Genomic DNA, 288,358 nt, shown 5'->3' on the forward strand with positions numbered 1-288,358 from the left:
CCCAGCTCCTATCTCAAAAATAGGAAATTAACCTAGTAAAATTCAAGGACCTGCACAAACTGTAAAATTCCGTGGCGCTCTATGGAATGCAGAGATATAGTCCATCTTACCAAAGGCTAAGACTAAAATACTAGAATTTACAACCCCTACCACTAAAAAGGAGGCCCAGAAATTTATTGGCTTTGTTTGGATTCTGGAGACATCATATTCCCCACTTGAGTAACATTTTACAACCTCTGCATGCAGTCACTAGAAAACGCTATGACTTTCACTGGGGAGAGACAGAGAGCATGGCTTCTTAACAAGCTAAACAAGTGGTGCAACTGGCCCTGGATCTATGGCCCATATGGGATGGGCCAGCAGAACTGCAAGTGACTGTCCTAGATCAACATGCTAATTGGAGCATTAGGCAGAAACAAGATGGGAAGAGGGTACCTTTCAGGTTTTGGACTCAGAAACTGCCAGAGGCCAGAAAAGCTTATACCCCTTTCGAGAAGCAATTGTTAGCTTGCTATTGGGCTTTGCTGGAAATGGAACACCTCTGTTTCAACCATGATGTCTTTATGAGGCCTGAAATTTCTATTATGACTTGGGTCATGAGTTCCCTCAAAACTCACCAGATAGGACACTCTCAAGAAAGTAGCATCATAAAATGGAAATAGTACGTACAAGTCCATTTAAGCCAAAACCAAAGGGGGTATCACTTTTACATGAGGATGTGCAAAACTTCCCAGCTCAGGAAATCACCGAGCAAGTCTTGCTGATAGGGAAGGAAACCTCCCCCGCCCAATGGGGCAAATCCTTTAAAGAACTAAGCCCAGAGGATCAGAAACATGCTTGGTTTACTGATGGATCCACCAAATATATTGGTGGGACCCGATGCCCGAAGGCCGTGGCTTATAATCCTGTTAAAAACATAAGCATTTATGATGAAGGAAGAGGTGGGAGCAGCCAGTTAGCTGAACTAGTAGCCATCCTCCGAGCTATTCAAGAGGAGGCCAGATGGATTTGTCACTTGTATACCAACTCTTGGTCTGTAGCAAATGGTCTTACCACCTGGATACCCCAGTGGTAACAAAACAAATGGTTAAATGGGAGTAAAGAGATTTGGGGAAAACAATACTGGGAAGATGTCTGAATCCTGGTGCACACACTACCATTATCACTGATTTCCATATTGATGCCCATGCATCTCTGCTTTCTCTTGACAGACTATTTAATCAGCAAGATAATCAATAGGCCAAAATTTCCACCATAACTGCAAACTTGAATGGATTACAACGTGTTCAAGCCTTTCAATGACAGGCATTGTAATGTATGGTGGTATAATTGATAGTGATTATTGGCCTAAATGCTACTAATTTAGTGGCCTAAATGCTCCACTTAAAAGATACAAAATGGCAGAATGGATAAGAGTTTACCAGGATGGGTGCAGTGGCTCATGCCTGTAATCCAAGCACTTTGGGAGGCTGAGGCTGGTGAAAAATCACCTGAGGTTGGGAGTTTGAGACCAGCCTGACCAACATGGAGAAACTCTGTCTCTACTAAACATACAAAAAAATTAGCCAGACATGGCATAATCCCAGCTACTCAGGAGGCTGAGGTAGCAGAATAGCTTGAACCCAGGAGGCAGAGGTTGCGGTGAGCCGAGATCACGCCATTGCACTCCGGCCTGGACAACGAGAATTAAACTCCAACTCAAAAAAAAAAAAAAAGATTTTACAGGCCAAATATCTGCTATCGTCAAGAGACTCACCCAACACATAAGGACTCACTTAAACTTAAGGTAAAGGGTTGGAAAAAGATATTCCATGCAAATGTACCCCAAAAGCTAGCAGTAGTAGCCATTCTTACATCAGACAAAACAGATGTTAAAGCAAAAACAGTTAAAAAAAAGAAAAGACAAAGAGGGACATTATATAATGATAAAAGGACTAGTCCAACAGGAAAACATCACAATCCTAAATATATATGCACCTTACACTGGAGCTCCCAAATTTATAAAACAATTACTACTAGACCTAAGAAATGAAATAGATGACAACACAATAATAATGAGGGACTTCAACACTCTACTGACAGCAGTAGACAAGTCATCAAGACAGAAAACAACAACAACAACAACAACAAACAATGGACTTAAACTATATCCTAGAACAAATGGACTTAAAATATATTTGCAAACATTCTATCCAAGAACTGCAGAATATACAGTTTATTCATCAGCACTTGAAACATTTTCCAAGATAGACATATGATAGGCCACAAGTCTCAACAAATTCAAGACAATCAAAATCATATCAACTACTCTCTGAGACTACAGTGGAATAAAAGTGAAAATCAACTCCAAACGAACCATCAAAACCATGCAAATACATGGAAATTAAATAAATTTTAGGAATTAAAAAAATACATGGAAATTAAATTAAAAAATTAAAGATCAACCTGTTTCTGAATGAGCATTGGATGACATCAAGATGGAAATTTAAAAATTCTTTGAACTGAATGTGCCCGCCATGTCCATGGAGAGAGGCTGAGGTGGCCGAGCTCCAGCTGGAGGTACCGGAGCGCCAGGACAGCAAAGGTGTCGGCTTCCTTAGTCGGGGCAACTGTCTGGGCTGTGAGCAAGAGGAAGCTTCAGTCCACCTGGGCCGCCCTCACCCTGACACCTTCAGCAGTAAACAAGATAAAACAACTTCTTAAAGATAAGCCTGAGTATATAGGTGTAAAAGTTGGTGTGCGAGCCAGGGGGCTGTAATGGCCTTTCCCATACTCTAGAATATACAAAGACAAAAGGAGATTCTGATGAAGTTATTCAAGATGGAGTCAGAGTATTCATTGAAAAGAAAGCACAGCTAATACTTTTAGGAACAGAAATGGACTATGTTGAAGAAAAATTATCCAGTGAGCTTGTGTTCAATAACCCAAACATCAAAGGAATTTGTGGCTGTGGAGAAAGCTTTAATATTTGAAATCTCAGGACTCTTCTGGCTGTAGGTTCCAGGAAAGCTCATGGAAGCCTTGGGGCTCACTGCAGAAATCATGTGACTGTCACGTGTTTAATATGCTGCTGCCTTGTAAGGAAAATAAAGTGATGCATTTTGAAAATGAAGCCAGTGTGTTAGATTCCAGAAGAAATGATATTTGTATTCCCTGTAGGGCACAGAAAATGAGAAGCCATCACTCTCTTTGGATCATTTAGGTCTCTTACATCCTTTGTTTTAGAAACAGTTTCATTAAAGATGCCTTCCTGGGCACCTGTTTATCCATTTCCTGGACTGTGTGCACTCCTTAGATCTCTACTGAACGGCTTGAACATGCATCCCCCTCAGAATTTCTCCCAACCAGATTGGCGACTTCTAAAATCCAAGACAGGACATCCTGACTGCTGGTAGTAACATGGTGGTGCATTGTTTTTTCCACCCAAACTTAACATAGCCTTTTAATACATTTGTATGAAAATTTTTATTGTCAGAGGCCTCATTGTGTACCCTTTGATAGTACTGGACAAAGATTTTCTTCAACTATAGTACAGATTAGTTCTGAGTGATGGTATCAAAAGGTGAGAGAGGGGCTGGGTGCCGTGGCTCACGCTTGTAATTCCAGCACTTTGGGAGGCCGAGGCGGGCGGATCACGAGGTCAGGAGATCGAGACCACGGTGAAACCCCGTCTCTACTAAAAATACAAAAAATCAGCCGGGCGTGGTGGCGGGCGCCTGTAGTCCCAGCTACTCGGAGAGGCTGAGGCAGGAGAATGGCGTGAACCCAGGAAGCAGAGCTTGCAGTGAGCCGAGATCATGCCACTGCATTCCAGCCTGGGTGACAGAGCGAGACTCCGTCTCAAAAAAAAAACAAAAAAGGTGAGAAAGATGTCATCCACCTATTTTTTTTTTTTTTTTTTTGAGATGGAGTCTCACTCTGTTGTCAGGCTGGAGTGCAGTGGCACAATCTCAGCTCACTGCAACCTCCGCCCTCCAAGTTCAAGTGATTCTCCTCCCTCAGCCTGCCGAGTAGCTGGGATTACAAGCGCCTTTCACTGCACCCGGCTAATTTTTTGTATTTTTAGTAGATACGGGGTTTCACCTTCTTGGCCAGGCTGGTCTTGAACTCCTGACCTCGTGATCCACCCGCCTCGGCCTCCCAAAGTGCTGGGATTACAGGCGTGAGCCATCGCGCCCGGCCATCCACCTGTTTTTTAATCCATTTCTTTTGCCACACTATACATCTGCTCAGAGATGGGATCTCAAGGTGACTTTGATCTTTTAGTTGTCGGGTCTCATAAAGCCATCAAGGCCACTTCCCTCAATTCCCTATGTGAGGAAGCAAAACCCCAGAGAAGCCAAAGCGCTCCTGTCCACCCCTACTCCACAGGCCAAGGGAGAGTGGGGACTCTACCCCCATCTCCCCTTCGTTGTAGATGACACACGCTCTGCCCTCTGAGGCAGTCAGTGAAGGCAAATGGTCTGATTTCTTTATTTGGTTCACATTTTGATAGAATTTATTTATAATTTGATGGAGATCATGGTATTTTTATTTTATTTTGAGTGGGAAGAATTTATGTGAATTACCATCTTGTTTCTTTCACCTTTGAAACAATGGTTTGTAGCAGAGAAAACATTGTAGCAACCCAGAATTATGCTTTTGGAATGTGGTCCTCATTGTGCAGGAGAACATGGGGATCTTTTCTTAAAATTCCCAGTGTGCCTACACTTTCTGGTTCCTCGATCCAGTTGCTAAAGTTCTTAATATTTTAGCCTAATATTTTAATCATCAACTTTCCTTTAAAGTGTTCCTTTTGTCACAGTTACTGATTTTCCTGGGTTTGACATGTTAAGTATTCTATGAGATGACATATGTGCTTTTTTTGAAAGCTGATTCTCGTGAATTCAAGTAGCTGAGGTCCTTTATGTTTCTTTTATTCCCTAAAGTAGCTGGCACAAAACACACCAAAACCTAGAGTGGTAGTTTTATATAAATGCTCATGAGTTTGTATCAATAATATAATTGTTGATCCACTTAAAATTCATGCAATACTGTATCTAGAGATTGAGTTGTCAATTAAAAAAAAAAATGAGGCCTCAGGCTGGGTGTGGTGGCTCATGCCTGTAATCCCAGCACTTTGGGAGGCCAAGGTGGGTGGATCACCTGAGGTCAGAAGTTCGAGACCAGCCTGGCCAACATGGTGAAACCCTGTCTCTACTAAAAATACAAAAAAATTAGCTGGGGGTGGTAGCAGATGCCTGTAATCCCAGCTACTTGGGAGGCTGAGGCAGGAGAATTGCTTGAACCTGGGAGGTGGAGGTTGCAGTGAGCCCAGATCGTGCCATTGCACTCCAGCCTGGGAAACAAAGCGAGACTCTATCAAAAGAAAAAAAATGTTACTTCTTTGTGATCATAAAAAAAAAATTCTTTGAACTGAACAATAATAATGACATAAGCTATCAAAATATCTGGAATACAGCAAAAGCAGTGCTAAAAGTAATGTTCATAGCATTAAGTGCTTACGTCAAAAAGTCTCAAAGAGCATAAGTAGACAACGTAAGATAACACCTCAAGGAACTAGAGAAACAAGAACAAGCCAAAGCCAAACCAAGTAGAAGAAAAGAAATAACAACGATCAGAGCAGAACTAAATGAAACTGAAACAATAACAAAAAAAAGAAGGTAAATGAAATGAAAAGCTGGCTCTTAGAAAAGATAAACAAAATTGATAGACCATTAACAGCATTAACCAAGAAGAGAGAAGATCCAGACAAGCTCAGTTAGACATGAAACAGAAGATATTGCAACTGATGCCACAGAAATACAAAAGATCATTGAGGGCTACTGTGAACACCTTTACATGCACAAATTAGAAAACCTACAGGAGATGAATAAATTCCTGGAAATGTACAACCCTCCTAGATTAAAAAAACAACAACAACTCTGAACAGACTAATAATAAGCAGCAAGATTGAAATAATAATTTTAAAAAATTGCCAACCAAACAAAAAAAACTTCAGAACCAGGTGGATTCACAGCTGAATTCTATCAGACATTCAAAGAAAAATTGGTGGGGGTGGGGCTAAGATGGCTGACTACAAGCAGCATCCCATAGAAAAGAATCATAATGAGAGGTGACAGCGTGCTGGCAGTCCTCACAGCCCTCGCTCGCTCTGGGCGCCTCCTCTGCCTGGGCTCCCAGTTTGGCGGCACTTGAGGAGCCCTTCAGCCCGCTGCTGCACTGTGGGAGCCCCTTTCTGGGCTGGCCAAGGCCGGAGCCAGCTCCCTCAGCTTGCGGGGAGGTGTGCAGGGAGAGGCACCAGCAGGAACCAGGGCTGCGCGCGGAGCTTGCGGGCCGGAGCGAGTTCCGGGTGGGCGTGGGCTCGGCAGGCCCCACACTTGGAGCGGCCAGCCGGCCCGCTGGCCCTGGGCAGTGAGGGGCTTAGCACCTGGGCCAGCAGCTGCTGTGCTCAATTTCTCACCTTGCCTTAGCTGCCTTCCTGCGGGGCCAGAGCCTCCCCAACGAGTGCGGCCCCCTGCTCCACCGCGCCCAGTCCCATCTACCACCAAAGGGCTGAGGAGCATGGGCACATGGCGTGGGACTGGCAGGCAGCTCCACCTGCAGCCCCGGTGTGGGATACACTGGGTGAAGCCAGCTGGGCTCTTGAGTCTGGTGGGGACTTGGAGAACCTTTATGTCCAGCTGAGGGATTGTAAATACACCAATGGGCACTCTGTATCTAGCTCAAGCTTTGTAAACACACCAATCAGCACCCTGTGTCTAGCTCAGGGTTTGTAAATGCACCAGTTGACACTCTGTATCTAGCTACTCTGGTGGGGACTTGGAGAACCTTTGTGTGGACACTCTGTATCTAGCTAATCTAGTGGGGACGTGGAGAACCTTTGTGTCTAGCTCAGGGATTGTAAACGCACCAATCAGTGCCCTGTCAAAACAGACCACTCGGCTCTCTGTAAAATGGACCAATCAGCAGGATGTGGGTGGGGCCAGATAAGAGAATAAAAGCAGGCTGCCTGAGCCAGCAGCGGCAACCCGCTCGGGTCCCCTTCCACACTCTGGAAGCTTTGTTCTTTTGCTCTTTGCCATAAATCTTGCTGCTGCTCACTCTTTGGGTCCACACTGCCTTTATGAGCTGTAACACTCAACGCAAAGGTCTGCAGCTACACTCCTAAAGCCAGTGAGACCAAGAACCCACCAGGAGGAATGCACAACTCCAGATGTGCCACCTTAAGAACTGTAACACTCACCGCAAAGGTCCGCAACTTCACTCCTGAGCCGGCAAGACCACAAACCCCACCAGAAGGAAGAAACTCCAAACACATCCGAACATCAGAAGGAACAAACTCCGGACATGCCACCTTTAAGAACTGTAACACTCACTGTGAGGGTCCACAGCTTCATTCTTAAAGTCAGTGAGACCAAGAACCCACCAATTCTGGAAACAATAATAGCATGTGAATCCTGCACTGTCACCTGAGGTATCCAGATTCTGTCATCAGAACTGACTAGGTGGCTGGTAAGAACCATGGAGAAGAAGGAAGAACAGTGTGGTGCGGCAACCCACCTGACACCCACATGGGGCTGGGAAGCCCCTACCCCCCAACCAAGGGAGGCAGTGAGTGAGCATGCTACCCAGCCCAGGAAACTGTGCTTTTTCCATGGAACAGTGCAACTCATGGATCGGAAGATTCCACTTGTGAACCCACGCCACCAGAGCCTAAGGTCACAGCTGTTGGAAACAAGAGCTCAGAGTCACAAAGAAAACAAGCACTCAAACAAGGAATTTCTCAGCAAGGCAAATTTCCTTCTGCAGAAGGGGGCTGCTCATATCTCTGGTTGTTGCAAGAGCACACTGTACTAGAGAGGGAAGGAGTTATTATTGCTAACATAGTCCCTACTTCTGGGACCTGTCCCCATTGGCTGGGAGTATGACCACATAATCTAAGCTAACTCAACTGGCTATTTTAAATCGAGACTGGCAGGAAGGTTGTTTACAGAGCAGGTAACTAGGAGTGAGGAGGACTTCTTCCAAATAAAGAAGAGATGTGGGTTACAGATTGGGACTGGTGGGAAGAGTTGTTTGCAGAGCAGGTAGCTAGGAGCAGGAACATACAAGGAAGTTGATTTTGAGAACAAAGAACAAGGAAGTTACCCTTTGAAGAGAAACTTATTATGCCTGACACAACCCTGGAGCTGAGCAGATCCTCAACAGCCTCTCAGCTAGAATCTGCTTAAGCCTGCCAAGTTCCCAGGGGAAGGGTGACCAGTACCACAGCCGTGGCTGGCTGCTGTCTAAGCCCTTTGAGATACTTAGGGGAGGGACAACAGCCAGCAATGGGACTCGCAACTGCCTGACAGGCTAAGCTCCCTGGGCTCAGGAAGGGCAGCAGCCATCTCTATATCTCCTGGCCACACTTTTCCCCTGCTAGATCCAAGGAGGCTGGACGGCTTGGTCTCGAGGTGTCCCCTACAACCCAACACTCTGGCTGTGGCAGACTGCAGCCAGAGTGTCTCTTCAGGCCTGACCCTGACCCATCCCTCCTCACTGGGCAGGGCCTCCCTGCAGGAACTCCAATAACTTCAGCCAGGGGCTCAGGGGCAGAATTCTGGTCTCCCTGGGCCTGAGCCCCTAGTGGGAGGGGTGGCTGCAGTCTCTGTGGACCAGCAGACTTAGCCTTTCCTCCTGCTAGTTCTGAGGAATTCAGGCAGCCCAAATGAGTGGGTTTCCCCTCAGGAAACACCCCACCGCTCCACCAAAGGAAAGTCAAAGTGCTTCATTAAATGGGTTCAGCTCCCTGTGCCACCCAAATGGGTGAGACCCTTCAACAGGGATTGTCAGACACCCTATACAGGAGCAATCCTACTGGCATCAGGTTGGTGCCTCTTGAGATCAGAGATCCCAGAGGAAAGAGCAGGCACCTGTCTTTGCTGTTCTCCAACCTCCTTGAGTGACATCTCCAGTCACGGGAGTGAATCGGATGAATAGGGCCTGAAGTGATCCCCCCAGCAAACTGCAGCAGCCCTACAGAAGAGGGGCCTGACTATTGAAAGAAAAACAAACAAACAGAAAGCAACAACAACGGCATCAACAACAAAAAAGTACCCACAAAACCCTATCCGAGGCCGGGCGTGGTGGCTCACACCTGTATCCCAATACTTTGGGAGGCTGAGGTGGGCAGATCGCTACAGGTCAGGAGACTAGCCTGACCAACATGGCGAAACCCCGTCTCTACTAAAAAATACAAAAATTCGCCAGGCATGGTGCATGACTGTAGTGCCAGCTACTCGGGAGTCTGAGACATGAGAATCACTTGAACCTGGGAGGTGGAGGTTGCAGTGAGCCGAGATCATGCCACTGCACTCCAGCCTAGGTAGCAGAGTGAGATTCTGTCTAAAACAAAACAAAACAAAACAAAAAAAACCATCGAAGGATCAGCAGCCTCAAAGATCAAAACTAGACAAACTCATGAAGATGAGAAAGAATCAACAAAAAAATGCTGAAAGGCCAGAGTGCCTCTTCTCCTCCAGCTGATCACAATGTCTCTTCATCAAGGGTGCAGAACTGGACAGAGGATGAGATGCATGAATTGACAGAAGCAGGCTTCAGAAGATGGGTAATAACAAAGTCTGCTGAGCTAAAGGAACATGTTCGAACCCGATTTAAAGAAGCTAAGAACCTTGATAAAAGATTAGAGGAAATGCTAACTAGAATAAACAGTTTGGAGAAGAACATAAATGACTGATGGAGCTGAAAAACAGCATGAGAACTTCCTGAAGCATACAAAAGTATCAATAGCGAAATTGACCAATCAGAAGAAAGGATATCAGAGTTTGAAGGCCACCTTGCCAGAATAAGGCTTGCAGACAAGATTAAAGGAAAAATAATAAAAAGGAACAAACAAAGCCTCTGAGAAATATGGTGTTCTGTGTGGGAAATGCACAAGGGGAGAAGAAAAGACACACACACAATACCTTTAAGGGTAAACAAGCTTTATCCCACGTAAATGGCAATGCAGATATAATAATCAAATTGATATCAGAAGCAAATTGCAATGGGAAGCGGAGAAGGGAAAAAAGATGTGTATATATACATATTTACACTCATGAGACTATGGGGGATTCATCACCAGATCAGGAAGCAACAGCCTGGGCTCCAGGGTCAGACACCACACTCACCAGACTATGGAGGATTCACCAACATACTGGGAAGCAACAGCCTGGGCTCTAGAGTCAGCCACCCCTCCGTGCACAGATGAGCAGAGGTCTCTTGAAGCTTTGGCGCGGTCTGGGACCCTAGCTCTTTTTGTAACAAGTTGTTTGGCATGAGGCCCAGTCACAGGGGCCCTTCGCAACTGGGCTGAAGGAACACAAAAAGGTCAACTTGTTTTTGTGATTGTCTATTATTTTTCAATAACTAACGTATAGAATAGATCAAAATAGAGATTTCTCTGAAACAGTGCTGGATGAACACCTCAAGGGGCTCACACAACCTGTTCTGGGACTTGATGACCATTGTTTGTGGCCACGTTCAATTGAGTTCAAATTTAATATTTAACTATTCCACCACATTCACAACTCCTTCTGTATATTGTAAATATAGCACTCAAAAATGTGCATGTTCATATTTATGATCTTAAATTTCTACTTTATTATCTAGAAAAATATCATAAACTGATGTAGCGGATCTTATGCTGCTCTTTCTTCTCAGAGTTACAGAATACATTAGAGAATATTTCTGTGTCGAGAATTATTTTATTGGATAATTTTAGGCAGTCCTAAGAGTCGGAACCAGTTCTCTTTAGTCTCTAATTTCACCTGAAGCCAAATTAAAAATTCCACTCATGGCCACTTGGTAAAAATGTGTGTGTGTGTGTGTGTGTGTGTGTGTTTCAGGGACCATTGCAATTTAGAGATGTGGCCATAGAATTCTCTCTGGAGGAGTGGCATTGCCTGGACACTGCACAGCGGAATCTATACAGGGATGTGATGTTAGAGAACTACAGAAACTTGGTCTTCCTTGGTGAGGATAACTTGAATATATAATTCATAATATACCCTAAAGGTTTTATTTCTCCTTTTGTGAAATGTTTTTTAGTAATTTATTCTTTGCATAAAAGAGTTTCAGATGCCCCTTTTCCAGAAACTCTTCAGAATTTGTTCATTTAGAAAAGAATTTCAAGATGTTTAATCTATTTTTTTTGAGACAGAGTCTCGCTTTGTCGCCCAGGCTGGAGTGTAGCGGCACGATCTCAGCTCACTGCAACCTCCGCCTCCCGGTTTCATGCTATTCTCCTGCCTCAGACTCCCGAGTAGCTGGGACTACAGGCATACACCACCATGCCTGGCTAATTTTTTTTTTTTTTTTTTTTTTTTTTGTATTTTTAGTAGAGACGGGGTTTCACTGTGTTGTCCAGGATGGTCTCGATCTCCTGACCTCGTGATCTGCCCGCCTTGGCCTCTCAAAGTGCTGGGATTACATGCGTGAGCCACTGCGCTCAGCCAAGATGTTTAATCTTAATCCAAACTTTCCACATGCCTGAGTTGAGCTGTGTTCTTCACTCTAAATTAGTAGTAAGTCCAGAAATTTAGTGGCATAAAATATTGTTGTCCCCACCTGAAAATCTAATTGCCACCACCAACCTTTGATTCAGTCACACCAGGTAGTAAAATTAAAAAATCTACAAGGTGGCTCATGCCTGTAATCCCAGCACTTTGGGAGGCGGAGGTGGATGAATCACCTAAGGTTGGGAGTTTGAGACCAGACTGACCAACATGGAGAAAGCACATCTCTACTAAAAATACAAAATTAGCCTGGCATGGTGGTGCAGGCCTGTCTTGCCAGCTACTCCAGAGGCTGAGAGAGGAGAATCGTTTGAAGCCGGGAGGCAGAGATTGCGGTGAGCCGAGATCGCGCCATTGCACTCCTCTGGTTTGGGCAACAAGAGTGAAACTGTCTCTAAGAAAAATAAACCTACAAGTTGAAAGTGTTTTCTAAATATCAAGAAATTTCTGTTATGATTTAGTATTTTGGTATTAATTTACTAGGATATTTGATAACATCCTCTCTGCTGAGCACAGTACTAGCTTGTAATTGGAGAATATGAGCAAGATTCATGCTATTTATTCTTAATAAAACAGGTATTGTTGTCTCTAAGCCAGACCTGATCACCTGTCTGGAGCAAGGAAAAAAACCTTTAACAATGAAGAGACATGAGATGATTGCCAACCCCCCAGGTATGTGGGAGTGAAAATGAGTACAACAGATGACACAGATTAGAGGTCCCAAGGTCAAAGAGAAAGCCAGTTTTTAAAATGTGATTTGGGAAGCTGTGTTCCAAAGGAAATAGTTCCTGGGTGCTGTCTCTTGTTTTGGTTTTTTTGTTTTTTAATTTTGCCCTCACAAAGGGACATCTTCTGTCTCATGCTTTTAAATTCTCTAATGATTCTACTTTTCTTTCAGTGATCTTCCTTCAAATTCACAGTGAGAGCGAAAGTCCTCTTCAGGACATATAAGAGACTGCACCATCTAGTTCTTTTTCCATTGTTTTGGGGACACAAATATCTGCATGATTTTGAGAAACTAAAACTATTTTTTAAGTACTCTTTTTGCATCACGTCTGAAATGTGTTAGAGTAGCAGTTTCTGTTGCATTTTTTGTTTATTTTTCTGCACAGTCCATTCTGTTTTTATTACTATATAGTCTTGAAATATAGTTTGAAATTGTAAGTTTAATATCCTGCTTTGTTCTTTTTCCTCAAGATTGCTTTGGCTATCGAAGTTTATTTTAGTTTCATGTAACTTGTAGAATTGTATTTTCTATTACTGGAAAAAAATACCACTGCAATTCTGATAGGAAGTTTATTGAATCTATAGATCACTTTGAATAATATGGCAATTTAATAATATTTATTCTTTCCATCCATAGACATAAACTATTTTAAAATTTATTTGGATATTTTCTAACTTTTTTATTGATTTAATTTTTTTATTGTAAAGATTTTTCACCTCATTGGTTAATTTTTTTCTCTGAAATTTATTACTTAATGCTATAGTAACTAAGATTTTTTTCCTCCTCTATTTTATCAGTTTGTTTTAAGTTTATGAGACCATACATATACTTGTATGTTAGTTTTATATTTTACTAATTTACTGAGTGTATTTATTAGTTTAGGCAGGTTTTAATGTATTGTGTATGGTATTTTAAATATAAGATTGTATGATCTACAAACAGCAACTTTTTACTTACTCTTCTTTAATTTCTTTTTTTGTTTTGTTTTTTGAAATGGAATCTCACTCTATTGGCAGGCTAGAGTGCAGTGGCATGATCTCGGCTTACTGCAACCTCTGCCTCCCAGATTCAAGCAATTCTCCTGCCTCAGCCTCCCGGGTAGCTGGGACTACAGGTGCATGCCACCATGCCTAGCTAACTTTTTGTACTTTTAGTAGAGACGGGGTTTCACCATGTTGGCCAGGATGGTCTTGATCTCTTGACTTTGTGATCCACCCACCTCGGCCTCCCAAAATGCTGGGATTACAGGTGTGAGCCACCACACCCAGCCACTTTTCTTCAATTTCAATGGATTTTTTTATTTCTTTGGCAAATTCTTCTGCCACCTACTTCCCGTGTTACATTAAAATAGAACTGAATCTGATGAAGAAAACACCTCTTCAAAAAAAAAAAAAAAGTTTTCATAAACTGATTTCAGAAGGTAAAGATCTTTTATTGAGTCCTTAGGGTGATGAGACGCCCTCTGAGTTTGTAGTGAAGAGGGGGTGTAGCTTGGTCACAAGGCTGCTGGGTCTGCACTAGGGTTCACCTTTAGTTGGCTTGATACAGGGGCTTGGGTAGTTGTAATTCTTATTTTATTTTTGGACAGACTGAATATCCTTCAGGACTTTGCTCCATAAGGCAGACACTAGGGCATGTTTTTGCAGTCGGGTCTGCATATTGTGGGCCTTGTATCAGGATGTGGATGAGTGTGGCTTTCAGTGAGTACCAGAGAGCATTTCCTCAGGTAACTGTGTGGGTTTCTATGTAGGCAGAACTGGCCATAGACTGTGGCTCAGGTAACTGAAACTGAGTCACTGAACTGCTTCAGGGCCACAGTAAAGGCCAAGATCTGCAAGCCTGTCTACGTGGCTGTAAATGGGCACCTTCCTCCAGGTCTGGAATGGCCCAACCTCTCCCAGACTGTGGCTGGGAGGAGTTTGGGATGGTTACAGAGTAAGGTCAGAATTCTCAGTGGGACCAAGTTGGGTGAACCCTAGCCTGGTCTGTAGCCAAGAACAGGGGTCCTTTAGTTTCCCACTTGAATAAGGGCCTGCCTTCTGAATAGAACATTTTTCAAACTTAAGCTTTAACAGCATTTCACAACTGTGTCCCTGGATCTCAAATCTCTCTTAGAGGCCCTTATTTTGGATATGTTGTCTTGCTACATAAGACAGGCTGGTCTTAAAATCCTGGCCTGAAGCAGTTCTCCAACCTTATTGTACCATGTGGCTGTCATTACAGGTGTGAGCAATAATGCCTATTTCTCTCATGAAGGCATTTTTGTCAGAGATGGCTGACTTTGTTTTTGCTGTAAGGGGATTTGAAAATAGGACACTTTTAATCTTTTCATCTCACTGATGTCACTCTCCTTATACATTTTTACTTTCTATTTTCTACTTCAAATTTGTTTGTAATTTTAGATTCAGATATTTAGGACAATGTGCTAGAATTTGCATGGTATGCCTGAAGTAAATTAGATAATTAGTAGGTACTCCATATTTACTAAAATAGTTACTTGTAAATTTAAGTTTGCTGCAGGCAAAAGGGAATTACAGAATTTTCATCTACTTTCTTCAGCCTATATCTAAATAATGACATAGTTTATTTCCTAATATTTGTTTTACATATCAGGGGGTCTTACCCTATTATGCAAAATATATATGTATATTTTCTATATTTAACAATGTAGGCCAGGCACGGTTGCACACGCCTATAATCCCAGCACTTTGGGAGGCCGAGGCAGGCAGATCACGAGGTCAGGAAATCGAGACCATCCTGGCGAACATGGTGAAACCCCGTCTCTACTAAAAATGCAAAAAAATTAGCTGGGCATGGTGGCGGGCACCTGTAGTCCCAGCTACTCGGGAAGCCGAGGCAGGAGAATGGCATGAACCCAGGAGGCGGAGCTTGCAGTGAGCCGAGATGGCGCCACTGCACTCCAGCCTGGGCGACAGAGCGAGACTCCGTCTAAAAAAAATAAATAAATAAAAAATAAGGCTGGCTATTCTTTGCTTCTAAAGTTGGATTACAGCAGTTTCATTTTGTGTAGGAATAGCATGTATTTAAAGCACAAAAAGCAACTCTAGTTTCTTTTAAATGCTAATTTATTATAAGATTCTTATTAGAATCTTCTATTTATACGCTGCATATTCCGTGAAATTTTACTGCCACACAGTGCATGCCAATGATTCAAAATACCTGTATATGATGAGTACATAGTAACAGTTAAATATTGCAGTTACCTAGACAAATTTATTATTATTATTATTATTATTATTTATTTATTTTTTTTGAGACGTAGTCTCGCTCTGTTGCCCAGGTTGGAGTGCAGTGGTGTGATGTCAGCTCACTGCAAGCTCTGCCTCCCGGGTTCATGCCATTCTTCTGCCTCAGTCTCCTGAGTAGCTGGGACTACAGGTGCCTGCCACCATGCCCGTCTAATTTTTTGTATTTTTAGTAGAGATGGGGTTTCACCATGTTAGCCAGGATGGTCTCGATCTCCTGACCTCGTGATTGGCATGCCTCGGCCTCCCAAAGTGCTGAGGTTACAGGCGTGAGCCACTGCGCCCGGCCTATTATTATTATTTTTTGAGATAAGTTACCCTTTCTCACACAGGCTGGAGTGCAGTGGTGCGATCTTGACCCATTGCAACCTTCATCTCCTGGGTTCAAGCAATTCTCGTGCCTCAGCCTCCCAATTAGCTGGGATTATACGCATGTGCCACCATGCCCAGCTAATTTTTGTATTTTTAGTAGAGGGGTTTCACCACGTTGGCCAAGCTGGTCTTAAACTCCTGACCTCGGGTGATCTGCCCCCCATCGGCCTCCCAAAGTGCTTAGATTACAGGCGTGAGCCATTGCACCCAGCCTGACAATTTCTTTTTAATGATTCATCAATGTGGCATGCCAGATTTTATGAGTAAACATTTCTCTTATTATTTTTTTGAATTTCTATATTAGTGTGTTTCTTCAGTTTAGGATTTTTTTTTTTTTTTTGAGATGAAGTCTCACTCTGTTGCCCAGGCTAAAGTGCAGTGGCACAATCTCAGCTCACTGCAACCTCCGCCTTACGAGTCCAAGCCCTTCTGCTGCCTCAGCCTCCTGAGTAGCTGGGACTACAGGTGCGCCACCACACCCGGATAATTTTTTTATTATTATTAGAGATGGCGTTTCACCATATTGGTCAGGCTGGTCTTGAACTCCTTACCTTATGATCTGCCTGCCTCAACCTCCCAAAGTGCTGGGATTACAGTCATGAGCCACCGCACCCAGCCTCAGCAGTTTATTGTGTCTATCGGTTTTACTTACATATTATAATTTCAGAGAATTTGCAATTCTTTTTGTACACTTTAAGTCAATTTGAGATTTAACTAAGAGATAAATTATGCATGTCTATCACAATTAGATTACATATGTATGTGTGTTTATCTATAAATATGACCTCAATTTTAGTTATGGCTTAGCTTATATTCTTTCTTAGCTGATTTTTGATGGTAGTTTTATCTTGCCTAAGTGAGTAGTCATAGAGATAGTCTTATTTTCACCATGTGTTTAAAGATGAATATATATTTCCTTTTTTGAGAGAAACACTTTTGTGATTTGAAAATTTTTGTAATTTTCAAAAAGATTTATAATTTGGATTTTTTTTTCAGTTTTTCTTTAAAGACATTGTTTTAAAAACACATAAAATTTACCATCTTAAATTTATTGAAGTGTACATTTCAGGGCCTGGTGTGGTTGTGGCTCTATCTGTAATCCCAGGATTTTGGGAGGCCAAGACAGGAGGATTCCTGGGACCCAACAACTTGATACCAGCCTGGGGAACATATGGAGACCCCTCTCTATAAAAAAAAATTAGTAATAGCCAGGCATCGTGGTGTGCAGCTGTGGTCCCAGCTACATGGGAGATTGATGGGGAGTCAAAATTGTGCCAATACAATCCAGCTTGGGTGACAGAGCGATACCCTGTCTCAAAAAAAGCTGTTCATTTCAGGCATTTTAAATATATTCACATTGTTGTGCAAAAGACTTCTAGAGACATTCCATCTTGTAAAACTAAAACTCGATACCTATTAAGTAACAACTGCTCATTTTACCCTCTCTCCAGCCCTTGACAGACAAATCTTCCACTTTCTGCTTTTATGATTTTGACTACTTAAGATACCTCATGTAAGTGGAATCATACAGTGTCCATAATTTTGTTACTGGATTAATTCAGGTGACATAATACTCTCAATGTTCATCTTAAAATGTGACGACTTTTTTTTAAGGTGGGATAATATTCCATTGTATGTATATGTTATATTTTTTGATATGTTTATAAATCAAGAGACATCTGGGTTGCTTCAGCCTTTTGGCTTTTGTGAATGCTGGTATAATAAAGATGGATTTTCAAATATGTCTTCCAGGTCTTGTGTTGCTTTTTTTTTTTTTTTTTGAGATGGAATCTTGCTGTCACCTAGGCTGGAGTGCAGTGGTGTGATCTTGGCTAACTGCAAACTCTGCCGCCCTGGTTCAAGTGATTCTCCTGCTTCAGCCTCCCAAGTAGCTGGGATTATAGGCACCCACCATCACGCCCAGCTAATTTTTTGTATTTTTAGTAGAGACGGGGTCAGGCTGGTCTCAAACTCCTGACCTCAGGTGATCTGCCCCCCTGGCTTCCCAAATTACTAGAATTACAGGCTCGAGCCACTGCTCCTGGCCTTTGTTACATATTTTGGATATAGATTTATAAATGAGGAACATTTATAACTTTTTAAAATAATGGCTGCATCTTTGTTTTCCACCAACATTCAACATGAGTTTCATTTTTATTGTATCATCAACAGATTTGGTGTTTTTAAAAAAATGTATAGTGGCCATTGTAATGGCTGTGAGGTGATTTTGTTTGTCATTGTGTTTTTTTTCTCTACAAATTAGTAATTTTGTTTGTCCTTTCAAATGCTTTTTCTCATTGGTATACTTTTCTAATGAAAATTTTGTTTGTCCTTTTCTAAATCAAGTTATTCAACTTTACTGTTTAGTTTTTTTTTTTTTTTTGAGACAGCATCTTGCTCTGTCGCCCAGACTGGAGCGCAGTGGCATGATCTCAGCTCACTGCAAGCCCCGCCTCCCGGGTTCACGCCATTCTCCTGCCTCAGCCTCCTGAATAGCTGGGACTACAGGCGCCAGCCACCATGCCTGGCTAATTTTTTGTATTTTTAGTAGAGATGGGGTTTCACCGTGTTAGCCAGGATGGTCTCGATCTCCTGACCTTGTGATCCACCCGCCTCGGCCTCCCAAAGTGCTGGGATTACAGGCGTGAGCCACCGCGCCTGGCTACTGTTTAGTTTTAAGTGTTGTTTATATTTTGAATATTAACTTCTTTCACATGTAATTTGCAAATGTTTTCACCCATTTCCTAAGCGATATTGTTACTCTTGAATTGTTTTTTGATATGCAGAAATTTCGAAGTCTAGTGTAGTTAAACTTTTCTGTTATTTCATTTGTTGCTCACGCATTTAATTTCGTATCTAAGAAAATGGTGCCAAGACCCATGTCATGTGTTTTTCCTGTATTTTTTTCTAAAATATTTGTTAGTTATTTTATGTCTAAGTATTTTTATGGCTAATTATTTTTATGGCTAAGTACTAGGGAAGTCTCAGCCTCCCGAGTAGCTGGGATTAAAGGCACACACCGCCATGTCCAGCTAATTTTTTGTATTTTTAGTAGAGATGGGGTTTCACCATGAGGGCCAAGCTGGTATCAAACTTTTGACCTCAAGTGATCTGCCCACCTCAGCGGTGCTAGGATTACAGTCGTGAGCCGCCGAGACTGACCTCAACATCATTTTTTGAAGAGATTATTTTTCTCTGTTTTGTGCTCATGGGAACTTAGTGGAAGATCATTTGATCATATACAGAAGGGTTCAGTACTGAGCTCTCTGTTCTTTCATCTGCTTATCTTTGTGTCAGTATCACATTGTTTATGTTCTGTAGCTTTTAACTGTACGTTGTAGTGACATCTCTGAAGAATGAAATTTTTTGACCCCTGAGCAAGAATATATTGAAGAGTGTGTTTCATATTCACATAGTTTTGAATTTGCCAGTTTGACTTTTGCTTTTAATTCCAATTTCATTCAGTTTTTATTAGAAAACATAGGGTATAATTTTAGCCTTATTAGAAAACATAGGGTATAACTTTAGCCATTGTTGTTTTGAGACAAGATCTTACCGTCACCAAGGCTGGAGTGCAGTGGCATAATTCTGGCTCACTGTAGCCTCCACCTCCTTATTTATTTTGAGACAGAGTTTTGTTCTTGTTGCCCAGGCTGAAGTGCAACAGCGCGATCTCAGTTCACTGCAACCTCCGCCTCCTGGGTTCAAGCGATTTTCCTGCCTCAGCCTCCCTAGTAGCTGGGATTACAGGTGCCTGCCACTATGCTGGGCTAATTTTTTGTATTTTTAGTAGAGACTGGGTTTCACCAGGATGGTCAGGCTGGTCTTGAACTCCTGAATTCAGGTGATCTGCCCGTCTCGGCCTCTCAAAGTGCTAGGATTACAGGTGTGAGCCACTGTGTCTGGCCTCATTTATTTTTGAGATAGTGTCTCACTCTGTCAACCAGGCTGATTTGCATGGCTCACCGCTACCCAAACCCCCCAAACTCAGATGATCCTCTCATTTCGGCCTCTCAAGTAGCTGGGTTACAAGTATGTGCCATCACACACAGGTAGCTTTTTTGTATTTTTTGTAGAGACAGAATTTTGCCATGTTGCCCAGGCTGGACTTGAACTCCTGGGATCAAATGATCAGCCTACCTTGGCCTTCCAAAGTCCTAAGGTTACATTTTATTTTATTAAGTAGTTTAATGAATCTATACTTAAAATGATTGCTTAAAGAAATGAAGTCGTTATTACCAGTTATATTGTTACTGTTTTATGTGTTTCTAGTAGTTATGTTTTTCTTATTTCCTGTTTTACTTTCTTAATTTTCATTTAATTTTGTACTGGCATGCTTTATTTTTTATTTTCTTTTGCATACTTTCTATAAATATTATCTTTGTAATGATCTTGACAATTGGAGATTACATACATCTTAAAGATAAAACAATATTTTTAAATCTCATAACTTCAATTGAATATAAAACTCTGCCTCCATATTTTCCAGTTTGTTATTGATATTAAAATTATTTTATATAGTGTACCAACAGCTTTATGCAGATATTTTTCTTTTTTTTTTTTTGAGATGGAGTCTCACTCAATTGCCCAGGCTGGAGTGCAATGGCGTGATCTTGGCTCACTGTAACCTCTGCCTTCCAGGTTCAAGTGATTCTCCTGCCTCAGCATCCTGGGTAGCTTGGATACAGGTGTGCACCAGCATGCCCAGCTAATTTTTGTATTTTTAATCTAGATGGGGTTTCACCATGTTGGGTAGGCTGGTCTCAAACTCCTGACCTCGTGATCCACCCACCTCAGCCTCCCAAAGTGCTGGGATTACAGGCATGAGCCACCTATTACTTTTTTTTTTTTTGAGCCACCTATTACTTTTTTTTTTTGATACGGAGTTTCATTCTTGTTGCTCAGGCTGGAGTGCAATGGCTCGATCTTGGCTCACCGCAACCTCCGCCTCCCAGGTTCAAGCGATTCTCCTGCCTCAGCTTCCCTAGTAGCTGGGATTACAGGCATGTGCCACCACACCTGGCTAATTTTGTATTTTTAGTAGAGACGGGGTTTCTCCATGTTGGTCAGGCTGGTCTTGAACTCTCGACCTCAGGTGATCCGCCCACCTCGGCCTCCCAAAGTGCTGGGATTACAGGCTTGAGCCACTGTGCCCGCCCTACTTTTTCCCTATGTTTTAAAATTCCTTTCCTGAGTACATTGATCTACTTGATGGTATCCGATAAGTTTTACATTCCATGTTTTAAATTTTTTGCAATTTAACTTTTTTGTTATATATTTTTGGGTATGCCACATCACACCAGTGAATTGTGTTTTGAGTTTTGAGTTTATATGTGACAATGTTTAACTATGTACAATTTAAGACTGTTCCACAAAATTCAATATGAATAAACCGTATATCTATTGCCCGTATAATTATTTCTATGTTTGTTTGCCTGGATAAATATTTTCCCTGTAGTTTTCTGTCACTTGTTCTCTATACCTTCATTAGAAATAATTGTTTTTTACTGCTTGTAGTCCTCTGTTTCCGTACTAATATTCTGCCTCATTTTATTATTATTGCAGAAAGTGGGGTATTGAAATATCCTACTAGAATTTTATTGCTCTGTGTGTATTCAATTTTATTAATATTTGCTTTATATATTTGAAACCCTAATCTGAGACACACACACGCAAATACACACATGTATAAACAAAGTTGTCATAGGTTCCCAGTGAATGAATCTATATATTGTTTAATGTCCTTATTTGTCTTTCAACTTAAAGTACATTTTATAAAATATGACAATTTTTGACTTAAGATGTAGCTTGTGTAATATTATTTTGACCTCATCTGTTCTCATTTTCTGAAAGAGAAAATCATACTAATGTTATTTTATTAATTGTTTTATTTGATTCTTGTATCTTTGTCTCTCGTTTTCTCTTTCAGTCTTTTTTGTGTTTTTCTGATTTTTGTATTGATATGCTTTCAGGTTTTTTCTTATTTTCTTTTGTGTATCTATACAGATATTTTCTTAGTGGTACCTTGGGAAATTACATAAAACCTCTAAAAGATCCAAAAATATATTTGAATGTGGTAAAAAATTAACTTCAGTTGCATTCAAAAATTCTTCCCCATTACATCTGCCTTCAACTTTGTTATTGATTTTGCAAATTATATCTTTTATGTTGTATATTCATTAACAGATGTCCATAATAATTTCTATAGTTTTATCTTTTAAATTTTAGAGAATAATTTAAAATGTTTTCTGCACCATTATGATAATGTTAAGAAATTCCATTTGTGTGTATGTACGTATCTTTCCCAGAAAGTTGCATATTTTCATGTGATTATGTGTTGTTCTCTTGCATTATGATATTTTCAGTGGAAGAAACTCCTTTCAGTATTTTTGATATGTAGGGCATATGTAGTGCCAATATACTTTCTCAGGATTTGGTCATTTTATTTTGTTTTTATTTATTTATTTTTGTTTTTGAGATGGAGTCTCCTTCTGTCACCCAGGCTGGAGTGCAGTGGCGTGATCTTGGCTCACTGCAACCTCCACCTCCGAGGTTCAAGTGATTCTCCTGCCTCAAGAATCCTGCCATCACGCCTTGCTAATTTTTGTATTTTTAGCAGAGATGGGATTTCACCATATTTGCCAGGCTGTTCTCGAACTCCTGACTTTGTGACCTACCTGCCTCCGCCTCCCAAAGTGCTGGGATTACAGACTTGAGCCACCATGCCCAGCCAGGATTTGGTTATTTTGGACGGACTTCTTTTTTTTTTTTGAGATGGAGTCTTGCTCTGTCGCCCAGGCTGGAGTGCAGTGGCGCAATCTCGGCTCACTGCAAGCTCCGCCTCCCGGGGTTCACGCCATTCTCCTGCCTCAGCCTCTCCGAGTAGCTGGGACTACAGGCGCCCGCCACCACGCCCGGCTAATTTTTTTTTGTATTTTTAGTAGAGACGGGGTTTCACCGTGGTCTCGATCTCCTGACCTCATGATCCGCCCGCCTCGGCCTCCCAAAGTGCTGGGATTACAAGCGTGAGCCACTGCGCCCGGCCAGACGGACTTCTTTTTATTTGGTAGTACAATTTTGCTGATGGTATTCTTACTTGACAGCTTTTTTTTTTTTTTATTATAAATTTAACAATATCAGTTTCCTTCTGACCGGCAAAAATTTTTTTTGAGGCGGAGTCTCGCTCTGTCGTCCAGGCTGGAGTGCAGTGGTGCTATCTTGGCTCACTGCAAGCTCCGCCTCCTGAGTTCACGCCATTCTTCTGCCTCAGCCTCCCGAGTAGCTTGGACTACAGGTGCCTGCCACCATGCCTGGCTAATTTTCTGTATTTTTAGTAGAGATGGGGTTTCACTGTGTTAGCCAGGATGGTCTCAATCTCTTGACCTCGTAATCTGCACACCTTGGCCTCCCAAAGTGTTGGGATTACAGGCCTGAGCCACTGCGCCTGGCCAAAAAATTTTTTTGATAAATTCACTTGTTATCATATAAGATGATGCTTATAAATGACACATCATTTTTATCTTATGGCTCCCAAAATTCTGTCTGTGATTTTTGAAATTTTGCTTATATGTGTGTTTGTTCTAAATATCTTTGTGTGTATCCTAGTTTGTTTGTTCAGCCTCTTCATGTTTACATCATTTTTAAAGAAATTTTTCAGTTAATTTTAATATTTTTTATATCCATAAATTTTGTTTTTTGCTATTTTAATATTTCTTGTTGTTATACTAATTTTTCTGATCTTCAGTAGTTGTCTGTGTTCTTATTTAACTTACTGAATATTATTGAATTTATTTATTTATTTATTTTTCTGAGACAGAGTATCTCTCTGTCACCCAGGCTGTAGTGCAGTGGCACCATTTCGGCTCACTGCAACCTCTGTCCCCCAGGTTCAAGCAATTCTCCTGCCTCAGCCTCCTGAGTAGCTGAGATTACCGTTTCCTGCAACCACGTCTGGCTAATTTTTTGTATTTTTAGTAGAGATGGGGGTTCACCATGTTGGCCAGGCTGATCTTGAACTCCTAACCTCAAATGATCCACTCACCTCAGTCTCCCAGAGTGCTGGGATTACAGGCATGAGCCACCGCACCTGGCCTATTTTATTTTATTTTTGAGACAACCTTTCTCTGTTGCCTAGGCTGGAGTGCAGTGGTACAATCTTCACTCAGTGCAGACTTCCCCTCCTGAGTTCAAGCAATTCTTGTGTCAGCCTCCCAGGTAGCTGTGATTACAGGCACATGCCACCATGCCCAGCTAATTTTTGTATTTTTAGTAGATACAGGGTTTCACCATGTTGGCCAGGCTTGTCTCAGACTCCTGACCTCATGTGATTTTCCCACCTTGGCCTCCCAGTGTGTTAGGATTACAGGAATGATCCACCAAGCCTGGCCTATTCAATTTATTTGAAATTTTTAAAATTACTTTATATGCTTTTTATGGTTGCTTTTGAAAATTTTATAATTTTTTGATGGGGCCATGTTGTTCTTTTTTTTTTTTTTTTTTTTTTTTTTTTTTTTTGAGACGGAGTCTCGCTCTCTCACCCAGGCTGGAGTGCAGTGGCGCGATCTCGGCTCACTGCAAGCTCCGCCTCCCGGGTTCACGCCATTCTCCTGCCTCAGCCTCTCCGAGTAGCTGGGACTACAGGTGCCCGCCACCACGCCCGGCTAATTTTTTGTATTTTTAGTAGAGACAGGGTTTCACCGTGGTCTCGATCTCCTGACCTCATGATCCGCCTGCCTCGGCCTTTTAAAGTGCTGGGATTACAAGCGTGAGCCACCGCGCCCAGCCTGGGGCCATGTTGTTCTAATAGTTTGTATTTATTGTAATCTTTGATTGCGATTTGGACCTTAACAAAAAGCTACCTGTTACAACCTTTAAAATATAGCTTTGTCGTGGCATAGTCTGAAGTCAATTGTCTTGGCTAGAGAGTCTTTGAATTTCTCAAATGTGTTTTTAGGGTGTGTCTTGTCTAAAATTTTGTGTTTATTGTTAAATTGGCTTATTCGTGTTTCTTCTTAATAATCAGTTATCACTTGCTACACTTATTCCCTGTTTGGGGTAGTGCAGTTTCTCCGCTTCTGTAACATTTACCTTTAGAGTCAGCAGACTCAAACTGTCATTCCAACGTGTATCACTATTTCTTTCAGCATTTTATGTCATGGGAGACATTAACCCATATCTAAATAAGCCCCTAAAAGGCAGAAATAAAGATGTATATGCCAATATTTTTCTTGGGTTTTTTTTTTTTTTAAAAGAAACCAGGAGTTGGCAATTTACATTTGTGTGTGTGTGTGAGACAGACTGTCATCCTGTTACCTAGGCTGGAGTGCAGTGTCATGGTCTGGTCACTACAATCTCTGACTATACAGTTCAAGCAATTCTCCTGCCTTAGCCTCCCAAGTAGCTAGGATCACAAGTACCTGTTTCCATGCCTGGGTAATTTTTTGTATTTTTAGTGTCATGGGATTGACAAGGAATCAGAGAGACCAATGGGGTTCAGGAGGATATTTATTATGTAGGTGCACCAGCCCAGTTGGATTAATATCCAAAAGACTGAGCCCTGAACAAAGAGTTAAGTTATCTTTTAAGCATTTTGTGGGGCGAGGGGGGAAATCTGTGCAGTGGGAATCATATTATAGAAGCAAGAAACAAAGATAGTTATTTAATTAATTGAGACATGCATTACATTATTTTTTACTTTTTAAGGAAAAACATGTTTTACAACTTGAGTTTATCTGTCTAGTGACCTTGTAGCTGCACAGCTAGAGAAACAGGGTCTTTATAATCTCTAAGAAAGGAGGAGAGATAAGGCTCACTAGCCACAGAAAAACAGGCAGTTAATTTCTCTTTCTCAGGGGGGAATTGGGTTTTCTTACATATAACTGAGTTTTTGCTTACACATTTTAAAATTTCTTTTAATTCCTGTTCCATTCCCCACTTTGGTGCTTTTTATAACAAAAGTGTTAATAGAAAGCCCCACTATTTGCCACTTCTTTGTGGAGCTGAGCTGCTTCTACTGGCAGCAGCTGATATCTGGTTAATGCCATCAACTGTGCAGTAGTGTGTCAGGTTATTATTGTCTCTACAGTTGATTGAATACTTCTAAAAAACAGGGGTAAAAGGCAAGGGAGGATAAGGCAGATGCCAGGAATAAGCAAGAACTTACCAATGAGGGTTTTGAATCCTCTAAAGGATGAGAACTATCCTTTAAACAAGAAATCCAGGGACCACTCGGACCAAGTCTAAACTGGAACATGGGCCAACTTGCACATTCTAGTTGTGATTTTTATGACAGCTCGGCCATTATCATCGACTTTTAGGCAATAGTTGTTTAAATTAAATTTTTTATATACTCCTCCTTCTGAGGCTGAGGTAATTTAAAGCCAATTTGTTTTGATATATAGCATTTTTTATTTGTGTTGCTTGTATTGCCAATAAATCTAATGCCCTTGATGTTTTATTGGTTATGATTCCAAGGACTACCTGCAACCTTATGATGAGATTAAGTGTATAGATTGCCATGTGGTACCCCCATGACCCGTCTTGTGCCCAGATAGCTGGCCCATAATATTTAATGGTTCTTTCAGGAGGCCATTTATTATCTTTTTAGTTTCCTATACCTACATTTTTTTTTGACATTTGTGTCTATTTTTGTGATTATGCTTTTTTTAGTTCTTCTTTTATTTTTATCATAAACTGGATATTTTAAGAGCTCCCCTTGCTTTAGAGGAATTAGAAAGAAGGATGGCTTGATTGCTCCTAACACACATGCCCCTGTCCATTTAGCTGGCAGTTGCCAATATGCTCGTGCTCCACAGATCAAATATAGGCCAGAGGGTGCCTTCCAGGTCCCCAAGGGGCTGATCTGTTAAATCTCTCTGGCTTGAGGACACTTTATTTACCATGTCCACATGGCTATGCAGGGGGCCTCCTGCCACTGACTCAATGAGGAGCAAGGTAGCCGGGTTTAGGGTATTCAGAGTCTTTCAAGTCAGTTTATTAGCTTCCTGCACCAGTAGGGCAGTGGCAGCTAGGCTTTAAAACAAGGAGGCCATCCAAGTGCCACAGAATCTAATTGCCTGGATAAGTATGTCACTGGGCAATGCCATGATGTTATGGCTTGAGTTAGGTCCTCTATGGCCTCCCTTTCACTTGTGGACATACAAGAAGAAAAGCTTAGTTAGTTAGATCTGGTAGCCCTAAAGCTGGGGCCTCAGTCAAGGCTTCTTTGATTTATTTAAAAGCCTTCTCTTGGTTGGCCTCCTAGAGGAGGGGTTCCTTTTTTCCTCCCCTTTGTGGCTTTGTATAATAACTTAGCGATGAGCAAGAAATTTGGAATTTAAATGTGCCTGAAACTTGCTGCCCTTAGGAACTCTCTTATTTGACGCCAGGTGGTTGGAGTAGGAAGTGCATAAACAGCCAGCTTTTGTTCACTACTAAGCCATCTTTCCTCTTGGCTTATATAAAAGCTTAATTAAATACTGGAAATTTTTAGAGTAGATTTGAGCTTTTTTTTCTGACACTTTATATCCTGCCTTCCACAGCAGGTGCAGGGGGTCTTGGGTTTCCCGGGTGCAGTAGCCCTTGGCCGGTGATTTTTTTTTTTTTGTACTATGGCCTTAACCATTCTTCTTATTCCTTTGACATTCATTTTTCCAGTATCCTTTCCTTTTGCACCATGCACATTAATCTCTTTCTATCCTCAGCCAGTTTTTAAACTCCTCTGCAGACTAGCCTTTTCCATGACCGTGTTCATGCTCGCATCCATGCCTTCTTGCAAAGCTAGCTTCTCTTCCCGTAAGGGCTGCTGCTGGTAAATTAGTCTTTCTTAAGCCTCTGATCAGCCTTCTGATCTTGATTAATGTACACCTTGGTAGCCACTTTAATAAGCTGTGTAGCATTCACACGTACGGAGCTTTTAACTTTTGCAATTTATGCTTGATACGTCCTTGGGCCTGCCTTACAAACACCATATTTACCATGCACTGATTTTCAGCATCCTCAGGGTTAAATGGAGTGTACAACCAAAATGCCTCACAAAGTGTTTTATAAGACTGGCTGGTGCTTTCTTCTGCACCCTGGAGCACCTCTGAGATTTTTTACGTTGGTTGCCTTTTTCTTTTACCATCCTGTAGCCTTTGCAGAAGTGTTTCTCAGCACCTTTATAGATGTTGAAGCTGGACTGCATCATCTGGGTCCTAGTGGGGGTCCTCTTGTCCTCTTAAGAGGTATAAGCACAACTTGGGCATGGCCAGACCTGAGATGGCCTACCTGACTTTTCAAGCCTTTTACCTTAACTTCCCGGAGCTCTGATTTCTCCTTCTCAGGTGAGACTGGGAGCATGTATCCCTTTGAACTTAACTCCCCTAAGGAGGAGTTAACTGCCCTTAGGGGTAGTTAGCTTTGGTAAAGGGGGTAGATTGGAATGTAGGGAGAAGGGGTCTCTATTCCCTCCTGTGGTTCTTTTTTTTTTTTTTAGGATGGAGACTTGCTCTGCCACCCAGGCTAGAGGGCAGTGGTGCAATCTCGGCTCACTGCAAGCTCCACCTCCAGGGTTCACGCCATTCTCCTGCCTCAGCCTCCCGAGTAGCTGAGACTACAGGCGCCTGCCACCATGCCTGGCTAATTTTTTGTATTTTTGGTAGAGACGGGGTTTCACCGTGCTAGCCAGGATGGTCTCGATCTCCTGACCTCGTGATCCACCCACCTCGGCCTCCCAAAGTGCTGGGATTACAGGCATGAGCCACCGCGCCGGACCTCCTGTGGTTCTTGCAAAGCCAGTTTTTTTGCCTTTACTGAGACTTTTATTTTGTCTCCATAGCTGCCAGGGCAGCTGATTTTTTACTTTCACTTTTGGCTCAGGGGTGCCACAAGCCTCTCTGACTTTCCCTTTAACTCTGTAGCTGCCAGCACAGCTGATTTCTCTTGGCATGAGCTGCGAGCATTCTACAATAAACTGCTAGGCAGTGCTGCATTCATTTAGCCATGAGTCAATATAAAGACTGGGTCTGAATGCCCTGGCTGTCCTTCAACTCTAGTCACCACCTTAAAACACACAGCCAATTTCTCTATAGTGTCTTCAGCCAGCCATCTGACACTAAAAGAGGGCTATTTTAATTCATAGTATGCCCCTAACTTTTGAACATCTAGTTTTATCCCATAATCACCTCTAAATCCTTTTTAAAAATTCTTTATCATGCACTTCAAAGGAGTTGATTTTGATGGTTTCCCTCCCATTTCCTCCCTTGAGGCACACTTTCACTCTCACTTTCACTCTTGGGTCCACTAGACTGGGTCCTATTATGGGAGTTTCAGATGCTGCTTAGCCAGGATCATGCCTTCCCTGTCACAGCCTGCTGTGGCTATGAAGCTAGTCCTATCAGCCATATGCAACGTCCTAGGTCTGATTTCTCCCACACTCACCTCCAAGCACACAGCCCATGCTAAGGGATCTGTGCCTCCCCACATCACTCCCCACATTGGCCTCTCCTGAGACCATCTCTTTCACACACTTTCACACACCTCCCCTGCCCCAGGACTCCTCACTGGATGAAACGAGCCTCTCATGTCCTGGGTGAGCCTAGTTAGACTCCCACATTCACACACATACACACACCCCTTCTACCCCAGGACTCCTCATCTGATGAAATGAGCCTCTCTCCTGTCCCAGGTAGGTTCACACACACCCACACAGTCCCAGCTGGGGTGGGAAGCCACTCTTGCCACCCTGCCAGCAAGCTCTACCTTGCTGCATTTGCCACTCTATCGGCCCATTTTCTCCTTTTTTCCAGTTCCAGTGTTAGTGGGGACACGAGATTCATCCAAATTGGCAAGCCACTCCTGCCACCCCCAGCCACTCTGGGTTGGATTAGTTGTCAGTCCCTGCGAGGTAATTAAGCTCCCCTTCATCCTTATGGGACAGGCTTTCCTGCCTTGGGCCCTTCTTACCACAGTTCCTGAAGTGCTGGTATCATCCTGCAGCCTCATCCCCAGTTCCGTTGCACTGCTGGGTGGGGTGCCAGGATGTAGGGAGGGCCAGTTTCCATCTGGGTGAAGCTCCCCTGTGGTGCACCTTGGATGCCGGGTCTCCCCCAGCCCTGGGGCTCTAGTCCCACAGGCAAAGGAGACAGTAAATCTGTTTTCTCCAATCCCAGATGAGCCCCCAGAAATTTTACAGGATTGTTAAGGAATCAGAGAGACCGATGGGGTTCAGGAGGATATTTATTCTTTTTTTTTTTTTTTTTTTTGAGACGGAGTCTTGCTCTGTCCCCAAGGCTGGAGTACCGTGGCGCAATCTCGGCTCACTGCAAGCTCTGCCTCCCGGGTTCACGCCATTCTCCTGCCTCAGCCTCCTGAGTAGCTGGGACTACAGGCGCCCACCAACATGCCCAGCTAATTTTTTGTATTTTTAGTAGAGACGGGGTTTCACCGTGTTAGCCAGGATGGTCTCGATCTCCTGACCTCGTGATCCGCCCGCCTCGGCCTCCCAAAGTGCTGGGATTACAGGCTTGAGCCACCGCGCCCGGCCAGGATATTTATTCTTTAGGTGCACCAGCCCAGTTGGATTAACATCCAAAGGACTGAGCCCTGAACAAAGTTGTTACCTTTTAAGCATTATGTAGGGTGGGGGGAGATCTGTGCAGGGGGAAGCATATTATAGAAGCAAGAAACAAAGATAGTTATTTAATTAATTGAGATATGCATTATATTATTTCTTACATTACTCAAGTGTTTTACAACTTGAGTTTATCTGTCTAGTGACCTTGCAGCTGCACAGCTAGAGAAACAGGGTCTTTATAATGTCTGGGAAAGGAGGAGAGATAAGGCTCACTAGCCATAGAAGAACAGGCAGTTAATTTTTAAAGGACTCCAGCTCTTTCTCTTTCTCAGGGGGAACTGGATTTTCTTACATATAACTGAGTTTTTGCTTACACATTTTATAATTTCTTTAATTCCTGTTCCATTAGTAGAGATGGGGTTTCACCATATTGGTCAGGCTGGTCTCAAACTGCTGACCTAAGGTGATACTCCCACCTTGCCCTCCCAAAGTGCTGGGATTACAGCCATGAGCCATCATGCCTGGCCAGCAATTTTCTTTTCTTTTCTTTTCTTTTTTTTTTTTGAGATGGAGTCTCACTCTGTCGTCCAGGCTGGAGTGCAGTGGCATGATCTCGGCTCAGCTCACTGCAACCTCTGCCTCTTGTATTCAAGCATTTCTCTGCCTTAGCCTCCCGAGTAGCTGAGATTACAGGTGCCCACCACCATGCCCAGCTAATCTTTTGTATTTATAGGAGAGATGGGGTTTCACCATCTTGGCTAGGTTGCTCTTGCTCTCCTGATCTCATGATTCACCCACGTCAGCCTCCCAAAGTGCTGGGATTACAGGCATGAGCCACAGTACCCAGCTTGCATTTTATTTTAAAGGCACAATGTTGTGCTGGAGAGCAGGAAGAGCTGTGTTGGGTATAAGTAACAGACTTTTTTTCTATGTGGCTCTTTGCATTGTGCTCACCTGGAGTCCTTTATACACTTCACTCATTTATAAATTTTTTACAAATGTATTTTGGTCAGTATGTTTTTGTTATATTTATATGTCCAGGAAGAAATTACAGCTTGTGGTATTTGGTATGTCATCTTGCTTATGTAGTTGTATAATTTTATAGGTTAGATCTGTAAAGTATATTAATCTGAGTCTAGTAATTGAAGTAATGTGTTTTTATTATTTCTTTCAGTTATGTGTTCTCATTTTGAGGAAGACCTTTGGCCAGAGCAGAGCATAAAAGATTCTTTCCAAAAAGTGACACTGAGAAGATATGAAAAATGTGGACACGACAATTTAGAGTTAAAAAAAGGCTGTGAAAGCGTGGATGAGTGTAAGGTGCGCAAAGGAGGTTATAATGGACTTAACCGATGTTTCACAAGTACCCAGAGCAAAATATTTCCATGTGATAAATATGTGAAATTCTTTCATCAATTTTCAAATACAAAGAGACATAAGAGAAGACATACAGAAAAAAAACCTTTGAAGTGTATAGAATGTGGCAAAGCTTTTAACCAGTCCTTAACCCTTACTACACATAAGAAAATTCATACTGGAGAGAAACCCTACAAATGTGAAGAATGTGGCAAAGCATTTAAGTGCACCTCTCACCTTGCTACACGTAAGATAATTCATACTGGAGAGAAACCCTACAAATGTAAAGAATGTGGCAAAGCTTTTAACCATCCTGCAACCCTTTTTTCACATAAGAAAATTCATTCTGGAGAGAAACCATACAAGTGTGATAAATGTGGCAAAGCCTTTACTTTATCCTCAACCTTTAGTAAACATGAGATAATTCATATGGGAGAGAAACCCTACAAATGTGATAAATGTTTCAAAACCTTTTCTGGTCTTCAAGCCTCTTTAAACATAAGAGAATTCATACTGGAGGGAAACCTGAAAAATGTTAAGAATGTGGCAAAGCTTTTAACTGGTCCTCAGCCCTTAATAAACATAAGATGATTTGTATTGGACAGAAATGACACATAGTGAATAATGTGACAGATCTTTTAAGTGCTCCTCAACCCTTAATAAGCATAAGATAATTAATACTGGAGAGAAGACCTATGAGTTTGATGAATGTGGGAAAGCCTTTAACCAGCTCTCAACTCTTACTAAATTTGAGAATTTATTTTTATGTTATGTTATTTTATGTTATGTTTTATGTTGTGTTATGCTATGTTATGTTATGTTATGTTATGTTATGTTATGTTATTTGAGACTGAGTCTTGCTCTGTTGCCAGGCTGGAGTGCAGTGGTGATCTTGGCTCACTGCAACCTCCAACTCCCGGGTTCAAGCAATTCTCCTGCCTCAGCCTCCCGAGTAGCTGGGATTACAGTCGTGTGCCACAATGCCTGGCTAATTTTTGTATTTTTAGTGGAGATGGGGTTTCACTGTGTTGGCCAGGATAGTTTCAATCTCCTGACCTCATGATCCGCCCGCCTCGGCCTCCCAAAGTGCTGGGATTACAGGTGTAAGCCACTGCGCCCGGCCTAAATATGAGAATCTATATGGAACATAAATACTACAAATATAAATTATGTAACGAAGCTTTTAAGGAAGTTCTCAACACTTATTACACATAATTCGTACTGGCAGAAACCCTACAAGTGTGAAGAATGTGGCAAAGCCCATAACAAGTTCTCAATTCTTTTTTTTTTTTTTTGAGATGGAGTTTCACTCTTGTCACCCGGGCTGGAGTGCAATAGCATGATCTCACATCACTGAAACCTCCACCTCCTGGAATCAAGCCATTCTCCTGACTCAGCTTCCCAAGTAGCTGGGATTACAAGTGTCCACCACCACACCCGGCTGATTTTTGTATTTTTAGTGGAGATGAGATTTCACCATGTTTGCCAGGCTGGTCTCAAACTCCTGACCTCAGGTGATCCACCTCACTTGGCCTCCTAAAGTGCTAGGATTACAGACCTGAGCCACCACGGCTGGCCACAAGTTATTAATTCTTAAGAGACATGGTGATAATTCATGCTAAAGAGGAACTCTACAAATCTGAAAAATGTGACAGTCCTTTTACCAACACCTCAAACTTCTATGTAAAAATAATTATGCTAATGTGAAACCCTAGAAATATACAAAATGTGACAAAGCATCTATATGGTTGCCATACTTGATTTTAGGTAAGATGATTCATACTGCCAAAACCCCTACCAGTGTAAAGAATGTGGCAAAACTTTTAATCAGTGCTTACACCTTATTTCACAGGAAAGCTATTATCCTTGAGAAAAATTGTACAAATATAAAGAATATAGAAAAGCCATTAATGCCTGGTCACATCTTACTCAACAGAAGGTTCATAGTTAATAAAAGCATTAAAAGTGCAATTACTGTCAAAAAATCTTTCAGAAAATATAGGCCTTTAAAGTGAAGAAGAATATTTATTCTGAAGACAGCCATTACAAATATAATGGGGTTGTAGTACCTTTACTTGTATCACAGATGTTGCACACATTTGTACTAGATGAAAATCCTGAAGCAGTTGTTCCAGCTTTGTTCAACATCAGGGAATTTATATTGGAGAAGAGTCCTGCAAATGTAATGAATTTGGAAAGACTTTTTTTTTTCAAAAACTACAGCTTAGAAAACACCGGAGAGTTTATACTAAAATATATTTTTGCAGATGCAGTAAATATGAAAAAATATTTGATTCAAAATTGATTCTATGTAAGTATCAGAATTTACAGTAGAATAAGGCACTGACACTTCAGACATTACACTAAATCAGAGTGTTGAGTATAAAAACTAATCTACAGCTAAAGCTGTTAGATAAATTATTTGTATATAACTAAAAGGATTAGATTTGTTGAAGCATTGTAATTACATTGAAAGTATACTTGTTTCCTTGAAAAACATTTTTTGAAAAGTGAATAATGATGTAATACAGCTTTCAAATTACTTTATGCTGTTATCTTATTCCTATTGTATTCACATATGAAAACCTGTGATCAATTGTTGCTGCATCAGATATTAGAGATTCTTTTTTATTAGTTGGGCATTATGTACGACCTTTTCTATAAATGAGTAAGGACGTGGCCAGGCGCAGTGGCTCACACCTGTAATCCCAGCACTTTGGGAGGCCGAGGTGTATGGATCAACTGAGGTTGGGAGTTCGAGACCAGCCTGGCCAGTAGAGAAACACAATTTCTACTAAAAATACATAATTAGCCGGGTGTGGTGGTGCATGCCTGTAATCCCAGCTACTTGGGAGGCTGAGGCAGGAGAAGCACTTGAACCCAGGAGGCAGAGGTTGTGGTGAGCTGAGATCACGCCATTGCACTCCAACCTGGGCAATAAGAGCAAAACTCCATCTCAAAAAAAAAAAAAAAAAAAGAGTAAGGACATTAAAATGTAAGATGCATGATGAAAATGTAAGTGGAGAGGCTCTTTGTAGTTATATTAAGTAATGTATAAGGTGAGGGTTCATGTTCTCATTTGTATAATCCTAGCCTATGACTTAATGTTGATGCTTTGCTTTGTCTTTTGGATGGCCTAACCTAATATGTATGCAGAACATTTTAAAACTTTCTTTTTTCAAAAATCATAATGAATTCCTTTATTAATAGACAAAGATAAAAAATAAGGTGGGGGTTCAGAGTAATACTTTACATTATAGTGAGAGAAAGAAATTATTAATTATAGTTAAAAGTATTAAAATAAATTAGCTTTTTACTAATTGTACTTTTATGTAATAAAATGCAGTACATTTAAAAAATGTTAGATTGTGAACTTAATTTTATTTATTTATTTATATATATGCTTTTATTTTTCTGTGATTACAAACACAACTGAATATCAAATGCACAAAGTAAGAATTATAAGGGGAAAAAAAATCAGATACGTTCATATATATATCACCTTTTCAAGGCTATTTCCATCCAGAATAACCTTGGTTTACCAGGGCCAATAGAAAGAAGTCACAAAATCGCCTTTAGTCAAATTTGTGTGTTTGCTTTCTTCTATAATTCCAATACCTCCACCATCAAGGACTTGAGATAGCTGCCGAGGTGTTATATAATCAGTGCCAGTGTCTTCATTCATTCTACAATGAAGGCTGTCGCTTCACACCTGGAAGGTTGCACAGCGGCCAGGCAGAGGCGCTCCTCACTTCCCAGACCGGTTGGCTGGGCAGAGGCGCTCCTCACTTCCCACACGATGGGCGGCCGGGCAGAGGCGCTCCTCACATCCCAGACGATGGGCAGCCCGGCAGAGACGCTCCTCACTTCCTAGATGGGGTGGCGGCCGGGCAGAGGTTGTAATTTTAGCACTTTGGGAGGCCAAGGCAGGCGGCTGGGAGGTGGAGGTTGTAGCAAGCCGAGATCACGCCACTGCACTCCAGCCTGGGCAACATTGAGCATTGGGTGAGCGAGACTCCGTCTGTAATCCCGGCACTTTGGGAGGCCAAGGCGGGCAGATCACTCGAGGTCAGGAGTTGGAGACCAGCCTGGCCAACACGGCGAAACCCCGTCTCCACCAAAAATACAAAAACCAGCCAGGCACAGTGGTGTGCGCCTGCAATCCCAGGTATTCGGCAGGCTGAGGCAGGAGAATCACTGGAGCCCGAGGCAGGGAGGTTGCAGTGAGCCGAGATTATGCCGCTGCACTCCAGCCTGGGCAACAGAGGGAGACCGTCTCAACAAAAAAAGAAAGAAAAGAAAAGAAAGAAGGAAGGAAGGAACGAAGGAAGGAAGGAACGAAGGAAGGAAGGAACGAAGGAAGGAAGGGAAAGAAAGAAAGAAATAAAGAAAGAAAGTAAAAGAAAGAAAGAAAAGGAAAGAAAGAGAGAAAGAAAGAAAGAGGAAAGGAAAGGAAAGAAGGAAGAAAGGAAGGAAGGAAGTTACCATGTTAAGACTATTGTGCATTTAATGAAGCATTGTTATACCACTAACTTTAACCTATCCCATCTTACTCAAAGGTGTAGTTAAAAGATGGTAGCAATATACTATTTGGTACCTAGTGGGATAACATCTGTAGTAATCACTTTGCCAGTGGCTTTAAACTGCACAAGTTGAAGAATATTGTTCCCATATGTTAAATTTTTATTCTTTCTTCTTATTGAAATTTATTAGTATTTGTGGGTATATAGTATGTATATATGTATGCCTTATATGGCATATTTTGATTCAGGCCTACAATATGTAGTAATTACATTAGGGTAAATAAGGTATCCATCACATCTAGCATTTATCCTTTGTATTACAAACAGTGTAATTATACACTTTTAGTTATTTTAAAATGAACAATTAAATTGTTATTGACTTCAGAGTTATTTTTATGGTCATAATAAAAATTATACAGAAATAGAAATAAAATATGGCCAGGTGCAATGGCTCATGCCTGTAATCTCAGCACTTTAGGAGGCTGAGGCAGGTGGATTGCTTGAGGTCAGGAGTTCAAGAACAGCCTGGCCAACATGGTGAAACCTGTCTCTACTAAAAATACAAAAATTAGCTGGGCATGGTGGTGCATGCCTGGATGCTGAGTCAGGAGAATCACTTGAAACCCGGAGGTGGAGGTTGCAGTGAGCCGAGATCATGCTGCTGCACACCAGCCTGGGTGACAGAGTAAGGCTCCATCTCAAAATATATATATATATATAAATAAAATCCTTACATTTCTGAGTCCTGAAAAATTATTAATAAATACTTGTTATGGTGGGGTGCAGTGGCTCACACCTGTAATCCCAGCACTTTGGGAGGTGGAGGTGGGTGGATCACCTGAGGTTGGGAGTTTGAGACCAGCATGGCCAACACGGCGAAACCCCATCTCTGCTAAAAATACAAAAATTAGCTGGGCGTGGTGGCACGTGTCTGCAGTCCCAGCTACTTGGGAGGCTGAGGCAAGACAATTGCTTGAACTTGGGAGGCAGAGGATGCAGTGAGCTGAGATCGCGCCACTGCACTCCAGCCTGGGTGATAGAGCAAGACTCCGTCTCAAAATAAATAAATATTATATAGTTTTCTTTAAACATGTGGTCTCTGCCTGCAAACATATAGACTTTTAATTTACATCAAGTTAAACATACACACATTACGCTGAAGATTAACCTTAGGTGTAAGAAAATTGTGAAGTGAGTGTGTTTGTGTGAGTATGAGTTTGTACATATTTTTAGAAGAAAAGAACAATTATTGGAACAAAAATGAATTATTTTCATAGGGTGACTAATAGAAAACGAAACACCTCAAAACTGCTGAAAGCAAATCTATACTTTCTGCTTTGTCTTGAATTTATTAATGTAAAATTTTATGGCTTAGGGTTTGGATTCTCCCCAGTATCTGCCTATTAAAGCACAGGCAACTTTGTCTCCAGAAATAACACTTTTGAGTCAATAATAAAAGCCCTCTTCAAACAGAAAAAAAAAAAATCAACTTTAACACTTATTTTAATGAAAATTTAACCTAAATTGAATAATTGGATATATTTTTATTGTTCTGTGTGTGTGTGAATATATAAAATGGTACATAAAGGAAAAATAAGCCAGAAAAAAAGGTGTTAATATTCGTAATGAATAAAACTGGAAAGTAGTTAATTATTATTTGCAGATGACATCTTTGTTTACGTAGATAACAAAAGCAGCAAAAAGACTGAATCTCACTCTGTTGCCCAGCCTGGAGGGCAGAGACGTGTGATCTCCAACCCCACCTCCTGGGTTCAAGCGATTCTCCTGCCTCAGCCTCTTGAGTAGCTGGGATTACAGGCGTGTGCCACCAGGCCTGGCTAATTTCTGTATTTTCAGTAGAGATGGGGGTCTCACCATGTTGGTCAGGCTGGTCTCGAACTCCTGACCTCGTGATTTGCCCACCTCTGCCTCCCAACATGCTGGGATTACAGGCGTGAGCCACTGTGCCTGGCGAGTTTAATTTTTTTTTTTTTTTTTTACACTTTACATGGAAATAGGATTATGTGGGCCAGGCAGGGTGGCTCATGCCTGTAATCCCACCACTTTGGGAGGTTGAGCCACTGTGCCCGTCGAGTTTAAATTTTTTTTTACACTTTACCTGGAAATAGGATTCCGTGGGCCGGGGGCGGTGGCTCATGTCTGTAATCCCACCACTTTGGGAGGCTGAAGTGGGTGGATCAGTTGAGGTCAGGAGTTCGAGAACAGCCTGGCCAACATGTCGAAACCCCATCTCTACAAAAATATAAAAATTAGCTGAGCATGGTGACAGGTGCCTGTAATCCAAACTACTGGGGAGGCTGAGGCAGGAGAATCACTTGAAACCAGGAGGTGGGGGTTGCACTGAGCCGAGATGGTGCCACTGCACCATCGCCTGAGCAACAAGAGCTAAACTCCATCTCAAAAAAAAAAAAAAAGGATTTTTGTGTGTGTGTTTTTCTGTGCTGGCTTATTTTACTTAGCATAACATTTTTCAGGTTCATGAATGTTGTTGCAAATAACAAGACTTTCTTATTTTTAAGGGCTGAATAGCAGTTCATTGTGTATATATACCACGTTTTCTTTCTCCATTCACCTGTTGATGGACACATCGGTTGATTTCATACCTTAGGTATTGTGAGTAATCCACTTCCTTCTTTCTCTTTTTTTGGTTGTTTTTTTGTTTTGTTTTGTTTTGTATGAGACAAAGTCTCATTCTGTCGCCCAAGCTTGGAGTGCAGTTGTGCCATCTCGGCTCACTGCAACCTCCGCCTCCCAGGTTCAAGCGATTCTAGTGCCTCACTCAGCCTTTTGAGTAGCTGAGATTTCAGGTGTGCACCACCATACTTGGCTAATTTTTGTGTTTCTAATAGAGGCAGGCTTTGACCATGTTGAACAGGCTGCCTTTCATTTGTATCTTGCTTTCTTTATTTCTATAAGCATTTTAATTTTAAAATATAAATTATGAATGTTAAAAACCTTCGTTTCTCTGTTTTTGAGTACTATTATGGCTGATTTTAAAATAAGGTTTTTTTGAAATTTCTTGGATAAAGGTTATTTCATTATTAACATAACTTGAGACAATATAGAAATGAGAGTAAACATTTGTTAGTAAAACAGCAATTTTTTTTTTTTTTTTGAGACAAGTTCTAGCTCTGTTGCCTAGGCTGGAGTGCAGTGGCATGATCTCGGCTCACTGCAACCTCTCCACTTCCCGGGCTCAAGCAATTCTCCTGCTCCACTCTCCTGAGTAGCTGGGACTACAGGCCTGTGCCACCATGCCCGGCTAATTTTTGTATTTTTAGTAGAGATGGGGTTTCACCATGTTGGCCAGGCTGGTCTCAAACTCTTGAGCTCAAGAGATCCGCCTGCCTCAGCCTCCCAAAGTGCTGGGATTACAGGCATGAGCTACCATGCCCAGCAAAACAGCAGTTATCTAGCTCCTGGTAGTCATTTAGTCTCTCACCCACTCTTTAGAACTTCCATCAAGACAAGAGCTCTGTTTTTTTTCCAAGGGTGTGTGATGCAAAATCACACTCTTTTCTTTATGTCTTTGTGGCAGAAGTTGGGTGTTTATGGTAATGAAAAAGAAGTCTAGGTCTCTTTTTAGAAGACAGATGGAGATGATGGAAGCAAATATAATGGTACATGGTACTTGGCCACATTTCAAAGGGGTGATACTGAACATTTGCTGAAGTGCCATACGTGGCTCTTATTTGCCAGGTCAAATCTTTGCGAGGAAGCCTCAGCCCACTGGTGTCAAGCATTTCTGGCAGTTCCCAGATAGATGAACAAACCTCACTGGGCTGGTTTAATGAGACCAGAATTAAAAACACTCAGGTGCCAAGTTATTAAGAACATTTTCACATTTATGGAAAAAAATGTGTGTGGCTTGGTTTGAATACGTATTCACTGAGCTAAGTAGCTGATTGAATTTACCTAGCCTGTAGGTAAAGAAAAAGGAAATCTCCTCTGAACAAGTTTATTTTATAGGCTTCTTTCTGTACATATATATATAGATAGATAGATACAAAATATGTGGCTAGATAAACATATACACACAAACTGAGTCACATGGGTATGTCTATGTAATGTTTATTTGTGCATAGGTCCCACAAAAAAAAAGCCTCAGAAATAAAATAGGTCAGATGATATCTCCATATTCTACCCCTGAAGCTGAGGTAAATTAAATAAGCAAATTCGCAGAACCCAGGTGATTCCAATCAGCCAATTTGCATAGCCCAGGTGATTCCAACCAGCCAGTTAGACCAAGTAGATCCAATCATTGAATTATCTAAATAGAGACTGTGGCTTTATTAAGGCAGGCCCCAAATGGTGGATGTGAACAGAACATGCACACACTGAGGAGACATGCAGGGCGCTGAAACACTAACCTGGACAGACGTGTTACATGGCTTTATTCTCAGCTTATTTCTTCAGCCTTGCCCTTGAAGATAAAGCTTTGTTGGTATTTACATAAACAACATTGTAGGGCTATGTTTCATTCTGACATTGTATTTAGGAAAAAAATAAAGAAGTCATTCCACGTTAGCATCTTTAGTGCATGTTAGGAGATTAAAAATGTCTTGTGGGGAACGTGTTTTGTAAACATAAATATTTCTATCTAAATATTTATGTAATTCTCTATGTGTTTGTCTTCCTATGTATATTTACATCTAGATGTGTCAGTCTTTGTATTGATATGCATTGCTATGAATAGTAACATAAAAAGTAACTTCCATCCAGGTGTGGTAGCTCACGCCTGTAATCCCAGCACTTTGGGAGGCAAAGGCGGGTGGATCACCTGAGGTCAGGGGTTAGAGACCAGCCTGGCCATCGTGGTAAAACCCCATCTCTACTAAAAATACAAAAATTAGCCAGGCAGGGTGTTGGGCACTTGTAATCCCAGCCACTTGGGAGGCTGAGGCGAGAGAATCGCTTGCCCCGGGAGGCAGAGGTTGCAGGGAGGCAGAGGTTGCAGTGAGCTGAGATCGTGACACTGCACTCCAGCCTGGGCAATAGAACAAGATTCCACCTCAAAAAACAAAAATGAGGCTGGGGTGGTGGCTCATGCCTGTAATCCTAGCACTTTGAGAGGCTGAGCGGGTGGATCACCTGAGGTCGGGAGTTCTAGACCAGTCTGACCAACATGGTGCAAACCCATCTCTACTAAAAATACAAAATTAGCCGCACATGGTAGCACATGCCTGTACTCCCACCTACTCGGGAGGCTGAGGAAGGAGAATGGAATGAACCCGGGAGGTGGAGGTTGCAGTGAGCCAAGATAGTGCCATTGCACTGCAGGCTGGGCAACAAGAGTGAAACTCTATCTCAAAAAAAAAAAAAGAAACAAAAAAAGTAACTTCCATACATGTATAAGTTTATCTGTTGTATAAACAATATCACAAATATGACACAAAAATATGCCCACGCATCCTGCTGCATTTAACATATATGAAAGAAGCATTGTTTTTTTGTTTCTTGCTTCTGGGAGATAAAAATGCACTAAAGGCCTGGGCGTGGTAGCTCAGGCCTGTAATCCCAGCACTTTGGGAGGCCGAGGCCAGCCTGACCAAGATGGAGAAATCCCATCTCTACCAAAAATACAGAATTCGCCAGGCATGGGGGTGTATGCCTGTAATCCCAGCTACTCCGGAGGCTGAGGCAGGAGAATCACTTGGACCTGGGAGGCGGAGGTTGCAGTGAGCTGAGATCGTGTCATTGCACTCCAGCCTGGGCAACAAGAGCACAACTCCATTTAAAGAAAAAAAAAATTGCACTAAGGTGATGGAAGTCATTAATTGCCATGTCAATGTTGACCCTTCTCTTTCTGTTACACATGGGGCCAAAGTTGAAATAGCCTCAGTCCAAAGTTTCTCACCAAAATTTCAGAATGTTTATTATTTCTCGTTAAGACTTTCATCAAGACAGGGACTCTTGTTTATTTCCATGAGTGTGCGATATAAAAGTACACTTTTCCCTTTTTGCCTTTGTGGCTGCAATAGGGTCTTTACGGTAATGGAAAGAAAGACTAGGTTTCTTATTAGAAGATAGACTGTGATACTAAAAGCAAATATAATGGCACATGTTATCTGGTTGCATTTCAAATAGGTGATAGTGACATTTCACTGAAGCACCAAAGGTCGTTCTTATTGGTCAGGCCAGAGCTCCTTGCAAAAAAAAATTAGGCCCACTGGCGTGTCCGAATGTTCCTAGCTAGATGAACAGAACCCCATGGGCTGTTTTGATTAGACTCTGAATTAAAAATACCTTGATGCCCAGTAATGAGGACATTTTCACATTTAGCAAAATGTGATTTGGTGTATGACTTGGATTTCATAAATCTTCACTGAACTAATGGCTGATTGGATTTACCTGGACTGAATGGAAAACAAAATAAAAATCACCTCTGACCTACTCTTCTTCGGTGGTCTTTTTTATACATATAGATATAAGACAGGTGGCTAGCTAAACATATATACAGAAAATGGGTAACATAGGTATGTCAATGTAGTTTCCATTATTGCATATGTCCTGTAGAGAAGCCTGAGAATAGGTAGGTCAGAGGTCGTTTTCCTTCCCAACTTCTGCAGCCCAGATGAGTTTAATGAGCCACTTAGATCAGCTTAGATGGATATAAGTCAATTAGCTAAACTGGGAAAGTGAAGGCATCCAGGCAGGACCCAAATGGCAAATGTGAATCACACAGGCATGCAGTGAGAAAGGAAGCAGGGCCCTGAAATGCTAAGCTGGAACTAGAGTCTAACACGGCTTACCAAAAACATACTTCCCAGGCCATGCCCCTAAATGTGAAGCTTTGTTGATGTTTAAACATAACATTGTATGGCTGTGTTCCAGTCTGAGATGGTATGGATCTGTATAGGTGAGAGTAAGTTTATATCTGCATCCTCAGTGTAGGCTGGGGAATTTAAAATGTTTGTTGATTAATATCTATTGTATACATAAATATCTACATAGGAAAACTCATGTAATTCTATATGTGTGTGTTTATCTACCCTTGTATATCTATATACAGATCTAGCTATCATTTTTTCCATATGAATACAGAATAAAGATATAGGAGGTCAAATGATAAATAGGTATTTGTACTTATAGCATTGTAAAGAAAAACTTCAATAAATGCAAAATCTTATTTGCCCTTTGGATTTTATCCATAAGAGCACACAAGTGGAGGTATGCTCTGATCTGCATCTTGTTGCATTTAATGTTTTCAAAGAAAGAATTGCTTTTTGTTGCTCACATCTGTTAGCAAAAATGCACTAAGGCCATGAGAGTCATTTATTGCCAAGTCAAAAATGGCCTTTTTTATTTTGGTGAACGTGAAAACATGGATAAACTAGTGTCAGCTTGAAGCCCTTAACACAAATTTGCAAATGAGAAATAATTCCTTTTAAAGTTTCCTTCAATTTTAGGGCTCTTATATTCAAACACGTGACATAGAAATAGAATCTTTTTTTTTTTTTTTTTTTTTTTTTTTTGAGATGGAGTCTCACTCTGTCGCCCAGGCTGGAGTGCAATAGCATGATCTCGGCTCACTGCAACCCCTGCCTCCTGGGTTCAAGCGATTCTCTTTCCTCAGCCTCCTGAGTAGCTGGGATTACAGGCACCCCCCCCAACCAGGCCCAGCTAATTTTTGTATTTTTAGTAGAGACAGGGTTTCACTGTGTTGGCCAGGCTGGTCTTGAACTCCTGACTTGACCTAGTGATCCGCCTGCCTCGGCCTCCCAAAGTGCTGGGATTACAGGCGTGAGCCACTGCGCCCGGCCTGAATTTTTTTTTTTTTTTGAGACGGAGTCTCGCTCTATCCCAGGCTGGAGTGCAGTGGTGCGATCTGGGCTCACTGCAATCTCAGCCTCCCGGGTTCACTGCATTCTCCTGCCTCAGCCTCCCAAGTAGCTGGGACTATAGGCACCTGCCACCACGCCGGGCTAATTTTTTGTATTTTTAGTAGAGACGGGGTTTCACGTGTTAGCCAGGATGGCCTCGATCTCCTGACCTTGTGGTCTGCCCACCTCGGCCTCCCAAAGTGCTAGGATTACAGGTGTGAGCCACTGCGCCCGACCCCGCCCTTTTTTTTTTTTTTTTTTTCAGTTTTACTCTTGTCACCCAGGCTGGAGTTCAATGGTGTGATCTTGGCTCACTGCAACCTCTGCCTCCCGGGTTCAAGTGATTCTCGTGCCTCAGCTTCCTGAGTAGCTGGGATTACCAGCGCATGCCACCACACCCAGCTAATTTTGTATTTTTAGTAGAGATGAGGCATCTCCATGTTGGTCAGGCTGGTCTTGAACTCCTGACCTCAGGTGATCTGCTCGCCTCGGCCTCCCAAAATGCTGTGATTACAGGCATGAGCCACCATGCCCAGCAGAAACAGAATCTTATCTTATTGTTTTGTTTGCTCAAGTAGTGATATTTTGGGTAAGAAAATTAAACGCAAGGTATCTGACTTGAAGATAGACTACTATACTAAAAGCAAATTTCAGGGTGTTTTCAGATGCTTTTTTCTGTAGATTTAGATACAGATATAAGATATATAGATAGATAAACATATACAGCCAGGTGTGGTGGCTCATGCCTGTAATTCCATTACTTTGGGAGACTGAGGAAGGTTCATCACCTGCGGCCAGGAGTTCAAGACTAGCCAAGCCAACATAGTGAAACCCCATCTCTACTGAAAATACAAAAATTAGTTGGGCATGGTGGTGTCCACCTGCAGTCTCAGCTACTAGGGAAGCTGAGGCACCAGAATTACTTGAGCCTGGAAGGTGGAGGTTGCAGTGAGCCATGATCACACCACTGCACTCTGGCCTGAGTGACAGAAAGAGACTCTGTCTCAAAAAAAAAAAATACACACACACACACACACAGACACAACATCATATAAATATGTGTATGTAATGTCCATTTGTGAGTATGTTTTGTAAAAAACTCACAAATTAAAAGTCAGAGGTTATGTCCCTACTCATGCTCCTCAAGACAGATGAATACAATTTCATCAGGCAAATTTAATCAGCCAATGAGCTCAAGCCGGGTGTTTTCAATCAGCCAATTAGCTGAGCCAAGGTGATTCCCATTAGCCAATTAGCTCAGCCCAAGTGATTCCATTTAGCCAATCAGCTCAGCCCAGGCAATCCCAATCAGTAAATTTGCTCAACCCAGGTGATTATGTTTAGCCAATCGACTCAACCCAGGTGATCCCAATCAGTAAATTAGCTCAGCCCAGGTGATTTCAAACCGCCAATTACTTCAGCCTTAACAATTCCAGTCAATGAGATCAGCCCAGGTGAATCTAATTGGCCAATTAACTCAGCCTTGGTGATTCTAATCATAACCCTCAGCTCATGTGATTTTAATTACGAAATTAGCTAAGTTCTAGAGAATCCAATCAGCCAGTTAGTTGAAACCCTGTGATTCCTATCAGTAAATTAGCTCAGTTCAGAAGTATCTGATTAACCAATTAGTTGATTCCAATAAGGCAATTAGTTCTGCACAGGTGGATCAAGTCAGCCAATAATCTAAATAGTGACTGTAGATTCATTAAGAATGGTGGATGTATCAGGATGATGCTGGCCTCATAAAATGAGTTAGGGAGGATTCCCTCTTTTTCTATTGATTGGAATAGTTTCAGAAGGATTGGTGTCAGCTCCTCCTTGTACCTCTGGTAGAATTCGGCTGTGAATCCATCTGGTCCTGGACTTTTTTTGGTTGGTAAGCTATTGATTATTGCCTCAATTTCAGAGCCTGTTATTGGTCTATTCAGAGATTCAACTTCTTGGGAGGGTGTATGTCCAGGAATTTATCCATTTCTTCTAGATTTTCTAGTTTATTTGAGTAGAGGTGTTTGTAGTATTCTGTGATGGTAGTTTGTATTTCTGTGGGATCGGTGGTGATATCCCCTTTATCATTTTTTATTGCATCTATTTGATTCTTCTCTTTCTTCTTTATTAGTCTTGCTATTGGTCTATCAATTTTGTTGATCTTTTCAAAAAACCAGCTCCTGGATTCATTGATTTTTTGAAGGGTTTTTTGTGTCCCTATCTCCTTCAGTTCTGCTCTGATCTTGGTTATTTCTTGCCTTCTGCTAGCTTTTGAATGTGTTTGCTCTTGCTTTTCTAATTCTTTTAATTGTGATGTTAGGATGTCAATTTTAGATCTTTCCTGCTTTCTCTTGTGGGCATTTAGTGCTATAAATTTCCCTCTACACACTGCTTTGAATGTGTCCCAGAGATTCTGGTATGTTGTGTCTTTGTTCTCGTTGGTTTCAAAGAACATCTTTATTTCTGCCTTCATTTCGTTATTTACCCAGTAGTCATTCAGTAGCAGGTTGTTCAGTTTCCATGTAGTTGAGCGGTTTTGAGTGAGTTTCTTAATACTGAGTTCTAGTTTGATTGCACTGTGGTCTGAGAGACAGTTTGTTATAATTTCTGTTCTTTTACATTTGCTGAGGAGAGCTTTACTTCCAACTATGTGGTCAATTTTGGAGTAGGTGTGGTGTGGTGCTGAAAAGAATGTATATTCTGTTGATGTGGGGTGGAGAGTTCTGTAGATGTCTATTAGGTCTGCTTGGTGCAGAGCTGAGTCCAATTCCTGGGTATCCTTGTTAACTTTCTGTCTCGTTGATCTGTCTAATGTTGACAGTGGGGTGTTAAAGTCTCCCATTATTATTGTGTGGGAGTCTAAGTCTCTTTGTAGGTCATTCAGGACTTGCTTTATGAATCTGGGTGCTCCTTTATTAGATGCATATATATTTAGGATAGTTAGCTCTTCTTGTTGAATTGATCCCTTTACCATTATGTAATGGCCTTCTTTGTCTCTTTTGATCTTTGTTGGTTTAAAGTCTGTTTTATCAGAGACTAGGATTGCAACCCCTACCTTTTTTTGTTTTCCATTTGCTTGGTAGATCTTCCTCTATCCCTTTATTTTGAGCCTATGTGTGTCTCTGCATGTGAGATGGGTTTCCTGAATACAGCACACTGATGGGTCTTGACTCTTTATCCAATTTGCCAGTCTGCATCTTTAGATGTAGACTGTAGAATTCTAGTAATGTCTTTTTTTATATCTATGAACATGAAAACATGACATTCTTATTGGTTTCAATTATTTGACTAATTTGTTGGTGGATTTCCAAATGCTAAATCTCACTTGCATTTCTGGCATAAAGTACACTGGCCGGCATGGTGGCTCATGCCTGTAATCCCAGCACTTTGAGAGGCCAAGGTGGGCGGATCACAAGGTCAGGAGATCGAGACCATATTGGCCAACATGGTGAAAACTCATCTCTACTAAAATACAAAAAATCAGCCAGGAGTGGTGGTGTGCACCTGTAATCCCAGCTGTGCAGGAAGCTGAGGCAGGGGAATTGCTTGAACCTGCGAGGTGGAGGTTGCAGTGAGCTGAGATTGTGCCACTGCACTCTTGCCTGGGAGACAGAGTGAGAACTATATATTTCTAAATATTCAGTTTGGTCATATTAATTATATTGACATTGTTATACAACATATCACTAGAATGTTTTTATCTTGCAAAGCTAAATCTCAATACACATTAAACAGCTACCAATTCTTCCCATTTTGTGGCACTCTTCAAACACCACTCTGTTTTTTTTTTTTTTTTTTTAAGACAGAATTTTGCTCTTGTTGCCCAGGCTGGAGTGCAATGGAGTGATCTCGGTTTACTGCAACCTCTGCCTCCCGGGTAGCTGGGATTACAGGCATGTGCCACCACACCCAGCTAATTTTGTATTTTTAGTTGAGAAGGGGTTTTGACATGTTGGCCAGGCTGGCTTCAAACTCCTGACCTCAGGTGATCAGTCCACCTCGACCCCCTAAATTGCTGGAATTACAGGCGTGAGCCACTGCACGCGGCCTCTGTGTTCTCTTTTTAAGAGTATAACTACTTTATCTCATATAATCTCTGTCTTTCTGTGTCTGGCTCATTTTATTTTGCATAATGTCATTAATATTTATCTTAATTGTTGTTAGAGTATCTTCTAATTTTTCAAAACTGAATGAGATTCCACTATTTTTATATCTACTGAATGATTTGGTGACAGAAATTTGCTTTGTTTTTACCTATTGGCTTTCACTAACAATGCTACAGTAATTATGTGTAAGTTAATATATGTGCTGCATTCTGTTTTATTAGTCTACTTTTTCACCTTCATACTCATACCAAATTGTTTTAATTCTGTAGCTTTTTGATGTGTTTTGAAATCAGAAATTGTGATGCCTCCAACATTGTTCCTTTTTTTTCAAGATTTTTGGGTACTTTATTGTCTCTTTTGGATTTGCTGTTTTTATTCAAAAATGCAATGAGAAATTTGAAAAACATTGCATTAAATCTGTAGATTAAATTGAACAGTATAGACATCTTCACAATATTAATAATTTCTTTTTCTATTGATTGTTTCTGAGATGGAGTTAAATTTACCCGCCTCGGCCTCCCAAAGTTCTAGGATTACAGCCATGAGCAACTACACCCAGCCTAGTCATTTCAACAAGTGCATGCTCAAGAGTGTGTTGTATAATTTCTATATATTTGTAAATTTATCAATTATTTATATTATTGTTTTATTCTCTAATTCCATTTTTGTCATAAAAAGTAACATAAAATTTCAGTTTTATAAAATATGTTAAGACTTTGTTTTTGACCTAACAGGTGGTCTATAAAGAGGAATATTGTATGAGCTGTTGAGAAGGCTGTGTATCCTGATGTTGTTGAGGAGTGTTCTCTATGCCTTCATTAGAAATTATTGTTTTTTGCTGTCTTCTAGTCCTCTGTTCCCTTACTAATATTCTGTCTTGTTTTATTATTATTACAGAAAGTGGGATATGGAAATATCTTACTATAATTATATTGCTCTATCTGGTTTATTCAGTTTTGTTAGTATTTGCTTTATACATTTGAAACCCTAATTTGAAACACACACACACACACACACAATACACACGTTGTATAAACAAATTTGTCATAGGTTCCCAGTGAATTAATCTATATATCATTTAATGTTCTTTGTCTTTTTGAAATTTTGACTTAAAGTATATTTTATAAAATATGACAGTTTTTGACTTAAGATGTAGCTTGTGTAATACTATTTTGACCTCTTCTGCTCTCATTTTGTTAATATTTAAATGAAATTTCTACTTCATCTTGCCACTTTCAGTCTTTTCTTTGTCATCTCACCTATTGCAGAAAGGCAAGTTGAATCTTGATTTAAAAATTTTTTAAAAAACCGGCCGGGCGCGGTGGCTCACGCTTGTAATCCCAGCACTTTGGGAGGCCGAGGCGGGCGGATCACGAGGTCAGGAGATCGAGACCACAGTGAAACCCCGTCTCTACTAAAAATACAAAAAATTAGCCGGGCGTGGTGGCGAGCGCCTGTAGTCCCAGCTACTCGGAGAGGCTGAGGCAGGAGAATGGCGTGAACCCGGGAGGCGGAGCTTGCAGTGAGCCGAGATTGCGCCACTGCACTCCAGCCTGGGCGACAGAGCGAGACTCCGTCTCAAAAAAAAAAAAAAAAAAAAAAAAAAAAAAAAATTTTTTAAAAAACCTTTTTATTGAAAGTATGTCTCTTGACTGGAAAGATAATTATATATATTTAAATAGTTTTCTGAAAGAGAACAAGTTACTGCTATTTTATTAATTGTTTTATTTGATTCTTGTACCTTTGTTTTTCATTTTCTCTTTCTGTTTTGTGATTTTTGCATTGATATGCTTTTAGTTTCTTTCTTGTTTTCTTTTGTGTATCTATACAGATATTTTCTTAGTGGTACCATGGGAGATTACATGAAACCTCTAAAAGTTCCAACAATATATTTTAATGTGGTAAAAAACTAACTTCAGTTGCATACAAAAATTCTTCATCATTACATCGCCTTCAACTTTGTTACTGATTTTGCTAATTACATTTTTATGTTGTATATGCATTAAAAGATGTTTATGATAATTTCTATACTTTTATCTTTTAAATTTTAGAGAATAATATGTTTTCTGTACCATTATGAGAATGTTAAGTAAGAAATTCCAATTTTGTGTATGTGCATATCTTTTCCAGAAATTTATGTGTTTTCATCTGATGATGTGTTCTTTTCTTGTATTGCGTTATTTTCAGTGGAAGGAACTCCTTTCAGCATCTTTGATAAGCAGGGCGTATGCAGTGCCAATGTACTTTCTCAGGATATGGTTATTTTGGAAGGGCTTCTTTGTATTTGGTACAATTTTGCTGATGGCATTATTCCCACTTGACAGCTTTTTTTTAAATTATAACTTTAACAATATCACACAGTTTCCTTCTGACCTGCAAAAATTTTTTAAATAAATTCACTGGTTATCTCTTGAGACTATGCTTATAAATGAAACATTATTTTTATCTTGCAGCACACAAAATTCTCTTCTTATATGTGATTTTTGAAGTTTTGCATATGTGTGTTTGTTATAAAAATCTTTGTGTGTATCTAAGTCTGTTTGTTTAGCTGTTTCATGTTTACATCATATTTTCTTTTAAGAAATTTTTCAGTAATTTTTTGTATTTTTTATAACCACAATTTTTGTTTTTTGGTATTTTAATATTTCTTTTTTTATCCTCATTTTTCTGATCTTTGGTAGTTTTCTGTGTTTCTATTTTTTTCTGATACAGCGTCCTTTTCTGTTGCCGAGGCTGGAGTGCGGTGGTACAATCTCACTGCAACCTCTGCCTTCCGGGTTCAAGCGATTCTCCTGCCTCAGCCTCCTGAGTAGCTGGGATTACAGGTGCCCGCCACCACACCCGGCTAATTTTTTGTATTTTTAGTAGAGACGGGGTTTCACAATGTTGACCACGCTGATCTTGAACTCCGGACCTCAAATGATCCACCCAGCTCAGCCTCCTAAAATGCTGGGATTACAGGGATGAGCCACTGCGCCCGGCCCTTTTTATTTTATTTTATTTTATTTATTTTTTTTTGAGATGGAGTATCTTGCTCTGTCCCCAGGCTGTAGTGCAGTGGCACGATCTTGGCTCACTGCAACTTCCATCTCCCGGGTTCAAGTGATTCTCCTGCCTCAGCCTCCCAAGTAGTTGGGATTACAGGCATGCACCGTCAAGCCTAGCTAATTTTTGTATTTTTAGTAGAGACGGGGTTTCACCATGTTGGCCAGGATGGTCTCGATCACCATCCTGGATGGTGGATCTGACCTTGTGATCCACCCACCTTGGCCTCCTGAAGTGCTGGGATTACAGGCATGAGCCACTGCACCCAGCCTTTTTTATTTTATTTTTGAGACAGTCTTCTTCTGTTGCCCATGCTGCAGTGCAGTGGTACAATCTCCACTCACTGCAAACTTCCCTTCCTGGGTTCAAGCAGTTCTCCGGTTTCAGCCTCCCAAGTAGCTGGGATTACAGGCAAATGCCACCACACCCAGCTAATTTTTGTAATTTTAGTAAATACAGGACTTCACCACGTTGGCCAGGGTGGCCTCAAACTGCTGACCTCATGCTACTTTCCCACCTTGATCTCTCAGTATGTTGGGATTACAGGAATGAGCCACCAAGCCTGGCCTGTTCAATTTATTTGGAATTTTTTTATATTACTTTGTACACTTTTTATGGTTGCTTTTGAAAATTTTATAAATTTTTTATGGGGCCATGTTCTAATATTTGGTATACATTATAATCTTTGATTGAGATTTAGACATTAACTAAAAGCTACCTGTTACAATCTTTATAATATAGCTTTGTCCTGGCGTAGTCTGAAATCAACTGTCTTGACTAGAGATTCTGGGAATGTCTCAAACATGTTTTTAGCATGTGTCTTGTGTAAAATTTTGTGTCTATTGTTTGGTTAAATCAGCTTGTTCATATTTCTTCTTAATAATCAGTAATCATTTGCTATAGCCATTCCTGTTTGGGTTACTGCAGTTTCTCTGCTTCTCTAACATTTACCTTTAGACTCAGCAAACTCAAACTGTCATTCCAATATATGTCACCATTTCTTTCAGCATTTTATGTCATGGGAGACATTAACCAGTGTCTAAAAAAGCCCCTAGAAGCCAGAAATAAAGATGTTTGTGCCAATATTTTTCTTGTTTTTTAAAAAGGAAACCAGGAGTTGGCAATTTACATTTGTGTGTGTGTGTGTGAAACAGAGTCTCATTCTGTTACCTAGTCTCGAGTGCAGTGGCATAATCTTGGCTCACTACAATCTCTGCCTCCACAGTTCAAGCAATTCTCCTGCCTCAGCCTCCCAAGTAGCTAGGATTACAGGTACCTGTTACCATGCCTGGCTAATTTTTTGTATTTTTATTTTATTTTATTTTGAGATGGAGTTTTGCTCTTGTTGCCCAGGCTGGAGTGCAATGGCATGATCTTGGCTCACCACAACCTCTGCCTCCCAGGTTCAAGCAATTGTCCTGCCTCAGCCTCCCGAGTAGCTGGGATTACAGGCATGCACCACCATGCCTGGCTAATTTTGTATTTTTAGTAGAGATGGGGTTTCTCCATGTTGAGGCTGGTCTCGAACTCCTGACCTCAGGTGATCCGCCCACCTCGGCCTCCCAAAGTGCTGGGATTACAGGTGTGAGCCACCGTGTCCAGCCATTTTTTTGTATTTTTAGTAGAGATGGGGTTTCACCATGTTGATCAGGCTGGTCTCAAACTCCTGACCCCAGGTGATCTTTCCACCTTGCCCTCCTAAAGTGGTGGGATTACAGGCATGAGCCATCATGCCTGGTCAGCAATTTACTTTTTTTTTTTTTTTTTTTGAGATGGAGTCTTGCTCTGTCATCCAGGCTGGAGTGGAGTGGTGCAATCTTGGCTTACTGTAACCTCTGCTTCCCAGGTTGAAACAATTCTCATGCCTCAGCCTCCTGAGTAGCTGGGATTACAGGTGCTCGTGACCACACCTGGCTAATGTTTTGTATTTTTAGTAGGGATTGGGTTTCACCATCTTGGCCAGGCTGGTCTTGAAATCCTGACCTCAAGTGATCCACCCACATCAACCTCCCAAAGTGCTGGGATTACAGATGTGAGCCACTGCGCCCAGCCAGCAATTTACTTTTAAAGGTACAATGTTATACTAGAGAGCAGGAATAGCTGTGTTGGGTGTAAGTAACAGACTTTTCTTTTTCTTCTATTTGACTCTTTACATTGTGCTCACCTGGGGCCCTTCACACACTTATTTATAAATGTTTTACAAATGTATTTTGGTCAGTATATTTTTGTTACATTTCTGTGTCCAGGAACAAATTACAGCTTGTGGCATTTTGCTATGTCATCTTGGTTAGGTAGTTTGTATAATTTTATAGGTTAGATTTGTAACATATTTATCTGAGTCTAGCAATTGAAGTTATATGTTTTTGTTGTTTCTTCCACTTATGTGTTATCATTTTGCCCAAGACCTTTGGCCAGAGCAGAGCATAAAAGGTTCCTTCCAAAAAGTGATACTGAGAAGATATGAAAAATGTGGACATGACAATTTACAGTTAAAAAAGTCTGTGAAAGTGTGGATGAGTGTAAGGTGCACAGAGGAGGTTACAATAGACTTAACCAGTGTTTGACAACTACCCAGAGAAAAATATTTCAATATGATAAATATGGGAAAGTCTTTCATAAATTTTCAAATTCAAACAGATGTAAAGAAGACATACTGGAAAAAAACCTTTGAAATATATAGAATGTGGCAAAGGTTTTAACCAGTCCCCAACCCTTACTACACATAAGAAAATTCATACTGGAGGGAAACCCCACAAATGTGAAGAATCTGGCAAAGCTTCCAAGTGGTCTTCATGCCTTACTAGACATAAGGTAATTCATACTAGAGAGAAACCCTACAGATGTGAAGAATGTGGCAATACCTTTAAGTACCCCTATGCCCTTACTACACATAAGGTAATTCATACTGGAGAGCAACCCTGTAAATGTGAAGAATGTGACAAAGCTTTTAACCTATCCTCACAGCTTGCTATACATAAGATAATTCATACTGGAGAGAAACCCTACAGATGTAGAGAATGTGGCAAAGCTTTTAACCATCCCGCAACCCTTTGTTCACATAAGAAACTTCATACTGGAGAGAAACCATACAAGTGTGATAAATGTAGCAAAGCCTTTATTTCATCCTCAACCCTTACTAAACACGAGATGATTCATTCAGGAGAGAAACCCTACAAATGTAAAGAATGTGGCAAAGCCTTCAACAGTTCCTCACACCTTAATATACGTAAGATAATTCATACTGGAGAGAAACCCTACAAATGTGATGAATGTGGCAAAACCTTTACGTGGTCCTCAAGCCTGTATAAACATAGGAGAACTCATACTGGAGAGAAACCTTACAAATGTGAAGAACACGGCAAAGCCTTTACCATATCCTCAACTCTAACTGAACATAAGACTATTCATACTGGAGAGAAATCTTACAAATGTAAAGAATGTGGCAAAACTTTTAATTGGTCCTCAGACCTTAATAAACATAAGAGAATTCATATTGAACAGAAACCAAGAATGTGACAAAGCTTTTAAAGAAAGTTCTCAAACCTTATTACACATAATTCATACTGGATAGAAACCCTGCAAGTGTGAAGAATGTGACAAAGCCTATAACAAGTTTTCAGTTTTTTTTTTTGAGATTCAGTTTCACTTTTGTCACCCAGGCTGGAGTGTGATGCCACGATCTTGGCTCACTTCAACCTCCACCTCCTGGGTTCAAGCCATTCTCCTCCCTCAGCCTCCCAAGTAGCTGGGATTACAGGTGCCCATCACCATGCCCAGCTAATTTTTGTATTTTTAGTAGAGATGGGGTTTAATCATGTTTGCCTGGCTGGTCTCAAACTCCTGACCTCAGGTGACCCACCTGCCTCGGCCTCCTAAAGTGCTGCGATGACACGCATGAGCCACCACGCCCAGCCACAAGTTCTCAATTCTTAAGGGACATGGCGATAATTCATGCTCAAGAGGAACTCTACAAACCTGAAAGATGCAACAGTGCTTTTACCACCACCTGCAACTTTTCTACACATAAAAATAAATTATACTAGTGTGAAACCATAGAAATGTATGAAATGTGACAAAGCCTTTATATGGTTGCCACACTTGATTGTAGGTAAGATGATTCATACTGCCAAAACTCCTACAAGTGTGAAGAATGTGACAAAACTTTTAATCAGTGCTTATACCTTATTTCACAAGAAAGCTATTATCTTTGAGAAAAATTGTGCAAATATAAAGAATATGGAAAAACCATTAATGCCCATCACATCTTACTCAACAGAAGAAGGTTCATAGTTCATAAAAGCATTAAAAGTGCAATTACTGTCAAAAAATCTTTCAGAAAACATAAGTGAAGAAGAGTATTTATTCTGAAGACAAGCATTACAAATATAAAGGGGGTTGTAGTACCTTTACTTGTATTCACAGATCTTATTGCACACATTTTGTATTAGAGGAAACCCGTAAAGCAGTTGCTCAAGCTTTGTTCAACATCTGGAAATGTATATTGAAGAAAAGTCCTGCAAATGTAATGAATTTGGAAACACTTTTTTTTTTTTTTCCAAAAACTACAGCTTAGGAAACACCAGAAGTTTATACCAAAATATATTTTTGCAGATGCAGTAAATTAAAAAAAAATTTAATTCAAATTTGATTGTATGTAAATATCAGAGAATTTATGGTAGAATAACTAAGGTACTGACACTTCAGAAATTACACTAAATCAGAGTGCTGAGTATAAAAACTAATCTACAACTAAAGTTGTTAGATAAATTATTTGTGGCTGGCTGCAGTGGCCCACGCCTGTAATCCCAGCACTTTGGGAGGCAGAAGCGGGCGGATCACCTGAGGTCGGGAGGTGAGACCAGCCTGAACAACATGGAGAAACCCCATCTCTACTAAAAATACAAAATTAGCCCAGCATGGTGGCACATGACTGTAATCACAGCCACTTAGGAGGTTGAGGCAGAATAATTGCTTGAACCTGGGAGGCAGAGGTTGCGATGAGCCGAGATCATTGCACTCCAATATGGGCAACAAGAGCAAACTCCGTCTCCAAAAAAAAAAAAGAAAAATAAAAATTATTTGTATGTAACTTTAAAAGGAGTAGATTTTTGGAAGCACTGTGATTACATTGAAAGTATACTTGTTCTCTGGCTGGGCACAGTGGCTCCCGCCTGTAATCCCAGCACTTTGGGAGGCCAAGGTGGGCAGATCATAAGGTCAAGAGATCCAGACCATTCTGGCCAACATGGTAAAACCCTATCTCTACAAAAAATACAAAAATTAGCTGGGCATGGTGGTGCACACCTGTAGTCCCAGCTACTCGGGAGGCCGAGGCAGGAGAATCACTTGAACCCAGGAGGCAGAGGTTGCAGTGAGCAGAGATCATGTCACTGCACTCCAGCCTGGTGATAGAACAAGACTCCGTCTCAGAAAAACAAAACAAAACAAAACAAAACAAAACAAAATAGTATATGTGTTTCCTTGAAAAACAATTTTTGAAAAGTGAATAATGATGTAATACAGCTTTCAAATTACTTTATGCTGTTTTTTTATTCCTATTGTATTCACATGTGAAAGCATGTGATCAATTGTTGCTGCATCAGAGATATTAGAGATACCTTTTTATTAGTTAAGCATTATTTATGACCTTTTCTATAAAAGTAAGGACATTAAGATGTAAGATGCGGCCGGTAGCAGTGGCTCACACCTGTAATCCTAGCACTTTGGGCGGCTGAGGCGGGCGGATCACCTGAGGTCAGGAGTTTGAAACCAGCCTGGCCAACATCGTGAAATCCTGTCTCTACTAAAAATACAAAAATCAGCCGGGCATGATGGCAGGCGCCTGTAATCCCAGCTACTCAGCAGGCTGAGGCAAGAGAATCACTTGAACCCGAGAGGTGGAGGTTGCAGTGAGCCAAAATCATGCCATTGCACTCCCGCCTGCGGGACAAGAGCGAGACTTCATCTCAAAAAGAAACGAACAGAAAAATGTAAGATGCATGATGAAAATATAAGTGGAGAGGCTCTTTGTAGTTAACCTATATTGAGTAATGTATAAGGTAGGTGTTCAGAATAATACTTTTCTACATTATAGTGAGAGAAATTATAGTTAAAAGTATATTAAAATAAATTAGTATATTATTTTGCTAATTGTACTTTTACGTAATAAAATGCAGTACATTTAAATATTGTTGGATTATGTGTAAACGTTATTTTATTTTATTTTTTTACCATGTTAAGACTATTGTGTGTTTAATGAAGCATTTTTATGCCTCTGCCTTTAACCTATCCCACCTTACTCAAGGGTGTAGGTAAAAGATGGTAGCAATATACTATTTGGTACATAGTGGAATAACATCTCTAGTAATCACTTTGCCAGTGGGTTTAAACTGCAAATGAATTTAAGAATATTGTTCCCATAGGTTAAATTTTTATTCTTTTTCCTTATTGAAATTTATTATTAGTATTCGTGGGTATATTGTATGTGTATATATTTATTCCTTATATGGCATATTTTGATTCAGGCCTATAATATGTAGTAATTACATTAGGGTCAATAAGGTATCCATCTCCTCTAGCATTTATCCTTTGTATTACAGTGTAATTATACATTTTATTTATTTTTAAATGTACAATTAAATTACTATTGACTACCGGGTTATTTTTATGGTCATAATAATTATACAGAAATATAAATAGAATACGGCCAGGCCCAGTGGCTCATGCCTGTAATCCTAATACTTTGGGAGGTGGAGGCAGATGGATTGCCTGAGGTCAGGAGTTCAAGACCAGCCTGGCCAACATGGTGAAACCCCATCTCTACTAAAAGTACAAAATACAGCTGGGCATGGTGGTGCATGCCTGGATACTGAGGCAGGAGAATCGCTTGAACTCGAGAGGTGGAGGTTGCAGTGAGCAGAGATCACACTGCTGCACTCCAGCCTGGGCAACAGAGTGAGACTCGATCTCAAGAAAAAAAGAACTAGAAATCCATACATAATCCTGAAAGATTATTAATAAATATTTGTTATATAGTTTTCTTTGAACATGTGGTCTCTCTGCCTGCAAACATATAGACTTTTAGTGTTAATTTACATAGAGTTTAATATACACATATTACTCTGAAGATAAACCTTAGGTGTAAAAAACTTATGAAGTAAGTATTTTTGTATGAGTTTGTATATATTTTCAGAAGAAAAGAACAATTATTGGAACAAAAATTATTTTAATAAGATGGCTAACAAAAAACGAAACACCTCATGAATGCTGAAAGCAAATCTATAGTTTCTGCTTTATCTTGAATTTATTAATGTAAAATTTTATGGCTTATGGTTCAGATTCTCCCCAGAATCTGCCTATTAAAGCACAGCAGCTTTGTCTCCAGAAATAACGCTCTTGAGTACAACAATAAGAGCCCTCTTCAAACAGAAAACAAATAATTATTTTTAACACTTATTATAATGAAAATTTAACCAAAATTGAATAATTGGATATATTTTTATTCTATGTGTGTGAATGTATAAAATGGCGCATACAGGAAAAATAATTTAAGCCAGAAAAAAGATGTTAATATTTGTAATGAATAAAACTGGAAAATAATTATTATTTCCAGATATCTTTATGTAGATAACAAAAGCCAGCAGAAATACTTCTTCTTTTTTTCCTGATATGGAGTCTCACTCTGTCTTCCAAGCTGGAGTGTAGTGGTGCAATCTTGGCTCACTGCAACCTTTGCCTCCTGGGTTCAAGCAATTCTCCTGCCTCAGATTCCTGAGTAGCTGGGATTACAGGTGTGAGCCACCATGCCTGGCTAATTTTTGTATTTTTAGTGAAGACGGGGTTTCACCATGTTGGCCAGGGTCTCAAACTCCTGACCTCATGATCTGCCCACCTCAGCTTCCCACAGTGCTGGGATTATAGGTGTTAGCCACCATGCCCGACAAAAGACTATTTTAAAATTTTATTCAGGTGGGTAGGCAACATTCTAAGATAATACACTGGATTCCCAGTCTGTTGCACACCTGCTGTTTAATACTTTCCTCTTGAGTGTAAAAACGTGTGACTGTGGTAGGAAATCACTCATGAAATTAGATTACTCATGTGTTGACTTTGTGTTATCAAAATGGAGATTATCCTGATTGTGCTAAACTTAATCAGAGGTGTTTCTAAGAGAAAGAGACACATCATAGAAAAACACCCCTGCTGGCCTGAAAGTAAGTGACTTCTAGGTGGGCCATGTTGTAAGCTGCTTATGGTGGTGGCCACATGGCAGGAAACATATTTGTATATTGTCGTTCCTGCCTCCTGCATGTTACTTCTAGTAGGGAGAATAAGAGGATCCTATGGCAGAGGTAAAAAAAAAAGGGGATCTCATTCATGCAAGAAACAATCACCTCTCATCTGGGATAGCTGAAAAGAAGCAGGAGATCCCAACAGGACCACATTAATAGAGGAAAAGGGTAACCTGGGTAAAAGTCCTCACTGTCATTATGGAACAACATTTAGTAAACTGTAGTGAATGACCAGCTCTGGGATACCAATAGTCTACCAACAAGGCTGAACTCATTCTAATTCAATCAGCATGTCTGCACAATTCTGGTGACCCAGGTTTACACTATTCATTACAGAAATACCATAAGGACCAGTGGGTAATATCCTAGAATTGAACTTATTTCAAAATGCATACCTAATTTTTTGTTTTCACATTTGAAAAACCTTAAAAACAATGAATTTATAAATAATTAACTTCTAATTATAGAGGATTCTACCGTACTATAATACAAGATTAAACTGTAAACACCTTAACATGAATATTGAATGCATGATTAGTTATGTAGATAGTTTCTTTTAGATTAACATGACAAAAGTAACAATTAGAGAAAACATTTGAAATGGAATAAAATTAATCAAAATCACATCTTTTCAATGGCTTGGCATAATTGCCATGATTTTGGAAATGGCCAGATGACTAACAAGAAACAAAGAGAAGATTTTGGCTTTGCTCAATGATTGTTTTTGACCTTTTGAAATCTAAAATCCTGACTAAAGTATTCAAAGGGAGTATTTTATAGGTGGCTTCCCAGGGTTTCCAAGGCAATGAAAGAAAAATTTTGATAGGCAGGAAAATGCACACTATATACACATATTGCTCTTCTCTGATTTGCCTTAACACTGAAAAAGATTGTAAATGTAGTCTCAATTTAGAGTAACAAAAGATTTGTTTTTCAAAAAAGCAAATGTATAAAATTAATGAGTAACAGATGCCACTAGCTTCTAAAAAATAGTATGACTAAATTCAGTAAGTATCTAGCCATGCAGATAACAGCCCAATTAAATGAAGACCCTAATAGGTGCATGTGGAAAGCATTGCTGTGCAGTGTGGTGCCTCCACTCAGCATTTTCTTCTGCCTCTTTACAGAGACACCAATTTCCCCTGAGTGACTCAGGGTGCCTACTGGGAACTGAGAATGCTGTGCTCAGAGTGATTACTGAAAACATGGTTAATACACTTCTTCCATATGATAATAAAAAGTTATAAATCTTTTCTGCCTCAGAAAAGCTTTTAGTAAAAGATTATAGTACTCAATTTGGGTTCATGGAAAATTTCAATATTCCAGATAATTCAGACACTTAAATGTCAATGAAATCCCATAAAACATATTTGAATAAGGCAGTCTTCTTAGCTAAGAATTTTATATTACTGGTAAAGTTAGAAAACCAGTACTTTAAGCCAATTAACAGTATTTGACACGTGAGTAGCACCTAAACAAGTGCTCTTCATCATCATTGTTCATGTTCCCTTTTTTTTTTTTTTTTTTTGATTTGGAGTCTCGCTCTGTCTCCCAGGCTGGAGTGCAGTGGTGGGATCTCAGTCACTGCAACTTCTGCCTCCTAGGTTCAAGCGATTCTCCCGTCTCAGCCTCCCGAGTAACTAGGATAACAGACGCGCGCCACCATGCCCGGCTAATTTTTGAATTTTTAGTAGAGATGGGGTAATAGAGTAGTAGAGACTGCAAAGACAGAAAGATGGTCACCGAAATTAGTCCACAAGTAGAAGAATTTCCAGCACCATGTCATACATAGTTCATCCTAAATCCACCTGGATATTGAAGAGGCCATCTGTGTATGCTAATTGCTTATATTCAATGGCAAATAAACTTTTCACATCTTCATAACAGAAGGTAGCTTAGCAGCTGGAAGCGAGGTGCCTGCTGAAGGTAGGCTTTCACTCTGCTACAAAACTGGTAGAATAGGGTTCTTTCTTTATTTGGCTATTTACATTTTAGAGCAGAGGCCCTGTGCTCCCAGGGATTGGGCTACAGCACTCCTGCTTGCTTTCTCCTGGTTGCTAGTGTCCTCTGTTGACCTCTACCATCTCCCACTGAGGCACAGCCCAAACCACAGCTCACATTTTATGTGAACCCCATTTGCCACAGCAGCACTCTAGTGTCACATCAAAGAGGGAAGCGTGAGCTGTAGGATGAGAGCCTGCAAACCTCGTGGGTAGAATTACACCTTCACAAGGATGGGAATGTTAGTGTTTCAGCCTCAGTTTCTAGTTATAATGGTGACAAGGAAAAAATACTGCTGAATTTCCAGCATGACTCCAGATAGAGATAGCTCTGAAAGTTCTCACTGTGACAGCCCACCCCATTCAGAAACCATGGGATAGTAATAGGTTTTCTGAAACAGACACCCAAAGCATTGGAGAGAAAAACAGATCTCCATCTAAGCAAGATTATTTTGAGATAAAAAAGTTAAAATGATCTTAAGAAAAAGCTCAGATTAGCCGGGCGCGGTGGCTCACGTCTGTAATCGCAGCACTTTGGGAGGCTGAGACGGGTGGATCACGAGGTCAGGAAATTGAGACCATAACGGCTAACACGGTGAAACCCCGTCTCTACTAAAAACACAGAAAATTAGCTGGGCATGGTGGCAGGCGCCAGTAGTACCAGCTACTTGGGAGGCTGAGGCAGGAGAATGGTGTGAACCTGGGAGGCAGAGGTTGCAGCCAGCGGAGATTGCACCACTGCACTCCAGCCTGGGTGACAGAGTGAGACTCTGACCTCCCCCAAAAAAACAAAAAGCTCAGATTAGATATCAGATTGATCATGTCAGCCAGAAAATATTTTCCTAAAAGCAATTTATCTCTAAATACCCAAAGTGCACACCTACTCTGAGCATGAGAAATATGAGCATTATGAAGAAAGGGATATATTTTCAGAAGAATTTTATATACTTTTCAATTACCACTGTTTTCTCATCTCCTAGTCATTGAATGGGGGTTCTGTATTGAAATACATCTGACAATTTCCAACAACCCTTTTTGATGAAGAAATAAAATCTGACTGTGTTTATATAGTGGAATATATTAGAATTTGCAACATAATTAACTGAAGAGCTATTATGGTGTTTGGGTGGCCACAGCACCTGTCTTTATTTGTCCTGTAATAACAGCATACCAATTTAATGAAATAAAAGATACTAAAATTGTGTTTACTCATAGTTATCCCTATTGAATAAAGTAATAAACATGTCAGACTAATATCTACTGTAACAATTTGGTAGCAAATTTTCTTTGTATATTACATTTAAATATCTAACTATGAATAATTTTAATAAACTAACCATAATATATGTAGCTTTTTTTTTTGAGACAGAGTCTCACTCTGTCATCCAGGCTGGGTGTAACACTAATATCTACTTACTGTAAAAATTTGGTAGTAAATTTTCTTTGGATATTAGATATAAATGTCTAAGTATGAATAATTTTAATGAACTACTCATAATGTATGTAGCATTTTTAAAAACTAAAACTAGAGTTCAGTTAAAACACTTTATATTTTGAAAGTATAAATAACAACATTAAAATAACCATTTAAGTGATTCATTCAAACCAAGTAGTGCAGCTTTATAGTCATAACATTGTAGAAAATACTGTTTATGGCTTATGCCTGTAATCTCATCATTTTGGGAGGCTGAGGCAGGTGGATCACCTGAGGTCAAAAGATCAAGGTCAAGCTGGTGAATATGGTGACACCCCATCTCTACTATAGATACAAAACTTAGCCAGGCATGGTGATGCACGCCTATAATCTCAACTACTCAAGAGGTTGAGGCAGGAGAATTGCTTGAACATGGGAGGCAGCAGTTGCAGTGAGCTGAGATTATGCCACTGCACTCCAGCCTGGGCAACAGAGTGAGACTCTGCCTCAAAAAAAGAAAATACAGTTTAATTGATATGAATGCAGGTTGACTACAAACATTACACATAACTATGTTAATTATTCTGAAGTAATAAATAGAAAGCAAGGTACAGACTCCACTGTTCAGTGTATAAACTAAACTGTTCTTGCTTTTGCAGTGTAAGTACTTTAGCCTGCAAACATTGGATAATTTTCTTGGATAATCAGGTTTCTGACAAAGAAACTTAGTATCTTTTTGTGTTTATCATTCTGTATTACTAAATTTAGTCCTATCTTTGTGCTAAACTTCTGTGTGGTCTTAAAATTAGCTTTTATCGGCCAGGCACGGTGGCTTATGCCTGTAATCCTAGCACTCTGAAAGGCTGAGGTGGGCAGATCACGTGTGGTCAGGAGTTCGAAACCAGCTTGGCCATCATGGTGAAACCCCGTCTCTAGTAAAAATACAAAAAATTAGCTGGATGTGATGGTGCGTGCCTGTAATCCCTGCTACTCGGGAAGCTGAGGCAGTAGAATCGCTTGAACCTGGGAGGCAGAGGTAGCAGCAAGCCAAGATCGTGCCACCGCACGTCATGCCTGGGTGACAGAGTGAGGCTCCATCTCAAAAAACAAACAAACAACAACAAAAAAGCTTTTATCTAAACAAATCTGTGTCTACTTTGATGGACTAAGAATGAAAAAAATTAATTTTTTGGAAGCACAAACAAAGCAATAAATCTGAAGTACTAGATAAAGATAACCTGGAGTCAGAAAAAATGACAAAAGTTTTATTTAGCTGTTAATATGATTTACATATATTTCAAAAAAGCAGAGAAAGATAACTACATATAACCTAAATCCCTAAACAAAAGAGAGAATAGCAAAATATTTTTTGGAACATTTTAAAGAGTTTTTGAACTCTTGGACATCAGAATTTTGCAACACTGCACGCACTTGAAAGAATGTTTATGGGGGAGAAACCAGAAGAGAGAAAGATGTTATATAAAATCCATGAGTGCACAAGACCAATGAAATAGGATAGAGAGCCCAGAAATAATGCCACCTTCTTACAACCGTCAAATTTTTGACAAAGCTGACAAGAGGAATGCTGAATTCTCTCTTTAATAAATGGTGCCGGAATAACTACCTAGCACTATGTAGATGACTGAAACTGGACCCTTTCATTATTACACTATATACAAAAATCAACTCAAGATAAAGACATAAATGAAAAAGTTAAAATTATAAGAAATCCTGCAAGATAACCTAGGAAATACCATTCTAGACACAGAAACTGGCAAAGACTTCATGATGAAGCTACCAAAAGCAACTGCAACAGAAGCAAAAATTGACAAATGGGACCTATTTGAACTTAAGAGCTTCTTCACAGCAAAGGAGACTGTGAATACAGCAAACAGACAACCTACAGAATAAAAGAAAATATTTGCAAACTTTCCCTCTGACAAAGGTCTAATATCCAGAATTTATTAAGAACTTAAATAAGTTTACGAAAACAAACAAACAAATGAGGAGAGGTCTCAGGAAGCTTCGGTGCAGTCTGGGACCCTAGCTCTTTTGTAACGAGTTGTTCGGCATGAGGCTTAGTCACGAGGGCCCTTCGCAACTGGGCTCAAGGAACACAAAACGATCAACTTGTTTTTATGATTGTCTATTGATTTCAATATCGAATGTATAGGAATAGATTGAAATAGAGATTTCTATGAAACAGTGCTGAATGAACGCCTCAAGTGGCTCACACAACCTGTTCTGGGACTTGGTGACCATTGTGTCCATGTTCAACTAATTCAAATTTAATATTTAACTTTTCCTCCACACCAGACTATGGAGGGTTCACTACCAGACCAAGAAGCAACAGGCTGGGCTCCAGAGTCAGCCACCGCACTCATCAAACTATGGAGGATTCACCACCACACTGGGAAGCAACAGCCTGGGCTCCAGAGTCAGTCACCCATCCGTGCACAGACGAGGAGAGGTCTTATGAAGCTTCAGCGCAGTCTGGAAACCCAGCTCTTTTTGTAACGAGTTGTTTGGCATGAGGCCCAGTCATGAGGGCCCTTCCCGACTGGGATCCAGGAACACAAACAGGTCAACTTGTTGTTTTTGTGATTGTCTATTGTTTTTCAATAACTAACTTATAGGATAGATTGAAATAGAGATTTCTCCAAAACAGCGCAGGATGAACGCCTCAAGGGGCTCACACAACCTGTTCCATGACTCGGTGACCATTGTTTGTGTCCACGTTCAATTGAGTTCAAATTTAATATTTAACTTTTTCTCCACAAATTCCCCTGTCTTGATGAATTGGTTCTGTCTAGGCAAAGGGCAAGGTGAACCTCTTGGGCCTTACATAACCTCCGCCTTCTGGGTTCAAGCGATTCTCCTTCCTCAGCCTCCGGAGTAGCTGGGACTACAGGTGTGCACCACTACGCCTGGCCAAGTTTTCGTATTTTTAGTAGAGATGGGGTCTCACTATGTTGGCCAGGCTAGTCTTGAACTCCTGACCTCAAGTGATCCACTCACCTTGGCCTCCCAAAATGTTGAAATTATAGGCGTGAGTCACCGCGCCTGGCCCTAAATGATTTCTTTCTACCTCCTGTAGCAGTTTGAAATTACTTAGTTTCAATTGGAAAAATAAAAAGAATGTGGATAAAAATAAAATATAAAAAGTTAAAAAAATTACAAGAGATTACAAAATATATATGTAAATCTAGAGTGGTCAAAAATGACAAATTTGATTTATTTATAAGGTTTTATTAAAATTAGCTTTAATTGACAATACACTATTACCAAAGTTAAAGTTGATTTTCTCTTGAACAAAAATTTTAGGTATTATTAATATAACAGGAAAATACTTCTGTTCCCCTTTTGCATACATTCAAAAAGAGAGAGAGTAAAGAAGAGATAGAATTTTCCCATGCTCTGTGGTGGGTCTGGCTCAGCTCAAGGAGGAAGTCCTGTCTGAAAAGGCTGCAGCTTAGGCTGTTACTCTTTCTTTACTCAGCCCTGCATCTGATCACATGTACTGTCACTCAGGGCCTGAGGGGGCGGGGGATTAAGCATTATCCAATCAGGGACGCTGGGCTGGAAACCGTCCAATCAGGCAGGCAGCTGGAGCGAAGAGGACGGCTTCCGGGTTTGGCGGGGCCTTTGTCTCCCTGCTGCCAGAGCCCTAGGTCTCGTGTTCACTGCTGTGTGTCCTCTGCTTCTGTAGGCCCGGCTTCCGTGGCCCTGTGTCCTGCAGGTATTGGGAGATCCACAGCTAAGACGCTGGGACCCCCTAGAAACCTAGAAATGGTGAGAGTGCCGGGTCCGACATCCCGAGATAGGGGGAGGGGCTGGGGGGAACGGGTGGGAAGTGGCTGTGGCAGGACTCAGGCCTCCCCACAGTCAGCTCCACAATCTGCGCCCCGAGTTCCCCTTGCCCACCTCCGCCTCAGCCATAAGATGGCGGCTGCGCTGACAGCCGGGCTCCCGGGCGTCCTGTCTCTTCCTTGTGCAGTGACTGTGCCCTGGCCTGGAGCCCTCCCCGGGCCGCTCTGCACCCACAGTTCTCTCCCAGATTGTGCAGGGACCAGGGGAGCGTAGTCAGGAGAGATTCCTGACTCGGGGTGCGGGTTCGTGAATGGGAAGAGCTTTGGTCCGTGGGGTTCATAGTGTCTCTTTTCTCCTATTAAAAATTTGTGGGGCCGGGCGCGGTCGCTCGTGCCTGTAATCCCAGTACTTTGGGAGGCCGAGGCAGGCAGATCAGTTGAGGTCAGGAATTCAAGACCAGCCTGGCCAAAATGGCGAAACCGCATTGTTATGTGCGCGTCCGTGTGAGAGACCACCTGGGCAGGCTAAGTGTGAGGCAAGGCCGTTTATTCACTTGGGTGCAAGTGGGCTGAGTCCGAAAAGGGAGTCAGCGAAGGGTGGTGGGAATGGAACTGGTTTTATAGGTTTGAGGTAGGTAGTGGAAAGTTACAGTTAGGGGCAGTTATTTCGGGCAAGGGAAGAATGTCACAAGGTGCATAGTCAGGTGGGGGGAGGTCACAAGGCACAATATCAGAAGGTGGATTGATTAGTTAGGGTAGGGCAGGAACATATCACAATGGTGGAATGTTGCAAGATGGGTTAATCAGTTAAGACAGGAATTAGCTGTTTCTTCTTTAGTGGTTCTCCTGTTGCTCCAGGCTTTGTGACTCCAGGAGGCCTGTACGTGTGGCTCACAAAGGGGTCACAGTGGCTCGACCATGGTGTAGTCCGTTCAGAGGACCTTACATTCCTGTCTTTTTATGTTTAATAAAGCAGAATGAGAAAGAAAACGAGAAAGAATAGTGTAATGTTGGGGTCAAAATTTTGGGGGTGGTATGGAGCGGTGATGGGTGATGTTTTGGGGTGATGGGCAATGTTCCTCAAGGCTACTTTGAGCGGGGTTAGGGGTGGTGTGGGAACCTAAACTTGGAGAAATTAAACTGAAGAAAGATCTTGGGGTAGGGGGTGATATCGTGGGGTTGTCAGGAGGAGCATTTGCCGTATTGATTGATTAGTAATAGCTTAAGTGCGATTTTGTATAAACTGAGAGATTAGCCTGAAAAGACAAGGTCCGAACAAGAGGAGGAGAAGGATGAGTGCGAAAAGGCCTGTTAGTGGAAGGAGCCGTGAAGCTAGGCTAGAGAATGGCCAGGTAGGTCCAGAGTAATTATTTGCCTCATTTGCAAGTTTTTGAGCTCTGTCTTTAAGTTTTTTGATGTTATTGTATACGAGGCCAGATTGATTTAAGTAAAAGCAGCATTCTTCATTAAAGAATAGGCAGAGTCCTCCTTTTTCAGCAGTAAGCAGATTGAGGCCTCGGCGATTTTGGAGGACAGCTGCACCCAAGGAATCGACCTGGGCTGGAGGGCAGAAAGTGTTTGAGTTATATCGGTAAGGCTAGCGGAGAAGTCATTGAAGAGACTGCGAAAAGTGGTGATGGAAGTTGCAAGGCCTGCTACTCCTGTTCTGATTGAAGCGGCAGAGACTCCTAGTCCTACAAGCAGGGGAATTAATGGAATGACTCTTTTGTCATGCTGAGGTTAAGAGGGGAATGGATAGATGTTCGCTACCATTTGCAAACTGGATTTCGGGAGTAAGAAAAACTAGAGTACAGGTACCTTTCCAGTTGGCACGGAGGCACATGTAGGTGGAAGAGCCACAGAGAAAAAAAGAGTCCTTGAGGCATGCAAAACTGGAAGTACAGAGTAAAAAGGTGAGAGTGTGTTTTTGAAGTGGGGCCCTGTACCCAGACCCCTAGGGATCCAGCAAGGGCAGCAGCTGTTAAAGGTTGTAGTGGGGTTTGGTAGGGTAGTTGTGTAGAGGGAAAAGTTCTGTGTTCATGGTGTATGAGGAAGCGTTTGGTGTCCATAAGCAACCATTCGCTGTTGTTTATAAGACTAGGTATAAGCAAGCAAGAAGAAGGACCTGGAGGGGAATCTGACGAACAGGGGGAGAATAGCCAAGGATAGAGCGAGAGGCAGGGTAGGTGTTTTCCTAGACAAAAGTTGCTACTGATGTGTTTTAGACCATCAGTGCTGAGGGAGGGTTTTTCTGTAATATGAAGCTGGAATGCACCAATGTTTTGACTAATGCGTGTAGTAGGACCTTGGAGGAGAGAGTAAAGGAACATAAGGAAGATGGGAGGTTACCTAAGGGAATTCCAGCAGACAGTTGTCTGGAGATGCATAAGGGAGCAATAATGGAGATAGTTGACTGTGTAGTGAGGGGTCCAAAGACAGGGGGTGTGGAATTGGCATAGGAAGACATATTTTTTAGGTAGGTATGGAGGAGAGCAGCAGCCTGTTGATATGAAATATCTGGGGAGTGTTTACTGAATTTTTACAGGAAGTAGAGAAGTTGTTCAGGAGGGTAAAATGGGGGTCATTGAAAGGGGTTTGGAGGTGTAGGGAGATGGAGGAGGTTGCCCAGTCAGCTGATAGGGCAGGGAGAGCTGTGTAGTAGGAAGAAGAGAGGGAAATGCATAGCCAACAATTTTTGGCCAAGGAAGGAACAGGTTGGGTGGGAAGGACAATCTGATTAATGAAGTGAAGGTCGTGGACTAGCCTGTAGGATTTATCTGATTTTTGAACAAGCAGGATGGGAGAGTTTTAAGGGGAGTTGGTAGGAACTAAGTGGCCATGCTGTATGTAGTAGACAGGTAATAACAGGCTTTAGGCCCCTTGAAGCCTGTTGTGGGATGGGGTATTGGCATTGAGCAGGAGAGGGGTGGTTATATTTTAATGGGATGATAAGGGGTGAATGGTCAGTTGCAAGGGAAGGAGCAGGAGCAGAGGTATCCCATACTCTGAGGTTGAGGTGGGAAGATGAAAGGGGAGGTTTCCAGGGAGGGTTGGAGTTGGAGTTGGATAAAAGGGTAGCTCTGAGATGTGGCTGTGGTCCAGGAATAGTCAGGGAGGCAGATAATTTAATTAAAATATCTCAGCCTAATAAGGGGACTGGGCAGGTGGAGATAACTAGGAAGAAGTGCGTAAAGGAGTGTTGCCCAATTTGACACCAGAGTTGGGGAGTTTTAAGAGGTTTAGAAGTCTGGCCGTCAATACCCACAACAGTTATGGGGGCAAGGGAAACAGACCCTTGAAGGTAATGTGGAGTGGGTAGCCCTCATATCGATTAAGAAGGGGACGGACTTACCCTTCACCATAAGAGTTACCTGAAGCTCGGCGTCCATGATGGTCCAGGGGGCTTCCGCGGTGAAGCCCTTGAACTAGGCAAGAGATCATATAGTCCCACCTGGCTATGCCTTGGTCCCCTGCCTGGTAAGTTCATCAGGGGTCTTCACAGGGTACTGCCCTAGCACCTTCTTGGAGGCCAGGCTCAAGGCGCCAGTGGTCATCAGCATAGGATTGAGCTAGGGTGCAAACCTGCTCTCGCTCTTCAGGAGCAAGTGTAGAGGTGAGGATGACATTTAAGTCATTCCATGTAAGATTATAGGACTGGGTTAAGTATTGGAATTCCTGAATATATTTGGTGGGGTCTGATGGAAAAGAACCTAGACGTTGACTGATCTGGGAGAGGTCAGACAGGGAGAAAGGGACATGAACCCGGACTGTTCCTTCGGCTCCTGCCACCTCTTGAAGGGGAAATTGCTGGGCAGGGGCAGGGTGCCCAGTTGTGGGGCCAAATTGCAAGCCAGACTGGGTGTGAGGAGGGGTGGTGGTGAGTGGGGGATAAGGGGGGTGGGCTATGGGTAGAAGAGGAACTAGGTTCAGAGGGGGAATTAGGGCCAGGTTCAGATATGTGGGGGAGGGAAGATCGGAGGGGTCAGCATCGTGGGTGGAAGAAGAAGGGGCAGACGCAAGGGAGATAAGGAAAATTTGGGAGGGCTCGCATTGGGAGCAGAGGCTAGGGAGAGATCATACTGTAAAAACTGCCTGGACATAGGGTACTTCAGACCATTTGCCCATTTTGTGACAGAAATTGTCTCACAAAATAGAGAAATCGAAAATGCCATTTTCTGGCCACTGAGGGCCATTGTCTAATTTATATTGGGGCCAGGCCACGCTACAGAAAAAAAATGAGACATTTAGGTTTAGGTCGGGTGAAAGCTGAAGAGGTTTGAGGTTTTTGAGGACACAAGCCAGAGGGGAAGTAGGAGGGATGGAGGGCGGGAGGTTGCCCATGATAGAATAGGGAAAGATTGAGGGGAAAGAAAGAGACAAGGAATAGAGCAACCACTGGGATCTTCAGTAGGTGTCCCCAATGGAAGTCCTGGGTTGTACGGTGGGTGAATGGCCAAGGCAGGTGTCCCCAGCATTGACCAAACACTGAGGGAAGACTGTCTTCCCAAGGAGAGTCCGTGATGAATGTTGGATTTCAGAAACATGGACAAAAGGAGGTTCCTTGTCTAGAAGAAAGAGAGAGAGATGAAGAGGGACTGAGGCAGCTTACCAGATCTGTAGGCAGGAGTGGGGTCATTTACAGGGGTGGGTCTGAAGTCCCAAGGTCGAAGGGAGTCTCTTTGAGGGAGAGCCCTGGGGGAATAGGGCATAGGTCTCCTGGAGGACATCCCCTATCCCCGGCCTTCAGCAACAAATGTTATGCATGCGTCCGTATAAGAGACCACCTGAGCAGGCTTAGTGCATTTTTTGGTAAGTTACTACATTAAGGGAAACAAAATTCAGGCTTAAGCAACTATAAACTGCCAATTAAACTCTGATTACATAACCAAGAAATTTCCACCTAGATTGTACAAATTAAGAAGCTATGTACTATACCTAACCAATTATTGATTTTGGTTTTCTTCATCATACATTTTATAAATGTCTTTTCTTCAAGACACTAAGTCTATCTAAGTCATAATGGAAAGGGTGTTTTTTTCTATAAACTGTTTCTGGAGCACACAAAGGATGGAGAATTGTATTAATCACAAATATTTTCCAGGATTATCTATGTGTTTCATTTTTCCCCATCTCTTTTCTTTGTTCTATGCGTTTCTTCCATTTGGCTTTTCCTGGGCTGCATCTTATATATGAAACCAATAAACATAACTACAGTGTTTTGCTGAGTTCTGTGAGTAGCTCTACCAAATTATTGAACTTCAGGGTGGTTATGGGACTCCCCAGTGTTTAAATAGTAGCTCAGAAGCTTAAATGAGCCCATAGGGTTTGTGACTGGCATCTGCAGTGAGGACAATATTGTGGGACTGAGCCCTGAATCAGGGTCTATGATGACTCTGGGTGGTGTCAGAATTCAAATGTTAGACAATAAGTTGGTGTTGGAGAATGGTTTGATGTTCAGCAAACTACAGATTTGATGCCAGAAAAAGATATCACGGAGGCCTGGCCTAGAGTAAAACTCTGGGTGTTTGGGAATGGGCGGCTCTGCTCTCCTGTACACAGGCTGTCACACTGCCCATTGTCCTGTGATTTCAGGCCTTCTCCCAGGGTGACAGAGGACCGAAAACTTAGAAGAAAAGAGCTCTGACGACAGACTCCCTTTTCCCACAGCTGCCACCACAGGATTCCCACCCACTCACAAACACACACACTAGACATTGATGTGTCCACACACCTCCCAGGACTAGAAATAGGCACCACCCTCAGGAACTTCATTATGGCATTTTTGATGCTAGTATTTCTTGTCAAGAACCCACAGTGTCTACAAGTCTCCTGGCATTTCCCCACCCCCAGACACTGAATCTGCAGCATCAACCTGTTTTCTTCACCATCCTAAGGTTCTGGACCACCTGTTCATAATCTCATCTGCCTGCATGCACAAAGAAATGAATCAGGGCACAGCCCCACCTGGGCCACTATCTGTAGCAAAAATCAGTCCTTTCACCGTCATTGCACTCTTTCCCATCCAGGGATTTTTTTTTTTTTCTTTTAGCTTTTATTTTTGGTTCAGGGTACACATGTGGGTGGGTTATACAGCTAAAATTATGTCATGAGGGTTTGGTGTGCAGATTATTTTGTCACTGAGATACTAAGCATAGCACCAAACAGGTATGATTTCTCATCCTCTGAGACCTCCCACCGTCCACCCTCAACTAGGCCTCGGTGTCTGTTGTTCCCTTCTTTGTGTTCATGTGTTCTCATTATTTAGCTCTTACTTGTAAATAATATGCATTTGGTTTTCTGTTCCTGCATTAGTTTTATAAGAATAATGGTCTCCAGCTTCTTTGATGTTATTGCAAAGGACATGATCATTGTTTTTTAATGGCCATAGGGTCTTCCATGATGTTTATGTACCGTATTTTGTTTTTACTAAATCTTTTATTTTATTTCATTTTATTTTTGGAGACAGGGTGTCACTTATTGCCCAGGCTAGAGTGCTGTGGTGTGATATTTCCTTACTTCAGCCTTAACCTCCCAGGCTCAAGCAATTTTCTCCTACTTCATCCTTTCAAGTAGCTGGGACTACACGCGTACATTACCATGCTTGGCCAATTTTTCTTTTTGTATTTTCCATGAAGACGGGATTTTGCCATGTTGCCTAGGCTGGTCTGAAACTTCAAAGCTCAGGCAATCCACCTGCCTTGGCCTCCCAAAGTGCTGGGATTACAGGCATAAGCCACCGCGTCTGACCATACCATATTTTCTTTATCCAGTCTACCATTGATAGGCATTTAGTGCCTGTCCATGTCTTTGCTATTGTGAATAGTGCTGCAATGGACATGCATGTGGATGTGTCTTTATAATATAATAATTTATATTTCTTTGGGTATATACCCAATTCTGAGATTCCTGGATCAAATGATAATTCTGTTTTTAGTTCTGTGAGGAATTGCCACACTGCTTTTTACAGTTGTTGAACTAATTTACACTCCTACCATCAGAGTATAAGCATTTCCTTTTCTCTGCAACCTTGCCAGCATCTGTTATTTTTTGACTTTTTAAAAATAGCCATTCTGACTGGTGTGATGTGGTATCTCATTGTGGTCTCTCTTTTAATTTCTCTATTGATTAGTGATGAGCATTTTTAATATACTTGTTAGCTACATGTATGTCTTCTTTTGAAAAGCATCTGTTCATGTTTTTTTGCCTACCTTTTAATGAGGTTGTTTGGTTTTTTCTTGTAAACTTATTTAAGTTCTTAATACATTCTGGATATTAGACCTTTATCAGAGGCAAAGTTTGTAAAAATTTTCTTTTATTCTGTAAGTTGTCTATTTACTCTCTTGATAGTTTTCTTTGCTATGAAGAAGCTCTTTAGTTTAAATAGGTCCCATCTGTCAATTTTTGCTTTTGTTACATTTGCTTTTTGTAGCTTCATCATGAAGGTTTTGCCAGTTTCTATGTCTAGAATGGTATTTCCAGGTTATCTTGCAGAGTTTCTTATAATTTTAAGTTTTATATTTAAGTCTTTAATTTATCTTGAGTTGATTTTTGTATATGGCATAATGAAGGGGTCCAGTTTTAGTCTTCTACATAGTGCTAGCTAGTTATTCCAGCACCATTTATTAAATAGAGAATTCTTCCCACATTTCTCTTGTCAGCTTTGTCAATAATCTGATGATGGTAGGAGGGTGGCAGTATTTCTGGGTTCTCTATTTTGTTGCATTGGTCTTGTGCACTCATAAATTTTTTATAACATCTTTCTCTCTTCTGCTTTTTCCCCCATAAACATTCTTTCAAGTGCATACAGTGTGTAAAATTCTGATATCCAAGAGTTCAAAAACTCTAAATGTTCCCAAAAAGGGGGTTGGGGGGCTAAGGGAGGGACAGCATTAGGAGAAATACCTAGTGTAGATGATGGATTGGTGGGTGCAGCAAACCACCGTGGCACGTGTATACCTATGTAACAAAACTGCAAGTTCTGCACATGTACCCCAGAACTTAAAGTGTAATAAATAAATAAAAAGTTTCAAAAAAAATTTTGCTAATCCCTCTTTTCTAAGGGGATTTAGATTATATGTAGATGTTTTTTCTCTACCTTTTTGAAGTATATGAAAATCATATTAACAGCTAAATAAATCTTTTGTCATTTTTTGGGGTCCAGATTATCTTTATGTAGTACTTCAGATTTATTGCTTTGTTTTGGCTTCTGAAAAGTTTATTTTTTTCATTTTTATTCCTTTAAATTAGACACAGATTTGTTCAGATGAAAGCTCATTTTAAGAGCACACAGAAGTTTAGCAAAAAGATAGGATTAAATTTAATAATACGCAATGATAAAGACTAAAAGATACTAAGTTTCTTTGACAGCAACCTGATTATCCAATGTAATGATCCAACATTACAGACTGAAGTACTTATATGGTAAAAGCAAGCACAGATCAGTGCATAAGCTGAATAGTGGAGTCTGTAGTTGTACCTTGCTTTCTATTTATTCAGAACAATTAGCATAGTTATGTGTAATGTTTGTAGACAACTTGCATTCATATAAATTAAATAATACTTTTCTGTTTTTTGAGACGGAGTCTCACTGTTGCCCAGGCTGGAGTGCAGTGGTGTGATGATCTTGGCTCACTGCAACCACTGCCTCCTGAGTTCAAGCGATTCTCCTGCCTCAGGCTCCCGAGTAGCTGGGATTACAGGCATGCACCACTATGCCCGGCTAATTTTTTGTATTTTTAGTAGAGATGGGATTTTGCCATGTTGGTCAGGCTGGTCTCAAACTCCTGATTTCAGGTGATCCACGTGCCTCAGCCTCCCAAAGTGCTGGGATTACCTTTGTGAGCCAAAAACATTATTTTCTACAATAGTATGAATATAGAGCCACAATTTTTACTTTGAATGAATCACTTAAATGGTTATTTTAATATTGTTATTTATATTTTTGAAATATAAAGTGTTTTAACTGAAGGATAGTGTCAGTTTTTAAAAATACTACATACATAGCCAGGCGCGGTCACTCACACCTGTAATTTCAGCAATTTGGGAGGCTGAGGCAGGTGGATCACCTAAGGTCAGGAGTTCGGGACCAGCCTGGCCTACTTGGTAAAACTTAATCTGTACTAAAAATGAAAAATTAGCCAGATGTGGTGGCACATGCCTGTAATCCCAGCTATTCGGGAGGCTGAGGCAGGAGAATCACTTGTATCCAGGAGGTGGAGGTTGCAGTGAGCCGAGATCACACCATTTCACTCCAGCCTGGGTGACAGAGTGAGACTCTGTCTCAAAAAAAAAAAAAAAAAAGCTGCATATATTATGACTAGTTTATTAAAAATATTCATAGTTAGATATTTATATGTAATATACAAAGAAAATTTACTACCAAATTGTTACAGTAGATATTAGTTTGACATGTTTATTACTTTATTCAATGGGGAAATCATGAGTAAACACAATTTTAGTATCTTTTGTTTCACTGAATTGGAATGCTGCTATTACAGGAAAAATAAAGACAGGTGATGTGGCCACCCAAAAACCATAATAGCTATTCTATTCACTATGTTACAAGTTCTAATATATTCCACTATATGAACACAGTCAGATTCTATTTCTTCATCAAAAAGTGTTGTTGGAAGTTGTCAGATGTATTTCAATATAGAACTCCATTCAATGGCTAGGAGATGAGAGAGCAGCAGAGATGGAAATAACACTTTATTAAATTCCTCTGAAAATCTGCCATCTTTTTAAATAATGCTCATGTTTCTCATACTGAGAGTAGCTGTGCACTTTGAGTGTCTAGAGAGAAATTGCTTTTAGGGGAATAGTTTTTGACTGACTTGATCTATCTTATATCTAATCTGAGCTTTTTCTTAAGATCTTTTGAACTTTTTTCTCTCAACATAATCTTGCTCAGATGGAGATCTGTTTTTCTCTCCAGTGCTTTGGGTGTCTGTTTCAGAAGTGCTATTAGTATCCCGTGGTGTCTGAATGGGGTGGGCTGTCACAGTGAGAACTTTAGGAGCTATCTCTGTCTGGACTCATGCTGGAAATTCAGCAGTATTTTTTCCTTGTCACCATTATAAGTAGAAACGAGCTGAAACACTGCTCCCATTCCAATTATTGTGAAGGTGTAATTCTACCCAGGAGGCAATGAGCCAAGGAGAGCAACTTCAGCATTGACAGGGGACTTGTTTAAGACACCCATTCACGGACCCTTTTCAAACCTCCAGAATCACGTTATATAAAGTGGGGCCAAAACTACCAAGTGATTTGTAAGCTGGTTAAAGCTTGAGAGGCAATGCTTAGCTTAGTGGTTATCAGCCCAGGCTTCTCATGAGGATCACATGGCCACTTTGCAGAAATGTCTTGTGCCCTCCCCACAGCTTCTGTTTATTGTTGTGGGTGGAAGCATCCATGTTGTTTTAATGAAGGGCCTCATGTGACTCTAAGGTGAGGCCAAAATCAAGTATGAGGGCTTCAAAATACATTCATGAGAGTTAAGTTCCACCTTTTCACTAAAGGGTGGTTACAGGACCTGTTCTGTTTGAGTTTGGTAGGAACAGGTCAGTGTGGTGCATATTTCCATTACTGTAGCAGAAATTGCTGGTGTCTGTGGCAGGCGAGGGCACCTGAGGACAGGAAAGGAGAAATTTATATTTTTATCTGCGTGGAGCAGATCATTGTTCCCCAATCACTTCTGTTTTAAAGGACAGAAATGGTTGGACTTTTTTTTTCTGCCAGTTGATGTCATGCTAGCAGGTAAACATGTGGTGCTGACACCTTTAAGGGCATATTCTCCAGATGCAGATGTAATTTGTCCAGAGAATCTCATCTGAGAAGGAATTCCATAGAAGCAGGAGAAAGAAAAAAAGTGGCTTTTCTGTCTCAGATCAAGAGCTGTGTCCACTGTGCCTCCTTGAATGCTATGCACTTAGTACTCAAAAACATTTACTTCTCTACCTCTGTTTTTTCTTTCTAATGAGTTTGGTTTAAGTACTTGGGTTTTTTTGTTTGTTTGTTTGTTTTTTTGCCCAGGCTGGAGTGCAATGGCCTGATCTCCAGCTCACTGCAAACTCCGCCTCCCGGGTTCAAGCAATTCTCCTGCCTCAGCATCCCGAGTAGCTGGGATTACAGGCATGTGCCACCGCACCCGGCTAATTTTGTATTTTTAGTAGAGACAGGGTTTCTCCATGTTGGTCAGGGTGTTCTCGAACTCCCAGCCTCAGGTGATCTGCCCGCCTCAGCCTCCCAAAGTGCTGGGATTACAGGCATGAGCCAGCGTGCCTGGCCGGTTTAAGTACTTCTTAAAATTCTTATGAAGTCAAGGGTCTCTGATAAATATTTCCTTCCTATACCTTAGAGCCTTCTCTACATTCGCTATGTCATAGCTTCTTATATGCCATGCAGAATTCTCAGCAAGAATTTATGATCTGCAATATTAAAAATGTTCCCTTTATGGCTGTTGAACATTGAAAGATGTGGATACTCAAGATTTCTATTGGAGAAAACCGTGGTCCTTAGTAAAGATGGAAAACATATAATGTTGAGGCTCCATCTATGTGTTCCATTAGCTCTATTGCAGAACAGGATTAGGGAAATGCTTATTTAAATGGGATGGCATTTATTATCCAGAAAGTTCTAAAAAAAAAAAATTATTCGGAGATACCTGCCCTCTAGGATGCTAAATGAAGCCTATTACTATAAATTACAGAACATAAAAGTTATATGTATTTTGACGTTTGCATAAAACATGTTTCTTTACGGTTTAATTCAGATTTTACTTTCTTTGGGAGGAATATTTCAACAGTGATGCTGTGTTCTTCTGTGTGTATTAGTACATCATAAAAATTTCGCCTGGTGCAGTTAATAATTAACGATTCACTTGGATAAATAGTTCTCTGACAGATATTTTTTCACTATACACTTAATTATTTTTGTCTTCATTATTAAGTGACTTTATGCAGCTGATGTGCATAAACCATCACCTTTAATCTGGCAGCTGTCCTTTTTCCTTATTTTTTTACTACATATTTTTCTTCAGAAAATGAAGGCTCTTATCTTCATTTACAGGCCAGAAAAACTGGGAAAAACAGTTACTGGATGTTTGACAAAATATCGTTCTTGGGCCAAAAACATGGGCATTATTGATGAGCTTATTAGAAATTCAAAAAATCAGACGTTATTCCAGATCTTCCAGAGAGAAAAAAAGCCTGCATAATAAAGTCTTCAGCTTATTGTGTATACTAAAATTTGAGAGACACCTTTTAACTCAAGATGTCTTTTCCATCTAAAAAATATTCACAACTCATTTTGTATGATGTAAATATAGCACTCAAAAATGTACATGTTTGTGTTCATGGCCTTAATTTTATACTTTATTATCTAGAAAAATATATATGAAGTGATGTTGTGGATCTTGTGCTGCTCTTTTTTCTCAGAGTTAGAGAATACATTAGAGAATATTTCTGTGTTAAAAATTATTTTATTGGATAATTTTAGTCAGTCTTATAAGTCAAAACCAGTTCTCTTTACTCTCATTTCACCTTTAATCAAATTAAAAATTCTGCTCATGGCCCTTTAGTTAAAATGTGTGTGTGTGTGTGTGTGTGTGTGTGTGTTTTTCAGGAACCTTTGCAATTTAGAGATGTGGCCATAGAATTCTCTCTGGAGGAGTGGCATTGCCTGGACACTGCACAGCGGAATTTATATAGGGATGTGATGTTAGAGAACTACAGACACCTGATCTTCCTTGGTGAGGATAACTTTAATACATAATTCGTAATATACCCTAAAGATTTTATTTCTCTTTTTTGTAGAATGTTTTTTAGTAATTTATTATTGCATAAAAGAGTTTCAGATGCCCTTTTTCCAGAAAATCTTCAGAGTTTGTTTATTTAGAAAACAATTTATTCAAGATGTTTCTTCTGAATCCAAACTTTCCACGTTCCTGAGTTGAGCTGTATTTTTCACTCTAAATTAATGGTAATTCCAGAAGTTAGTGGCATAAAATATTGTTGCCCCCACCTGAAAATCTCATTGCTTCCACCAATTTTTGATTCAGTGGTACCAGGTAATAAAATTAAGAAACCTAAAAAGTGGAAGTATTTTCTAAATATTTAGAAACTTCTGTTATAACTTAGTATTTTGGTATTAGTTTACTAGAATATTTTATTACATCCTCTGCTGAGCACATTACTAGCTTGTAATTGGAGTATATGAGCAAGATTCATGTTACTTATTTTTAATAAAACAGGTATTGTTGTCTCCAAGCCAGACCTGATCACCTCTCTGGAGTACGGAAAAAAACCTTTGACTATGAGGAGACATGAGATGATTGCCAAACCCCCAGGTAGGTGTGAGTGAAAATGAATACAACAGATGATACAGGTAAGACGTCCCAAGGTCAAAGAGAAAGCCAGTCCTTAAAATGTGATTTGAGAAGCTGTTTTCCAAAGGAAATAGTTCCTGGACAGCTGTTTTTTTTTGTTTGTTTTTTAAATTAAATTTTGCTTCCACAAAGGAGCATCTTCTGTCTTATGCTTTTAACTTCTCTAAGGATTCTACTTTTCTTTCTTCAAGTTCACAGTGACAGCCAAAGTCCTGTTCATGACATAAAAGAGACTGCACAGGCTGGGCCCGGTAGCTCATGCCTGTACTTCCAGAACTTTGGGAGGCTGAGGCAGGTGGATCACCCTGAGGTCAGAAGTTCGAGACCAGCCTGACCAATATTATTTTGAGGACACACAAGTATCTGCATGATTTTGAGAAACGAAAACTATTTTTTAATTTCTCTTTTTGCATCAGCTCTGAAAGGTGTGAGAGTAGTAGTTTCTGTTGCATTTTTTTGTTCGTTTTCCTGCACAGTTTATTCTGTTTTTATTACCATAAAGTCTTGAAATGTAGTTTGAAATTATAAATATGGCCTGGGCGCAGTGGCTCATGTCTGTAATCCCAGCACTTTGGGAGCCGCGGCGGGCAGATCACCCGAGGTCAGGAGTTCGAGACCAGTCTTACCAACATTGTGAAACCCCGTCTCTACTAAAAATACAAAAATTAACTGTGCATGGTGGCAGGTGCCTGTAATGCCAGCTACTCAAGGGGCCGAGGCAGGAGAATCGCTTGAACCTAGGAGGTGGAGGTTGCAGTAAGCTGAGATCACACCATCACACTCCAGCCTGGGGGATAAGAGTGAGACTTTGTCTCAGAGAAAAAAGAAAGAAATTATAAGTATGATATTCTTCTGCTTTGTTCTTTTCCTCAAGATTGCTTTGGCTATTCAAAGTTTGTTGTAGTTTCATATAAATTTTAGAATTGTATTTTGCATTACTGTGAAAAAAATACCACTGCAATTTTGATAGGAAGTTTATTGAATCTATAAATCACTTTGGATAATATGGCACTTTATTAATATTCTTTCAATCCATAGACATAAAATATTTTAAAACTTGGATCTTCTCTAATTTTTTAGTTGTTTTTTTATTATAAAGATTTTTTACCTTCTTGGTTAATTTTTTTCTCAGAAATTTATTATTTAATGTTATAGTAAATGAGATTTTTTTCCTCTATTTTATCAGATACGTTGTTTTAAGTGTATAATACTTCTAAGTGTATAAGACGACGTATCTGATACTATAGCTGGGCGCGCTCACACCTGTAATCCCAGCACTTTGGGATTACAGGTGGATGACCTGATGTCGGGAGTTCGAGACCAGCCTAACCAATGTAGAGAAACCCTGTCTCTACTAAAAATACAAAAATGAGCTGAGTGTGGTGATGCATGCCTGTAATCCCATTTACTTGGGAGGCTGAGGCAGGAGCATTGCTTGAACCTGGAAGGCAGAGGTTGCAGTTAGCCGAGATTGCACCACTGCACTCCAGGCTGGGCAAGAAGAGTGAGACTCCTTCTCAAAAAAAAAAAAAAAAAAAAGCGTATGAAACCCTACATGTACTTGTATGTTAATTTTATATTTTGCTAATTTACTGAGTGTATTTATTAGTTTACGTAGGGTTTAATATACTTTTTACAGTTTTTTAAATATACGATTGTATGATCTTCAAACAGCAACTTTTTACTTATTTTTTTTCAATTTCAATAGATTTTTTTATTTCTTTGACTAATTCTTCTGTGACATACTTCCTGTGCTACATCAAAATAGATACATTGGCCAGGCTCCATGGCTCACACCTGTAATCCCAGCACTTTGAGAGACCGAGGTGGGTGGATCACCTGAGGTCAGAAATTCAAGACAAGCCTGACCAATATGATGAAACCCCATCTCTAGTAAACATACAAAAATCAGCCCGGTGTGGTGACATGCGCCTGAAATCCCAGTTGTTTGGGAGACTGAGACAGGAGAATTGCTTGAACCTGGGAGGCGGAGGTTGCAGTGAGTGGTTAATATAGTTTTGTATTGGTGTCTGAATTTGATGAAGCAAACACCTCTTCAAGTTTTCATAAACTGATTTCAAAAGGTAAAGATCTTTTATTGGTCCCTTAGGGTGATGAGATGCCCTCTGAGTTTGTAGTGAAGAGGGGTTATAGCTTGTTCACAAGGCTGCTGGGTCTGCACTAGTGTCCACCCTTAGTTGGCTTGTTACAGGGGCTTGGGTTGTTGTAATTCTCATTTTATTTTTGGACAGACTGAATATCCTTTAGACTTTGCTCCATAGGGCAGACACTAGGGCCTGTTTTTGCAGTCGGGTCTGCATATGGTGGGCCTTGTATCAGGATGTAGATGAATATGGCTTTCAGTGAGTACCAGAGAGCATTTCCTCAGATAACTGTGTCCATTTCTGTTAGGCAAAGCTGACCACAAACTGTGGCTCAGGTAACTGAAACTGAGTCATTGAACCGCTTTGGGGACCCCAGTAAAGGCCAAGATCTGCAGTTCTGCCTGCATGGCTGTAAATGGGTGCCTTCCTCCAAGTCTCTGGAATGGCATGACCTCTCCCAGACTGTGGCTGGGAGGAGTTTAGGATAGTTACAAAGTAAGTTCAGAATTCTCAGTGGGACCAGATTGGATGAACCTTATCTGGTCTGTAGACAAGAAAAGGGGTCCTATAGTTTCCCATCTGAATGAAGGCCTGCCTTTTGAATAGAACACTTCTCAATCTCAAGCTTTAACAGCGTTTCACAACTCCCTCCTTGGATCTCAGATATCTCTTAGAGGCACTTATTTTGGTGATGGCATCTTGCTACATAACACAGGCTGGTCTCAAGATCCTGACCTGAAGCAGTTCTCGACCCTTAATGTACCATGCAGCAGTCATTACAGGTGTGAGCCATAATGCCTAGATTTCTAATAAAGGCATTTTTGTCAGGGGTGGCTGGCATTTTGTTGCTGTAAGGGGGTATGAAAATAGGGCACTTTTAGTCTTTTCATCTTACCGATATCACTCTCTCTATACATTTTTGCTTTCTATTTTCTATTTCAAATTTGTCTGTTTTCTATTTCAAATTTTAGATTCAGATATTTAGGACAATATACTAGAATTTGCATGTATGCCTGAAGTAAATTCGATAATTAGTAGGCACTCCATATTTAGCAAAATAGTTACTTAGAAATTTAAGTTTGCTGCGGGCAAAAAGGAATTATAAGATTTTCATCTATTTTCTTCAGCCTATATCTAAATAATAACATAGTTTATTTCCTAATATTTATTTTGCATATCAGAAGGCCTAACCCTATTCTGCACTATATATATATATATATGTCCAAGCAATTCTCATGCCTCAGCTTCCCTGTAATCCCTGGGACTACAGGCATGAGCCACTGTGCCCAGCCTCAGCTGATATTCTTAGTTGATATTTGATGGTAGTTTTATCTTGTCTAAGTGAGTAGTCATGGAGATAGTTTTACCACATGTTTAATGATGAATATATATTTCCTTTTGTGAGAGAAATACTTTTGTGATTTGAAGATAATTTTCAAAAAGATTTATAATTCTGTATTTTTTTCAGTTTTTCTTTAAAAGATTGTTTTAAAAACACATAACATAAATTTTATCATCTTTAATCTATTGAAGTGTACATTTCAGGGCCAGGCATGGTTGTGGCTCTCATCTGTAATCCCAGGATTTTGCGAGGCCAAGGCAGGAGGATCCCTGGAGCCCAAAAGTTTGAGACCAGCCTGGGAAACATATGGAGACCTCTCTCTATAAAAAAAAAATTAATAATAGCCAGGCATGGTGGTGTGCACCTGTGGTCACAGCTACTTAGGAGATTGAGGGGGAGTCAAAATTGTGCCAGTACACTCCAGCTTGGGTGACAGAGACCCTGTCTCAAAAAAAAAAGCTGTTCGTTTTATACATGTTAAGTATATTCACATTGTTTTGCAAAAGACTTCTAGAAACTTTACATCTTGTAAAACTAAAACTCAGTACCCATTAAGAAACAACTGCTCATTTTACCCTCTGTCCAGCCCTTGACAAGACAAACTTTCCACTTTCTAAGATTTTAACTACTAAAGATACCTCATATAAGTGGAATCATACAGTATCCATAATTTAGTTACTTAATTCAGGTGACATAATATTCTCAATGTTCATCTTAAAATGTGACAAGACTGTTATTTTTAAGGTGGAATATTATTCCATTGTATGTATATGTTACATTTTTTGATACGTTTATAAATCAAGAGATACCTGGGTTGCTTCAGTCTTTTGACTTTTGTAAATACTGGTATAATAAACATGGATTTTCAAATATGTCTTCCAGGTCCTGTGTTGCATATTTTGTTTCTTTTGTTGTTTGTTATTTTTATTTTTATTTTTTTCTGAGATCTAGTCCCACTCTGTCACCCAGGCTGGAGTGTAATAGTGCGATCTCGACCCACTGCAACCTCTGCCTCCTGGGTTCAAGCGGTTCTTCTACCTCAGCCTCCCACGTAGCTGGGATTACAGGCGCATGCAATATCACCCAGCTAATTTTTGTATGTTTAGTAGACATGGTGTTTCACCACATTGGCCAGACTGGTTTTGAACTTCTGACCTCAGGTGATCTGCCCACTTCTCCCTCCCAGTGTGCTATGATTACAGGCTTGAGCCACTGCGCCTGGCCTGTGTTACATATTTTGGATGTAGATTTATAAATGAGGAACATTTCTAACATTTTAAAATAATGGCTGCATCTTTGTTTTCCACCAGTAATCAACGGGGGATTCGTTTTTATTACATCATCAACAGATTTCTTTTTTCTTTTTCTTTTTTTTTTTGGAGACGGAGTCTTGCTCTGTTTCCCAGGTTGGAGTGCAGTGGCGCGATCTCGGCTCACTGCAAGGTCCGCCTCCCGGGTTCACGCCATTCTCCTGCCCAGCCTCCCGAGTAGCTGCGACTACAGGCGCCCGCCAACATGCCCGGCTAATTTTTTGTATTTTTAGTAGAGACGGGGTTTCACCGTGTTAGCCAGGATGGTCTCGATCTCCTGACCTCGTGATCCGCCCGCCTTGGCCTCCCAAAGTGCTGGGATTACAGGCATGAGCCACCACGCCCGACCTAGATTTCTTGTTTTTAAAAAAATTTGTAGTGGCCATTATAATGGGCATTAGGTGATTTTGTTTGTCATTATGTTTTTTTTCTTTCTCTGCAAATTAGTAATTTTGTGTGTCCTTTCAAATGCATTTTCCCATTTGTGTTTTTTTGATGAAAACTTTGTCCATTTCTAAATCAAGTTATTCAACTTCACTGTTTAAAGAATTGTTTATATATTTTGAATATTAACTCCTTTAACATGTAATATACAAATGTTTTCACCCATTTTCTGAGGGACGTTGTCACTCTTGAATTTTTTTTTTTTATTATACTTTAAGTTTTAGGGTACATGTGCACAACGTGCAGGTTAGTTACTTATGTATACATGTGCCATGTTGGTGTGCTGCACGTAGTAACTTGTCATTTAACATTAGGTATATCTCCAAATGCTATCCTTACCCCCACCCCCTTGGATTTTTTTTTGATGTGCAGAAATTTTGAAGTCTATTGTAGTTAAACTTTTATTTGTTGCTTATGCATTTAATGTCATATCTAAGAAAATAATGCCAAGACCAGTGTCATGTCTTTTTCTTGTATTTTTCCTAAACAATTTGTTAGTTTTTTATGTCTAAGTATTTTATTTAAAATATGTTTTTATATCATTCAAGGAAATAATGCAACTTTATTTTATTAGTGTTGACACTGTAGTTTTTAACTGTTGGTTGTATTGACATCTTTGAAAAATGAAATTTTTTGACCCCTGAGCAAGAATATGTTGAAGAGTGTATTTTATATTCACATATTTTTTAATTTGCCAGTTTGACTTTTGCCTTTAATTCCTAGTTTTATTCAGTTTTTGTTAGAAAACACACAGTGTATAATTTTAGTCTTTTTAAATTGATTTGTTGTTGTTTGGAGACAAGATCTTACCATCACCCAGGCTGGAGTGCTGTAGCATAATTTTGGCTCACTGTAGCCTCTGCCTCCTGGGCTCAAGTGATCCTTTCACCTGTTTCCTGAGTAGCTTGGACTACAGACATGCACTGCCATGTCTGGCTAATTGTGTGCTTGTTTGTAGTGTTAGGATCTCACTGTGTTGCCCAGGCTGGTCCCAAACTTTCGTCCCCAAGGGATCCTCTTTCTTTGGTCTCCCAAAGTATTAGGATTATAGGCAAGAGCCACTGCACCTAGTCAGTATTTTTAAATTTAATAAAACTTGCTATGTGTCCTAACAGAATACACTAGATGACATTAAGAATATTGTATATTAATTTGGTTTTGATTGGAATGTTTTGTATGTGTCTGTGAAGCATAGTTGGTCTATAATATGGTTTGGATGTCCATGTTGTCCAAACCTCATGCTGCAATATAAATCCTCAATGTTGGATTTGGGACCTGGTGGGACACATTCGGATAATGAGGGTAAATTTTTCATGAATGTCTTGGTACATCCTCTTGGTAACCAAAAAGTTTACACTCTGAATTCAGATAGAGCTGGTTCATTAAAAGAACCTGGCTCCTTTACCTCACACTTGCTCTCTTACTGTATAATATGTCCAGTTACTCTTTACCTTCTACCAAGATTGTAAGTTTCCTGAGACCTTCACCAGAAGCAGATGCTGGCACACACTTCTTATACAGTCTGCCAGACTGTGAGCCAAATAAAACTTTTTTCTTTATAAATTATGCACTCTCAAGTATTCCTCTGTATGCAAAATAATTAATATAGTCGATAATGTTGTCTGTTTTCTCTTTCTTATTTTTTCTCTGAATTTTCTATTATTGCAAATGGAGTCTTGATGTCAACAATCATTATGTTGCTATGTATGTCTTGCTTCACTTTTGTCAATATTTGCTTTATATATTTTGAACCCTGATGTTATACACACATATACATATAGATAGATAAATATTATAATTATAGATTCCTGCTAAGTCAACTCACTTTACCATAAGATATCAATCTTTGTCTCATGGTAGTGCTTGACTTAAGGCATATTATGTCTAATATAATTATGACAACGTCACTCAATTGTGGTTACTATTTTTATGAAATATACGTTTTTTTCATTCTGTTACTTTCAGCCTATTTGAGTCAATGCTAAAATGAGTCTCTTGTAGGCAGCATACTGTATGCTTTTTAAAAAACCACTCAGGCATTTTATTTCTTTTTAAATATAATTTTATTAATTTACATATTTATTTGTTTGTTTATTTATTTATTTATTTATTTATTTTCTTTTTGTGACGGAGTTTCACTCTTGTTGCCCAGGCTGAAGTGCAATGGCACGATCTCAGCTCACTGCAACCGCTGCCTCCCTGGTTCAAGCAATTCTCCTGCCTCAGCCTCCTGAATAGCTGAAATAACAGGCACCTACCACCACACCCAGCTAAATTTTTGTATTTTTAGTAGAAACAGAGTTTCATCATGATGGCCAAACTTGTCTTGAACTCCTGACCTCAGGTGATCCACCCACCTTGGCCTCCCAAAGTTCTGGGATCACAGGCGTGAGCCACCGCACCCGGCCTCATTTATTTTTGAGATAGGGTCTTGCTCTGTCAACCAGGTTGATTTGCACAGCTCACTGCTGCCCGAACCTCCCAAGCTCAGATGATCATCTCATTTCAGCCTCTCAAGTAGCTGGGTTACAAGTATGTGCCATCACACCCGGCTAGCTTTTTTGTATTTTTTTTTAGAGGCAGAGTTTTGCCATGTTGTCCAGACTGGTCTTGAACTCCTGGGATCAAATGATCAGCCCACCTTGGCCTTCCAAAGTTTTAAGATTACATTTCATTTTATTAAGTTTTTTAATTAATTTATATTTTAAATGATTTCTTAAAGAAATGAAGTTGTTATTGCTAGTTATATTATTGTTTTATGTGTTTCTAGTAGTTATATTTTTCTCATTTCCTGTTCTACTGTCTTAATTTTCATTTAATTTTTTACTGGCATGCTTTGATAATATTTTCTTTTGCATACTTTCTATAAATATTATCTTTGTAAACATCTTGGAAACTGGAGATTACACACATCTTAAAACAATTTTAATCTCCTAAAAATTCCATTGAATAAAAAAGTATGCCTGTATATTTTCCAGTTTGTTATTGATATTAAAATTATTATATATGGTATATCGATGAACAGATTTATAAAGATTTCCATATTATGTTTTATAGTCTATAAAAGAACTTTAGAGGTTTTATATACCATTTGCGCCTCCCGGGTTCAAGCAATTCTCTTGCTTCAACCTCCCAAGTAGCTGGGATTACAGATGCCTGCCACCACTCCCAGCTAATTTTTTGTATTTTTTTTGTACTTTTTTTTTTTTAAGGAGACGGAGTTTCCCTCTTGTTGCCCAGGCTGGAGTGCAATGGCACGATCTCAGCTCACCACAACCTCTGCCTCCTTGGTTCAAGCAATTCTCCTGCCTCAGCCTCTCAAGTAGCTGAGATTATAGGCACCTGCCACCACACCCGGCTAATTTTGTATTTTTAGTAGAGACAAGGTTTCACCATGTTCGTCAGGCTGGTCTTGAACTCCCAACCTCAGGTGATCTGCCTGCCTTGGCCTCCCAAAGTGCTGGTTTTACAGGCGTGAGCCACTGCTCCTGGCCTATTTTTTTTTCTTTTGAGATGGAGTCTCGCTCTGTCACCCAGGCTGGAGTGTAATGGCATGATTTTGGCTCACTGCAACCTCCACCTCCCGGGTTCAAGTGATTCTCCTGCCTCACCCTCCTGAGTAGCTGGGACTACATGTGTGTGCAACCATGCCCAGCTAATTTTTGCATTTTTAGTAGAGACGGGGTTTCATCACATTGGTCAGGCTGATCTCGATCTCCTGACCTCAGGTAATCCACCCGCCTCAGCCTCCCAAAGTGCTGAGATTACAGGTGTGAACCAGTGCACGCAGCCCCATGTGGTGTATTTTGTAGGACTGTGCTACTGGTGCCTGGCCATGGCATTTTTCAAACACCAGTCTTTTCTGTTTCTAAGAATATAACTGCTTTATATATCTATACAATCAGCCAGGCGCGGTGGCTCATGCTTGTAATCCCAGCACTTTGGGAGGCCGAGGCGGGCGGATCACGAGGTCAGGAGATCGAGACCACGGTGAAACCCCGTCTCTACTAAAAATACAAAAAAATTAGCCGGGCGTGGTGGTGGGCGCCTGTAGTCCCAGCTGCTCGGAGAGGCTGAGGCAGGAGAATGGCGTGAACCGGGGAGGCAGAGCTTGCAGTGCACCGAGATCGCGCCACTGCACTCCAGCCTGGGTGACAGAGCGAGACTCCATCTCAACAAAAAGAATGTCTCAGTTGGGCGCGGTGGCTCATGCCTGTAATCCTAGCACTTTGGGAGGCCAGCGTGGGCGGCCACCTGAGGTCGGGAGTTTGAGACCAGCCTGACCAACATGGAGAAACCCCGTCTCTATTAAAAATACAAAAAATTAGCTGGGCGTGGTGGTGCATGCTGGTAGTCTTAGCTACTCTGGAGGCTGAGGTAGGAGAATCACTTGAACCTGGGAGGCAGAGGTTATGGTGAGCCAAGATTGTGCCACTGCACTCCAGTCTGGGCAACAAGAGTGAAACTGCATCTCAAAAAAAAAAAAAGTATGTGTCTTGATTGGAAAGATAATTATATATATATTTAAATAGTTTTCTGAAGGAGAAAAACTTACTAATGTTATTTATTTATTTATTTATTTAGAGACAGAGTGTCACTGTGTCACCCAGGCTGGAGTTCAATGGCTTGATCTTGACTCACTGCAACCTCTGCCTCCTGGGTCCACGGGATTCTTCTGTCTCAGCCTCAGTCTGTTGCTGGGATTGCAGGTGCCCACCACCACGCCCAGCTAATTTTTGGTATTTTTAATAGAGACGGGTTTATGCCATGTTGGCCAGGCTGTTCTTGAACTCCAGACCTTAGGTGATCTGCCTGCCTTGGCTTCCCAAAGTGCTGGGATTACAGGTATGAACGACTGTGCCTGGCCAATGTTACTTTATTAATTGTTTTATTTGACTCTTATATCTTTGTCTCCCATGTTCTCTGTCTTTTTTTTTTTAATTTTTGTATTGATTTGCTTTCAATTTTTTTATTTTTCTTTATGTATCTATACAAATATATATATATATATATATTTTTTTTTTAATGGAGTCTCGCACTTTCATCTGGGCTGGAGTGCTTTGGTGTGACTTCGGCTCACTGCAACCTCTGCCTCCCAGGTTCAAGAGATTCTCCTGCCTCAGCCTCTTAAGTAGCTGGTATTACAGATGCCTGCTGCAACACCTGGCTAATTTTTTTTTGTATTTTTAGTAGAGACGGGGTTTCACTATGTTGGCCAGGCTGGTCTCAAACACCTGACCTCGTGATCCACTCACCTCAGCCTCCCAAAGTATTGGGATTACAGGCATGAGCCAGTGCACCTGGAAATATACAGATACTTTCTTAGTGGCATCTTGGGGATTACATAAAACCTCTAAAAGATCCAACAATATATTATAATGTAAAAAATTAACTTCAGTTGCATGCAAAAATTCTTCATCATTACATCTGCCTTCAACTGTTACTGATTTTACTAATTGTATTTTTATGTTATATATTCATTAACAGATGTTTATAATTTCCCTACTTTTAAGTTTTAGGGAATAAAAGTCTTTTCTGCACCATTATAATGATAAGTAAGAAATACCTTTTTTTGTATGTGCATATCTTTTCCGGAAAGTTACGTATTTTCATTTGATTATGTGTTTTCTTGCATTATGTTATTTTCAGTGGAAGAAACTTCTTTCAGCATCTTTGATATGTAGGGCATATGCAGTGCCAATATACTTTCTCAGGATTTGGTTATTTTGGAAGGACTTCTTTTTATTTGGTAGTACAATTTTGCTGATGATATTATTCTCGCTTGACAGCTTTTTAAATTATAACTTTAACAATATCACACAGTTTTTCTCTGACCTGCAAAATTTTTTTTTGATAAATTCACTGGTTATTGTGACAGTTTGGCACGGTTACTATTTGAGACCATGATTACGACAGTTACTGTTACTACTTGAGACCCTCATTACAAGACTGAAAGAAGGGGGATGAACGTAGAAATGAAAACTTAAGACCAAAGAAACTGTTTTAAAGAAGGGGAACTGGGAACCAGGGAAGAAGAGTGCTCCCTGCTTCTAGTGAGCAAAGGCAGCCCTGGAGCTTCCACAGCTTTTCGTATTTATTGGGCAGAAAGATCAGGGAGGAGGAGGTAATGATTGGTCAGCTGCTTAATTGATCACAGGTTCACATTATTGCTAACAGGCTTCAGATGTACCTAATCACAAGAAACACTGAGCTTGGGGCGTGACTGCTCTCAACATTCCTTCTGGATGGCAGACACAGTTTGTGTGTTTGCCAATATTCTGCATTTATGAGAACAGTTTGCTGTTGACTCACATAGCCTCCAGTGATATACTGAGTTGATCATGACCCTCACTCTTTCGGCCTGCAACAAGTTATCTCATGAGACTATGCTTATAAATGACACAGCATTTTTATCTTGCAGCTCCCAAAATTCTCTTCTGTGATTTTTGAAATTTTGCTTATAGGTGTGTTTGTGATAAATATCTTTGTGTGTATCCTAGTTTGCTTGTTCAGGTTTTTCATGTTTACATTATCTTTTAAGAAAATTTTCAGTTATTTTTGTATTTTTTATATCCACAATTTTGTTTTTTGGTATTTTAATATTTTTTCTTGTTATCCTCATTTTTCTGATCTTCAGTAGTTGTCTGTTTTCCTATTTCGCTTACTGAATATTATTCAATTTATTTTATTTATTTACTTACTTACTTATTCATTTTCTGAGATAGTCTTGCCCAGGCTGGAGTGCAGTGGTGCTGTCTTGGCTCACTGCAACCTCTGCCTCCTGGGTTCAAGTGAGTCTTTTGCTGCAGCCTCCCAGTAGCTGGGATTACAGCTGTGTGCCACCACACCCAGCTTATTTTTGTATTTTTAGTAGAGACGGGGTTTCACCATGTTGGCCAGGCTGATCTTGAACTTCTGACCTCAAATGATCCACCCACCTCAGCCTCCGAAAGTGCTGGGATTACAGACATGAGCCACCCGGCCCAGCCTATTTCATTTTACTTTTGAGACAGTCTTGCTCTGTTGCCCAGCCTGGAGTTCAGTGTACAATCTTCACTCACTGCAAACTTCCCCTCCTGGGTTCACCAATTCTCGTGTGTCAGTCTCCCAAATAGCTGGGATTTCAGGCACATGCCACCACACCCAGCTAATTTTTGTATTTTTAGTGGATAAAGGGTTTCACCATGTTGGCCAGGCTGGTCTCAAACTCCTGACCTCACGTGATTTTCCCACCTTGGCCTCCCAGTATGTTAGAATTACAGGAATGAACCTCCAAGCCTTGTGTGTTCAATTTATTCTGAATTTTTAAAATTACTTTATACATTTTTTATGGCTGCTTTTGAAAATTTTATAGTTTTTTTGATGGGGCTATGTTGCCCAAATATTTTGTATACATTGTAATCTTTGAGTGAGATTCAGATATTAACAAAAAGCTACCTGTTACAATCTTTATAATATAGCTTTGTCCTGGCATAGTCTGAAATCAATTGTCTTGACTAGAGATTCTGGGAATTTCTCAAATATGTTTTTAGGATGTGTCTTGTCTAAAATGTTGTGTTTATTGTTTAGTTAAATTGGCTTATTCATATTTCTTCTTAATAATCAGTAATCACTTGCTACAGCCATTCCCTGTTTGGGTTACTGCAGTTTCTCTGCTTCTCTAACATTTACCTTTAGACTCAGCAGACTCAAACTGTCATTCCAACATATATCACTATTTCTTTCAGCATTTTATGTCATGGGAGACATTAACCAGTGTCTAAAAAATTTCCCAGGAGCCAAAAATAAAGATGTATGTGCCAATTTTTTTCTTTTTTTTAAAAAAAGAAACCAGGAGTTGGCAATTTGTGTGTGTGTGTGTGTGTGAGAGAGAGAGAGAGACAGTCTCACTGTTATGTAGGCTGGAGAGCAGTGGCATAATCTTGGCTCACTACAATCTCTGCCTCCACAGTTGAAGCAATTCTCCTGCCTCAGCCTCCAGGTAGACAGGATTACAGGTACCTGTTACCATGCCTGGCTAATTTTCTGTATTTTTAGTAGAGATGGGGTTCACCATGTTGGTCAGACTGGTCTCACACTCCTGACTTCAGGTGATCCACCTGCCTTGCCTTCCCAAGGTGCGGTGATTAAAGGCATGAGCCATCATGCCTGGCTGGCAATTTACTTTTTTGTGTGTGAGATGGAGTCTCGCTCTGTCACCTAGGCTGGAGTGCAGTGGTGCAATGTCGGCTCACTGCAAACTCGGCCTCCCTGGTTTACACAATTCTCCATCAGCCTCCCAAGTAGCTGGGATTAAAGGTGCCTCCTACCATGCCTGGCTAATTTTTTGTATTTTTAGTACAGACAGGTTTCATCATCTTGGCCAAGCAGGCCTTGAACTCCTGACCTCATGATCCACCCACCTTGGCCTCTCAAAGTGCTGGGATTACAGGTGTGAGTCATCACATCCAGCCAGCAATTTACTTTTAAAAGCACAATATTGGCTGGGCGCAGTGGCTGACGCCTGTAATCCCAGCACTTTGGGAGGCCAAGGCGGGCGGATCATGAGGTCAGGAGATTGAGACCATCCTGGCTAACACAGTGAAACCCTGTCTCTACTAAAAGTACAAAAAAATTAGCTGGGCATGGTGGCGGGCACCTGTAGTCCCAGCTACTTGGGAGGCTTGAGGCAGGAGAATGGCGTGAACCCAGGAGGCAGAGCTTGCAGTGAGGCAAGATCACGCCACTGCACTCCAGCCTGGGCAACACAGCAAGACCCCGTCTCAAAATAAATAAATAAATAAATAAATAAAAGCACAGTATTATACTGGACAGTAGGAAGAGCTGTGTTGGGTATAACAGAGCTTTTTCTTCTATGTGGCTATTTCATTCTGCTCATGTGGGGACCTTTACACACTTAACTCATTTATAAATTTTTTTACACATGTATTTTGGTCAGTATGTTTTTGTTACATTTATGTGTCCAGAAAGAAATTAGAACTGGTGGTATTTTGCTATGTCATCTTGCTCATGTAGTTTGTATAATTTTATAAGTTAGATTTGTAAAGTATATTTATCTGAGTCTAGCAATTGAAGTAATGTGATTTTACTGTTTCTTTCTGTTATGTGTTCTCATTTTGCCCAAGACCTTTGGCCAGAGCAAAGCATAAAAGATTCTTTCCAAAAAGTGATACTTAGAAGATATGAAAAATGCGGACATGACAATTTACAGTTGAAAAAAGGCTATAAAAGTGTGGATGAGCATAAGCTGTGCAAAAGAGGTTATAATGGTCTTAATCACGGTTTGACAACTACCCAGAGAAAAATATTTCAATGTGATAAATATAAGACAGTCTTTCAGAAATTTTCAAATTCAAACAGACCTAAGATACGACATACTGGAAAAAAATCTTTCAAATGTATAGTATGTGGCAAAGCTTTTAACTGGTCTTCAAACCTTACTACACATAAGAAAATTCATACTGGAGAGAAACCCTACAAATGTGAAGAATGTGGCAAAGCCTTTAAGCAGCCCTCAAACCTTGTGACACATAAGAAAATTCATACTGGAGAGAAACCCTACAGATGTGAAGAATGTGGCAAAGCGTTTAAACAGTCCTCAAACCTTACTACACACAAGAAAATTCATACTGTAGAGAAACCCTACAGATGTGAAGAATGTGGCAAAGCCTTCAAAAGGTGCTCACACCTTACTGTACATAAGGTAGTTCATACTGGAGAGAAACCCTACAAATGTGAAGAATGCGGAAAAGCCTTTAAGCACCCCTCATACGTTACTACACATAAGAAAATTCATACTGGAGGGAAACCCTACAAATGTGAAGAATGTGGCAAAGACTTTAAGTACACTTCTACCCTTACTGCACATAAGAGAATTCATACTGGAGAGAAGCCCTACAAATGTGAAGAATGTGGCAAAGACTTTAAGTGCACTTCTAATCTTACTACACATAAGAGAATTCATACTGGAGAGAAGCCCTACAAATGTAAAGAAGGTGAAAAGCTTTGCCACATATCCTCACACCTTACTACACATAAGATACTTCATACTGGAGAGAAACCCTACAGATGTAAAGAATGTGGCAAAGCTTTTAACCATCCCACAATACTTTTTTCACACAAAAAAATTCATACTGGAGAGAAATTCTACAAATGTGATGAATGTGGCAAAACCTTTACCTGGCCCTCACTACTCTCTAAACACAGGAGAACTCATACTGGAGAGAAACCCTACAAATGTGAAGTGTGTGGCAAAGCCTTTACTGCATCCTTAACTCTAACTGAACATAAGAGAATTCATACTGGAGAGAAACCTTACAAATGTGAAGAATGTGGCAAAGCTTTTAACTGGTCCTCATACCTTCATAAACATAAGAGAATTCATATTGCACAGAAACCCCACATAGTGAAGAATGTGGCAAATATTTTAAATGTTCCTCCACTTTTAATAAGCATAAGATAATTCATACTGGAGAGAAACCAGATGAATATGGGAAAGCCTTTAACCAGCCCTCAACTCTTACTAAGTATGAGCATTTATATGGAACACAAGCTCATACAAATATAAAAAATGTGACAAAGCTTTTAAAGGAAGTTCTCAACCCTTATTACATGTAATTCATACTGGACAGAAACCCTACAAGTGTGAAGAATGTGGCATGGCCTATAAGAAGTTCTCAATTCCTTTTTTATTTTGAGATGAAATTTCAGTCTTGTCACCCAGGCTGGAGTACAATGGCATGATCTTGGCTCACTGCAACCTCTGCCTCCTGGGTTCAAGCCATTCTCCTGCCTTAGCCTCCCAAGTAGCTGGGATTACAGTTGCCCACCACCACGTCTGGCTAAATTTTTGTATTTTTAGTAGAGATGGGGTTTCACAATGTTGGCCAGTCTGGTCTCGAACTCCTGACCTCAGGTGATCCACCCGCCTTGGCCTCCCAAAGTCCTGGGTTTACAGGCGTGAGCCACCATGCCTGGCTACAAGTTCTCAATTCTTAAGAGACATGGTGATAATGCTGAAGAGGAAATCTACAAACCTGAAAGATGTGACAGTGCTTTTAGTAACACCTCCAAATTTCCTATACATAAAAATAAATTACACTAATGTGAAACCCTAGAAATGTATAAAATGTGACAAAGCCTTTATATGGTTGTAACACTGATTGTAGGTTAGATAATTCATACTGCCAAAACTCCTACAAGTGTGAAGAATGTGGTAAAACTTATAATCAGTGCTTACACCATATTTCACAGAAAGCTATTACCTTTGAGAAAAGTGAATAAGTGTGTAATATAGTTTTCATATCCTTATACTTTATGCTGTTATTTCTATTGTGTTCACATGTGAAAGCATGTGATCAATTGTTGCTGCATCAGATATGTTAGAGATTGTTTACCAATTGGGTATTACTTAGAACCTTTTCTATAAAAGAGTAAGAACATTAAAATCTATGACGGATGATGAAAATGTAAGTGGAGCGCCTCTTTGTAGTTAACTTATACTAAGTAATGTATAAGGTGGGGGTTCATGTTCTCATTTGTATTATCGTACCCTATAACTTCATGTTGACACTTTGCTTTGTCTTTTGGATGGCCTAACCTACGTTAACATGTACGCAGAACATCTTAAAACTTTTTTTTCAAAAGTTATAATGAATTAGTTTATTAGTAACAGATAAAAAAAGTGGGGGTTCAGAGTAATATTTTTCTACATTATAGTGAGAGAAAAATTATTATAGTTAAAAGTATTAAATTAGTATATTTTGCTAATTGTACTTTCATGTAATAAAATGCAGTACACTTAAAAATTGTTAGATTGTGTGTGAACTTAATTTTATTTTTTTTTACCATGTTAAGACTATTGTGCATTTAATGAAGCATTATTATGCCACTAACTTTAACCTATTTAACCTTACTCAAGGGTGTAGGTAAAAGATGGTAAAAATATACTATTTGGTTCATAGTGGAATAACATCTCTAGTAATCCCTTTGCCAGTGGCTTTAAACTGTAAATCAGCTGAAGAATATTTTCCCACTGGTTAAATTTTTATTCTTTTTTCTTATTGAAATTAATTATTAGTATTTGTGGGTATATAGTATGTGTATATATTTATGCCTTATATGGCATATTTTGATTCAGGCATACAATATGTAGTAACTACATTAGGGTAAATAAGGTATCCATCACCTCTAGCATTTATCTTTTCTGTTACAAAGAGTGTAATTAACACTTTTAGTGTATAATTTAGTGAGGCGGGTGGATTGCCTGAGGTCAGAGTTCAAGACCAGCCTGGCCAACATGCTGAAAGCCTGTCTCTATTAAAAATCCAGAAATAACCAGGCATGGTGGTGCAAGCCTGGAGACTGAGGCAGAAGAATTGCTTGAATCCTTAGGTGGAGGTTGCAGTGAGCTGAGATCATGCCATTGCACTCCGGACTGGGGAATAGAGCGAGACTCTATCTCAAAAAAAAGTGAAAGAAATAAAATCCTTACATTCTTAGTCCTGAAAAATTATTAATAAACAATTGTTATTTAGTTTTTTTTGAACATGTGGTCTCTCTGCCTGCAAACATATACACTTGTAGTTTTACATAGAGTTAAATATACACATATTACTCTGAAGATAACTTTAGGTGTAAGAAAATTATGCAATGAGTAAGTGTGTTTGTGTGAGTATGAGTTTGTACATATTTTCAGAAGAAAAGAGCAATTATTGGAACAAAATGAATTATTTTAACAGGGTGACTAATAAACACCTTGAAAATGCTGAAAGCAAATCCACACTTTCTGCTTTGTCTTGAATTTATTAATGTAAAATTTTATGGCTTATGTCTCAGATTCTCCCCCAGAATCTGCCTATTAAAGCACAGGCAATTTTGTCTCCAGAAATAACACTCGACTACAACAATAAAAGCCCTCTTCAAACAAAAAATCATTTTTAATACTTATTTTAATGAAAATTTAACCACAATTGAATAATTGGTATATTTTTATTGTTCTGTATAAAACAGTACATAAAGAAGCCAGAAAAAAAGATGTTAATATTTGTAATGAATTAAAACTGGAAAGTAATTAATTATTATTTGCAGGTGATATCTTTGATTATGTAGATAAGAAAAGCAGCAGAAAGACTTTTAAAAGTTTATTCAGGTGGGTAAGCAACATTCTAAGATAATACCCTGGATTCCCAGTCTGTTGCACACCTGCGGTGTAATACTCTCAAGTGTAAAAATGTGAATGTGGTGGGAAATCACTCATGAAGTTAGGTTACCCATGTGTTGACTTTATGTTTATCAAAATGGAGATTATCCTGACTGTGCTAAACTTAATCAGAGGTGTTTTTAAGAGAGACACCATAGAAAAACATCCCTGCTGGCCTGAAAGTAAATGACTTCTAGGTGGAACATGTTGCAAGCTGCTTATGGTGGCCACATGGCAGGAAACATGCTTGTATATTGTCATCATTCCTGCCTCTTGCATGTTTCCAATAGGGAGAATAAGAGGATCCTATGGCAGATGGAAAAAAAGGGAATCTCATTCATGCAAGAAATAATCACCTCTCATCTGGGATAGCTTAAGAGAAACAGGAGACCACAAAAGGACCACATTAATGGAAGGAAAAGGGTAACCTGGCTAAAAGTGCTCACTGGCATTAAGGAACAACATTTAGTAAGCTGTAGTGAACGATCAGCCTCTGGGATACTGACAGGCTACCAACAAGGCTGAACTTACTCTAATTCAATCAACATCTCTGCACCATTCTGGTGACCCAGGTTTACACTATTCATTACAGAAATGCCATGAAAACCAGTGGGTAGGCCGGGCGCGGTGGCTCACGCCTGTAATCCCAGCACTTTGGGAGGCCGAGGCGGGCGGATCACGAGGTCAGGAGATCGAGGCCATCCTGGCTAACACGGTGAAACCCCGTCTCTACTAAAAATACAAAAAATTAGCCGGGCGAGGTGGCAGGCGCCTGTAGTCCCAGCTACGCGGGAGGCTGAGGCAGGAGAATGGCGTGAACCCCGGGGGGCGGAGCCTGCAGTGAGCCGAGATCGCGCCACTGCACTCCAGCCTGGGTGAAAGAGCGAGACTCCGTCTCAAAAAAAAAAAAAAGAAAGAAAACCAGTGGGTAATGTCCTAGAATTGAACTTACTTCAAAAGGCATACCTTTTTTTCACATTTGAAAAACCTCAAAAACGCCGGGCGCAGTGGCTTACGCTTGTAATCCCAGCACTTTGGGAGGCCAAGGTGGGCGGATCACGAGGTCAGCAGATCGAGACCACGGTGAAACCACGTCTCTACTAAAAATACAAAAAAATTAGCCGGGCGTGGTGGCGGGTGCTTGTAGTCCCAGCTACTCGGAGAGGCTGAGGCAGGAGAATGGCGGGAACGCGGGAGGCGGAGCTTGCAGTGAGCCGAGATCGCGCCACTGCACTCCAGCCTGGGTGACAGAGTGAGACTCCGTCTCAAAAAAAAAAAAAAAAAAAGAAAAACCTCAAAAACAATGAATTTGTAAATACTAATTACAGAGGATTCTACTATACTGTAATAGATTAAACTGTAAACAACTTAATATGAATATTTCTTGAATACATAGTTATGTAGATAGTTTCTTTTAGATTAACATGAAAAAACTATTAGAGAAAACATTTGAAATGAGATAAAATTAATCAAAACCACAAGTTTTCAATGGCTTGGCCTAATTGCCATGCTTTTGGAGATGGCCAGACGACTAACAAGAAACAGACAAGATTTGGCTTTGCTCAGTGATTGTTTTTCACCTTTCGAAATCTAACATCCTGGCTAAAGTATTCAAAGGGAATATTTTATAGGTGGCTTCCCAGGGTTTCCAAGGCAATGAAAGAAAAATTTTGATAGGCAGGAAAATGCACACTATATACACACATTGCTCTTCTCTGATTTGCTTTAATACTGAAAAATTGAAGATTGTCATCTCAATTTAGAATAACAAAAATTTGTTTTTGAAAAAAGCAAATGTATAAAATTAATGGGTAACAGATGCCATTAGCTTCTAAAAAGTAGTATGACTAAATTCAGTATCTAGCCATGCAAATATCAGCCCAATTAAATTGAGACCCTAATAGGTGCATGTGGAAAGCATTGCTGTGCAGTGTGGTGCCTCCACTCAGCATTTTCTTCTGCCTCTTCACAGAGAAACCAGTTTCCCCTGAGTGACTCAGGGTGCCTACTGGGAACTGAGAATGCTGTGTTCAGAGTGATTACTGAAAACATGGTTAATACACTTCTTCCATATGATAGTAAAATGTTATAAATCTTACTCTGCCTCAGAAAAGCTTTTAGTAAAAGTTTATAGTACTCAATTTGGGTTCATGGAAAATTTCAATATTCCAGATAATTCAGACACTTAAATGTCAATGAAATCCCATAAAACATATTTGAATAAGATAAAGTTTTCTTTGCTAAGAATTTTATATTACTGGTAAATTTAGAAAACCAGTACTTTAAGCCAATTAGCAGTGTTTGACATGTGAGTCGCACCCAGACAAGTGCTCTTCATGATCATTGTTAAAGCAGCAATAACACCACGTGCTTTCCTGGGACCTGCTGGCCTGTTTTCCACTGATACAAAGTGGAGAAGGCATTGAAATGGCAAAGGAGTGTGATATAAGTTGAATACTTATATGAAACAAAATTTTAAATAAAAAATAGCACTTGATGTTGTACAACTATAGGTGAGACTATTAGTGTGAGGTCATATTTTTACTTATATTGACAAAATAACCACAATATTCTTATTTAGAATAATATTCCTTTTCTGCTGTATATTTGCTAGCTTTTGATAAAATACTATGGGAGCTCAATAGAAATCAACAAAATGAAACATTTTACCAGAAGCATTACTGATGCCTATTAGCTTTCTATGAAAGATTTATACTTTTTTTCAATGTCTTACTTATTGCTTAGAAGTGGCTCTCCTGCCAGAAAACTGTTGTCAGCTGTACCCATGTTGACTAATAGTGAGTAGAAGTGAAGTGGATAAAAAGCAAATGTGTCTTCTCTGTATCATTTTTCATCCATTGGTTGAAGAACAGAAGGATGCAGAAAATGAAAGAAAATATAGTATCTGAAAAATCATGAAGCTCTGTTAACCAGACAAAAATCCCCATAGTGGATGCGTGTTTATTTTGTTTTTTTTAGATGTACTGTCTACTTCTATGAGTTGAATTTTTTTTTTTTTTTTTTTTTTTGAGATGGAGTCTCTCTCTCTTGCCCAGGCTGGAGGGGAGTGGCACAGCCTTGGCTCACTGCAACCTCCAAATCCCGGGTTCAGGCAATTCTCCTGCCTCAGTCTGTTGAGTAGCTGGGATTATCGGATTACAGGCACACGCCACCACCCCCAGCTAATTTCTGTGTTTTTAGTAGAGACGGTTTCACCAGGTTGGTCAGGCTGGTTTTGAACTTCCCATTTTGTGATTTGCCTGCCTCGGCCTCCCAAAGTTCTAGGATTATAGGTGTGAGCCACTGCACTGGGCAAGTTTAAATTTTTTTTTTTTTTACACTTTATATGGAAATAGGATTATGTGGGCTGGGCCCGGTGGCTCATGCCTGTAATCCCACCAGTTTGGGAGGCCGAGGTGGGTGGATCACTTAAGGTCAGGAGTTTGAGACCAGCCTGGCCAACATGGTGGTAGGAGCCTGTAATTTCAGGTACTGAGGCGGCTGAGGCAGAAGAATCGCATGAACCCCGGAGGCAGAAGTTTCAGTGAGCCAAGATGGTGTTACTGCACCATCGCCTGGGCAATAAGAGCTAAACTCCATCTCCAAAAAAAAATACAGGATTTTTGTGTGTGTGTTTTTCTGTGCTGGCTTATTTTACTTAGCATAATATTTTTTAGGTTTATGAATGTTGTAGCAAATAACAAGACTTTCTTATTTCTAAGGGCTGAATAGCATTTCATTGTGTACATACACCACGTTTTCTTTCTCCACCTATTGATGGACACTTAGGTTGGTTCCATACCTTAGCTATTGTGAGTAATCCCTTCCTTCTCTTTTGTTTTGTTTTTGTTTTTGTTTTGTTTTGAGACGAGTCTCATTCTGTGGCCCAAGGTGGAGTTCAGTGGCTTGATCTCGGCTCACTGCAACCTCCACCTTGCAGGTTCAAGCCATTTTAGTGTCTCAGCCTCTGCACCTGGCCAAAAATATATTTTAAATAAAATACTTATGACAGGGCGTGGTGGCTCACACCTGTAATCCCAGCACTTTGGGAGGCCAAGGTGGGCAGATAATCTGAGGTCACGAGTTCGAGACCAGCCTGGCCAACATGGTGAAACCCTGTCTCTACTAAAAAATACAAAAAAATTAGCCGGGTATGGTGGCAGGTGCCTTAATCCTAGCTACTTGGGAGGCAGAGGCAGGAGAATTGTTTGAACCCCGGAGGTGGAGGTTGCAGTGAGCTGAGATAAAGCAATTGCACTCAAACCTGGGGGACAAGAGTGAGACTTATCTCAATAAATAAATAAATACTTAGATATAAACTAACATCTTGTAGAAAAAAAAGAGAAAAAGACATGGCATTGGTCTTGGCACCATTTCCCTAGATACCACATTAAATGCATGAGCAACAAATAAAAGTTTAATTACACTAGACTTTAAAATTTCTGCACATCCAAACAAAATTGAAGTGTGACAACGTCCCTTAGAAAATGGGTGAAAACATTTGCAAATTACATGTGAAAAAAGTGAATATTCAAAATATATAAACAACTCAAAACTAAACAATAAAGTTAAATAACTTGATTTAAAAATGGAGGAACAAAATTTTCATCAAAAAGATACCAAAAAGGACACACAAATTGGGTACATGGGCTCACGCCTGTAATCTCAGCACTCTGGGAGGCCGAGGCGGGTGGATCACCTGAGGTCGGGCATTCTAGACCAGCCCGAGCAACATGGAGAAACGCCGACTATACTAAACACAAAATTAGCCGGGCGTGGTGGCATATGCCTGTAATCTCAGCTACTCAGGAGGCTGAGGCACGAGAATCGCTTGAACCCAGGAGGTGGAGGTTGCAGTGAGCCAAGATCACACCACTGCACTCCAGCCTGGGTGACAGAGTGTGACTTTATCTCAAAGAAAAAAAATTTGTTAGATAACTGCAATATTTAACTGTTACTGTGTACTCATCAAATGCAGATATTTTGAATCATTGGCATGAACTGTGTGGCAGTAAGATTTCAGAGAATATGCAGTATAATTATAATATTCTAATGAGAAACTTTTAATAAGCATTTAAAAGAAACGAGTTACTTTTTATGTTTTAAATATATGCTATTCTTACACAGAATGAAACTGCTGTAATCCAACTTCAGAAGCAAAGAATAGCCTTACATTGTTAAATACAGAAAATACATAGATACATATGTATATATATATATATATATATATATATGTATGTATTTGGCAGAATAGGGTTAGACCCTCTGATATGCGAAACAAATATTAGGAAATAAACTATGGTATTATTTAGATATAGGCTGAAGAAGGTAGATGAAAATCCTATAATTCCTTTTTGCTTGCAGCAAACAAATATATAAGTAACTATTTTGGTAAGTGTGGAGTGCCTCCTAATTATATAATTTACTGCAGGCATATCATACAAATTCTAGGATATTGTCCTAAATATCTGAATCTAAAATTACAAATTTGAAATAGAAAATAGAAAGTAAAAATATATAGGGAGAATGACATCAGTAAGATGAAAAGATTAAAAGTGCCCTATTTTCATATCCCATCACGGCAAAAAAAAGTCAGCTATTTCTGACAAAAATGCCTATATTGGCCAGCTGGGGTGGCTGATGCCTTTAATCCCAGAAATTTGGAGGGTCGAGGCTGGAAGATCACGAGGTCAGGAGTTTGAGACCAGCCCACCCAACATGGTGAAGACCCATTTCTAATAAAATACAAAAAAATTAGCCGGTTGTGGTGATGCATGCCTATAATCCTAGCTACGCAGAAGGCTGAGGCAGGAGAATTGCTTGAACCCAGAAGGTGGAGGTTGCAGTGAGCTGAGATTGCCCCACTGCACTCCAGCCTGGGTGGCAGAGCGAGACTCCATCTCGGAGAGAGAGAAAAAAAGACTTTATTCGAGAACCAGGCATTATAGCTCACACCTGTAATGACAGCTACATGGTACATTAAGGTTGGAGAACTGCTTCAGGCCAGGATTTCGAGACCAGCCTGGGTTATGTAGCAAGGTGACATCTCCAAAATAAGTGCCTGTAAGAGAGATCTGAGATCCAGGGAGGGAGTTCTGAAACACTGTTAAAGCTTAAGGCTGAGAAGAGTTCTATTCAGAAGGCAGGCCCTCATTCAGGTGGGAAACTACAGGGCCTACAGGTCTTGGCCTTTACTGGGGTCCCCAAAGCAGTTCAATGACTCAGCTTCAGTTACCTCAGCCACAGTTTATGGCCAGTTCTCCCTACGTAGAAATCCACACAGTTACCTGAGGAAATGATCTCTGGTACTCAGTGAAAGCCATACTTACCCACATCCTGATACAAGGCCCACTGTATGCAGACCTGACTGCAAAAACCTGCCCTAGTGTCTGCCCTGCAGAGCAAAGTCCTAAAGGATATGCAGTCTGTCCAAAAATAAAATGGGAATTACAACTACCCAAGCCCCTGTAACAAGCCAACTAAAGGTGGACCCTAGTGCAGGCCCAGCAGCCTTGTGACCAAGCTACAACCCCTCTTCACTGCAAATTCAGAAGGCATCTCATCAACCTAACGGCCCAACGAAAGAACAACTTTACCTTCTGAAATCAATTTATGAAAACTTGAAGGAGTGTTTACTCCATCCAATTCAGACACCAAGACAAAACTAGATTTTGCCCATTGTCAATGGCTCTATTTTAATGTATCACGGGAAGTATGTGGCAGAAGAATTAGAGAAATAAAAAAATGCATTTAAATTCAAGAAAAATGAGTAAAAGTTGCTGTTTGTAGATCATAATATATATATATATATATATATATATATATATATTTTTTTTTTTTTTTTTTTTGAGATGGAGTTTTCCTCTTGTAGCCCAGGCTGGAGTGAAATGGCATGATCTCAACTCACCACTACCTCTGCCTACCGGGATTAAGCGATTGTCTGGCCTCAGCCTCTCGAGTAGCTGGGATTACAGGCATGTGCCACCATGCCCAGCTAATTTTTGTATTTTTAGTAGAGATGGGGGTTTCTCCATGTTGGCCAGCCTGGCCTTGAACTCCCGACCTCAGGTGATCCACCCACCTCGGCCTCCCAAAGTGTTGGGATTACAGGCGTGAGCCACTGCACCCAGCCCATACAACTTTATATTTGAAAAAGCATAAACAGTATATTAAAACTTGTCTAAAGTAATAAATACAGGCCAGGCGCGGTGGCTCACGCTTGTAATCCCAGCACTTTGGGAGGCCGAGGAGGGCGGATCACGAGGTCAGGAGATCGAGACCACGGTGAAACCCCGTCTCTACTAAAAAATACAAAAAATTAGCCGGGCGCGGTGGCGGGCGCCTGTAGTCCCAGCTACTCAGAGATGCTGAGGCAGGAGAATGGCGTGAACCCGGGAGGCGGAGCTTGCAGTGAGCTGAGATTGCGCCACTGCACTCCAGCCTGGGCGACAGAGCAAGACTCTGTCTCAATAAATAAATAAATAAATAAATAAATAAATACACTCAGTAAATTAGCCAAATACAAAATTAACATAAAAGTATATGTATGGTTTCATACACTTAAAAACTATCTGGTAAAATAGAAGAAGAGGCTGGGCAGAGTGGCTCATGCCTGCAATTCCAGCACTTTGGGAGGCCGAGGCAGGTGGATCATCTGAGGTCAGGAGTTTGAGATCAGCCTGGCCAACATGCTGAAACCCCGTCTCTACTAAAAATACAAAAATTAGCTGGGTGTGGTGGCAGGCACCTGCAATCTCAGCTAGTCGGGAGGCTGAGGCAAGAGAATTGCTTGAACCCTGGAGGTGGAGGTTGAAGACAGCAATAGTGCAAGACATCATCTCAAAAGAAAAAAAAAAGGAAAAAAAATCTTATTTACTATAGCATTAAATAATAAATTTTGAGAAAAAATTAAGGAGGTAAAAAAATCTTTACAATAAAAAAACGAAAAAATTAGAGATTGCAATAAATTTTAAATTATTTTATGTGTATTAATTGAAAGAATAAGTATTGTTAAAGTGCTATGTTATCCAAAGTGATTTATAGATTCATTAAACTTCCTATAAAAATTGCAGTGGTATTTTTTTCACAGTAATGGAAAATACAATTCTAAAATTTACATGAAACTAAAATAAACTTTGAATAGCCAAAGCAAACTTAAGGTAAAAGAACGAAGCAGGATATCATACTTACAATTTCAAACTATATTTCAAGACTATATAGTAATAAAAACAGAATGGACTGTGCAGAAAAATGTACAAAAAAAATGCAACGGGATCTACTACTCTCACACATTTCAGTCCCAATGCAAAAAGAGAACTTAAAAAATAGTTGTAGTTCTCGAAATCATGCAGATACTTGTGTGTCCCAAAAACAATGAATAATAAGCCAGTGCCGTCTTTTATATGCCATTAAGAGGACTTTGACTTTCAGTGTAAACTTGAAGCTCACCTAAAGAAAAGAATCCTTAAGACAATTTAAAAGTGTAAGACAGGGCTGGGCGCAGTGGCGCATGCCTGTAATCCCAGCACTTTGGGAGGCCAAGGCGGGCAGATTGCCTGAGGTCAGGAGTCCGAGGCCAGCCTGACCAACATGGAGAAACCCCTTCTCTAATAAAAACACAAAATTAGCTGGGCATGGGGGCACAGGCCTGTAATCCCAGCTACTCGGAAGGCTGAGGCAGGAGAATCACTTGAACCCAGGAAAGGGAGGTTGCGGTGATCTGAGATCGTACCATTGCACTCCTGCCTGGGCAACAAGAGTGAAACTCTGTCTTAAAAAAGAAAAAGCATAGTCGGGCACAGTGGCTCACGCCTGTAATCCCAGCACTTTGGGAGGCCGAGGCGGGCGGATCACATGTTTTAGAGCTGGAGACCAGCCTGGCCAATATGATGAAACCCCATCTCTACTAAAACTACAAAAATTAGCAGGGCATGGGGCGGGCTTCTGTACTCCCAGCTACTCGGGAGGCTGAGGCAGGAGAATTGCTTGAACCCGGGAGGTGGAGGTTGCAGTGAGCAGAGATTGCACCACTGCACTCCAGCCTGGGCGACAGAGTGAGACTCAGTCTCAAAAAAAAGAAGAAGATGCCCTGTGTGAGAGCAAAATTTAAGAAAAGAAAAAAAAAACTGCCTAGGAACTATTTCCTTTGGAGCACAGCTTCTCAAATCACATTTTTTTTTTTTTTTTTTTGAGACGGAGTCTCACTCTGTCTCCCAGGCTGGAATGCAGTGGTGCAATCTTGGCTCACTGCAAGCTCCGCCTCCCGGGTTCACGCCATTCTCCTGCCTCAGCCTCTCCGAGTAGCTGGGATTACAGGCGCCCGCCACCACGCCTGGCTAATTTTTTGTATTTTTAGTAGAGACGAGGTTTCACCGTGGTCTCAATCTCCTGACCTCGTGATCTGCCCGCCTCGGCCTCCCACAGTGCTGGGATTACAAGCGTGAGCCACCGCGCCCGGCCCCAACTCACATTTTAAGGACTGGCTTTCTCTTTGACCTTGGGACCTCTTATGTGTGTTGTCTGTTGTATTCATTTTCACTCGCACCTACCTGGGGGTTTGGCAATCATCTCATGTCTCTTCACAGTGAAAGGTTTTTTTCCTTCCTCCAGACAGGTGATCAGGTCTGGCTTAGAGACAACAATACCTGTTTTATTAAAAATAAATAACAAGAATCTTCCTCATATTCTCCAATTACAAGCTAGTACTGTGCTCAGCAGAGAGGATGTGATAAAATATTCTAGTAAATTAATACCAAAATACTAAGTTATAACAGAAATTTCTAAATATTTAGAAAATACTTTCAATTTGTAGATTTCTTAATTTTGCTACCTGGTACTACTGCATCAAAAATTGGTGGTGGCAATGAGATTTTCAGGTGGGGGCAACAATATTTTATGTCACTAAATTTCTGGAATTACCACTAATTTAGAGTGAAGAATACAGCTCATCTCAGGACTGTGGAAAGTTTAGATTAAGATAAAACCTCTTGAAAAAACTATTTTCTAAATTACCAAATTCTGAAAATTTTCTAAAAAAAGAGGATCTGAAACTCTTTTTTTTTTTTTTTTTTTTTTTGAGATGGAGTTTTGCTCTGTTGCCCAGGCTGGAGTGCAGTGGCACGATCTCGGATCACTGCAACCTCCACCTCCTGGGTTCAAGCAATTCTTTGCCTCAGCTTTTTGAGTAGCTGGGATTACAAGTGCCTGCCACCACGCATGGTTAGTTTTTTTATTTTTAGTAGAGACACGGTTTTATCATCTTGGCCAGGTTGGTCTTGAACTCCTGATCTCGTGATCCACCTGCCTTTGCTTCTCAAAAGTGTTGGGATTACAGGCGTGAGCCACCACACCCGGCCCTGAAACTCTTTTATGCAAAGAATAAATTACTAAAAACATTCTACAAAAAAGAGAGAATGAATTATGTATTCAAGTTATCCTCATCAAAGAAGACCAGGTTTCTGTAGTTCTCTAACATCACATCCATATAAAAATTCTGCTGTGCAGTGTCCCGGCAATGCCACTCCTCCAGAGAGAATTCTATGACCACATCTCTAAATTGCAGTGGTCCCTGAAAAACACACACACACACATTTTCACCAAGTGGCCATAGGCAGAATTTTTAATTTGACTTAAGGTGAAATGAGAGAGTAAGGAGAACTGGTTCTGACTTATAGAACTGACTAAAATTATCCAGTAAAATAATTTTCAACACAGAAATATTCTCTAATGTATTCTCTCACTCTGAGAAAATAGATCCACAACATCAGTTCATCTATTTTTCCATATAATAAAGTATAAAATTAGGGCCATAAACATGAACGTGCATTTTTGAGTGCTATATTTTCATCATACAGAATGAGTTGTGAACATTTTTCAGATGGAAAAGACACGTTGAGTTAGAAGGCACATCTCAAATTTTGTTTTGTTTTGAGATGGAGTTTCAATCTAGTTGCCCAGGCTGAAGTGCAGTGATGTGGTCTCAGCTCACTGCAACCTCCCCTCCCCGGTTCAAGTGATTCTCCTGCCTCAGCCTTCTAAGTAGCTGGGATTATAGGCATGCACCACCACACCTGGATAATTTTGTATTTTCAGTAGAGATGGGGTTTTCTCTATTTTGGCCAGGTTGATCTCGAACTCCTGACCTCGGATGATCTGCCCGCCTCCGCCTCCCAAAGTGCTGGGATTACAGGCATGAGACACCGGGCCAGGCCAATTTTTTTGAATTTCTAACAAGCTCACCAGTAATGCCAATATTTTGACCCAAGAAGAATATTTTGTCATACATGCAGTAAGTAGAACAGCCTGTGTTTTTCCCAGTTTTTCTAGCCTGTAAACAAAGATAGGAGCCTTCATTTTCCAAAGAGAAATATGTAGAAAAAAATAAGAAAAAAGGACAGCCACCAGATTAAGTGTGATGCTTTATGCACATCAGCTGCATAAAGATACTTAATATCAAGAGAAAAATAATTAACTCTATAGTGAAAAAAATCCATCAGAGAGCTATTTCACCAAGTGAATCATTAACCATTAACTGCACTAGGACAAATTTTTATGATGTACTAATGCACACAAAAGAACACAGCATCGCTGTTGAAATATTCCTCCCCAAAAAAGTAAATTATAGTCTGAATTTAACCATAAAGAAACATGTTTTATGCAAACTTCAAAATAGAGATAACTCCTATGTTCTGTGATTTTAAGTAGGTTTCATTTAGCACCCTAGAAAACAGGTATCTCCTAATTATTTATTTCAGAATTTTCTGGGTAATAAATGCCATCCTGTTTTAATAAGTTGTTTTTTCTTTTTTTTTTTTTTGAGATGGAGTCTCACTCTGTCACCCAGGCTGGAGTACAGTGGCACGATGTCCGCTTACTGCAACCTCCGCCTCCCAGGTTCAAGAAATTCTCTGCCTCAGCCTCCCAAGTAGCTGGGATTACATACGCCTGCCACCACACTCGGATAATTTTTGTATTTTTAATAGAGATGGGGTTTCTTCATCTTGGCAAGGCTGGTCTTGAACTCCTGACCTTGTGATCCACCCGCCTTGGCCTTTCAAAGTGCTGGGAATATAGGTGTGAGCCACCGCGCCAGGCCTAAATAAGCATTTTCTTAATCCTTTTCTGCATAGAGCTAATGGAACACACAGCTGGAGCCTCAACATTACATGTTCTGCATCTTTACTAAGGACCACAGTTTTCCCCAATAGAAACCTTGAGTATCCACATCTTTCCATGTTCAACAGCCACAAAGGGAGCATTTTTAATACTACAGATCATAAATCCTTGCTGATAATTCTGCATGACATATAAGAAGCTATGATGTAGAGAATGTAGAGAAGGCTCTGGGATATAGGAAAGAAATATTTTTCAGAGACCCTTGACTATCATAAGAATTTTAAGATGTAGTTAAACCTAACTCATTAGGGAGAAAAACACAAGTAGAGAAGTAAAGTTTTGTTAAGTACTAAACACGTGGCAGTCCAGGAGGGAGATTGGACAAAGCTCTTCATCTGACACGTGTTTACCTGAAGAAAAGCCATTTTTTTCTTTCTCCTGCTTCTATGGAATTCCTTCTCAGATGAGATTCTCCAGACAAATTACACCTGCATATGGAGAATATGCCTTTAAAGGTGTCAGTACCACATGTTTACCTGCTAGCATGACATCAAATGGCAGAAAAAGACAGAAAAATTTCATTCTTTTCTGTCCTTTAAAACAGAAGAGATTCAGGAACAATGAGCTGCTCCATGAAGTTAAAAATATAAGTTTCTCCTTTCCTGTCCTGAGGTGCCCTCCCTTGCCACAGACACCAGCAATTTCTGCTACAGTAATGGAAATACGGAAATATGCACCACACTGACCTGTCCCTACTAAACTCAAAAAGAACAGGCCCTGTGACCACCCTTTAGTGCAAAGGTGGAACTTAACTCTCATGAATGTATTTTGAAGCAATCATACCTGATTCTGGCCTTACCTTAGAGTCACATGAGGCCCTTCATTAAAACAACATGGATGCTTCCACCGACAACAATAAACAGAAGCTGTGGAGAGGGCACAAGACATTTCTGCAAATTGGCCATGTGATCCTCATGAGAAGCCTGGGCTGATAACCACTAAGCTAAGCATTGCCTCTCAAGCTTTAACCAGCTTATAAATCACTTGGTAATTTTGGCCCCACCTTATGTAATGTGATTCTGGAGGATTGAAAAGGGTCCGTGAATGGGTGTTTTAAACAAGTCCCCTGTCAATGCTGATGTTGCTCCCCCTGGGCTCATTGTTAGCATTAGTTAGAGAAGCAGGCACAGCACAGGGTTCCTTACACTCAGCACTCGTGTCACAACCTAATATTTCTGGTACAAATAAGGACAATGCATGTCCATCCTAAAGTTTTATATTCTTTGCTGGCTCTTTAAAGTTTACAGAGAAAACAGAAGGCAGCAATGTCTCAATAATTCTGTATTTAAAGAAAAACATGGGTCGGGCCCTGTGGCTCACACCTGTAATTTCAGCACTTTGGGAGGCCAAGGCAGGTAGATCACAAAGTCAAGAGATCAAGCCCATCCTGGGCAACATGGTGAAACCCCGTCTCTACTAAAAATATAAAAATTAGCTGGGCGTGGTGGCAGGCATCTGTAATCCCAGCTACTCGGGAGGCTGAGACAGGAGTATCGCTTGAATCTGAATGGCAGAGCTTGTGGTGAGTCGAGATTGTGCCACTGCACTCCAGAATGGGTGACGGAGTGAGACTTCATCTCAAAAATTAAAAAGTAATTAGAATAACAATTCTTCTGTTCATAAATATCCCTCATGTGTAGATGTCAGAAATCACAACAATATAAAGAAAGTGGCCCAAATAAAGCTTAAGATTATGGACACATCTATTTATTGTACCAACCATATGATGCATAATTCAATTATTTATCCAGTTGCTAGTCTAGACTAAAAGTTTCTGGGTTGTAGGAACCATGACTACTTCATGGTTTTTTTTTTAATGGCCATATGAAATGGAAGCAACTAGTTTATCTGTTTGGGTCTCCAGATCTCCTCCTTCTTTATCATCCAAGTACCAGGAAACTGGATAAACTCTTATCTGGGTACCAACCAAAGACACCTCTTGTATGAGGGGATGAACAAACACAGATGACTCATTTCTCTAACACTGAGACAGAAGCAGAATTAACCATTTTTGTCAGCCTGACACAATTCTGTTCTGGACATCCTCAAATGCCTCAAAGACACACACCTAGGTTATTGTGAGATTATTAGATATCATTGGGCTGATGGCCCAATGATAAGCCAGGCTGCAGACTCAGGCTGTTTCTGAATAGAAAATGGAAATGCGCTGGTGGAGCTCCAGAACCTGGATCACCTGTTCTGCTTTGCTACCTCTTGGGTAGAAGAAAGAACAAAAATACTCTACTCCAGTATCACATTTTACAGGTCAATATAGTTGTGGTCATGGCTCCGTATACTTTGTGGCCTTGTTCTCTCACTCCTAAGATGCTTATTTACACTTATAGATTCTTCCACCAGATTCTATTTCCTCCTGGAGCCTCTCACATAACTGTAGCAGGTCAATGAACAAGATGTGAAAATCTCACAGAGCCACCTTCCCAAATGGGAGCTGTAAGTTGTCTATGCTGACATCTCACAAGGCACAAAATGCCTTTTGTTAGTTTTCTGCACATTCACAATCTAAAGTCCGGCCCTTTTTTGTAAATCCCAGGCAGAGGCCAGACCTTATCTGCAGATTCTAGGTAGGATCCACCTGGCTCTACATCCTTTGGTGTTACAGCAAGTGGAGTACAATCCGAGGAGATCCCCTCATAGAGGCTGCTCTAGCACATTCTAAATGATGAGTCTACGTGAAAGAAAAAAAGCTGACACAACATGAATATAAGTAGACAGTTTATTTGGGTCAAGCTTAAGGATAATCTGGGAGCAAAGATTCAAGTTGTCTGGAATCTACACTTTGATTGGCATCAGTTACAAGACGATTTGTAAAGACAACGAGAGAAGAACAGATGGTAGACACAAAGTTGTTTGTCAGAAATTTTTATGTATTTACAGAAATAGCATTTATTATTGATTAGATATATATAGTTATGGTTTAGCGTATGGGATATAATGTCCAATGTGTCATTATTAGTTTAATTTATAGCTACTTGTGGCAATCATGAACAGTTTCAAGAGATGAATACATAGTTCAAAGGAGGGAGAAATAACTGCATTTTCATTTTCATGTCTCTGAGTTTGATAACCAAAGGACTTGCATTTTTTAGATTAAAGTTTTTTATTTCCCAAATCTCAAGACCTAAATTCAAAATTTGGAACTGCAGATTTAGGGTCTGAAGGGCTGGAGTAGCAGCAGATGTTACCTGAATATTTGTGAGCACTTTAGCAAGAGGAGAAAGGGGAACGTGGAGATTCTCATGTCTCTATGTCTACTAATGCACATGTTACTGTGATTGGGTTTCTGGGCTACATAGTTTTTGTATCAGTTTCAGGCCTGAAGATACAAGTCATTGATAGAGGTAAAATGGTTGATTGCTCCCCTGTGAAGTCTGTAGAAATGTGATCTAGCCTCTCTAGAAGTGGCTCCAGAGGACTATAGATACCAAATAGGCAGAGACACAATTCTGCTTGCATATTTAGGGAACAGCATGCACTTTGCTGCACAAGTGTGAGTTGACTGGAAGCCTGAGAGGGAAAGTCCCCTCTAGAGTAAATTCTGGTTGGCACCTTATGTGTTTATATCATGTCTGCTAATTCTAGACAGTGTTTGGAAACAATAATTAAAAGAAAAATTTTCTCCACCCCAGAGAAACTCCACAATAATAGAACAGAAAGAAAATGGTTTTATTACACAACTGAACTTAAATGTGACATGCATCATCATCAGTCTGCTTAAGGGATCGCAAAGACAGAAAGATGGTCACCATAATTAGTTCACAAGTAGAAGAACTTACAGCACCATCTCATACATAGTTCATCCTAAATTCACCTGGAGATTGAAGAGGCCATCTGTGTATGCTAGTTGCTTATATTCAATGACAAACTTTTCACATCTTCATAACAGGAAGTGGTTTAGTAGCTTGAATCCAGGTGCCTTCTAAAGGTAGGCTTTCATTCTGCTACAAAAATGGTTGAATAGGGTTCTATCTTTTTGGCTATTTACATTTTAGAGCAGTGGCTCTGTACTCCCTGGCATTGGGTTACAGCATTCCTGCTTGCTTTCTCCTGGTTGCTAGTGGCCTTTTTTTTTTTTTTTTTTTTGAGACAGAGTCTCGCTCTGTCGCCCAGGCTGGAGTGCAGTGGCACAATCTCGGCTCACTGCAAGCTCCGTCTCCCGGGTTCCTGCCATTCTCCTGCCTCAGCCTCCCGAGTAGCTGGGACTACAGGCGCCTGCCACCATGCCTGGCCTGGCTAATTTTTTGTATTTTTAGTAGAGACGCGTTTTCACCATATTAGCCAGGATGGTCTCAATCTCCTGACCTCGTGATCTGCCCATCTTGGCCTCCCAAAGTGCTGGGATTACAGGCGTGAGCCACTGCGCCCGGCCTAGTGTCCTCTCTTGACCTATAACATCTGCCACTGAGGCACAGCCTGGAGCACAGCTCATATTTTATGTGAACCCCATTTGCCACAGCAGCACTCTAGTGTCACATCAGAGAGTGAGGCATGAGCTGCAGGAGGAGAGCCTGCAAGCCTCATGGGTAGAATTGCACCTTCACAATCATGGGAATGTGATTAGTGTTTCAGCCTCAGTTTCTACGTATAGTAGGGACATGGAAAAAATACTGCTGAGTTTCCAGCATGAGTCCAGATAGAAATAGCTCTAAAAGTTCTTGCTATGAAAGCCCACCTCATTTAGACACCATCGGATATGAATAGGGCTTTTGAAACAGACACCCAAAGCACTGGAGAGAAAAACAGATCTCCATCTGAGCCAGATTATTTTGAGAGAAAAAAGTTCAAAAGATCTTAAGAAAAAGCTCATATTATGTAATCCCAGCACTTTGGGAAGCCGAGGTGGGCGGATCACAAGGTCAGGAGTTCGAGACCAGCCTGACCAACATGGTGAAACCCCGTCTTTACTAAAAATACAAAATTAGCTGGGAGTGGTGGCACACGCCTGTAATCCCAGCTACTCGGGAGGCTGAGGCAGGAGAATCGCTTGAACCCAGGAGGCGGAGGTTGCAGTGAGCCAAGATCATGCCATTGCACTCCAGCCTGGGTGACAGAGCGAGACTCCATCTCAAAATCTCAAAAAAAAAAAAAAAAAAGGAAAGAAAAAGCTCATATTAGATATAAGATTTATCAGCCAGAAAATATTCCCCTAAAAACAATTTCTCTCAAAACACCCAAAGTACACAGCTACTCTCAGCATGAGAAACATGAGCCTTATGAAAAAAAAATGCTGCCAGGCGCGGTGGCTCACGCCTGTAATCCCAGCACTTTGGGAGGCTGAGGTGGGTGGATCACGAGGTCAGGAGATCGAGACCATCCTGGCTAACATGGTGAAACCCCGTCTCTACTAAAAATACAAAAAATTAGCTGGGTGCCGTTGCGGGCACCTGTAGTCCCAGCTACTCAGGAGGCTGAGGCAGCAGAATGGCATGAACCCGGGAGGCGTAGCTTGCAGTGAGCCGAGATAGAGCCACTGCAGTCCGGCCTGGGTGAAAGAGCGAGGCTCCGTCTCAAAAAAAAAAAAAAATGCAGTTTTTCAGAAAAATTTTATAGCTTTTTTTCCATCTTTGCTGGTCTCTCATCTCCTAGCCATTAAATTGGAGTTCTATATTGAAATACATCTGACAACTTTCAACACACTTTTTGATGAAGAAATAGAATCTGACTGTGTTCATATAGTGGAATATATTACAACTTGCAACATAGCTAACTGAACAGCTATTATGGTTTTTGGGTGGCCACATCACCTGTCTCCTGTAATAACAGCATTTCAATTTAGTAAAATAAAAGATACACAAATTGTGTTTACTCACAATTTTCCCTATTGCATAAAGTAATAAACATGTCACACTAATATCTACTGTAAAAACTTGGGAGTAAATTTTCTTTGGATATTAGATATAAAGATCTAAGTATGAATAATTTTAATGAACTGGTCATAATGTATGCAGTATTTTTAAAAATTGCAACTACATAGCTGGGCATGGTGGCTCACGTCTGTAATCCCAGCACTTTGGGAGGCTGAGGCATGTGGATCACCGGAGGTCATGAGTTTGAGACCAGCCTGACCAACATAGAGAAACCCTGTCTCTACTAAAAATACAAAATTAGCTAGGCTAAGTGTGGCACATGCCTGCAATCCCAGCGACTCAGGAGGTTGAGGCAGGAGAATCCCTCGAACCTTGGAGGCAGAGGTTGCAGTGAGCCGAGATTGCACCATTGCACTCCAGCCTGGGCAACAAGAGTGAAACTCCGTTTCAAAAAAAAAAATTTGCAACTACAGTTAGGTGCAGTGTCTCACACTGTAGTCCCAGCACTCTGTTAGGCTGAAGCATGTGGATCACCAGGTCAGGAGTTCAACACCAGCCTGGCAAATATGGTGAAACCCCGTCTCTACTAAAAATGCAAAAAAAATTACCTTGGCGTGGTGCAGCGCGCCTGTCATCCCAGCTACCCGGGAGGCTGAAGCAGAAGAATCGCTTGAACCCAGGAGGCAGAGATTGCAGTGAGCCAAGATCAAGCCACCGCACTCCAGCCTGGCTGAAAGAGCAAGATTCCGTCTCAAAAGAAAAAAAATTGCAACTATACTTCAGTTAAAACACTTTATATTTCAAAAGTATAAATAAAATAACCATTTAAGCGATTAATTCAAAGTATTGTGGCTTAATATTCATAGGATTGTAGAATACGGTGTTTATGGCTCATGCTTGTAATCCCAGTACTTTGGAAGAGTGAGGCAGGTGGATCACCTGAGGTCAAGATCAAGCTGGCCAACATGGTGAGACCCCATCTCTACTGAAAATACAAAACCTTACCCAGGCTTGGTGGTGCATGCTTGTAATCCCAGCTGCACGGGAGGCTGAGGCAGGAGAATCACTTGAACCCAGGAGGTGGAGGTTGCAGTGAGCTGAGATCAAGCCACTGCATTCCAGCCTGTGCAACAGAGGGAGACTGCCTAAAAAAAAAAATTGAGGTCAAAATAAGTAAACAAATCTTTTCAAGGTACAGATCCAATCACCCACCCCATCCTGTTCACTTACATGCTCAATAACCACCCTTCCAGGAGACACTGCACTATGCCCCAGTGAGTGCCCCGGGTGCATTTTACTTTGTAAGTTATTTACGCCATCCCACTGGGGTCAGTTTTTTTTCTTTTGGAGTGTTTTTTCACTATTGTTTTCACTATTTTTCTGCCCCTCCCACAAGATAATCCAGAAGACAGAAATTATTTGTTTTCCCCTCAATACCAGCATCTGATTGACTAGCAATGTGTCTCCAAGAAATGGAAGCTAGGTTGGGTGAAGAAAATCTTCATGTCTCGTTGGCCGGGCGCAGTGGCTCACGCTTGTAATCCCAGCACTTTGGGAGGCCGAGGCGGGCGGATCACGAGGTCAGGAGATCGAGACCACGGTGAAACCCCGTCTCTACTAAAAAATACAAAAAAATTAGCCGGGCGTGGTGGCGGGCGCCTGTAGTCCCAGCTACTCGGAGAGGCTGAGGCAGGAGAATGGCGTGAACCCAGGAGGTGGGGCTTGCAGTGAGCCGAGATTGCGCCACTGCACTCCAGCCTGGGTGACAGAGCAAGACTCCGTCTCAAAAAAAAAAAAAAAAAAAAAAAAAAAGAAAAGAAAATCTTCATGTCTCAAGGATTTAGCTTTTCAAAAAAAAAAAAAAGTGCACCAGAAGATGCCTTTCAGCCCCAAGGCTGCCACCTGCTCCCATTAGAGGCTATACTCCATACTTCAGGTGGTCCTATGGGAGAAAATGACCCAAGAGCTAATAGTCACTAGACACATAGCCATAGCCATGGTGGGTATATTGGTTTATTCCCAGAAAGTACTAAAACCCAGGACCAGAAAAAAACTGAAGGATAGCTGAGGACACGTCATCCTACAAAGTTTCCAAAGGGTAATCTTGACCCAAAAACATTCCGGTAAGTTCTCTGGAAAAATAAAAGAAAAAGAGGCGCCAGACACGGTGGCTCACACCTGTAATCCCAGCACTTTGGAACGCGGAGGCGGGCAGATCACGAGGTCAAGAGATCGAGACCATCCTGGCCAACATGGTGAAACTTCTCTAGCTGGGCATGGTGGCCTGTGACTGTAGTCCCAGCTACTCAGGAGGCTGAGGCAGGATAATTGCTTGAACCCGGGAGATGGAGGTTGCAGTGAGCCCAGATCGCCTGACTGCTCAACTGCAGGACCTCACTCCAGTCTGGCAACAGAGCGAAAACTCCGTCGCAAAAAGCAAAACACACAAAAAAAAAAAAGAAAAAAGAAAAAGACACAAATATTTTTTACAATACAGTGTCGGGGATTATTCTGTGCTTTCTTCTCCTGGGAAATATTTACAAACGGAAAACAAATCTTTTCAATAGTGTTATGCCATGCTTTTTAAAGAATGATTAATTGAGGTACATGGGGTACAACTCGAGGCCCTGCTTGGGACACATGTGAAAAATGCCAGGGAAAAGCAGTCCCCTGTGAGGTGTGAAAATAATTAATTGCACTTTTTGTTAAATTACTACATACAGGGAAATAAAATTCAAGCTTAAACAACTATAAACTGCCAATTAAGCTCTGAATACATAACCAGGACATTTCCACCTACGTAACTATACCTAACCAGTTTACTGAATATGGTTTTCTTCATCATGCACCTTATAAATGTCTTTCCTTCAAGCCCCTACCATGGACCACAGACTACAAACTATAGCTGGGTGCTCTACAATTCTTGAATCACTCTTTGACTAAACGTTTGATATTTTTGGGGTGACTCGTAATTTTTTTTTTTTAGACAGAGTTTTGCTCTGTCGCCCAGGCTGGAGTGCAGTGGTAAGATATCAGCCCCTGCAACCTCCGCCTCCTGGGTTCAAGCGATTCTGTCACCTCTGCCTCCCGAGTAGCTGGGACTACAGACATTAGCCATCACACCCAGCTAATTTTTGTATTTTTAGCAGAGATGGGGTTTCCTCATTTTGACCAGGCTCGTCTTCAACTCCTGACCTCAAGTGATCCGCCCGCCTCGGCCTCCCAGTGCTAGGATTCCAGGCGTGAGCCAACGCGCAAGGGCCCGTACATTCTTAATAGGAGAAAAGGGAAACTGTGAAGACCACGCACCAAAACTCTTCCCATTCATGAACCTGCATTCTGTGTCAGGATTCTCCCGAGGACCCTCCCGTGGTCCCTGCACGATCTGGGAGACACGTGGCGTTGTGGGTGCACAGCTGCCCGGAGAGGGCTCCAGGCCAGGGCACAGTCACTGCGAGGGGAAGAGACAGGACGCCCGGGGACCCAGGTGTCAGCGCAGCCGCCATCTTACGGCTGAAGGGGACTGAGGCCGAGCTGGGCAAGGAGAACTTGGGGCGCAGATTGTGGAGCTGACTGCGGGGAGGCCTGAGTCCCGCCACAGCCACTTCCCACCCGTTCCAACCAGTTCCTCCCCTACTCTCGGAATGTCGGACGGCACTCTCGCCATTTCTAGGCTTCCAGGAGGACCTGGCGTCTTAGCTGTGGATCTCCCCAAACCGTCAGGTCACAGGGCTGGGCCTCTAGCAGCAGAGGACACAGAGTAGTGAAGATAAGACCTGGAGGTTCAGGTGCAGCGAGAGACAAAGGCCCCGCCAACCTCGGAACTCGACCTGTTCGCTCCAGCTGGGTGTCTGTCTGATTGGACGGTTTCGAGCCCAGCGTCCCTGATTGGATAATGCTTAAGGCCTCGCCCCCTCAGGCTCTAGTGAAAGAAGATGTGATAAGATGCTGGGCTGAGTATGAAAGAGTCACAGCCCAAGCTGCATCTTTTTCAGGCAGGGCTTTCTCCCTGAGCTGAGCCAGGCCCACCCCAGAGCATGGGAAAATTCTCTTTTTTACTCTCTCTCTTTTTGAATGTATTCGAAAGGTGAACGGAAGTATTTTGCTGTTATATTAATAATACATACAATTTTTGTTCAAGAGAAAATCAACTTTTACTTTGGTAATAGTGTATTATCAATACTAAAGCTAATTTTAATAAAACCTTATAAATAAATCAAATTTGTCATTTTTGACCTCTCGAGATTTGCATATATATTTTGTAATCTCTTGTAATTTTTAAACTATTTATATTTTATTTATATCTACATTCTTTTTATTTTTTCAATTTGAAACAACCTTTAAGTAATTTCAAAATGCTGTAGGAGATAGAAAGAAATCATTTAGGGACAGGCACGGTGGCTCACACCTGTAATCCCAGCACTTTGAGAGGCCAAGGTGGGCAGACTACTTGAGGTCAGGAGTTAAAGGCCAGCCTGGCCAACACGGTGAAACCCCATCTCTACTAAAAATACAAAAATTTAGCCGGGCGTGCTGGTGCACACCTGTAGTCCCAGCTACTACAGAGGCCGAGACAGAAGAATCGCTTGAACCCAGAAGGCAGAGGTTGTGTAAGGCCCAAGGGGTTCACCTTGCCCTTTGCCTAGACAGAGCCGATTCATCGACAGGGGAATTTGTGGAGGAAAAGTTAAATATTAAACTTGAACTCAATTGAACGTGGACACAAACAGTGATCACCAAGTCAGGAAGAGGTTGTGTGAGACCTTTGATGCGTTCATCCAGTGCTGTTTTGGAGAAACCTCTATTTCTTTCTATTCCTATACTTCACTTATTGAAAAACAATAGACAATCACAAAAACAAGTTGAACTTTTTGTGTTCCTTGAGCCCAGTCGCTAAGGGACCTCGTGACTGGGCCTTATGCCAAATAAAAGAGCTGGGGTCCCAGACGGTGCCGAAGTTTCATGAGACCTCTCCTCGTCTGTGCGTGGACGAGTGGCCGACTTTGAAGCCCAGGCTGTTGCTTCCTGGTCTCGTGGTGAATCCTCCACAGTCTGGGGAGTGTGGTGTCTGACTCTGGATCCCAGCGCTGGAAACTCAAGGACTTCCCATATCCCAGTTCTCCCCCTTGTCATGCTCCATCTGGTGAGTTTTGGGGGAACTCATGACCCAAGTCATAATAGGAATTTCAGGCCTCATAAAGACATCGTGGTTGAAGCAGAGGAGTTCTGTTTCCAGCAAAGCCCTATAGCAAGCTGACAATTGCTTCTAGAAAGAGCTATAAGCTTTGCTGGCCTATGACAGTTTCTGGGTCCAAAACCTGAAATGTACCTCTTTCCATCTTGTTTCTGCCTAATGCTCCAATTAGCAGGTTGATCTAGGACAGTTACTTGCAGTTCTACTGGCCCATCCCATATGGACCATAGATCCAAGGCTAGCTGCACCACTTGTTTAGCTTGTTCAAAAGCCACACTCTCCTTCTCTCCCCAGTGAAAGTCATAGCGTTTTCTAGTGACTGCATGCAGAGGTTGTAAAATGTTACCCAAGTGGGGAATATGATGTCTCCAGAATCCAAACAAGCCAATAAATTTCTGAGCCTCCTTTTTAGTGGTAGGGGTTTCAAATTCTAGTATTTTAGCCTTAGCCTTTGATAAAATGGACTATTTCCCTCCATTCCAGATGAGGTGAGGTCTCATGAAGCTTTGATGCAGTCTGGTACCCTAGGTTTTGTGTAATGAGTTGTTTGGCAGGAGGCCCAGTCACGAGGGCCTTCCGCAACTGGGCACAAGGAACACAAAAAGGTCAACTTGTTTTTGTGGTTGTCTATTGTTTTTCAATAGCTAATGTATAGAAATGGATTGAAATAGAGATATCATTGAAACAGCTCTGAATGAACAACTCAGAAGGCTCACACAACTTGTTCTGGGACTTGGTGACCATTGTTTGTGTCCACGTTCAATTGAGTTCAATTTAATATTTAACTTTTCCTCCACAAATTCCCCTGTCTTGACGAATCATCTCTGTCTAGGCAAAGGGCAAGGTGAACCCCTTGGGCCTTACACAACCTCTGCCTTCTGGGTTCAAGTGATTCTCCTGCCCCAGCCTCCGGAGTAGCTGGGACTACAGGTGTGCACCAGCAGGCCCGGCTAATTTTTTGTATTTTTTTTAGTAGAGACGGGGTTTCACCGTGGTCTCGATCTCCTGACCTCGTGATCCGCTCGCCTCGGCCTCCCAAAGTGCTGGGATTACAAGCGTGAGCCACCGCGCCCGGCCTATTTTTTGTATTTTTAATAAAGATGGGGTTTCACCGTGTTGGCCAGGCTGGCCTTTAACTCCTGACCTCAAGTAGTCCACCCACCTTGGCTTCCCAAAGTGCTGGGATTACAGGTGTGAGCCAACGCACCTGTCCCTAAATGATTTCTTTCTATCTCCTACAACAGTTTGAAATTACTTAAAGGTTGTTTCAAACTGAAAAAATAAAAAGAATGTAGATATAAATAAAATACAGTTAAAAAAATTACAGGAGATTACAAATTATATATGTAAATCTTGAGAGGTAAAAAATGACAAATTTTGTTTATTTACAAGGTTTTATTTATTTATTTATTTATTCATTTTTGGAGACGCAGTCTCACTTCGTCACCCAGGCTTGAGTGCAGTGGTGCGATCTCGGCTCACCGCAACCTCTGCCTCCTGGGTTCAAGCCATTCTCCTGCCTCGGCCTCCTGAATAGCTGGGACCACAGGTGCATGCCACCACGCCCGGCAAATTTTTTGTATTTTTAGTAGAGACAGGGTTTGACCGTGTTAGTCAGGATGGTCTCGATCTCCTGATCCAGTGATCTGCTTGCCTCAGCCTCCCAAAGTACTGGGATTACAGGCCTGAGCCACCGCACCTGGCTTTACAAGGTCTTATTAAAATTAGCTTTAGTATTGATAATACACGATTAACAAAGTAAAAGTTGATTTTCTCTTGAACAAACATTTCATGTATTATTAATATGACAGCAAAGTACTTCTGTTCACCTTTTGAATACATTCAAAAAGAGAGAGAATACGAGGTAGAACTTTCCCATGCTCTGGGATAGGGTGCTCAGCTCAGGGAGGAAGCCCTGTTTGAAAAGGCTGCAGCTTAGGCCAGGCGTGGTGGCTCACGCTTGTAATCCCAGCACTTTGGGAGGCCGAGGCGGGCGGATCACCTGAGATCGGGAGCTCGAGACCAGCCTGACCAACATGGAGAAACCCTGTCTCTACTAAAAGTACAAAAAATTAGCCGGGCGTGGTGGCGCATGCCTGTAATCCCAGCTACATGGGAGGCTGAGGCAGGAGAATCGCTTGAACCTGGGAGGTGGAGGTTGCGGTGAGCCAACATCGTGCCATTGCACTCTAGCCTGGGCAACAAGAACGAAACTCCGTCTCGGGGGGGAGGAAAAAAGAAAGAAAAAAAGGAAAAGGCTGCAGCCTACGTTGTCACTGTTTCTTCACTCAGCCCAGTATCTGATCACATCTGTCACTCAGCGACTGGGGAGGCGGGGCCTTAAGCATTATCCAATCAGGGACGCCGGGCTGGAAACCATCCAATCAGGCACGCAGCTGGAGCGAACCGCACGGTTTCTGGGGGCCTTTGTTTCTCGCGGCAGCCGGAGATCCAGGTTTATCCTCTGTGTTCTGTGTCCTGTGCTTATAGAGGCCCATCCTCTGTGGCCGTGTAACCTGCAAGTATTGGGAGAGCCACAGCTAAACCCCGGGACCCCTGGAAGCCTAGAAATGGTGAGTGCCAGGTCCAACATCCCGAGAGAGGGGAGAGGCTGGCTGGAACCGGTGGGAAGTGGCTCTGGCGGGACTCTGCCTCCTCACAGTCAGCTCCGCAATCTGCCGCCGGAGTTCTCCATGCCCAGCTCGGCCTCAGTCCCCTTCAGCCATAAGATGGCGGCTGCGGTGACATCCGGGGCCCGGCACAGTGACTGTGCCCTGGCCTGGAGCCCTCTTTCAGCAGCTCTGCACCCGCAGCACCGCGTCTCTCCCAGATCGTGCAAGGACCACGGGAGGGTCGTCAGGGAAGAATCCTGACTCGGGCTGCGGGTTCATGAATGGGAAGAGCTTTGGTCCGTGGGGTTGTTAGAAACAAGCGCTTGGTGCCGCAAAACAACACAAAACAAAAAACTACCCAGCACTTAGAAAAGTTCACAGGAAGGCATATTTACTTCTGAAGAAGGGTGCTGCTCGCGTCCGTCCAGATCGCAAGAGCACACCGAAGAAAGGAAGGTTTTTTGTTTTTTTTTTTTTTGAGGCAGAGTTTTGCTCTTGTTGCCCAGGCTAAAGTGCAATGGCGCGATCTCGGCTCACTGCAACCTCCGTCTCCCGGGTTCAAGCGATTCTCCTGCCTCAGCCTCCCGAGTAGCTGGGGTTACAGGCATGCGTCATCACGCCCGGCTGATTGTGTATTTTTAGTAGAGATGCAGTTTAACCATGTTGGTCAGGCTGGTTTTAAACTCCCGAACTCAGTTGATCCGCCCGCTTCGGCCTCCCAGTTTGAAAGGGATTTTTAACCGTAAACGCCGTTATTGTCTCTGTGTCCTTCCCCCATTGGCCGGGGTCTGACCTCACAATCTAGGCTGACCCGATTGGCTACTTTCCAAATAAGGAAGGGGTTCGGGTCGCAGATTGGAACTGGCGGTTTGGGTTGTTTACGGAGCGGGTGTCTAGGTACAAAGAGGTACAAAAAAGTTGGTCCTAAGAACAAGGAACAAGAAAGTTAGGCCTTTGAAGAGGAATCTATTATATCTGCCAGGGTTCACAATTTCTCTTTTCTCCTATTATAAATTTACGGGGCCGGGCGCGGTGGTTCACGCCTGTAATCACAGCACTTGAGGAGGTCGAGGTGGGTGGATCACGTGAGGTCAGGAGTTGAAGACCAGCCTGGCCAAAATGGGGAAACCCCATCTCTACTAAAAGTACAAAAATTAGCTGGGTGTGATGGCGAATGTCTGATTTTCTGTTTCTGCATTAGTTTTCTGAAATAATGGTCTACAGCTTTATTGATGTTATTGCAAAGGACATGATTATTTATTTTTAAATGGCCAGAGAGTATTCCCTAATGTTTATGTACCATATTTTGTTTTTACGAAATCTTTTATTTATTTTATTTTATTTTTGGAGACAGAGTGTCACTTATTGCCCAGGCTAGAGTGCTGTAGAGTGATATGGCCTTATTTAGCCTCAACCTCCCTGGCTCAAGCAATTCTCTCCTACCTCATCCTTTCAAGTAGCTGGATCTACACGCTGGTGTTACCACGCCTGGCCAGTTTTTCTCTTTGTATTTTCTGTGGAGACAGGATTTTGCCATGTTGCCCAGGTTGATCTTAAACTTCTAAGCTCAGGCAATCCACCTGCCTTAGCCTCCCAAAGTGCTGGGATTACAGGCATGAGCCACCGCATCTGACCATACCGTATTTTCTTTATCCAGTCTACCACTGATAGGGCCTGTCCATGTCTTTGCTATTGTGAATAGTGCTGCAATGAACATACATACGAATGTATCTTTATAATACAATAATTTATATTTCTTTGGGTATATACCCAATTATGAGGTAGAGTATAAGCATTCCCTTTTCTCTGCAACCTTGCCAGCATCTGTTATTTTTTGACTTTTTAAAAATAGCAATTCTGACAGTGTGATGTGTTATCTTGTTGTGGTTTCTCTTAATTTCTCTAATGATTAGCGGTGAGCATTTTTTTCCATATGCTTGCTAGCCACATGTATATGTTCTTTTGAAAAGCATCTGTTCATGTTTTTTTGGCCTACTTTTTAATGAGATTTTTTTTTCTTGTAAACTTGTTTAAGTTCTTAATAAATTCTGGATATTAGACTTTTGTCAGAGGCAAAGTTTGCAAATTTTTTGTATTTTGTAAGTTGTCTGTTTACTCTGTTAATAGTTTCCTTTGCTGTGAAGAAGCTCTTTAGTTTAAATAGGTCCCATTGTCAATTTTTGCTTTTGTTGCAGTTGCTTTTGGTAGCTTCATCGTGAAGTCTTTGCCAGTTTCTATGTCTAGAATGGTATTTCCTAGGTTATCTTGCAAGGTTTCTCACAATTTTAAGTTTTTCATTTAAGTCTTTAATCTTGAGTTGATTTTGTATATTGTGTAATGAAGGGGTCCACTTTCAGTCTTCTACATAGTGCTAGCTAGTTATTCCAGCACCATTTATTAAATGGAGAATTCTTCCCACATTTCTCTTAACAGCTTTGCCAAAAATCTGATGATGGTAGGAGGGTGGCATTATTTCTGGGCTCTTTATTCTGTTGCATTGGTCTTGTGCACTCATGAATTTTTTTTATAACATCTTTCTCTCTTCTGCTTTTTCCCCCATAAGCATTTTTTCAAGTGCATAGAGTGTGCAAAATTCTGATGTCCAAGAGTTCAAAAACTGTTTTAAAAGTTCCAAAAAAGGGGGTTGGGGGGCTAGGGGAGGGACAGCATTAGGAGAAATACCTAGTGTAAATGATGGTTTTATGGGTGCAGCAAACCTCCATGGCACGTGTACCTATGTAGTAAACCTGCACGTTATGCACATGTACCCCAGAACTTAAAGTATAATAAATAAATAAAAAGTTTAAAAAATATTTTGATATTCTCTCTTTTCTTAAGGAATTTAGGTTATATGGAGATACTTTTCTTTGCTTTTTTTTGCAATATATGTAAATCATATGAACAGCTAAATAAACCCTTTGTCATTTTTTCGGGTCCAGATTATCTTTATGTAGTACTTCAGAATTATTGCTTTATTTTTGCTTCTGAAAAGTTTATTTTTTTCATTTTTAGTCCTTTAAATTAGACACAGATTTGTTTAGATAAAAGCTCATTTTAAGAGCACACAGAAGTTTAGCACAAAGATAGGATTAAATTTAACAATGCAGAATGATAAAGACTAAAAGATATTAAGTTTCTTTTACAGAAACTGATTATCCAAGGTAATTATCCAATATTTGCAGGCTGAAGTACTTATACTGCAAAAGCAAGAACAGTGCATAAACAGTGGAGTCTGTAGTTGTATCTTGCTTTCTATGTATTACTTCAGAACAATTAGCATAGTTATGTGTAGGGTTTGTAGGCAACCTGCATTAATATAAATTAAACTTTTTTTTTTTTTTGAGGCGATGTTTTGCTCTTGTTGTCCAGGATGGTGAGCAATGGTGTGATCTTGGCTCAGGCAAACTCTGCCTCCCAGGTTCAAGCAATTTTCCTGTCTCAGCCTCCCGGTAGCTGGGATTACAGACATGAGCCACTTGGGAGGCTCATTTTGTATTTTTAATAGAGATGTGGTTTCTCCATGTTGGTCAGGCTGGTCTTGAACTCCCGACCCCAGGTGATCTGCCTGCCTCAGCCTCCCGAAGTGATGGGATTACAGTCACGAGCCACCATGCCTGGCCTTTTTTTTTTTTTTTTTTAAAAAAAAAACAGTCTCACTCTTGCCCAGGCTGGAGTGCAGTGGTGTAATCTCGGCTCACTGCAATCACTGCCTTCTGGGTTCAAGTAATTCTGCTGCCTCAGCCTCCCAAGTGGCTGGGAATACAGGCATGCACCACCATGTCCGGCTACTTTTTTGTATTTTTAGTAGAGACAGGATTTTGCCATGTTGGTCAGACTGGTCTCGAACTCCTGACCTCAGGCAATCCACCTGCCTCAGCCTCCAAAAGTGCTGGTATTACTGGTGTGAGCCAAAAACAATATTTTCTACAATAGTATGAATATAAAGCCACAATACTTACTTTGAATGATTCACTTAAATGGTTATTTTAATATTGTTATTTATACTTTTGAAATATAAAGTGTTTTAACTGAAGTATAGTTGCAGTTTTTTAAAACGCTACATACATTGCCAGGTGCAGTGGCTCACACCTGTAATTCCAACACTTTGAGAGGCTGAGGCAGGTTAGTTACCTGAGGTCAGGAGTTCGACACCAGCCTGACATGGTGTAACCCCATCTCTACTAAAAATAAAAAATTGGCTGGGTGTGGTGGCACGCGCCTGTAATCCCAGCTACTTGGCAGGCTGAGGCAGGAGAATTGCTTGTTCCTGGGAGGCAGAAGTTGCAGTGAGCTGAGATCGCACCATTTCACACCAGCCTGGGTGACAGAATGAGATTGTGTCTCAAAAAAAAAAAAAAAGCTATATATATTATGACCAGTTCATTAAAACTATTCATAGTTAGATATTTATATCTAATGTCCAAAGAAAATTTACTACCAAATTGTTAGAGTAGATATTAGTCTGACATGTTTATTACTTTACTCAATAGGAATAATTATGAGTAAACACAATTTTATTATCTTTTATTTCACTAAATTGGAATGCTGCTATTACAGGACAAATAAAGACAGGTGATGTGGCCACCCAAAAACCATAATAGCTGTTCAGTTAGCTATGTTGCAAGTTCTAATATATTCCACTATATGAACACAGTCAGATTCTATTTCTTCATCAAAAAGTGTTGTTGGAAGTTGTCAGATGTATTTCAATATAGAACCCCCATTCAGTGGCTGGGAGATGAGAGAGCAGCAGAGATGGAAATAAAACTTTATAAAATTACTCTGAAAATCTGCCCCCTTTCTTCATAATGCTCATGTTTCTCATGCTGAGAGTAGCTGTGCACTTTGGGTGTTTAGAGAGAAATTGCTTTTAGGGGAACATTTTCTGGCTCATTTGATCAATCTTATATCTAACCTGAGCTTTTTTTAAAGATCTTTTTTACATTTTTCTCTCAAAATAATCTGGCTCAGATGGAGATCTGTTTTTCTCTCCAATGCTTTGGGTGTCTGTTTCAGAAGCCCTATTTACTATCCCATGGTGTCCAAATGAGGTGGACTGTCACAGTGAGAACTTTCGGAGCTATCTCTATCTGGAGTCATGCTGGAATTCAGCAGTATTTTTTCCATGTCACCATTACAAGTAGAAACTGAGGATGAAACACTGCTCCCATTCCCATGATTGTGAAGGTGTAATTCTACCCACGAGGCCTGTAGGCTCTGCTGCTGCAGCTCAGGCCTCACTCTCTGATGTGACACTAGAGTGCTGCTGTGGCAAATGGGGTTCACATAAACTGAGCTGTGCTCTGAACTGTGCCTCAGTGGTAGATGTTATAGGTCGAGAGAGGACACTAGCAACCAGGAGAAAGCAAGCAGGAGTGCTGTAGCCCAGTGCCAGGGAGTACAGAGCCACTGCTCTAAAATGTAAATAGCCAAAAAGATAGAACGCTACTCAGCCATTTTTGTAGCAGAGTGAAAGCCTAGCTTCAGCAGGTACCTGGCTTCAAGCTGCTAAACTACCTCCTGTTATGATGATGTGAAAAGTTTATTTGTCATTGAATATAAGCAATTAGCATACACAGATGGCCTCTTCAATATCCAGGTGGATTTGGGATGAACTATATATGACATGGTGCTGGAAATTCTTCTACTTGTGGGCTAATTATGGTGACCATCTTTTTGTCTTTGGAGCCTCTTAAGCAGATTGACGATGATGCATATCACATTCAAGTTCAATTATGTAATAAAACCATTTTCTTTCTTTTGTCTTATTGTGAAGATTTTCTGGGGCTGGAGAAAATTTTTCTTTTAATTATTGTTTCCAAACACTGTCTAGAATTACCAGACATTATACAAACACATAGGGTGCCAACCAGAACTTACTCTAGAGGGGACTTTCCCTCTCAGCTTACTTCTAGTTGGCTCAGAGTTGTGAAGCAAAGTGCAAGCTGTCCCCTAAATATGCAAGAAGAATTGTGTCTCTTCCTATTTGGCATCTATAGTCCTCTACAGTCACTTCAAGAGAGGCTAGACCACATTTCTACAAACTTCACTGGGCAGTGATCAATCGTTTTATCTCTCTTAGAATGACTCTTGCATCTTCAGACCTGAAACTGATTCAGAGATCATGGAGCTCACAGACCGAATCAGAGTAACATGTGTGCATTGAGTAGATGTGTAGACATGAGAATCTCCACTTTCCCCTTTCTCTTTTTGCTAAAATTCTTACAAATGTGCAGGTAATACCTGCCGCTACTCCAGCCATTCAGGTCCTAAATCTGCAGCTCCACATTTTGAATCCAAGTTTTTGAGATTTGGGAAATAAAAAACTTTTATCTGACAAATGCAAGTCCTTTTGGTTATCAAACTCAGATGTTAAAAAGAAAGTGCAGTTATGTATTTCTCCCCCCTGTGAACTATGTATTCATCTCTTGAAACTGTTCACTATTGTCACAAGTAGCTATAAATTAAGCTAATAGTGCCACATTGGACACTATATCCCATACCCTAAACCATAACGATATATATATATATATATATATATATATATATATATATATATATAAAATCAATGTTATTTCTGTTAATAAAAATTTCTGGGCCGGGCGCGGTGGCTCACACCTGTAATCCCAGCACTTTGGGAGGCCGAGGCGGGCGGATCACGAGGTCAGGAGATCGAGACCATCCTGGCTAACACAGTGAAACCCCGTCTCTACTAAAAATACAAAAAATTAGCCGGGCGTGGTGGCGGGCGCCTGTAGTCCCAGCTACTCGGGAGGCTGAGCAGGAGAATGGCGTGAACCCCAGGGGGCGGAGCCTGCAGTGAGCCGAGTTTGCGCCACTGCACTCTAACCTGGGCGACAGCGAGACTCTGTCTCAAAAAAAAAAAAAAAAAAAATTCTGACAACTTTGTATCAGCCCACTGTGTCCCTGTTTTGTTGTCTTTACAAATCATCTTGTAACTGCTGCTAATCAAACTGTAGATTCCAGACAACTTGCATCTTTGCTCCCAGGTTATAATCCTTAAGCTTGACCCAAATAAACTGTCTACTTATATTCATGTTGTGTCAGCTTTTTTTTTTTTTCATGTAGACTTATCATTTAGAATGTGCTAGAACAGCCTCCATGAGGGAATCTCTCCTCTGATTGTACTCCACTTGCTGTAACACCAAAGGATGCAGAGCCAGGTGGATCCTACCTAGAATCTGCAGATAAGGTCTGGCCTCTGCCTAGGATTTACAAAAAAGGGCCGGACTTTAGATTGTGAATGTGCAGAAAACTAACAAAAGGCATTTTCTGTATTGTGAGATGTCAGCATAGACATAGCCCCCATTTGGGAGGGTAGCTCTGTGAGATTTTCACATCTTGTTCATTGACCTGCTACAGTTATGCGAGAGGCTCCAGGAGGAAATAGAATCTGATGGCAGAATCTGTAAGTGTAAATAAGCATCTTAGGAGTGAGAGATCAAGGCCACGAAGTATCCAGAACCATGACCACAACTATATTGACCTGTAAAATGTGATACTGGAGTAGAGTGTTTTTGATCTTTCTCTTACCCAAGAGCTAGCAAAGCAGAACGGGGGATCCAGGTTCTGGAGCTCCACCAGTGCCGTTTTTTATTTAGAATCAGCCCGAGTCTCTCCAGCCTGGCTTATCATTGGGCCATCAGCCCAGGGACACTGGGAATTCTCTCACAATCTCCTAGGTGTATTTGAGGTATTTGAGGATGTCCAGAGCAGAATTGTGTCAGGCTGAAAAGTGTGGTTAATTCTGCTTCTGTCTCAGTGTAAGAGAAATGAGTCATCCTGTGTTTGTTCATCCCCTTGTACAAGAGGTGTCTTTGGTTGGTACCCAGATGAGAGTTTCTCCAGTTTCTGGTGCTTGAATGATAAACAAGGATGAGATCTGGAGACCCAAATAGATAAAGTATTTCCTTACATTTCATATAACCATTAAAAAAAATTAAGCAGTCATGGTTCCTACAATCCAGAAACTTTTAGTCTAGATTAGCAACTGGATAAATAATTGAATTATGTGTCATATGGTTGGTACAATAAATAGATGTGTCCAAAATCTTGGGCTTTATTTAGGCCACTTTCTTTATATTGTTGTGACTTGTGATGTCTACACCTGTAGGGATATTCGTGAACAGAAGAATTGTTATTATAATTTTTGGTTTTTTGAGATGGAGTCTCTGTCGCCCAGGATGGAGTGCAATGGCAGGATCTCAGCTAACTGAAACCTTAGCCTCCTGGGTTCAAGTGATACTCCTGTTTCAGCCTCCAGAGTGTCTGGGATTACAGGTACCCGCCACCACGCACAGCTAATTGTTTGTATTTTTAGTAGAGATAGGGTTTCACCATGATGGCCAGGCTGGTCTTTAACTCCTGACCTCAGGTGGTCTGCCTGCCTCGGCCTCCCAAAGTGTTGGGATTACAGGCGGGAGCCACCGCGCCCGGCCACATATTTATTTTTTAATAAAATTACCCTACAAAGGCCTGGTGCAGTGCCTCACACCTGTAATTTTAGCACTTTGGGAGGCCGAAGTGGGTGGATCACAAAGTCAGGCGTTCCAAACCAGACTGGCCATTATGGTGAAATGCTGTCTTTACTAAAAATACAAAAATTAGCTAGGCATGGCGGCACACGCCTGTAGTTTCAGCTACTCGGGAGGATGAGTCAAAAGAACAGCTTGAACCTAGGAGGCGGAGGTTGCAGTGAGCGGAGATCATGCTAGTGCACTCTAGCCTGGGCGACAGAGCAAGACTCTGTCTCCAAAAAGAAAATAAAAATTACCCTAGAAAACCTTTGGGGATTTGTTTAAATTGCATAGTAGTGTATAGTATAAAGTTGACAGGGCCCTGGCTAGAAAATATAAAAATTACAGAAACAGGCCAGGCGCACTTTGGGAGGCCGAGGCGGGCGGATCACGAGGTCAGGAAATGTAGACCATCCTGGCTAACACAGTGAAACCCCGTCTCTACTAAAAATACAAAAAAATTAGCCGGGCGTGGTGGCGGGCGCCTGTAGTCCCAGCTACTCGGGAGGCTGAGGCAGGAGAATGGCGTGAATCCGGGAGGCGGAGTTTGCAGTTAGCTGAGATCACGCCACTGCACTCCAGCCTGGGCAACAGAGCGAGACTCCATCTCAAACAAACAAACAAACAAAAAAATTACAGAAACTCTGAGATTTAAGTTTCTTTTAGGTAAGCTTAGAAAAAACAAAACTGGAAGTACTGTAGTGGCATAGAGAACAGAATTCTACATAGGGTTCTCACTCTATCCTAGATCTGTTAAGATTCACCCTTTTTGGAGGCCTTATTTAGGTCTGCCTCTACCCTGGAGTCTTGCCTCATAGAACTGATTAGAAGAGACCAGAGTTTTGGTTGGTGAATTCCTGCTGCCTTTCTAGAGCTGGTGCTTAGAATTCACTGAAACTCAAAAGCAGATAAATCAGAAAAACAAAGTATGTATTAGAGGGTGTTAGTTTTTAAGTTTTCTGTGAATCCAGCGCTAACAGAGACGTTCTATTTAGCAACTTGGTTTCTATTCCTGCAGATCCAGTAGTTGCTCCACAAGTCACAAAAAAAGTAAATATAAACAGAATAAAATTTTCTCTAAACTACATTAAACTCTTTCTTTTTTTTGAGACGGAGTCTGTCTCTGTCGCCCAGGCTGGAGTGCAGTGGCGCGATCTCGGCTCACTGCAAGCTCTGCCTCCTGGGTTCACGCCATTCTCCCGCCTCAGCCTCCCGAGTAGCTGGGACTACAGGCGCCCGCCACCACTCCCGGCTAATTTTTTTGTATTTTTAGTAGAGACGGGGTTTCACCATGTTAGCCAGGATGGTCTCAATCTCCTGACCTCGTGATCCGCCCACCTCGGTCTCCCAAAGTGCAGGGATTACAGGCATGAGCCACCGCACCCGGCCATTAAACTCTTTCTTTCTTTAACTTGAAATCTGTCTACATTTAGCTTTTATTCTATATAATTTTTTTAAGAAGTTGATGATGGAGAAACAGAAGAAGAAATAAAAATGCTGGGCCCGTTATCTAAATCCTGGAAATTATTAAACCCTTAGTACCAGCTTCCAGGGTGTTATCAGAACTAAATCACATAATGTGTTATGCCCAGCACAGTGCTCTGTATCATACTCTTGAGCACACAGTACCTGCTTAATAAACATTGCATTAGTACATGGGTACATGTTTTTTAAATATAGACTTATTCAGACATTGCTGCTTTCTGTTTCTTCTGTAAACTTTAAAGAGCCAGCAAAGAATATAAAACTTTAGGGTGGAGATGGGTTGTCTTTATTTGTACCAGAAGTATTTGTGTTGTGACAAGAGTGCTGAGTGTAAGGGACCCTGTGCTGTGCCTGCTTCTCTAACTAATGCTAACAATGAGCCCAGGGGGAGCAACATCAGCATTGACAGGGAACTTGTTTAAAACACCCATTCATGGACCCTTTTCAAACCTGCAGAATAATATTACATAAAGTGGAGTCAGAATTAACAAGTGATGTATAAGCTCATTAAAACTTCAGAGGCAATGCTCTCATTCATGAGAGTTAAGTTCCACCTTTGCACTAAAGGGTGGTCACAGGGCTGGTTCTGTTTGGGTTTGGTAGGGACAGGTCAGTGTGGTGCATATTTTCATTACTGTAGCGGAAATTGCTGGTGTCTGTGGCAGGGGAGGCACCTGAGGACAGGAAAGGAGAAACTTATATTTTTATCTTCTTGAAGCAGCTTATTTTTCCTGAATCTCTTCTATTTTAAAGGACAGAAAAGGGTGGACTTTTTCTGTTTTTTTTTTCTTCCTTTCTGCCATTTGATGTCATGCTAGCAGGTAAACAGGTGGTGCTGACACTTTTAAGGGCATATTATCAAGATACACGTGTAATTTGTCCAGAAAATCTCATCTGAGAAGGAATTCCAGAGAAGCAGAAGGAAAAAGTGTGGCTTTTCTGTCTCAGATCAAGAGCTGTATTCACTCTGCCTTCTCGAATGCTATGCATTTAGTACTCATAAACATTTACTTCTCTACTTTTGCTTTCTTTTTCTAATGAGTTTGGTTTAAATACTTGTTAAAATTCATATGATAGTCAAGAGTCTCTGTAAAATATTTATTTTCTATACCTTAGAGCCTTCTCTACATTTGCTGCATCATAGCTTCTTATATGTCATGCAGGATTCTCAGCAATAATTTATGATCTGCAATATTAAAAATGTTCCCTTTGTGGCTGTTGAACATGGAAAGATGTTCTATTGGGGAAAACTCAAGATTTCTATTGGGGAAAACTGTGATCCTTAGTAAAGTTGGAAAACATATAATGTTGAGGCTCCATCTGTGTGTTCCATTAGCTCTATGCAGGATAGGATTAGGGAAATGCTTATTTAAAAGGGATGGCAGTTATTACCCAGAAAGTTCTGAAAGAGATTAAGATACCTGCTCTCTAGGGAGCTAAATGAAGCCTACTTAAAATTCCTACTAAAAATTACAGAACATAGTAGTTATCTGTATTTTGAAGTTAGCATAAAACATGTTTCTTTATGGTTAAATTCAGATTTTATTTACTTTCTTTGGGAGGAATATTTCAACAGTGATGCTGTGTTCTTCTGTGTGCATTAGCACGTCATAAAATTTTGTCCTAGTGCAGTTAATGGTTAATGATTCACTTAGTGACATAGCTCTCTGACAGATTTTTTTTTACAATAGAGTTAATTATTTTTCTCTTCATTAAGTATTTTTATGCAGCTGATGTGCATAAACCATCACATTTAATTTGGCATCTATCCTTTTTTCTCTTTTTTGCTACATATTTTTCTTTGGAAAATGAAGGCTCTTATCTTTGTTTACAGGCCAGAAAAAATGGGAAAAACACAGGCTCTTCCACTTACTGGATGTTTGACAAAATACCGTTCTTGGGCCAAAAACATTTGCATTAGAGATGAGCTTGTTAGAAGTTCAAAAGGTCAGACTTTATGCCAGATCTTCCGGAATAAAAAAAAAACCCTGCACAACAAGGTCTTCAGCTTATTGTGTATATTAAAATTTGAGAGGTGCCTTCTAACTCAACACGTCTTTTGCATCTGAAAAATATTCACAACTCATTCCATATAATGCAAATATGGCACTCAAAAATGTACATGTTCATGTTCATGCCCTTAATTTTATACTCTATTATCTAGAAAAATATCATATACATACTGATGTTGTGGATCTTGTGCTGCTCTTTTTTCTCAGAGTTAGAGAATACATTAGAGAATATTTTTGGGTTGAAAAATATTTTATTGGATAATTTTAGGCAGTCCTAAGAGTCAGAACCAGTTCTCTTTAGTCTCTAATTTCACCTTAAGCCAAATTAAAAATTCCACTCATGGCCATTTAGTAATTATTTGTGTGTGTGTGTTTTCCAGGGACCATTGCAATTTAGAGATGTGGCCATAGAATTCTCTCTGGAGGAGTGGCATTGCCTGGACACTGCACAGCGGAATTTATATAGGGATGTGATGTTAGAGAACTACAGAAACTTGGTCTTCCTTGGTGAGGATAACTTGAATATATAATTCATAATATACCCGAAAGATTTTATTTCTCTTTTTTGTAGAATGTTTGTTAGTAATTTATTCTTTGCATAAAAGAGTCTCAGATCCCCCTTTTCCAGAAAATCTTCAGAATTTGTTTATTTAGAAAATAATTTCTTCAACAAGTTTAATCTTAATCCAAACTTTCCACATTCCTGAGTTGAGCTGTATTCTTCACTCTAAATTAATGGTAATTCCAGAAATTACTGGCATAAAATATTGTTGCCCCCACCTGAAAATCTCATTGCCACCACCAATTTTTGATTCAGTAGTACCAGGTAGTAAAATTAAGAAACCTACAAATTGAAAGTATTTTCTAAATATTTAGAAGTTTCTGTTATAAATTATTTTGGTATTAATTTACTGGAATATTTTATCACATCCTCTCTGCTGAGCACAGTACTAGCTCGTAATTGGAGAATATGAGCAAGATTCATGTTATTTATTTTTAATAAAACAGGTATTGTTGTCTCTAAGCCAGACCTGATCACCTGTCTGGAGCATGGAAAAAAACCTTTAACTATGGAGAGACTTGAGACGATTGCCAACCCCCCAGGTAGGTACGAGTGAAAACGAATACAACAGACGACAGATAAAAGGTCCCAATGTCAAAGAGAAAGCCAGTCTTTAAAATGTGATTCTGGAAGCTGTGTTCCAAAGGAAATAGGTCCTGGGCAGCTGTTTTGTGTTTTTTTTTTTTAATTTTGCTCCCACAAAGGGGCATCTTCTGTCTTATGCTTTTAAATTCTCTAACAATTCTACTTCTCCTTTGGTGAGCTTCTTTCAAGTTCACAGTGAGAGCCAAAGTCCTCTTCATGGCATGTAAAAGACTGCACGGGCTGGGCGTGGTGGCTCACACCTGTACTTCCAGAATATTGGGAGGCCAAGGCACGTGGATCACATGAGGTCAGAAATCGTGATTAGCCTGACCAACATGGTGAAACTCCGTTTCTACTAAAAATACAAAAATTAGTTGGGCATGGTGGTGGGCACCTGTAATCCCAGCTACTTGGGAGGTTTGAGTCAGGAGAATCACTTGAACCTAGGAGGTGGAGGTTGCAGTGAGCCGAGATCATGCCATCGCACTCCAGCCTGGGCAACAGAATGAGACTCCATCTCACAAAAAAAAAAAAGAGAGAGAGAGATTGCACAATCTGGCTGCTTTTCCATTGTTTTGGGGACACACAAATACCTGCATAATTTTGAGAAACTAAAACTATTTTTTTAAGTCCTCTTTTTGCATCAGGTCTGAAATGTGTGAGAATATTAGTTTATCTTGCATTTTTTTGTTTATTTTTCTGCACAGTCTATTCTGTTTTTATTACTATAAAACTCTTCAAATATAGTTTGAAATTATAAGTATGATATTCTTCTGCTTTGTTCCTTTTCCTCAAGATTGCTTTGGCTATTCAAAGTTTTAGTTTCATGTAAATTTTAGAATTGAATTTTCCATTACTGTGAAAAAAATACCACTGCAATTTTGATAGGAAGTGTGTTGAATCTATAGATCACTTTGGATAATATGGCACTTTATTAATATTCATTCTTTCAATCTAAAGACATAAAATATTTTAAAATTTATTTGGACCTTCCCTTTTTTATTGTAAAGGTTTTTTACATCCTTGGTTAATTTTTTTCTCCGAAATTTATTATTTAATGCTATAGTAAATAAGATTTTTTTCTCTATTTTATCAGATAGTTTGCTTTAAGTGTATGAAACTGTAGCTGGGTGCAGTTTAAGTGTATGGAACCATAGCTGGGGGTGGTCTGCCATAGTACTAGATCACGCCTGTAATCCTAGCACTTTGGGAGACCAAAGTGCATGGATCACCTGAGATCAGGAGTTCGAGACCAGCCTGACCAACGTAGAGAAACCCTGTCTCTACTGAAACTATAAAAATTCACTGGGCATGGTGGCGCATGCCTGTAATCCCAGCAACTCATTAGGCTGAGACAGGAGTATCACTTGAACCTGGAAGGCAGAGGTTGCAGTGAGCCGAGATCACCCCATTGCACTTTAGGCTGAGCAAAAGAGCTAGACTCCTTCTCAAAAAAATAAATAAATAAATAAATAAAGTGTATGAAACCATACATATACTTGTATGTTAATTTTATGTTTTGCTAATTTACTATTTATTAGTTTAGACAGGGTTTAATGTACTGTTTATGGTTTTTTAAATATATGATTGTATAATCTACAAACAGCAACTTTTTACTTATTTTTTTTTTTCAATTTCAATGGATTTTCTTTATTTCTTTGACTAATTCTTCTGCCACATACTTCCAGTGCTACATTAAAATAGAAGCATTGGCTGGGCTCCCTGACTCACACCTGTAATCCCAGCACGTTGAGAGGGCAAGGCAGGTGGATCACCTGAGGTCAGGAGTTTGAGACAAGCCTGACCAATATGATGAAGCCTCGTTTTTACTAAAAATACAAAAGTTAGCCAGGTGTGGTGACATGCACCTGTAATCCCAGCTCCTCAGGAGGCTGAGACAGGAGAATTGCTTGAATCTGGGAGGCGGAGGTTGCAGTGAGCTGAGATCACACCATTGCACTCCAGCCTGGGCAACAAGAGCGAAACTCTGTCTCAATTAAAAAAAAGAAGCATTGACAATGGGCACAATATAGTTTTGTATTGGTATCTAAATTAGATGGAGCAAGCACCTCTTCAAGTTTTCATAAACTGATTTTAGAAGGTAAAGATCTTCTTTTATTGGGCCCTTAGGGTGATGAGATACTCTGAATTTTTAGTGAAGAGGGGTTATAGCTTGGTCACAAGGCTGCTGGGTCTGCATTTGGGTCCACCTTTAGTTGGCTTGTTACAGGGTCTTGGGTAGTTGTAATTCCATTTTATTTTTAGACAGACTGAATATCCTTTCAGATTCAAGCAGTTCTAATGTCTCAGCATTGCAAGGAGCTGGGATTACAGGTGTGAGTCACTGTGTCTGGCCTTAGTGTAGGTTTCTTAACATCAGTTTATTGTGTCTTGGTTTTACTTTTGTATTACAATTTTAGACAATTTGCAATTCTGTTTGTACACTTTAAGTCAATTTGAGGTATAATTAAGAGATAAATTGCCGGGCACGGTGGCTCACGCCTGTAATCCTAACACTTTGGGAGGCTGAGGTGGGTGGATCACGAGGTCAGGAGTTCGAGACCAGGCTGGCCAACATAGTGAAACCCCGTCTCTACTAAAAATACAAAAAATTAGCTGGGCATGGTGGCGGGCACCTGTAATCCCAGCTACTTGGGAGGCTGAGGCAGGAGAATCGCTTGAACCCGGGAGGTGGAGGTTGCAGTGAGCCAAGATCACATGATTGCACTCCATCTCAGGCAACAGTATGAGACTCCGTCTCGAAAAAAAAAAAAAAGATAAATTATCCATGTTTATTACAATCAGATTACATATGTATGTGTGTTTATCTATAAATATGACCCCAATTTTAGTTATGGCTTATCTTATATTCTTTCTTAGCTGATTTTCGATGGTAGTTTTATCTTAAGTGAGCAGTCATTGAGATAGTTTTATTTTTTCCATGTGTTTAATGATGAATATATATTTCCTTTTGTGAGAAAAACACTTTTGTGATTTGAAGGTAATTTTCAAAAGGATTTATAATTCTGTATTTTTTTCCGTTTTTCTTTAAAACTTATTTTAAAAACACATAACATAAAATTTACTGTCTTAAATCTATTGAAGTGTACATTTCAGGGCCAAGCATGGTTGTGGCTAACATCTGTAATCCCAGGATTTTGCGAGGCCAAGGCAGGAGGATCCCTGGAGCCTAAAAGTTTGAGAGCAGCCTGGGGAACATATGGAGACCTCTCTCTATAAAAAAAATTTAATAATAGCCAAGCATGGTGGTGTGCACCTGTGGTCCCAGCTACTTGGGAGATTGAGAAGGAGTCAAAATTGTGCCACTACACTGCAGGTTGGGGGACAGAGTGAGACCCTGTCTCAAAAAAAAGTTGTTCATTTCAGGCATGTTAAGTATATTCACAGTTATGCAAAAGACTTCTAGAAACTTTACATCTTATAAAACTAAAACTTAATTCCCATTAAGTAACAACTGCTCATTTTACCCTCTCTCCAGCCCTTGACAGACAAACCTTCAACTTTCTGTTTTATGATTTTTGACTACTTATGATACCTCATATAGCTGGGTGTGGTGGCTTACACCTGTAATCCCATCACTTGGGGAGGCTGAGGCAGGCGGATCACCTGAGATTGGGAGTTTGAGACCAGCCTGACCAACATGGAGAAACCCTGTCTCTACTAAAAATACAAAAAAATTAGCTGGGCATGGTGGCATATGCCTATAATCCCAGCTGCTCGGGAGGCTGAGATAGGAAAATCGCTTGAACCTGGGAGGTGGAGGTTGTAGTGAGCCAAGATTGGGCCATTGCACACTCCAGCCTGGTCAACAAGAGTGAAACTCCATCTCAAAAAAAAAAAAAAGATATCTCATATAAGTGGAATCATATAGTATCCATAATTTTGTTACTGGTTTAATTCAGGTGACATAATATTCTCAATCTTCATCTTAAAATGTGACAAGATTGTTATTTTTAAGGTGGAATAATATTCCATCATAAGTATATGTTACATTTTTGATATGTTTATAAATCAAGAGACATCTGGGTTGCTTCAGCCTTTTGACTTTTGTGAATGCTGGTACAATAAACATATATTTTCAAATATGTCTTCCAGGTCCTGTGTTACATATTTTGTTTCTTTTGTTGTTTGTTATTTTTATTTTTATTTTTTTTTGAGATTGAGTCTCCCGCTGTCACCCAGGCTGGAGTGTAGTCGTGCAATCTTGGCACACTGCAACCTCTGCCTTTGGGGTTCAAGCAATTCTCCTACCTCAGCCTCCCAAGTTCCTGGGATTACAGGTGCACGTAACATCACCCATCTAGTTTTTGTATTTTTAGTAGACATGGTGTTTCACCATGGTGGCCAGGCTGGGTTTGAACTTCTGACCTCAGGTGATCTGCCCATCTCGGCCTCCCAGTGTGCTATGATTACAGGCTTGAGCCACTGCACCTCGCCTGTGTTACATATTTTAGATAAAGATTTATAAATGAGGAACATTTCTAACATTTTAAAATAATGGCTGCATCATTATTTTCCACCAGCAGTCAACATGGGTTTCATTTTTATTGCATCATCAACAGATTTGATGTATTAAAAAAAATTATAGTGGCCATTCTAATGGGTGTGAGGTGATTTTGTTTGTTATGTTTCTTTTTTCATTTCTCTACAAATTAATAATTTTGTGTGCGCTTTCAAATGCATTTTCCTATTTTGTGTATTTTTTTGAGAAAAATTTGTCCATTTCTAAATCAAGTTATTCAAATTTACTGTTTTAAGAGTCATTTATATATTTTGAATATTAACTCCTTTAACAAGTAATATGTAAATGTTTTCAGCTATTTTCTAAGGGACGTTGTCACTCCTGAAATTTTTTTCTTTCAGAAATTTTGAAGTATAGTGTAGTTAAACTTTTTTGTTCTTTTATTTGTTGCTCAAACATTTAATGTCGTACCTAAGAAAATGGTGCCAAGACCAATGTCATGTCTTTTTTTTGTATTTTTTCTTTCTTTCTTTCTTTTTTTTTTTGAGACGGAGTCTTGCTCTGTCTCCCAGGCTGGAGTGCAGTAGCGCAATCTCAGCTCACTGCAAGCTCTGCCTCCTGGGTTCTCACCATTCTCCTGCCTCAGCCTCCCAAGTAGCTGGGACTACAGGCGCCCGCCACCACGCCCGGCTAAGTTTTTTGTATTTTTAGTAGAGACGGGGTTTCACTGTGTTAGCCAGGATGGTCTCGATCTCCTGACCTCATGATCCGCCTGCCTTAGCCTCCCAAAGTGCTGGGATTACAGGCATCAGCCACCGTGCCCTGCTTGTTTTGTATTTTTTCTAAAAGATTTGTTTATTTTGTCTAAGTATTTTATTTAAAATATATATATTTATATTTATTTTTTATTTTTATTTTTTTTGAGATGGAGTCTCGCTCTATAGCCCAGGCTGGAGTGCAGTGGCGCGATCTCGGCTCACTGCAAGCTCCGCCTCCCGGGTTCACGCCATTCTCCTGCCTCAGCCTCCCGAGTAGCTGGGACTACAGGCGCCCGCCACTGCGCCCGGCTAATGTTTTTTTGTATTTTTAGTAGAGACGGGGTTTCACGTGTTAGCCAGGGTGGTCTCGATCTCCTGACCTCATGATCCGCCCATCTCGGCCTCCCAAAGTGCTGGGATTACAAGCGTAAGCCACCGCGCCCGGCCCTAAAATATATTTTTGTATCATTCAAGGAAATAATCCAACTTTATCAGTGTTGATACTGTAGCTTTTAACTGTTGTATTGACATCTTTGAACAATGAAATTTTTTTTTTTTTTTTTTTTTTTTTTTTTGAGGCAGAGTCTGGCTCTCTCACCCAGGCTGGAGTGCAGTGGCGCGATCTCGGCTCACTGCAAGCTCTGCCTCCCAGGTTCACGCCATTCTCCTGCCTCAGCCTCTCCGAGTAGCTGGGACTACAGGCACCCGCCACCATGCCCGGCTAATTTTTTTGTACTTTTTAGTAGAGACGTGGTTTCACCGTGGTCTCGATCTCCTGACCTCGTGATCCGCCCGCCTCGGCCTCCCAAAGTGCTGGGATTACAAGCGTGAGCCACCGCGCCCGGCCTGAACAATGAAATTTTTTGACCCCTGAGCAAGAATATGTTGAAGAGTGTGTTTTATATTCACATACTTTTGAATTTGCCATTTGACTTTTGCTTTTAATTCCTAGTTTCATTCAGTTTTTGTTAGAAAACACACAATGTATAATTTTAGTCTTTTTAAATTTTGTTGTTGTTGTTGTTTTGAGACAAGATCTTACCGTCATCCAGGCTGCAGTGCAGTAGCATAATTTTGGCTCACTGTAGCCTCTGCCTCCTGGGCTCAAGTGATCCTTTCACATCAGTTTCCTGAGTAGCTAGGATTACAGACATGCACTACCATGTCTGGCTAATTGTGTGCTTGATTGTAGTGTTAGGATGTCAATATGTTGCCCAGGCTGGTTTCAAACTTTTGGCCCCAGGGGATCCTGTTACCTTGGTCTCCCAAAATGTTAGGATTATAGGCAAGAGCCACTGTTCCCAGTCAGTATTTTAAAATTTAGTAAAACTTGCTCTGTGTCCTAACAGAATACACCAGATGCAAATAAGAATATTTTGTATTATCTTGGTTTTGACTGGAGAGTTTTGTATTGTCTGTGAAGCCTAGTTGGTCTATAACATGGTTGGGATATTCATGTTGTCCAAACCTCACGCTGCAATATAAATCCTCAATGTTGGTTGTGGGACCTGGTGGGACACGTTTGGATCATGGGGGCAAATTTCTCATGAATGGCTTGGTATATCCTCTTGGTAACCAAAAACTTTTCACTCTATTAGTTCAAATGAGAGCTGGTTCATTAAAAGAACCTGGGTCCTTCACTTCACACTTGCTCTGTCTCTTACCATATAACATGTCCAGTTACTCTTTGCCTTCCACCATGATTTTAAGCTTCCTGAAATCCTCACCAGAAGCAGATGCTGGCACACACTTCTTATACAGTCTGCCAAACTGTGAGCCAAATAAACCTTTTCCTTTATAAATTATGCACTCTCAAGTATTCCTCTATATGCAAAATAATTAATATAGTCTATAATGTTAGCTAAGTTTTCTGTTTCTTATTTTTTATCTGAATTTTATATTTATTATTGCAAATGGGGTCTTGATGTCTACAATTATTATGTTGCCATGTATGTCTTGCTTCACTTTTGTCAATAGTTGCTTTATATATTTTGGAGCCCTGATGTTATATACACACATTTATATAAATAGATAAATATTACAGTTATAGATTCCTGCTAAATCAACTTACTTTACTATAATATCAGTCTATGTCTCATGGTAGTACTTGACCTAAGGCATATTATGTGTAATATAATACGACCATATCATTCAATTGTGGTTGCTATTTTCATGGAATATACATTTTTTTTTCATTTTTTATTTTCAGCCTATTTCACTCAATGCAAAATGAGTCTCTCGTAGGCAGCGTACTGTATGCTTTTTAAAAAACCACTCAGGCTTTCTATTTCTTTTTTTATATATAATTTTATTTATTTATTTATTTTTTATTTTTTTTATTTTTTTGAGACGGAGTCTCGCTCTGTCACCCAGGCACCCAGGCTGGAGTGCAGTGGCGTGATCTCGGCTCACTGCAGCGTCTGCCTCCCGGGTTCAAGCAATTCTCCAGCCTCAGCCCCCCGAGTACCTGGGACTACAGGCATGCGCCACCACAGCCAGCTATTTTTTTTTTTTTTTCGAGACAGAGTCTTGCTCTGTCGCCCAGGCTGGACTGCAGTGGCGGGATCTCGGCTCACTGCAAGCTCCGCCTCCCGGGGTCACGCCATTCTCCTGCCTCAGCCTCTCCGAGTAGCTGGGACTACAGGCGCCCGCCACCACGCCCGGCTAATTTTTTGCATTTTTAGTAGAGACGGGGTTTCACCGTGGTCTGGATCTCCTGACCTCGTGATCCACCCGCCTCGGCCTCCCAAAGTGCTGGGATTACAAGCGTGAGCCACCGCGCCCGGCCATATTTATTTATTTATGTATTTATTTATTTTCTCTTGTGACGGAATTTCACTCTTGTTGCTCAGGCTGAAGTGCTATGGTGCGGTCTCAGCTCACTGCAACCTATGCTTCCCGGGTTCAAGCGATTTTCCTGCCTCAGCCTTCTGAGTAGCTGGGATTAAAGGCATCTGCCACCACACCTGGCTAATTTTTTTGTATTTTTACTAGTGACGGGATTTCACCATGATGGCCGGGCTGGTCTTGAATGCCTGACCTCAGGTGATCTATATATTGTCCTTCTTTGACTTTTTGAAGTTTTGACTTAAAGTACATTTTATAAAATATGACAGTTTTTGACTTAAGATGTAGCTTGTGTAGTATTATTTTGACCTGTTCTGCTCTCATTTTGTTAATATTTACATGAAATTTCTACTTCCGTCTTGCCACTTTCAGTCTTTGTCATCAGACCTCAGGTGACTTGTAGAAAAGCAAGTTGGATCTTGATTTTTATTTTATTTTATTTTTTTAGAAGAAGTCTCACTCTGCCACTCAGACTGCAGTGCACTTGTTCAAGTGATTCTCCTACCTCAGCCTCCTGAGTAGCTGGGATTACAGGCATGCACCACCATGCCTGGCTAATTTTTGTATTTTTAGTAGAGATGGGGTTTCACCATGCTGGTCAGGCTGATTAAATTTTTTAATAAACCTTTTTATTGAAAGTATGTTTCTTGACTGGAAAGATAATTATATATATTTAAATAGTTTTCTGAAAGAGAAAAACTAATGTTATTTATTTATTTATTTATATTGAGACGGAATCTTGGTCTGTCACTCAGGCTGGAGTGAAATGGTACAATCTTGGCTCACTGCAACCTCTGCCTCCAAGGTTCAAGTAATTCTCCTGTCTCAGCCTCCTGTGTAGCTGGGATTACAGGCACCCACCACCGTGCCTGGCTAATTTTTGGTATTTTTAGTAGAGATGGGGTTATGCCATGTTGGCCAGGCTGGTCTTGGACTCCTGACCTCCGGTGATTCATCCGCCTTGGCCTCCCAATGTGCTGGGATTACAGGTGTGAGCGACTGTGCCTGGCCAATGTTATTTATTTTTTTTTATTTTTTTTTAATTAATTTTTGCATACAAAAACAATAAACATTTTCTAAAAATACATACAAACAAAAAGATGCGCATCAAACATATTAGGAAGGTTGCACATGGGAAGTCGGGGAATAGAAATGGGGGGTGGGAGTTAAAATAAATGAGAGAGGGACTTTATATGGATCAGTGATAATAACTCAATCCTCTATTTGACAAAGAAGAGGGAGAAGGAAGAGGAAGAAAAAGAAAGTGGGATAAAGGATCAGAAAGGGAAGAAAATAGAAAAAATTAGAGTATGACTCCAGGGTAGACCTGTTTTGTTGTCACTGAGTTGGTTGGTTGGTTTGTCTGTTGTATTCTTCATGTTTCGCCAAGTTGGCCAGACTGGTCTCGAACTCCTAGCCCGAAGTGATCAACCCGCCTCGCCCCCCAGAGTGCCGGGACCACAGGCGTGAGCCACCACGTCCAGCCCCCACATTGCTTCTGGCCTCCGTGGTAGACCTCCCAGACGGAGCGGCCAGGCAGAGGAGCTCCTCACTTCTACCCAGACACGGGGCGGCCGGGCAGAGGAGCTCCTCACTTCCCAGACGGAGCGGCCAGGCAGAGACGCTCCTCACTTCTTCCCAGACGATAGGTGGCCGGGCAGAGGCGCTCCTCACTTCCCAGACGATGGGTGGCCGGGCAGAGGCGCTCCTCACTTCCCGGACGATGGGTGGCCGGGCAGAGGCGCTCCTCACTTCCCAGACGATGGGTGGCCGGGCAGAGGCGCTCCTCACCTCCCAGACGATGGGTGGCCGGGCAAAGGCGCTCCTCACCTCCCAGACGATGGGCGGCCGGGCAGAGGCGCTCCTCACTTCACAGACGGGGCGGCCGGGCAGAGGCGCTCCTCACTTCCCAGATGATGGGTGGCCCGGCAGAGGCGCTCCTCACTTCTTCCCGGACGGGGCGGCCGGGCAGAGGCGCTCCTCACTTCTTCCCGGACGGGGCGGCCGGGCAGAGGCGCTCCTCACTTCTTCCCGGACGGGGCGGCCGGGCAGAGACGCTCCTCACTTCTTCCCGGACGGGGCGGCCGGGCAGAGACGCTCCTCACTTCCCAGACGGGGCGGCCGGGCAGAGGCGCTCCTCACTTCTTCCCGGACGGGGCGGCCGGGCAGAGGCGCTCCTCACTTCTTCCCGGACGGGGCGGCCGGGCAGAGGCGCTCCTCACTTCTTCCCGGACGGGGCGGCCGGGCAGAGGCGCTCCTCACTTCTTCCCGGACGGGGCGGCCGGGCAGAGGCGCTCCTCACTTCTTCCCGGACGGGGCGGCCGGGCAGAGGCGCTCCTCACTTCTTCCCGGACGGGGCGGCCGGGCAGAGGCGCTCCTCACTTCTTCCCGGACGGGGCGGCCGGGCAGAGGCGCGCCTCACTTCTTCCCGGACGGGGCGGCCGGGCAGAGGCGCTCCTCACTTCTTCCCGGACGGGGCGGCCGGGCAGAGGCGCTCCTCACTTCTTCCCGGACGGGGCGGCCGGGCAGAGGCGCTCCTCACTTCTTCCCGGACGGGGCGGCCGGGCAGAGGCGCTCCTCACTTCTTCCCGGACGGGGCGGCCGGGCAGAGGCGCTCCTCACTTCTTCCCGGACGGGGCGGCCGGGCAGAGGCGCTCCTCACTTCTTCCCAGACGGGGCGGCCGGGCAGAGGCGCTCCTCACCTCCCAGACGATGGGTGGCCGGGCAGAGGCGCTGCTCACTTCCCAGACGATGGGTGGCCGGGCAGAGGCACTCCTCACCTCCCAGATGGGGCGGCCGAGCAGAGGCGCTCCTCACTTCTTCCCGGAAGGGGCGGCCAGGCAGAGGCGCTCCTCACTTCCCAGACGGGGCAGCCGGGCAGAGGCGCTCCTCACTTCTTCCCGGACGGGGGCAGCCGGGCAGAGGCGCTCCTCACTTCTTCCCAGACGGGGCGGCCGGGCAGAGGCGCTCCTCACTTCTTCCCGGACGGGGCGGCCGGGCAGAGCCGCTCCTCACTTCCTCCCGGACGGGGCGGCCGGGCAGAGGCGCTCCTCACTTCCCAGACGGGGCAGCCGGGCAGAGGCGCTCCTCACTTCCCAGACGATGGGTGGCCGGGCAGAGGCGCTCCTCACCTCCCAGACGGGGCGGCCGGGCAGAGGCGCTCCTCACTTCCCAGACGGTGGGTGGCCGGGCAGAGGCGCTCCTCACTTCCCAGACGGTGGGTGGCCGGGCAGAGGCGCTCCTCACTTCCCAGACGGTGGGTGGCCGGGCAGAGGCGCTCCTCACTTCCCAGACGGTGGGTGGCCGGGCAGAGGTGCTCCTCACTTCCCAGACGGTGGGTGGCCGGGCAGAGGCGCTCCTCACTTCTTCCCGGATGGGGCGGCCGGGCAGAGGCGCTCCTCACTTCCTCCCGGACGGGGCAGCCGGGCAGAGGCGCTCCTCACCTCCCAGATGGGGCGGCCGGGCAGAGGCGCTCCTCACTTCCCAGACGGGGTGGCCGGGCAGAGGCGCTCCTCACTTCCCAGACGGTGGGTGGCCGGGCAGAGGCGCTCCTCACTTCCCAGACGGTGGGTGGCCGGGCAGAGGCGCTCCCCACCTCCCAGTTGGGGCGGCGGCCGGGCAGGGGCTGCAATCCCAGCACCCTGGCAGGCCAAGGCAGGCGGCTGGGGGGCGGAGGCTGCCGCGAGGCCAGACCACGCCACCGCACTCCAGCCTGGGCAACACCGAGCACTGGGTGAGCGAGACTCCGTCTGTAGTTCCAGTAGCTCGGGAGGCTGAGGCGGGCAGAGCACTCGGCGTGAGGAGCTGGCGACCAGCGTGGCCAAGATGGCGAACGCGTGCCTGCAGCGAAAGGAGAAAAGGCAGGCAGGGGTGGCGCGCGCCGGCAGATCCAGGGAGTCCGCGGCGCGGGCAGCAGCAAGCCGAGTAGATTGCAGCCTGGGCCCGAGAGGGAAAAGAAGAAAGAAAGGAAGGAAGGAAGGAAGGAAGGAAGGAAGGAAGGAAGGGGCCAATGTTATTTTATTAATTGTTTTATTTGATTCTTTTATCTTTGTCTCTTTTTCTCTGTTTTTTTTGTGTTTTTTAATTTTTGTATTGATATGCTTTTAATTTTTTTTCTTATTTTCTTTTGTGTATCTAGGCAGATATTTTCTTAGTGGTATCTAGGGGATTACATAAAACCTCTAAAAGATCCAACAATATACTTTAATGCAGTAAAAAATTAACTTCAGTTGCATGCAAAAATTCTTCATTACATCTGCCTTCAACTTTGTTATTGATTTTGCTAATTCTACTTTTTATGTTATATATTCATTAACAAAGGTTATAATAATTCCTCTACTTCTGTCTTTTGCATTTTAGAGAATAACTAAAAGTGTTTTCTGTGCCATTATGATAATAAGTAAGGAATTCTATTTTTGTGTATGTGCATATCTTTTCCAGAAAGTTATGTATTTTCATATGATCATGTGTTGTTTTCTTTTATTATGTTATTTTCAGTGGAAGAAACTTCTTTCAGCATCTTTGATAGGTAGGGCATATGCAGTGCCAATATACTTTCTTAGGATTTGGTTATTTTGGAAGGACTCCTTTTTATATGGTAGTATGATTTTGCTGATGGTAATATTTTCTGCAAAAATTTTTTTTGATAAATTCACTGGTTATCTTATAAGACTATGCTTATAAATGACACATCATTTTTATCTTGCAGTACCTAAAATTCTCTTCTTATCTGTGATTTTTGAAATTTTGCTTTTAGGTGTGTTTGTGATAAATATCCTTTTGTGTATCCTGGTTTGTTCAGCTTCTTCATATTTACATTATTTTTTCTTTTAAGAAATTTTTAAGTTATTTTTTGTATTTTTTATATCCACAATTTTTGTTTTTTTCTATTTTAATATTTTTTCTTGTTATCCTCATTTTTCTGATCTTCAGTAGTGGTCTGTGTTCCTATTTCACTTACTGAATATCATTCAATTTATTTTGTGTTATGTTATTTATTTATTTATTTATTTATTTATTTATTTATTTATTTTCTGAGACAGAGTCTCACTCTATCGTCCAGGCTAGAGTTGCAGTGGCATGATCTTGGCTCACAGCAACCTACCCCTCCCAGGTTCAAGTGAGTCTCCTGCCTCACTCTCCCAGTAGCTGGGATTACAGGTGCATACTGCCACATTTGGCTGATTTTTGTATTTTTAGTAGAGATAGGCTTTCACTCTGTTGGCCAGGCTGATCTTGAACTCCTGACCTCAAATGGTCCACCCACCCCAGCCTCTCAAAGTGCTGGGATTACAGGCATGAGCCACTGTTCCTGTCCTATTTTGTTTTTTTTTGAGACAGCCTTGCTCTGTTGCCCAGCCTGGCCAGCAGCGGTACAGTCACTCATTGCAACCTTCCCGTCTTGGGTTCAAGCAATTCTTGTGTGTCAGTTTCCTAAGTAGCTGGGATTACAGGCACATGCCACCACACCCAGCTAATTTTTGTATTTTTAGTAGTTACAGGGTTTCACCATGTTGGCCAGGCTGGTCTCAAACTCCTGACCTCATGTGATTTTCCTACCTTGGCTTCCCAATGTGTTAGAATTACAGGAATGAGCTTCCAAGATTGGCCTGTTCAATTTATTCTGAGTTTTAAAAATTACTTTATACACTTTTTATGGTCACTTTTGAAAATTTTCTAATTTTTTTGATGGGCCATGTTGCCCAAATATTTTGTGTACATTGTAATCTTTGATTGAGATTCAGGCATTAACAAAAAGCTACCTGTTCCAATCTTTATAATATAGTTTTGTCCTTGTGTAGTCTGAAATCAATTGTTTTGGCTAGAGATTCTGGGAGTTTCTCAAACATGCTTTCAGGATGTGTCTTGTCTAAAATTTGGTGTTTATTGTTTAGTTAAATCGGCTTATTCATATTTCTTCTTAATAGTCAGTAATCACTTGCTACAGCCATTCCCTGTTTGGGTTACTGCAGTTTCTCTGCTTCTGTAACATTTACCTTTAGACTCAGCAGACTCAAACTGTCATTCCAACATATATCACTGTTTCAGCATTTTATGTTATGGGAGACATTAGCCAGTGCCTAAAAAAGTTCATAGATGCCAGATATAAAGATGTATGTGCCAATATTTTTATTTATTTATTTATTTATTTTTGAGACGGAGTCTTGCTCTGTCCCCCAGGCTGGAGTGCAGTGGCGCAATCTCGGCTCACTGCAAGCTCCGCCTCCCGGGTTCTCGCCATTCTCCTGCCTCAGCCTCCCGAGTAGCTGGGACTACAGGCGCCCGCCACACGCCCGGCTAATTTTTTTTTTTGTATTTTTAGTAGAGACGGGGTTTCACCGTGTTAGCCAGGATGGTCTTGATCTCCTGACCTTGTGATCCGCCCGCCTCGGCCTCCCAAAGTGCTGGGATTACAGGCTTGAGCCACTGAGCCCGGCCTATTATTCTTATTTAAAAAAAAAAACCAGGAGTTGGCAATTTATATTTGCGTGTGTTTGTGTGTGAGACAGAGTCTCACTCTCTTACCTAGGCTGGAGAGCAGTGGCATAATCTTAGCTCACTACAATCTTCGTCTCCACAGTTGGAGCAATTCTGCCTCAGCCTTCAGGTAGCTAGGATTACAGGTACCTGTTACCATGCCTGGCTAATTTTCTGTATTTTTAGTTGAGATAGGGTTTCACTATGTTGGTCAGGCTGGTCTCAGTCTCCTCACCTTAGGTGATCCACCTGCCTTGCCTTACCAAAGTGCTGGGGTTACAGGCATTAGCCATCATGCCTGGCCAACAATTTAATTTTTTTTTTTTTTGAGATGGCGTCTCGCTCTGTTGACCAGACTGGAGAGTGCAGTGGTGTAATCTTGGCTCACTGCAGGCTTTGCCTCCCTGGTTCAAGCAATTCTCTGCCACAGCCTTCCAAGTAGCTGGGATTAAATGTGCCCGCCACCATGCCTGGCTAATTTTTTCTATTTTTAGTAGAGACAAGGTTTCACCATCTTGACCAGGCTTGTCTTGAACTCCTGACCTCATGATCCACCCACCTCAGCCTCTCAAAGTGCTGTGATTACAGGCATAAGCCACCATGCCCAACTGGCAATTTACTTTTAAAAGCACAATGTTATACTGGGCAGCAGGAAGAGCTGTGTCGGGTATAACTAACAGAGCTTTCTTTTTCTTCTATGTGGCTATTTGCATTCTGCTCACCTGGGGCCCTTCACACACTTAACTCATTTATAAATTTTTTACAATTTTATTTTTGTCAGTATGTTTTTGTTACATTTATATGTCTAGGAAGAAGTTAGAACTGGTGGTATTTTGCTATGTCATCTTGCTTATGTAGTTTGTATAATTTTATAGGTTAGATTTGTAATGTATATTTATCTGAGTCTAGCAATTGAAGTAATGTGTTTTTATTGTTTCTTTTAGTTATGAGTTCTCATTTTGCCCAAGACCTTTGGCCAGAGAACATACAAGATTCTTTCCAAATAGGGATGCTGAGAAGATATGAAAAATGCAGACATGACAATTTACAGTTAAAAAAAGGCTGTAAAAGCGTGGGTGAGCATAAGGTGCACAAAGGAGGTTATAATGGACTTAACCAATGTTTGACAACTACCCAGAAAAAAATATTTCAATGTGATAAATATGGAAAAGTCTTTCATAAGTTTTCAAATTCAAACACATATAAGATAAGACATACTGGAATAAATCTTTTCAAATGTATAATATGTGGCAAAGCTTTTAAACGGTCCTCAACCCTTACTACGCATAAGAAAATTCATACTGGAGAGAAACCTTACAGATGTGAAGAATGTGGCAAAGCTTTTAACCAATCTGTAAACCTTACTACACATAAAAGAATTCATACCGGAGAGAAACCCTACAGATGTGAAGAATGTGGCAAAGCCTTTAAGCAGTCCTCAAACCTTACTACACATAAGAAAATTCATAGTGGAGAGAAACCCTACAAATGTGAAGAATGTGGCAAAGCCTTCAACCGATCCACAGACCTTACTACACATAAGATAGTTCATACTGGAGAGAAACCTTACAAATGTGAAGAATGTGGCAAAGCCTTTAAGCACCCCTCACACGTTACTACACATAAGAAAATTCATACTAGAGGGAAACCCTACAAATGTGAAGAATGTGGCAAATCCTTTAAGCACTGCTCTAACCTTACTATACATAAGAGAATTCATACAGGAGAGAAGCCCTACAAATGTGAAGAATGTGGCAAAGCTTTTCACCTATCCTCACACCTTACTACACATAAGATACTTCATACTGGAGAGAAACCCTACAGATGTAGAGAATGTGGCAAATCTTTTAACCATTCCACAACCCTTTTTTCACATGAGAAAATTCATACTGGAGAGAAACCCTACAAATGTGATGAATGTGGCAAAACCTTTACCTGGCCCTCAATCCTATCCAAACATAAAAGAACTCATACTGGAGAGAAACCCTACAAATGTGAAGAATGTGGCAAAGCCTTTACTGCATCCTCAACTCTAACTACACATAAGAGAATTCATACTGGAGAGAAACCTTACAAATGTGAAGAATGTGGCAAAGCTTTTAACTGGTCCTCAGACCTTAATAAACATAAGAAAATTCATATTGAACGAAAACCCTACATAGTGAAGAATGTGACAAATCTTTTAAATGTTCCTCCACTTTTAATTAGCATAAGATAATTCATACTGGAGGGAAACCCTATGAATGTGATGAATGTGGGAAAGCCTTTAAACAGCCCTGGACTCTGGCTAAATATGAGAATTTATATGGAACATAAACCCTACAAATATTAAGAATGTGACAAAGCTTTTTAAGGAAGTTCTCAACCCTTATTACACATAATTCATACCAAACAGAAACCCTACAGGTGTGAAGAATGTGGCAAAACCTATAACAAGTTCTCAATTCCTTTTTTTTTTTTTTTTTTTTGAGATGGAGTTTCACTCTTCTCACCAAGGCTGGAGTGCAATGACATGATCTCGGCTCACTGCAACCTCTGCCTCCTGGGTTTAAGCCATTCTTCTGCCTCAGCCTCCCAAGTAGCTGGGATTACAGGTGCCCAACACCACGCCTGGCTAATTTTTTGTATTTTTAGTAGAGATGGGGTTTCACAATGTCAGCCAGGCTGGTCTCGAACTCCTGACCTCAGGTAATCCACCTGCCTTGGCCTTCCAAAGTGCTGGAGTTACAGGCGTGAGCCACCATGCCTGGCTACAAGTTCTTAATTCTTAAGAGACATGGTGATAATTCATGCTGAAGAGGAAATCTAGAAACCTGAAAGATGCAACAGTTCTTTTACCAACACCTCCAAATTTCCTATATATAAAAATAAATTATACTAGTGTAATACCCTAGAAATGCATAAAATATGACAAAGCCCTTATATGATTGTCATACATGATTGTAGGTGATATAATTCATACTTCCAAAACTCCTATAAGTGTGAAGAATGTGGCAAAATATTTTATTAGTGCTTATACCTTATTTCACAGGAAAGCTCTTATCCTTGAGAAAAACTGTACAAATACGAAGAATATGGAAAAACCATTAATGCCTACTCACATCTTACTGAACAGAAGAAGGTTCTTAGTTAATAAAGCATTAAAAGCGCAATTACTGTCAAAAAATCTTTCAGAAAATAGAAGTCTTTAAAGTGAAGAATGTTTATTCTGAAGACAGGCATTACAAATATAAAGGGGGTTGTAGTGCCTTTACTTGTGTCACAGATCTTAGTGCACACATTTAGTACTAGAGGAAAACCCTGAAGCAGTTGCTCAAGCTTTGAGGGAATCAAGGGAATTTATATTGAGAATAGTACTGCAAATGTAATGAATGGAAAGACTTTTTTTCTTTTCCAAAAACTACAGCTTAGAAAACACCAGAGGGTTTATACCAAAATATATTTTTGCAGATGCAGTAAATATGAAAAAATATTTAATTCAAAATTGATTCTATGTAAATATCAGAGAATTTTCCATAGAATAATTAAGGTGCAGACACTTCAGACATTACATTAAATCAGAATGTTCAGTATAAAAACTAATCCACAGCTACAGATGTTAGATAAATTATTTCTATATAATTTTAAAGTGGATTTTTGAAGCACTGTAATTACATTGAAAGTATACTTGTTTTCTTGAAAAAATTTTTTTGAAAAGTGAATAATGATATAATACAGCTTTCACATTGCTTTATGTTGTTATTTTGTTCCTATTGTATTCACATGTGAAAGCATGTGATCAATTGTTGCTGCATTGGAGATATTAGAGATTGTTTTTTATTAGTTGGGCATTATGTATGACCTTTTCTATAAAAGAGTAAGGACATTAAAATGTAAGATGCATGATGAAAATATAAGGGAGAGGCTCTTTATAGTTAACTGATATTAAGTAATGTGTAAGGTGGGGGTTCATGTTCTCATTTGTATAATCCCATCCTATGACTTAATGTTGATGCTTTGAATGTCTTTTGGATGGTCTAACCTACATTAACATGTATGCAGAACATCTTAAACCTTTTTTCAAAAATCATAATGAAATATTTTATTAATAAACAAAGATAAAATAAGGTGGGGTTTCAGAGTAATGCTTTTCTACATTATAGTGAGAGAAAGAAATTATTAATTATAGTTAAAAATATTAAAATACAGCCAGGTATATTTATTAGTTTAGACAGGTTTTAATATAATGTTTATGGTTTTTTAAATATAAAGTTGTATGGGATGGGCGCAGTGGCTCATGCCTGTAATCCTAGCACTTTGGTATGCTGAGGCAGATGGATCACTTGAGGTCAGGAGATTGAGACCAGCCTGACCAACATGGAGAAACCCCATCTCTACTAAAAATACAAAAATTAGCTGGGCATGATGGCACATGCCTGTAATTCCAGCTATTCAGGAGGCTGAGGCAAGAGAATTGCTTGAACCTGGGAGTTCTCAGACCTGAAGTGATCCGCCCACCTTGGCCTCCCAAAGTGCTGGGATTACAGGCATGAGCCACCGCACCCTGCCTATTTTTTTCTTATTGAAATTTATTATTAGTATTTGTGGGTATGTTGTATGTGTATATATTTATGCCTTTTATGGCATATTTTGATTCAGGCATACAATATGTAGAAATTTCATTAGGGTAAATAAGATATCCATCACCTCTAGCGTTTATCATTTGTATTACAAACTGTAATTATACACTTTTAGTGCATGATTTAGTGAAGCAGGTGGATTGCCTGAGGTCGGGAGTTCAAGATCAGCCTGGCCAACATGGTGAAACCCCGTCTCTACTAAAAATACAAAAAGTAGCTGGACATTGTTGCATACACCTGGAGGCTGAGGCAGGATAATTGCTTGAACCCCGGAGGGAAGGTTGCAGTGAGCTGAGATCACACCACTGCACTCTAGCCTGGGTGACAGAGCGAGACTCCATCTCAAAAAAAGAGAAATATAAAAAAAGCTTACATTTCTGAGTCCTGAAAAGTTATTAATAAATATTTGTTATATAGTTTTATTTGAACATGTGGTCTCTCTGCCTGCAAACATACAGACTTTTAGTGGTAATTTACATAGAGTTAACTATACACAAATTATTCTGAAGATAAACCTTAGGTGTAAGAAAATTATGAAGTGAGTAAGTGTGTTTGTGTATGTGTTTGTACATATTCTCAGAAGAACAATTATTCAAACAAAACAAATTGTTTTAATAGGGTGACTAATAGAAAACTAAACATCTCAAAACTGCTGAAAGCAAATCTATACTTTCTGCTTTGTCTTGAATTTATTAATGTAAAATTTTATGGCTTATGGTTTGGATTCTTTCCAGAATCTGCCTATTAAAGCACAAGCAACTTTCTCTCCAGAAATAACACTCTTGAGTATAACAATAAAATCCCTTTTTGAAAAGAAAAAAATAATAATCTTTTTAACATTTATATTAGTAAAAATTTAACTAAAATTGAATAATTGGGTATGTTTTTATTGTTCTTGTGTGTGTGAACGTATAAAACAGTACAAAAAATAATTTAAGCCAGAAAAAAGGTTAGTTAATATTTATAATGAATAAAACTGGAAAGTAGTTAATTATTTTTTTTAGTCTGTTATTTGTGATTATTTTATTTTATTATTATTATACTTTAAGTATACCTGTGCACAAGATGCAGGTTTGATACATAAGTATACATATACCATGTTGGTTTGCTGCACCCATCAACTCATTTACATTAGGTATTTCTCCTAATGCTATCATTCTCCCAGCCCCCCACCCCCCAACAGGTCCTGGTGTGTGATGTTCCCCACTCTATGTCCAAGTGCCGAGTTCAGTTCCCACCTATGAATGAGAACATGCAGTGTTTGGTTTTCTGCCTTTGTGATAGTTTGCTGAGAATGATGGTTTCCAGCTTCATCCATGTCCCTGCAAAGGACATGAACTCATCCTTTTTTATGGTTACATAGTATTCCATGGTGTATATTTGCCACATTTTCTTAATCCAGTCTATCATTGATGGACATTTGGGTTGGTTCCAAGTCTCTGCTATTGTGAATAGTGCCACAATAAACATATGTGTGCATGTGTCTTTATAGTAGCATGATTTATTTTAATTAGATCCCATTTGTCTATTTTGGCTTTTGTTTCTATTGCTTTTGGTGTTTTTGTCATGAAGTCCTTGCCCATGCCTATGTCCTGAATGGTATTGCCTAGGTTTTCTTCGAGGGTTTTTATGGTTTTAGGTCTAATACTTAAGTCTTTAATCCATCTTGGGTTCATTTTTGTATAAAGTGTAAGGAAGGGATCCAGTTTTAGCTTTCTACATATGGCTAGCCAGTTTTCCCAGCACCATTTATTAAATAGGAAATCCTTCCCCATTTCTTGTTTTTGTCAAGTTTGTCAAATATCAGATGGTTGTAGATGTGTGGTGTTATTTCTGAGGACTCTGTTCTGTTCTATTGGTCTATATATCTGTTTTGGTACCAGTACTCTGCTGTTTTGGTTACTGTAGCCTTGTAGTATAGTTTGAAGTCAGGTAGTGTAATGCCTCCGGCTTTGTTCTTTTTGCTTAGGATTGTCTTGGCTATATGAGCTCATTTTTAGTCCCATATGAACTTTAAATTAGTTTTTTTCCAATTCTGTGAAGAAAGTCATTGGTAGCTTGATGGGAATGGCATTGAATCTATAAATTTCATGATATTGATCCTTCCTATCCATGAGCATGGAATGTTCTTCCATTGATTTGTGTCCTCTTTTATTTCATTGAGCAGTGGTTTTTTAGCTCTCCTTGAAGAGGTCCTTCACATCCTTTGTAAGTTGGATTCCTAGGTATTTTATTCTCTTTGTACCAATTGTGAATGGGAGTTCACTCATGATTTGGCTCTCTGTTATTGGTGTGTAGGAATGCTTGTGATTTTTGCACATTGATTTTATATCCTGAGACTTTGCTGAAGTTGGTTATCAGCTTAAGGAGACTTTGGGCTGAGATGATGGGGTTTTCTAAATATACAATCATGTCATCTGCAAACAGGGACAATTTGACTGACTTCCTCTTTTCCTAATTGAATACCCTTTATTTCTTTCTCTTACCTGATTACCCTGGCCAGAACTTCCAACAGTATGTTGAATATTGGTGAGAGAGGGCACCCTTGTCTTGTGCTGGTTTTCAAAGTGAATGCTTCTAGTTTTTGCCCATTCAGTATGATATTGGCTGTGGGATTGTCATAAATAGCTCTGATTATTTTCAGATACGTTCGATCAATACCTAGTTTATTGAGAATTTTTAGCAAGAAGGCTGTTGAATTTTGTCAAAGGCCTTTTCGGCATCTATTGATATAATGTGGTTTTTGTCATTGGTTCTGTTTATGTGCTGGATTACGTTTATTGATTTGCCTATGTTGAACCAGACTTGCTTCCCAGGGACTAAGCCAACTTAAGCTTTTTGACGTGCTGCTGGATTTGGTTTGCCAGTATTTTATTGAGGATTTTTGCATCAATGTTCATCAGGGATATTGGTCTAAAATTCTCTTTTTTGTTGTGTCTCTGCCAGGCTTTGGTATCAGGATGATGCTGGCCTCATAAAATGAGTTACAGAGGATTCTCTGTTTTTCTACTGATTGGAATAGTTTCTGAAGGAATGGTACCAGCTCCTCTTTGTACCTCTGGTAGAATTTGGCTGTGAATCTGTCTGGTCCTGGACTTTTTTTGGTTGGTAGGCTATTAATTATTGCCTTGGCCAGGCGCAGTGGCTCATGCCTGTAATCCCAGCACTTTGGGAGGCCAAGGCAAGCAGATCACGAGCTCAGGAGATTGAGACCATCCTGGCTAACACGGTGAAACCCTGTCTCTACTAAAAATACAATAAATTAGCTGGGTGTGGTGGCATGTGCCAGTAATCCCAGCTACTCGGGAGGCTGAAGCAGGAGAATCACTTGAACCTGGGAGGCAGAGGTTGCAGTGAGCCGAAATCACAACACTGCACTCCAGCCTGGGTGACAGAGTGACACACCATCTCAAAAAAAAAAAAAAAGAAAAAAATTACTGCCGCAATTTCAGAGCCTGTTATTGGTCTATTCAGAGATTCAACTTCTTCCTGGTTTAGTCTTGGGAGGGTGTATGTGTCCAGGAATGTATCCATTTCTTCTAGATTTTCTAGTTTATTTGAGTAGAGGTGTTTATAGTATTCTCTGATGGTAGTTTGTGTTTCTGTGGAATCGGTGGTGATATCCCCTTTACCATTTTTTATTGCGTCTATTTGATTCTTCTCTCTTATTAGTCTCGGTAGCAGTCTATCAATATTATTGATCTTTTCAAAAAAACAGCTCTTGAATTCATTGATTTTTTGGAGGGTTTTTGTGTCTCTCTTTCAGTTCTTCTCTGATCTTAGTTATTTCTTGCCTTCTGCTAGCTTTTAAATTTGTTTGCTCTTGCTTGTCTAGTTCTTTTAATTGTAATGTTAGGGTGTCGATTTTAGATCTTTTCTGCTTTCTCTTGTGGGCATTTAGTGCTATAAATTTCCCTCTACACACTGCTTTAAATGTGTCCCAGAGATTCTGGTATGTTTTGTCTTTGTTCTCATTGGTTTCAAGGAACATCTTTATTTCTGTCTTCAATTCTTTATTTACCCAGTAGTCATTCAGAAGAAGGTTGTTCAGTTTCCATATAGTTGTGCAGTTTTGAGTGAGTTCTAATTTGATTGTACTGTGTTCTAATTTGATTGCACTGTGTTCTTAATCCTGAGTTCTAGTTTGATTGCACTGTGGTCTGAGAAACAGTTTGTTGTGATTTCTGTTCTTTTACATTTGCCGAGGAGTGCTTTACTTCCAATTATGTGGTCAATTTTAGAATAAGTGTGATGTGCTGAGAAGAATGTATATTCTGTTGATTTGGGGTGGAGAGTTCTGTAGATGTCTATTAGGTCAGCTTGGTGCAGAGCTGAGTTCAAGTCCTGTATATCCTTGTTAACCTTCTGTCTTGTTGATCTGTCTGATATCGACAGTGGGCTGTTAAAGTCTCCCATTATTATTGTGTGGGAGTCTAAGTCTCTTTGTAGGTCTCTAAGGACTTGCTTTATGAATCTGGGTGCTCCTATATTGGGTACATATATATTTAGGATAGTTAGCTATAGGTTACCCAGAAAAGGGTAACCTGGGTAAAAGTGCTCTCTGGCATTATGGAACAACATATAGTAAGCTGTAGTGAATGATCAGCCTCTGGGATATTGATAGTCTACCAACAAGGCTGAACTCATTCTAATTCAATCAGCATATCTGCACCATTCTGGTGACTGAGGTTTACACTATTCATTACAGAAATACCATGAAGACCAGTAGGTAATGTCCTAAAATTTAACTTATTTCAAAAGGCATACCTAATTGTTTTTTTCACATTTGAAAAACCTTAAAAACAATGAATTTATAAATAATTAGCTTCTAAGTATAGAGGATTCTACTATACTGTAATAGAAGATTAAACTGTAAACACCTTAATGTGAATATTTCTTTTTTTTTTTTTTTTGAGACGGAGTCTTTCTCTGTCCCCCAGGCTGGAGTGCAGTGGCGCGATCTCGGCTCACTGCAAGCTCCACCTCCCGGGTTCACGCCATTCTCCTGCCTCAGCCTCCCGAGTAGCTGGGACTACAGGCGCCCGCCACCATGCCCGGCTAATTTTTTGTATTTTTAGTAGAGACGGGGTTTCACCGTGTTACCCAGGATGGTCTCGATCTCCTGACCTCGTGATCCGCCCGCCTCGGCCTCCCAAAGTGCTGGGATTACAGGCTTGAGCCACCGCGCCCGGCCATGTGAATATTTCTTGAATACATAATTATGTAGGCAGTTTCTTTTAGATTAACATGAAAAAACTAACAAGTAGAGAAAACATTTGAAATGAGATAAAATTAATCAAAACCACATCTTTTCAAAGGCTTGGCATAATTGGCATGCTTTTGGAAATGGCCAGATGATTAACAAAAAACAAAGACAAGATTTGGGCTTTGCTCATTTGACCTTTTGAAATCTAAAATCCTGGCTAAGGTATTCAAAAGGAGTATTTTATAGATGGCTTCCCAGGGTTTCCAAGGCAATGAAAGAAAAATTTTGATAGGCAGAAATATGCACGCTATATACACACATTGCTCTTCTCTGATTTGTCTTAACAGTGAAAAATTGAGGATTGTAAATTTAGTCTTAATTTAGAGTAAAATTAACAAAAGATTTGTTTTTGAAAAAAGCAAATGTATAAAATTAATGGGTAATAGATGCCATTAGTTGCTAACAAATAGTATGACTAAATTCAATAAGTATCTAGCCATGCAAATAACAGCCCAATTAAATTGAGACCCTAACAGGTGCATGTGGAAAGCATTGCTGTGCAGTGTGGTGCCTCCACTCAGCATTGTCTTCCGCCTCTTTACAGAGAAACGAATTTCCCCTGAGTGACTCAGGGTGCCTACTGGGAACTGAGAATGCTGTGCTCAAAGTGATTACTGGAAACATGGTTTATACATCTCTTCCATATGATAGTAAAATGTTATAAATCTTGTTCTGCCTCAGAAAAACTTTTAGTAAAAGATTATAGTACTCAATTTGGGTTCGTGGAGAATTTCAATATTCCAGATAATTCAGACACTTAAATGTCAATGAAATCCCATAAAACATATTTGAATAAGATAAAGTCTTCTTAGTTAATAATTTTATATTACCAGTAAATTTTAGAAACCAGTACTTTAAGGCAATGAGCAGTGTTTCACACGTGAGCAGCACCTAGCCAAGTGCTCTTCATGATCATTGTTAAAGCAGCAATAACACCACGTCATTTCCTGGGACCTGCTGGCCTGTTTTCCACTGACATAAAGTAGAGAAGGTATTGAAATGGCCAAAGGAGGGTGATATAAATTGAATTTTTATATGAAACAAAATTTTAAATAAAAAATAGCATTTGATGTTGTACAACTATAGGTGAGATTTAGTGTGAGATCATATTTTTACTTATATTGATACAATAATTCACAATATTGTTATTTAGAATAATACTTCTTGTTTGCTCTATATTTGCTAGCTTTTGATCAAATCTTATCCGAGCTCAATAGAAATGAACGAAATGAATCTTTATTTTACCACAAGCATTGTTGATGCCTATGCTTGTTTTTCTTAAAATCCATTAGCTTTTAATGAAAGATTTAGACTTTTTTTAGTGTGTTGTTTATTTTATTTATTTATTTATATTTATTTATTTATTTAGAGACAGAGTCTTGCTCTGTCGCTGGAGTGCAGTGGCACAATCTCTGCTCACTACAACCTCCACCTCCCTGATTCAAGCAATTCTCCTGCCTCAGCCTCCTGAGTAGCTGGGATTACAGGGGCGCACCACCACACCCAGCTAATTTTTGTATTTTTAGTAGAAACGGGTTTTCACCATGTTGGTCAGGCTGGTCTCAAACTCCTGACCTCGTGATCCACCCGCCTCAGCCTCCCAAAGTGCTGGGATTACAGGCGTGAGCCACCATGCCCGGCCCAATGTGTTGGTTTATTGCTTAGAAGTGGCTGTCCTGCCAGAAAACTGCTATTCTCAGCTGTAACCACATTGACTAATAGTGAGTGGAAGTGAAGTGGATAAAAAGCAAATGTGTTTTCTCTCTATCTTTTTTCATCCATTGGCTGAAGAACAGGAGGATGCAGATGAAAGAAAATATAATCCCTGAAAGATCATGAAGAAGCTCCCTTAACCAAACAAAAAAACCCATAGGGGATGTATTTTGTTGTTGTTTTTTCATTATTGTACTCTCTACTTCTATGATTTAAAAAAAAAATTTTTTTTTTGAGACAGAGTTTTCCTCTGTTGTTCAGATTGGAAGACAGTGGCGCAATCTCGGCTCACTGCAACCTCCACTTCCCGGGTTCAAGTGATTCTCCTGCCTCAGCCTTCTGAGTAGCTGGGATTACAGGCATGTTCGACCACACCTGGCTAATTGTCGTATTTTTAGTAGAAATGGGGATTCACCATGTTGGTCTCGAACTCCTCACCTTGTGAATTGCCTGCCTCGGCCTCCCAAAGTGCTGGGATTTCAGGCGTGAGCCATTGCCCCTGGCAAGTTTAAATTATTTTTAACATTTCACATGGAAATAGGATTATGTGAGCCGGGGGTGGTGACTCATGCCTGTAATCTCACCCCTTTGGGAGGCCGAGGTGGGTGAATCACTTGAGGTCAAGAGTTCGAGAACAGCCTGGCCAACATGGCAAAACCCCGTCTCTACTAAAAATATAAAAATTATCCGGGCATGGTGGCAGTTGCCTGTAATCCCAGGTACTGGGGAGGCTAAGGCAGGAGAATTGCTTGAGCTCAGGAGGCGGAGGTTGCAGTGAGCTGAGATGATGTCACTGCACCATTGCCTTGGTAACAAGAGCTAAACTACCTCTCAAAAAAAAAAAAAAAGTAGGATTTGTGTGTGTGTGTATGTGTGTGTGTGTTTTTCTGTGCTGGCTTATTTTGCTTAGCATAATATTTTTTGGGTTTATGAATGCTGTTGCAAATAACAAGACTTTCTTATTTTTAAGGGCTGTATAGCATTGCACTGTGTACATACACCACATTTTCATTCTCCATTCACCTATTGGTGAAACCTTAGGTTAATTCCATATTGTAGGTATTGTGAGTAATCCATTTCCTTCCTTCTCTCTCTTTTTTGTTTTTGTTTTGCTTTGTTTTCTTTTGTTTGAGATGGAGTTTCATTCTGTTCTCCAGGCAGAAGTGCAGTGACACTGCTTACTGCCGTGAGCCGAGATCGCGCCACTGCACTCCACCTTGGGCGACAGAGTGAGACTCCATCTCAAAAAATAAATTAAGGCTGGGCACGGTGGCTCACTCCTGTTATCCCAGCACTTTGGGAGGCCGAAGTGGGTGGATCACCTGAGGTCGGGAGTTTGAGACCAGCCTGACCAACATGGAGACACCTCGTCTCTACTAAAAATACAAAAAAATTTATCCAGGCATGGTGGCTCCTGCCTATAATCCCAGCTACTGGGGAGGCTGAGGCCAGAGAATCACTTGAACCCGCGAGGCAGAGGTTGTGGTGAGCTGAGATCGCACCATTGCACTCCAGCTTGGGCAACATGAGCAAAGCTATGTCTCAAAAAAATAAAATAAAATAAAAAACAAAAATAAATAAATAATATATATATAAAAATAAAATTATATAAAGAAAAAAATAGAATGCCTGAGTGGTTTTTTTAAAAAGCATACACTATGCTGTATCCAAGAGATTCATTTTAGCATTGAGTCAAATAGGCTGAATGTAACAGAATGAAAAAAATGTATATTCCATGAAAATAGAAACCTCAATTGAGTGAGGTGGTCATAATTATATCATATATAATATGCTTTAAGTCAGGTAGTACTGTGAGACCAAGACTGATATTATATTATGGTAAAGTGAGTTCATTTAGCGGGATTCTCTAATTATAATATTTATCTATCTATATGTATATGTGTATGTAACATCAGGACTTAAAATATATAAAGCAATTCTTGACAGAGTAAAGCAAGGCATACATAGCAACATAATAATTGTAGACATCAAAGCCCCATTTGCAATAATAAATGGAAAATTTAGATTAAAAATAAGAAACAGAAGCTGGGCGCGGTGGCTCTGGACATTCAGCCTATTTGACTCAATGCTAAAATGAATCTCTTGGACGCAGCATAGTGTATGCTTTTTAAAAAACCACTCAGGCATTCTATTGTTTTCTTTATATAATTTTATTTATAAAAAGTGCTGTAATCCCAGCACTGTGGGAGGCTGAGGCGGGTGGATCACGAGGTCAGGAGATCGAGACGATACTGGCCAACACGGTGAAACCCTGTCTCTACTAAAAATACAAAAATTAGCCAGGTGTGGTGGCGGGCACCTGTAGTCCCAGCTACTTGGGAGGCTGAGGCAGGAGAATGGCATGAACCCAGGTGGCGGAGCTTGCAGTGAGCCGAGATTGCACCACTGCACCCCAGCCTGGGTGACAGAGCGAGATTCCATCTCAAAACAAAACAAAAACAACAACAACAACAAAAAGAAACAGAAAACTTAGTCAACATTATAGACTGAATTATTTTGTATATAGAGAAATACTTGACAGTGCATAATTTATAAAGAAAAAAGGTTTATTTGGCTCACAGTTTGGCAGACTGTGTAAGAAGTGTTTGCCAGCATCTGCTTCTGGTAAGGATTTCAGGAAGCTTAAAATCATGCTGAAAGGTAAAGAGTAACTGGACCTATTATATATGGTAAGAGACAGAGAAAGTGTGAGGTGAAGGAGCCAGATTCTTTTAATGAACCAGCTCTCATTTGAATTAACAGAGTGTAAAGTTTTTGGTTACCAAGAGGCTATACCAAGCCATTCATGAGAAATTTGCCCTCATTTGAAATTTGCTCTCTTTTGAATTAATAGCGTGTAAACTTTTCAGTTACCAATAGGATGCACCAAGCCATTCATGAGAAATTTGCCCCCATGACCGAAACGTGTTCAACCAGGTCCCACAACCAACATTGAGGATTTATACTGCAGAATGAGGTTTGGACAACATGGACATCCAAACCATATTATAGACCAACTTGGCTTCACAGACACATACAAAACTCTCCAGTCAAAAGCAAGAAAACACACAATGTTTTTATTTGCATCTGGTGTATTCTGTTAGGACACAGAGCAAGATTTATTAAATTTAAAAATACTGACTGGGAGCAGTGGCTCTTGCCTATAATCTTAACCTTTGAGAGACTGAGGTAAGAGTATCCATTGGGGCCAAAAATTTGAGACCAGCCTGGGCAACATAGTGAGATCCTAACACTACAAACAAGCAAACGATTAGCCAGACATGGTAGTGCATGTCTACAGTCCAAGCCACTCAGAAAAGTGAGGTGAAAGGATCACTTCAGCCCAGGAGGCTGAGGCTACAGTGAGCCAAAATTATCCCACTGCACTGCAGCCTGGGTGATGGTAAGATCTTGTCTCAAAACAAGAAATCAACTTAAAAGATTAAATTATACTCTGTGTGTTTTCTAACAAAAGCTAAATGAAACTAGGAATTAAAACCAAAAGTCAAACTGGCAAGTTTAAAAATATGAGAATATAAAACACTCTTCAACATATTTTTGCTCAGGGGTGAAAATATTTAATTTATTAAAGATGTCAATACAACCTACTATTAAAAATTGATACAAAGTTGTTTGTGAGAAATTTTTATATATTTACAGAAACAGCATTGATTATTGATTAGATATATATTGTTATGGTTTAGGGTATGGGATATAGTGTCCAATGTGGCATTATTAGTTTAATTTATAGCTACTTGTAAAAATAGTGAACAATTTCAAGAGATGAATACATAGTTCAAAGGGGGGAGAAATACATACCTACAGTTTCATTTTTAACATCTCTCTGAGTTTGATAACCAAAAGGACTTGCCCTTTTTAGATAAAAGTTTCTTATTTCCCAAATCTCAAGACCTAAATTCAAAATTTGAGCTGCAGATTTGGGGCCTGAATGGCTGGAGTAGCAGCAGGTGTTACCTGCACATTTGTGAGCACTTTAGCAAGAGGAGGAAGAGGAAAGTGGAGATTCTCCTGTCTCTGTGTCTACTCAATGCACCATGTTATTCTAATTGAGTTTCTGGGCTACATAGTTTCTGTATCAGTTTCAGGTCTGAAGATACAAGAGTCATTGAAAGAGGTAAAATGATTGATTGTTGCCCTCTAAAGTTTTGTAGTAATCTGATCTAGCCTCTCTAGAAGTGACTGTAGAGGACTATAGATACCAAATAGGCAGAGACACTATTCTGCCTGCATATTTAGGGGACAACATGCACTTTCCTGTGCAAGTGTAGGTTGATTGGAAGCCTAAGAGGAAAAGTCCCCTCTAGAGTAAATTTTGGTTGGCATATTATGGGTTTATATCATGTCTGGTAATTCTAGACAGTGTTTGGAAACAATAATTGAAATAAAAAATTTTTCCAGCCCCAGAGAAACTCCACAATAATAGAACAGAAAGAAAATGGTTTCATTACACAATTGAACTTGAAAGTGACATGCATCATAGTCAATCTGCTTAAGAGACCACAAATATAGAAAGATGGTCACCATAATTAGTCCACAAGTGGAAAAATTTTCAGCACCATGTCATACATAGTTCATCCCAAATCCACCTGGATATTGAAGAGGCCATCTGTGTATGCTAATTGCTTATATTCAATGAGAAATAAACTTTTCACATCTTCATAACAGGAGGTAGTTTAGCAGCTTGAAGCCAGGTGCCTGCTGAAGGTAGGCTTTCACTCTGCTACAAAAATGGTTGAATAAGGTTCTATCTTTTTGGCTATTTACATTTTAGAGCAGTGGCTCTGCACTCCCTGGCACTGGGCTACAGCACTTCTGCTTGCTTTCTCCTGGTTGCTAGTGTCATCTCTTGACCTCTACCATCTGCCACTGAGGCACAGCCCAGAGCACAGATCACAGTTTATGTGAACCCCATTTGCCACAGCAGCACTCTAATATCACATCAGTGAGTGAAGCCTGAGCTGCAGCAGCAGAGCCTGCAGGCCTCCTGGGTAGAATTACACCTTCACAATAATGGGAATGTGAGCAGTGTTTCAGCCACAGTTTCTACGTATAGTATTGATGTGGAAAAATACTGCTGAATTTCCAGCATGAGTCCTGATAGAGATAGCTCTAAAAGTTTTCAGTGTGACAGCCCACCTCATTCAGACACCATAGGATACTAATAGAGCTTCTGAAACAGGCACCCAAAGCATTGGAGACAAAAACAGATCTTTATCTGAGCCAGATTATGTTGAGAAAAAAGTTCAAAAGATCTTAAGAAAAAGCTCAGATTAGATATAATATAGATCAAGTCAGTCAAAAAATATTCCCCTAAAAGCACTTTCTCTCCAGACACCAAAGTGCACAGCTATGCTAAACATGAGAAACATGAGCATTATGAAGAAAAGGGGGCAGATTTTCAGAGTAATTTTATAAAGTTTTATTTCCATCTCTGCTGCTCTCTCATCTCCTAGCCATTAAATGGAGTTCTAGGCCGGGCACGGTGGCTCCCGCTTGTAACCCCAGCACTTTAGGAGGCCGAGGCGGGTGGATCACAAGGTCAGGAGATTGAGACCACGGTGAAACCCCGTCTCTACTAAAAATACAAAAAAAAAAAAAAAATTAGCCGGGCATGGTGGCGGGCGCCTGTAGTCCCAGCTACTCAGAGAGGCTGAGGCAGGAGAATGGCGTGAACCCGGGAGGCGGAGCTTGCAGTGAGCCGAGATTGCGCCACTGCACTCCAGCCTGGGCGACAGAGCGAGACTCCGTCTCAAAAAATAAATAAATAAATAAATGGAGTTCTATATTGAAATACATCTGAGAACTTCCAACAACTGTTTTTGACGAAGAAATAGAATCTGACTGTGTTCATATAGTGGAATATATTAGAACTTGTAACATAGTTAACTGAAGAGCTATTGTGTTTTGGTGGTCACATCACCTGTCTTTATTTTTCCTGTAATAGCAGCGTTCCAATTTAGTGAAATAAAAGATACTAAAATTGTGTTTATGCATAATTATCCCTATTGAATAAAGGAATAAACACGTCACACTAATATCTACTGTAACAATTTGGTAGTAAATCTTCTTTGGATATTAGATATAAGTATCTATGCATAATTTTAATGAACTAATCATAATTTATGTAGCATTTTTAAAAATTGCAAATATAGCCAGGTGCGGTGTCTCACACCTGTAATCCCAACACTCTCTGAGGCTGAAGCGTGCAGATCACAAGGTCAGGAGTTTGAGACCAGCCTGGCCAATATGGTGAAGCCCTGTCTCTACTAAAAATACAAAAAAAATTTAGCCAGGCATGATGGAGCATGCCTGTTGTCCCAGCTACCCAGGAGGCTGAGGCAGAAGAATCACTTGAACCCAGGAAGCAGAGGTTGCAGTGAAACGAGATGGCACCCCTGTGCTCCAGCCTGGGTGAAAGAGTGAGACTCCATCTCAAAAAAAAAAAAAAATGCAACTATACTTTAGTTAAAACACTTTATATTTCAAAAGTATAAATAACAATATTAAAATAACGATTTAAGCGATTCATTCAAAGTAAGTATTGCAGCTTTTATTCATATAATTGTAGAAAATACTGTTTATGGCTCATGCCTGTAATCCCAGCACTTTGGAAGAGTGAGGCGGGTGGATCACCTGAGGTCAGGAGATCAAGATCAAGGTGAGACCAACCTGGTGAGACCCCATCTCTACTAAAAATACAAAAACTTAGCCAGGTATGGTGGCATGCAGCTGTAGTCCCAGCTACTTGGGAGGCTAAGGCAGGAGAATCACTTGAATCCAGGAGGCAGCAGTTGCAGTGAGCTGAGATCAGACCACTGCACTCCAGCCTGGGCAACAGAGCAAGACTCCATCTCAAAAAAACAAAAACAAACAAAAAAAAACTTTAACAAGTTTACAAGAAAAAAACAAACAACCTCATTAAAAAGTAGGCAAAAAATATGAACAGATGGTTTGCAAAAGAAGACATATATGTGGCTAACAAGCATATGAAAAAAATGCTCATCGCTAATCATTAGAGAAATTAAAAGAAAAACCACAATGAGATACCACATCAAAACAGTCAGAATGGCTATTTTTAAAAAGTCAAAAAATAACAGATGCTGTAAAGTTTGCAGAGAAAAGGGAATGCTTATACTCCACTGGTGGGAGTGTAAATTAGTTCAAGAACTGTAAAAAGCAGTGTGGTGATTCCTCACAGAACTAAAAACAGAATTATCATTTAACCCAAGAACCTCATAATTGGGTATACATCAAAGGAAATATAAATTGTTATAAAGACACATCCACATGCATGTTCATTGCAGCACTGTTCACAATAGCAAAGACACGGACAGGCACTAAATGCCTATCAATGGTAGACTGGATAAAGAAAATATAGTACGGTCAGATGTGGTGGCTCATGCCTGTAATCCCAGCACTTTGAAAGGCCAAGGCAGGTGGATTGCCTGAGCTTAGAAGTTTTAGACCAGCCTGGGCAACATGGCAAAGTTCTGTCTCCACAGAAAATCCAAAAAGAAAAATTGGCCAGGCATAGTAATGCACACATGTAGTCCCAGCTACTTGGGAAAATGAGGTAGGAGAGAATTGCTTGATCCTGGGAGGTTGAGGCTAAAGTAATGCCATATCATGCTATGACACTCTAGCCAGGGCAATAAACCTGTCTCCAAAAATAAAATAAAATAAAAGATTTAGTGAAAACAAAATATGGTACATAAACATCATGGAATACTCTGTATTTATAATGATAAAAAAAATCATGTCCTGTACAATAACATCAATGAAGCTGGAGACCATTATGCTTAGAAAACTAATGCAGAGGCCAGGTGAGGTGGCTCACATCTGTAATCCCAGCACTTTGAAAGGCCGAGGCAGGCAGATCACTTGAGATTGGGAATTTGAGACCAGCCTGACCAACATGGAGAAACCCCGTCCCTACTAAAAATACAAAATTAGCTAGATGTGGTGGCGCCCACCTGTAATCCCAGCTACTTGGGGTGCTGAGGCAGGAGAATTGCTTGAACCCAGGAAATGAAGGTTGCAGTGAGCTGAGATTGTACAATTGCACTCCAGCCTGAGCAGCAAGAGAAAACTCCTTCACAAAAACAAAACAAAACAAACAACAAACAAACAAAAAACTAATGCAGAAACAGAAAACCAAATGCGTGTTATTATTTATAAGTAAGAGTTAAATAACAAGAACACATGAACACAAAGAGGAGAACAACAGACACTGAAGTGTAGTTGAGGGTGGAGGGTGGAAGTACTAAGAGGATCAGAAAACATACCTGTTTGGTGCTATGGATAGTACCTCAGGGACAAAATAATCTGCACATCAAACCCCTATGACATAATTTTAGCTGTATAACAAATCCACATGTATACTCCAAATCAAAAATAAAAGCTAAAAGGAAAAAAAATATCTGGGTGGAAGAGTGCAATGTAGGTGAATGGACTGATTTTTGCTACAGATAGTGGCCCATGTGGGGCTGTATTCTGATTTATTTCTGTTTGCATGCAGGCAGATGAGCTTATGAACAGGTAGTCCAGACCCAAAGTTGGTGGAAAAAACAGCTTGCTGCTGCAGATTCAGTGTCTGAGGGTGGGGAAATGCCAGGAGAATTGTAGACACTGTGGGTTCTTGGCAAGAAACACATGGATCAAAAGTGCTGTGGTGAAGTTCCTGAAGGTGGTGCCTAGTCCTGGGAGGAGTGTGGAAACATCAATGTCTAGTGTGTGTGTTTGTGAGTGGGTGGGAATCTTGTGGTCGCAGCTGCAAGAAAAGGGGCTGTGTCATGAGACCTCTTTCCTCTAAGTTTTCAGTCCTCTGTCACCCTGGGAGAAGACCTGGAATCACAGGACAATGGGCAGTGTGACAGCCTGTGTACAGGAGAGCAGAGCCGCCCATTCCCAGACACCCAGAGTTTTATTCCAGGCCACGCCTCTGTGATTTTTTTTCTGGCACCAAATCTGTAGAGTTTGCTGAACATCACACAATTCTCCAGTGACAACTCATTGTCTAACATTTGAATTCTGACATCACCCAGAGTCAGCACAGACCCTGATTTAGGGCTGGGTCCCACAACATTGACCTCACTGCAGATGTTAGTCACAAACCCCCTGGGCCTATCTATGCTTCTAAGCTACTGCTGAAAAATTGGGGAGTCCCATAACCTCCCTGAAGTTCAATAATTGAGTAGAGCTACTCACAGAACTCAGCGAAACACTGTAGTTATGTTTACCAGTTTCATATATAAGATGCAGCCCAGGAAAAGCCAAATGGAAGAAACGCATAGAACAAAGAAGAGATGGGGGAAGATGAAACACATAGATAATCCTGGAAAATATTTGTGATTATTAAAATTCTCTATTTTTTGTGTGCTCAAGGAACAGTTTATGAAAAAAAAAAAACAAAAAAAAAACACACCCTTCCCACTGTGTCTTAGATGGTGCTTTCTTTCTTTTTTTTTTGAGGCAGAGTTTCACTCTTGTTACCCAGGCTGGAGTGCAATGGTGCGATCTCGGCTCACTGCAAACTCCATCTCCTGGGTTCAAGTGATTCTCCTGCCTCAGCCTCCTGAGTAGCTGCGATTACAGGCATGTGCCACCATGCTGGGCTAATTTTGTATTTTAGTAGAGACGAGGTTTCTCCATGTTGGTCAGGCTGGTCATGAACTCCTGACCTCAGGTGATTCGCCCAACTCAACCTCCCCAACTGCTTGGATTACAGGCATAAGCCACCACACCTGGCCAGATGGTGCTTTCTTTTCTTACCTATCACACAGCCAGACACACACTGAACATTTTCTCCTTTTTCTCATTAAAAAAATGAGCTGAATTTGTCTTCAGTGGTCAAAATAAAATCTTTCTTTCTTTCTTTCTTTTCTTTTCTTTTCTTTTCTTTTCTTTTCTTTCTTTCTTTCTTTCTTTCTTTCTTTCTTTTTCTTTCTTTCTTCTTTCTTTCTTTCTTTCTTTCTTTCTTTCTTTCTTTCTTTCTTTCTTTCTTTCTTCTTTCTTTCTTTCTTTCTTCTTTCTTTCTTTTTTTTGAGCTGGAGTCTCGCTCTGTTGTCCAGGCTGCAGTGCAGTAGCATGATCTCAGCTGACTGCAACCTCTGCTTTCTGGGTTCAAGCAATTCTACTGTCTCAGCCTCTGGAGTAGCTGGGATTATAGGTGCTGGCAACAATGCCTGGCTAATTTTTGTATTTTAAGTAGAGACAGTTTCACCATGTAGGCCAGTCTGGTCTTGAACTCCCGAAGTCAGATGATCCACCTCCATCTTCTTCCCAAAGAGCTGGGGTTACAGCCATGGGCTACCACACCTGGCCTAAAAGAAAATATTTCTAAATCAAACTTTACTTATGTTTATCTTTCTCCTTCAGGCTACAGACCTTTGAGCTACCCTCAGTCTGAGTCAACACACAACTCCACTTTATGTCCTTTAAAGAACATGCTGACTTCAGTGTAAAACATTCTCTAGGCCAGGTGTGGTGGTGCATGTCTGTAATCCCAGTACTTTGGGACGCTGATGTGGGCAGATCATGAGGTCAGGAGTTCCAGACCAGATTGACCAACATGGTTAAACCCCGTCTCTACTAAAAACACAAAATTAGCTGGGGGTGGTCATGCATGCCTATAATCCCAGCTACTCAGGAGGCTGATGCAGGAGAATCACTTGAACCCAGGAAGTGGAGGTTGCAGTAAGCTGAGATTGCACCACTGTACTCCAGCCTGGGGAACAGAGGGAGACTCTGTCTCAAAAAACAACAACAACAAAAACAAAACAAACAAAAAAACCAAACACATTCTCTGATCTAAAATCTGACTTTTTTACTCTCCATTTGCCATTCCCCTCCCACCTCCTTTCTAATCTTGTTTGCTCCTTCCTAGGAAAGAAATTCCTTTTCTGCCTATATCTTTGCAAGCCAGAAAGATCTTACAGTTAGTTGGTACTTCCTCCTGTTGCAATACATTTTTGGAATTCATTTTTTTTAACATAAATCTAACGTTTTTATTTTACAAAGTCTAGAAAGTGCCTCAAAACAATGACAACTTCATCATCAATAAGACCCTCCCAGTTTCCTTTCATCTTAACCTTAACTGCATCTGCTTGTGGGGCCCCAGCTTTCCAGGGCTCTGTAGCTTCTCTCAGAATAAAGGCTCCTTCTATGGCTGGGGTGAGCAGGCTGAGAAATCTGTAGGCGAGGCTTTCCAAAAAAAACTGGGCATTAGGCCGGGTGCGGTGGGTCACGCCTGTAATCCCAGCACTTTGGGAGGCCGAGGCAGGTGGATCCAGAGGTCAGGCGTTTGAGACCAGCCTGGCCAACATAGTGAAACCCCATCTCCACTAAAAATACAAAAAATTAGCCAGGCGTGGTGGTAGATGCCTATAATCCCAGCCACTCGGGAGGCTGAGGCAGGACAATCACTTGAACCCAAGAGGCATAGGTTGCGGTGAGTTGAGATCGAGCCACTGAATTCCATCCTGTGCAACAGAGTGAGACTGTCTCAAAAACAACCAACCAAACCAAACAAAACAAAAAACCACAAACAAACAAACAAAAAAACACCTGAGGTCAAAATAAGTGAACCAATATTTTCAAGGTACAGATCCAATCACCCACCCCACCCTGTTCACTTACATGCTCAATAACCACCTTCCCAGGAGTCACTGTACTATGCCCCAGTGAGTGGCCAGGTGCATTTTACACCATCTTACTGGGGTCAGATTTTTGTCTTTTGGTCCTTGTTTTTTTTTTTTTTTTACAAATTTTTCATGATTTTTCTTTCACTATTTTTCTGCCACACCCAAGAGAATCCAAGGGGCATAAATTGTCTTTCCCTCAATACCAGCATCTGATTGGCTGCCTAGCAATGTGTCTCCAAGAAATGGAAGCTAGGTTGGGTGAAGACAATCTTCGTATCTCAAGGGTTTAGCTTTTCCAGAAAAAAAAAGTATACCAGGAGATGCCTTTCAGTCCCAAGGCTGCCACCTGCTCCCTTGAGAGGCTACACTCCATACTTCAGGTAGTCCTATGGGAGAAAATGACCCAAGAGCTAATAGTCACTAGACACTCTAGCAGACATAGTCATGGTGGATATCTTGGTTTATCCCCAGAAATTACTAAAAACTCAGGACCAGAAAAAAAACTGAATATTGGCCGACGACACAGCACCCTATAAAGTTTCCGAAGAGTAATCCTGACCCAAAAACATTTTGGTAAGTTCTCTGGCAATATAAAGGAAAAAGAGGAGGCCAGGCGCGGTGGCTCATGCCTGTAATCCTAGCACTTTGGGAGGCCAAGGTGGGTGGATCACCTGAGGTCAGGAGTTCGAGACCAGCCTGACCAACATGGAGAAACCCCATCTCTACTAAAAATGCAAAAAAAATTAGCCGATCGTGGAGGCGCATGCCTGTAATCCCAGTTACTCGGGAGGCTGAGGCAGGAGAATCGCTTGAACCCAGGAGGCGGAGGTTGCGGTGAGCCGAGATCGCGCCATTGCACTCCAGCCTGGGCGACAAGAGTGAAAACTCCATCTCAAAAAAAAAAAAAAAAAAGGAAAAAGAGGCACAGATATGTTTTACAATACAGTGTCAGGGGAGTATTCTTTGCTTTCTTCTCGTAAGAAATATTTACAAACAGAAAACAAATCTTTTCATTAGTGTTACGCAATGCTTTAAAAAAATTATTAATTGAGGTACATGGGGTACGCTTTAGGCCCTGCTTGGGGCACATGTGAAAAATGCCAGGGATAATCAGTCCCCTATGGGGTGTGAAAATAATTAAGTGGCAGGCAATTAGACTGAGGAGGCTCTAGTCCCCCGATTTCTACTTCTAAAAAAAAAAATCTAAACTCAAGTGCATTTTTTGGTAAATTACTACATTAGGGGAAACAAAATTCAGGCTTAAACAACTATAAACTGCCAATTAAGCTCTGAATACATAACCTGGAAATTTCCACCTTGATTGTACAAATTAAGAATCTATATAACTATATCTAACCCATTATTGAATTTGGTGTTCTTCATCATGCACCTTATAAATGTCTTTTCTTCAAGCCCCTCCCATGGACCACAAACTACAAAGGATAGCTGGGTGCTCCACAATTCTTGAATCACTCTTTGATTAAATTATTTGATATTTTGGCGGTGACTCATATAATTTTTTTTTTAAGACCGAGTCTTGCTCTGTCGCCCAGGCTGGAGGGCAGTGGCGTGATCTCAACTCACTGCAACATCCGCCTCCCAGATTCAAGGCATTCTCTCACTTCTGCCTCCCGAGTAACCGGGGCTACAGACATTTACCATCACACCCAGCTAATTTTTGTATTTTTAGTAGAGATGTATTTTGGCCAGGCTGGTCTTGAACTCCTGACCTAAAGTGATCCGCCATCCTCGGCCTCCCAAAGTGTTGGGATTACAGCCGTGAGCCACCGCGCCCGGCCCCATTAAATTCTTAATAGATGAAAAGAAAACTGTGAACCCCACAGACCAAAGCTCTTCCCAGTCATGAACCCACACCCCGAGTCAGGATTCTCCCCTGACGACCCTCCCCGTGGTCCCTGCACAATCTGGGAGAGACGTGGCGCTGCGGGTGCAGAGCTGCCGGGAGAGGGCTCCAGGCCAGGGCACAGTCACCGCGCAGGGAAGAGACAGGACGCCCGGGGCCACGGCTGTCAGCGCAGCCGCCATCTTATGGCTGAAGGGGACGGAGGCCAAGCTGGGCAAGGAGAACTCGGGGCGCAGATTGTGGAGCTGACTGCAGGGAGGCCTGAGTCCCGCCACAGCCACTTTCCACTGGTTTCAACCAGCACCTCCCCTCTCTCGAGATGTAGGACCGGGCACATTCACCATTTCTAGGCTTCCAGGGGGTCCCGGAGTCTTAGCTGTGGATCTTTCAATACTGCAGGTCACAGGGCCACAGAAGCTGGGCCTCTAGGAGTAGAGGACACAGAGCAGTGAAGACTAGACCCTGAGCTCCGGCTGGCTGCAGGGAGAGACAAAGGCCCCGCCAAACCCGAAGCCGTTCTGTTTGCTCCAGCTGCATGCCTGATTGGACGGTTTCCAGCCCAATGTCCTCGACTGGATAATGCTTAAGGCCCCGCCCCCTCAGGCCCTGAGTGACAGAAGATGAGATGAGATGCTGGGCTGAGTGAGGAAAGAACAGCCTAAGCTGCAGACTTTTCAGGCAGGGCTTCCTCCCTGAGCTGAGCCAGGCCCCAAATTCTCTTTTTCACTCTCTCTCTTTTTGAATGTATTCAAAAGGTGAACAGAAGTATTTTGCTGTCGTATTAATAATACCTACAATTTTTGTTCAAGAGAAAATCAACTTTTATTTTGGTAATAGTGTATTATCTATACTAAAGCTAATTTTAATATAACTTTATAAATAAATAAAATTTGTCATTTTTGACCACTCCAGATTTATATATATTACAGAATATGTATATTCTGTAATCTCTTGTATTTTTTAACTTTTTATATTTGTATTTACATTCTTTTTAGTTATTCAATTTGAAACAACCTTTAAGTAATTTCAAACTGCTATAGGAGATAGATAGAAATCATTTAGGGCCAGGCACGGTGGCTCACACCTGTAATCCCAGCACTTTGGGAGGCCAAGGTGGGAGGATCACTTGAGGTCAGGAGTTCAAGACCTGCCTGGCTAACATGGTGAAGTCCCATCTCTACTAAAAATACAAAAAAATTAGCCAGGTGTGGTGGTGCACACCTGTAGTCCCAGCTACTCCAGAGGCTGAGGCAGGAGAATCGCTTGAACGCAGGAGGCAGAGGTTGTGTAATGGCACAAGAGGTTCCCCTTGCCCTTTGCCTAGACAGAGCCAATTAATCAAGGCAGAGGAATTTGTGGAGGAAAAGTTAAATATTAAATTTGAACTCAATTGAACGTGGACACCAACAATGGTCACCAACTCCCGGAACAGGTTATGTGAGCCCCTTGAGATGATCATCCAGCTCTGTTATGGAGAAATCTCTATTTCAATCTATTCCTATACTTTAGTTATTGAAAAACAATAGACAATTGCAAAAAAAAAAAAAAAAGTTGATGTTATTGTGTTTGTTGGGCCTAGTCGCCAAGGGCCTTTGTGACTGGGCCTTATGGTAAACAACTCATTACAATAAGAGCTAGTGTCCCAGACACCTGTGCACAGACGGGTGGCTGAATCTGGAGCCAAAGCTGTTGCTTCGCGGTCTGGTGGTGAATCCTCCATAGTCTGGTGTGGAGGAAAAGTTAAATATTAAATTTGAACTCAATTGAATGTGGACACAAATAATGGTCACCAAGTCCTGGAGCAGGTTGTGTGGGCCCCTTGAGGCATTTTTCCAGAGCTTTTCTGGAGAAATCTCTATTTCAATCTACTCCTATATATTAGTTGTTTAAAAACAATAAACAATCACAAAAACAAGTTGATTTTTTTGTTGTTGTTCTTTGAGCCCAGTCGTGAAGGGCTCTGCTGACTGGGCCTCATGCCAAACAACTCGTTACGAAAGAGCTAGGGTACCAGACTGCGCTGAGGCTTCATGAGACCTTTCCTCCTCTGTGCACAGAGGAGTGGCCGACTCTGGAGCCCAGGCTGTTGCTACCCAGTCTGGTGGTGAATCCTCCATGGTCTGATGAGTGTAAATATATATATCTCTTTTTTCTTCTCTTCCCATTGCAATTTGCTTGTTATATCAATCTGCTTATTATATTGATTGCTTATATCATTTGCTTATTATATCATTTGTTTATTATATCTGCATTGCCACTTATGTGGGATAAAGCTTGTTTACCCTTACTTGTATTGTGTGTCTTTTCTTCTCCCCTCATGCGTTTCCCATACAGCCCATTTTTGGTGTCACAAACAGGATTCGAAAACAAAAGTGTGTCACTTTTTTGGCCACAAGGACAGGGCTGAAAGCTCAGGGGCTTTCCATGTCCCAGGATGGGAACTCCCCCAGTTCTCCCTATTGGCAGTTGAATGGTCCAGGGGAACTGGCCTTTGTGGGAATTGGGAATCTAAATTAGTGCAATTTAAATGTTTGACTGTGCATGAAGTGCTGCAGGGGATTCCAGTCAGCAAAGGAGATGCTGAGGGGATCTCACAGAGTGGATGGTGTTTGCTTACTGCTTATAAGTTAATGTATCAAGAGAGGGGCTGGTTGCTACAAAAGAAATGTAAGCTGGAAAAGGAAAATGCTACTCTGACTTCCAGACTGACCCAGGCCCAATACCAGGCCTATGTCTTGACTGATTAGGCTCAAAGCTATCAGCCTATTGCAGAAAAAAATAGCTGTCTGAATGGCCTGGTCAGGGTAAAACTGAAGAACTAGTCAGCTGGGTCTTGGAGCAGGTAAAACCCGGCTCCTATCTCAAGGATGGGAAATTAAACTTAGTAAAATTCAAGGACCTGCACAAACTGTAAAATTCCTTGACATCCTATGGAATGCAGGGAAATAGTCCATTTTGCCAAAGGCGAAGGCTAAAATACTAGAATTTGCAACCCCTACCACTAAAAAGGAGGCCCAGAAATTTACTGGCTTGTTTGGATTCTGGAGACATCATATTCCCCACTTGGGTAACATTTTACAACCTCTGCATGCAGTCACTAGGAAACGCTATGACTTTCATTGAGGAGAGACAGACAGCATGGCTTCTGAACAAGCTAAACAAGCGGTGCAACTGGCCCTGGATCTATGACCTATAATGGATGGGCCAGTAGAGCTGCAAGTAACTGTCCAAGATCAACATGCTAATTGGAGCCTTAGGCAGAAGCAAGATGGGAAGAGGGTATCTTTCGGATTTTGGACCCAGAAACTGCCAGAGGCTGGCAAAGCTTATACCCCTTTCCAGAAACAATTGTTAGCTTGCTATTGGCTTTGCTGGAAATAGAACACCTTTGCTTCAACCATAATGTCTTTATGAGGCCTGAAATTCCTGTTATGACTTGGGTCATGAGTTCCCCCAAAACTCACCTGATAGGGCATGCCCAAGAAAGTAGCATCATAGAATGGAAATGGTACATACAAGACCAGGCTAAGCCAAAACCAAAGGGAGTATCATTTGTTTTTTGAGACAGAGTGTCACTCTGTTGCCCAGGCTGGAGTGCATTGGCTTGATCTTGGCTCACTGCAACATCCACCTCCCAGATTCAAGCAATTCTCCTGCCTCATCCTCCAGAGTAGCAGGGATTACAGGTGCACAGCACCATCCCTGGCTAATTTTTGTATTTTTAATAGAGACGGGGTTTCACCATGTCGGTCAGGCTGGTCTTGAACTCCTGTCCTCGTGATCCACCCACCTCAGCCCCCAAAGTGCTGGAATTACAGCGTGAGCCACTAGGCCCGGCAGGGGTATTATTTTTACATGAGGATGTACAAAACTTGCCAGCTCAGGAAACAACTGAGGAAGTCCTGCAGATAGGAAAGAAAACCTCCCCCACCTAATGGGGCAAATCCTTTGAAGAACTAAGCCCAGAGGATCAGAAACATGCTTGGTTTACTGATGCATCCACCAAATACACTGGTGGGACCCAATGCTGGAAGGCCGTGCCTTATAATCCTGTTAGAAACATAAGCATTTCTGATGAAGGAAGGGGTGGGAGCAGCCAGTTAGCTAAACTAGTAGCCATCCTCTGAGCTATTCAGGAGGGGACCAGAGGGATTTGTCACTTGTATACCAATTCTTGGTCAGTAGCAAATGGTCTTACTAGCTGGATGCCCCAATGGTAATGAAACAAATGGTTAATTGGGAATAAAGAAGTCTGGAGAAAACAATACTGGGAAGATAGCTGAATCCTGGCACACACAATTATTATCGCTGTTTTCCATGTTGATGCAAATGTGTCTGCTTTCTCTTGACAGGTTATTTAATAAGCAGGAAGATCAACAGGCCAAAATTTCCACCATAACTGCAAACTTGAATGCGGATGAATGGATTACAACGTGTTCAAGCCTTGGAATGGGGGCCATTATAATGTATGGTGGTTTAATTGATAGCAATTATGGGCAAGAGATAAAGGTCATTTTATGCAATACCACTCCAGATTCTTTTGCTATAAAACCACAGATGCAGGTTGTTCAATTGTTAGTGGCACCTTGTCAACAATTAACCCCTGAGGAAATCTCTGCCACAACAGAGGCTACATACAGAACTGGGAGATGAGATCCACTGGTACAGGTAGCTTAAATCCTGGAGCCAAAATATGGGTACAGCATTCATCAGATCCCGCTCCTAAGGCTGGTGACCTTGTAGCTATGGGGGCAGAAAATAAAGGCACAGTACAATTTCCTAAAGATGAGAAACAGTATCGTGTTCTCCTCTGTTTTTGTCATTACAGGGAGTAACCTATCTACTAATTATCAGCACCTGTGTCTTTGTGTCTGAGGCCAAGGGAAAATTCATCAACTGGGTAGCCACTGCTGCAACAGAAGCCAAATGCAGTCAATGTTGGCAATATGTTGAGTTGCTGGAGGCCACCTGGAATGGGCTATCTTGGAGAATTTTCCCTGACAACATTTCTGTATGGCTATGTCATTACCAGTGGGGCCATAACAACAACACTTGCAATCCAACCTGGACTTCCTTTGATCACACTTAGCAATCTATGTTTGCCAAGTCAAAAAAAGATGAACTCTACCCTCACCTTGCATTGAAAGCCTTGGTATCCTGCCCAACATGCCTGGAATGGAATATATTGAGAACTTGCTGTGCGGGTGGCCAGATTCAATATAGCATCCCCTTTGTCTGGAGGTCTTAAATGGAATTTCTCCAGACAATTGTCAACACATACTCCAAATCGACAACATTGCACTCAGTGAAACACAATCTCTTTCTTACTTCAGTAACACATTGTTACACTATGATTACAGTAGCTCCATTGCTGTCCCCTGGGGGGGCTGTTGGTATGCAGATCCTGTGGATGGTGATACTTGTCCCTGTATTGAATGGGGGAATGAACTTGGGGGTGGCCATTAATTCCATTCACCATCGGGGATAATATTCCCCTACCCAGTAATCTAGATGCTTACAAACATCACTAGTTATGAATGTGCCGGCCTCCTTGGTGATGGTATTTTATAACAGTATTCTCCCTTGCTGCTGGTACAATCCTGCTTCAGCAACAAATTAAAATGTTAACCTTATATATGGAAAAATCTCTTAATAATAGTAGCACTGAACTTATGTTGTTATCAGATGAATTTGCTCAGCTGCGTACTGTTGTGTTGCAAAATCAAATGGCATTAGATATGCTTACCGCAGCCCAAGGAGGGGTTTGCGCCTTACTGCATAGTGAATGTGGTGCGTATATCCCTGGTAATTCTCACAATATTACATTCCTTGCAAAGCCATGCTGAGTGTGGTTTTAATCAATTGTGCTTTTAATTCTCCCATGCTTACCCAGTATCTGTAATCTATTTCAACTTTGCCTTCCCCATATATCTGTAAGAGTATTTTCCTACAATTGAGTATCCAATTGAGGTCAAATGTGGAGGAAAAGTTACATATTAAATTTGAAATTAATTGAACGTGGACACAAACAATGGCCACCAAGTCCCGGCACAGGTTGTGTGAGCCCTTGAGACAATCATTCAGCGCTGTTTCAGAGAAACCTCTATTTCAATCTATTCCTATACATTAGTTATTAAAAAATACAGACAACCACATAAAAACACCTTGACCTTTTTGTGTTGCTTGAGCCCAGTTGCGAAGGGCCCTCATGACTGAGCCTCATGCCAAACAACTCGTTACAAAAATAGCTAGGGTCCCAGACCGCGCCAAAGCTTCAAGAAACCTCTCCTCATCTGTGCACGGAGGGGTGGCTGACTCTGGAGCCCAGGCTGTTGCTTCCTGGTGTGGTGGTGAATCCTCCATAGACTGGTGAGTGTAATGTCTGACTCTGGAGCCCAGGCTGTTGCTTCCTTGTATGGTGATGAATCCTCCATAGTCTGGTGAGTGTAAACATATTTATCTCTTTTCCCTTTTCCCCCTCCCATTGCAATTTGCTTATTTTATCAATTTGCTTATTATATCTGCATTGCCATTTACATGGAATAAAGCTTGTTTACCCTTAAAGGTATGGTGTATGTGTCTTTTCTTCTCCCCTCACGCATTTCCTGCACAGAACACCATATTTCTCAGAGGCTTTGTTTGTTCCCGTTTATTCTTCTTTCTTTAATCTTGTCTGCATGCTTTATTTCACCAAGGTGGTTTTTCAACTTTGATATCCTTTCTTCTGCTCCATCAATTTGGCTATTGATACTTTTGTATGCTTCATGAAGTTCTTGTTCTCCGCTTTTCAGATCCATCAGGTCATTTATGTTCCTCTCTAAACTGGTTATTCTAATTAGAAGTTCTTCTAACCGTTTATCAAGGTTCTTAGCTTCTTTGCATTGGGTTAGAACATGTTCCTTTAGCTCAGTAGTTTGTTATTACCCATCTTCTGAAGCCTGCGTCTGTCAATTCACACATCTCATCCTCTGTCCAGTTCTGCACCCTTGCTGAAGAGACATTTTGATCATTTGGGGGAGAAGACGCACTCTGGTCTTTCAGCGTTTTTTTGTTGATTCTTTCTCATCTTTATGAGTTTGTCTAGTTTCAATATTTGAGGCTGCTGATCCTTAAATTTTTTTTTTTTTTTTGAGATGGAGTTTCACTATGGTTGCCCTGGCTGGAGTGTGATGGTGTGATATTGGCTCACCGCAACCTCCACCTCCTGGGTTCAAGTGGTTGGCCTGCCTCAGCCTCCCAAATAGCAGAGATTATAGGCATGTCCCACCATGCCTGGATAATTTTGTATTTTTAGTAGAGACAGGGTTTCGCCATGATGATCAGGCTGGTCTTGAACTCCTGACCTCAGGTGATCCGTCTGTCTTGGCCTCCCAAAGTGCTGGGATTACAGGCTAGAGCCACCAAACCCCGTCTAATTTTTGTATTTTTTAGTAGAGATGGGGTTTTGCCATGTTGGCCAGACTGGTCTCCTGACATCATGATCCACCCACCTTGGCCTCCCAATGTATTGGGATTACAAGTGTAAGCCACCAGGCCCGGCCTTGGATGGGGTTTTTGTGGGTACTTTTTTTTGGTTTTTGATGCTTTTGCTGTTGCTTAGTGTTTGTTTTTCTTTCAATGGTCAGATCTCCATTCTGTAGGGCTGCTGCAGTTTGCTAGGGATTCACTTCAGGCCCTTTTTATCTGGTTCACTCCCGTGCCTGGAGATATCACTCAAGGAGGTAGAACAGCTAAGAAAAGTGCCTGCTCCTTCCTCTGGGATCCCTGACCTCAAGAGGCAGGAATCCGATGCCAGGAGGGTCTCTCCTGTTTCTCTGAAACAGCTCTGGAGGAATGCCTCAAGGGGCTCACACACCCTGTTCCGGGACTTGGTGACCATAGTTTGTGTTTACATTCCATTAGTTCAAATTTAATTTTTAACTTTGCCTCCACATCAGACTGCGAAGGATTCAGCAACAGACCAGGAAGCAACAGGCCTGGCTTCAGAGTCGGAAACTGCACTCTTCAGACTATGGAGGATTCAACCACCCGACTGGAAAGCAACAGCTTGGGCTCCAGAGTCGGCCACCCATCCGTGCACAGACGAGGAGAGGTCTCATGAAGCTTCAGTGCTGTCTGGGACCCTAGCTTTTTTTTGTAATGAGTTGTTTGGCATGAGGCCCAGTCATGGCGGCCCTTCGTGACGGCTCAAGGAACACAAAAAGCTCAACTTGTTTTTTTGTGATTGTCTATTGTTTTTCAATAACTAACATATAGGAATAGATTGAAATAGAGGTTTCTCCATATCAGCGCTGGATGGATGCCTCAAGGGGCTCACATAACCTGTTCCAAGACTTGGTGATCATTGTTTGTGTCCACGTTCAATTGAGTTCAAATTTAATATGTAACTTTTCCTCCACAAATTACCCTGGCTTGATGAATTGGCTCTGTCTAGACAAAGGGCAACGTGAACCCCTTGGGCCATTACACACCCTCCACCTGCTGGGTTCAGGAGATTCTCCTGCCTCAGCATCTGGAGTAACTGGGACTACAGGTGTGCACCAGCACACTTGGCTAATTTTTTGTATTTTTAGTAGAGATGGGGTTTCACCATATTAGCCAGTCTGGTCTTAAACTCCTGACCTCAAGTGATCCTCCCACCTTGGCCTCCCAAATTGCTGGGATTACAGACATGAGCCACCATGCCTGGCCCTAAATGATTTCTTTCTATCTCCTATAACAGTTTGAAATTACTTAAAGGTTGTTTGAAAAAGTAAAAAGAATGTAGATAAAAATAAAATATAAAAAGTTTAAAAAATTACAAGAGATTACAAAATATATATGTAAATCTTGAGTGGTCATAAATGACAAATTTGAGTTTATTTATAAGGTTTTATTAAAATTAGCTTTAGTATTGATAATACACTATTATCAAAGTAAAAGTTGATTTTCTCTTGAACAAAAATTTTATGTATTATAAAATACAATAAAATTTCTTTTAAAATTTTATTGTATAAATATAAAATTCCCTGTTAACTTCCTTGTTCTTTGTTCTCAAATTCAACTTTTCTTGTTCTCCATGCTTCGTTGCCCCTATTACTATAACAATCTTTCTTCCCATCAGTTCTAATCAATAACTCACATCTGTTTTCTTGGTTACTCACTCTGCACCCTTTCCACCTTTTAAAACCGCAGGTCCCACTAATGTGACTCGTATATCCCCCTTCCCTTCATTATTTGGAAAAATATTCACAAATAGCCAATCGGGTCAATTTAGATTGTGTGGTCTGACCCCAGTCCATGGGGGAGTGATACAGATATAGAGACTTTGTGTTAAAAATAAAAAACTTGGCTGGGTGCGGTGGCTCATGCCTGTAATCCCACCACTTTGGGAGGCCGAGGTGGGCCGATCATGAGGTGAGGAGTTTGAAACCAGCCTGACCAACATGGTGAAATCCCATCTCTACTAAAAAAACAAAAGTTAGTTGGTCATGGTGGCACGAACCTGTAATCCCAGCTACACATGAGGCTAAGGCAGGAGAATTGCTTGAACCTAGGAGGTGGAGGATGCAGTGAGCTGAGATTGTGCCACTGCACTCCAGCCTGGGCGACAGAGCGAGACTTCATCTCAAAAAGAAAAACAAAATAAAAACCTTTTCTCTCCTTTGTTCTGGGTGCTCTTGCAATTGTGATTGACACAAACAACACCCTCTGCAGAAGTAAACTGCCTTACTGAATAATCTTTTGCCTGAGTGCTGGTTTCACTTTGTGACATCAAACATTTTACTTCCAACAATTCTGGGGGCTCATCTGGGATTCTGATTCTCCTCCAGGGAAGGGTCTTTGGTCACCTCCCAGGGGGAGACACGTCACACTGCCTTGTTGCAGTAGCCCCAGGGGCTAGAGATTGAGACCCATTCATTGTGACGTATAAATCTGGACTCTCAGCAATGCGGAAAGAAAAAGGCTCACAATAGCGTGGTGATCAGGTAACTCTGTGCACAGGTCAAGGTAAAAAACATCACATGGGTGACAAAGTATCTCCTTGATGGTTGGGATTCTGGAGGTTGAGAGTCTGTAAACGATCACAAGCGCTACTGCTTGTGGTGCTGCTTGTGGGAATGATACTAAGCACTACTGCTGTGCAGAGTCAGTGGGACCTATCTGTAGTTCCATGGTCTCCACATACGGCTTGTGGCAGATCCTGCCATGGGACTTATACTGGCACACCAATGCTAAGAGAGACCTAAATTCCCATGAGAAAAGCAGCCAGAGTGGACAAAGTGAAAGAAAGGTGCAAGGAGCCTCCAGCAGGCAGGACTAAATTATAGGCAAGAAATCTCTAGTATAAGGGATTAAGCCTTAGCAAGCGTCCAGGGAAAGAATTGGCAAGAAACCTCTATTATGAGGGATTGAGCCTTAATAAGCCTCCAGGGAAAGAATAGGCAAGAAATCTTTAGTATGAGAGATTGAGCCTAACCAGGACCCAATATGGGAATTACTCCAAACAAAACAGGGGGTAGAAAAGATAAGTATAATAACAATGATATTCCCCCGATATCCCCCTAGGTCTCATGTTAAAATATTGGAAAAATAGGCTGGGTGCAGTGGCTCACACCTGCAACTCCAGCACTTTGGGAGGCCAAGGCAGGAGGATCATGAGGTCAGGAGTTTGAGAGCAACCTGGCCAACATAGTGAAACCCCCATCTCTACTAAAAATACAAAAAAATAGCTGGCCATGGTGTTGTTGTATAATCCCAGCTACTTGGGAGGCTGAGGGAGGAGAACTGCTTGAACCCAGGAGGCAAATGTTGCAGTGAGCCAACTTCATGCCACTGCACTCCAGCCTGGGCGATCGTGCAAGACTCTGTCTCAAAAAAAAAAAAAAATATATATATATATATATATATATGAAAAATAATGAAAGGACTAAACATAAGACAAAACAACAAATGATAAAATATTGCTGGCTGGGCGTGGTGGCTCATGCCTGTAATCCCAGCACTTTGGGAGGCTGAGGCGGTTGGATAATCTGAGCTCAGGAGTTTGTGACCAGCCTGGGCAACAGGGTGAAGCCCAGTCGCTACTAAAATACAATAAAAATTAGCCAGGCATGGCAGCGTGCCCCTGTAGTCCCAGCTACTTGGGAGGCTGAGGCGGGAGAATTGCTTGAACTCAGGAGGTGGAGGTTGCAGTGAGCCGAGATAGCACCACTGCACTCCAGCCTGGGTGACAGAGTGAGACTTCATCTCAAAAAAGAAAAAAAAATTGCATTTGATTTGGACTCAGGAACCCATCCTCAAACCCTCAATCTTCTGGCCAAAGTTTGGGTCGAATGAGGATGTGATGTGTCAACTTCTAATTCAATAGGCATGATCTCGGCTCACTGCAAACTCCACCTTCCAGGTTCAAGCGATTCCCCTGCCTCATCCTCCCAAGTAGCTGGGATTGCAGGCATGCACCACCACGCCCAGCTAATTTTGTTTTTAATTGAGACAGGGTTTCTCCATGTTGGTCAGGCTGGTCTCGAACTCCCAACCTCAGGTGATCTGCCTGCTTTGGCCTCCCGAAGTGCTGGGATTATAGGTGTGAGCCACTGCACTGGACAAAAGTCCAGTTTCTCAAGAAAAACTGGACTATGCTCTTTGTTAGAGGCAGGGACTTGTCCTCTTTTTTCCCTTAAAGACAGCTAGGGAAAAACCTAATCTAGCACCCCAGAATAAAAAGCCAGAAAAGCCAGTTCCCATGCCTAAAGACTCCAGCACGTGGGATCCCCTGGACTATCTTCCCTGCTCAGTGTCCCTCGAAGGCAGCCGTTGCCATCCTGGATCCCTCTCCAGATTCTTCCCCTGCTCACATTATTCCTCCTCTTTATAATCCTACATCACCCCATGAGCCTATTCTCTCTCAGCCCAAGTACCCCTCCCTAAAGGGACTCCAATATGAGTTAAAACAATGTAAAAGGAATATCCAGAATTTCCCATTTCCCTCCACACTTAAAAATCAGCCCCAACTCTCTTCCCCTTAAAAGAGGTGCCCCAAGGCGGGGGAGCTTTTGGCTTCATAAATCCTCCCTTGTCCAGTTCAAAAGTTCGAAGTTTTTTTTTTTTTTTTTTTTTTTTGAGACGGAGTCTCGCTCTGTCGCCCTGGCTGGAGTGCAGTGGCGCGATCTCGGCTCACTGCAAGCTCCGCCTCCCGGGTTCACGCCATTCTCCTGCCTCAGCCTCTCCGAGTAGCTGGGACTACAGGCCCCCGCCACTACGCCCGGCTAATTTTTTTGTATTTTTAGTAGAGACGGGGTTTTCACCGTGGTCTCGATCTCCTGACCTTGTGATCCGTCCGCCTCGGCCTCCCAAAGTGCTGGGATTACAAGCGTGAGCCACCGCGCCCGGCCCTCGAAGTTTAAAAAGAGAAACTTAAGCCATTGTTAGATGACTCTTTTGGAGTGACAGATCAAGTTAATCAATTCTTAGGACCTCAGTTATACACTTAGGTCGAGCTAATGTCCATCGTAGACATTCTCTTTTCAAGGGAGGAAAGAAGCATAATCCGTAGGGTTGCTATGGCAATTTGAGAATGTGGACACTCTCCCAGTCAAAACGTTCCTACTGCAGACCACAAATTCCCCACCCAAGATCCCTGGTTGGACAATAGTAACACAGCTCACTGAGAAAAAATGCATTATCAAAGGGAAATGATAATAAAATGAATTAGGTAATCAGTACCCTGAACTCAAAATCTCTCTAAAGCATTTAATATACAACAACAACAAAAAGATGAAGGGCCTATAAAATTCCTAGACAGACTAAAACAGCAAATAAGACAATATGCAGGCCTAGATTTAGAAGACCCCCTTGGGCAGGGAATGTTAAAGCTCCATTTTGTTACTAAAAGTTGGCCAGATATTTCAAAAAATTACAAAAATTGGGAAAACTGGCTCTTAAATGAACTTCTCAGGGAAACTCAGAAAGTTTATGTGAAGAGAGATGAAGAAAAACAAAAACAAAAAGCAAGACTCATGTTATACACTTTCCAACAAGTGGCTCCAAACCCACACGTTTCTAAACAAAACTCTCAGGGGGCCAAAAACTACAAAGGGTCTAGACCCCGATTTAAAGAACACAAGCCTCCATCTAGAAGACCCAACCCCTCATTTACCAGACCCTCTAAAGAATGTGGTGGGACAAGGTCAAAGAATCTCAGAACTGAGAGTGAAGAGGGACAAGATATGTACTACGAACGCAGAAGGGCAGGCCACTTCAAGAAAAAATGTTCTGAATTTAAAAAGGAGAAGAAAGCACTTCCACTCATGACTTTTGAGGAGAAATAGGGGGTTCAGAAATTCTGTCTCTTTTATCTTGAGTCCCACCAGGAGCCCTTAATAAATTTAGAGGTGGGACGTAAGCATGACCTTATCACCTTTTTAGTCAATTCAGGAGTGACTCGCTCCTCTGTTTCCCTCCATCTAATATTATCTACTCTTCAGAAGAACTTTTAGTCTCTGGGATACAAGGAGTAGGATTTAAAACAAAAATCTTAAAAAGTATGGAAGTCATATACCAAGATCGATTGACTCATATCCAATTCTTGTTGATCCCTGAGACAGGAACTAATCTATTAGGAAGAGACTTAATGCTAAAATTGAACATAGGCTTACAAGTTGGCCCTAAAGGATTTCTTATCTCATTAAACCTACTCACTACCGCAGATGAAAAATACATTAATTCTGATGTTTGATCCAGAGAAGAAACCGAGGGAAACTCCACATCCCTCCAATCCATATCGAGCTAAAAACCCCCAGGGAAGTAATAAAGAGAAAACAATACCCCATTCCCTTAGAAGGCAGGATAGGGTTAAAACTCATAATTGAAAGTCTCATTAAGGACGGGCTCCTTAAACTCTGTATGTCTCCTTATAACACCCCAATACTGCCTGTCAAGAAATCAGGTGAATCATACCGGTACTAGACCTCAGAGCTATCAACTAAATAGTCCAGGCTACCCAGCCCATTGTTCCCAATCCTTACACCATTCTCAACGAGATTCCATATAATCATCCATGGTTTACTGTGATAGAGTTAAAGGATGCTTTTTGGGCATGTCCTCTGGCTGAACATAGCCAAGATATATTTGCTTTTGAGTAAAAAGATCCTCATTCAGGGCAGAAACAACATTGATCAACAGTCTTACCCCAAGGGTTCAAGACTCCCCTAACCAGTTTGGTCAAATTTTAAAACAGGGCCGGGCGCGGTGGCTCACGCTTGTAATCCCAGCACTTTGGGAGGCCAAGGCGGGTGGATCACGAGGTCAGGAGATCGAGACCACGGTGAAACCCCGTCTCTACTAAAAATACAAAAAATTAGCCGGGTGTGGTGGCGGGCGCCTATAGTCCCAGCTACTCGGAGAGGCTGAGGCAGGAGAATGGCGTGAACCCGGGAGGCGGAGCTTGCAGTGAGCCGAGATTGCGCCACTGCACTCCAGCCTGGGCGACAGAGCGAGACTCCGTCTCAAAAAAAAAAAAAAAAAAAAAAAAAAAAATTTTAAAACAAGTATTAAAAAAAGTTGTCCCAAAGCAAATATTTCTGCTTCAATATGTAGATAATATTCTTTTTTTTTTTTTTGATGGCGTCTCAATCTGTCACCAAGGCTGGAGTGCAGTGGCTCCATCTTGGCTCACTGCAACCTCTGCCTCCTGGGTTCAAGTGATTCTCCTGCCTCAGCCTCCCAACCAGCTAAGACTACAGGCACATGCCACCACACCCGGCTAATTTGTGTATTTTTAGTAGAGATGGGGTTTCACCATGTTGGTCAGTCTGGTCTCAAACTCCTGAACTCGTGATCTGCCTGCCTCAGCCTCTCAAAGTTCAGGGATCACAGGCATGACCCACCGTGCCCCATTGTAGATAATATTCTTATATCTGGGAAACACATAGAAAAAGTAGCTTCTGTACACATACTCTTAACCATCTGGAGTCTGAGGGGTTAGGGGTCTCAAAGGGAAAGCTTCAGTATGTGGAGCCTGGTGTAAATATTTAGGCCACTTGACAAGTACAGACAAGCAAAAGATAGGGCCTGAATGCGTTGAAAAAAATTGTGTTTCTACCCTTGCCTCAAACTAAACAAAAACTCAGAACATTTTTAGGGGTAATTGAATATTGCCGCTTATGGATTAACTCATATACACTAAACAGTAAACTGGTACCAAAAATTTGCCCAGGGGAAGCCTGACCATCTCCTGTGAACTTCTGAGGAAGTAGATCAGGTTGAAGAGCTAAAAGAAAGGCTCATAACCACCCCTGTCTTAGCCTTCCCTTCCCTAGAAAAGCCATTCCACCATTTTGTTAGTGTGTATAATAGGGTAGCTTTGGGGGTGCTTACCCAAGAACACAGAGGCTGCTGGCAGCCCGTGTCTTCCTATCAAAAATTTTAGATCCAATCACCTACAGAGGGCCTCAGTGCATCTAACCTATTGTGACCACTGCAGTATTGGTCGAGAAAAGTAAAAAGTTAACCTTTAGAGGAAAATTGATAGTAAAGATGCCCCACCAAGTTAGAACTATCTTAAACCAAAAAACAGGGAAGTGGCTTACTAACTCAAGGAATCTTAAAGTGAGGAGAGAGGCCAGTTCTCATACTGTCTCCTGTCTCTAAAGAGAAGGAGGAAGTAAAAGCTGCCTGAGGTTAAAGATTAACCCCCTACTCTAACCACATGTGTTATCTATAGATCTTAATCTGTTACAACTCTTTCACGTGGACCCCTTAGAGTTGTAAGCCCTTAAAAGGACCAGGAACTCTTTCTTCAGAGAGCTTGGTTCTTGAGACCAAGTCTACTGATGCTCCTGGCCGAATAAAGCCTCTTCCTTCTTTAACCTGGTGTCTGAGGGGTTTTGTCTATGGCTCGTCCTGCTACATTTCTTGGTTCCCTGACCAGGAAGCAAGGTGATTAACAGACTGTTGAGGCAGCCCCTTAGGCAGCTTAGGCCTGCCCTGTGGAGCATCCCTATGGGGGACTCCAGCCAGCTTGAGAAACGTGGATCCTGAGAGCCCTCCTGGGTAGGCATTTGCTCCGGTGGAACACTTCATCAGAGCGGCGCATGGCAGGCCCCTGTGGAGGATCAACGCAGTGGCTGAACACCAGGAAGGAACCAGCTCTTGGAGTCCAGACACCTGGAATAAGGTAGGACTGGTCCTGTGAACTTTCCCACTCCATTTGAGTGGAAGTGTCCTGATCACCCACGGTGTGCCCTTATCAGCACTTTGGTCTCAGTATTGATTTTGATTTGGCTTGACTTGTTTGCAAAAAAGGAAATGAAAGTGAGTGAGTGCTTGAGTTTGAGACGGGAGAGGCGAATGAGTGACCCCTTTACCCTTTCCTTCTTGTGGTGTGAGTGTTGTTTTGTCTTGGGAGGAAGATGGGTGGAATGTAAAGTAAGCCCACTCCACTAGGAACTATGTTGAAAAATTTCAAGAAAGGATTTAATGGAGGCTATGGAGTTACTATGACACCAGGAAAACTTAGAACTTTGTGTGAGATAGACTGGCTGGCATTAGAAGTGGGTTGGCCACCAGAAGGAAGCCTAGACAGGTCCCTTGTTTCAAAGGTATGGCACAAGGCAACTGGTAAGTCAGGATACCCAGACAAGTTTCCGTGCATAGACACTTGGTTACAGCTGGTTTTAGACCCCCCACAGTGGTTAAGAGGACAGGCAGCAGTAGTACTAGTGACAAAGGGACAGACAGCCAAGGAAGAATCCCACTCCACCTGCCGAGGGGAGTCAGCTCCTAAAATCCTGTCCGACCCAAAATCAGAGGATTCATGGCAAGAAATGGTGCCAGTGGCCCCCGCTTTCACCAAGAAGGGAGGCCTCCCACCCTGAGCCCAGTGTGCCCGAGCTTCCACAAGACCTTCATACCCCTAGGCCACCCAGAGTAGAAAAGAAAGGATGTGAGACCTCGGGAGAAACCCCTCCCTTGGCAGCCCATTTGAGTCATAGAACTGGGATACAAATGCCCCTGAGAGAGCAACAGTATACTGGGATAGATGAGGATGGGCATATGGTGGAAAGGCATGCCTTTATGTACCAACCCTTTACCTCTGCCAATCTCCTCAATTGGAAAAACAATATCCCATCCTATACCGAAAAGCCTCAAGCTATAATTGATTTGCCTCAAACTATTATCCAGACCCACAACCCCACCTGGGCTGATTGCCACCAGTTGCTTATGTACCTCTTTAACACAGATGAAAGGAGGTGAGTGCCCCAACAGCAACCAAGTGGCTGGAAGAACATGTTCCAGCTGATTACCAAAACTTTCAAGAGTATGTGAAGATCTAATTACCAGGAACAGACCCACAGTGGGACCCAGATGAAAGCCAGGGTATGCAAAGGCTAAACCGGTACAGGGAAGCCCTTCTGGAAGGGTTAAAGAAGGGAGCTCAGGAAGCCACAAATGTAACAAAGTCTCTGAGGTCATTCAAGGAAAAGATGAGAGCTCGGCACAATTCTATGAGAGAATATGTGAGGCCTATTGTATGTATACTCTTTTTGATCCTGATAGCCCTGAAAATCAGTGCATGATTAACATGGCTTTAGTTAGTCAAAGCGCAGAAGACAATAGAAGAAAATTGAAGAAACAGGCTGGGTTTGCAGGTATGGATACTTCACAGTTATTGGAGATAGCCAACCAAGTGTTCGTGAATAGAGATGCACTAAGCCGCAGAGAGAACCACAGAGAGAGCAAACGCCAAGCCCGCCGACCTGCCAATTGAGCTATTAGAGGGGTCCCCCCCAAAAGGGGCAAGAGAAGGGGGCCCCCAGGAATAATACCCAGTCTGGCCGTCCATGCTTGCATCATAACCAGTGTGCTTCCTGTAAGGAAATAGGAATTGGAAAGACAAGTGCCCCCAGTTGAAAGGGAAACAAGGCGACTCTGAGCAGGAGGCCTCAGACAAGGATGAAGGGGCCTTGTTCAATCTGGCAGAAGGGTTACGGGATGAGGGGGATGAGGCTCATGTACCCCCAAAAGCCCATGGTCAGGATGACAGTCTGGGGCAAGGACATTGGGTTTCTTGTCAATACTGGTGCTGAACATTCAGTAGTAACCACCCTGGTTGCCCCCTTATCCAAAAAGATTATTGATATAATCAGAGCTACAGGCATTTTGGCAAAGCAAGCTTTCTGTTTGTCCTGGACCTGCACTGTGGGGGGTGGGGGGCATGAAGTGATTCACCAGTTTCTGTACATGCCTGACTGCCCCTTGCCTTTGCTAGGAAGCGACCTACTTAGCAAGCTGAGAGCCACCATCTCTTTTACAAAGCAAGGCTCTTTACAGCTAAAGCTACCTGGAATGGGAGACATCATGGCCCTTATGGTTCCTCGGGAGGAGGAATGGAGACTTCTTAACTGAGCCAGGCCAAGAGATAGGACCAGCTCTGGGTAAGCAGTGGCCACTGGTGTGGGCAGAAGACAACCCTCCAGGGTTGGCAATCAAGCAGGACCCCGTACTCATAGAAGTTAAGCCTGGGGCCCAGCCGGTCAGGCAAAACAGTACCCGGTCTGCAGAGAAGCTTTTGAAGGTATCCAGGTCCATCTAAAGTGCCTGAGGGCTTTTGGAATTATAGTCCCTTGTCAGTCTACATGGAACTCTCCCATCCTGCCTGTTCCCAAACCAGGGACCAAGGACTACAGGCCAATACAGGATTTGTGCTTGGTCAACCAAGCTATAGTGACTTTGCACCCAATGGTACCTAACCCGTACATGTTGTTGGTGTTGCTGCCAGCTGACGACAGCTGGTTCACCTGCCTGGACTTGAAGGATGCTTTCTTTAGCATCAGACTAGCTCTTTGAGAGCCAGAAACTGTTTGCCTTTCAGTGGGAGGATCTGGGGCCAGGTGTCAACACTCAGTACACTTGGACCTGGCTTCCCCAAGGGTTCAAGAACTCCCTCACCATCTTCAGGGAGGTGCTAGCTCGAGACCTCCAGAAGTTTCCTGCCAAAGACCTAGGCTGCGTGTTGCTCCAGTACATCGACGACCTTCTGCTGGGACAACCCACAGCAGTTGGATGCGCCACGGGAATGGATACCCTACTCCGGCACCTGGAGGACTGTGGGTATAAGGTGTCCAAGAAGAAAGCTCAGATCTACAGACAGCAGGTACATTACCTGGGATTTACTATCCAACAGGGGGAGTGCATTCTGGGATCAGAAAGAAAGCAGGTCATTTGCAACCTACCAGAGCCTAAGACCAGAAGGCAGGTAAGGGAATTCTTAGAAGCCATGGGGTTCTGCAGGTTATGAATCCCAAACTTTGCAGTAGTGGCCAAGCCCCTGTATGGAGCCACAAAGGGGGCAACAAGGAACCTTTCGAATGGGGGTCCCAACAGCAACAAACTTTTCATGAGTTAAAAGAGAAACTCATGTCGGCCCCAGCCCTGGGGCTGCCTGACCTGACAAAGCCATTTACACTATATGGGTCAGAGAGAGAAAAGATGGTGGTTGGAGTTTTGACCCAGACCATGGGGTCCTGGCTAAGGCCAGTGGCCCACCTCTCTAAACAACTAGACGGGGTTTCTAAAGGTTGGCCACCATGTTTGAAGGCCTTGGCAGCAACTGGCCTGCTGGCACAAGAAGTGGATAAGCTGACTCAGGCAAAACCTGAACATAAAGGCCCCCCCATGATGTGGTGACTTTCATGCATACCAAAGGACATCGTTGGCTAATGAATGCTAGACTAACTAGGTACCAAACTTGCTCTGTGGAAATCCCCACATAACCATTGAAGTTTGCAATGACTTGAACCCTGCCACCTTACTCCCAGGATCAGAGAGCCCAGTTGAACATAACTGTGTAGAGGTGTTGGACTCAGTTTATTCTAGCAGGCCCAACCTCCAAGACCATCCTTAAACATCAGTAGACTGTGAGTGGTACATGGATGGGAGCAGCTTCGCCAACCCCTGCAAAGTGACTCTGAAAAAGACGACAAGCCCTGCATCAGTCACACCCGGAAGCTGACTGGTCCACACACGGCTGAAGCATGAGAAAACTCATTGCGGGACTCATTTTCCTTAAAATTTGGACTTGTACAGTAAGGACTTCAACTGACCTTTCTCAGACTGAGGACTGTTCCTGGTGTATACATCAAGTACTGAGGTAGGACAAAAGGTTGCTATGGTCCTATTATTATTATGATTTTTTTGAGTTCCCTTAGTATTTATTGATCATTCTTGGGTGTTTCTTGGAGATGGGGGATGTGGCAGGGTCATAGAATAATAGTGGAGAGAAAGTCAGCAGATAAACACGTGAACAAAGGTCTTTGGCTTTCCTAGGCAGAGGTCCCTGCAGCCTTCCGCAGTGTTTGTGTCCCTGGGTACTTGAGATTAGGGAGTGGTGATGACTCTTAACAAGCATGCTGCCTTCAAGCATCTGTTTAACAAAGCACATCTTGCACAGCCCTTAATCCATTTAACCCTGAGTTGGCACAGCACATGTTTCAGAGAGCACGGGGTTGGGGGTAAGGTTATAGATTAACAGCATCCCAAGGCAGAAGAATTTTTCTTAGTACAGAACAAAATGGAGTCTCCTATGTCTACTTCTTTCTACACAGACATAGTAACAGTCTGATCTCTCTTTCTTTTCCCTTCATTTTCCCCTTTTCTTTTTCGACAAAACCGCCATCGTCATCATGGCCCATTCTCGATGGTCGCTGTCTCTTCGGAGCTGTTGGGTACACCTGCAGAAAGGCTGTCACTTCATACTTGGAAGGTTGCACAGCAGCCAGGCAGAGGCGCTCCTCACTTCCCAGACGGGGTGGCAGCCGGGCAGAGACGCTCCTCACTTCCCAGATGATGGGCGGCCGGGCAGAGGCGCTCCTCACTTCCCAGACGGGGCTGCCAGGCAGAGGCGCTCCTCACTTCCCAGATGCGGTGGCCGGGCAGAGGCGCTCCTCACTTCCCAGACGATGGGTGTCCAGGCAGAGATGCTCCTCACTTCCTGAACCGGGTGGCAGCTGGGCAGAGGCGCTCCTCACTTCCCAGACAATGGGCAGCCAGGCGGAGATGCTCCTCACTTCCTAGATGGGGTGGCGGCCGGGCAGAGGCTGTAATCTTAGCACTTTGGGAGGCCAAGGCAGGTGGCTGGGAGGTGGAGGTTGTAGCGAGCTGAGATCACGCCATTGCACTCCAGCCTGAGCAACATTGAACATTGAGTGAGACTCCGTCTGTAATCCCAGCACTTCGGGAGGCCAAGGCGGGCAGATCACTCGAGGTCAGGAGTTGGAGACCAGCCTGGCCAACACGGCGAAACCCTGTCTCCACCAAAATACAAAAACCAACCACGCATGGCGGTGCGCACCTGCAATCCCAGGCACCCGGCAGGCTGAGGCAGGAGAATCACGGGAGCCCGAGGCAGGGAAGTTGCAGTGAGCCGAGATCACGCCACTACACTGCAGCCTGAGCAACAGAGGGAGACCGTCTCAACAAAAAGAAAGGAAAGAAAGAAAGAAAGGAACGAAGGAAGGAAGGACGGTCCTATTATTTTATAGTTATTATAAGTGTACTGGAACTCTAAAAAGAACTTGTTTGTATAATGTTATTCTATACAAGGTATGTAGCCCAGGAAATGACCAACCTGATGTGTGTTATGACCCATCTGAACCTCCCATGACCACAGTTTTTTAAGTAAGATTAAGGACTGAGGACTTGTTGGGGCTCATAATTGATATGAGTAAAGTGTTAGCCAAAACAGAAGAAAAAGGGGTGCCCAAACAAGTCACCTTAAAATTTGATGCCTGTGCTGTCATTAATAGTAATAAGTTAGGAATAAGGTGTGATTCTCTTAATTAGAAAAAAGGCTATATGGCAGAAAATAAATACAACTGTCATAAATTACAACTGTGTGGAAATAAATGTAAATACTGGTCTTGTGTCATTTAGGCCACTTGGATAAAAAAAAAAAAATGAAAAAATCCAGCCCACCTTCAGAAAGGAAAAAATGGCCCTTCCTGTACTAAGGGACAATGTAACCCCTTAGAGCTAGTAATAACCAATTGCCTTGATCCTCGCTAGAAAAAAAGAGGAGCATGTGACCTTAGGAATTGACGGGGCCAGACTGGATCTTCGAGTAAATATCTTGGTTCGAGGAGAAGTTGACAAAGGCTCTCCTGAGCCAGTGTTTCAAACTTTCTATGATGAACTAAATGTGCCAGTACCAGAAATTCCAGGAAAAACAAGAAGTTTGTTTTTGCAATTAGCCAAGCATGTAGCCCAGTCTCTCAATGTCACTTCATGTTATGTATGTGGAGAAGCTGTAATAAGAGATCAATGGCCATGGGAAGCCCGAGAATTAGTACCAACAGCTCCTAATGAATCTTGGCTCAAAAGAATCACCCTGATAATTTCTGATCCTAAAAGCCTCAATTATTAAACAATATTGCATAGCTAGAGAAGGAAAAGAATTCACTCACCCCGTAGAATGACTTAGTTGTTGGAGACAGAAATGGTATAATGGTACCACAAAAACAATCACTTGATGGAGTTCAAATCACACAGAGAGAAAATTTAGTAAATTCCCAAAGTTGCAAACTGTGTGGACCCACCTGGAGTCCCACTGGGACTGGACAGCCCCCACTGGATTATACTGGATATGTAGGCATAGAGCTTATGCCAAATTACTGACCAGTAGGCAGGTAGTTGTGTTATTGGCACTATTAAACCATCTTTCTTCCTACTGCCCATAAAAACAGGCAAACTCCTTGGCTTCCCTGTCTATGCTTTCCGCGAAAAGAGAATCATAGCTATAGGAAATTGAAAAAATGATAAATGGCCCCCTGAGAGACTCATACAATATTATAGGCCTGCTACTTAGGCACAAGATGGCTCATGGGGATATCAGACCCCCATTTACATGATCAACCGAATCATATGGTTACAAGCTGTCTTAAAAATAATCACTAATAAAACTGGAAGAGCCTTGACTATTCTGGCCTGGCAAGAAACTCAGATAAGAAATGCTGTATATCAAAATAGATTAGCTCTCGAGTGCTTGCTAGCAGCTGAAGGAGAGGTCTGTAGGAAATTTAACCTTACTAATTGCTGCCTACACATAGATAATCAAGGGCAAGTTGTTGAAGACATAGTTAGAGATATGACAAAACTGGCACATGTGCCCATGCAAGTGTGGCATGGATTTGATCCTGGGACATGTTTAGAAAATGGTTCCCAGCGCTAAGAGGACTTAAAACTCTTATAATAAAAGTTACAATAGTAATAGGAACCTGCTTACTGCTCCCTTGTTTGCTACCTGTACTTCTTCAAATGATAAAAAGCTTCATTGCTACCTTAGTTCACCAAAATGCTTCAGCACAAGTGTAACATTTGTATCACTATCAATCTATCTTGCAAGAAAACATAGGTAGTAAAAATAAAAGTGAGAACTCCCACTATTGAGTGAGAGTCTCAAAGTGGGGGAATAAGGGAGGAGACCACCCCTCATATTGTCTTATGCCCAATTTCTGCCTCCAAAGAAAGAAAAAGTAAAAACTAAAAAGCAGAAATGAAATCCACAAGCAGACAGCCCGGCGCCACACCCTGGGCCTGGTAGTTAAAGATCAACCCCTGACCTAATCAGTTATGTTATCTATAGATTACAGACATATAGAAATGCACTGTGAAAATCCCTATCCTGTTTTGTTCTGATCTAATTACCAGTGCATGCAGCCCCGAGTCATGTACCCCCTGCTTGCTCAATCAATCACGACCCTCTCACACGCATCCCCTTAGAGTTGTGAACTCTTAAAAGGGACAGGAATTGCTCACTTGGGGAGCTCAGCTCTTGAGACAGGAGTCTTGCCGATGCCCCTGGCCAAATAAACCCCTTCCTTCTTTAACTCGGTGTCTGAGGAGTTTTGTCTGTGGCTCGTCCTGCTACACCCTCTCCAGAATCATGGGCCATAGTTCCAGGGGAGAACCCTACCAAACTAAAGCTAAGAAAAGTTTACTTATCTTCCATCTGTTCTGTTACTCCTTCTCCTTTTCCCCCTTCTATTGCTAATCCTCTCGTTATTAATGTAACTAGGTTGGGCTCACCCTAAACTATTCCCGTTAGTGCTTGCCTCATTATGCCTTGTGAATATCTCCAGAGTCAAAAACAGCTCTCAGCCTCAGAGAAATATCTCTGTCACTTTTGGACAAGAGGCTCCCCCTAACACGACTCCTGTTCTTTAACAAATGTGAAAAAAAAAAAACAGGCCTGCCACAGCTGGAATGATGTTTTATAAACAACCGAATATCAGGGCTGGACCTCATCAACAAGTGGTTGTATGTCCTTAAAGCCATATATTTGCTTTGCTAAAGGAAACACTCCTTCCAATTGCCAGTTTAACCAATGTAATCGGTGCAAATTTCTATTCTCACCTCAACTTCTACGGATCCTAACCCCACTTTGATTTGAGCTGCTTCTATGGCATAAGACCCAACTTGGCTGGCACAAATCTCAAAGGGTCTTTCAAAATGCGTTTAATCATCCCTCATGTTCTTCGCTTCCTTCCCTCTCTTCTCCTAAGCTCGTTTCTAACCAGACTGTCGTATCTTCTATGCCCAGTGATAAGGCTAAAATAGATATCGTAAAAGTAACTAATTTAAGGCAAACTTTAACAATTAAAACAAGATACCAAGATACAAATGCCTGGTTAAAATGGATCAGATATTCTGTGCACACATTAAGCAAAAGCAATTGTTTTTTTTTTTTTTTTTTTTTGAGACGGAGTCTCACTCTGTCGCCCGGGCTGGAGTGCAGTGGCACGATCTCGGCTCACTGCAAGCTCCGCCTCCCGGGTTCACGCCATTCTCCTGCCTCAGCCTCTCCGAGTAGCTGGGACTACAGGCGCCCGCCACCACGCCCGGCTAATTTTTTGTATTTTTAGTAGAGACGGGGTTTCACCATGGTCTCGATCTCCTGACCTCGTGATCCGCCCGCCTCGGCCTCCCAAAGTGCTGGGATTACAAGCGTGAGCCACCGCGCCCGGCAAGCAAAAGCAATTGTTATGCTTGTGCATATGGCCAGCCAGAGGCCCAAATTGTCCCTTTCCCACTCAGATGGTCTTCTAGTTGACCAGGCATAAACTGTATAGTAGCTCTTTTCCAAGACCCCACAGCCTAGGGTAATAAATCCTGCTGAGCTCTCTTTCTGCTATTTCTTAAAGTCCAACACCCTGTGGGCCAGGCCCCAAGAGCCATCCAGCCTCCATCTCCTAGTGTCAATTTTACCTCGTGTCTCTCACGACAAGGGGAAAACTTGGCGTTTCTTGGAGACCGAATGGGATACAGTGAGCTTAAGCCTTTCCAAGATCTTACCAGTAAGTCTGCCCTTGTTCATCTTCGAGCAAATATATGGTGGTATTGTGGTGGACCATTACTGGACACTCTGCCAAGTAACTGGAACGGTACTTGCACTGTTGTCCAGTTGGCTATCCCTTTCACTCTGGCATTTCATCAACTAGAAAAAGAAAAACCACAACACCGTAAACTAAGAGAAGCGCCTTATGGGTCTTTTGACTTTCAAGTTTATTTAGACACAACTGGAGTCCCATGGGGGGTACCTGATGAATTCAAAGCCCAAGATCAAATAGCTGCAGGATTTAAATCAGTGTTTCCACGAGTAACTATTAATAAAAATGTAGATTAGATAGATAAATCACATCTATTATAATCAATATTGGTTTATTAATTACACCAGAAATGCTGTCAAAGAAATAGCCAACCAATTAAGGCCTACTAGCCAGATAACTTAGAAAACCAAAATGGCCCTGGACATAATATTAGCTGAAAAAGGTGGAATTTGTGTTATGATTAAAACTCAATGTTGTACCTTCATCCCAAACAATACTGCCCCCAATGGGAACATAACGAGGGCCTTACACGAACTTACCACTTTATCCAATGAATTAGCTAAAAATTCTGGCGTCAATAACACGTTTTCAGAATGGCTAGAGAGGTGATTCAGTAAATGAAAAAAAACATAGCCTTAATTCTTACTTCTCTTACAGTTGTAATAGGTGTACTAATTCTTGTTGGGTGTTGTGTCATACCATGCATCCGTGGGCTAGTACAAAGACTTATAAAAACAACACTTACGAAAACCTCCCTTAGTTCTCCTCCACCTTATTCAGATAAACTTTTCCTTTTACAAGGTCAAGTCAAACAACAAAGCAAAGGTATGTTTAAAAAGTTTTAAAAAGCGTGCGGTCGCGGTGGCTCACTCCTGTAATCCCAGCACTTTGAGAGGCTGATGAGGGCGGATCACCGGAGGTCACAACTTAGAGACCAGCCTGACAAATATGAAGAAGCCCCATCTATACTAAAGATACAAAATTAGCTGGTCATGGTGGCACACGCCTGTACTCCCAGCTACTCGGGAGGCTGAGACAGGAGAATTGCTTGAACCTGGGAGGCAAATGTTGTAGTGAGCCAACATCGTGCCATTGCACTCCAGCCTAGGCAACAAGAGCAAAACTCCATCGCAAAAAAAAAATTTTTTTTTATTATAAAAATTAAAACGGGGAAATTGTAAAATACAATAAAATTCCTCTTCAAAGGTTTAGTCTTAATTTTCTTGTTCTTTGTTCTCAAACTCAACTTTCTTGTTCTTCATGCCTCCTTGCCCCTAGTTACTGCAACAACCTTCCTTCCCGACAGCTCTAATCAATAACTCACATCTGTTCCCTTGATTACTCACTCTGCACCCTTTCCACCCTTCAAAACCACACGTCCCACCACTGTGACTTATACATGCCCCTTCCCTTCCTTATTTGGAAAAATATTTACAAATAGCCAATCGGGTCAGTTTAGATTGTGCGGTCCGACCCCAGCCCATGGGGGAGTAACACAGAGGTAGAGACTTTACGTTAAAAATAAAAACCCCCTTCCCTCCTTTGTTCAGGGTGCTCTTGCGATCGTGATTAATGCAAACAAAAACCTTCTGCAGAAGTAAATTGCCTTACTAAAAAAACTTTTGCCTGAGTACTGGTTTCACTTTGCGACACCGAACACTTTACTTCCAACAGTATTATTAATATGACAACAAAATACTTCTGTTCACCTTTTCAATACATTCAAAAAGAGAGAGTAAAAAAGAGATAGCATGTTCCCCTGCTCTGGGGTGGACGTGGCTCAGCTCAGGGAGGACGCCCTGACTGAAAAGGCTGCAGCTTAGACTGTTACTCTTCTTCACTCAGCCCGGCATCTGATCTCATCTTCCGTCACTCAGGTCCTGAGGGGGCGGGGCCTTAAGCATTATCCAATCAGGGACGCTGGGCTAGAAACGTCCAATCAGGCACACAGCCGGAAAGAACAGGGCGGCTTCTGGTTTGGCGGGTCCTTTGTCTCTCGGTGCACCTGGAGCTCCAAGTCTCCTCTTCGCTACTCTGTGTCCTGTGCTTCTACAGGCCCAGCCTCTGTGGCCCTGTTACCTGCAGGTATTGGGAGATCCACAGCTAAGACACCAGGACCCCTGGAAGCCTAGAAATGGTGAGAGCGCCGGTCCCACATCCCAAGCGAGGGGGAGGGGCTGGTTGGAACCGGCGGAAAGTGATGGTGGCGGGACTCAGGTATCCCCGTAGTCAGCTCCACAATCTGCGCCGGAGTTCTCCTTGCCCAGCTCGGCCTCAGTTCCCTTCAGCCATAAGATGGCGGCTGCGCTAATAGCGCAGCCCCCAGGCGTCCTGTCTCTTCACTGCGCGGTGACTGTGCCCTGGCCTGGAGCCCTCCCTGGGCAGCTCCGCACCCGCAGCGGCGCTTCTCTCCCAGATTGCGCAGAGACCACGGGAGAGTCGTCAGGGGAGAATCCTGACTTGGAGTGTGGGTTCACGAATGGGAAGAGCTTTAGTGCATTGGGTTCACAGTTTCTCTTTTCTCCTATTAAGAATTTATGGAGCTGGGCAAGGTGGCTCACTCCTGTAATCCCAGCACTTTGGGAGGCCGAGGCGGGCGGATCACTTGAGGAGTTGTTAGGGCAACTAAGTTCCTCTTCAAAGACTCAACTTCCTGGGTATAAGTTGTAAAAATTGTAAATCAACCCTACCTCTTCTTCTTCCCCATTCTCCTTTTCTCAAAACATCGCGCGTTTACCCTATTTGGAAAAAGTTTGTGTCTAGCCCAACCGGGATCAGCTTAGATTGTGCGGTCGGACCCCAGCCAATATGGGAAGGACACAAAAACCGGAACTGCGTTAGGGTTAAATTCCCCTTCCTGGCCCAGCGCAGTGGCTGATGCCTGTAATCCCAGCACTTTGTGAGGCCGTGGCGGGTGGATCAAAAGGTCAGGAGTTCTAGGCCAGCCTGGCCAACATGGTGAAACCCCGTCTCTACTAAAAATACAAAAATTAGCCGGGGTTGGTGGCAGGCGCCTGTAATCCCAGCTACTTGGGAGGCTGAGGCACAAGAATTGCTTGAACCTGGGAGGTGAGGTGCAGTGAGCCGAGATCTTGCCATTGTACTCCAGCCTTGGTGACAGAGTGAGACTCCGTCTAAAAAAAGAAAATAGACATCTTAAAATTTCCTTCCCTTATGTAAACACTGTGTTTGAGTAATTTCACGGATTTTTCAAACACTGAGTTTCAAAAACCAAGTGAATAAATCTGACATGAAAAAGCTTGAACCTAGTGACTCCAAGCTAAGGCTAATATTAAGCCTAAAACAGAAGGTTTTTTTTTTTTTTTTTTTTTTTTTTTTGACAGTTTTGCGTTTTGCTCTTGTTGCCCAGGTGGAGTACAGTGGCGCGATCATGGCTCACTGAAATCTCCACCTCCTGGGTTCAAGCGATTCTCCTGCCTCAGCCTCTCAAGTAGCTGGGATTACAGGCATGCACCATCATGCCTGGCTAATTTTGTGTTTTTAGTAGAGACGGGTTTTCTCCATGTTGGTCAGGCTGGTCTCGAACTCCCGACCTCAGGTGATCTGCCTGCTTTGGCCTCCCGAAGTGCTAGGATTACAGGCAGGAGCCACAGGGCCCAGCCAACAGGAGTTTATAAAGTCCTATTTAGCTTTTTCTGGGGAGTTTCCCCTGCAGATGTCCCAGCCTATTCACCGCAGCCATGGAAGGAGGCGTTATTCTGATAAAAGCTACAGAGCCCAGAAAGCTGGGGCCCCACAAGCAGATGCAGTTAAGGTTAAGATGAAAGAAAGCTGGGAGGATCTTTTTTTTTCTCTTTTTTTTTTTTTGAGACAGAGTCTCGCTCTGTCGCCCAGGCTGGGGTGCAGTGGCTCGATCTCGACTCACTGCAAGCTCCGCCTCCTGGGTTCACGCCATTCTCCTGCCTCAGCCTCCCGAGTAGCTGGGACTACAGACACCCACCACCACGCCCGGCTAATTTAAAAAAATTTTTTTAGTAGAGACAGGGTTTCACCATGTGAGCCAGGATGGTCTCGATCTCATGACCTCATGATCCACCCGCCTCGGCCTCCCAAAGTGCTGGGATTACAGGCGTGAGCCACCGCGCCCGGCCTTTGGGAGGATCTTACTGATGATGAAGTTGTTATTGTTTTGAGGAACATTTTAGACTTTGTAAAATAAAAACGTTAATTTATGTAAAAAATGAATTTCAAAAAAGTGTTAGAACAGGAGGAAGTACCAACTAACTATAAGATCTTTATGGCTTGCAAAAATGTAGGCAGAAAAGGGCTTTTCTCCCTAGGGAGGAGCAAACAAGATTAGAAAGGAGGTGGGAAGGGAATGGCAAATGGAGGGTGAAAAAGTCAGATTTTACATCAGAGAATGTCTCACCCTGAAATCACCATGTTCTTAGGAGGGATGTAAAGTGGGGCTATATGTTGACTCAGAGTGAGGGTAGCTCAAAGTTCAGGAGCCTGAGGGAGGGAGATAAACCTAAGTAAAGTTTGATGAGGAAATATTTTATTTTAGGCCTAGCCCTGTGGGTTATGCCTGTAATCCCAGCACTTTGGGAGGCCAAGGGGGGCAGGTCACGAGGTCAGGAGATGGAGACCATTCTGGCCAACGTGGTGAAACTCCATCGTTACTAGAAATACAAAAATTAACTCGGCGTGTTGGCGCGCACCTGTATTCCCAGCTACTCGGGAGGCTGAGGCAGGAGAATCGCTAGAACCCGAGAAGCAGAGGTTGCAGTGAGCCAGATAAAGCCACGGCACTCCAGCCTGGCGACAGAGTGAGACTCTGTCTGAAAACAAACAAACAAAAAAATATTTCAGGCCAGGCACGGTGGCTCACGCCTGTAATCCAAGCACTTAGGGAGGCAGAGGCAGGCAGCTCACCTGAGGTTAGGAGTTCAAGACCAGCCTGGCCAACATGGTGGAACCCTGCGTCTACTACAAATACAAAAACTAGGCGGGTGCTTGTAATCCTAGAAACTTGGGAGGCTGAGGCAGGAGAATTGCTTGAACCCTGCAGGCAGAGGTTGCAGTGAACTGAGATTGTGCTGCTGCACTCCAGCCTGGGCAACAGAGTGAGATTCTGGCACACACACACACACACACACACACAAAAAGGAAATATTTTGACCACTGAAGACAAATTTGGCTGATTTTTTTTTTTTTAATGAGAAATAGGAGAAAATGTGCAGAATGTGTGTCTGGCTGTGTGATAGGTAAGAAAAGAGAGCACTAAGTCATAAGGGAAAGAGTGTTTTTCTATAAACTGTTTCTGGAGCACACAAAGGATGGAGAATTGTATTAATCACAAATATTTTCCAGGATTATCTATGTGTTTCATCTTTCCCCATCTCTTTTCTTTGTTCTATGCGTTTCTTCCATTTGGCTTTTCCTGGGCTGCATCTTATATATGAAACCGGTAAACATAACTACAGTGTTTTGCTGAGTTCTGTGAGTAGCTCTACCAAATTATTGAACTTCATGGAGGTGATAGGAGTCCTCAATTTTTAAACAGTAGCTCAGAAGCATAGATGGGCCCATGGGGTTTGTGGCTGGCATCTGCAGTGAGGACAGTGTTGTGGGACTGAGCCCTGAATCAGGGTCTGTGCTGACTGTGTGTGGTGTCAGAATTCAAATGTTAAGACAATGAGTTGGTGTTGGAGAATTGTTCGATGTTCAGCAAACTACAGATTTGGTGCCAGAAAAAAGATATCATGGAGGCCTGGCCTGGAATAAAACCCTGGGTGTTTAGGAATGGGAGGCTCTGCTCTCCTGTACACAGGCTGTCACACTGCCCATTGTCCTGCAATTCCAGGTCTTCTCCCAGGGTGACAGAGGACTGAAAACTAAGAGAAAAGGAGCTCTGATGACAGACTCCCTTTTCTCACAGCTGCCACCACAGGATTCCCACCCACTCACAAAAACACACACACTAGACATTGACATGTCCACACTTCTCCCAGAACTACGCACTACCCTCAGGAACCTCACCGTGGCATTTTTGGTCTGTGTTTTTTTCGAAGAACCCACAAGTGTCTACAAGTCCCCTGGCATATCTCAACCCCCAGACACTGAATCTGCAGCAGCAACCTGTTTTCTCCACCAATCTAGGGTCTGGACCACCTGTTCATAATCCTTTCACCTACATTGCGCTCTCTCCCACTCAGGGATTTTTTTTTTCTTTTAGCTTTTATTTTTGGTTTGGGGTACACATGTGGGTTTGTTATACAGCTGAAATTATGTTATGGGGATTTGGTGTGCAGATTATTTTTTCACTGTGGTACTAAGCATAGCACCAAACAGGTATATTTTCTGATCCTCTTACTCCTCCCACCCTCCACCCTCAACTAGGCCTCAGTGTCTGTTGTTTTTCTCTTTGTGTTTATGTGTTCTTATTACTTAGCTGTCCCTTGTAAATAACAACATGCATTTGGTTTTCTATTTCTGCATTAGTTTTCTAAGAATAATGGTCTCCAGCTTCATCAATGTTATTGCAAAGAACATGATCTTTTTTTTTTTTTTAAATAGCCACAGAGTATTCCATGATGTTTATGTACCATATTTTGTTTTTACTAAATCTTTTATTTTTGGAGACAGGGTCTCACTTATGACCCAGGCTAGAGTGCCATGGCATGATATTGGCTTACTTTAGCCTCAGCCTCCCAGGCTCAATGAATTGTCTCCTACCTCATCCTCCCAAGTAGCTGAAACTACACATATGTATTACCACACCTGGCCAATTTTTTTTTTTTTTTTTTTTTTTTTCCGTGGAGACAGAATTTTGCCATGTTGCCAGGCTGGTCTCAAACTTCTGAGCTCAGGCAATCCACCAAGCCTCAGCCTCCCAAAGTGCTAGGATTACAGGCATGAGCCACCACATCTGACCATACCGTATTTTCTTTATTCAGTCTACCATTGACAGGCATTTATGGCCTGTCCATGTCTTTGCTATTGTGAATAGTGCTGCAGTGAACATGCATGTGGCTGTGTCTTTATAATATAATAATTTATATTTCTTTGGGTATTTCATGTGCGTCTGTGTGAAGAGACCACCAAACGGGCTTTGTGTGAGCGATAAAAGCTTTTAATCACCTGGGTGCAGGCGGGCTGAGTCTGAAAAGAGAGTCAGCGAAGGGAGATGGGGTGGGGCCGTTTTATAAGATTTGGGTAGGTAAAGGAAAATTACAGTCAAAGGGGGTTTGTTCTCTGGTGGGCAGGAGTGGAGGTCACAAGGTGCTGAGTGGGGGAGGTTTTTGAGCCAGGATGAGCCAGGAAAAGAACTTTCACAAGGTAATGTCATCACTTAAGGCAAGGACCGGCCATTTTCACTTCTTTTGGGTGGAATGTCATCAGTTAAGGCAAGGACCGGCCATTTTCACTTCTTTTGTGATTCTTCAGTTACTTCAGGCCATCTGGGCATATAAGTGCAAGTCACAGGGGATGCGATGGCTTGGCTTGGGCTCAGAGGCCTGACAGGGTATATATACCCAATCATAAGGTTTCTGGGTTAAATGATAATTCTGTTTTTAGTTCTGTGAGGAATCGCCACACTGCTTTTTACAGTTGTTGAACTAATTTACACTCCCACCAGCAGAGTATAAGCATCTCCTTTCTCTGCAACCTTGCCTGTATCTGTTACTTTTTGACTTTTTAAAAATAGCCATTCTGACTGTATGCCTGCTTTTGAAAGGCATCTGTTCATGTTTTTTTTGCCTACTTTTTAATGAGGTTGTTTGGTTTTTCTTGTAAAATTGTTTAAGTTCTTAACAAATTCTGGATATTAGACCTTTGTCAGAGGCAGTTTGCAAATATTTTCTTTTATTTGGTAGATTGTCTGTTTACTCAGTTTCCTTTGCTGTGAAAACCTCTTTAGTTTAAATAGGTCCCATTTGTCAATTTTTGCTTTTGTTACAGTTGCTTTTTGTAGCTTCATCATGAAGTCTTTGCCAGTTTCTGTGTCTAGAATGGTATTTCCTAGTTATTTTTCAGGGTTTCTTTTTTTTTTGAGATGGAGTCTCGCTCTGTCGCCCAGGCTGGAGTGCAGTGGCACGATCTCGGCTCACTGCAAGCTCCACCTCCCGAGTTCACACCATTCTCCTGCCTCAGCCTCCCAAGTAGCTGGGACTACGGGTGCCCGCCACCACGCCCGGCTAATTTTTTTTTGCATTTTTAGTAGAGACGAGGTTTCACCGTGGTCTCGATCTCCTGACCTCGTGATCCGCCCGCCTCGGCCTCCCAAAGTGCTGGGATTACAAGCGTGAGCCACCGTGCCCAGCCTTGGTTTCTTATAATTTTAAGTTTTTCATTTTAGTGTTTAATTTGTCTTGAGTTGATTTTTGTATATGATGTAATGAAGGAGTCCAGTTTCAGTCTTCTACATAGTGCTAGGTAGTTATTTGAGCACCATTTATGAAATAAGTAATTCTTCCCACATTCCTCTCGTCAGCTTTGGCAAAAATCTGATGGTTGTAGGAGGATGGCATTATTTCTGGGCTCTCTATTCTGTTGGTCTTTTGCATTCATGGATTTTTTTATAACATCTTTTTCTCTTCTGCTTTTTCCCCCATAAAGATTCTTTCAAGTGCATCTAGTGTGCAAAATTCAGGTGTCCAAGAGTTCAAAAATTCCTTAAAAAGTTCCAAAAAAAATTTTGCCATTCTCCCTTTTCCTTAGGGATTTAGATTATACGTAGATGTTTTTTCTGCTTTTTAAAACATATCTGTAAATCACATTAACAGCTAAAGTTTTTGTAGTTTTTTTCTGACCCCAGATTGTCTTTATCTAGTACTTCAGATTTATTGATTTGTTTCGGCTTCTGAAAAGTTTATTTTTTCCATTTTTAGTCCTTCAAAATAGACACAGATTTGTTTAGATAAAAGCTCATTTTAAGAGCACACAGAAGCTTAGCACAAAAATAGGATTAAATATAGCAATACCGAATGATAAAGACTAAAAGATGCTAAGTTCCATTGACAGAAACCTGATTATTCAAGTTAATTATCAAATATTTGCAGGCTGAAGTGCTTATACTGCAAAAGCAAAAACAGTTCAGTGTGTAAACTGAACAGTGGAGTCTGTAGTTGTACCTTGCTTTCTATTTATTACTTCAGAACAATTAGCATAGTTATGTGTAGTATTTGCGGACAACCTGCATTCATATAAATTTAACAGTTTTTTTTTTTTTTTTTTGAGACAGAGTCTCACTCTGTTGCTCAGGCTGCAGTACAGTGGCATGATCTCAGCTCACTGCAGCTGCTGCCTCCTGGGTTCAAGTGAGTCTCCTGCCTCAGCCTCCCGAGTAACTGGGATTACAGGCATGCATCACCACACCTGGCTAAGCTTTTGTATTTTTAGCAGAGATGGGGTCTTACCATGTTCGCCAGCTTGATCTTGAACTCCTGACCTCAGGTGATTCACCCACCACAGCCTCCCAAAGTGCTGGAATTACAAGTATGAGCCATAAACAGTATATTCTGCAATAGTATGAATATAAAGCCGCAATACTTATTTTGAATGAATTGCTTAAATGGTTATTTTAATATTGTTATTTATACTTTAGAAATATAAAGTGTTTTAACTGAAGTATAGTTGCAATTTTTTTAAATGCTACATATATTACTACTAGTACATTAAAATATTCATACTTATTTATATCTAATATCCAAAGAAAATTTACTACCAAAGTGTTACAGTAGATGTTAGTCTGACGTGTTTATTACTTTATTCAATAGGGATCATTATGAGTCAACACAATTTTAATATCTTTTGTTTCACTAAATTGGAACGCTGCTATTACAGGACAAAGACAGGTGATGTGGCCACCAAAAACCATAATAGCTCTTCAGTTAACTATGTTACAAGCTCTAATATATTCCACTATATGAACACAGTCAGATTCTGTTTCTTCATGAAACAGTGTTGTTGGAAGTTGACAGATGATTTCCATATAGAACCCCCATTCAATGGCTAGAAAATGAGACAGCAGCAGAGATGGAAAAGAAACTTTATAAAATTTTTCTGAAAATCTGTCCTCTTTCTTCATAATGCTCATGTTTATCATACTGAGAGTAGCTGTGTACTTTGGGTGTTTAGAAATAAATTACTTTTAGGGGCATATTTTCTGGCTGATGATCAATCTTATATATAACCTGAGCTTTTTCTTAAGATCTTTTGAACTTTTTTCTTTCAAAATAATCTTGCTGGCCTGGTGCGGTGGCTCACGCCTCTAATCCCAGCACTTTGGGAGGCCGAGGTGGGTGGATCACCTGAGGTCCAGAGTTCGAGACCAGCCTGACCAACATGGAGAAACCCCTTCTTTACTAAAAATACAAAAATTAGCCAGGGATGGTGGTGCATGCCTGTAATCCCAGCTACTCCAGAGGCTGAGGCAGGAGGATGGCTTGAACCCAGGAGGTGGAGGTTGCTGTGAGCCAAGATCGCACCATTGCACTCTAGCCTGGGCAACAAGAGCGAAACTCCATCTCAAAAAAAAAAAAATCTTGCTGAGATGGAGATTTGGTTTTCTCTCTAATGCTTTGGGTGTCTGTTTCAGAAATCCTATTAGTATCCCATGGTGTCTGAATGAGGTGGGCTGTCACAGTGAGAACTTTTGAAGGTATGTCTATCTGGACTCATGCTGAAAATTCAGAAGTATTTTTTCCATGTCACCATTATAAGTAGAAACTGAGGCTGAAACACTGCTCACATTCCGATTATTGTGAAGGTGAAATTCTATCCACAACGCCTGCAGGCTCTCCTCCTGCAGCTCAGATGTCACTCTCTGATGTGACAGTAGAGTGCTGCTGTGGCAAATGGGGTTCACATAAAATGTGAGCTGTGCTTTCGGCTGTGCCTCAGTGGCAGATGGTAGAGGTCAAGAGAGGACACTAGCAACTAGGAGGAAGTAAACAGGAGTGCTGTAGCCCAGTGCCAGGGAGTACAGAGCCACTGCTCTAAAATGTAAACAGCCAAAAAGAACACTATTCAGCCATTTTTGTAGCAGAGTGAAAGCCTAGCTTCAGCAGGCACCTGGCTTCAAGCTGCTAAACCAACTCCTGTTATGACGATGTGAAAAGTTTATTTGTCATTGAATATAAGCAATTAGTGTACACAGATGGCCTCTTCAATATCCAGGTGAATTTAGGATGAACTATATATGACATGGTGCTGAAAATTCTTCTGCTTGTGGACTAATTATGATGACCATCTTTCTGACTTTGCAGTCTCTTAAGCAGATTGATGATGATGTATGTCACATTCAAGTTTAGTTGTGTAATAAAACAATTTTCTTTCTGTTCTATTATTGTGAAGTTTCTCTAAAAATAGAGAAAATTTTTCTTTTAATTATTGTTTCCACAGAGTGTCTAGAATTACCAGACATGATATAAACACATAAGGTGCCAACCAGAATTTACTGTAGAGGGGACTTTCCCTCTCAGACTTTGAGTCAGCTCACACTTGTGCAGCAAAATGCATGCTGTCCCTTAAATATGCACGTGGAATTTTGTCTCTGCCTATTTGGTATTGATAGTTCCTCTACTGTCACTTCTAGAGAGGCTAGACCCAATTTCTACAAACTTCACAGGGCAGCAATTAATCATTTTACCTTTTTCAGTGACTCTTGTATCTTCAGATCTGAAACTGATTCAGAAACTATGGAGCCCAGAAACCCAATCAGAGTAACATGTGTGCACTAAGTAGACATGTAGACATGAGAATCTCCACTTTCCTCTTCCTCCTCTTGCTAAATTCTCACAAATGTACAGGTAAACACCTGTGGCTACTCCAGTCATTCAGGCCCTAAACTTGAAGCTCCAAATTTTGAATCCAGGTCTTGAGATTTGGGGGGAAAAAAAACTTATCTAAGAAATGCAAGTCCCTTTGGTTATGAAACTCAGACATTAAAATGAAAGTACTGTTATGTCTTTCTCCCCCCTTTGAACTATGTGTTCATCTCTTGAAACTGTTCACTATTGCCACAAGTTAATTATAAATTAAACTAATAATGCCACATTAGACACTATATCCTGTACCCTAAACTATAATAATATATGTAATCAATAATCGATGTTATTTCTGTAAATAAATAAAAACTTCTGACAATCAACTTTGTATCAGCCCACTCTCTGTCCCTGTCATCTTGTCTTTACAAATCATCTTGTAACTGCTGGTAATCAAAATGCAGATTCCAGGCAACTTGAATTTTTGCTCCCAGGTTATAATCCTTAAACTTGACCCAAGTAAACTGTCTACTTATTTTCATGTTCTGTCAGCTTTTTTTTTTTATTAATTTTTTTTTGCATACAAAAACAATAAACATTTTCTAAAAATACATACAAACAAAAAGATGCGTATCAAACATATTAGGAAGGTTGCACATGGGAAGTCGGGGAATAGAAATGGGGGTGGGAGTTAAAATAAATGAGAGAGGGACTTTATATGGATCAGTGATAATAACTCAATCCTCTATTTGACAAAGAAGAGGGAGAAGGAAGAGGAAGAAAAAGAAAGTGGGATAAAGGATCAGAAAGGGAGGAAAATAGAAAAAATTAGAGTATGACTCCAGGGTAGACCTGTTTTGTTGTCACTGAGTTGGTTGGTTGGTTTGTCTGTTGTATTCTTCATGTTTCGCCAAGTTGGCCAGACTGGTCTCGAACTCCTAGTCCGAAGTGATCAACCCGCCTCGCCCCCCAGAGTGCCGGGACCACAGGCGTGAGCCACCACGTCCAGCCCCTACATTGCTTCTGGCCTCCGTGGTAGACCTCCCAGACGGAGCGGCCAGGCAGAGGAGCTCCTCACTTCTACCCAGACACGGGGCGGCCGGGCAGAGGGGCTCCTCACTTCCCAGACGGGGCGGCCAGGCAGAGACGCTCCTCACTTCTTCCCAGACGATAGGTGGCCGGGCAGAGGCGCTCCTCACTTCCCAGACGATGGGTGGCCGGGCAGAGGCGCTCCTCACTTCCCAGACGATGGGTGGCCGGGCAGAGGCACTCCTAACTTCCCAGATGGGGCAGCCGGGCAGAGGCGCTCCTCACTTCCCAGGCGATGGGTGGCCGGGCAGAGGCGCTCCCCACTTCCCAGACGATGGGTGGCCGGGCAGAGGCGCTCCTCACTTCCCAGACGATGGGCGGCCGGGCAGAGGCGCTCCTTATCTCCCAGATGATGGGTGTCCGGGCAGAGGCACTCCTCACTTCCCAGATGGGGCAGCCGGGCAGAGGCGCTCCTCACTTTCCAGACGATGGGTGGCCGGGCAGAGGCGCTCCTCACCTCCCAGACGGGGCGGCCGGGCAGAGGCGCTCCTCACTTCTTCCCGACGGGGCGGCCGGGCAGAGGCGCTCCTCACTTCTTCCCGGACGGGGCGGCCAGGCAGAGGCGCTCCTCGCTTCTTCCCGGACGGGGCGCCCGGGCAGAGGCGCTCCTCATTTCTTCCCGGACGGGGCGGCCGGGCAGAGGCGCTCCTCACTTCCCAGACGGGGCGGCCGGGCAGAGGCGCTCCTCACTTCTTCCCGGACGGGGCGGCCGGGCAGAGGCGCTCCTCACTTCTTCCCGGACGGGGCGCCCGGGCAGAGGCGCTCATTTCTTCCCGGACGAGGCGGCCGGGCAGAGGCGCTCCTCACTTCTTCCCGGACGGGGCGGCCGGGCAGAGGCGCTCCTCACTTCTTCCCGGAAGGGGCGGCCGGGCAGAGGCGCTCCTCACTTCTTCCCGGACGGGGCGGCCGGGCAGAGGCGCTCCTCACTTCTTCCCTGACGGGGCGGCCGGGCAGAGGCGCTCCTCACTTCCCAGACACGGGGCGGCCGGGCAGAGGGGCTCCTCACTTCCCAGACGGGGCGGCCAGGCAGAGACGCTCCTCACTTCTTCCCAGACGATAGGTGGCCGGGCAGAGGCGCTCCTCACTTCCCAGACGATGAGTGGTCGGGCAGAGGCGCTCCCCACTTCCCAGACGATGGGTGGCCGGGCAGAGGCACTCCTCACTTCCCAGACGATGGGCGGCCGGGCAGAGGCGCTCCTTATCTCCCAGACGATGGGTGTCCGGGCAGAGGCACTCCTCACTTCCCAGACGGGGCGGCCGGGCAGAGACGCTCCTCACTTCCCAGACGGGGCGGCCGGGCAGAGGCGCTCCTCACTTCCCAGACGGTGGGTGGCTGGGCAAAGGCGCTCCTCACTTCCCAGACGGTGGGTGGCCGGGCAGAGGCGCTCCTCACTTCCCAGACGATGGGTGGCCGGGCAGAGGCGCTCCTCACTTCTTCCCGGATGGGGCGGCCGGGCAGAGGCGCTCCTCACTTCTTCCCGGATGGGGCGCCCGGGCAGAGGCGCTCCTCATTTCTTCCCGGACGGGGCGGCCGGGCAGAGGCGCTCCTCACTTCCCAGACGGGGCGGCCGGGCAGAGGCGCTCCTCACTTCTTCCCGGACGGGGGCGGCCGGGCAGAGGCACTCCTCACTTCTTCCCGGACGGGGCGGCCGGGCAGAGGCGCTCCTCACTTCTTCCCGGACGGGGCGGCCGGGCAGAGGCGCTCCTCACTTCTTCCCGGGCGGGGCGGCCGGGCAGAGGCGCTCCTCACTTCTTCCCGGACGGGGCGGCCGGGCAGAGGCGCTTCTCACTTCCCAGACGATGGGTGGCTGGGCAGAGGCGCTCCTCACTTCCCAGACGGGGCGGCCGGGCAGAGGCGCTCCTCACTTCCCAGACGGTGGGTGGCCGGGCAGAGGCGCTCCTCACTTCCCATACGGGGCGGCCGGGCAGAGGCGCTCCTCACTTCCCAGACGGTGGGTGGCCGGGCAGAGGCGCTCCTCACTTCCCAGACGGTGGGTGGCCGGACAGAGGCGCTCCTCAGTTCCCAGACGGTGGGTGGCCGGGCAGAGGCGCTCCTCACTTCCCAGACGGTTGGTGGCCGGGCAGAGGGGCTCCTCTCTTCCCAGACGGTGGGTGGCCGGGCAGAGGCGCTCCTCACTTCCCAGACGGTGGGTGGCCGGGCAGAGACGCTCCTCACTTCCCAGACGGGGCGGCCGGGCAGAGGCGCTCCTCACTTCCCAGACGGTGGGTGGCCGGGCAGAGGCGCTCCTCACTTCCCAGACGGTGGGTGGCCGGGCAGAGGCGCTCCTCACTTCCCAGACGGGGCGGCCGGGCAGAGGCTCTCCCCATCTTCCAGATGGGGCGGCGGCCGGGCAGGGGCTGCAATCCCAGCACCCTGGCAGGCCAAGGCAGGCGGCCGGGGGGTAGAGGGTGCGGCGAGGCCAGACCACGCCACCGCACTCCAGCCCGGGCAACACCGAGCACTGGGTGAGCGAGACTCCGTCTGTAGTCCCAGCACCTTGGGAGGCTGAGGCGGGCAGAGCACTCGGCGTCAGGAGCTGGCGACCAGCGTGGCCAAGATGGCGAACGCGTGCCTGCATCCAAAGGAGAAAAGGCAGGCAGCGGTGGCGGGCGCCGGCAGTCCCAGGCAGTCCGCGGCGCGGGCAGCAGCAAGCCGAGTAGATTGTAGCCTGGGCCAGAGAGGGGAAAGAAGAAAGAAAGAAAGGAAGGAAGGAAGGAAGGAAGGAAGGAAGGAAGGAAGGAAGGCTGTCAGCTTTTTTTTTTCGTGTAGACTTATCATTTAGAATGTGCTAGAGCAGCCTCTATGAGGGGATCTCTCCTTTGATTGTACTCCACTTGCTGTAACACCAAAGGACGCAGAGCCAGGTGGATCCTACCTGGAATCTGCAGTTAGGTCTGGCCTCTGCCTGGGATTTACAAGAAAGGACAGGAATTTGGATTGAGAATGTACAGAAAATGAACAAAAGTCATTTTCTGCATTGTGAATGTAAGCATAGACATCTTACAGCCTCCATTTGGGAGTGTGGCTCTTTTGAGATTTTCACATCTTGTTCATTGACCTGCTACAGTTATGTGAGGGGCTTCAGGAGAAAATAGACTCAGATGGCAGAATCTGTAAATGTAAATAAGCATCTTAGGAGTGAGAGATCGAGGCTACAAAGTATCCAGAGCCATGACCACAATTATATTTAGCTGTAAAATGTAATACTAGAGTAGAGTATTTTTTATCTTTCTCTTACCCAAGAGCCAGCAAATCAGAATGGGTGATCCAGGTTCTGGAGCTCCACCAGGGCAGTTCCATTTTCTATTTAGAGTTAGCCTGAGTCTCTCCAGCCTGGCTTATCATTGGTCCATGGGTCCTGGGTCACTGGGAATTCTCTCACAATCACTCAGGTGTCTTTGAGGCATTTGAGGATGTCCAGAGCAGAATTTTGTCAGGCTGGCAAGAGTGGTTAATTCTGCTTCTGTCTCAGTGTAAGAGAAATGAGTCATCCTGTGTTTGTTCATCCCCTCATACAAGAGATATCTTTGGTTGGTACCCGGATGAGAGCTTCTCCAGTTTCCTGGTAATTGGATAATAAGGAGAAGATCTGGAGACCCAGATAGATAAACTAGCTCCTTCCACTTCATATGGGCATTAAAAAAATACATGAAGCAGTCATAGTTCCTACAATCCAGAAACTTTTAGTCTAGACTAGCAACTGGATAAATAATTGAAGTGTGCATCATATGGTTGGTATAATAAATAGATGTGTCAAAAATCTTGGGCTTTAGACCACTTTCTTTATATTGTTGTGACTTGTGATGTCTACACCTGAAGGGAGATTTATGAACAAAAGAATTGTTATAAATTCTTTTTTTTTTTTGAGATGGTATTGCACACTGTCACCTGGTCTGGCGTGCAGTGGCACGATCTCGGCTTACTGCAAACTCTGCCCCCCGGGTTCAAGTGACTTTCCCTTCTCAGCCTCCCGCGTAGCTGGGATTACAGGTGCCTGCCACTGCATCCAGCTAATTTTTGTATTTTTTCTAGAGGCGGGGTTTCATCATCTGGATCAGGCTGGTCTTTAACTGCTGACCTCATTCTGCACCCACCTCTGTCTCTCAAAGTCTTGAGATTACAAGTGTGAGCCACCGTGCTTGGCCGTATATTTTCTTTTACCTTGCTAACTGTAGATATTTATTTTCTAATAAAATTACCCTAGAAAACCTTAAGGCATTTGTTTAAATTGTATACTAGTATATAGTATAAAGTTGTCAGGGCAGTGATTAGAAAAGATAAAAACTACAGAAACTCTGGGATTTCTTTTAGGTAAGCTTAGAAACAAAACAAAACTGGAAGTACCCTAGTTGCATAGAGAACAGAATTCTACATAGGGTTCTCACCCTGCCCCAGATGTGTTCAGATTTATCCTTTTTGGAGACCTTAGTTAGGTCTGAACCTACCCTGGAGTATTGCCTTACAGAACTCATTATAGGAGATCAGAGTTTTGGCTGCTGAATCCTGCTGCCTTTCTAGAGCTGGTGCTCACAGTTTCCTGAAATTCAAAGGCAGATAAATCAGAAAAATAAAATATGTATTGTAAGGTCTTTGTTTTTAAATTTTTTATTAAAACCAGTGCTTGCAGAGACATTGTATTTAGCAACTTGTTTTCTATTCCTGCAGATCCAGTAGTTGCTCCACAAGTCAAAAAAAAAATATAAAGAGAATGAAATTTTCTCTAGATTACATTAAACTCTTCTTTTCTATATCTCTTTCATCTGTCTATATTTAGCTTTTATTCTATACAATTTTTAAAAAAATTTGATGACAGAGAAACAAAAAATAAAAATGGGCCCTTTATCTAAATCCTGAAAATTATGAAACAGTACAAGCTCCCGGGGTGTTAAGAGAATTAAATCATATAATGTGTTATGTCCAGCACAGTGCCCTGTATCATACTCTAGCACATAGTGCCTGCTTAATAAACATTGCATTAGTACATGTGTACATGTTCTTTTTAAAATACAGACTTATTCAGATATTGCTGTCTTCTGTTTTTTGTAAATTTTAAAGAGCCAGCAAAAAATATAAAACTTTTAAATGGAATGGGCTGTCCTTATTTTTACTAGAAGTATTTGGTTATGGCAAGAGTGCTAAGTGTAAGGGACCCTGTGCTGTTCTGCTTTCTCTTAACTAATGCTAATAATGAGCCAGGGGGGAGCAACATCAGCATTGACAGGGGACTTGTTTAAAACACTCATTCATAAACCCTTTTCAAACATGCAGAATCACATTACAGAATGTGCGGCCACAATTATCAAGTGATTTATAAGCTTATTAAAGCTTGAGAGGCAATGCTTAGCTTAGTGATTATCAGCCCAGGCTTCTCATTAGGATCACGTGACCAATTTGCTGAAATCTCTTGTGCCCTCCCCACAGCTTCTGTTTATTGTTGTGGGTGGAAGCATCCATGTTTTTTTAATGAAGTGCCTCACTTGACTCTAGGGTGATGCCAGAATCAAGTATAAGAGCTTTAAAATATATTCATGAGAGTTAAGTTCCACCTATGCACTAGTGGGTGGTCACAGGGCCTATTCTATTTGAGTTTGGTAGGGACAGGTAAGTGTGGTGCATATTTCCATTACTGTAGCAAAAGTTGCTGGTGTCTGTGGCAGGGGAGGGCACCTGAGGACAGGAAAGGAGAGACTTATATTTTTATCTTATGGAGTAGCTCATTGTTCCCGAATCTCTTCTGTTTTAAAGGATAGAAATGGGTGGTTTTTCTGTCTTTTTCTGCCAGATGATGTCATGCTGGCAGATAAACATGTGGTACACCTCGAATTACACCTGCATCTGGAGAATATGCATTTAAAGGTGTACAACATGTTTATCCAGATGCAGGTGTAATTCGTACAGAGAATCTTATCTGAGAAGAAACTCCAGGGAAGGAGGAGAAAGAAAAAAAGTGGCTTTTCTTCAGGTAAACATGTGTCAGATGAAGAGCTGTGTCCACTCTGCCTCCTGGACGGCCATGTGTTTAGTACTCACAAACCTTTACTTCTCTACTTGTGTTTTTCCTCCCTGAGTTTGATTTAACTACTTCTTAAAATTCCTATGATAGTCAAGGGTCTTTGAAAAATATTTCTTTTTTATATCCCAAAGACTTCTCTACATTCTGTATGTCATAGCTTCTTATATGCCATGCAGAATTATCAGCAATAATTTATGATCCACAATATTAAAAATATTCCCTTTGTGGCTGTTGAACACGGAAAGATGTGGATACTCAAGATTTCTGTTGGAGAAAACTGTGGTCCTTAGTAAAGATGGTAAAGTAAAAGCCTCCACTCATATGTTCCATTAGCTGTATGCAGAACAGAATTCAGAAAATGCTTACTTAAATGGGATGGAATTTATTACCCAGAAAGTTCTGAAAAAAATTATTAGGAGATACCTGCTCTCTAGGGTGCTAAATGAAGCCTACTTAAAATTACTACTAAAAATTACAGAATGTAGGAGTTAACTGTATTTTGGAGTTTGCATAAAACTGATGTTTCTTTATGGTTAAATTCAGATTATAATTTACATTATTTGGGAGGAATATTTCAACAGTGATGCTGTGTTCTGTGTGCATTCACACATCAGAAAAATTTGTCCTAGTGCAGTTAATGGTTAATGATTCACTTGGTGAAGTAGCTCTCTGACAGATTTTTTCACTATAGTTAATTATTTTTCTCTTCATTATTAAGCATCCTTATGAAGCAGATTTGCATAAACCATCACATTTAATCTGGCAGTTGTCGTTTTTTCTTTTCCTTTCTACATAATTTTCTATGGAAAATGAAGGGTGTTATCTTTGTTTACAGGCCAGAAAAACTTGGAAAAACATAGGCTCTTCCACTTACTGGATGTTTGACAAAATATCCTTCTCGGGCCAAAAACATTGACATATTTGGCGAGCTTGTTAGAAATTCAAAAAATCAGACTTCGTTCCAGATCTTCTGGGAAAAAACCCCCGCATAACAAGGTCTTCAGCTTATTGTACATATTAAAATTTGAAAGGTGACTTCTAACTCAACATGTCTTTTCCATATGAAAAATATTCACATCTCGTTCTGTATGATGTAAATATAGCACTCAAAAATGTACATGTTCATGTTTATGCCCTTAATTTTATACTTTATTATCTAGAAAAATATCATATATGAACTGATGTTGTGGATCTAATGCTGTGCTTTTTTTCTCAGAGAATACATTAGAGAATATTTCTGTGTTGAAGATTATTTTATTGGATAATTTTAGTCCTATAAGTCAGAACCACTTCTCTTTACTCTCTCATTTCACCTGAAGTCAAATTAAAAATTCCACCCATGGCCACTTGGTAAAAATATGTGTGTGTGTTTTTCAGGGACCATTGCAATTTAGAGATGTGGCCATAGAATTTTCTCTGGAGGAGTGGCATTGCCTGGACACTGCACAGCGGAATCTATATAGGAATGTGATGTTAGAGAACTACAGTAACCTGGTCTTCCTTGGTGAGGATAACTTTAATACATAATTCATAATATACCCTAAAGGTTTTATTTCTCTTTTTTGTAGAATGTTTTTTAGTAATTTATCCTTTGGATAAAGGAGTTTCAGATCCATTTTTTCCAGAAAATCTTCGGGATTTGTTCATTTAGAAAAGAATTTCTTCAGTGCCTCTCGCCTGTAATCCCAGCACTTTGGGAGGCTAAGGCGGGGGGATTGCCTGAGGCCAGGAGTTCGAGACCAGCGTGGCCAACATGGTCAAACCCCATCTCTACTAAAAATACAAAAAATCAGCCAGGTGTTATGGCATGAGGCTGTAATCCCAGCTACTTGGGAGGGTGAGGCAAGAGAATTGCTTGAACCCAGGACGCAGAGGTTGCAGTGAGCCGAGATTGCGCTGTTGCACTCCAGCCTGGATGACAGAGCAAGATTACTTCTCGAGAAAAAAACAAAAATTTCTTCAAGATGTTTCATCTTAATCCAATCTTTCCACATTCCTGAGTCGAGCTGTATTCTTCACTCTAAATTAGTGGTAATCACAGAAATTTACTGACATAAAATATTGTAGCCCCCACCTGAAAATCTAAATGCTACCACCAATTTTTGATTCAGTGGTACCAGGTAGTAAAATTAAGAAACCTACAAATTGGAAGTATTTTCTTTTTCCTTTTTTTTTTTTCGCCCAGGCTGGAGTGTAGTGTCATGATCTTGGCTTACTGCAACCTCCAACTCCCAGGCTCAAGCAATTCTCCTGACTCAATCTCCCGAGTAGCTGGGACTACAGGCGTGCGTTACCATGCTCTACTAATTTTTGTATTTTTAGTAGAGATGGGGTTTCACTGTGTTGGCCAGGCTGGTCTCCAACTCCTGACTTCGTGATCCACCCGCCTTGGCCTCCCCCGACCTCGTGATCCACCTGCTTTGACCTCCCAAAGTGCTGGAATCACAGGCGTGAGCCACTGCACCTGGCAAATTGAAAGTATTGTTTAAATATCTATAAATTCCTGTTATAAATTTGTATTTTGATACTAATTTACTAGAATATTTTATCACATCGTCTTTGCTAAGCACATTACTAGCTTGTAATTGGAGAACATGAGCAAGATTCATGTTATTTATTCTTAACAAAACAGGTATTGTTGTCTCTAAGCCAGACCTGATCACCCGTCTGGAACAAGGAAAAAAACCTTTGACTATGAAAAGACACGAGATGGTAGCCAACCCCTCAGGTAGGTGTGAGTGAAAATGAATACAACAGACAACACAGTAAGAGGTCCCAAGGTCAAAGAGAAAGCCAGTCCTTAAAATGTGATTCGGGAAGCTGTGTTCCAAAGGAAATAGTTCCTGGGCAGCTGTTTTTTGTTTTTGTTTCTGTTTTTTAATTTTGCTCTCACAAAGGGACATCTTTTGTCTTGTGCTTTTAAATTCTCTAAGGATTCTACTTTTGTTTTGGTGAGCTTCCTTCAAGTTCACAGTGAGAGCCAAAGTCCTCTTCATGGCATATAAGAGATTGCACAATCTGGCTGCTTTTCCGTTCTCTTGGGGACACAAAAATATCTGCATGATTTTGAGAAACTAAAACTACTTTTTATTTCTATTTTTGCATCGGGTCTAAGATGTGTGAGAGTAGTTTCTATTGCATTTTTTTGTTCGTTTTTCTTTGTAGTCCATTCTATTTTTATCACTACATAGTTTTTAAATATAGTTTGCAATTATACATATGATATGCTTCTGCTTTGTTGTTTTTCCTCAAGATTGCTTTGGCTATTCACACTTTCTTGTAGTTTCATGTAAATTTTAGAATTGTGTTTTCTATTACTGTGAAAAAAATACCACTGCAATTTTGATAAGAAGTTTATTGAATCTGTAGATTACTTTGGATAATATGACACTTTAATAATACTTATTCTTTCAAGTCATAGACATAAAATATTTTAAAATTTATTTGGATCCTCTAATTTTTTTATTGTAAAGATTTTTTATCTCCTTAGTCAATTTTTTTCCCAGAAGTGTTTTTAATGCTACATTAAATAAGATTTTTCTTCCTCTATTTTATCAAATAGTTTCTTTTAAGTGCATGAAACCATTCATATACTTGTGTGTTAATTTTCTATTTTGGTAATTTACTATTTACTGAGTGTATTTATTAGTTTAGACAGCTTTATTTATTTATTTATTTTTATTTTTTGACAATTTCCCTCTTGTTGCCCAGGTTGGAGTGCAGTGGCACGATCTCAGCTCACCACCACCATGCCTGGCTAATTTTGTATTTTTAGTAGAGATGGGGTTTCACCATGTTGGTCAGAGTGGTCTCAAACTCCCAACTTCAGGTGATCCACCCACCTTGGCCTGTCAATGTGCTGGGATTACATGCATGAGCCACCATGCCTGGCTAGAGAGTTTTTAATATACTGTTTATGGTTTTTAAAATATGAGATTGTATGATCTACAAACAGCAACTTTTTACTTATTTTTCTTCGATTTCAGTGACTTTCTTTCCTTCCTTTCTTCCTTCCTTCTTTTTTTTTCTTTTTTTTATTATACTTTAAGTTCTAGGGTAGATGTGCACAACATGCCAGTTTGTTACATATGTATACACGTGCCATGTTGGTGTGCTGCACTCATTAACTCGTCATTTACATTAGGTATATCTCCTAATGCTATCCCTCCCCCCTTCCCCCACCCCACAATAGGCCCCAGTGTGTGATGTTCTCCTTCCTGTGTCCAAGTGTTCTCATTGTTCAATTCCCACCTATGAGTGAGAACATGCGGTGTTTGGTTTTTTGTCCTTGTGATAGTGTGCTGAGAATGATGGTTTCCAGCTTCATCCATGTCCCTACAAACGACATGAGCTCATAATTTTTTATGGCTGCATAGTATTCCATGGTGTATATGTGCCACATTTTCTTAATCCAGTCTATCATTGTTGGACATTTGGGTTGGTTCCAAGTCTCTGCTATTGTGAATAGTGCCGCAATAAACATACGTGTGCATGTGTTTTTATAGCAGCATGATTTATAATCCTTTGGGTATATACCCAGTAATGGGATGGCTGGGTCAAATGGTATTTCTAGTTCTAGATCCCTGAGGAATCACCACCCTGACTTCCACAATGGTTGAACTAGTTTACAGTCCCACCAACGGTGTAAAAGTGTTCCTGTTTCTCCGCATCCTCTCCAGCACCTGTTGTTTCCTGACTTTTTAATGATCACCATTCTAACTGGTGTGAGATGGTATCTCACTGTGGTTTTGATTTGCATTTCTCTGATGGCCAGTGATGATGAGCATTTTTTCATGTGTCTTTTGGCTGCATAAATGTCTTCTTTTGAGAAGTGTCTATTCATATCCTTTGCCCACTTTTTGATGGGGTTTTTTTTTCTTGTAAATTTGTTTGAGTTCATTGTAGATTCTGGATATTAGCCCTTTGTCAGATGGGTAGATTGCAAAAATTTTCTCTCATTCTGTAGGTTGTCTTTTCACTCTGATGGTAGTTTTTTTTTGCTGTGCAGAAGCTCTTTAGTTTAATTAGATCCCATTTGTCAATTTTATCTTTTGTTGCCATTGCTTTTGGTGTTTTAGACATGAAGTCCCTGCCCATGCCTGTGTCCTGAATGGTATTCCCTAGGTTTTCTTCTAGGGTTTTTATGGTTTTAGGTCTAAAATTTAAGTCTTTAATCCATCTTGAATTAATTTTTGTATAAGATGTAAGGAAGGGATCCAGTTTCAGCTTTCTACATATGGCTAGCCAGTTTTCCCAACACCATTTGTTAAATAGGGAATCCTTTCCCCATTTCTTGTTTTTGTCGGGTTTGTCAAAGATCAGATAGTTGTAGATGTGTGGCATTATTTCTGAGGTCTCTGTTCTGTTCCATTGATCTATATCTCTGTTTTAGTACCAGTACCATGCTGTTTTGGTTACTGTAGCCTTGTAGTATAGTTTGAAGTCAGGTAGCATGATGCCTCCAGCTTTGTTCTTTTGGCTCAGGATTGTCTTGGCAATGCGGGCTCTTTTTTGGTTCCATATGAACTTTAAAATAGTTTTTTCCAATTCTGTGAAGAAAGTCATTCTTCTTCACAGAAGTAGCTTGATGGGGATAGCATTGAATCTATAAATTACCTTGGGCAGTGTGGCCATTTTCACGATATTGATTCTTCCTATCCATGAGCATGGAATGTTCTTCCATTTGTTTGTATCCTCTTTTATTTTGTTGAGCAGTGGTTTATAGTTCTCCTTGAAAAGGTCCTTCACATCCCTTTTAAGCTGGATTCCTGGGTATTTTATTATCTTTGAAGCAATTGTAAATGGGAGTTCACTCATGATTTGGCTCTGTGTTTGTCTGTTATTGGTGTATAAGAATGCTTGTGATTTTTGCACATTGAATTTGTATCCTGAGTCTTTGCTGAAGTTGCTTATCAGCTTAAGGAGATTTTGGGCTGAGATGAAGGGGTTTTCTAGATATACAATCATGTCATCTGCAAACAGGGACAGTTTGACTTCTTCTTTTCCTAATTGAATACTGTTTATTTCCTTCTCCTGCCTGATTGCCCTGGCCGGAACTTCCAACACTATGTTGAATAGGAGTGATGAGAGAGGGCATCCCTGTCTTGTGCCAGTTTTCAAAGGGAATGCTTCCAGTTTTTGCCCATTCAGTATGATATTGGCTGTGGATTTGTCATAAATAGCGCTTATTATTTTGAGATATGTCCCATCAATACCTAATTTATTGAGAGTTTTTAGCATGAAGGGCTGTTGAATTTTGTCAAAGGCCTTTTCTGCAGCTATTGAGATAATCATGTGGTTTTTGTTGTTGATTCTGTTTATATGCTGGATTACATTTATTGATTTGTGTATGTTGAACCAGCCTTGCATCCCAGGGATGAAGCCCACTTAATCATGGTGGGTAAGCTTTTTGATGTGTTGCTGGATTCGGTTTGCCAGTTTATTGAGGATTTTTGCATCGATGTACATCAGGGATATTGGTCTAAAATTCTCTTTTTTTGTTGTGTCTCTGCCAGGTTTTGGTATCAGGATGATGCTGGCCTCATAAAATGAGTTAGGGAGGATTCCCTCTTTTTCTATCGATTGGAATAGTTTCAGAAGGAATGGTACCAGCTTCTCCTTGTACCTCTGGTAGAATTCAGCTGTGAATCCGTCTGGTCCTGGACTTTTTTTGGTTGGCAAGCTATTAATTATTGCCTCAATTTCAGAGCCTGTTATTGGCCTATTCAGAGATTCAACTTCTTCCTGGTTTAGTCTTGGGAGGGTGTATGTGTTGAGGAATTTATCCGTTTCTTCTGCATTTTTTAGTTGATTTGCATAGAGGTGTTTACAGTATTCTCTGATGGTAGTTTGTATTTCTGTGGGGTGGGTGGTGATATTCCCATTATCACTTTTTATTGCATCTATTTGAGTCTTCTCTCTTTTCTTCTTTATTAGTCTTGCTAGCGGTCTATCAATTTTTGTTGATCTTTTCAAAAAACCAGATCCTGGTTTTATGAGTAAACATTTCTATTATTGTTTCAAAGTTCCATATTAGTGTGTTTTCTCAGTGTAGGGTTTTTTTTTTTTCAAGACAGAGTCTCACTCTGTCGCACAGGCTGGAGTGCAGTGGCTTGATCTTGCCTCACTGCAACCTCTGCCTCCGGGGTTCAAGGGATTGTGGTTCGTGCCTCGGCCTCCCAAAGTGCTAAGATTACAGGTGTGAGCCACTGCACCCAGCCTCATTGTAGGTTTCTTAACATTAGTTTCTTGTGTTTTTTGGTTTTACTTATGTATTATAATTTTAGACAATTTGCAATTCTGTTTGTACACTTTAAGTCAATTTGAGGTTTAATTAAGAGATAAATTATGCATGTCTATCAATCAGATTATATATGTGTATGTGTATATCTATAAATATGACTCCAATTTTAGTTATGGCTTATATTCTTTCTTAGCTGATTTTCGATGGTAGTTTTATCTTGTCTTAAGTGAGTAGTCATGGAGATAGTCTTATTTTCACCATGTGTTTAATGATGAATATATATTTCTTTTTGCGAAAGAAACACTTTTGTGATTTGAAGGTAATTTTCAAAAAGATTTATAATTCTGTATTTTTTTCAGTTTTTCTTTGAAAACATTGTTTTAAAAACACATAACATAAAATTTACTATCTTAAATTTATAGAAGTGTATATTTCAGGGCCAGGTGTGTTTGTGGTGCTCATGTGTAATCCCAGGATTTTGGGAGGTCAAGCCAAGAGGATCCCTGGAGCCCAAAAATTTGAGACCAGCCTGGGCAACATATGGAGACCCCTCTCTATGGAAAAAATTTAATAATAGCCAGGAATGGTGGTGTGCAGCTATGGTCCCAGCTACTTGGGAGATTGAAGGGAGTCAAAATTGTGCCACTACACTCCAGCTTGGGTGACAGAGTGAGACCCTATCTCAAAAAAAGCTGTTTATTTCATGCATGTTAAGTATATTCACGCTGTTATGCAAAAGACTTCTAGAAACTTAACATCTTGTAAAACTTAAATTCAATATCCATCAAGTAACAATTGCTCATTCTACCCTCTCTCCATACCTTGAAAGACAAGCCTTCTACTTTCTGTTTTTATGATTTTGACTACTTAAGATATCTCATAAGTGGAATCATACAGTATCCATAATTTTGTTACTGGATTAATTCAGGTGACATAATATTCACAAGGTTCATCTAAAAAGGTGACAAGATTATTCTCTTTAAGGTGGAATAATATTCCATTGTATGTATATGTTACATTTTTTAATATGTTTATAAATCAAGAGACATCTAGGGTGCTTCAGCCTATTGGCTTTTGTGAATACTGATTACAATAAACATGGATTTGCTTTGCTGCCCAGGCTAAAGTGCAGTGGTGCAATCTCAGCTCTCTGCAACCTCTGCCTTCTGGTTCAAGCAATTCTCATAACTCAGCCTCCCGAGTAGCTGGGATTACATGTGCATGCCACATGGCCAAGCTAATTTTTGTATTTTTAGTAAAGATGGTGTTTAGCATGTTGACCAGGCTGGACTTGAACTTCTGACCTCAGGTATCTGCCCACCTCACCCTCCCCAATTGCTAGGATTACAGGCTTGAGACACTCACTGCCCCTGGCCTGTGTTACATGTTTTGGATATAGATTTATAAATACTTTCTTTCATTTATGTATTTTTATGTCTAAGTAGTTTATTTAAAATATGTTTTTGTATCATTCAAGAAAATAAGCCAACTTAATGTTAAGAAATCAGCTTCATCAGTGTTCAGTTTTTGAAGAGATTATTTTTCTCTATTTTGTAAATATTGCAACTTTGTGGAAAATAATTTGATCATATACAAAATGGTTCATTTCTGAGCTCTCTATTCTGTTCTTTCATCTGTTTATCTTTGTGTCAGTATCATATTGTTTATGTTACTGTAGCTTTTAACTGTAGGTTGTATTGTTATCTTTGAAAAATGAAATTTTTGACCCCTGAGCAAGAATATATTGAAGAGTGTGTTTCATATTCACATATTTTTGAATTTGCCAGTTTGACTTTTGCTTTTTAATTTCTAGTTTTATTCAGGTTTTATTAGAAAGCACCCAGTGCATAATTTTAGTGTTTTTAAATTGATTTGTTGTTGTTGTTTTGAGACAAGATCTTACCGTCACCCAGGCTGCAGTGCAGTGGCAGAATTTTAGCTTATTGTAGCCTCAACCTCCTGGGCTCAAGTGATTATTCTTTCACCTCAGTTTTTTGAGTATCTAGGACTGTAGACATGCACTACCATGTCTGGCTAATTGTTTGCTTGTTTGTAGTGTTAAGATCTCACTATGTTGCCCAGGATGGTCTCAAACTTTTGACACCAATGGATCTCCCAAAGTGTTAGGATTATAGGCAAGAGCTATGGCACCAAGTCAGTATTTTTAAATTTAATAAAACTTGTTATATGTCCTAACAGAATGCAAATAAGAATATTATGTATTATCCTGGTTTTGACTGGAGAGTTTTGTGTGTGTCTGTGAAGCCTAGTTGGTCTATAATATGGTTTGGATATTCATGTTGTCCAAATCTCATGCTGCAATATAAATCCTCAATGTTGGCTATGGGACCTGGTGGGATACGTTTGGGTCATTGGGGGCAAATTTCACATGAATGGCTTGGTACATCCTCTCGGTAATCAAAAAGTTTACACTCTATCAATTCAAATAAGAGCTGGTTCATTAAAAGAACGTGACTCCTTCACCTCATACTTGATCTGTCTCTTACCATATAATATGTCCAGTTACTCTTTACCTTCCACCTTCATTTTAAGCTTTCTGAAATCCTCACCAGAAGCAGATGCTGGCACACACTGCTTGTACACTCTGCCAAGCTGTGAGCCAAATAAACAATTTTTCTTTATAAATTATGCACTCTCAAGTATTTCTCTATATGCAAAAGAATCAATATAGTCTATAATGTTGTCTAAGTTTTTTGGTTGTTATTTTTTACCTGAATTTTCTATTATTGCAAACTGGGTCTTGATGTCTACAGTCACTATGTTGCTATGTATATGTTGCTTCACTTTTATTAGTATTTGCTTTATATATTTTGGAGCTCTGATGCTATACACACATATACATATAGATAGATAAATATTATAGTTATACATTCCTGCTAAATCAACTCACTTTACCATCATATAATGTAGGCACCATCCCCACAGGATCAGTGGGTTTTTCTCCCTGTGTGCGGAGATGAGAGATTGTAGAAATAAAGACACAAGATGAAGAGATAAAAGAAAAAACAGCTGGGCCCGGGGGACCACTACCACCAAGACACAGAGACCGGTAGTGGCCCCGAATGTCTGGCTGCGCTGTTATTTATTGGATACAAAGCAAAAGGGGCAGGGTAAAGAGTGTGAGTCATCTCCAATGATAGGTAAGGTCACATGGGTCACGTGTCCACTGGACAGTGTGCCCTTCCCTGCCTGGCAGCCAAGGCAGAGAGAGAGAGAGGGAGAGAGAGAGACAGCTTATGCCATTATTTCTGCATATCAGAGACTTTTAGTACTTTCACTGATTTTGCTACTGTTATCTAAAAGGCAGAGCCAGGTGTACAGTATGGAACCTGAAAGCGGACTAGGAGCGTGACCACTGAAGCACAGCATCACAGGGAGGCGATTAGGCCTCCAGACAACTGTGGGCAGGCCTGACTGATGTCAGGCCCTCCACAAGAGGTGGAGGAGTAGAGTCTTCTCTAAACACCCCCAGGGAAAGGGAGACTCCCTTTCCCAGTCTGCTAAGTAGCGGGTGTTTTTCCTTGACTCTGACGCTACCCCTAGACCATGGTCTGCTTGGCAACGGGCATCTTCCCAGACGCTGGCGTTACCGCTAGACCAAGGAGCCCTCTGGTGGCCTTGTCTGGGCATAACAGAAGGCTCACACTTGTCTTCTGGTCACTTCTCACTATGTCCCCTCAGCTCCTATCTCTGTATGGCCTGACTTTTCCTAGGTTATGATTATAGATCAAAGATTATTATAATATTGGAATAAAGAGTAATTGCTACCAACTAATGATTAATGATATTCATATATAATCGTATCTAAGATCTATATCTGGTGTAACTATTCTTATATTTTATTATGCTGGAACAGCTCATGTCCTTGGTCTCTTGCCTTGGCACCAGGGTGGCTTGCTGCCCACAATATGATATCAATTTTGTCTTGTAGAAGTACTTGACTTAAAGCATATTATGCCTAATATAATTATGACCACCTTACTCAATTGTGGTTACTATTTTCATGGAATATACATTTTTTTTCATTCTGTTACTTTCAGCCTATTTGACTCAATGCTAAAGTAAGTCCTTTGTAGGCAGCATACTGTATGCTTTTTTAAAAAAAACCACTTAGGCATTCTATATCTTTTTCTTTATATAATTTTATTTATATATATATTTATATGTGTATTTATTTATTTATTTTATTTGGTTTGTTTTTGAGATGGAGTTTCACTCTTGTTGCCCAGGCTGGAGTGTAATGGCATGATCTCAGCTCACTGCAACCTTCACCTCCCAGTTTCAAGTGATTCTCCTGCCTCAGCCTCCTGAGTAGCTGGGATTACAGATGCATACCACCATGCCCAGCTAATTTTTTGTATTTTTAGTGGAGACGGGGTTTCACCATGATGGCCAGGCTTGTCTTGAACTCCTGAATTCAGGTGATCTGCCTGCCTCAGCCTCCCAAAGTGTTGGGATTACAAGCATGAGCCACCGTGCCCAGCCTCATTTATTTTTGAGATAGTGTCTCACTCTGTCAACCAGCTTATTTGTATTTTTTGTAGAGACAGAGGTTTGCCATGTTGCCCAGGCTGATCTTGAACTTTTGGGATCAAGTGATCAGCCCACCTTGACCTTCCAAAGTCCTATGATTACATTTCATTTCATTAGGTAGTTTAATCTATATTTGAAATGATTGGTTAAAGAAATGAAGTTGTTATTACCACTAATATTGTTATTGTTTTATGTGTTTCTAGTAGTTATATTTTTCTCATTTTCTGTATTACTTACTTAATTTTCATTTAATTTTGTACTGGCATGCTTTGATTATATTTTATATTCTTTTGCATACTTTCTATAAATAATATCTTTGTAATCATCTCAAAAACTGGAGATTACATACATCTTAAAGTTAAAACAATATATTTTAATCTCATAACAACATCAATTGAATATAAAACTATGCCTCTATATTTTCCAGTTTGTTACTGATATTAAAATTATTTTATATGGTGTATCTACAGGTACATGCCTGTTATTGCAGCACTTTGGGAGGCTGAGGTTGGTGGATCCCGAGGTCAGGAGATTGAGACCATCTGGCCAACATGGTGAAATCCCATCTCTACTAAAATATAAAAAATTAGCCAGGCATGGTGGCCTATGCCTGTAGTACCAGCTACTCAGGAGGTTGAGGCAGGGGAATCACTAGAACCCAGGAGGCACTCCAGCCTGGGAGACAGAGTGAGACTCCATCTCAAAATATGTATTTCCAAATATTCAGTTTGGTCTTATTATATTGGCATTGTTATGCAGCATATCACTAGAGTGTTTTTATCTTGCAAAGCTACATCTCAATACACATTAAACAACTACCAATTCTTTGTATTTTGTGGTTCTTTTCAAACACCACTCTGTTTTCTTTTTCTTTTTTTTTCATATGTCAAACTAACAAAGATTTTACTTGTAAATTACTCAGCATTGGTGAGGATACAGGTACAGTTTTATCCTCTTGCTAGGCATATGAACTAAAACAATGTTTCTGGACGATACTTGGAAATACATATCAAAGTGTTAAAATAGGCACACCAGATGGCTGGAGAATGCTTACATTCCTGAAAGCCTTAAATTCAGGCACAAGCCATGAAGGAGTTTTCCTGAGGACAATCCTGGGAATCCTGAGACTAGCCTGGAGTTAGGAATACCCAATTTTTATCAAAAGGACCCAGCTGCCACCCCATCAGAATTCCTGTTGCGATTCAACAATTTGATCTATAAAGATTTTCCTCTATAGGAAAATTGGGAGCCAGCTGTTCTGAAAGTTGGATTCCTTGGCATATGCTTTGCTATTGTAGGTAATAATTCTACTCAGTCCTAAAACATCATTTTGAGTTTTTATTTTTCTTTCACAAAATGTATTGGTTTCTTGATGGGAAAAAATGGCATTTAAAAATGATTTTTTAAGAAAGAAAATATTTCTTGATTATCTCCAGAAAAACTAGTTTTGGATGTTCTATAGTTAACAAAACAAAAACGCTACATATCTCTATAGATTGGGTCTGTCTTTGGTGCCCTATTCTAATTCACCTATTTGTTGCAGTTGCTTAAGAATCTCTATTTATAGAAGAGGTGACAACTAGTCAATTTTGCCAGTTAGAACATTCAGCTAAAATGTCAGTAAATTTATTTTATTTATATTTATATTTATTTATTTATTTTATTATTGTACTTTAAGTTTTAGGGTACATGTGCACAATGTGCAGGTTTGTTACATATGTATCCATGTGCCATGTTGGTGTGTGCTGCACCCATTAACTCATCATTTAGCATTAGGTGTATCCTAATGCTATCCCTCCCCCCTCCCCCCACCCCACAACAGTCCCTGGAGTGTGATGTTCCCCTTCCTGTGTCCATGTGTTCTCATTGTTCAATTCCCACCTATGAGTGAGAACATGCGGTGTTTGGTTTTTTGTCCTTGCGATAGTTTACTGAGAATGATGATTTCCGTTTCATCCATGTCCCTACAAAGGACATGAACTCATCATTTTTTATGGCTGCATAGTATTCCATGGTATATATGTGCCACATTTTCTTAATCTAGTCTATTGTTGTTGGACATTTGGGTTGGTTCCAAGCCTTTGCTATTGTGAATAGTGCCGCAATAAACATACGTGTGCATGTGTTTTTATAGCAGCATGATTTATAATCCTTTGGGTATATACCCAGTAATGGGATGGCTGGGTCAAATGGTATTTCTAGTTCTAGATCCCTGAGGAATCACCACCCTGACTTCCACAATGGTTGAACTAGTTTACAGTCCCACCAACAGTGTAAAAGTGTTCCTGTTTCTCCACATCCTCTCCAGCACCTGTTGTTTCCTGACTTTTTAATGATGGCCATTCTAACTGGTGTGAGATGGTATCTCACTGTGGTTTTGATTTGCATTTCTCTGATGGCCAGTGATGATGAGCATTTTTTCATGTGTCTTTTGGCTGCATAAATGTCTTCTTTTGAGAAGTGTCTATTCATATCCTTTGCCCACTTTTTGATGGGGTTGTTTGTTTTTTTCTTGTAAATTTGTTTGAGTTCATTGTAGATTCTGGATATTAGCCCTTTGTCAGATGAGTAGGTTGTGAAAATTTTCTCTCATTCTGTAGGTTGCCTGTTCATTCTGATGGTAGTTTTTTTTTGCTGTGCAGAAGCTCTTTAGTTTAATTAGATCCCATTCATCAATTTTATCTTTTGTTGCCATTGCTTTTGGTGTTTTAGACATGAAGTCCTTGCCCATGCCTATGTCCTGAATGGTAATGCCTAGGTTTTCTTCTAGGGTTTTTATGGTTTTAGGTCTAACATGTAGGTTTTTAATCCATCTTGAATTAATTTTTGTATAAGGTGTAAGAAAGGGATCCAGTTTCAGCTGTCTACATATGGCTAGCCAGTTTTCCCAACACCATTTGTTAAATAGGGAATCCTTTCCCCATTGCTTGTTTTTGTCAGGTTTGTCAAAGATCAGATAGTTGTAGATATGTGGTGTTATTTCTGAGGGCTCTGTTCTATTCCATTGGTCTATATCTCTGTTTTGGTACCAGTACCATGCTGTTTTGGTTACTGTAGCCTTGTAGTATAGTTTGAAGTCAGATAGCATGATGCCTCCAGCTTTGTTCTTTTGGGTTAGGATTGACTTGGTGATGCAGGCTCTTTTTTGGTTCCATATGAACTTTAAAGTAGTTTTTTCCAATTCTGTGAAGAAAGTCATTGGTAGCTTGATGGGGATGGCATTGAATCTATAAATTACCTTGGGCAGTATGGCCATTTTCACGAGATTGGTTCTTCCTACCCATGAGCATGGAATGTTCTTCTATTTGTTTGTATCCTCTTTTATTTCATTGAGCAGTGGTTTGTAGTTCTTGAAGAGGTCCTTCACGTCCCTTGTAAGTTGGATTCTTAGGTATTTTATTCTCTTTGAAGCAATTGTGAATTGTGAATTTGAAGTTCACTCATGATTTGGTTCTCTATTTGTCTGTTATTGGTGTATAAGAATGCTTGTGATTTTTGTACATTGATTTTGTATCCTGAGACTTTGCTGAAGTTGCTTATCAGCTTATTAAGGAGATTTTGGGCTGAGACAATGAATACCACTCTGTTTTCTGTTTCTAAGAGTATAACTGCTTTATGTATCTCATCCAATCTCTGTCTTTTTGTGGCTGGGTCATTTTATTTTGCATAATGTCATCAATATTTATCTTAATAGTTGTTACAGTATTTTCTGCTTTTTGAAAGCTGAGTGATAATTCCTGTATTTTTGTGTCTACTGAATGATTTGGTGACACAAATTTGGATTATGCTATTTTGGTTTGTATGTTTTTGTTACATTTATATGTCAGGAAGAAATTACAGCTTGTGGTATTTTACTATGTCATCTTATGTAGTTTGTATAATTTTATAGGTTAGATTTGTAAAGTATATTTTTCTGAGTCTAGCAATTGAAGCAATGTGTTTTTATTGTTTCTTTCAGTTGTATGTTCTCATTTTGCCCAAGACCTTTGGCCAGAGCAGAACATAAAAGATTCTTTCCAAAAAGTGATGCCGAGAAGATATGAAAAACATGGACATGGAAATTTACAGTTAATAAAAAGGTGTGAAAGTGTGGATGAGTGTAAGGTGCACACAGGAGATTATAATGGACTTAACCAATGTAGTACAACTACCCAGAGCAAAGTATTTCAATGTGATAAATATGGGAAAGTCTTTCATAAATTTTCAAATTCAAACAGACATAATATAAGACATACTGAAAAAAAACCTTTCAAATGCATAGAATGTGGCAAAGCTTTTAACCAGTTCTCAACCCTTATGACACATAAGGTAATTCATACTGGAGAGAAACCTTACATTTGCGAAGAATGTGGCAAAGCCTTTAAGTACTCCTCTACCCTTAATACACATAAGAGAATTCATACTGGAGAGAAACCATACAAGTGTGATAAATGTGGCAAAGCCTTTATTGCATCCTCAACCCTTAGTAAACATGAGATAATTCATACAGGAAAGAAACCCTACAAATGTGAAGACTGTGGCAAAGCCTTCAACCGATCCTCTATCCTTACTACACATAAAAGAATTCATACTGGAGAGAAACCATACAAGTGTGATAAATGTGGCAAAGCCTTTATTGCATCCTCAACCCTTAGTAAACATGAGGTCATTCATACGGGAAAGAAACCCTACAAATGTGAAGAATGTGGCAAAGCCTTCATCCGGTCCTCAATCCTTACTAGACATAAGATAATTCATACTGGAGAGAAGCCCTACAAATGTGAAGAATGTGGCAAAGCCTTTAAGTACTCCTCTGTCCTTTCTACACATAAGAAAATTCATACTGAAGAGAAACGATACATATGTGAAGAATGTGGCAAAGCCTTCAAGCAGTCCTCATACCTTAGTACACATAAGATTATTCATACTGGAGAGAAACCCTACAAATGTGAAGAATGTGGCAAAGCTTTTAACCAATCCTCAACACTTACTACACATAAGAAAATTCATACTAGAGAGAAGCCCTACGTTTGTGAAGAATGTGGCAAAGCCTTTAAGTACTCCTGTACCCTTACTACACATAAGAGAATTCATACTGGAGAGAAACCATACAAGTGTAATAAATGTGGCAAAGCCTTCATTGCATCCTCAACCCTTAGGAGACATGAGATCATTCATACGGGAAAGAAACACCACACATGTGAAGAATGTGGCAAATCCTTCATTTGGTCCTCAATCCTAACTATACATAAGAGAATTCATACTGGAGAGAAGCCCTACAAATGTGAAGAATGTGGCAAAGCCTTTAAGTACTCCTCTATCCTCAGTTTACATAGGAGAAGTCATACTGGAGAGAAACCCTACAAATGTGAAGAATGTGGCAAAACCTTTGCTGCATCCTCAACCCTTAGTAAACATGAGATCATTCATACTGGAAAGAAACCCTACAAATGTAAAGAATGTGGCAAAGCTTTTAACCAGTCCTCATCCCTTACTAAACATAAGAAAATTCATACTGGAGAGAAACCCTACAAATGTGAAGAATGTGGCAAAGCTTTTAACCAATCATCGACACTTACTAAACATAAGAAAATTCATACTAGAGAGAAGCCCTACGTTTGTGAAGAATGTGGCAAAGCCTTTAAGTACTCCTGTACCCTTACTACACATAAAAGAATTCATACTGGAGAGAAACCATACAAGTGTCATAAATGTGGCAAAGCCTTTATTGCATCCTCAACCCTTAGTAGACATGAGATCATTCATATGGGAAAGAAACACTATAAATGTGAAGAATGTGGCAAAGCCTTCATTTGGTCCTCAATCCTAACTAGACACAAGAGAATTCATACTGGAGAGAAGCCCTATAAATGTGAAGAATGTGGCAAAGCCTTTAAGTACTCCTCTGTCCTTAGTTCACATAAGAGAAGTCATACTGGAGAGAAACCCTACAAATGTGAAGAATGTGGCAAAGCCTTTGCTGCATCCTCAACCCTTAGTAAACATGAGATCATTCATACTGGAAAGAAACCCTACAAATGTAAAGAATGTGGCAAAGCTTTTAACCAGTCCTCATCCCTTACTAAACATAAGAAAATTCATACTGGAGAGAAACCCTACAAATGTGAAGAATGTGGCAAAGCTTTTAATCAGTCCTCATCTCTTACTAAACATAAGAAAATTCATACTGGAGAGAAACCCTACAAATGTGAAGAATGTGGCAAAGCTTTTAGCCAGTCCTCAACCCTTACTAAACATAAGAAAATTCATGCTAGAGAGAAACCCTACAAATGTGAAGAACGTGGCAAAGCTTTTCACCTATCCACACACCTTACTACACATAAGATACTTCATACTGGAGAGAAACCGTATAGATGTAGAGAATGTGGCAAAGCTTTTAACCATTCTGCAACCCTTTTTTCACATAAGAAAATTCATTCTGCAGAGAAACAAACCATACAAGTGTGATAAATGTGGCAAAGCCTTTATTTCACCCTCAAGCCTTAGTAGACATGAGATAATTCATACTGGGGAGAAACCCTAGAAATGTGAAGAATGTGGCAAAGCCTTCAAGTGGTCCTCACACCTTACTATACACTGAGAATTCTGAACTTACTCTGTAACCCTCCCAAACTCCTCCCAGCCACAGTCTGGCAGAGGTCCTGCCATTCCAGAGACCTGGAGGAAGCGGCCCATTTACAGCCATGTAGGCAGGCCTGCAGACCTTGGCCTTTACTATGGTCCCTGAAGTGGTTCAATGACCAGTTTCAGTTACCTGAGCCACAGCTTAAGGTCAGTTCTGCCTATATAGAAACCCACACAGTTAACCTGAGGAAATGCTCTCTGGTACTCACTGAAAGCCACACTCATCCACATCCTGATACAAGGCCCACCATATGCAGACCTGACTGCCAGAACATGCCCTAGTGTCTGCCCTACAGAGCAAAGTCCTGAAGGATATGCAGTCTGTCCAAAAATAAAATGGGAATTACAACTACCCAAGCCCCTGTAACAAGCCAGCTAAAGTGGACTCTAGTGCAGACCCAGCAGCCTTGTGACCAAGCTAGAACCCCTTATCACTACAAATTCAGAGGGCATCTCATCACCCTAAGGGCCCAACGAAAGCAGATCTTCTAAAATCAGTTTATGAAAACTTGAAAAGGTGTTTGCTCCATCAAATTCAGACACCAATACAAAACTATATTGTGCCCATTGTCAGCGGTTCTATTTTAATGTAGCACTGTAAGTGTGTGGCAGAAGAACTAGTCAAAGAAATAAAAATAACCGTTGAAATTGAAGAAAAATAAAATGTCACTGTTTGTAGATCATACAATCTTATATTTGAAAAACCTTAAACAGTACATTAAAACCTGTCTAAACTAATAAATACGCTCAGTAAATTAGCAAAATATAAAATCAACATACATGTATATGTATGGTTTTATACACTTAAACTATCTAATTAAACAGAGGAACACACTGGGCACTTTGGCTCATGCCTGTAATCCCAGCACTTTGGGAGGCCGAAGCGGGTGAATGATCTGAGGTCAGGAGTTTGAGATCAGCCTGGCCAACATGTTGAAATCCCATCTCTACTAAAAATACAAAAATTAGGTGGGCATGGTGGCTAGCACCTGCAGTCCAAGCTAGTTGGGAGGCTGAGGGAGAATTGCTTGAATTTGGGAGGTGGAGTTTGTGGTGAGCAGAGATTGTGCCATTGCACTCCAGCCTGGGCAACAGTGCCAGACTCCATCTGAAAAAAAAAAAAAGGAAGAAAAAAATTGTATTTACTATAGCATTAAATAATAAATTTCTGGCCAGGCCTGGTGGCTCATGCCTGTAATGTCAGCACTTTTGGAGGCCAAGGTGGGTGGATCACGAGGCCAGGTGATCAAGACCATCTTGGCCGTGGTGAAACCCCATCTCTACTAAAATATAAAAAATTAGCTGGGCATGGTGGCACATGTCTGTAGTTTCAGCTAATTAGGAGTGAGGCAGGGGAATTGCTAGAACCCAGGAAGGTAGAGGTTTCAGTGAGCTGAGATCATGCCACTGGACTCCAGCCTGGAGAAAGAGCAAGACACTGTCTCAAAAAATAAGTAAATAAATAAATCTCTGAGAAAATAATCAAAAAGGTAGAAAATCTTGGCCGGGCGCGGTGGCTCACGCCTGTAATCCTAGCACTTTGGGAGGCCGAGGCCAGTGGATCACCTGAGGTCAGGAGTTCGAGACCAGCCTGGCCAACATGGAGAAACCCCATCTCTACTAAAAATACACAAAAATTAGCTGGACGTGGAGGTGCATGCCTGTAATCCCAGTTACTCGGGAGCCTGAGGCAGGAGAATCGCTTGAACCCAGGAGGCGGAGGTTGCGGTGAGCCGAGATTGCGCCATTGCACTCCAGCCTGGGCGACAAGAGGGAAAACTCCGTCTCAAAAAAAAAAAAAAAAAATCTTTACAATAAAAATATCAATAAAAAATTAGAGAAAATCCAAATAAATATAAAACATTTTATCTCTGGGTTGAAAGAATAAATATCATTAAAGTACCATATTATCCAAAGTTATTGACAGATTCAATAAACTTCCTATCAAAATTTGCAGTGGTATTTCACAATAATGGAAAATACTATTTTAAAATTTATATGAAACTAAAATAAACTTTGAATAGCCAAAGCAATCTTGAGGAAAAAAAAAGCAGAAGGATATCATACTTATAATGTCAAGCTGTATTTCAAGACTGTATAGTAATAAAAACCGAATGGATTGTGCAAAAAAATGAACAAAAATGCAACAGAAACTATCACATATTTCAGACATGATGAAAAAAACTTAAAAAATAGTTTATCAAAATCATGCAGATAATTGTGTGTCCCCAAAACAGTAGAAAAGCAGCCAGATTGTGCAGTCTCTTATATACCATGAAAAGGACTTTGGATCTCACTGTGAACATGAAGGAAGTTCACTGAAAGAAAAGTAGAATCCTTAGAGAATTTAAAAGCATGACAGAAGATGCCCCTTTGTGAGAGAAAAATTAAAAACAGAAACAAAAACAAAAAACAGCTGCTCAGGAAATATTTCCTTTGGAATACAATTTCCCAAATCACATTTTAAGAACTGGCTTTCTCTTTGACTTTGAGACTTCTTACCTCTGTTTTCTGTTGTATTCATTTTCACTCATACCTACCTGGGGGGTTGGCAATCATCTTATGTCTCTTCAGAGCCAAAGGTTTTTTTCCTTGCTCCAGATGAGTGATCAGGTCTGGCTTAGAGACAACAATAGTGTTGTATTAAGAATAAATAACATGAATCTTGCTCATATTCTCCAATTACAAGCTAATAATGTGTTCAGTAGAGAGGATGTGATAAAATATTCTAGTAAATTAATACCAAGATACTAATTTATAACAGAAATTTCTAAATATTTAGAAAATGCTTTCAATTTGTAGGTTTCTTAATTTTACTATCTGGTACTACTGAATCAAAAATTGGTGGTGGCAATTAGATTTTCAGGTGGGGGCAATAATACTTTGTCACTAAATTTTTGGAATTACCACTAATTTAGAGTGAATTATACAGCTCAGATCAGGAATGTGGAAAGTTTGGATTAAGATGAAACATCTTGAAAAGATACTTTTCTGTATGAGCAAATTTTGATGATTTTCTGAAAAAAGGGGATCTGAAACTCTTATGCAAAGAAGAAATTACTAAAAAAGTTCTACATAAAAGAGAAATAAAACCTTTAGAGTATATTATGAATTACATCTTAAAGTTATCCTCAACAAGAAAGACCATATTTCCATAGTTCTCTAACATCACATTCGTATACAACTTCCACTGTACAGTGTCCAGGCAATGCCACTCCTCCAGAGATGATTCTATGGCCACATCTCTAAATTGCAGTGGTCCCTGAAAAGCACACACACATTTTTACCAAGTGGCCAGGGGTGGAATTTTTAATTTGACTTAAGGTGAAATTAGAGAGTAAAGAGAAGTGGTTCTGACTTATAGCACTGACTAAAATCCAATAAAATAATTTTCAACACAGAAATACTGTTCTCTGTGATAAAAAAAGCACCATAAGATCCAGAACAACAGTTCATATATTTTATTTTTCTAGATAATAAAGTATAAAATTAAGGACATGAACACGAACATGTACATTTTTGAGTGCTATATTTACATCATATGGAATGAGTTGTTAATAATTTTCAGATGGAAAAGACATTCACTTAGAAGGCACCTCTCAAATTTATTATGTACAATAAGCTGAAGACCTTATGCAGGTTTTTTTTTTCCAAGAAGATCTGGAGTAAGTCTGATTTACGTATTTATTTCCTTTTTTATTTGAGACAGAGTTTCATGCTTGCCCAGGCTTCTGTGCAGTGGCATGATCTTGGCTCACGGCAGTGTCCCCCTCCTGGGTTCAAGCAATTCTCCTGCCTCAGCCTCCTGAGTAGCTGAGATTACAGGCATGTGCCACCATGCCCAGCTATTTTTGTATTTTTAGTAGAGACAGGGTATTCTCCGTGTTGGTCAGGCTGGTCTCAAACTCCCAACCTCAGGTGATCTGCCTGCCTTGGCCTCCCCAAATCCTGCGATTACAGGCATGAGCCAGGGCTCCCCGCTGATGTTTTGAATTTCTAACGAGCTCACCAGTAATGCTAACGTTTTTGGCCTAATAACTATGTTTTGTCAAACATCCAGTAAGTGGTAGAACCTGTGTTTTCCCAGTTTTTCTAGCCTGTAAACAAAGATAAGAGCCTTCATTTTCTAAAGAAAAATATGTAGAAAAAATAAAAGGACAACGGCCAGATTAAATGTGATCATTTGTGCAGAGCAGCTGCATAAAGATAATTATGAAGAGAAAAATAATTATCTCTATAGTGAAAAAAATCTACCAGAGAGCTATTTCGCCAAGTGAATCATTAACCATTAACTGCACAAGGACAAATTTTTATGATGTGCTAATGCACACAGAAGAACACAGCATCACTGTTGAAATATTCCTCCCCAAAACAGTAAACTGGAGTCTGAATTTAACCATAAACAGCAGTTTATGCAAACTTCAAAATACAGGTAACTCCTATGTTCTGTAATTTTTAGTAGGAATTTTAAGTAGGCTTCATTTAGCACCCTAGAGGTATATCCTAATATTTTTTTTCAGAACTTTCTGGGTAATAAATGCCATTCCATTTAAATAAGCATTTTCTTAATCCTGTTCTGCAATAGAGCTAATGGAACACACAGCTGGAGCCTCAACATTACATGTTCTCCACCTTTACTAAGGACCACAGTTTTCCCCAATAGAAACCTTGAGTATCCACATCTTTCCATGTTTAACAGGCACAAAGGGAACATTTTTAATATTGCAGATCATAAATCCTTGCTGAAAATTCTGCATGACATATAAGAAGCTATGATGTACAGAATGTAGAGAAGTCTGTGAGACATAGGACAGAAACGTTTTCCAGAGACCCTTGACTATCATAAGAATTTTAACAAGTAGTTAAACCAAACTCATTAGGGAGGAAAAACACAAGTAGAGAGGTAAAGGTTTGTGAGTACTAAACACATGGCCGTCCAGGAGGCAGAGTGGACATAGCTCTTCATCTGACACATGTTTACCTGAACAAGAGCCATTTTTTTTCTTTCTCCTCCTCCTCTGGAATTCCTTCTCAGATGAGATTCTCTGGACAAGTTACACCTGCATGTGGAGAATATGCCTTTAATGGTGTCAGTACCACGTGTTTACCTGCTAGCATGACATCAACTGGCAGAAAAAGAAAAATTCACTTATTTCTGTCTTTTAAACAGAATAGATTCAGGAATAATGAGCTGCTCCATGAAGACAAAAATATAAGTTTCTCCTTTCCTGTCCTCGGGTGCCTTCCACTGCCAGAGACTCCAGCAATTTCTGCTGCAGTAATGGAAATATGCACCACACTGACCTGTCCCTACCAAACCCAAACAGAACAGGCCCTGTGACCACCCTTTAGTGCAAAGGTGGAACTTAACTGTCATGAATGTATTTTGCAGCCCTCATACTTGATTCTGGTCTCACCTTAGAGTCACATGAGGTCCTTCATTAAAACAACATGGATCCTTCCACCCAGAACAATAAACAGAAGCTGTGGGGAGGGCACAAGTATAAATCACTTGGTAATTTTGGCCCCACTTTATGTAAGGTGATTCTGCAGGTTTGAGAAGGGTTTATGAAAGAGTGTTTTAAACAAGTCCCCTGTCAATGCTGATGTTACTCCCCTTTGGCTCATTATTAGCATTAGTTAAAGCAGGCAGAGCACAGGGTCCCTTACACTTAACACCCTTGTCACAACCAAATACTTCTTGTGCAAGTAAGGACAACCCATCTCCATCCTAAAGTTTTATATTTTTTGCTGGCTCTTTATAGAGGAAACAGAAGGCAGCAATGTTTGAGTAAGTCTGGGTTTAAAAAACAATGTACACATGTACTACTGCAATGTTTATTAAGCAAGTACTATGTGCTCAAGAGTATGATACAGAACACTGTGCTGGGCATAACACATTATGTGATTTAATTCTCATAACACCCTGGGAGCCAGTACTAAGGGTTTAGTAATTTTCAGGATTTAGATAAAAGGCCCAGCATTTTTATTCTCGTTTCTCTGTCATCAAATTTTTTAAAAAGTTGGAAGAAATAAAAGCTAAATATAGACAGATAGAAGAGATCTAGAAAGGATGAGTTTAATGCAGTTTAGAGAAAATTTTATTCTGTTTATGTTTACTTTTTTGTTACTTGGGGAGCAACTACTGGATCTGCAGGAATAGAAAACAAGTTGCTAAATAGAATGTCTTTGCAAGCACTGGTTTTAATAGAAAACTTAAAAGCTAAGACTCTATAATACATACTTGATTTTTCCCATTCATCTGCTTTTGGGATTCAGGAAATTGTGAGCACCAGCTCTAGAAATGCAGCAGGATTCACCAGCCAAAACTCTGATCTCTACTAATCAGTTCTGTGAGGCAAGACTCCATGGTATGGTCAGACCTAAATAACGCCTCCAAAAAGAATATATGTAAACAAGTCTGGGGCAGTGTGAAGACCGTATGTAGAATTCTGTTCTCTATGTCACTGGGGTACTACCAGTTTTGTTTCTTCTAAGCGTCCTAAAAGAAACTTAAATCCAACAGTTTCAGTAACTTAAATATTTTCTAGCCACTTCCCTGTCAACTTTGTACTATATACTAATATGCAATTTAAACAAATCCCTTAAGGTTTTCTAGGGTAATTTTATTGGAAAATAAATACCGTACACTTAATAAGTGAAAGAAATAGAAATTATACGGCTGGATGCGGTGGCTCATGCCCATAATCCCAGCACTTTGGGAGGCCGAGGCAGGTGGATTACGAGGTCAGGAGTACAAGACCAGCCTGACTGAGATGGTGAAACCTCATCTCTACTAAAAGTACAAAAATTTGCCAGGTGCAGTGGCATGTGCCTGTAATCCCAGCTACTCAGGAGGCTGAGTCAGGAGAATCACTTGAACCTGGGCAGCAGAGGTTGCAGTGAGCTGAGATCACGCCACTGAACTCCAGCCTGGGACAGAGTGAGACTCCATCTGGACATCCTCAAACGCCTCAAAGACACCTAGGTGATTGTGAGAGAATTCCCAGTGACCTGGGGCTGATGGCCCAATAAGCCAGGCTGGAGACTTAGGCTGATTCTACATAGAAAATGGAACTGCCCTAGTGGAGCTCCTGAACCTGGATCCCCTGTTCTGATTTTCTAGCTCTTGCAAGAAAGAACAAAAATACTCTACTCCAGTATGACATTTTACAGGTAAATGTAGTTGTGGTCATGGCTCTGGATACTTTGGGGCCTTGGTCTCTTACTGCTAAGATGCTTATTCACACTTATGGATTCTGCCATCAGATTCTATTTCCTCCTGGAGCCTCTCACATAGCTGTAGCAAGTCAATGTACAAGATGTGAAAAATCTCAGAGCCACACTCCCAAATGGGGGCTATGTCTATGTTTACATTTCACAATGCAGAAGATGTCTTTTGTTTGTTTTCTGTACATTCTCAATCAAAAGTCCGGCCCTGTTTTGTAAATCCCAGGCAGAAGCCATACCTTATTGGCAGATTCTAGGCAGGATCCACCTGGCTTTGCATCCTTTCGTGTTACAGAAAGTGAAGCACAATCAAAGGAGAGATACCCTCATAGAGGCTCCTCTAGCACATTCTAAATGATAAATCTACATGAAAAAAAAGAAAAAGCTGAGACAACATGAATATAAGTAGACACTTTATTTGGGTCAAGCTTAAGAGTTATAACCTGGGAGCAAAGATTCAAGTTGCCCGGAATCTACACTTTGATTAGCAGCAGTTACAAGAGGATTTGTAATGACAACAAGAGAGGGGCAGAGAGTGGGCTGATACAAAGTTGATTGTCAGAAATTTTTATTTACACAAATAACATTGATTATTGACGAGATATATATTTTATATATGTGGTTATGGTTTAGGGTACGGGATATAGTGTCCAATGTGGCATTATTAGTTTAATTTATAGCTACTTGGGGCAATAGTGTACAGTTTCAGGAGATGAATACATAGTTCAAATGGGGAAGATAGACGTAACTACATTTGCATTTTAATGTCTCTCTGAGTTTGATAACCAAAGGACTTGCATTTTCCAGATAAAAGTTTTTTATTTCCCAAATCTCAAGACCTGGATTCAAAATTTGGAGCTGCAGATTTAAAACCTGAATGGCTGGAGTAGCAGCACGTGTTACCTGCACATTTGTGAGCATTTCAGTAAGAGGAGGAAGGGGAAAGTGGAGATTCTCATGTCTACATGTCTACTCAATGCACGCATGTTACTCTGATTGGCTTTTTGGGCCCCATGGTGCCTGAATCAGTTTCAGGTATGAAGATACAATGATTGATTGGTGCCTCTTGGAGTTTGTAGAAATCTGGATCTAACCTCTCTAGAAGTGACTGTAGAGGACTATAGATACCATATAGGCAGAGACACAATTCTGCCTGCATATTTAAGGGACAGCGTGCACTTTGTAGCACAAGTGTGAGTTGACTGGAAGGCTGAGAGGGAAAGTCCCCTCTAGAGTAAATTCTAGTTTTCACCTTATGTATTGATATCATGTCTGCTAATTCTAGACTGTGCTTGGAAACAATAATTAAAAGAAAATTTTTCTCCAGCCTCAGAGAAACTCCACAATAATAAAATAGAAAGAAACATTTTATTACACAATTGAACTTGAATGTGACATGCATCATAGTCAATCTGCTTAAGAGACTGCAAAGACAGAAGGATGGTCACCAAAATTAGTCCACAAGTAGAAGAACTTACCGCACCATGTCATACATAGTTCATCCTAAATTCATCTGGAGATTGAAGAGGCCATCTGTGTATGCTAATTGCTTATATTCAGTGACAAATAAACTTTTCCTATCTTCATAACAGGAGGTAGTTTAGCAGCTTGATGCCAGGTGCCTGCTGAAGGTAGGCTTTCACTCTGCTACAAAAATGGTTGAATAGGGTTCTATCTCTATTTGGCTATTTACATTTTAAAGCAGTGTCTCTGTACTCCCTGGCATTGGGCTACAGCATTCCTGCTTGCTTTCTCCTGGTTGCTAGTGTCCTGTGTTGACTTCTACCATTTGCTACTGAGGCACAGCCCAGAGCAGAGCTCATATTTTATGTGAACCCCATTTGCCACAGCAGCACTCTAGTGTCACATCAGAGAGTGAGGCCTGAGCTGCAGGAGGAGAGCCAGCAGGCCTCATGGGTAGATTTACACCTTCACAGTAATGGGAATGGGAGCAGTGTTTCAGCCCCAGTTTCTATTTATAATGGTGAAATGGAAAAAATACTACCGAATTCCCAAGATGAGTCCAGATAGAGATGTTAGGGACAAGCTGCCCCAGGAAAATGCAGCTGACCCGTACCCTGAATACTCTGCAGCTGCATTCCTAAGCCCTTATCTAGGTGCCACAGTAGAGTCTGCAGTCATGGTACATCATGCAAACCCTAATTATAGCCATACGGGCAGCATGGGGGGAGGTCATGGGAAATATGAACAAACCTTAATTACACATTCCTGTAAATTCCTGTTTTTCACCTAGCTGCCGCCATAAATGTCACAAGATGAAGTGTTGCAAGTTCGTGGTAAACTGATGAACTGCCTTTGTGCCTGTTCCTAACTGATAAACTATCTAGCGGCAAAGTTAACTCCCTTAAGCCCCTCTCATCTCACATAAACCCCTCATTTTGTAAGCTCAGGGCTACCTCCCCTGATTGCTGTGGACCAGCCCGGTAGGTTAATAAACTTACTTGCCTGACTTTGGGTCTACTTGTCCTTTCTCTCAGCCAACCTTACATTTTGGTGTCAAAACCTGGGAAGAGGTAGACTGTGGCCGGGCGTCCCTAGAGGACTTTCTGTGTCTCTCACTCCCTCCCTCCTCCCAGGCTTGCTGGTCACTGTGCGCTGGAGCCTAGGTGCCTTCTCCCTCTCCTGCCACCCCCTCCTAGCCACCCTCCCCTTCCCAAACCTGCTGAAGACCCAAAGGATCTCCTAGACTCTCCCATTTTTGGTGACTTCATTCACCTTCAGAGCCTCCACAGGGGTAAGAGAGAGAGTCTTGCCATTTACCCGGAACTCTTGACTGTCTCTGCATTCCCAAAAGACCCAGCACTGAGCCAAGGGCTTTCTTCAGCCTCCAGTCCTCCGGTTTCTCCATTTCAGGAGGCAACTAACTCCTACAGTCCGGACAGGGCTTGTGGGACAGGGGACACCCTCACCCGCCATCCTTGTCAACTGGCAGTCTCTTCTTCCTCTACCCCCTCCTCTGTTTACCGTGGGAGCTTCTCATTCTACCCCTCCTAAAACCACTCCCCTTGGGTATCTTTTGCACAACCTCAATGCTCTCAGCTTCCATTCAGGGGTCCATCCTAAGAGGCTTATTTTCTACCGTAATACTGCCTGGCCTCAATACAAATTGGACAATGGCTCCCAATCACCCGAAAATGGCACTTTTGATTTCAACATGGTTAGAGACTTAGACAACTTTTGCCACCGCAGTGGGAAATGGTCTGAGATTCCTTATGTTCAGACTTTCTTCACTCTCCATAGCCACCCTTCTCTCTGCCAGTCCTGTTCTACTTTCCAAATCCTCCTTGCCCTCTCTAAACCTGATTTGCCTCCTACCACTCTCCCCACAACTCCAGCCGATGACTCATCCCCTACTACCCTCCCCATCGCCCCAGCTGATGACTCCTCTTCCTTTGACCCCGCCAATTTCCCCCCTCCCTGTCAACATCATGATCCTCTGCCAGAGCATCATGATCCTCCTCTGTATGCCCCTGCTCTGGCTCTACTTCTTTCTCCCCCTCTCCCCAATAACCCTCCTTCTGACTCTGAGTCCTCCCCATCACCACCCCTTACCCACTCTCAGGCCCAGCAGCCAGCTCCCTTATTGCCCCTTTGGGAAGTATCAGGGGCCAAAGGGATCGTCTGTGTCCACATCCCCTTCTCCCTTTCCAATCTCTCCCAAATTGAAAAATGTCTCGGATTTTTCTCCTCCGATCCTGATACCTATATCAAAGAATGTAAGTATCTTACCCAGTCTTATGAACTCACTTGGCATGATCTCTATATTATCCTCTCTTTTATCCTCCTTCCGGAAAAGAAGGAAAAGAGTGTGGCTCACAGCCCAGGCGCATGCCGATGATCTCCATCAGCAAGATTTTACCAAGCCCGTAGGAGCCGCTGCAGTACCCTGGCAGGAGCCTCCTTGGGAGTACCAACCCACAGGCCCCAGCCAGGCATCCCATAATCATATGATTACTTGCCCCATTGTAGGCCTAAACAAGGCTGCCCACAAGGCTGTAAACTTTAAAAAGCTCAAAGAAATCTCCCAAAATGTCAATGAAAACCTTGCCCAATGTTTTTTTTCCTGTCTTATGGAGGCTCTCCAAAAATATACCCATGTTGATCCTGCCTCCGGAGAAGGAGCTATTGTTCTTAATACCCATTTTATCTTCCAATCTGCCCCCAATATTTGGCACAAACTTAAAAAGGCTGAAGATGGCCCTGAAACCTCCAACGAGACCTCCTTAATCTGGCTTTCAAAGTCTTCAATAACAGAGATGAGCAAAATAAATTAGATAAAGCCCAAAGAGATCTTGCTAAATACCAGCTTCTAGCAATGGCTATCTGCCAACCTAGCCATAGTACCCAAGGGCACAAAAGACCCAATAGCATTAACTCTCCCAGGCCTTTTTTTAAGTGCAGCAAAGAAGGCCACTGGGCATGAGCATGCCATAATCCATGAATGCCAAAAAGCCCTTGCCCAGTCTGCCAGCAGACAGGCCACTGGAAGTCTGTCCTGTTAACAGGCAGACAGAAAAGCCTGTACCCCAAAACCACCACCCTTTTAGAGAGACAAAAGGTGAAGTATCACTTGCATTCCCGCAGCTCATCAGTCTAGCCGCTGAAGACTGACGAGGCCTGGGGCCCCTGGCCCCATCTGCCATCACTGCATCAGAGCCCAGGGTAACTCTACTAGTAGCAGGTAAGCCGATCTCTTTTTTAAATCAATACTGGGGCCACCTACTCAACTATGCCTGAATTCTCAAGACCAACTCATCCCTCCCAGGTCTCAGTTGTAGGGGTTAATGGACTCATCTCGTGTCCATGCACCACCAAGCCTCTTACCTGTTCCCTATTTCATACCATCTTCTCACACCCTTTTCTTATCATTCCCTGTTGCCCTAACCTCATCTTAGGCAGAAACCTCCTAACCAAATTAAAGGCTTCCATTACCTTCTTCTGTTCCCCACAACCAGACTCTCACCTACTCCTTTCTGCTACTGAACCAGCCCTGGACCCCTCTCCCCAGTATCCACTCTCCTCTTCTCTGATTAATACAACAGTGTGGGATACTACTACCCCTTCCCTAGCTACACACCATCATCCTATCAAAATCCGGCTAAAAGACCCCTCCAAATTCCCCAACATCTCTCAATATCCCATCTCAGTTGCTCATCAAAAAGGCTTACAGCCCATCATAAACTCCTTTTGCACAGCCTTCTCAGACCAACTCATTCTCCATATAATACCCCCATACCTCCTGTTAAGAAGGCAAATGGCTCCTATCAACTAGTCCAAGACCTCTAGGCTATCAATCAGGCAGTCCTTCCCATCCACCCAATAGTTCCCAACCCTTATACACTCCTTTCTCTTATCCCTTCCAACACAACCTACTACATGCCATCGATCTGAAAGATGCCTTTTTTGCTATTCCCTTTCACCCTGACCCCCGACATCTTCTTGCTTTCACCTGGACTGACCCTGAAACCCTCCAGTCTCAACAACTTACTTGGAAAGTCCTCCCTCAAGGCTTTAGAGATAGTCCCCATTTCTTTGGGCAAGCTGTGGCCCAAGACCTCACATCCCTAAACCTCTCCCCTTGCTGGCTCCTTCAGTATGTGGATGACCTCCTCCTCTGCAGCCCCTCCCTAAAAGACTCTCAAACCCACACTACTGCCCTCCTAAACTTCCTTGCTGATAAAGAATATAGGGTTCCCCCTCTAAGGAACAACTCTCCACCCCAACAGTAACTTACTTAGGAGTCCAACTCTCCCTCGGAGCCCAAGCCATGACCCCAGTGTGGACAGATTAATAGACAGTCTACCTCCACCCTCCTCCAAAAGTGAAATCCTTTCTTTCTTAGGATTAGCAGGCTTCTTCAGAATATGGATACCTACTTTTGCCCTCCTAGCCCACCCTCTTTATGAGGCAGCCAAAGGCCCTCCAAATGAGCCCCTAAATCCTTCATACAACATAATCCCCAGCTTCCGCAAACTAAAGGCAGGTCTTGTAACAGTTCCTGCTCTATCTTTGCCCAACGTCTCTCAGCCTTTCACCCTCTACATAGCTGAAAACCATGGAATAGACCTTGGCGTCCTTGGTCAACAAAAAGGAAGTCCTCCTTCCTTCACTCTTATAGCTTACCTTTCTAAACAACTAAACAACACCACCTGAGGATGGCCAGCCTGCCTCAGAATCCTAGCAGCAGCCACCACCCGAGCCTTAGAAAGCAAAAAACTAACATTTGGCCAAGACATCACCATATATAGCCCACATAATCTACAAGATCTTCTCTCCTCCCAAGTACTGAGCACCTTTTCTCCTTCCCACGTCCAACTACTCCATGCTCTTTTTCTTGAGAATCCTGAGTTCTGCCTCTCCAAAAATGCTCCCCTCAGTCCTGCATCTCTACTTCCAATATCTTCCCCTTCTCCCATCCACTCCTGTACTGAACTCCTTGATCACCTGCTGCATCATTTTCCCAATATCTCCCCAGAACCTCTTCTTGATCCTGATGGCCAGCTATTTATAGACGGCTCCTCCTCCAAGTCAATCAATTCCAATAAAATTGCTGGATATGCTGTAGTCACCCTTGACAGTGTAGTTAAAGCTAAGCCGCTACCCCCTGGAACCTCCTCCCAAAAGGCAGAACTCATAGCTCTCACTAGGGCCCTAACCCTTTCAAAAGGCAAATGGGTCAACATTTTTACAGACTCTAATTATACCTATCACATTCTTCATTCTCACACCACCATCTGGCAGAAAAGAGATTCCTTACTGCCAAAGGAACCCCCATTACAAACGGCCCCCTTATTTACCAACTCCTCCAGGCTGCATGCCTCCCAACTTAGGCAGGGGTTATACACTGTCAAGGACATGAAACAGGATGAGATGAAATATCAGAAGGAAATAGAAAAGCCAACGAAGCTGCAAAAGGAGCCTCCGTCTCATCAGCCCCTGCCCCCCTCCTCCTTGTTACCTCAGCAATCCAACCCAGGTACTCCCCCACCAAGAAGGCTTTGCTACCACAGCAAGAAGCCTCCTTTCAATGGGACTGGATAGTCAAAAGTCAAAAGCTCATCCTCCCCTAAGAACGAACCAAAGAAATTCTAACATCTCTTCACCAATCCTTCCATATTGGTGCACATTTCCTGTACCTACTCCTTTGCCCTTATTTCTCTTCCCCCCACCTATTCATCTCACTAAGACACATAACCTCAAACTGTCATATATGGTCTGTTACTTCCTCCCAAGGGGCCCTCCGCTCTCCCCCTATTCCTACACATCAGCTCAGAGGAACAGTCCCAGGGGAGGACTGACAAGTAGACTTCACCCACATGCCTCCCGTCAAGAAGACAAAATTTCTTGTTACTCTTATAGACACCTTCTCTGGGTAGGTAGAGCCATTATCTACCTCTTCAGAAAAGGCCACAGTAGTCTCTCAAATCCTTACAACAGAAATCATCCCTATATTTGGTCTCCCTCACTCCATACAATCAGACGATGGCCCTAGCTTCACCTTCCAGATCACACAACAGGTTTCTCAGTCCCTTGGTGTCCAGAGGTGCCTCCATATCCCATAACGGCCCCAGTCATCCGGAAAAGTCAGAAGGGCAAATGGGATCCTTAAGGCTCAGTTAACTAAACTCAAGCTTAAAGTCCAAAAACCGTGGACCTCCCTTTTGCCCATAGCACTGGCCTGCATCAGAACAAGTCCGAAATCACCCTTCTTCCTTAGCCCATTTGAGTTAATGTATGGACGCCCTTTCTTCTTACAAAACAGGCCTCCTCTCGACTCCCAGCTAGGAGAATATCTCCCAACCTTCTCCCTTATCCGTCGTCTCCTCTGTGAACAGATCAAGCCCTTCCAAAACCCCACAAAGGCCCCACCGACTGGACTCTCCTACCAGGAAAATATGTCTTCCTAAAAACTCTTAACCCAACAAGGCTAAAACCAAGGTGGGAAGGCCCTTTTCAAATTATCCTTACAACCCCCACTGCAGCCAAACTCAGGACATGCCTCTTGGTGCCATCTTTCCAGGCTAAAAAGGGCTCCTGCAGTGCCTACCGAACAAGACTGTCCTCCACCAATCCTCCAGCACCCTCCTTGGTCCAACAAAACTCTGCCTCACACCCATCCCTGAAGAAGGCCCATGAGCGGTAACTCTTTTACGTATCACTTCTGCCCCTGCTACAGATGCCAAGGTCCTCGTGACAAGGAACAATCTCTCCCTATAGCATACCAAATGTTAGAATCCCTCTCTTCTCTCCCCATTTCCACATGAGGAAAAGTCTTTACCCATACCTTGCCCATCTGCAAGGAGAATTTGACCATCCATGGTATGCTATCAGCCACCTCATAGACCTCCTAGAAGAAGCCACCTCCCTGTATGGATCCTATCAGCTCCTCCCTCCAACAACAGATTCTGATTCTTCCTCAGATTCCTAATTCTTTTGATGGCCAGCCCCATGGCCTCTACCTCCTCAGGGTCCCTTCTCACTTCTACAACTCTCGAACGATCGCTCAGCCTCTCACTTTTTGTTACTGAGCTCCAATTCGACATTTGCTTCCAGTTTCTGGACGTGTTTTTGCCTTTCCTCTACTGCCTACTCAGCTATCCCAATCTCTCAGCCCTGGGACCATATTCCCATTCACTTCTCTTACAACATCCAAAAGGGACCTGCCTTTGTAGACAGAGCCCTCACTCTCACTGGAAACTATCCCACTGCCCTCGCTGACAGAGCTACCAAGCTTCTCTTCACCTATATTGCCAACTATGACGACTCAAAACTCCCATACCCCACCATCCAAGGTCTCATAACTCTCCATACCACAAGACTTGGCCAAGCCCCCTTATGCATCACCTCTTCCAATGGACACGTACACGTAGGCACCCTCCCTCCCTCTGCCTGTAACTCAACCTGAACCATCTCTCACCCTTCCTTCCATATCTCACTCTGAGTGGATTATTCAGTCTCCCCTGAAGCCAACGGTCTCTTTACTCAGCCTTTCTGAATTTCCTCCCTCCCACCTCTCAGACGTGGAAACCCCTTCCTTGGACAGGAGTGCTCAAAGGGGTCTCTCTCTCTTTCTCACTCTGGGTTGCTGAAGCTGAGCCAAGTCCCTCCAAGTGGGGAACCTACACGCTGCAACACCTATTCTCAATCCATCTGTCTGTTTGCATAAATACATCAGGCATCTTCTTTCTCTGCGGGTCCACAACATACTTCTGTCTCCCTACTAACTGGACAGGCACTTGCGCCTTAGTCTACCTTACTCCCAACACTAACATTGTCCTTTCAAACCAGGAATTCCCTGTTCCAGCTACAATCCATGCCCACTCAAAAAGAACAATACAGTTGATTCCCTATTCACAATAGCAAAGACATGGACAGGCCCTAAATGCTTATCAATGGATAAAGGAAATATGGTATGGTCAGATGCGGTGGCTCATGCATGTAATCCCAGCACTCTGAGAGGCCGAGGCAGGTGGATTGCCTGAGCTTAGAAGTTTGAGACCAGCCTGGGCAACAGGGCAAAATCCTGTCTCCATGGAAAATACAAAAAGAGAAATTGGCCAAGTGTGGTAAAGCACATGTGTAGTCCCAAGTACTTAGGAGGATGAGGTAGGAGACAATTGCTTGAGCCTGGGAGGTTGAGGCTAAAGTAAGCCAATATCATGCTATGACACTCTGGCCTGGGCAATAAGTGTGACCCTGTCTCCAAAAATAAAATAAAATAAAAGATTTAGTAAAAATAAAATATGGTACGTAAACATCATGGAATACTCTGTGGCCATTAAAGAAAAAGTGATCATGTCCTTTGCAAAAACATCAGTGAATCTGGAGACCATTATTCTTAGAAAACTAACGGACAGCCTGGGCATGGTGGCTCATGCCTGTAATCCCAGTGCTTTGGGAGGGAGGTGGGCAAATGACCTGCAGTCGGGAGTTTGAGACCAGCCTGACCAACATGGAAAAAGCCCATCACTACTAAAAATACAAAATTAGCAGGGCATGGTGGCATGCACCTCTAATCACAGCTACTAGGGAGGCTGAGGCAGGAGAATTGCTTGAACCTGGGAGACGAAGGTTGCAGTGAGCCAAGATTGCACCATTGCACTCCAGTCTGGGCAAAAAGAGTAAAACTCCATCTCAAAAAACAAAACAAAAAACAACAAAAAAAGAGAAAACTAATACAGAAACAGAAACCCAAATGCATGTTATTTATAAGTAAGAGCTAAATAATAAGAACACATGAACCCAAAGAGAAGAACAACAGACACTGAGGCCTAGTTGAGGGTGGAGGGTGGGAGGAGTACGAGGATGAGAAAATAGACCTGTTTGGTGCTACGGGTAGTACCTCAGTGAAAAAATAATCTGCACGCCAAAGCCCCATGACATAATTTTAGCTGTAAAACAAAGACACATGTATACCCTGAACCAAAAATAAAAGCTAAAAGAAAAAATATCCCTGGATGGGAAAGAGTGCAATGTAGCTGAAAGGACTGATTTTTGCTACAGATAGTTGCCCAGGTGGGGATGTACTGATTTATTTCTGTGTGAATGCAGGCAGATGAGATTATGAATAGGTGGCCCAGAACCTTAGGTTGGTGGAGAAAACAAGTTGCTGCTGCAGATTCAGTGTCTGGGGGTGGGGATACGCCAGGAGACTTGTAGACACTTGTGGGTTCTTGGCAAGAAACACTAGGATCAAAAATGCCGTGGTGAAGTTCCTGAGGGTGGTGCCTAGTCCTGGGAGGAGTGTGGACACGTCAATGTCTAGTGTCTGTGTGTTTGTGAGTGGGTGGGAATCCTGTGGAGGCAGATGCAAGACACGGGTGCCTGTTCTCAGAGCTCCTTTTCTCTAAGTTTTCAGTCCTCTGTCACCCTGGGAGAAGACCTGGAATCAGGACAATGGGCAGTGTGACAGCCTGTGTACAGGAGAGCAGAGTCTCCCATTTCCAGAAACCCAGAGTTTTATTCCAGGCCAGGCCTCCATGATATGTTTTTTTCTGGCACCAAATCTGTAGTTTGCTGAACATCAAACAATTCTCCAACACCAACTCATTGTCTAACATTTGAATTCTGACACCACCCAGAGTCAGCAGAGACCCTGATTCAGGGCTCAGTCCCACAACATTGTCCTCACTGCAGATGCAAGTCATAAACCCCATGGGCCCATCTATGCTTCAGAGCCACTATTTAAAAACTGGGGACTCCCATTGCCTCCCTGAAGTTCAATAATCTGGTAGAGCTACTCACAGAACTCAGGAAAACACTGTAGTTATGTTTACTGATTTAATATATAAGATGCAGCCCAGGAAAAGCCAAATGGAAGAAATGCATAGAACAAAGAAAAGAGATGGGGAAGATGAAACACATAGATAATCCTGGAAAATATTTGTGATTAATACAATTCCCCATCCTTTGTGTGCTCCAGGAACAGTTTATGGAAAGAAACACCCTTCCCATTATGACTTAGATAGTCCTCTGTTTTACCTATCACAGAGCCAGACACACACTCTGCAGATTTTCTCCTCTTTCTCATTAGAAAAATCAGCTGAATTTGTCTTCAGTGGTCAAAATAATTTTTTTTTAATGGAGTCTCGCTTTGTTGCCCAGGCTAGAGTATAGTGGCGTGATCTCGGCTCACTGCAACGGCTGCCTCCCGGGTTCAACCAATTCTCCTTCCTCAGCCTCTCGAGCATCTGGGATTACAGGCGCCCACTGTGACACCTGGCTAATTTTTGTATTTTTAGTAGACACAAGGTTTCACCATATTGGCCAGGCTGGTCTCGAACTCCTGACCTCAGGTGATCCGCCTGCCTCAGCCTCCCAAAGTCCTGGGATTACAGGCATGAGCCACCTCACTTGGCCTAAAATAAAATATTTCTTAATCAAATTTAAGTTTATCTCCCTCCCTTAGGCTCCTGAACTTTGAGCTACCCTCAGTCTGAGTCAACATGCAACCCCATTTTATGTCCCTTCTAAGAGCATGCTGATTTCAGGGTAAGACATTCTCTGATCTAAAATCTGAGTTTTTCACCCTCCATTTGCCATTCCCCTCCCACCTACTTTCTAATCTTGTTTGCTCCTCCCTAGGAAAGAAAGCCCTTTTCAGGCTACATCTTTGCAAGCCACAAAGACCTTCCTTATAGTTAGTTGGTACTTCCTCTTGTTGCAATAATTTTTTGGAATTTTTTTTTTTTACATAAATCTAACATTTTTATTTTACACGGTCTAGAAAATGCCTCAAAACAGTAACTACTTCATCATTAGTAAGAACCTCCCAGTTTTCTTACCTTAATCTTAACTTCATCTGCCTGTGGGGCCCCAGCTTTCCAGGGCTCTGTAGCTTCTCTCAGAATAAAGGCTCCTTCCATGGCTGGGGTGAGCAGGCTGGGACATCTGCAGTGGAGCTTCCGCAGAAAAAGCTAACTGGGCCTTTAATAACCTTCTGTTGGCCAGGTTCGGTGGTTCATGCCTGTAATCACAACACTTTGGGAAGTCGAGGTGGGTGGATCACCTAAGGTCGGGAGTTCGAGACCAGCCTGACCAACATGGACAAATCCCGTCTCTACTAAAAACACAAAATTAGCCGGGCGTGCTGGGGCATGCCTGTAATTCCAGCTACTCCAGAGGTTGAGGTAGGAGAATCGCTTTAACCTGGGAGGCAGAGGCTGTGGTGAGACAGATCACACCATTGCACTCCAGCCTGGGTAACAAGAGTGAAACTCCATCACACAGACACACACACACACACCAAAAACAAAAAACAAAACAAACAACTCTCTGTTGCATGCTTAATATTAGCCTTAGCTTGGAATCACTAGGTTCAAGCTTTAATTTCCATGTCAGAGTTATTCACTTTGTTTTTGAAAGTGTTTGAAAATTCCAGTGAAATTACTCAAACACAGTGTTTATATAACGGGAGGAAATTTTAAGATGCTTACTTTTTTTTTTTGAGATGGAGTCTTGCTCTGTTGACCAGGCTGAAGTGCAATGGCATGATCTCCATGCCTGATGGTTTGATGATTTCCTGCCCAGCATCCCTGATTGGATAATGCTTAAGGCTCCACCCCTTCAGGCGCTGAGTGACAGAAGATGTCATCAGATGCTGGGCTGAGTGAAGAAAGAGTGACAGCCTAAGCTGCAGCCTTTTCAGGCAGGGGTTCCTCCCTGAGCTGAGCCAGGCCCACCCCAGAGCTTGGGGAAATTCTCTCTCTTCTTTACTCTCTCTTTCTGAATTTATTCAAAAGGTGAACAGAGGTATTTTGCTTTCATATTAATAATACATAAAATATTTGTTCAAGAGAAAATCAACTTTTGCTTTGGTAGTAGTGTATTTTGAATACTAAAGCTAAATTTAATAACCTTATAAATAAATCAAATTTGTCATTTTTGACCTCTTGAGATTTACACATATATTTTGTAACCTCTTGTAATTTTTTTAAGTTTTTATATTTTGTTTTTACCTACATTCTTTTTATTATTTCAATTTGAAACAACCTTTAAGTAATTTCAAACTGTTATGGGAGATAGAAAGAAATCATTTAGGGCCAGGCACGGTGACTCACACCTGTAATCCCAACACTTTGGGAGGCCAAGGTGGATGGATCACTTGAGGTCAAGAGTTTGAGACGAGCCTGGCCAACATGGTGAAACCCCATCTATATCAAAAACACAAAAAATTACCCAGGCGTGGTGGTGCACACCTGTAGTCCCAGCTACTCTGGAGGGTGAGGCAGGAGAATCAATTGAACCCAGGAGGCAGAGGTTGTGTAATGGCCCAAGGGGTTCACCTTGCCCTTTGCCTAGACGGAGCCAATTAATCAAGACAGGGGAATCTGTGGAGGAAAAGTTAAATACTAAATTTGAACTCAATTGAACGTGGACAAAAACAATGGTCACCGAGTCATGGAACAGGTTATGTGAGCCCCTTGAGGCGTTCATCCAGTGCTGTTTTGGAGAAATCTCTATTTTAATCTATTCCTATACATTAGTTATTGAAAAACAATAGACAATCTCAAAAAAAAGTTGACCTTCTTGTGTTTCTTGAGCCCAGTCATGAAAGACCCTTGTGACTGGGCCTCATGCCAAACAACTTGTTACAAAAACAGCTAGGATCCCAGACTGCACCGAAGCTTTGTGACACCTCTCCTTGTCTGTGCATGGATGGCTGGTTGACTCTGGAGCCCAGGCTGTTGCTTCCCAGTCTGGTGGTGAACCCTCCATAGTTGGATGAGTGTGGTGTCCAACTCTGGAGCCCAGCCTGTTGCTTCCTGGTCTGGTGGTGAGTCCTCCACAGTCTGGTGTGGCGGCAAATTTAAATATGAAATTTGAACTAATTGAACGTGGACACAAACAATGGTCACCAAGTCCTGGCACAGGTTGTGTGAGCCCCTTCAGGGGTTCATCCAGTGCTGTTTAGGAGAAATCTCTATTTCAATCCATTCCTATACATTCGTTATTGAGAAACAATAGACAATCACAAAACAAGTTGACCTTTTTGTGTTCCTTGAGCCCAGTCATGAAGAGCCCTCATGACTAAGCCTCATGCCAAAAAACTTGTTACAAAAGAGCTAGGGTCCCAGACTGCACTGAAGATTCATGAGACCTCTCCTTATCTGTGCACAGATGAGTGGCTGACTCTGGAGACCAGGTTGTTTCTTCCCAGTCTGGTGATGAATCCTCCATAGCCTGGTGAGTGTAAATATATATATATATATATATATATATATATATATATATATATATTTTCCATTCTCCTCTTCCCATCACAATTTTCTTATTATATCAATTTGCTTATTATATCAATCTGCTTATTATATTGATTTGCCTATTATATCATTTGCCCATTATATCATTTGTTTATTATATCTGTGTAGGGTCCAGCCCCATAGGGTCGGTGGGTTTTTCTCTTTGTGCGCAGAGATGAGAGAGTGTAGAAATAAAGACACAAGACAAAGAGATAAAAGAAAAGACAGCTGGGCCGGGGGGACCACTACCACCAAGATGCAGAGACTGGTAGTGGCCCCGAATGCCAGGCTGTGCTGATATTTATTGGATACAAGACAAAGGGGCAGGGTAAGGAGGGTGAGCCATCTCCAATGATAGGTAAGGTCACATGAGTCATGTGTCCATTGGACAGGGGGCCCTTTCCTGCCTGGCAGCCGAGGCAGAGAGAAAGAGGAGAGAGAGAGACAGCTTATGCCATTATTTCTGCTTATCAGAGACTTTTAGCACTTTCACTAATTTGCTACTGCTATCTAAAAGGCAGAGCCAGGTGTACAGGATGGAACATGAAAGCAGACCACTGAAGCACAGCATCACAGGGAGACAGGCCTCCAGACAACTGCGGGCAGGCCTGGCTGATGTCAGGCCCTCCACAAGAGGTGGAGGAGTAGAGTCTTCTCTAAACACCCCCAGGGAAAGGGAGACTCCCTTTCCCAGTCTGCTAAGTAGCGGGTGTTTTTCCTTGACTCTGACGCTACCCCTAGACCATGGTCTGCTTGGCAACGGGCATCTTCCCAGACGCTGGCGTTACCGCTAGACCAAGGAGCCCTCTGGTGGCCTTGTCTGGGCATAACAGAAGGCTCACACTTGTCTTCTGGTCACTTCTCACTATGTCCCCTCAGCTCCTATCTCTGTATGGCCTGACTTTTCCTAGGTTATGATTATAGATCAAAGATTATTATAATATTGGAATAAAGAGTAATTGCTACCAACTAATGATTAATGATATTCATATATAATCGTATCTAAGATCTATATCTAGTATAACTATTCTTATTTTATAAATTTTATTATACTGGAACAGCTCGTGCCGTCGGTCTCTTGCCCTAGCACCTGAGTGGTTTGCCGCCCACATATCTGCATTGCCATTTATGTGGTATAAAGATTGTTACCCTTAAAAGTATTGTGTGTGTCTTTTCTTCTCCTCTTGCATGTTTCCCGCAAAGAAAATTTTTGGTGTCACAAACAGGATTTGAAAACAAAAGGTGCAGCTTTTTGGCCAGAAGGACAGGGCTGGAGGCTTGGGGACTTCCCATATATCGGGATGGGAACTCCACCAGTTCTCCCCCTTAGCAATTGAATGGTCAAGGGGAACTGGACCTTCTGAGAATTGAGAATTAAATTATTGCAATTTAAACGTTTGACTGTGCGGGAAGTGCTGAAGGGGATTCCAGTCAGCAAAGTAGATGCTGAGGGGATCTCCTGGAGTGGATGGTGTTTGCTTACTGCTAATAAATTAATGTATCAAGAGAGGGGCTGGTTGCTAAAAGATATTGTAAGTTGGAAAAGAAAAATGCTAGTGTGATTTCCAGACTGGCCCTGGCCCAATGTCAGGCCTATATCTTGACTTATCAGGCTGAAAGCTATCAGCCTATTGCTGAAAAAAGCAGCTGTCCAAATGGCTCAGTCAGGTTAAAACTGAAGAGCTAGTTTGCTGGGGCTTGGAGCAGGTAAAAGCCCAGCTTCTATCTCCAGGATGGGAAATTAAGCTTAGTAAAATTCAAGGACCTGCATAAACTGTAAAATTCCTTGGCATCCTATGGAATGCAGAGATATAGTCCATTTTACAAAAGGCTAAGGCTAAAATACTAGAATTTGCAACCCCTACCACTTAAAAGGAGGCCCAGACATTTATTGGCTGGTTTAGATTCTGGAGACATCATATTCCCCACTTGGGTAACATTTTACAACCTCTGCATGCAGCCACTAGAAAACGCTATGACTTTCACTGGGGAGAGAAAGAGAGCATGGCTTTTGAATAAGCTAAACAAGCGGGTCAACTGGCCCTGGATCTATGGCCCATACAGGATGGGCCAGGAGAACTGCAAGTAACCGTCCTAGATCAACAGGCTAATTGGAGCCTTAGGCAGAAACAAGGTGGGAAGAGGGTACCTTTCAGGTTTTGGACCCAGAAACTGCCAGAGGCTGGCAAAGCTTATAACCCTTTCGAGAAGCAATTGTTATCTTCTTATTGGGCTTTGCTGGAAACGGAACACCTCTGCTTCAACCATGATGTCTTTATGAGGCCCAAAATTCCTATTATGACTTGGCTCATGAGTTCCCCCAAAACTCACCAGATACGGCATGTCCAAGAAAGTGGCATCATAAAATGGACATGGTACATACAAGACCAGGCTAAGCCAAAACCCAATTGGGTATCACTTTTACATGAGGATGTACAAAACCTGCCAGCTCAGGAAATCACCAAGCAAGTCCTGCAGATAGGGAAGGAAACCCCCTCACTCCCACCCAATAGGGCAAATCCTTTGAAGAACTAAGCCCAGAGGATCAGAAACATGCTTGATTTACAGACGGACCTGCCAAATACATTGGTGGGACCCGATGCTGGAAGGCCGTGGCTTATAATCCTGTTAAAAACATAAACATTTCTGATGAAGGAAGGGGTGAGAGCAGCCAGTTAGCTGAACTAGTAGCTGTCCTTCAAGCTATTCAGGAGGAAGCCAGAGGGATTTGTCACTTGTATACCAAATCTTGGTCAGTACCAAATGGTCTTACTATCTGGAAGCCCCAAAGACAATGAAACAAATGGTTAATTCGGAATAAAGAGGTTTGGGGACAACAATACTGGGAAGATGTCTCAATCCATCACACAGTGCCATTATCACTGTTTCACTGTTATCACTGGTTCAACAAGGTTTCACCATGTTGGCCAGGATGGTCTCGATCTCCTGATCTCGTGATCCGCCCACCTCAGCCTCCCAAAGTTCTGGGATCACAAGTGTGAGCCACCATGTGGGGGAAAGAAAGAGAGATCAGACTGTTACTCTGTCTATGTAGAAAAAGGAAGACATAAGACACTCCATTTTCTTCTGTACTAAGAAAAATTCTTCTGTCTTAAGATGCTGTTCATCTGTAACCCTAGCCCCAACCCTGTGCCCGCAGAAACATGTGCTGTGTTGACTCAAGATTTAATGTATTTAGGGCTGTGCAGGATGTGCTTTGTTAAAAATGTCTTTGCAGACAGTATGCTTGGTAAAAGTCATGGCCATTCTCCAGTCTCGAGTACCCAGGGACAAAATGCACTGCGGAAGCCCACAAGGAACTCTGCCCAAGAAAGCCTGGGTATTGTCCAAGGTTTCTCCCCACTGAGACAGCCTGAGAGATGGCCTCGTGGGAAGGGAAAGATCTTACAGCCCCCCAGCCCAACACCCATAAAGGGTCTGTGCTGAGGAGGATTAGTGAAAGAGGAAGGCCTCTTTGCAGTTGAGATAAGAGGAAGGCATCTGTCTCCTGCTTGTCGCTGGGAATGGAATGTCTCAGTGTAAAACCCGATTGTACATTCTATTTACTGAGATAGGAGAAAACCGCCTTATGGCTGGAGGTGAGACATGCTGGCGGCAATACTGCTGTTTACTACACTGAGATGTTTGTGTAAAGTCAAACATAAATCTGGCCTACGTGCACATCGAGGCACAGCACCTTTCCTTAAACTTATTTATGACACAAAGTCCTTTGCTCACATGTTTTCCTGCTGACCCTCTCCCCACTATTACCCTATAGTGGTGCCACAACCCCCACACTGATATGAAAGAAATAGCGATCAAAAATACTGAGGGAACTCCGAGACCTGTGCCGGGTGCGGGTCCTAGGTATGCTGAGCGCCGGTCCCCTCGATCCACTTTTCTTCCTCTAAACTTTGTGTCTTATTTCTTTTCTCAGTCTCTCATCTCCACCTTGTGAGAAATACCCACAGGTGTGGAGGGGCAGGCCTCCTTCACCACCATGTGCAACCCTGTTTTCCATGTTGATGCTCATGCACCTCTGCTTTCTCCTGACAGACTATTTAATCAGCAGGAAGAAAAACAGGCCACAGCTTCCACCATAACAGTAAACTTGAATGCGGATGAATGGATTACAGCGTGTTCAAGCCTTGCGATGAGAGGCATTATAGTGTATGGTGCTATAATTGATAGTGATTACCAGGGAGAGTTAAAGGTCATTTTATACAATACCACTCCAGATTCTTTTGCTATAAAACCAGATGCGCGTTACTCAATTTTTAGTGGTACCTTGTCAACAATTAACTCGTGAGGAAATCTCTGCCCCAACAGAGACTACATATAGAACTGGGGGATTCAGATACCCTGGTACAGGTAGCTTAAATCCTGGAGCCAAAATATGGGTACAGCGTCCATGAGATCCTGCCCTTAAGGCTGGTGACCTTGTAGCTATGAAAGCAGAAAATGAAGGCATAGTACAATTTCCTAAAGATGAAAAACAATATCATGTTCCCCTCCATTTTTGTTAGTACAGGGAATAACCTATCTACTAATGGTCAGCACCTGTGTCTTTGTGTCTGAGGCCAAGAATAAATTCATCACCTGGGTAGCCACCGCTGCAACTGAAGCCATCCACAGTCAATGTTGGCTATATGTTGAGTTACCGGAGGCTGCCTGGAATGGGCTGCCTGACAACATTTCTGAATGGCTATGTCATTACCAATGGGGCCACAACAACAACAGTTGCAATCCAACCTGGACTTCCTTTCACCACACTAAGCAATCTGTCTTTGCCAAGTCAGACAAAAGGTGAACTCCACCCTCACCTTGCATCAAAAGCCTTGGTATCCTGCCCAATAATCCTGGAATGGAATAACTGAAAACCTGCTGTGCTGGTGGCCGGATCCCATACAGTCCCCACTTTGTCTGGTGGCCTTAAATGGCTCCTCTAATGTTACTCTGGGGTTTCTCCAGACATTTGTCAACACATACTCCAAATCAACAACATTGCACCCAATGAACCACAATCTCTTTCCTACTTTAATAACACATTAGTACACTATGATTACAGTAGCTCCATTGCTGTCCCCTGGGGGGCCCTCTGGGTATACAGATCCTATGGGTGGTGATACCTGTCCCTGCATTGGATGGGGAGATGCACTTGGGGGTGGCCATTAATTACATTCAACATCCAGGTTAATATTCCCCTCCCCAGTAATCTAGATGCTTACAAACACCACTGGTTACAAATGTGCTGGACTCCCTGGTGGTGGTACCCTATCACAGTATTCTCCCCTGCTGCCAGTACATTCCTCCTTCACCAACAAATTAAAATATTTACCTTACATGCAGAAAAAGCTCTTAATGATCGTAGCACTGAACTTTTGTTGTTATCAGATGAATTTGCTCAGCCGCGTACTGTTGTGTTGCAAAATCAAATGGCATTAGATATGCTTACCGCAGCCCAAGGAGGGGTTTGCGCCTTACTGCATAGTGAATGTTGTGTGTAATATCTCCGGCAGTTCTCACAATATGACTCTCCTTGCAAAGCCATGCTGGGTGTGGTTTTTATTAATTGTGCTTTTAATTCTCCTGTGTTACCCTTTATCTGTAATCTATATCAATTATGCCTTCCCCATGTATCTGTGAGGTTATTTTCCTACAGTTAAGTATCCAATTGAGGCCAAATGTGGAGGAAATGTTAAATATTAAATTTGAACTAAATTGAACATGGACACAAACAATGGTCACCAAGTCCTGGCACAGGTTGTGTGAGCCCCTTGAGGCGTTCATCCAGCGCTGTTTCAGAAAGAATCTCTATTTCAATCTATTCCTATAAGTTAGTTATCGAAAAACAATAGACAATCACAAAAACAAGTTGATCTTTTTGTGTTCCCGGAGCCCAGTCACAAAGGGCCCTCATGACTGGGCCTCATACCAAACAACTTGTTACAAAAAGAGTTAGGGTCCAAGACTGCACCAAGGCTTCAAGAGACCTCTCCTCATTTGTGCATGGATGGGTGACAACCTCTGGAGCCCAGGCTCTTTCTTCCTGCTGTGGTGACAAATCCTCCATAGTCTGGTGAGTGTGATGTCCGACTCTGGAGCCGAGGCTGTCGCTTCCCTGTCTGGTGACGAATCCTCCATAGTCTGATGAGTGTAAATATACATACATGTTTTTTCCCTTCTCCCCTTCCCATTGCAATTTGCTTATTATATCAATTTGCTTATATGTGCATTGCAATTTACATGGAATAAAGCTTGTTTAGCCTTAACAGTATTGTTTATGTGTCTTTTCTTCTCCCCTCATGCATTTCTTGCACAGAACGCCATATTTCTCAGAGGCTTTGTTTGTTCCTTTTAATTCTTTTTTCTATAAACTTGTCTGCATGCCTCATTTTGGCAAGATGGTCTTCAAACTCTGATATCCTTTCTTCTGCTTGGTGAATTTGGCTATTGATACTTTTGTATGCTTCACGAAGTTTTTGTGCTGTGTTTTTCAGCTCCATCAGGTCATTTATGTTCCTCTTTAAACTGGTTATTCTATTTAGTAGTTCCTCTAACCTTTTATCAAGGTTCTTAGCTTGTTTGCATTGGGTTAGAACATGTTTCTTTAGCTCAGCGGAGTGTGTTCTTACACATTTTCTGAAGCCTACTTCTGTCACTTCATGCATCTCATCCTCTGTCCAGTTCTGCACCCTTGCTGAAGAGACATTGTGATCATTTGGAGGAGAAGAGGCACTCTGGCCTTTCAGGGGTTTTTGTTGATTCTTTCTCATGTTCATGAGTTTGTCTAGTTTCCATCTTTGAGACTGCTGACACTTGGATGAGTTTTTTTTTGTTTTGTTTTGAGATAGAGTCTCACTCTGTCACCCAGTATGGAGTGCAGTGGCACGATCTTGGCTCACTGCAACCTCCGCCTCCCAGGTTCAGGTGATTCTCATGTCTCTGGCTCCCAAGTAGCAGGGACTACAGGCATGCACCAGCACAGCAGTCTAAGTTTTGCATTTTTTAGTATAGACAGGGTTTCACTATGTTGGCTAGACTGGTCTCGAATTCCTGACCTCAAGCAATCTGCCTGCCTTGGTCTCCCAAAGTGTTGGGATTACAGGTGTGAGCCACCATGCTCAGCCTTGGATGGGGTTTTTGTGGGTACTTTTTATTGTTGATGCTGTTGTTGTTTCTTTCTGTTTGTTTTTCTTTCAATAGTGAGATCCCTCTTCTGTAAGGCTGCTGCAGTTTGCTGGGGGGGTCACTTCAGGCCCTATTCATCTGGTTCACTCCTGTGTCAGGAGATGTCACTCAAGAAGGTTCGAGAACAACAAAGAAGGGTGCCTGCTCCTTTCTCTGGGATCTCTGACCCCAAGAGGCACCAACCCAATGCCAGTAGGATCGCTCCTGTAGAGTGTCTGACAACCCCTGTTGAAGGGTCGCACTCAGTTGGGTGGCATGGGGAGCAGAACCCATTTAATGAAGCACTTTGACTGTTCTTTGGTGGAGGAGGGGCTTTTTGCTGGGGAAAATCCCACTCATCTGGGCTGCCCGAATTCCTCAGAGCAAGCAGGAGGAAAGGCTAAGTCTGCTGATTCACAGAGGATGCAGCCTCTTCTCCCCCTAGGGGCTCAGGCCCAGGGAGATCACAGTTCTGTCCCTGAGCCCCTGGCTGGAGCTGTTGCAGTTCCTGGAGGGAAGTCCTCCCTAGTGAGGAGGGATGGGTCAGGGTCAGGCCTGAAGAGACATTCTGGCTGCAGTCAGCCACAGCCAGTGTGTTGGGCTGTGGGGAACACCTCCTGAGACCAAGCTGTCTAGCCTCCCTGGCTCTAGCAGGGGAAAAGTGCAGCCGGGAGCTATAGAGATGGCTACTGCCTTTCCCCACCCAGGGATCTTAGCCTGTTAGGCAGTTGTGAGTCCCAGTGCTGGCTGCTGTCCCTCCCCCAAGGAGCTCAAACAGCTTAGACAGCAGCAAGCCATGGCTGTGGTGCTGGTCGCCCCTCCGCTGGGAACTTAGCAGGCTTAAGCAGATTCTAGCTGAGAGGCTGTTGAGAATCTGCTCAGCTCCAGGGTTGTGTCAGGCATAGTAAGTTCCTCTTCAAAGGGTAACTTCCTTGTTCTTTGTTCTCTGTTCTCAGAATCAACTTCCTTGTACCTTCTTCCTGCTCCTAGCTACCTGCTCTTCCTGCCAGTAAACAACTCTTCCAGCCAGTCCCAATCTGTAACCCACATCTCTTCTTATTTGGAAGAAGTCCTCCTCACTCCTAGTTATCTGTTCTGTAAACAACCTTCCTGCCTTTCTCTATTTAAATTAGCCAATCCAGTTAGTTTAGATTGTGCGCTCTGACTCCAGCCAATGGGGACAGGACACAGAAGTAGGGACTGCATTAGGGATAAAAAAAACCCTTCCCTCTCTTGTATGGTGTGCTCTCACAACAGCCAGAGACATGAGCAGCCCCTTCTGCAGAAGTAAATTTGCCTTGCTGAGAAATTCCCTGTTTGAGTGCTCATTTTCTTTGTGACTCCAAGCTCTTGTTTCCAACAGTTGGAACCTTAGGCTCCAGTGACATGGGTTCACAAGTTGAATCTTCTAATCCGTGGGATTCACAGTTCCATGGAAAAAGCACAGTTTCCCAGACTGGGTAGCAAGCTCACTCACTGCCCCCTTTGGCTGGGGTTGGAGGCTCCCCAGCCCCATTTGGCTGTCAGGTGTGTTGCCACACCACACTGCTTTTCTTTCCTCTCCATGGGTCATGCCAGCCACCTAGTCAGTTCTGTTGAGAGAACCTGGATACCTCAGGTGTCGGTGCAGGATTCACATGCTATTATGGTTTTCTACTATGGGATGCTGCTTCTAGTCAGCCATCTTGGCCCCACCCCCACCAATTTTTCTTTGAATGTCTGATAGAGTTCAGCAGTGAATTCATCTGGTTCTGAACTTTTATTTTTGCTTGGCAATTTGTTAAATTATTATTTCAATCTCACTGCCTGATATTAGTCTGTTCAGAGTTTGTTTTTTTAGTCTAGGAGGATTGTACATTTCCAGGAATTTATTCATCTCCTTTAGGTTTTCTAGTTTTTGCATGTAAATATGTTCACTGTAGCCCTGAATGTGATCTTTTGTATTTCTGTGGCATCAGTTGAAATATCTTCCATTTCATTTCTAATGGAGCTTATTTGGATCTTCTCTCTTCTTTTCTTGGTTAATGCTATTAATGGCCTATGAATTTTATTTATCTTTTCTGTTAGCTTTTCATTTCATTTATCTTTTGTATTTTTTTGTTTGTTTGTTTCAGTTCATTTAGTTTTGCTCTTTCTTTTCTTCTGCTAGGTTTGGGTTAGGCTTGTTCTTGTTTCTCCAGTTCCTTGAGGTATTATCTTAGATTGTCTACTTATGCTCTTTCAGACTTTTTGATGTAAGCCCTTGATACTATGAACTTTCCTTTTAACACTATTTTTGCTGTATCCCGGATGTTTTGATAGATTGTGTCATTATTATCTTTCAGTTCAAAGAATATTTAATTTCTATCTTGATTTCATCCAATGATCATTCAAAAATGGGTTGATCTTAAGTTTAATGTTTTTTCCAAAATTTATTTAATTTTCACATATTTGCATGGTTTTGATGGTTCATTTGGAGTTGATTTTCAATTTTATTCCACTGTAGTCTGAGAGAGTAGTTGATATGATTTTGATTTTCTTAAATTTATTGTGACTTGTTTTGTGGTCTATCATATGTCTATCTTGGAGAATGTTCCATGTGCTGATGAATAAAATGTATATTCTGCAGTTGTTGGGTAGAATGTTCTGTAAATATCTGTCAAGTCCATTTCTTCTAGGGTATCGCTTAAGTCCATTTTTTTTTGTTATTGTTGACTTTCTGTCTTGATGACTTGTCTAGTGTCAGTAGAGTATTGAAGTCCCCCATTATAATTGTGTTGCCATCTATGTAATTTCTTAGGTCTAGTAGTAATTGTTTTATAAATTTAGGAGCTCCAGTGTTAGGTGCATACATATTTAGAATTGTGATATTTTCCTGTTGAACTAGTTTCTTTATCATTATATAATGTCCCTCTTTGTCTTTTTCTTTTTGACTATTTTTGCTTTAAGGTCTGTTTTGTCTAATGTAAGAATGGCTACTACTGCTTTCTTTTGGGGTATGTTTGCATGGAATATATTTTTCTAACCCTTTACCTTTAGTTTAAGTGAGTCATTATGTGTTGGGTGAGCCTCTTGAAGACAGATATTTGGTTGGTAAACTCTTATCCATTTTGCTATTCTGCATCTTTTAACTGGAATATTTAGGCCATTTACATTTACCATTAGTATTGAGGTGTGAAGGACTATTCTATTCATTGTGCTGGTCGTTGCCTGAATATCTTTTTTATTGTGTTATTGTTTTATAGGCCTTGTGAGATTTATGCTTTAAGGAGGTTCTATTTCATTGTATTTTTAGGTTTTGTTTCAAGATTTAGGACTCCTTTTAGCAGTTCTTATAGTGGTGGCTTGGTAGTGGTGAATTCTCTAAGCATTTGTTTGTCTGAAAAAGACTGTATCTTTCCTTCATTTATGAAGCTTAGTTTCACTGGATACAAAATTTTTGGCTGATACTTGTTCTGTTTAAGGAGGCTAGACAGAGGACCCCAATCCCTTCTAGCTTGTAGGGTTTCTGCTGAGAAATATGCTGTTAATCTGTTTTTCTTTATAGGTTATCTGATGGTTTTGTCTCACAGCTCTTAAAAATCTCTTCTTCATGTTGACTTCATATAACCTGATGACTATGTGCCTAGGTGATGATCTTTTTGTGATGAATTTCCTTAGTGTTCTTCGGGCTTCTTGTATTCGCATGTCTAGATCTCTAGCAAGGCCAGGAAAGTTTTTCTCAATTATTCCCTCAAATAAGTTTTCCAAATTTTTAGATTTCTCTTCTACCTTGGGAACACCAATTATTGTTAGATTTTATTGTTTAACATAATTCCAAGCTTCTTGGAGGCTTAGCTCATTTTTAAATTCTTTTTTGTTTGTCTTTGTTAGATTGGAATATTCAAAACCCTTGTCTTTGAGGTCTGAAGTTCTTCCTTGTTTGGTTCTATTGTTGTAATTTCCCTCTATATTTTGCATTTCTCTAAATGTGCCTTTCATTTCCAGAAGTTGTGATTGTTTTTTATTTATGCTATCTATTTCTCTGGAGATTTTTTTCATCCATATCCTGTATTTTTAAAAAATTTCATTAAGTTAATATTCACCTTTCTGTAGTGTCTCTTTAAGTGGCTTCATAATGGCATTTATGAATTCTTTCTCTGGCAATTCAGGGATTTTTTCTTGGTTTGGATCCACTGCTAGTGAGCTGGTGTGGTCTTTTGAAGGTGTTAAAAAAAATTCTTGCTTTTGGCCAAGCATGGTGGCTCACGCCTGTAATCCCAGTACTTTGGGAGGCTGAGGCGGGCAGATCATGAAGTCCGGAGATTGAGACCATCCTGGCTATCACAGTGAAACCCCGTATCTACTAAAAAAACAAAAAGCTAGCCAGGTGTTGTGGTGGGTGCCTGTAGTCCCAGCTACTTGGGAGGCTGAGGCAGAAGAATGGCATGAACCTGGGAGGCGGAACTTGCAGTGAGCCGAGATCACGCCACTGCACTCCAGCCTGGGCGACAGAATGACATTCTGTCAAAAAGAAAAAAAAAATCTTGCTTTTTTATATTACCAGAATTTTGTTTTGGTTCCTTCTCATTTGGGTAGTCTATGTCAGAAGTAAGACTTGAGGCTCAAGGCTGCTGTTCAGATTCTTTTGTTTCATGGGGGGATTCTTTCACATGATGGTCTCCCTTTTTCCCTTGGGATGGAGCTTCCTGAGAGCCAGACTGCAGGGATTGTTATTGCTCTTCTGGGTTTAACCACCCAGTGGAGCTACTGGGCTCTGGGTTGTTACTGGGGAGTATCTGCAAAGAGTCCTGTGATGTGATCTGTCTTCAGGTTTCTCAGCCATCGATAATACCACCTGCTCTGGTAGAGGTAGCAGGGGAGTAAAGTGGACTCTGTGAGGGTCCTTGGTTGTAATTCGGTTTAGTGCACTGGTTTTTGTGAATGCAGGTTGTTCTAGCAGTGAAGTTGTCACATGGACAGACTGAGGACTTCTGTGTAGCCAGGATGTTGCCATGTTACAGGTGGAATTAGCTGTTGTTTTCTCCTTTATTGGAGTGGGTTTTTTTTTTTTTTTGAGATGGAGTTTCACTCTTGTTGCCCAGGCTGGAGTGCAATGATGCGACCTTGGCTCACTGCAACCTTGGCCTCCTGGGTTCAAGTGATTCTCCTGCCTCAGCCTCCTGAGTAGCTGGGATTACAGGCATGTTCCACCATGCCTGGTTAATTTTACGTTTTTAGTAGAGAGGGGGTTTTTCCATTTTTGTCAGGCTGTTCTCAAACTCCTGACCTCAGGAGATCCACCCACCTCAGCCTCCCATAGTGCTGTGATTACGAGTGTGAGCCACCCCACCTGGCAGGGGTTGTTATTTTGTGAGTTACTATAATGGCTTGAGTTGGTTGGCCTCCAACCTGGAGGTGGGATTTTCAATACAGCATCAGCTGTGGTAGTATAGGGGGGATGCAAGCTTGCCATCGGGTCACCTGGATAATAAGTATTCAGGTTTCTCAGCAATGGGTGGGAACATAGAGCTCCCAAGACAGTATGTTTTTTGTCTTCAGCTACCAGCATGGGTAGAGTAAGGGCATCAGGCGAGGACAAGGTTAGACATGTCTCAGCTCAGACCCTCCTTGGGTGGGGCTTGCTGCAGCTGCTGTGGGGTTAGGAGTATGGTTCTCAGGCCAATGGAGTTATGTTCCCAGGGGGATTATGGCTGCCTCTGCTGTATCATACAGGTCAGGATGGAAGTGTAGGAACGCCAGCAGTGACAGGCCTCACTCAGCTCCCATGAAGCCAGAAAGGCCAGTTTCACTCACACCCTGCCCCACCAACAGCACCAAGTTTATATCCCGTCAGTGAGCAGTACTGAGATCTTGCTCTAGTCTATAAGCCTCGCCATTGAGAAAGCAACCTGGGCTTTCAGGCCCCACCCCTCACCACCTGCCATGGCTTCTGTGCCCACATCTGTGCTTCTCATTCACTCTCCCCTCACCGATTCCGCCAAGGAACATTGACACTAGGTCAAAACTATTACAAAGTTTAGCTGGCAGTTTCCTTCTCCCTGTGGCCCTTCCCCAATTCCACTGGCAGCCCTTGCCAAGGACCCCTGTGTGATAAAGTCAGAAATGGCTTCCCTGAGGACCAAGAGTGCCTGTGAGGCTCTTCCCACTGCTTCTTCTGCTTTTATATTTTGCTTGCCTCTCTAAGTTCATTTCAGCCCTAGGTAAGGCTAAATCCTTCTCTGGTGATCTGGATTTTCAGGTTTTGAGTATGTGTGTTTAGAGATGAATGTTCCCCCCTCACACTTTGGGCACTTGCTATTTTTCAGTAGTCTCGCAGAGGTTGCAGTTGCAAGCCACTTCTGTCAAAGAGTCTGTGCATTCTTTTGGTTTTCCTGGTATGTTCCTATGGTAGTTCCTGGAGCAAAAGTTCGTGATGAGAGTCTCCACATGCTGTTCTGTCCATCCAAGTGGGAGATACAAGTTAGTCCTGTCTCCTAGACACCATTTTTTCTTTTTGCCTTTTGAGAGAAAGATATTGATTGACTCTTCATTAGAGATTTTTAAAAAAACTGTTAAGTAAGCCTTCTCTCTCTTTCTTTTCTTTCTTTTTCTTTTTTTTTTTTTTTTTTTTGCAAAGGAGTTTTATTCTTGTTGTCCAGGCTGGAGTGCAATGGTGCGATCTCAGCTCATTGCAACCTCTGCCTCCCAGATTAAATCAATTCTCCTGTCTCAGCCTCGTGAGTAGCTGGGATTACAGGCATTTTGTATTTTTAGTACAGACATTGTTTCACCATGTTAGTCAGGCTGGTATCAAACTCCCGACCTCAGGTGATCCACCTGCCTGGGCCTCCCAAAGTGCTGGGATTACAGGCGTGAGCCACTGCACCTGGCTGTCTCTCTTTATTGTTTTAAACAGAACTCTTAATTTTTCTTCAGGCCACTGATTTAGTTTCTTATTATACATTTATTTATTTATCTGTTTCTTGTTGCCTGTGCCCACAACTAGACCAGTTGCAAAAAATTCAACTGCAGAAATATAAGGTAAGTTTTCATGGATGATTACTTATTAACTATAAATACACAAAAATTTTATGTACACATTTATCTGACCTGCCTTCATATGGCCTCCTACAGAATGCTTGAAGTTAGATTAAAAATAATCTACAGATAAGTATTCACTGATAGAATGCTGAAAGTTGAAGCCTACTGGTGAAAATGTTGCTCCTTTCTCACCAGAAATGAAGTAGATACATTTATTTCTTGACTTGCTATTGTGCCTCATTAGTGTGTGTCTATTTTTATCCAGTGCCATGCTGTGTGCTTACTGTAGCTTTTTTTTTTGAGACAAGGTCACATTCTGTTGCCCAGGGTGCAGTGCAGTGGCTTGATCATGGCTCACTGTAGCCTCGACCTCACAGGATCAAGGGATCGTCCCACCTCAGTGTCTCAAGCAGCTGAGATTATGGGTTTGTGCCATTACTCCCTGCTAATTTTTTTATTTTTTGTAGAGATGGTGTTTTCTTATGTTGCCCAGGCTGGTCTAAAACTCATGTGCTCAATCAATCCACCTTGGCCTCTCAAAAGTACTGGGATCACAGGTGCGAGCCACTACACCTCGCCTTACTGTAGCTTTATAATATATTCAGAGACCAGGTAGTGTGATGCTGCCAGGTTTGTTCTTTTTCCTCAAGATTGCTTAGGCTATTCTGGGTATTTCATGAATTGATAAAGATTTGTGAATTACTTTTTAATTCTGTAAAAAACATAATTGGAATTTTTATAAGGATTGCATTAAATCTGTAGATCACTTTGGGTAGTATGGATATTTTCACAATATTAATTCTTTCCATTCATGAGCATGGCGTATCTTTCAATTTTTTAGTGTCTTCAATCTATTTTATTAATGTTTTAGAGTTTTTAGTGTATAGATCTTTTACCTCTTTGAATAAATTTATTTCTGTGTATTTTATTCTTTTTGATGCTTTTGTAAATGAGATTTTTATCTCAATCCCTGTCTACATAACTATTCAACTTTAACAGCTTTAGAGATTAAATTAAATACAGGTCAAAATGCAGGAGAGGAAAGAAACCCAAAGTTTTATAATTTTGTAAAATACAGGTGCCCAATTTAGCATCTTGTGTCATGCACTGGGGTGCCAAGCATCGCATTAAACTCAAACTGAAGCTCAAATTGACTTATTCTTTGGGATAACCCAAAGATAGAGGAACTCATCATCCTTATTTTACATAGGCAGAAATGGCCAGGTGCAGTGGCTCACGCCTGTAATCCCAGAACTTTGGGAGGCTGAGGCAAGTGGATCATGAGGTCAGGAGTTCCAGACCAGCCTGACCAACATGGTGAAACCCCGTCTGTACTAAAAATACAAAAATTAGCTGGGCGTGGTTGTGGATGTGTGTAATCCCAGCTACTCAGGAGGCTGAGGCAGGAGAATTGCTTGAAGCCGGGAGGTGGAGATTGTGGTGAGCCGAGATTGCGCCACTGCACTCCAGCCTGAGTGACAGAGAGAGATGCTGTCTCAAAAAAAAAAAAAAAACATAGGCGGAGATGGCTGCATAAAGAGAATAAATAAATATACAGAATCACATGGCTGGTACATGTTAAACTGGAACTTCTAGTACAGGCCATCTGACCCTGAACTTCGAATGAGCTGGACAGCTTCTTACCTTCTGTCTATGAAAAGACCAGAGATATCAGAGAGTGCCATTTGAGTCTTTGGTGAATAGGTGAAAACTTCAAATATTGATAATCAGGAGGAAGGAGTTAGATTGACCCAACACTTGATGGAACACTTATTTTTAACTTAATGGAGCCATAAAAGTCTTTATAACACCTGGGGCTTTAAGTTCATCAATTAAGGCAGAATTTCTATAGAGTATACTTTTCCCTAAAAAATGTATTTAGCCATTGATAACTCTTGTAGCTCTGTGAAATATGTGCTTATTAGACAGATCAGGTGTTTTGGCTATGAATAAGATGAATAACTGTGTTTTAAAAATATATATTTATAAATAATTTTAATCTTGAATATTTAGTAACCATTAACTAATGTTTGAATATGTCTTTGTCCAAAACATATGTCTATATACATTCTATATAATAGATAATATGTGTATATATATAATATATGCATACATATATAATCATATATAATATAGATGGTAATATAACTGTACCTTCCGTGGCTACTATGAGCTTCATTGCTCACCAGCTCCAGGATATGGGGCATCAGGTACTCAAGAGTGGCAGCAAGAAACATAAGCATGGAGGAGTCCAGGCACTGGGCACAGCAGATCTCCCACAAGAGGTGTCCAAACATATCATGGGGAACTGCAGCTCTGCTCTTGCTAAGAGTGTAAAGTCTGCTTTGTTGTTGTTGTTGAGATGGAGTTTCACTCTGTCACCCAGGCTGGAGTGCAGTGGTGTGATCTCGGCTCACTGCAACCTCTCCCTCCCGGGTTCAAGCAATTCTCCTGGCTCAGCCTCCTGAGTAGGTGGGATTACAGGCATGTGCCACCACGCCCAGCTAATTTTTGTATTTTTAGTAGAGACGGGGTTTCACTATGTTGGTCAGGCTGGCCTTGAACTCCTGACCTCATGATCCACCCACTTCACCCACCCAAAGTGTTGGGATTACAGGCATGAGCCACCGTGCCCAGCCTGAAGTCTGCTTTTTATGTCTATCAGAGCTTCAAAGTCTTCTTATCCTAGACATGGGCTTTTGTGAATGCTATAGTTTAGATGTAGTTTGTCCCTGAAAAAGACTCATGTTAAAATCTGATCCCCAATGTGGCAGTGTTGGGAGGGGGGCCTCATGTGAGGTTTTAGGTCATAAATAGATCAATGCTCTCCTGCAGAGGTGAGTTCTCACTCTCAAAGTTTCCAGCAAGAATAAATTTTTAAAAATCTGGCTTTCTCAAGTTTATCTCCCTTTTGCTTCACCTCTTGCCATATAATCTTTTTGCACATACCTGCTTCCCTTCTGCTTTCTACCATGAGTGGAAGTAACATGAAGTGTTGGGGTGATCAGATCCAACACCAGGTCGTGGGGGTGACGAAGTCCGGTGGAGTCAAAGGAATGAGAAAAAGACAGTTTGAGAGAAAGTGGGACCAGGGGGCCATCACAAGTGTGGAGGCTGTGAAGGCCCCGAGCTCTGGGAGCCCATGCTATTTACTGGGGCTAAAGAAACAGACAGGTGATGAGGATTTGGGGGTTGAAAGGAAACAGTGTATCAAGTGAATGAGAAACATATGGCTGCTTGAGATAATGAGAGTGCTAGAAGCAAGGAGCCAGCAAGTCTAGCAGACATGGAAGCCCGGCCTCGGCTTCTCTCCCAACACACAGCTTTTCTCCCAACATGAGGCTTTCACCAAAAGCCAAAAAGATGCCAGCTCCATTCCTCTCGTGCTTCCCAGCCTGAAGAACCATGAGCTAAATAAACCTCTTTATACATTACCCAGTCTCAGGTTCTCCTGCATCACAAAAAGGACTAAGCCAGTGAGCTTTGCATTAATCAACTTGATTTTCAACCTGGCCTTGGCCTCTCAAGACCCCAGTGCTCAGTCACACCCACTATGTCCATGTGGGCCTGTCCTTCCCTCACCTTTGTAATACTCTAGACTTTTGAATGCCACTCATGTCAGCTTGGTCAGGAACCGGCCTAGGCCTAGAAATGCCCATGATTAGAATCTGGTCACTCTAATGACTGAACCCTCTTTTTAAAGAAACTCTAGCTATTCAATTGACTTTTTGTTGTAGAAAAAAATGTGTCATCAATAAAATACTTTGCCCTGTCTAGAGGACACCACTACAGATTATCACACTCTAGCCAGTACTCTTTGAGTGCTTTTACAACTTTTTGTAAGGTTTAGGTCACTGAAAGACATTCACAATGTCTTGTCCAGTAGAGTGTCAATTGTTTCTTTTCTCACAATACAATAATACAAGTCTCCCTCCATTTACATATTTATTTAAATATTTCAATTTATATTGCTTTTGCTGTATATTTGAATTTTTTTTGTACTGGTTATCATATATGCTGATTCCTCAGAAGTTAAATAAATATTTTAATATGTGTTCCTATCTTTTGTTGTTATTTGGATATCTAGGTGACTAAAGCTTCAGTAGAACTTTGTTGACTTCATTTTATTTTCAATTTTCCTTTCAGTTAACTTAGTGTTTCTGTGTTTTTCTGCTGCATTTAGAGCATATTATCTAGTCTTTATCATTGGCAACAGTGGCTTGAAGTTTGTTTATAAAATTATGTTTATTGAGATGAAATTCACATAACATCAAATTCAATATCTTAATTATTTTCAGGTTTACAGTTCAGTATCTTTTTGTGTATTCACAATGCTTTACAATCATCAGCACTAGGTAATTTTTGAACAGTATAATTACCCAAAAAAGAAACTTCACACCCGTCAAACAGCCACTTTCTATTTTCCCCACCAGCCTCTGGCAACCACTAACCCACTTTCTGTTTCCAAGGATTTACCTATTTTGAGCATTTGATACAGATAGATTCATAAAGTACATGATGCTTTTTGTATACCTTTTTTCTTTTCTTTTCTTTTGAGATGGATTCTCACACTATCTTCTGGGCTGGAGTGCAATGGCGTGATCTCGGCTAACTGCAACCTCCACCTCCTGGGTTCAAGTGATTCTCCTGCCTCAGCCTCCTGAGTAGCTGGAATTACAGGCACACATCACCACACCTGGCTAATTTTTTGTATTTTTAGTAGAGATGGAGTTTCACTATGTTGGCCAAACTGGTCTGGAACTCCTGACCTCATGATCCACCTGCCTTGGCCTCCCAAAGTGCTGGGATTACAGGCATGAGCCACCGTGCCCGACCTTGTATAGCTTTTATCATCAAGCATAATGTCTTTAATATCCAACCATGTTGTGTCCCATATTAGTACATCATTCCTTTTTCTGGCTGAATACTATTGCCTTGTATACTACATCACATTTGTCAATCTCGTCCTCCATGGATAGGCATTTACACTGGTTTCACTTTTTGGCTATAACAAATAATGTTCCTACGGACATGCATATGAAAGTTTTTGTGTGGACCTATTTTGATTTCAGTTGAGTATATACTCAGAAGTGGAACTGCTAAGCCATGTGGTAACTCTCTTAACCTCAGGAGGAAATGCCAAAATGTTTTCCAAAACTGCTGCCTAATTTTGCCATTCCACCAGCACTGTATGAAGGTTTCAATTTCCCCACATCTTTGCCCACACTGATCTGTCTTCTGAAATATACCTGTACCAGTAGGTGTGAGGTGATATATCACGCTGGTTTTGACTTGCATCTTTCTAATGAATTAAGATGTTGTGCATCTTTTCATGTGCTCATTGGCCACTTGTACAGAATAAAAATCTTGGAGCCACTGGTCCAGATTATGAGTCTCAAACACGTTACAGATTGATTTTCGGTGCTGCACAATAAATAGCACTCAGCAAGGCAAATTTACTTCTATAGAAGAGTTCACCTCGTAAATTAAGCAGTGGCAAGGGTGCACAGAACAAAGGAAGCAGGAGTTTTTATTATCTCCGGTGCAGCTTCTACCTGTGTCTTTCCCCTATTGATTAGGGTTGGACCGCACAGTCTAAACCAGTCCCGATTGGCTAAATACTTAAAACTTTTTAGGTAAGGTAGTCACGTAAGGGAGGTAAGACAGAAAGCAAGGGGGTCACTTATGGGGAAACTACAATAGTAACCTATTCCCTAATAATGAAAGGAATGTGGACTGGGACTGGGGTTGTAGGAAGTTCACTCATGTCTAGGCATAGTTAGAGAAGTTGGGGCACAGGCGAGGTAAGGAATATTTGGAATTATGGAATAGAGAATGGGGAAAATGGATAAGGTATTCGAAGAGTGAACCTAGCTGTACCTAACACACAAAACACCATGGAATGATGATAATTCAGTACATAGTAATCTTATAATTCTGCTATTATCTAATGAAGAACAGCATCGCAAATCTTTTTTGTGTTGTTTTTGCTGTTCGATTTGCCAATCACATGCACAGAAAAAAATGGTATTTACCAGTGTATTTACAATCCAGGACAAGACGTTGGAGGGCCCAATGTATTTGGGAGTTTGTAGTTTCAACTGTGCCCACCTGATGTGGCTGATAATAATAGCTAGAACATACTCAAGAGGGCCGGGCATGGTGGCTCATGCCCAGAATCCCAGCACTTTGGGAGGCCAAGGCAGGTGGATCACCTGAAGTCAGGAGTTTGAGACCAGCCTGGCCAACACGTTGAAACCCCGTCTGCACTAAAAATACAAAAATTAGCTGGGCGTGGTGTCAGGCACCTATAATCTCAGCTACTTGAGAGGCTGAGGCAGGAGAATCACTTGAACCCGGGAGGTGGAGGTTGCAGTGAGCCAAGACCATGCCATTGCACTCCAGCCTGGTGACAAGAGCAAAACTCTGTCTCAAGAAAGAAAAAAAAGAAGATACCTAAGAGGCAGGTGGTGGCAATACACACACCTCTGCCCACTCTGTGAACATAGAAAACACATTTGCATGCAATGTCACTGAGGAAATGCTTTAAATTAAAAACGGTCATTGTCTGTAAGGCTGCTTTGGATAATATGACCAAGATGTTGGCTACAGCCAGGTGGTTGAGAATCAAATCTGTGGACTTTAGTATCCACCTGGTGTAATGAAATGCAAAAAAAAAAAAAAAAAAAAAAAAATCCCCAATAATCCAACTGTTATCTGAGAAAAGAAGATCATTCCTATTACCAAATCCCGGGAGGCCATTCATTATTTTCCAATTACTAATATTTTCATTCAGAGTGAGAATATTCTGCATAGACACATAAGGTCTGTTTTATTGTGGCAACTAAAATAGACTATTTTTCACATACTATTGTTTTAAACTTATAACTTTGTTTTTAAACTCTACTTTTCTTTCACTAAGATTTTTTCGATTCTCTCTCTCTTTCTATACATGCACACACACACAGACACACACATACACACACAGACATAAACACATACACACACATATAGATATTTACACATTATTTGCATTTAGCCTGTGCTTTTAAAAATAAATTCCAGTGGTTGACACCTAGTTCACATGTCAGGCATTTTCTATTTTAGTAATTTAATTTTCACCTATATTATTTCATTGAAATACATTTGAATTAAATACGAAACTTTAATATGAAAGATTCCATTGGCTTTTCTTGCAAAAAAATTTAATATAAAAGATGCCATTGGCTTTTTTATTATAAATATATGTAGTGTGATAACACTGTATACATAGCACTATAAAACTACTATATTCGTGTGTTACATATAATTTTTATAACTCTATGAAGTGCTTTATTATTCCCATTTTACAGGTGAAGAGAGCTTAGACACAAATAGAATAAATGACATTTCTAAAATCACCTCCTTGTAGGAGGCAGTTTCAGGAGTTGAACATGTTTTTAACTATTATGCTGTCTCAACATCAGATATATTTTTTTAAAAAGTCTACATAGGCCAGGCACAGTGACTTACGCCTGTAATCCCAGCAATTTGGGAGGCTGAGGTGGGTGGATCACGAGATCAGGAGATCGAGACGAGTGAAACCCCGTCTCTATTAAAAATACAAAAACTAGCTGAGCGTGGTATCACGTGCCTGTAATCCCAGCTACTCAGGAGGCTGAAGCAGGAGACTTGCTTGAACCTGGGAGGCGGAAGCTGCAGTGAGCCAAGCCACTGCACTCCAGCCTGGGTGACAGAGCGAGACTTTGTCTCAAAACAACAACAACAACAATACATATTTTAAAAACATGTATCTCTTGTTAGCTTTTTAAAGAATGTTTGTACATATTTATTTAAAAATGCAATATGAAAATTTTACATTTAAATATGATTACATAATTTATTGGCAAATATTATCTATAATGATTGAAAAATTCAAGTAGAATATAAATGTTCTAATTTAGCATCCTCTTAAAATAAGTGGAATTTTTTGAATGCAAAAATGGTTTCCTCATGGAATTAGAAGACTTTTTAACTTAACCAAGAAGGAGCACATAATGGAATGGCTATTGAGAAAAGGGACTTGAAACATGAGTAGAAGCTCAAATATTGCATAGAGGAACTAAATTACCATAAGTATATAGAGAAAATTAGTATTTGTGAATGCAAAAATATCAAATAAATTCATGTCAGGAAGGTGAAAGATCTCTGCAGTGAGAATCACAAAACACTGCTGAAAGGAATCAGAGAAAGCAAAAAGTAATGGAAAACCATTCCATGCTCATGAATAAAAAGAATCAATATTGTTAAAATGGCTATACTGTCCAAAACAATTTACAGATTCAATGCTATTCCTATCAAACTACCAATAATATTTTCCCCAGAATTTTTTCTAATATTTATATAAAAACAACAAAGAGTCGAAATAGCCAAAGTAATCTTAAGCAAAAAGAACAAAGCTAGAGGCACCACACTTCCCAACTTCAAACTATACTATAAAGCTGCAGTAATCTAAACAACATGGTACTGGTAAAAAAATCAGACATATAGACCAGTGGACCAGGTTAGAGAACCCGGATATAAAGCCACCCACCTATAACTATCTGATCTTTGACAAAGTTGACAATAACAATCAATGGGGAAAGAACTTTTTATTCAGTAAATAGTGCTGAGATAATGGACTAGCCATATGCAGAAGTTTGAAACTGGACCTCTATCTCTCTCCATGTACAAAATCCACCTAACATTCACTAGAGACTTATATATAAAATCTAAAACTGTAAAATCCCTAGGAGAAAATCTAGGAAATACTATTCTGCAAATAGGTCTTGGCAAAGATTTCATGATGATGACACCCAAAGCAACTGCAACAAATACAGAAATTGACAAGTAGGACCTAATTAAACTTAAGAGTTTCTACACAGTGAAAGAAACTGTCAACAGAGTAAACAGACAAACTACATATTGAAAGAAATTATTTGCAAACTATGCATCTGAAAAAGGTCTAATATCCAGAATCTATAAAGAAACATAAATGACCAGGTGCAGTGGCTCACACCTGTAATCCCTGCACTCTGGGAGGCCTAAGCGGGTGAATCACACAGTCAGGAGTTTGAGACCAGCCTGACCAATATGGTGAAACCCCCGTCTTTACTAAAAATACAAAAAATTGGCTGGGCCTGGTGATGTGTGCCTGTAATTCCAGCTACTTGGGAGGCTGAGGCAGGAGAATCACTTGAACCTAGGAGGTGGAGGTTGCAGTGAGCCAAGATCGAACAACTGCACTCCAGCCCGCGTGACAGTGAGAGACTTCATCTCAAAAAAACAAACAAACAAAACAACACAAACAAATCAACAAGTGAAATATAAACAACCCCATTAAAGAATGAACAAAGGACATAAACAGACACTTCTCAAAAGAAGACATACACACAGCCAAAGAGCATATTTAAAAAATGGTCAACATCACTAATTATTAGAGAAATGCAAATAAAAACCACAATGTGATACCATCTCAGTCCAGTCAGAGCATATATTATTAAAAAGTCAAAAAACAATAAATATTGATGAGGTTGCAGTGAAAAAGGAGTGTAAGTTAGTTCAGCCACTGTGGAAAGAGCAATGTGGCTGGGCGTGGTGGCTCACGCCTGTAATCTCAGAACTTTGGGAGGCTGAGGCAGGTGGATCGCGAGGTCTGGAGATCGAGGCATCCTGGCTGACATGGTGAAACTCCATCTCTACTAAAAATACAAAAAAATAGCCGAGCGTGGTGGCGGGCGCCTGTGGTCCCAGCTACTCGGGAGGCTGAGGCAGGAGAATGGTGTGAACCCGGAAGGCGGAGCTTGCAGTGAGCCGAGATCACGCCACTGCACTCCAGCATGGGTGGCAGAGCGAGACTCTGTCTCAGAAAAAAAAAAAAAAAAGAGCAATGTGAAGATTTCTCAGATAACTTTAAACCATCTGACCCAGCCATCATGTTACCGGGTATATACCCAAAGGGATATAAATCATTCTACTATAAAGACACATGCACACATATGTTCATTGTAGCACTTTTGACAGTAGAAAAGATATGTAATCAATCTAGGTGCCCATCGACAGTGGACTGAATTAGAAAAATGTGGCACATGTACACCATGGAATACAAGTCAGCCATAAAACAGAATAAAATTATGTCCGTTGCAGCAACATGGATACAGCTGGAGGCCATTATTATAAGCAAATTAATGCAGGAACAGAAAACAAAATACTGCATGTTCTCACTTATAAATGGAAGCTAAACAATGAGTACACACGAACTCAAAGAGAAAAACAATAAACACCAGGGTCTGCTTAAGAATAGAGGGTGTGAGGAGGGTTAGGATCAAAAATCTACCTTTCTGCCAGGTGTGGTGGCTCACGCCTGTAATCCCAGCACTTTGGGAGGCTGAGGCGGGTAGATCACCTGAGGTCAGGAGCTCGAGACCAGCCTGGCCACCATGGTGAAACCTCGTCTCTACTAAAAATATAAAAATTAGCCGGGTATGGTGGCATGCACCTGTAATCCCAGCTACTCATGAGGCTGTGGCTGAAGAATCGCTTGAACCCAGGAGGCAGGTGTTGCAGTGAGCAGAGATTGTGCCACTGCCCTCCAGCATGGGCAACAAGAGCGAAACTCTGTCTCAAAAGAAAAAAAAATTAAAAAAAACTACCTATCAAGTACCATGCTCACTACTCGCCTGAAGAAATAATGTGTACACCAAACCCCAGTGACATGCAATTTACCCATTTCACAAACGTGCACATGCACCCTTGAACTTAAAATAGAAGTTGGAAGAAAAACCCACAAATAAAATGATTCAGAAATTGAGTAGATAAAACAACAATGATTTTAAAAAGAGCTGTTTTGCCCTTCTAAAATATGTATGTTAATAGATGTTCTGTATCTTCAGCTCTCATCTTGGACCATGAAGAATAAAACGAATGTCAGGGGTAATGGAGCACAGACATCCATAAAGGCTTCCTGAAGCTGCCATACTGGCCCAGGTATGCCTAACTCCTGACTTTTTATGTGAAAAAAATATAACTTACGTGTTTTAAGTCAGTATAGATAGATCTCTATTATTCATAGCTGAATAAAGTAAAATGAGCTGTTGAACTTGAAAAAAAATAGAGATATTTGGAAAAATTTGGTCCAGTTACAATTTACCAATAACAATTACAGCTCTTTGCCGGGCACGGTGGCTCCCTCCTGAAGCAGGTGGATCACCTGACATCAAGAGTTTAAGCTCAGCCTGACCAACGTGGTGAAACACTGTCTCTACTAAAAACACAAAAATTATCTGGGTGTGGTGGTGCACGCCTGTAAACCCAGCTAGTTGGGAGGTGGAGTCAGGAGAATTTCTTGAACCTGGGAGGTGGAGATTGCAGTGAGCCAAGATCCTGCTACTGCACTCCAGCCTGGGCGACAGAGTGGGAGTCCATCTCAAAACAGAAACAAACACAAAAACAAACAAGAAAAAAAATGACAGCCCTCTAGTGTCCCCAGAGAAATGAAGGAGTTTGGAACAGGCTCCTCTCTTCTATGATTTCTGAAGAAAGAAAGAGGCTCACATGGAGGGCCCAGAAAATGCTGAGTCTGATATATGAAGGACAGACAGTGAAGACAGTGTGTCTTTCTGGATTCTGTGCTTCCTTAAAATGTTGCTCTGCTAAAAAGGAAATTTTCTGTTAATCTTCAAATTCCTGAGTCAAACTAGTCTTTAATTTTTTTTTTTTTTTTGAGACGGAGTCTCGCTCTGTCGCCCAGGCTGGAGTGCAGTGGCGCAATCTCGGCTCACTGCAAGCTCCGCCTCCCAGGTTCATGCCATTCTCCTGCCTCAGCCTCTCCGCGTAGCTGGGACTACAGGTGCCCGCCACCACGCCCGGCTAATTTTTTTTGTATTTTTAGTAGAGACGGGGTTTCACCGTGGTCTCGATCTCCTGACCTCGTGATCCGCCCGCCTCGGCCTCCCAAAGTGCTGGGATTACAAGCGTGAGCCACTGTGCCCGGCCTAGTCTTTAATATTTAATAGAGAAATGTGCTGGGCATGGTGGCTCACGCCTGTAATCCCAGCACTATGGAGGCTGAGGCGGGCAGATCACCTAAGGTCGGGAGTTTGAGACCAGGCTGACCAAAATGGAGAAACTCCGTCTCTATTAAAAACACAAAATTAGTTGGGCGTGGTGGCACATGCTTGTAATCCCAGCTACTCAGGAGGCTGAGGCAGGAGAATCACTTGAACTCAGGAGGCCAAGG

At 41.7% G+C, this 288,358-nt stretch overlaps 5 protein-coding genes, 1 long non-coding RNA gene and 1 pseudogene across 8 annotated transcripts; 4 read left to right on the forward strand and 3 right to left on the reverse strand.

Annotated features, from left to right (window-relative positions):
• The first annotated feature begins 2,500 nt into the window (after positions 1 to 2,500).
• LOC129460210 (iron-sulfur cluster assembly 1 homolog, mitochondrial-like) lies at positions 2,501 to 2,972 on the forward strand (annotated as a pseudogene).
• Positions 2,973 to 10,862: 7,890 nt separating this feature from the next.
• Positions 10,863 to 54,858, forward strand: LOC129460211 (zinc finger protein 737-like; the record flags this gene model as incomplete). Its single annotated transcript, XM_063614909.1, has 5 exons — positions 10,863 to 11,019; positions 12,138 to 12,233; positions 31,655 to 32,287; positions 34,896 to 34,901; positions 54,023 to 54,858. Coding segments are annotated over 5 exons (1,728 nt in total), but the record flags the coding sequence as incomplete, so codon positions are not given.
• Positions 54,859 to 66,677: 11,819 nt separating this feature from the next.
• Positions 66,678 to 98,218, forward strand: LOC129459403 (zinc finger protein 737-like). The gene is given in 5 exon segments (XM_055236129.2): positions 66,678 to 66,839; positions 79,478 to 79,604; positions 80,106 to 80,196; positions 94,538 to 95,841; positions 95,844 to 98,218. Coding segments are annotated over 5 exon segments (1,740 nt in total). The 5' UTR covers positions 66,678 to 66,836; the 3' UTR covers positions 96,059 to 98,218.
• Positions 98,219 to 107,040: 8,822 nt separating this feature from the next.
• Positions 107,041 to 178,273, reverse strand: LOC129460212 (zinc finger protein 506-like). The gene is made up of 5 exons (XM_063616494.1): positions 177,660 to 178,273; positions 109,085 to 109,209; positions 108,191 to 108,288; positions 107,262 to 107,269; positions 107,041 to 107,085 (listed from the first exon to the last, which is right to left on the reverse strand). The coding sequence occupies exons 1-5, from the start codon at positions 177,660 to 177,662 to the stop codon at positions 107,041 to 107,043; spliced, it is 279 nt and encodes a 92-aa protein (XP_063472564.1). The 5' UTR covers positions 177,663 to 178,273.
• On the forward strand, positions 124,241 to 240,602 carry LOC129459389 (zinc finger protein 93-like). 3 transcript variants are annotated; one of them, XM_055236093.2, is made up of 5 exons: positions 124,241 to 124,408; positions 136,862 to 136,988; positions 137,490 to 137,585; positions 224,150 to 224,245; positions 237,273 to 239,884. In XM_055236093.2, the coding sequence occupies exons 1-5, from the start codon at positions 124,406 to 124,408 to the stop codon at positions 239,759 to 239,761; spliced, it is 2,811 nt and encodes a 936-aa protein (XP_055092068.1). In that variant the 5' UTR covers positions 124,241 to 124,405; the 3' UTR covers positions 239,762 to 239,884. The 3 variants fall into 3 exon arrangements, with proteins under 3 accessions (XP_055092068.1, XP_063472304.1, XP_055092070.1); XM_063616234.1 differs by lacking the exons at positions 124,241 to 124,408; positions 136,862 to 136,988; positions 137,490 to 137,585 and adding exons at positions 204,636 to 204,819; positions 222,895 to 223,021 and having other exon boundaries at positions 237,273 to 240,602; XM_055236095.2 differs by lacking the exons at positions 124,241 to 124,408; positions 136,862 to 136,988; positions 137,490 to 137,585; positions 237,273 to 239,884 and adding exons at positions 204,694 to 204,819; positions 222,895 to 223,021; positions 224,474 to 224,547 and having other exon boundaries at positions 224,150 to 224,249.
• Positions 198,375 to 204,680, reverse strand: LOC134732312 (uncharacterized). Its single transcript, XR_010115346.1, has 3 exons — positions 204,392 to 204,680; positions 202,648 to 202,789; positions 198,375 to 198,482 (listed from the first exon to the last, which is right to left on the reverse strand). It is a non-coding gene; the product is annotated as an uncharacterized lncRNA (long non-coding RNA).
• A 1,370-nt stretch (positions 240,603 to 241,972) lies between the features above and the next one.
• LOC129460213 (zinc finger protein 506-like) lies at positions 241,973 to 243,221 on the reverse strand (the record flags this gene model as incomplete). Its single annotated transcript, XM_055237853.2, has 3 exons — positions 241,973 to 242,256; positions 242,479 to 242,574; positions 243,074 to 243,221. Coding segments are annotated over 3 exons (297 nt in total), but the record flags the coding sequence as incomplete, so codon positions are not given.
• Between the last annotated feature and the right edge of the window lie 45,137 nt (positions 243,222 to 288,358).

Source organism: Symphalangus syndactylus, chromosome 13, assembly GCF_028878055.3.
Source record: "Symphalangus syndactylus isolate Jambi chromosome 13, NHGRI_mSymSyn1-v2.1_pri, whole genome shotgun sequence".
In the NCBI taxonomy this organism is placed as follows: Eukaryota; Metazoa; Chordata; class Mammalia; order Primates; family Hylobatidae; genus Symphalangus; species Symphalangus syndactylus.

Coding starts and splice junctions, on each gene's coding strand:
- LOC129460212 (XM_063616494.1), bottom strand. Junction 108,289..109,084: donor TACAGAAACCTGGTCTTCTT/TGATGAGGATAA, acceptor TTTTAATAAAAC/AGGTATTGTTGTCTCTAAGC.
- LOC129459389 (XM_055236093.2), top strand. Junction 136,989..137,489: donor CAGAAACTTGGTCTTCCTTG/GTGAGGATAACT, acceptor TTAATAAAACAG/GTATTGTTGTCTCTAAGCCA. Junction 224,246..237,272: donor GATGGTAGCCAACCCCTCAG/GTAGGTGTGAGT, acceptor TGTTTCTTTCAG/TTGTATGTTCTCATTTTGCC.